The sequence below is a fragment of the Rhinolophus sinicus genome, chromosome 3 (assembly GCF_057876585.1).
Source record: "Rhinolophus sinicus isolate RSI-liver-muscle chromosome 3, RSI-T2T, whole genome shotgun sequence".
In the NCBI taxonomy this organism is placed as follows: Eukaryota; Metazoa; Chordata; class Mammalia; order Chiroptera; family Rhinolophidae; genus Rhinolophus; species Rhinolophus sinicus.
The window spans coordinates 70965596-71253953 of NC_142503.1; positions in this window are offsets into that span (position 1 = coordinate 70965596).

Below are 288358 nucleotides of genomic sequence, written 5' to 3' on the forward strand. Positions count from 1 at the left end.
AGAAAATATTTCATTAAAACATTTATTTGATCCATACAGTGGTATAACTTTAAAAGTTTTTGTTCCTATCCACTCAATAATTTTTCTCACTGAAATAAGTGTTTTATATTTTTGCATTCACATTGGTGTTTTAGGATTATCAAATATATCAACAAATTTACCTATTTAAAATCATAGTCTTATGTAATTTTACTAACAATTGTCACCCCAATAAACTTTATTTTAAAAATCAATCATAATTTGGCATTTAAAAATACCCCAAAACAAGTTCATGTATTTTCCAAAACAAAGAATAATGCTTGATAAGGAGCTCTATCTGTGGGCTTTGAACATGGAGGGATTATAATGATCCTCCTTTCTTAACAATTGCAACTTCTTTGGAGTCCCAGAGAAATATAAAGGAAACAGATGCTTTGTAAACTTTTTGTTGATTTCCTAATGTTCACTGATAACTTAAGCAGACAATATAGCATCTCAGCCCAATTTCAGGTAATTAATATAGAAAACCCATATTTAGATTACATTATCTCCACATTACCTATTTTTTACAGTCCTCTCAGACTTTACCTCCTTCCTTATCCTATAACAATCATGATGAGTAAAAATGAAAACTGACTCTGCGCTTACAGCTTTGTTCATAAATCAGAAACAAGCAATTGTTCTTGCTTAGGTGTTTATATTCAGTAATGTCATTGAAGGTCAACCAATGCAATGTCATTATTCATCAGCATCTGAAAATCCTCACATTAATCAAGATGATTCTATTTGCTTGGTATAGAAGCCCCTTCTAAGAATCACAGATGTTCTTCATAAGGTCTAACATTCATGTATAAGATAGACAGTGTAAATAAGGAGAATGTAAATGAATCCAGCTCTATCTAAACATGATAACCTGTTAAGAAAATAAGATTAGATTTAAAAGGAATGCTATATGGATGAAAGCATACAGAAAATATTTTCAAAGAAAGAGAGATAGAAGTTACATTCTGATTTTAACCTAGGTGCATAGTACAAGTCTTTACCTGTGAATTTTCCCTTGTTTAATCTTATGCAACAGGAGATGCTGTAGATTTCTTGAAATATAAATAATCAGGCAAAGCCTCACAAGAGCCAAACAAAATTTACATAACACTCAATATTCTTTCAGATCTGCTTATTGTGCATTTTCCCTAGTAAACTGAAAAACTTCTCTGTACCTAACTTCTCATTATAAAATTATTGACATAATATATACATTATATTCATAACTTTATTTCTATACATGTGCATAGGCATACGATGTATGTTATCTATAGCTATATCACTTATATAAAGCTATATTAAAAAGCTTTTAATTTTTTATTAAAATTTATTGGGTGACAATGGTTAGTAAAGTTACATAGGTTTTAAGTGTCCAATTCTGTAATACATCATCTATATACCATATTGTGTGTTCACCAACCAGAGTCAGTTCTCCTTCCATCATCATATATTTGATCCAGTTTACCCTTATCTACTACTCCCCTCCCCTTTACCCTCTGCTTTGTATACATTTCTAAATAAATGAATTACATGTTGATTTAAAATGAACCAGAAATAGTACTAAGTGACATATAAAAGCTAGTGATAATATTTGATAAGAGAAAAATACTATATGACCTGCTCTGGGGACACAAACAACTAAAAATTTGTAATACTAGTTATACAAACCAGAATATGAATGGAAACTATTTCAATTAGATTGTTTCATATCGATTTCAGTATCCTAAACATTCACTTTCAAAAATTATATTTCATGATGTTTACCCACCAAGAGGAAAGTATGACAGACTTAATTTTGTACTAGGAAATAGTGATTAAAACAAAACAAAACAGGGCCACTAAGGATCATGATGATTTAAAAAGGAAGAAGTGAAAACATTACGAAATATCCAGTATAGTCATTCAGAAGGATACTGATGTGATGTAATAAACAATAAGAACGTTTGCAAAATATAATACAATAAAGCTATTTGATCTTTTGGCTTATCTCTCATACTTAGAACTGATCCATTCTTTTCCCAGGACTGATCCCAGGTAAAACTTCCTGGTTGGGAATATGCACATAGAACTGAGATTTATCTAAATTTGATAAGAATAATGTTTTTTAGAACAAAAGCCAAGATTTTAAATTCCTAAGAGAGTGACTTTTCAGAGTACATTTTTGTTCTGATTTAAAAGTTTGTATGCTTAAGACTATTAAAGCTTAGTCTGGTACATGTTAGGAGCTCAATAAATATTGGTTGAACATATTTTTTTAAAGTTTAGCATATATAATTATTACTTTTATGTTTTGAAACATAATATGGCATTACCATAATGATGTCATGTAAAAAAAATAAAGTCAGCTTATTCCACTTCTCTGCTTTGTGACATTTAGGACCACTAATGTTTGTAGAATCATATCAATCGATAAAATCACATACATGGCGGTACACAGTGTATGCATATGTGGAATAAAAGCTATTTTCTTTCCATGGTAAATATCATCGTTTGAATATATATATAATATATATATATATATATATATATTATATATATATTATATATATAATATATATTATATATAATATATATAATATATATATAATATATATTATATATATAATATATATATAATATATATATAATATATATAGTCATAATATTTAATTTACACATCCATTATCTTCCTAAACAATGTATCAACTCTGACAAAAATATGGAGAATTCTTCAGTACAGTAGCATACTTTTGTTTAATTAAAACGTATTGGGTGAGGCCGGCCCGGTGGCTCAGGTGGTTGGAGCTCCGTGCTCCTAACTCCAAAGGCTGCCGGTTCGATTCCCACATGGCCAGTGGGCTCTCAACCACAAGGCTGCCAGTTCGATTTCCCACAAGGGATGGTGGGCAGCAGCACCCCCTGCAACTAATGATTGAACACCGCACCTTGAGCTCAGCTGCCACTGAGCTCCCGGATGGCTCAGTTGGTTGGAGCGTGGACTCTCAACCACAAGGTTGCCAGTTCGATTTCCTGCAAGGGATGGTGGGCTGTGCCCCCTACAACTAGCAACGGCAACTGGACCTGGAGCTGAGTGCACCCTCCACAACTAAGACCGAAAGGACAACAACTTGAAGCTAAAAGGCACCCTCCACAACTAAGATTGAAAGGACAACAACTTGGAAAAAATACACACTGTTCCCCAATAAAGTCCTGTTCCCCTTCCCCAATAAAAAACAAACAAAAAAAATGTATTGGGTGACAATTGTTAGTAAAATTACATAGGCTTCAAGTGTACAATTCTGTAACACATGATCTATATATCATATTGTGTGTTTACCACCTAGAGTCAGTTCTCCTTCTATCACCATATAGTTGACCCCGTTTACCCTCATCTCCCAACCCCTCCTCCCTTACTCCCTGGTAACCACTAAACTATTGTCTGTGTCTATGAGCAACAAAGGAACATAGATTACTTTTTTTATAAGATATTTTTTCCAATTATTTTAGTTGATATCATTAAGACATCACTTATATATAAACAGATAGGAAGACTGAAATAATTTAAGATAAAATGAGTATGATTAGTAGGTGATCTGAAATGGTTTTAAAATTTTAGATTATTAAACTATATACTGCTTAAGAGGTATATTTTTCAAGAAATTATTAGGAATTTGGAGATGGACCTAATAAATTACAATATTCTTCACAGGATCGAACATTGTTTAATATTCCATAGATGGAAAAGCCATGACTGTTCCTACCTTTACAATCCTTAAAGCTTAACTTCTTAAACATTCTTCCTGAATTTCTATCTCTTACTTTAAGTTTACACAAAATATATATTATGTGCTCTTACAGACTTGTAATCATAGAGATATAATTTGAGAGATATTAAGAACCTCTTAAACTCTCCCATAATACCTAAAACCCAGTTACACATAAAATTTCATGTGTAACTTAATAAAATATTAATAGTTTTCATCCTTTCTTAGAGGTAGTTAGTTATTCTTATCAAAGTGAATAAAATGTATACTTATAATGTATATATTTATATATTTATAAATACATATTAATAATATCCAAACATATATAATATCTTTGATAATTGTACATATTTGTGTTTTCTAACTGACCATGATTGACATGTTAGAAATGTAACATGTCAATCATGGTCAATTGAGGAAGGAAGCACAAATATATAAAATTAATCATGATACTATAAACATTAGACTGTAGTGTATAAGTCTCTTTAATTTTGGTGTTTTTGTGGCAATCATATTGTGCAGTGCAACTGCTATTTCTGTTTGCATGTTATTTCCAACTGGAGAGGTTTCTTTAATTCTTGTGAACAGACCGTCTTGAGGGGTGGCTAGCCGTCATGCTACCCTCAGATGGGAACATACTGGACAGAAATGGTTTAACTGGCATAACGGAGCTTAGAATAAAACAAAGACTAGAAATTTGTATTCAACCCTTTTTTTTTCTTAATCTTGGGGCTGAGCTTACACACAAGTATATTTCTTGCTCTGCCCCAAAACTCCACACTTCATTCTACAGGGGTTGTCCTCCATAGTTGAGGACTGTAATGGCCCATTCACTTCCCTAACTCAGCAGCCAAATTAGTCTAGTCTGGGGGTACATAAAATATTCAATTTGGAAATGCCTAAGTCACATATTCAAATATCAATTATATTAGTAATAAAGTAATGTTTTATCCTCCATCTACTACCATTAAAAAATTAATTGAATTAGAATATGATGGGGGAAGGGCTGAGTTTTTATTGGGATCCACAAAACCCAACTTACAGTATCCCATATAGATATTTGAATTTTATAAAATCAACCTGTGATCATGAGTAGGCCACTGGAAAAAGATAGGAGCTATAACATAGAACATTGAATGAATTAATTTCTTATATCAGTAGTTGGTAAACTATGATTGAGGAACAAATTCTGTCCACTGCTTGTTTTAGCAAATACAATTTTATTAGAATACAGACACTCTTGTTTATGTATTGTCTATAGCTGTGTTCATGCTACTATGGAAAGGCTGAGTACTTGTGATAGGCTGTATGTCCCATAAATCTAAAATGTTTACTATCTGGCCTTTTACAGAAAAAGTTTTCTGATGTTTGTCTTACTGATCAAAAACTTTTAGAAGATGGAAGAAAATTAGTTGTAATAAAATTATATTTTTGACACTGTATATTTTAAATCTTTCTCTAACTTGAAGGTTGGAGTTTCTAGAGATGTTGAGATAGTATTATTTTATCATCATCTGTAGGTTAGAACATAATCTTGTGAATAGATTTAGTATTTCCTTAAGGGGTAGGTCATCTCTCCTTTTGAGAAGAGGCTGATAATTAGAAAGAAAATGAAAATGCATAAAGTAAACTTTACATGGCTATATAAAGAAATAACTATTACTCTTTGAGCTTCACTTTCTTGGGTTTCATCTTTGTGATGGTAGATGTGTGACTTCTGAATAGAAGGAGCTAAGATAGCATCCTTTGTATGGAAGCTGACCAAGAGATAGGGTGCAACAGCATTACCTGCAACCCCTAGTAAAATGCTATTGCAGGAGTTCAGATGACCAAGTTTATCTCAAAGTCATTTTCCCCCTGTTATTCTGATTACTTAAAATGTCTGTTTGCATGGTCTAAATTTATGTAATGAATATAATCGGGTATTTTCTAGAGTAATACTTGTAGGTTTTAAAACTAAACCCCAGAATTTCAGTGGCTTAACACAATAAAAGGTTATTTCTAACTCTTAAAGCAGTTCCAAATAAGTGTTATAGTTGGCAGGCAGGTTTCCTTTATGTGTTTATTCAGAGAGTAGGGTTTTTCCATTTTATGGTTTTTCTCTCACATCACTCCATCTGGATGTCGGGAGACCACAGGAGAAAAAGGCATAGTTGGCAAATGTATCTCACAGGGCAGCTACTTCACCTTTATTGTGGAAGAGGGTTCAACTTTTTGTAGCCCATTTTACTGACTCTAACAACAACAACAAAAAAGTACCTGTAATTTAGTTATCTAGGACCCATAGTTGGGGCAAGCAACTCCTAAATCAATCTTAGTAAAATTAGAAAAATTCATAAGGAGAAAGTGAATCTTGGGAATGATAAACAAAACTATGAGTCCAACTAAAACATTCTCCTTTGTAGGTAATTTTCCCATTATCGCCCTACATTTACTTGGCTTCATTTTATTAAGCGGCCATTTTATTGAATGGGCACAAATCAAATAATGTGGAATAAATGTGCCCATATAATAGTGGGGCAAGAAATGGTACAGACTTTGGAATCTGGTAAATAGCATTCGTATTTAGAAAAAATGAAAACTCACAACAAAGAAAAAAAAAAACAGGAAGGTCTAAAATAAGCTTTGTTTTATATTACTACCTGGTAGAGAATTCTCCAATTATGAATAGATTTTTCAAGAAAAAATAATAATTTATTTTTATTAATGCCCTATGGTTTATGTATCCCTAGTGAAGTTTTATTGTGCTTGTTTCTTTCTTTTTTAACAGAGAAAATTAAGGTTTTGAGAAGTTCAACGGTGTGTCCAAAGTCAAATCATCAGTAAAATAAGATACTGTGTTTTCCTTCCATGTTTTCTGACTCTTCATCCTATGTTTCACCTATCGTGCCACATTGTTTCCATAGAGTCAAGACAAGAAATTTTATGGATTCATCAGTGTAGGTTGAATTGCGGAGCTTACCACATTATGTTTTCTTCGTGTGTGCGTGTGTGTGTGTGTGTGTGTGTGTGTGTGTGTGTGTGTGTTTGAGAAGGAGGTAATTTGCTTTGGTTAGTCCAAAAATAGGTAGAAGACCTTCATCTACAACTCCCTGGAAGAAAGTAAGCCAAATCTGATAGATTGATGTCTTTACTCTGTGTGACTGGGTCAGACGGAGTTAATTAAGCACACTCAGGACCCCCAAGCTAGAAAGTGCTTTTGGATGAAGTTCAGAGAAAAGTCCCTGAAGCTAGCATAGAGTTGGCCCCAACTTCCTCATGTTGGCCAATACAAATATTATTATTGGTCCTATTAATCAGTTACAGTTTTTGACTCTGTGACCTTCTAAAGGCAATATATTTCCACAATGCTGTGCAAAGTATTTCCTTCTATTTGCTCAAATGTATTTGATATTTTTCTTTCTAAGGCTTTCATACTATTTTGTAAAAACAGTTAAAAAACAATATGGATACATTTTTACTACATCTTTTTTAAACTCTCGTGACTCATTCAATTTCCACTTCATTTCCTATTTCTGGAAAATAGGAGAAAACACTGTCTCTCTCTCTCTCTAATATAATTCTATATTTATTTTCTCATAAATGGTACTATGAGTACTGACTTTTTCAGGATACTTTTAGACCTTATGACATATCCCTTCACTGAAATCACCAAGTTAAATAATACAGTAAATTAATTTGGTTTGTTTTTACATTACCTTCAAGGTTTTTTGTTTTTGTTTTTTGGTATGCTAAGAAGTATCTATAATATCCAAAGTGCATTTTATAAAGCCTCTCAAACATATTTTTCTTTCAATAGGTCTTTACATATCAGAATTTAATTGTAAAAAAGTCACTAAATTATTTTTAGTAATATATCTGTATCTAATTGAAAATTTTATATTATTATGCTGGCTTATGCAATTGGCTTTATCTGGGCTTTCTTGCAAACTTATATTTTAACTAGTAGAAACCACTTAGTAGTATCAGCCAACCTCAATTACTCACTGTCTACTTCTTCCTTTAAGTCATTAATTTGTATAAACATCTGGATAAATGTTTGAGTGGTTTCTCATGTTTCTTATAGATAACATTTCTAGACATGGAGAAACAGAAAAAAGAAACCAGGTTTCTACCCCACAAGTAGCTAAGTCTGTATCAAATGGCAATGCTACATGATTGCTTGGCACTGCTTGATATAATGATATAAGGAGCAAGTAAATCACTAATTTGCACATACTTCAGTTTATCGTATTTCAACAAGAATTTATGCATGTAAAGTAGTTTTTCAATATTTGTATTAATATGGTATACACACTTTGCATTTTGTAATTAAACACACTTCAACAAATTTTATGAATGGGATATGTAATGTTATCCAAGGCCCCAAACTGTATCTTTTATCTTTCCAAGGTCTTTTAGAAAAAGAGAGTACAATTATGTATATTCCTTATGCAAAATGCACTTTGGCTATGCGGTTCTCCTTTTGAAGTTGCTTTGCATTATGATTGTGGTTTAAAATTCGCTATATAGGTATTTTTGTAGTTGATTATCTTAGTTTTATCTTTAGCACACATGCGTATGATCCTTAAGAAGACAGGTATTATAACTCCAGTCTTGGATATTTCTAAAATTGTACCAAAATAAAAACATGCACATATACACAGTCTTCATAATAATATCTGTGAATTTTACCTTTTATAGTAGACTGAGGACTTATGGGCAGGTAAATTTTTAAGCAACTAACATTTGTTGGCCTGTTGATAGTTCATATGAAAATGACTCAATAAAGGTTATTTGTTTTGTAATACTTAAGACAGTTGAAAATTATTTAAACTTCAACATAGTTCAGGTAATATACAGAACAAGTTTTAAAACCAATTTTACAAAATGTATAATGTCATGAAATTGTTATAATGTCATTGTATGCTTCTGGCATCTCAAAGGGAATTTCATTCTATAACTTTACCATTTTTCCAATGTCTTTTACCTACCGCAATGTTTCAGCAAACAATGAATTCAAAAATATTTATTGAATCAAGAACAAAACTGTATCAAGCATAAAAGGCAGCTGTCAGTCAGACAAGACATTCTTAGGTTAAAGTTACAAATGCAATGGAACATAATCTGGAAAATATCCATGAGATCATGTCCCCCTTGGTAGATATATAGAAATTATAGTTTCTTTTATTATTTCTGTCTCTATTCTCTTTCTTTTCTGTGATTAAGAAATTTGAATTTCAGATTAAAGTTTCAAATAATTATCAGCATAACAATTACAACATTCAGACAACAGAGGAAAGAATAAAAAATTCTTGTATCCATATTGCCCAATAAAACAAACAAAAAAGACAAATTTACCCCATAATCACTCAATTAGAAGGCTACTAAGAGAAAGCTATAAAATAAGTATAAAATATAAAATAGTGTAGGAGAGTGTATATCAGTGATTCAATAAATAAAAATGGATTAAACTTACAAATGAAGAGTCAGAAGTCGTCTGTAGCATGGGGCAAAACACAATATTCTTATGTTGTTTAAAAGATATACATCTAAAAAATCCAAAAAAATTGGAAACACAAAAAAAAACAAACTTTTATAAGTGAATTATAAATAAGCAGTCACATTAACATAACAAAACAGTTTTCTCTGCATTACTATCCCCCATCTTAATAGATCCTGAGGTAATCATATCTAGATATGAACATTATAATTTTAAAGTTTCTTCAATAATTTTAGACTTAAAGGGATTGATAAAACAGGAAATTTTCATAGCAATTTTTAAGCACATTTTACTTCAAATCGATCCTTTTCAATTATTATTTTGATAGAAAATATATTCTATATTGTGACTTAATTTTATTGAGATTGAAAAATTAATAAACGCACTGAGCCTGCACTCCTTAATACTATTAGTTATTATGTACCTACCCTTATGTCAAGAATATATAAATTATTTTAATTCCTTGTACAAATTAGCTTTTAAACTTGGGGGAATTTACGATATAGGAAATTCAAATTACTAAAACATAACTAATCATATTATACTTCATAAGTAATAAACAAAATATGTATTTAAAAACAAAATCACATTTCTTACTAATTGGAGTGACAAACATAACACAAATGCTCATTGTTAGGACAGAAAAAAACTGACACTGTGTATGATAGGAATATGAATTGTTTCATTGTGGCGGTCAATACTACTTAATTCAGCAATTGTTCTAGAACTATATAGACTATATAGCATGAATAAATAATTTTATACAGTTGTATGTTTATAAAAGAAAGCATGCAGCAGTACTGTTATAATTTAGTACTATCCATTGTCACCCCAATAAATTTTAATTTAAAAAAATGTAAATGAGCCTTTAGGCAAAAACTAAGAAATATATTAAATTATGGTATATATTCAGAAAAATAATGCTATTGAGCAGTTAAAATAATAACAAATATTTATATTGGAATAAAATATTTCAATAAAATTATGAGAAAAACAGATTAGATAAAATATGTCATGTTTTCTACCAATATGTATGGCTATTCACAAATATTCTGCCTTTCTCTTCTTCAGACACATGATAGAATTAATCTTTCTTTCCCACTTGAAGTTAGGTTATATGACTTGATATGGCCAATTGAACATAAACCAAAGTGATATGTGTCCCTTCCAGGCAGAAGCTTAAAAAGTCAGCACATGCTTCACCACCTTCCCTAATCCTCTGCCCAGGAAATAATAGCCACTCTGTCAGCTTGGATTCCAGAGTGAAGAAAACAAGTGCATGAATAATAAGTAAGCTTCTAGTTGATTGGTGATGGGCATTTAACTTAAACATGGAATTTTGGTCTCTTAAGCAACTGAAATGTTGTGGTTCTGACCACAGCATAAACTAGTCAATCCTGATATCTGTTGAAATGTAATATCATATATGTTAGAAATAAACTTATTCACATAAATCTATTAATTTTATAGATTTTTAATAGTATTTTAGAATTAGAAATACATTTGGATGGGCACAGACTTTTACAATCTTGATTTCTAACTCATTAATTATCATTATGGATTGTTTTAATTTGCTATCATTGTTACACTTTATTCCTTCCTTTATTCCCAACCTATAACTTTGAAATACCTTTGTTGATGTGAGTAGGATCTTCAGTTTAAAGTCCCTTTTGATAGTAATAAAGAGGTAAAATGTTAAGTGTCCCTATCTGGATTATAAGATTTAGAAAATTTCAAATATTTTGATTCAAAGGATTGGGTATGGAAAAATCTGGCCAAAATGTAATTGAACTGTGAAAAATGTACAAGTGCAAAGACAAGAGAACATCAGAAAACTCTACCTCTGTGGTTGACATAAGTGAATAATTTAGAGGAATCTGAATATCTGTCTGTCTATCTATCTATCTATCTAGCTAGCTAGCTATCTAGCTATCTAGCTATCTAGCTATCTAGCTATCTAGCTATCTATCATCTCTTTCTCATCTATGTATCTGTAACTATGTATCTATTTATCTATCATCTATATATCATCTACCATCTGTTTATATACCTTTTAAAAGCTAAAGAAAATCAAGGAGGGCATGAACTGACAATTGTAGCATTGGCATATAAGAAAATATCAATATCATTTGAACCATACTGTCTCTACAAATGATGTACTATAAATGTGGTCACTACAAATGACATACCATAAAATAATAGTAATGTTTATTTTTTGGTTGAGAGTTAATGCTTTTGTTTACATATATTCTCTATTTTTCAAACTACAATTGTGTGACTCAAAAATAATGTTTTAAAGTCATGGGCCTTATTTTTGTTGTTAATAAGCAATGTGTGCAATGATTGGTTAGGTTTAAACTAAGTTATAATTAGAGTCCTCTGACACCCTTCTTTACCCAACTGAAAAAGTAAAAAGAAAATCCAATAATATGTTACAGAGACAAATTCAACCTGCATTTGTTTTTGGTTTGCTGAAATAATGCAAATTATAATTTCAGTTGGAACTGAACTGAGAATTTCAGAAGTAAGAAAACCAAGAGGGTCTTAAAATTTGGGACTAGAGAGAGCATTGAATGATACAGTGATTTAGAGGGAAATCTTTTTGTTTGTTGTTGGTATCTGGATGTCTTATCTTTAGGAAGTATGGGTCATTGTGTTATCAAGATATTGAGAATAAATAGCTCCTAGGAACATGGTAGACTTCTCTCTTAGTGTGGTAATTACAGATATCTTATCCTTAATTGGGGAATGATAAATCAAAAATAGCCTGAACCAATGCATAAACAGAGCCAAGGTGGATGAAAACTAAATGTCATATTGTTAAGTAGTCACTGGGTTAGTTCAGAGAAGCAACTTGTAGGAAAGTGTTTCTAACTGTGGTTCTGAGGAATGAGTACTTTGCTAACTCACTTCAACTCTAAATCTTGCTACTTCATTCATAAAAATCAAGGGGTAGGTAGAGATGTTTCATTTTTTTTTATGCTCTTTATTCTGTATTTCTCAAAGTCATAATTTGGAACATAACTTCAAGCTACATGTATTCTTATAAAATCCATGTATAAAATCCATGCTACTAATTTTATATTACTTTTTAGAAAACATTTTAAAAGAGTGGCTGAAGGCTAGACCTAAAACTGCATTTGGCTGTTTTAACTTGTATGTGATTAACCATTTTGTTTACAAATAAATTGTTTTCTAGTGTGAAAAAATGGTAGTAAACAATCAGCTCAGTTACAGGGGTAATAATGGCAACTGTAAAAGCAGTTACCAGATTTTAAACAATATTAAAGTGTCAGCATTCTCTCCATTTCCACTTTACATCTTTTAGTTCTTCTAAGAGGTGATTTTTATTTTGCTATTTTACAGACAAGGGAAAGAGGGACTAAAATGAATCTTTTAAAGGTTAAGGCACTTGTCCAACGTTATAGAATTAATAAGGGTTAATCATTTTTAATCCTAGGCTTTTCTTTGGACAATGCTGCCCCCTAAATACATTTTTGTTTTCTTACATGAAGCAAAAATTTCATCTACACATTGTTATGTCGATATTGTGTTGCTGTTACAAGCAAATTACTTATTTGTGTGTGTGTGTGTGTGTGTGTGTGTGTGTGTGTGTGTGTGTTGTAACTAATTGGAACGATTTGACCAACATTAAAATCTGATGTATCTTTCAGCATAACTAATATCTAACGAGACAGTCCTGTCCTTCCCAAAGGGTAGATATGCTTAACATTTTATAACACAAGAATTTGAGCATTTGCTCATATGTTTTTTCATCTTTTTAATTGTCACATAATTGACTTATTTTTTTAGTTCTTAGATTAGGCACTAATATTTCTGAGTAATGCATGTTTCCTATCTATATTCAGTGAATAATAGACTTTGGATATGAAGTTTTTTAATAACCTTCAATGATGAGAACTATATGGTTTGATTTAAAGAGATGAATTTATCATAATAACTTTTATAAAAGGCACTTACATCCTTTCCACCCACTTTCATTATAGCTTTGAGATACCGCTTTTAACTAAGTTCATGCTTTGATAGCCATAACCAGTCTATATAAAGTATACAGTTGATTAGGAACTATGGTTTACATTGTAGTTTTTTGGGGAAAAAAAGCACTGTTAAATCAAATAACTTTAATATAAAGAAAAATTACAGCAGCTGAACATTAGTGGAATAATTAAAACTTCAGGAGTTCAGTGTCATTTAAATAGAACATAACTTGTCTAATACAATTTAGGTGAAAGGAGATAACAAAATATCAGGACTTTATAACTTTGGAATAAGCTAAAATTTCTAAATATAAAAAGAAAATGTTGATGCCTGAAATGCAATATATTTAAGATTATAGACAGAAACATTTAGTTATTGTCAAAAGGGCATACTAATAAAGAAAATTACCCAATGCCTTGAGGCAAAATTCCCTAATGTAACTTTCTTACTCAACCGAAAATAAGACATGGGTAATGAAGAAATAAACACTGACATTTTTTTTCCAAGTGTGGATGTTTAAAAAGAGGCAAAATAGATTTAAAAACATAATCCCATTTAAAACATGGTAAAAGTTATATCACAACAACTAGAAAACCTAAAATTCCTAGCAACAAAAGTTGTTAAAAGAGGTATTCCTACTATTTCACCTCCACCTGTACTCTTGTCTGTTGCAATACCAATTCAAGAAAGAAATATTTTAAAACAATTAATCATAACTGAATCCTTTCATATTTATATCATAAAACAAAATCATCTGAATGTGACATCATAGAGAATCATTCATTTCCCTTTCTCTCTAGATTCAATTCAAGAAAAAAAAACAATACTATAAAATATTTTAGTATATGATTCTTTCTATTCCAAGAAACTACAGAAGGTGCCAAAAAATGCATACATATTTTAAGAAAGGTAAAAAAGTGTATTAAAATTGTAATTCTCAATATATACTGATAACAAAAGATGAATACAAGTGATGTGTATACAATTTTTTGGCACCCCCGGTATTTTCCAACCTTGAAGGCTTGCTTAGAAAGCAGCCTCTAATATTAACAATGGAGAATGGAAAATTGCCATTTAGGAAAATGTTTAAAACTGAAAGTCCATCAAAGTTATTTTTCTACTTTGAAACTACCAAAATGTGGAAAAAAAATCAATTTTCACTGAAAGCATTTCCTCAATAGTACAGAAATATTTTCAATTCTTAAATCTTCTCGTGTGCTTACATGATGGAAAGTTTGTGAACTTAATTGTCCAACAAGCTTAAGTCATGGAATCTTAGAGGAACTCAGATATTCTGCATTTATTTAGTTTCTTATATAAGTAAATATCAATGGGCACAGGAGAGGTAACTGAGTTATAAAAACAAGTTGTTTTAAAAAACTGTCCATCAACTTAAAATGACCTAATACATTAAATCAAAAAGAAGGAAACTCACTATATTTTTCTTTCATTTCTTTGCATGGATTTTATTTAGTATCCTATCTTTCTTTCACAGCTTTATTGAGGTATAATCAGAAATAAAATTGTGTACACTTAAAGTATACAATGTGATGACTTGATATATTTATACGCGGTAAAAGGATTCTCCCATCAAGTTAATGAACACATCCATCAGCTCACATAGTTACCTTTTTTATTTTTATTTTTATTATTTTTTTGCATCTATATGGTGAGAATGCTTAAGGTCTACTCTTGCAGCAAATTTCAAACACACAGTACAGTATTATTAACTATAGTCACCAAAGTGTGCATTAGATCCCAAGAACTTATTCATCTTATAATTGAATGTTTGTATTCTTGACCCACAAATTCCCATTTTCCCCATCATCTGGCCCCTGAAAACAACTATTCTTCTCTTTCTGTGAGTTTGTGTTTTCTTTTTTTAGATTCCACATATAAATGAGATCATATGGCATTTGACTTTCTTTGTCTAGCCTATTTCACTTAGCATGTTTTCCAGGTTTATCTACATTGTTACAAAGGACTGAATTTCCTTTTTTATGGCCACATACTATTCTATTGTGTATATATATAATACCACACTTAATCTGTTCATCCAAGAACAACTTAGGTTGTTTTTCAAGATACTGATTTCATTTCCTTCGGAGATATATATATAAAACTGTAATTGCTTCGTCATATAGTAGTTCTATTTTTTTATTTTTAAGGAACTTCCATACTGTTTTCCATAATGGCTGTACCAATTTACATTCACACCAACAGTGTACAAGAGTTCTCTTTTCTCCACACCATTACCAAAATTCACCTGTTGTCTTTTTGATAATAGTTATTCTAACAAATGTAAGGTGATATCTCAATGTGGTTTTGATCTTCATTCCCCTGGTGATTAAGGATCTGAGCACCTTTTCAAGTATCTGGTATTCATTTGTATGTCTTCTTTGGAAAAATATCTATATAGGATCTTTGCCTATTTTAAAAACTGGCTTATTTTTTTTTTTTTTGCTATTGAGTTGTATGCATTATTATGTATTTTGGATATTAGCCCCTTATACAATAGATGATTTACAAGTATTTTCTCCCATTCTGTAGGTTGCCTTTTTATTTTGTTGATGGTTTCCTTTGTTTTGCAGAAGCTATTTAGTTTGATGTAGTTCCATTTGTTTCTTTTTGCATTTTTGCCTGTGCTTTGGTGTCATATTAAAAATATCTGTATATTGCCAAGACCAATATCAAGGATCTTCCAACCTGTGTTTTCTTCTGGAGTTTTATGGTATCAAGACTGCTGTAAATTTTTAATACATTTTGAATTATCTTTTGAGTGGTGTAAGATAACGGTCCAGACTCATTCTTTTCCATGTGGATATCTAATTTTCCCAACACCATTCATTGAAGATACCATGATACTAAGCAATATAAATACATCAGTAATTATTTTGAGGTTGAATGGGATGAAGGAAGCAATACTTTCAAAGTTTGGCTGGAGAGTGATTGTGTTATATTTATATTTATATGCCTCACTTGTGCTCTGAAGTCTCTAGACAAAATTCCCATAGTTCCTTCTGGTTCTCAATATTGACATCAGTGCTCATTTAAATAAATGCTTTATGCATTTTGGCCACTTAACCTTCAATTTTCAAAACAGAAACCAAATACTAACAACACCATCACTATGATAATCTTCTATGAACTGGATTTTCATATTCTCCACTTGTAAATTTAAGTTATTATGAGGCAATATTTAATGAACAGAATTACAGTAGAATAAAGTAATTACAAATAAATGAATGAGATTCGGTTCTTGTATTGTTTACAAAAGGAATGTTTCAATGTAGATCTTGGTGTGTTTATATAAAACTCTAAACTTTGAGTACAAATACATCATACTGATCTGGAGCTTCATGTTCCAACTTTCAAATATTTAAAAATAACAATAATACACATGTCCTCTTTGAATTACCTAAAGTGTCAATTAATTCTCACTTATTGTTAGTAACAGGGATTTAGATCTTTTCACTGCTTTTTCTGATTATCTACACGATATGTAGGACATGTTTTGTAACTTATGAATTTGAAGATACCTAAAGATCCACAGAGGCTTTAGCAATAGTCAAAATAAGGAATACCTACCTAGCCTACCCTTTTCTTCCTTGAATCCCATCAAGTAAGCATGAAATCTCTTTCTTTGGAGAAAAAATAATTTATCTCTTCTAATTGCTTTATGACTTTTTCTCTCATGAAATTTCAATAATGTCATTCTGTCAAATGGCTCATGCTGAAAGAGATGTAAAATTCTTCATTCTAGTTTTTCTCTCCATCACATACACTTTATTACCTCTGATGTGTCTATTTCCCTTCCTCTGTTTCTCTTGCACAAACAATGATGAATGCAGCCCAAGCTGTCTGTAGTCATACTTACAAAGAAGTTACTTTAAATTACTGTCATCTATTCTGTCCATTTCTTCTTTAAAAATGGCTGATTTCTTGGAGTTAATAAATTGACTATTCTACACACACACACACACACACACCCCTCCTTCTCTTACAATTAAAAGAAAAATATAAAGATATTCGGTGTTCAGTGTTTAATGTTAGATATAGGTAGATACTCTAAGTTTAGCTCAATTATTTCTCTTAATCATTCAGGCCAATGAACCCATAAACACTTGTTTTAAACACTGTAAAAAAATTTTTAAATCACTCTCTCCTAATCTTATAAGCATATTCTTATGTACTTTTTCAACAAAATTTTAGCATTTAGTGACTGCATGACATTTTTATGTAGTCCTAGTGTCAAATAATTCTTGTTGTTAAGACCTCTTTGTTATTATTTATAACTTTTACTTCATACAATATTCCTACAGCAATCATTTGAATTCTTAGAGTTACTGGCATCTTTCTTTATGACTAACTACTGCAGATATTATGTTCACACATTTCCCTGTTTTTTAATTACATTATACATCTTGGCAATCTATAGAGAAATCAAGACAAACAGACCCATTGCCTGTTACACTGCACTAAATGATTCACCTTTAACTCCATCCACTCTTCTATAAAGCCACATAACAAACCACTAAACTTGAATGAAATATATGACATCTTTCAAATATTAGTATGATCATATTAAAGCTTTTGTGTTTCTACATCTCTAGTAGCAAGAATATCCTCTATTTTCTATCTAATAAACTATAGTGTGATATTATTTAATATTAATATTTATTAGTTAGATATTTTGATAAGAACATCACATGCATACATTTATAATATTCAAACTGATTTTAGGAGGCATTTTATGTTTTTTCCCCCATTTCGATATGACATAAATGACCTTTATGGAGTTTACCTGACTTGTCTGAGTTCACCCAGGCCTGGGTAAAGCCAGATGTGAACACAAAGTGCATCTGACACAGAGGTAAATCCTCTTTACTGGTTTGTGATCTTAAGGATATTGTGTTTTCCTACTCATGTACCCTAATCGAGGGTTCTCTGTTTTTCACAAGTAAGAATTGATGTTAAGATCTTCTGTCTCTGATTATTGCTATATTAACATATTGTAAAGAGCATCAGTTATAGCTTTCTTTTAAAAATATTACCTATTTAAACAATTATAATAGAACAGGTAAACAATAGCAACAAAAAGCAAATGACACTTTTACCATATTAATTTAACTGAACCTGACATCTTTGAGCCTTAATATACTAACTCATTTTCTACACACTTGCCTTCAATGCAATTGATTTTTATAGCATTTAACATGTGATTATATATTAAAACGTTATATACACAGTACACATATTTATCATGTAATAAAAATATTTATTGTACCATATGTCATAGATCATGTAACATTCTCTGATTGCTAGGTATATCTATTTCTTAATCGTATTTTTACTATTATAAAAGATGCACTAATTAATATTTTTTAAAATGGCTACTTTTTTTCACTTGAAGTTTATATAGGACATTCGACTTACAGAATTAGAGATAAAATAAAATTTTACTCCTCATTCTGTAGACTAGGGAACTGAATATTTGAAAAGTTTATCACCTTGTGTAATACAACATAAGTGGCACCAAAAGATCACATTAGGACCCAGGGTGACTCGCTCAGTGTTCTTTCTCCAATATTGCAACTATATATTGACATTATAAACATACTAGCTTAAGGCTAATTATACAAATAGCATGTTTATTTTAAAGGATGCCTCAAATGCCTTTAATTCATAGCTTTATAAATATAGAAATCCTATTTTTTCTTTATTTTTAAAATAAGCTTTAAGCTTAAAAGCTATTAGTAATTAAATAAAATGTGTAATTTACTGCTTCTTTCCCATTTATTTTGTTTTGTTATAATTTCAAGGCTAACTTAAAATAAAACTTTTTAAAGAAAACAAACTTTTCACTGAAGTAACTGTTGGGCTGCAGACAGACATTAATACAATTTATAAGATATGCTAAACATTAGCTACTAAAATCTGCAAATGCAGCATTTATGCAGAAAAGATAGGTCAGGAAATTCAAAGTGATGACTGTGTACTATTGTTCATGCAACACTATATTCCAAGTGACCAGGTCACCATGGAAACTAGATATATATGTATACATAATACATATATCAAGATTTTTATGCATTGAAACTACCAAATTATATTAAGTTTGTTTATATGCATTCTTTTTTTCCTATTATAAGCATAGATCAAATTTATTCAAAGAGAGTTTAGACCACATGAGACAAACTTAGATACCAAATGGGAAGAAACAGACCTTTGTCTTTTTGGGGGGTCACTGAATATTGTTTCAAAATCTTACTTGTTTTTATTTAAATTAACATTTATTGTATATTCCAGTAGGTTGGCCATGTTTTGGGCACAATGTTTTTTAGGTCATTTGAATTATATATTTAAAAGTTTTCCACTTTTAAAATATATGGATCAAATTATAATTCATTTTTAATAAAATAGGTCTTTAGAAATTATAGTAAATATGTAATTTTATTACAATTTGCTTTTTTGGAGGGGGAAATGTTTAACTCAACGAATCTCTTATACACACTATAATTAAAACATTAGTTCCTTGAATAGTCTTATATTCAAATAAGATAACACACATCAAGGTAATAGTATGTATATTAGAAGACAAGAGTGTTTTATGATTTTAAAATAGCCTCTTTTTCATAGACAAAGCTGTGATGTACGCATACCTGACACTCTTTTTTCCCTACCCCACCATCTTCCTCCAAACCCTAATTCCTTTACTTGTGCTCTCTAGATCTTTTGCAGAAAAGCACACATCCTGTCTCTTTCACATATACCTTGTTCCCTTTCATCCATTCATTGAACATTTTCACTGTCTAAATGTTTTTTGTAGTTTGTTCCCTTTAAATCTTTTTTTCCCTATTACATGGCATTTATTTACTTATTTTATTTTTATTTTTATTTTTTTACATTATTACCTTTTGTCACCATATGTTTGACCCCTTTACCTACTTCCCTGCCCCCAACACTCTGGTAAGCACAAAACTATAGTCTGTGTTCATGAGTTTTTGTTTGTTTGCCTTGTTCATTTGTTGCTTTCAGTTTTATATACCACATATAACTGAAATATGGTTCTAGACTTTTTCTGTCTGACATATTCAGCTTAGGATAATAATCTCAAGATCCATCTATGTTGTCTCAAATGGCAGTATTTCATCTTTTCTTATGGCCAAGTAATAGTCCATTGTATATATGTAACACATCTTCTTTATCTAATTTTCTGTCAAAGGCCACTTAGGTTGTTTCCATGTCTTGGCCACAATGAATAATGCTGCAATGAACATGGGAGTGATGCTTTCAAATTTTTTGGGTAGATACCAGAAGAGGGATTGCTGAGTTTATGGTAATTCTATTCTTAATTTTTGAGGAAACTTCATGCTATTTTTCACAGAGGCTGTACCAATTTACATTCCCATCAGCAGTGTATGAGAGTTCATTTTTCTCCACAGCCTCTCCAACACTTGTTATTACTTGTCTTGTTGATAATAGCCATTCTAACAGGTGTGAAGTGGTAGCTTATTGTAGTTTTGATTTGCATTTTCCTAATAGCTAGTGAATCTGAGCATTTTTTCATATATCTGTTGGCTGTTTTTAAGTCTTCTTGGGAGAAGTGTCTCCTCAAGTCCTCTGCAAATTTTTTAATTGCATTTTTGTTGTTGCTATTGTTGAGTTGTACAAGTTCTTTATATATTTTGGATATCAACTCCTTATCAGAAGCACTGTTTACACTTCAGTGTTAGGTCTTTGCCTTGAGGTCTCTGCCCCAAATGCTGGGCTCAGTTGTATTATATGATTATCCCACAGGTAGGAATGCTCAGAGCCACAGAGAGTGCACCTGCAGTCTCAATCCTCCCCTCTCGCAGGATTGCAGTGAGCTCCGGGCTGCATTTGAGGCCCTGTCTCTGCTCTTCTCCCTTCCCTCCTCCCCTACTCATCCTGATTTACCCACCTTCACGTCTTTCAAGGCACATATCTCTCAGATGAGTTTGTGTATTGCACAGGAAATCCTTTGTTGAATTATAGCTGTTCAACCTGCTGTAACTTCAAGGAGAGAGATCAAGGAGAACCCCTCACACCTATTTGTACCCAGAATTTTGCTTGGTGATTGGAGCAGAGTGTTTACTCTAGGTGCTTAAGTATTCTAGACACACCCAAACATGTAATGACAATACTGCATATAAATGCTAAAATGGTAGCATGTGCAAAGGGTTATAGAAATCCAGAGGAAGAGGCAACTAGTTCTGCCTGGAAAAACCTGGAACTCTTCATAAAGCAAGTGGTTTTTGATAATATATTTGGTAGATAAAAGTAAGAGAGATTCAAGCTGAGAAAATAACTGCTGCAAAGGGACAAAACTGATTTAGGTTAGAATGAGTCAACAAGCAATAATACTAAAAACCATAAATTATTTGGTATGCATGTGTTAATCATGAACATCTGAGGATGAAATTATAGGCATTTCATCAATTGAAGGGGAGAGAGGTAAGTTAAGGACAAGAAATAAAATAGGGTTTCTACATGCAAAAAAAAAAATCAAGTTGTCTACTTGAACTAAATATTTATCTCTAGAAATGTATCAATCACACAAAAAAATAATTTTTCCAAACTCTTTAAGGAAATACTAACAAAACAACCTTTCAAGATATTTTGATGCTGCTATTTCATCTGGTAATTTAAAAACTATATAATATGCACAGTAAAGGAAGTAGTGATGTTTTCCCCAAAAAAATACACTTCATTGAATGGGAACAGGAAATAATGTTTCTGGATGCATGGTACTATTCTCCCTTGCCCTCTATCTTCTCTTAGTTATTGTTTCTGAAACCTTTGGCATCCTATAATCCCTAGTTTCATAATTTCACATTAGTAAGATGAAGGATATAACACTTGTGGTAAAATGTTGCCTTTTCGGAAAACTCCAGATGCAGGTCTCCATTTTTTAAACTCCTTTGTTCCAGCAAAGACAATTTTTCAAACACAAGGCATAAATGGATAGATGTTAATAGTTGCATTTGACATATTACTAAGTATACTAAGGAAGAACTTGCATTTCATCATTTCATCTTTAGTCCATGTGGTTCAAAGGAAGGAAGTACGCTGTATCACCATATATGGAAAATAATGTTTTTCTTTTGTGTACAATTTCCAGGAAAGTCTCTGTAGAAAACGAAACCTAGTTGTGAGGTCTTCAAATTCGAGTATAGGTATGGAAATTTTCCAACTCAGAAAGGAAGACAGCAAAGTCTCAATAACTTAAGTATATTTATTTTATGGTTAAAAGTTCAACTTTCCCAAATTTTCATCTAAGATCATATCTTGTATTTAAGTGCAAACAGAAAGTTCATCAAAGCATGACACTTCCGTTAGTCAGTCACGAGTTCTGCTTTAACTAAAAAAACTGACAATTTTGGTAAACAGCCTACATATAAAACTAAAATTTCAAACATTTGCAAGGTAATTAGTTATACCTATATTTGTACAGCTGTAAGATACTGAAAACATATAGGACCATTTGATATATTACAGCATTTATCTCACACACACACTTTCTCCTCTCTCTGTCTCTCTCTGTCTCTCTCTCTCAAAAAAAAAAAAAAAAAAAAAAAAAATATATATATATATATATATATATATATATATGACTAGTTATATTAAATCCATTTATATAAGAGAATAACTAGGGATAAAATTTATACTAATCCAATGTTGCCAATGTGTGTGTAGAAAGTAAAACTTTTATATGAAAAATGAAGGCAATAAGGGTCATGTTCTTATATTAATACAGACCTATTTAAAATAATTGCCTCAAGATCATGTCATTACTAGAGGTAGAGCAGGGGCTTCAGTCAGTAGTAGTGCAGAAACTTCAGCACAGTCCTGACAGGAAAATCCCTTCTATCTCTAATTTCTTCATTCACTTTCTACTTTGTAGTACATAGAAATTCTTTTTACAGAGTGTTACTTCCTTTTAACAACATTTGGTACATAAAACTCAGTTTTTCAGGGTAAAAGTAGGGCTGGCAGAGAGTATAATGGAATGAATGTGTACATTTATTTGTACTTATCAAAGACTATAACAAAACCCCCCAAATATCTGTATATTTATGTCTACGTTTATGTATATGCATGTATGAGTGTATTAAACGGATAGCTAAAAGTATATGTATATCCATATCCATATTTATCTGTCTAGTCTCAAAGCATAAGTCAAATTTTAATCTACTAACATTTGTAACAGAGAAGAAATATTTGGCTATGTTGGAATTATTGAAAAATCATATAATTAAGGCAAAACTATCTGCGATAAACTTTTTGAATACAAAGGATTTTTTTTTTCTTTTTCTTTTTCTTTTTTTTTTTTGGATGTTCCCTTTAGGCCTCTGGACTTATCTGGAATCAGACTCCCTGACAAGATAATATGACACTATAAAAGAAAAGATGGAACTAGGAATGAAACACAACTGGTTTACATCTCCACTATTCTCCTATTAAGTGTGGAACACACGCAAGGCACTTACATTCTATGGATTTTACAGTTTAGATGAGTTTAAAAGAAATCACTTTTCTACAGAATTGTAAAGCACTGGAAAATGTAAAGAATTATAAATTATCAAACATGGAACTTCATACACTCTAAGGGCCTAGTATATAGACAAAATGTTTTAAGTGATTTTGTTCATAATATTCTCTAAAAATAACTATTTAGAAAAAATTAAAAGCTTGTTGCATGGCCTCATATAATGAGCTCTCTAATCTCTTGAATGCATATTCTCTACATATAAAAATTTGCTAAATATTTAAGCAGAATATAAATCTTCAATGAATTAATAAATGACCCTAAAGGAAGGTCAACATATGCTTTAATTTGCCTAGGAGAATTAGCTAAGACATTTTGAATTGGAGTCATGGCACATGCATGAGATATCTGTTTATTCACTTATGTAAAGTTTTTAGAACAGCTATTTAATAATAGATACTACATGTACTTATTACATGTTTAAAAAGATTCCTTTCTCATATTATTTCTGTGATGGAACATAGTTTCTGTAAGTGTTTTCTGAGTTATTTATCTGCATTAGCATGTATCACCATATTATTATTATTATTATTATTATATTATTTTTACATTAGAATAAGCCAGGAAATCTGTTGTCCTTAAATTATCCTGTAATTAATTAGGCAATTTAACAACTCAGATAATTGTTCACATAGGAAAGATAGACTACTTTCCTAAGTGACTTCTCTTTTGCCTTCCCCTTAAATGTTGCTTTACCATAGAACTCTGTATTTCAGACTTCACATTTTTAAACAGGTTTTTTTTTTTTTTTGCACTTTCATAACTTCATGAATTCCTATATGTGAATGACTTCTGAATATATATTGCTAGCACAGATCTTGCCCGTGCTCTTTAAACCTATATATTCATCTGCCTACGTGGCATTACTAACTGGGTGCCAAAGGTGTATCAAAATCACAGTGTCTACAACTGAACGTGTTAATTTTCCTCAAAAAAAATCAATACTCTTTAATTACATCACCATTGATGCAATCACACAATTATAAAACCTAAATTTTGCCTCCAAATCTTTTATTCCTTTTAGTCTGTACATAAATTAGTAACACAGGCGTCTTTCTTTTACCTTATTAACAATGTTTATGTCTATCCCACCTGCTCCATAGTCATTGGTGCTACCTTATTACAGAAAACCATCGCTTATCTGGACTATCACTGCAGTTTCTTACTAGTCTAGGTACTTTGTCTTCCAAATTTTTGCAGAGAAATCTTTCTAAAACTAATAACAAAAATGAGAATATGAGCCCCATTATCTCCTGGCGCCAAACTCTTCATTCCATTACTTCCTGCTGCCTCCTAGATAAAATAAAAAAACAATTTGCTTACTATAAATAGTTCGGCATCATCTGGTCCCTGCCTAACTCTCTAAAGCTATTCTTTTTTTAAAATTAAACTTTATTGGGGTGACAATTGTTAGTAAAGTTACATAGATTCCAGGTATACAATTCTGTATTACAACATCTATAAATCACATTGTGTGTTCATCACTCAGAGTCAGTTCTCCTTCCATCACCATATATCTGATCCCCTTTACCCTCATCTACCACCCCCCTTCCCCCTTACTCTCTGGTAACCACTAAACTATTGTCTGTGTCTATGAGTTTGTTTATCTCATTTGTTTGCCTTGTTCTTTTTTTGTTTTTGGTAGAGCTATTCTTTTACGTGTTACTCCTATACACCTGAGATACCAGTCAAATAAAACTACTTGCTCATCCCAAGCTATCTATGTTTTGCAACTATGCCTAGAATACCGAATCTGGTATGCCAAGATACACTAAAACTGGGAAACTGTCCAACAGCTTTCCAGTCGAAATAAAATTGGCCACCAATTTCTTTTTGCAGCAAATGAACTGTCTAAATTAAAACAAACAAACAAAAACCCACTTTATTTTTCATAATAAAAATGCTATCTTTATATATTTTCTAAACTCTCTTTGACCATTACATATGGTAAGCTCACTAAATGCTCAAATCATACCCCATCTCTCCTTAAGTTTCCTTAATTCCTATGCTTTGAATAGTAATTGGTACAAAGCAAGTGTACCAATGTTCATACAATGAATTAGTTCCAAACCAATACTTATTTATCAAACAAATTGGACCAATCTTCTTGATGTTCATCCCATGAGAAAAATAGAGTTTGAAATTCTAGGAATAAGGGGAATAATAAACATTATTATGATAATGATTTTTGTGATGATTAAGAAATGCCCCAATGTGTTCTGGAAGAAACTAACTCTGCGGGCTGCTGGCATTGCAGCAGGCAGTGTAGGGGATGGATGCAAGGCACTGTAATGTGAAAATTATAATAATAGACAAGTAAGAAATTTTGAGCAATGCATTGTATAACTTAAAAATTATATTCATTGCTGGCAATAGCAAACTGGATTAGAGAGTTATACTGTCTTTTATTTTAAGCTATCTTTTGATGAAGATAAATAGAATTAGTATATTCTTAAACTGATTCTAAACATTTTTGATTATATCTCATTTATCTCACATTATTGAGGAAGGTTGTTGTTCTTTACACCAAAAAAAAAAAAAATTCAGATACCTAAGAATACACTTAAAAATAATTATTTATTCTATAGCCATGATTGTACCACAAGGAGCTCTGCAGATCCTTTCTCTAAAGAAACAAGAAAAACTGGTGTAATGAAAGATATAAATAATTAACGTCTCTGAAAATTGTCATAAGGGCATACATACATTAAAGGGAAAAATAATTTATTTTAGAAAATATACTAAAATCACTTGAGCCACAAACCAATCTCTTTCTCCCACTACCCAGGTCAGTGTGACAGAAGCTGTACTTGGATGGGTGTGGCCTGAGGACAGAGTTCCTTCTGTTCTGATCTCCCAATCAAGAGTTACCATACCTGTAGGTTCAGGACACCAATATTTCTCATTCCCTCCAACACTAAATTGAAGAGGATAAGTGCCTGGTGAGTACATCCAATAGGTCAGGAGCTCCTTTCCTCTACCAAACCCCTATACAAAGAATGAAGGTCCTATATCAGGCATGGCTAGCCAAAAATACTGGGACCATTCATGCGCTCACTCCAGCTTGCTTGTTGGGCAGATGTTCCATACTAGGAGAGGTAAGCTGGGGGACCAGAGGCTATAGCCACATCCAGCAATAGAGTGGTGGCTCAAAGAGTTTCTCCAAAAGTAGAAGGATCCACAAAAATGGAGAGCTCTGAAACTTTCCCCAAGGTTACTGACTTTATTTGAAACAGAATGGGGAAAATTTCACTTGTAAGGACACTTTAAAAAAATAACTTAATTAAGAACAAGCTAAACCATTGACCATCTAGTTCGACAGATAGAATAAAAACAAGAGATACAGAAGACTAGCCCTGCTGGGGCAAAACAAATCTCAAAAACTGTCCTTAATTTAATTTCTGAATTAACTGGATCTAATTGCTGAGCAATTTATGTACCAAAATATTGTTAAAAACTATAGAGCAATAAACTAGCAATTAGGGGAGCTTAACATGTGAGGTATAATATTAAATTAAACACATGTATGACAGAGAATTCTGGGAAAGAGACCATCAAAAAGAGCCCTGCCATCCCTGGGTGACTGTGCACATGCTCAAGGTTGCACCCTCCAATGAATGACACCAAGCTGTACAGTATGATAGAAACTAATTTCACTAAAATAGCTAAGTTGCAAATCAAATTAAAAAACAAGCAAAGAACAAGCCCTGAAGAGAAAGAAATCAGATTTGCTAAAACAAATTGCTAAAAATGTTCAATTTATAACAGGAAATTATGAGACAGACAAAGAATAGAAATTGTAACCAATATACTAGAAAACAAACAAATGCATAAAAATAAGGCAACCAAAACTGTGAGAAAACAGATGTCAGTTTAATAGGTATACTTCAAACTAACCATCATAAATATGTCCAAAAGAATTAAAGGAAGCCAAGCTTAAAGATAGAAAGATATGAGGACAATGTCTCATCAAATAGAATACATGAATGAAGAATTAGAAACAATTTTTAAAAAGCAAATGGAAATTCTGGAGTTGAAATGTACAATCCTTAAAATTTAAAAAGTTGTATTCTGGTCAAGATAGCAGAGTAAGAATATGCTGGACTCACCTCCTCCCCTGACCACATCAAATTAAAACTAAATTACAGAAAAAACATCCCTGAGAACAACATGAGGACTAGCTGAACATAAGTCCTATAACCAAGGATATAAGGAAGAAGCCAAATTAAGATTGGTAGGAGGGGCAGAGACAAAGAATACGCAGGTCCTATACCCATGGTGTGGCATTTAAGAGATATCTCACTAGGGAGGTGCCTCCTGAGGAGACAGGGGTTCCAGGCCCACATTGGGCCCCATCAGCCAAAGTCTCCAGTGCCCTGAAGAGAAGTCCCCAGAATATCTGTCTGTGAAAACCAGCAGAGATCGTGGCTGAGTGAGGCAGAGGGCTGCTAGAGTTCCAGGCATTCCTTTTAAAGAACCCACACACAGACTTACTCACTCCTGCACTCTGAGCAGCAGTGCTGTGAGAGCAGCTCGAAAAGAGCCAGGGACATATGGGGAAAGAGCTGAATTGACTCCCTTCAGGGTTGAGAACTAGAGAAGCATGGTCAAGGCAGCTCAGTCTGGGGACAGATATGCTGGCAGACACCATTGTTGAATTGTTGAACCCTCTTTCCACCCAGCTGGCAGGCTCAGGCGGGTGCCAAATCTGAGCTTTCCACTAACTTGGCTAACAATGCTCATCCATCCTGGTGATTCCTTGAGACGCTGACCTACCCAACTCACTCACCTGGCCAGAAACTTTTCCAATGGTTTTCTACACAAACAGCCTGTCTTGGCCTGTGCTACAGAATATCAGAAAAACTTTCAAAGCTTCACTAATCTTAAACAAGCACTGTTTGACCTTGGTGTGCTCCATACCTCTTGCTAAGCAGCCCCAAGTTGGACACTATGGCAGCCAGCCTTGGTTCACAGCTTAGCTTCTCTTACTAGCTTCCAAGCCCAGCACAGATGGTAACCATATGCAGAACAATTTGTAGATGGCCCTGGGCCAGGGACAGGCAGCAGCTCATTTTGGCCTAGACTGGAGCCCTACACAAAAGGCCCAAGAACCAATATACCCAGTGGCCTGCTACAGACCACACTACAGAGACACAAAACTAGCTCCACAAAAGATATAGCCAAAGGGAAGACACCAGAATCCCACTGAAGTGAATTCTGCTCCATTTAGTCAGCCCATAAACAACAGTTCACCTGCTGTAGTCACAGCTATTCCTTACAGCCAGTCAGTCTAAGGATTAATCCCTCCAACTGATTTTGCACAACAATCAAAGCTCAGCTACAACAGGAGGACATACACAACCCACACAAGGGACACCCTCAGAGCACCCAGCTCAGGTGACCAGACAGACTTTGCCAGTGGGCCCCAAAGCCTACCTAAGGCCAAGACTGGAAGATGTAGTAGATCTACTAGTATATACAAACTAACACAGGGAGTCAACCAAAATGAGGAGACAAAGAAACATATCCCAAATGAAAGAACAAGTCAAAACTCCAGAAAAAGAATTAAATGAAGTAGAGACAAGAAATCTAGAATTCAAAACACTGGTTATAAGAATGCTCCATGAACTTAGGGGAAGAGTAAATAAGCAAAGTAAGAACTTTAAGAGATAAGAAACATAAAAAACAATCAGTCAGAAATGAAGACTGCAGTAACTGAAATGAAGAATACATTAGAGGGAGTCAATAGTAGATTAGATGAAGCAAATGACTGAACCAGTGATTTGGAAGACAAGGTAATAGGAAACACCCAATTGGAACAGCAAAAAGAAAAGAAATAAAGAATTAATATAAAAAAGAGGATTGTTTAAGGAATTTTTGTGACAAAACAAGCATAACATCTGCATCATAAGACTACCAGAAGGAAAAGAGAGAGCAAAAGATAGAAAAAAAAAAACTTTTTGAAGAAATAATGACTGAAAACTTTCTTAACCTGGTGAAGGTAACAGATATAAAAGTCCAGGAAACATAGAGCCCAAAACAAGATAAATCCAAAGAGGCCCACACAAAGACACACTACAATTAAAATGCCAAAGTTTAAAAACGAAGAGTGAATCTTAAAGCACCACGAGTAAAACAGTTAGTTACCAAAAAGGGAGCTCCCTACCACTGCCAGCTGATTTCTCAACAGCAACCTTGCAGGCCTGAAGGGATTGGCACAAAATATTCAAAATGGTGAAAAGCAAGAACCTACAACCAAGATTATGCTCCTCAGCAAGGTTATTTAGAATCAAAAAATAGATAAAGACCTTCCCAGAAAAGAAAAAGCTAAAGGAGTTCATCATGACAAAAACAATATTACAACAAATGTTTAAGAGTCTTTTATAAAGTTTGGTTCAATATCCACAAATCACCATGATACCATACATAAACCAAATGGAAGATAAAAACCATACGATCATATCAATAGATGCAGAGAAAGCTTTTGACAAATTTAGTATTTATTTATGATAAAAACTCTCAGTAAAGTGGGAATAGGGGGACTATACCTCAACATAATAAAGACCACATGTACAAAATCCACAGCTAACATCATACTTAATGATTAAAAGCTAAAAGTGCATTCTTTAAGATGAGGAACAAAATAAAGATGTCCACTTTTTATTAAACATAGCATTGGAAGTCTGGACCACAACAACCAGACAAGAAAAAGAAATAAAAAGCATCCAAATTGTAAAGGAAGATATAAAATTGTCATAATTTGCAGTTGCCATGATGCTATATAGGGAGAACCCTAAAGAATGTACCAAAAAATGTTTAGAACTGATAAATGAGTTTAGTACAGTAGCAGGATACAAAATGATATCCAGAAATTGGTTGTATTTTTATACACCAATACAACTATCAGAAATAGAATTTAAGAAAACAATCCCATTTTCAATTGCATTAAAAAAAAATACCATTTAACCAAAAATACCACCCTCCCCCCGAAAAAACAAACAAAAAAAAACAAACAAAAAAAAAGACCATTTGACCAAGGAGGTAAAAAAACCTGTGCTTGGAAAACAATAAGACATCAAAGGAAGAACCTGAAGATACAAATAAATGAAAGGATAAACTGTGCCCATAGATAGGAAGAATTAACACCATTAAAACATCCATACTACCCCAAACAATCTAAGATTCAATTAAATTTCTATCAAAATACCAATGGTATTTTTCACAAAACTAGAAAAAATAATCCTACAATTTATAAGAAAGTACAAAAGACCCCAAATAGCTACAGCAATCTTGAGAAAGAAGAACAGAAATATACATATCAAACTACTTGATATTAAACTATATTGCCATATATAATAATCAAAACAGCATGGTGTTGGCTTTAAAACAGACGCATTGATAAATGGAACAGAATACAGAACCCAGAATTAAACCCATGGCTATATGGCCAATTTATTTATGACAAAGGAGGCCATATATATATATATATATATATATATATATATATATATATATATATATATAATTAGGGTAAAGACAGTCTCTTCAATAAATGGTGTAGGGAAAATGGAAAGTAATGAAACGATCATTTTATTACACCATGAAGAAGAATAAACTCAAAATAGATTAAAAATTTAAATGTAAACCCCAAACCATAAAATTTGAGAAGGCAATATAGACAATAAACTATCACTCTTAGTAATATTTTTTTTTTTTGATATGTCTCCTCGAACAAGAGAAACAAAAGAAATAAGCAAATGGGACTACATCAAACTAAAGAGCTTTTGCACAGTGAAGGAAACCATCAACAAAATGAAAACAACCTACTAAATGAGAGTAGATATTCGCTGATGATGCATCTCAGAATTAGTTAATATCCAAAATACATAAGGAACTCATACAATACAAAAAAAAAAAAAAAAAAAAAAAAAAAAAATCCAAATAAAACTGGGCCATGGCCCTGAATAGACATTTCTACAAAGAGGACAGACAGATGGCCAATAGACATATGAAAAGGTGATCAACATCACTAATAATCAGGGAAATGCTAATTAAAACAACAGTGAGATATCACCTCACACCTGTCAGAATGGTTGTTACCAATAAATCAACAAACAACAAGTGTTTGTGAAGATGTAGAGAAAAGGAAACCCTCGTGCACTGTTGGTGGGATTGCAAATTCGTGCAGCCACTGTGGAAATAGTATGGAGTCTCCTAAAAAAAAATAAAAAATTGAACTACTTTATGACCTGGCAATCTTACTTTTGGGTATTTATCCAAAGAAATCCAAAACACTAATTTGAAAAGACATATGTGCCTCTGTGTCCATTGCAACATTATTTACAATAGCCGAGATGTGAAAGCAACTAGGTGTCCAATGATAAATAAATGGATAAAGATGAAGTTATACATATATACAAGGGAATATTTCTCAGCCATAAAAAAAAGAAAGGAAAAAGAAAGAAAAGAAAAGAAAAAAGAAATCTTACCATTTACAACAACATGGACAGACCTAGTATATTTTGCTAAGTAAAAGAAGTGAGATAGAGAAAGACATATAACATGATTTCACTTATATGTGGTATCTCAAAAAAAAAACAAAACAGAAAATTAGTGAACAAACAAAACAAAACTTATCGATATAGAAAACATTTTGATGGTTGCCAGAAGGGAGGGGTTTTGCCAGATGATGGAAAAGGAGAAGGGATTAAGATGTACAAATTTCCAGTTATAAAAACAGTCATGGGAAGGTAAAGTACAGCATAGGGGATATAGTAAATAATATTACAATAACAATGAATGGTGCCAGATGGGTACTAGACTTATAGGGTTTATTACTCTGTAAGTTATATAAATGTCTAATCACTATGCTGTAAAACTGAAACTAATATACTATTATATGTCAGCTGTAATTAAAAAAAAATAAAGTATTTAGAAAACAAAACTCAAATCAATAATCTTGATAAATCCAGGGGAAAAAAATATGTTAAAGCTATCTTTAAAGATCAGAATAATGTGTGAACTTACAACTATACTCTATATTTGTAATTGTTGAATTTATTTATAACAAATATCATTTACTTTGCAATACAGATTTTATTACAAAAATAATTAAGTTAAATATTCCTTACAGGGACACAGTAGACTTAAAATGGCAGAAGAAAGCATTAACCAATCCAAAGTTTAATATTTAGAGATTATACAATCTGAAGACTAGAGGTAAAAATAGAAGGAAGAAAAATAAACAGAGCCTTAGAGAAATGTGGGACTTCTTTAAATGCACCAAGATAGAATAATGGGAGTATCAAGAGGAAAGCAGAAAAAAATAAATAAAAAAGGAATTGAAAAAATATTTTAAAAAACAATGGTTGAAAATTTCCCAAATTTGCCGGTAAATATGGCCCCCAAAACTCAACCTATCCCACGTTGGATAAATGCAAAATGATGTACACACAAATACATCAAAGTGAAAATACTAAAAGACAAAGACAAAGAGAACATTTTGAAAGCAACAAGAGAAAAATCACTCGTCACTTACATGGGAAATCCAATAACATTACACCTGACTTCTCATCAGAGACAATGGAGACCATAAGGCTAGGACATGGCATAGTCAAAGTGCTGAAGAATAAAACTGTCAACTAAGAGTCTTATATCCAGCAAAAGTGCCTTTCAAAGATGAAGATAAAAGACAGTCCCACATAAACAAAAGCCAATACAATTCTTGTAATGGCAAGAAGCTGTGAAAGAAATACTAAAAGAAATTCTTCATCCTGGAAGGAAGGAAATCTAGATAGAAATTAGAATCCACTGAAAAAATAAAGAGCACTGGTAAAGGTAATTATGTAATTATAAACTAAATCTTCTTTGTTATTTTAACTGATTGAAAAGCAATTGTATAAAAATATGTATATAATTATACTGTTTGACCAAAGGAGCACAGAGGTGGTGGGTAGGAGCAAGATGGTGACTCAAACACCATCAAATGAAGAGAACCATCAATGGTAAGAAGGCAAATATCATAAAATCTATACATATATGCTTGATCTCCTTTCTTTTCTCAGCTTCTATAATTGACATGAAATTATACCAATAGCAATGTATTGTTGACTTTGTGGCATATAGATGCAACATGTGTAATGGTAATAGAAAAAAAAAGACAGAAAAAGCTATCTAGGAGTAGCATTTCTTCATCTGACTAGAATTAAATTCATATGATTCTGAATTAGATTTGATAAATTAAAATGTATGTAGTAAGACATGGAACAACCACAAAGAAAATAATTCCAAATATAGTGAAAAAAATTTAGTCCAAAACTTAAATAAGCTATCCATAATAAAAGTTTATAAATGTACTGCCTTCTTTCTTAACCAAAATTCTGTGAATATAAATTAAATATTCTTTGGCAACTTTAGGCTGCCTTTATAAATATAATGTTGATATGTTCACATGGCTATAAAGCAATGTAAAGTTGAACTATATAGAATTGTTTACTGTTATCTTCTTTATTTCTTTTGTCACTTAGCTGATAATCCCTTCTTTGTGCTCGTATCACAAAACACATTACAATGAGATTTATTGATTTATATACCTGTCTTACTTGTCTGGATAGCAACCATCTCAGGGTGCTGTAAATACTGAATGCTAAATAAATACTTGAGTAAAGAATAACTAAAGATTATTTATAAAAATTTAAGTGGAGATTAACCACTTGAATTGGTTAAGAGTAAGGACTATTTTGAATATTATTAACCCTTGCTGACTGAATTCACCCTGAATTTACTTAAACTCTTTCTGGTTCCTGATTCTCGTTATTCAAAAGGAAATTAACACAGTGCTTCTCTCATTAGGTTGGTGTGAGGATTAAATGAGTTGCTATCTGAAAACATCCCTCGGAACTGGATCTAACTTACAATAACACTATTGGTGCTTGCGCATATTATTCCTTTATGGATATGCTAACGTTTGTTTTGTTTTTTTAGATTTTTTGCTACTTTATGTGCTTTGTGAATTTGAGATAGCTGAGCTTATTGGATAAGTCACTTTTGAATAAAATTTCACATTTACTTAGTTTTTTGCTATTTGCCTTTCTAGTCTTGAAGGCTACTCTAATTATAAATAGGAAAGAATAGTCACAAATATAAGACATTTGTCTTTGAAGAAATTAGAGAATATGACTAAGAAGAAAAGGAAATCTTAGTACTTCGCCATACTAATTTGATACTGAAGAATCAGTCCAGACAGACTGTCCATGAACAAACATCAGGTTTTCTATATTGTTTATATCCTTTGTAAGTGGACATTGATACTCAGCATGTTCTTGCAGTCTTGTCACAATGCCTTTTTCAGGCTCATTTACCTGTTCTCTGTTAAATGTTCCAATAGCTCATGTCAGAGTGTTGGAATTCATATCAAATGACAGAGAACCTGAAATGTGGAATTTCATTGACTGACAGCTGGTAGTAACTTCTAGGAATCCTGTGCTTTTAGAATGTTTATCTGTTATTTAAACTTTGCCTTAAAGAGCATGAGATAATCCTAAAAAGTCCTGCTGAGTATCAAGAACTCAAAAATAGCACTGAAGAAAATGGACTCCAAACTTGTACACATTTAATGTTTAATTTATAATGTCCAAGGGTTTTAAGCAAAGCATGTCACCAGCTGTCACTTTTATTTATATATTTGCTGCTACAAATCTTTTAGGCTAGTATATGTCTTTTGCTTTGGAATTATAAAGGGTATGATAATCTCGTCTTTGTGTGTTCATGCCACCCACAAACTTTGGAATCCTGTGGCATGTATCAGATTTTTCAAACAGATATACTGCCAGGGACCTAGGAAGCTTTCCTGATGGAAATGTAGAATGGAAATTGAAGGGTGTAAAGAAGCCAAATATTGAATTACTTCTACCAATGAAATGCTCCTACTGAGACCCTGCAAAATGTCTAAGAATATTTTCAGAAAATAGAAGACAATAAAAAAAAAAAAAAAAATCTCAAGCATTTTATACATCCTGAGAAAACTATTCTAAACTAAGTGATTTTTTTTTTTTTTACTTTTCTCATGTAGGTGTTAATTTCTTATTGATGTCAACACATAACTTAAAACTTAATCCTTACATGTAAGAAGTGGCAGAGTTAGTTTGGAAACCCTAAAATAAATCTGTTCTTTGAGTGTTACTTCATGGTATTCTGGTATCTTAAAGAAAATTTATGCAGTTAGTGAAAATCTCTAATTTGTTCCTAGAAAGTTATTTGTATCCTCAAGGTTCTAACTCAAATTAAGTTTTCCTCTTACAATTGGAGATGATTATGATAAAATAGTCTAACCTGGGGTTTCTCAATATTGGCTCTATTAAATTTTAGTGCTGCAACATCCTGTGCTATGAGGGGCTGTTTTGTGCTTTGCAGGATGTTTAGCAGCATCGCTGGCCTCTACGTACAAGATGTAAGTAGGACCCTCCTTCAAATCGTGACTTTCCAAAATAAATCCAGACATTTCTAATTGACCTAGTCTGAAAAGTGTCTTAGTTTTTGATACTGTGTAACACATTACCACAAACTCAGTGACTTAAAACAACACAACTTTATTATATCACATTTTCCATGGTCAGGAGTCTGAATTAACAGGATCCTCTGCTCAGGGTATCACTAGGCTGAAATCAAGGTGTTGGCTTGGCTTCTGTTTTCATCTAGGGTTCAGGATTCTTTTCCAAACCCATTGATTTGGGCAGAATAATTTCCTGTATGGTTCCATTACTGAAGTCCCCGTTTTCCTGCCAGCTATTGCCACAAACCACTCTCAGGTTCTAGAGGCAACCCTCAGTTACTTGACACATGACTTGTGTAGTCAAGTCATAACATGGGTGTTTGTTTTCTTCTACGCGAACAGGATGTCTCTTTAACTTCAAATCCCCTTCCAGTTACTATGATGCAGTCACATGTAAGATAGAGGGCAGTCCTTACTCTAGAGAACATCCTATCTACGTGTAACACATCATGTGGCTTGCAAATTGCTTTCAAATTGTATAGCAATTAGTTGATAGAAAAATAGATACATAGATAATAGCTGATAGATAGATAGCTAGGTAGCTAGATAGATGATAGATAAATAGAAAATGCTGAACTGTGCTCCTACACAATTAGTATGTTGATTTCCTAAAATACCTTAGAACGTGTCTATATCTGGAGATCGAGTTTTTAAATAGGTAGTTATTATAAGCTCATTGGGGTGAGCCCAAATCCAAAATAACAGATGTCCTTATAAGAAGTGTAATTTGAGCACAGACAAGTACAAAGGGAAAACAAGGTACACACACAAGGAGAAGAGAGCCATTTATAAGCCAAGGAGAAAGGTTTCAGAAGAAACCAACCTATCCACAAAATCTATGGTTCTTTGTTGCAGTATCCCTAGCAAACTAATACACACAGAGATAGTTGCTGGATAGACAGACAAACAGACAGATGATTGATTGATAGATAGATAGATAGATAGATGATAGATGATAGATGATAGATAGATAGATAGATAGATAGATAGATAGATAGATAGATGATAGATAGATAGATAGATAGATAGATAGATAGATAGATAGATAGATAGATAAAGGAAGAGAGGGGAGACGATCCATGCTATACTCTACTTCTATAAGTTTAAAATTAGGAGCTAGACACTTCCATAACTATGCAGGAACTGAGGAAGAAAACATTGGGTAAGCCACCACCACATTCTAAAGAAGCACTGTCAAAATCAGTAACACAAATACTGACGACTTCAGCTGGTAACGCCAAAGTGGGTAGTTCTCCGTAGCTCACTGAAAAGTCACAGAAATCCTAAGAATTTCTAAGTAGGTGTTATGGGCTGAGCTATGCTCTCTCCAAAACTGATATATTGAAGCCCTAGCCTCCAGTATCTAAGAAGGTGACTGTGTTACAAAAAGGAGCCTTTAAAGAGGTAATTAAATTAAAATAAAGTCATTAGAGTAGTCCATAACCCAAGGACATCTTACTAATCCAATATTATATGCCATAGGTGTCTTTTTAAGATAGGAAGTGACATACAGAGAGACATGAGGACATCCACTGAGGGTTTGAGCGCACAGAGCAATGTCCATGTGAGGACCAAGTAGGGAAAAGGCAACCATTTGCAAGCAAAGGAGAAAGGCCTCACGAGAAATCAGTCCTGATGGCACCTTGATCTTAGACTCCCTGCCTCAGAACTTGTGAGGAAAAAAATTAAAAAGTTTGTGTGTGTGTGTGTGTGTGTGTGTGTGTGTGTGTGTGTGTCTTGTTTAAGCCACTCAGTCTGTTACATTTTGTTACAGAAGGCCTAGTAAATTGATACACAAAGGTATTCAACTGCCTCAGTCTGTGGCAGCAAAGCTGTTGGTTCTCAAGAAATTGCCAGGAAGCCGAAGTGAATCTAACATCAGGATGCAACTGCCTCTGGAAAATAATAGTTTCTCCTTCTCTACTTTCCAAATCTCATGTGATTCCAGGTATCGCATAGGAAAGGGGATTCTGGGAAATACAGTATCCAAGTTCTCTTCCGCATACAGAAGAGACTTTAGAAGGTGTTATTTATTGGTGAATCCAAGTTGACAACAGACAATGAAGCAGACTATTGATCAGAAGTCAGTTCCCAAATCTTAGCTTGTTGTTATTTTTGTGTTCCAGAGTTTTAGTTGTGCTACACTTGAATCTTCTTCAGTGCTCTTATTTTTCTTTTAAGTGTACATTTCTCCCAGCTGTCCTGTTTCATTAGGAGTTGCCTAATCCGTATGTTTTGCTTGCATTGTTTACTTGGCTAGTAGGTCTTTTTGGATTTTCTATTATTATTAATTTATGTATTTACATTTTTGGTCCAGTCATTGTTTTACCTCCTGGGGTAACTTAAAAGATAGTAACGATGATTAATTTATCTTTAGTCAGGGATTTACTGGTCAATAAGTTGTCAGTGCTTGTAGCAGGTGAGAGATTCCATTCTACGGAGTCCTCTATGTGGCAAGGCTGGCGGTTTCTCAGTTTAGGAGACAGCAAAGAGCATGGAGGACTCCTTGTTCAAAACATCATCCTCAAAAAGACCACTGAGCAAAGGCTCTCTTCAGTACTTGCAGCACAATTGTTCACTTTTAAAATTCTATATAAAAGCTGAGACCTGAAGCCCTCAAAGCTGCCCAACTCCAGTAAGGTAGACACATTTCAAAGGCCAACACACTATCATCTTTCTAAACCATAGAAGAATCAAAAAGTTGGAGCGTCTGATATTTAATAACAAAAATAAAAACATAAAACTCTTCTTACAGCATCAAGTAGGACTTGACATCTTGAATTTCTAATATTTATAACTTACAGATAGAAATATATGACACCGATGGCTAAATATTTCTTAGACTACCAAATATTAGCCAGGCTGTTACTCCTTGTCTAATGATCAGATCTGGTTGTTTTACACTATCTTAAGTTTAAATTTATACAAATAAATTAATAAAAGAAAAGGCCAGACTTCAAAGAAGACAGATGAACATAGACTATAAAAGGATTCTCATTTGTCACTCGCTGAGATTCGAAAGGCCCAGCAAATGGAGGACACCTCCTTTCTGTATAGAAGCTTTCTATCCTTTACACCAGTTGACTTAATAATAGATAATTATAGCCTGTCTACAGACTTCCTAGAGCTTAAATTGGATATAATTTTCTTCATTTCCTGCATTAAGTCACTTTTAAAATTTGTTGAAAAATTTTAAACATCTGTTTAATTCCACTGAAGAAGTGGGTATGTTTTATTATAAGTGAGGCAATCTGTATGTTTAGCTTATTTTTTATGTGTATATATTCAGAATAGTGATTTGATATAAATGGGCCTACACATTTAAATCATACATTTATCCTCCATTGTAAGGTCCAGAATTTTTTTTTTAACACTTAGAAATTTAAGATCACAATTTTATTATGGCTAAGTGGTCTTATACATAGCCAGCGTGTCCATGTCCATTTGCTTTATTGGCTCCAATTGCTATCTACAGATTAAAAATGGGCACTCACTTGTCCTGGGAGACAGAAGCTTTTGGAGCATCATGTCTTACTTGCTTTCAAGTCAAACTTAGTTTTATTCTTTTGGCAGCTGCTCAAGCTTATTATTACATAATTGGCCGCAACAGCTGCCTTTGCTCTGTAAACCATATGAATATCACACAGTCCCGACTCCCACCATCTCCTTTAGTATTAGCTCACTTTTGGGCAATGCACTGTGTAGTCACAAAAAAGCAACCCCCCAAAAATATAGTCTTATATCAAGTCTTATACTCTCAAGTTCAGAAAAATTATCGTCCAAAAATATCCTTTCACAATCTGGAGCTGACACAATAGCATAGTTTCCTTAAAGCCATGTATATATATATTTTTTCTACATAGTTTTGGCTTGCTTGCAATTAAAGGAGAAAAACATTTACGGATAATTCAAATAAAGTGACAATATATTATAAAATAACTAACTTCTGCATTTTGCTCTTCAATTATAAATCAATCTTTACCTTGTGAAGCATACTTTAAAATAGTGGGCAGGAAAGACATAAGGCTAAGCAGAGCATTATCAAGATGCTGCCTTGAGGCATATGAAAAGTTTTATCCAGTTGATGATAAAGTAAACTAAAATCTCTAATTCAGAAGCACATCTTCTTCTGGTACCATAAACCAAACATTTATCCATCTGCCTTCTCAGTAGGATGCAGACCTTTGGCCCGTAATAGAATTCACCTTAAGCATGTTATGAAACAAACAAAACAAAACAGATGTTCTTTTTAATCACACCCTGTTAAATGTGCAGTAAGCTTAGGAAATACATCCTGTCAGACAAAGATACATCTAGAGTAAATAAGACCGTTTAGTTGTTTGCAACAAGTAACCCTGCTTGATCACGGATTCATTTATTCATGCACTACCATAACATGGCACTAAATATCTTTTAGGGTCAATGTATTGTATGCAGGAGAATATAGGACATGGGTCTAATAAGTAATGTTAATGCATGTATATTCTAACAGAGGATACTAGATAACAATATGAATATAAATAAATGTGTATAAATTAATATATATGAATGAACACATACTGTATAATTTCAGCTACTATAGCTGAATGGAACTGTTACCAGAGAACAAAATAACTATTTAAAATGAATTATTTTAATTCTCTTCTTTCCTGAAAACACTTATTTACTTTTAGTCTGATTTATTTACCTCATAAAATTGAAGGAACAAAGATTTATTTTCTTTATTTTTCTTTATTTTTTTTAAATTAAAGTTTATTGGTGTGACAATGGTTAGTAAAGTTACACAGGTTTCAGGTGTACAATTCCATAATATATCATCTATACCTCACATGATGTCTTCACCCCCCAGAGTCAGTTCTCCTTCCATCACCATATATTTGACACTGTTTACCTTCTAAAACCCCCCTTCCACCCTTACCCTCGGGTAACTACTAAACTATTGTTGATGTCTATGAGTTTTTGTTTCTTTGTTTGTCTTGTTCCTTTGTAATTTGTGCTTTTATATCCCACATATCAGTGAAATCATATGGTTCTCGACTTTTTCTGTCTGACTTATTTCGCTTAGCATTGTAATCTCAAGATCCATGTTTTTTCTTATCTATCCATCTTCATCAAACTGACTGCCATCAAGACCCTGACCATCATGTATGGAACAAAACCCTATCTTTTTAGCCCCTTCAGCAACCCATTTAAAATTATCCTAGGATGTTAATATACATCAGCTTCCTAAAACAAATTGTTGATATCATACCATTGTTTGGCAAAGTAGAGGGATATTGTCTTTTTTTTCTTCTTCTTCTTCTTCTTAACAACCTATCTCAAGATAAAGTTTTCACAGCATCAAATCATGCCCTGCAAATAAACACCTATTCTGAAAAACACACACACACACAAAAGTACGAACGAACACATTTCACATGCTCCTACTTTTGAGCCTTCACTCCTAAATGATACTCTTTAGTATTTGGTGAAGTGATTGAACCTAAATGTATAAAACAGTGTGTGTGTGTGTGTGTGTGTGTGTGTGTGTGTGTGTGTGTGTTTAATTTGACTCTATTAATTTATTTGTAAATGCTTTATTTTACAAATATTTTTTCAACTTTGAAACATAGATTGCGCTAACCAAACAATTGTCACCCCAATAAACTTTAATTAAAAATTAAAAAAACAATAACAACAACAACAGCAAAAAGGATAACCAAATCATTTTCCTTGCCCTCTAACAATTCACATTCCTGCTGGTTAAAGAAGTTCTCCCTGTACTTAGTTTGCTAAGAGTGTTTAAAATGAATGATGTTGAATTTTATCAAATGTATTTTCTACATCTACTGAAATTATACTTCTTTCATATGTTAGTACGGTAATTCACATTGTTTGATTTTTACATATTGAACTAGTCTTTCATTACTGAAACAAATTCCAATGGGACATACTATGCCATACCTTCATCTATTACTGCGTTTTATTTGTTAATATTGGGTTAAGGTTTTGTGCTTGTATTCATGATGGATAGTTGTAGTTTTCTTTCCTGATAATGTCTTTATCTGATGATGATATCAGGATGTTGGACTGATAAAGTTGGTAAGTATTTCCTCCTATTTCATTTTTGGAAGAGATTGTGTAGAATTGATATGACCTCTATCTTAAATGTTTGATGGAATTCACCAATGAAACCATCAGGGACTGGGACTTACATTGTTCAAAGTTGTACTTTTTGTAGTTTTATTTCATCTGGAATTAATTTTTTGTTTGCATCTTTCAAGGAATTGGTTCTTTTCATCTATTTTTCAAATGTATTGGAATAGATTTACTTGTAATATTTTCCTATTATAATTTTAATATCAGAGGGGCAAGCATTGTATCTTCTTTCCTTTCTTTGTGAAACTTGCTAGAGGTTTATCAACTGTTTGATCCACAAATAAATTTTCACTTATTGATATTCTCTATTGTTTGCTTTTCAATTTCATTGATCTCTGCTCTAATCATTATCATAACCTTCTTTCAGCTTCCTCTAGGTTTATCGTGCCCTTCCCTCTCTAGTTCTTAAAGTGAAAACTTAATTGACTGATTTTTAGTACACTCTTCTTTTCCAATATATGCATTCAATGATATTAATTTCCCCCTAACCACTCTTTTAGCTGTATTATTTTCATTTTCATTTAGTTCAAAATATTTTCTTATATACCTGAGACTGCTTCATTGACCCATAGTTGTTTAGAAATGTATTATTTAATTTCCAACTATTGGGATTTTCCAGATGTCTTTTTGTTACTTATCTCTAGTGTCATTCTATTATGATCACAGAATAGGCTTTGTAGGGTATCTGTTTTATTAACTTAAATAATTACTATTTATTTTGTTCTTTCTTTAATCTTGAAGTTACAAGATTTCTTCTGAAATCATTTCTGTTTAGCCTGAGGAACTTCCTTCCTTTGGCTTTCCTTTTTGTTTGGGGGGGGGGGGGGCAGGGGGCATTGGGAGTGGGGAGGTGAGCAATATCCTAGTGACAGAGTCTCTTCATTTACCTTGATATAAAAATGGCTTTATTTTGCTGTCATTCCTAAAGAAAATTTTAACAGACATAAAATTCTTTTCTTTTGTTGTATATGGTTAGTATGGTTAGAAATTTATTAATTTTACAATTCAACTTACATCTGCAGTAATCCTAATGTCAGTTTGGTTTTTAAATCTTTTGCTGTGCTTCAATGGGTTGTTCCATTAATTTCATCAGAGGTGAACTCAGACTTGTTTATGTTTATAGACAGAATTTGGGAGCTTTCTTTTCTAGGTAGCTCCTCTCCAGGATTTCCCCCACTCTCTGTATCACCAGAGCACTTTACCCAGTCTTCTGGATAGATATATTTTCTGCTTACTTATTACCTCTGTAATTTAGCTTCCCACTCTGTTCTTCTGGAGCTACCCTCAGAGTTAAGTACTATGAGAAAACAGAAAATAAATAATGGAAATTCCCCCCAAACTCTGTGAACCACAGGGTCTCCTTTCTGTAATTCTTTTGCCCCGGAAAATGGTTTTATCTTGAATTGTTATATGCCTGTGATATTCTAAACTACTGATGACTCATTCCTTTATAAAACCTCTCCTGTCACAAATTCAAGAAACTTTTCCTCTTATGAACTGTATCCTACTTCAATAACTGCTCCCGCTCAGTCTTTAAGTGGCATCATTTCTATCAATTCTATCCCATTCCTCCATGGTCCCACCTATATTCCCTATGTTTGTATTTGTACAAAAATAACCAATCCTCTAACTTTGCTCCCATACTCCTATTTGAATAAAAGGCTCCCTGAAATATATATATATTTTTTAATTTACTCTCGTGCTGAGTGCATGGTTGTGTTATTTCACCATGAGCTACCACTGCATATGGTTAGAGTAATTTAGTCGAAAGCAAGTGAACCAGAAATTTGCATTAATACTGCCCAATTTAAAATATACACACACACATACACACACACACAAACTGTTTTATACAAACAGATTCAATAATTTTACTGAAGAAAGTAAATGGAGACATAACTAATTGGCAATTAAACATGAGCCATTCTGCGTATACCTCTCTATTTTTTAAAAATGTACTTGGAAATTTTTGTAATTTATATGAAATTTAAAATGTTTTCCTAGAAAACAAAAATATTACACATGGTATCAACCCTAAATTGTACTATCTAGTACCAAGTTCAAGTGTCTACAAAATTAAAATTATTTCTGTCTTGAGCAAAAAATTTTTATCCTGCAGTGGTTGTCTTAATAGGTAAATTTCCTCCCCAAACAATAAAAAGTGTTTAATTAAAAATTAGAAATTATGATAATTGAGTTAAGCTTAATTGAAATATATATTTACACCCTGAAAAGATTAATCTAATGAAATTAAAGTATAAATAAGTGTAATATTTAGCTTATTTTCAAGTAAAAGCTAGAAAATTATTTTATGCCATTTTAGCAGTCAAATATTATAGTAATAAAATAAATTTTATTTATGGGTATTTTTAGGCTGAAAACAAGTTTTGTTTTGTCTTTCCTTCACATTTGTGATTGATTCTCACATTTTCAATTGCTATCAGCATATTATTATATTCATATTTTATTTCATGCCATTTCTTCTTAAAAGTTCTATAACTCAGATTTACCTTTTACTTCCCAATTGGGAACAATTAATGAGATTTTACTATAGATATTGCAGTGTGAATGTCAATGCTAATTAGGAGCTTTACAATACAGAAAGTTAAACTGAGAATTCCTATGTTGGAATTACGAGAGAAGAAACTACTGGATTATTGCATATAGTGAGAAAAAAGGGCATTGAATGGGAAAGAAAAGGAGAATGAACAGAATATGCAATTTCATACATGGCTAGAACATAAAACACAACACTAGAAAATTATGAAATGTCTAATTCCTATTGTCATTATTAATACAATACCTCCACTTATTTTAAAGTCCTGCACCAACAAAATTTGGTTTCACAAATAAGGGCCTATAAGGCTTAATTTTGATTTAAATCTTTTTCTCTTAGAATATAAAGGAAGACAATGTTTTAGCACTAGACATGTCTAATAGCTTTAAAAAAAATGGCTGATATTATAGCTCATGCACACATAGTTTACAGCATACTCTTTCTTGGGCATATTACATGTTTTGACACTCGATAAAAAGTAAATTCCTTAAGGGTAAAATATTTGTACGATTCATCTATATGTCATGAAAAATGCATAACGTGTCTTGAGAACAGTAGGAGCTAAATAAATGCTTGTTGAATGAATGGGTAGACCAGATATTTCAGTACATTGGACACCTCAGATTGTTGTGTGTGTAACAATGATCTTCATGATTCCAGGCACTTAAAATGTCTTGCTGCACTACTGGGCAGTATTATTATTATTCTTTTTATTACTTGTAATGAACCAGGACCAAGGAAGAGAGAAGATATAACATGAAAATGGGAAACTTGAAAGGAGGTGTAAAGATTACCTTTGAAGCTGTAAAGTATGTGATAATCAGCATGATAAACTAGTATGACTTTTAAAATATGTGATAATCAGTATGACTATTTCTTTAAAGTCATACTGATTATCACATATTCAAATCTTATCCCTTTGAATGCCTGATGCCTCTGCCTCTTGCCTCTCTGGACTGATATGCCAAAGCAATGTTAATACCAAGTTCTATGAACTGAAATTAATTAACACATATTCATTGAGCATCTAGATTTTAATAGGATATATACATATATATCCTATTATATATAGGATATATATATATATATATATATATATATATATATATATATCATGATATATATATATATATATATTTAAATATACATATATATATATTTAATAGGATATATATATATATATATATATATATATAATGATAAATAGACAAAAGGGGAGCTCTAATTTAGGAGTGCCCCTTGCTATCTTAGGACAATGTGATCAAAAAGTAGAAAATCCAGTGGAAACACATATTAGTCACAAAAACCACACTGTGGTCTGGTGTGGTTCCTATGTCAAGAGAAAACAGTTTAATTGTGTGTATTTTCACCAACAAAAATAATTTAAAAGAAAAAAATGTTAAAATTGCAAGGGCACTATGGGCCTTATATGTTGCCAAGTGAAGCAATTAATTGCATAAAATTATTTTTCTCATAAGTATTGTCTTATATTTCCCCAAAAGTAAATAAATAAAATAGCAATAAAATAAGAAACAAATTGGAAAGGCAAGGGACTTGATGGAAAGAATCATAAGACTATTAAAAAAACACCTTTATATTCATTAAACAAAGAAGAACCTCATATAAAACTCATTTTATTTCTGGCATCTGTGTCTTTTTTATTAGTTTCAGGTGTGGAAAACAACATAGTGATTAGACATTTATATGGCTCACAAAGTGATAACCCCAATAAATCTATACCCATCTGACACTGTACATAGTTATTACAATATTATTGACTATATTATCTATGCTGTACTTTATATCCCCATGACTATTTTTTATAGTTGACATTCAATATTATTTTATATTAGCTTCAGGTGTACATCTATATCTTTTAAATGAACCTGTGATATAATGAAATAATTTAATGTTTAAACCAAATTTTAACTATATAGCTATGGTAAAGTAATATCTTAATGTTTTCCATTTAAATCATTATAGTTGTCAATTTTAAGTGTTCTCTGAGCAATGCTTGTAATTTAGGCCTTCAAGATTAGACACTCAAACTTAAGAATAGTTAAACTGAAAGTTTCTTTCCAATGTGGAGAACCGCTATACTTTTTATATGTAACCTATGTTCAGTGTATGTCAACATGTCCGCATAAAGCTGAGCCATATGGTAAACAAACAAATAAAATGTCAGGGTCTTTCTAAAGTTTTTCAGGTTTGCACATTTAATGAAAATATCAAACTAGTTCTTCCCAATATTTTATATTGTGTCCTTTGATATAATAAGCTAATATTTATGTTATTGAAGATGCTTAAATATTTGAAAAATAGGTTCTAGATGACAATAAACTAACCAGCATTATAAGGCACCTTTATCACAGTTAACAGGAGGAAATTTACAAGGACAATTATTGAGATAAGTGTTACTATAAACATTTGTTATCTCTTACTCACTGCCATCCTAAATAAGATCACTGGTAGAGGTCCCCCCCGCCCCCACACTCCCCAGCCCAGAAACTGGCCCATGTTGACATACAGAAAAGAAAAGAGTATTTTTCAGCGCTGAGTGGAGAAGAAGCACATAGAATTTTTAAAAAATAAATGTTGAAATTATAATGCTAAGTGAAATAAGTCAGACAGAAAAAGTAGAGAAACATAGGATTTCACTGATATGTGGGATATAAAATTGAAAGCAACAAAGCAACAAGACAAACAAATGATGAAGCAAAAACTCATAGACTCAGACAATAGTTTAGTGGTTACTAGACGGTAATGGGGGGTTAGTAGATGAGGGTAAAGGGGATCAAATATATGGTAATGGAAAGAGAACTGGCTCTGGGTGGTGAATACACAATATAATACATAGATGATGTATTATAGAATTGTACACCTGAAATCTATGTAACTGCACTCACAATTGTCACCCCAATAAGTTTAAATTAAAAAGAAAAATAAGTAAATGTTATCAGGTTCTATGAAAGGCTCAAAACTGACAATAGAGTTTGCTTGTGGATGGTAAGTTTCCATCTATCTCCTCACTCTTAATAATTAGCAGAGCCGTGATCTTATTGGGACATTTATGCTGTTAAAAACATAGTTTTCTTTGTTTGTTTTTAATTTACAAAAGTATAGAAAACTAAGGTGAGAGGGAGTGTATTAAATATTTCTAGTGTTGGGAATTCATGTGTTGTTTCATGTTAAGTATTTTTGACCAATGAATATTTATTTTGCTAAAATGTGAAAGAAAAAATTAAAATATCGTGTGAAAATATATATTTTGAATAAGAAGTCATTTAAAATAACTTATAAAAATATACATAGTTAAGCCACCATCAATGAAAAATGTTTTCAAATGTCAAAAGAAGGCATTGCAAATATATCAGTAAATGCAAAGTCAAAACTAGAAAAATGTTAAACCACTTTGTGGATTTTAATAATTGCATGCACACATTTTTCCGGTATTAAATATTGACCATATAATGTCCTTCTAAATGGTTTTACAGGATGCTGAGTAAAGTTGCTGGACAATTATCTTAAATGTTACATTGATGAAGTAAGTATTGAGTAGTGTCAGTAGATGGAATATTTCAAATAGAGGGAAAGCTATGTCTAAGAGTGGATTTATGAAATAGCTAAATGCAAGCTTTATTTTGCCTTAAATCTATAGGTTCCAGGTGAAAGTTTTGATACAGTGTTTATTCTGTTTTTTGTTTTTTTAAATGTTCATTTTCAGAAAGTGTTTTAGTTTACTAAGAGTTCACTCTTGGTATTGTACATTCAATGGTTTTGTACAAATGTAAATTACATATATCCACTATTTGAATATCATACAGAGTATTTTCATCTAAAAATCCTCTATGGTCACATGTTCATCTCTCCTCCTCCCTCTCTAGCAATCGCAGACATTTTTGTTGCCTACATCGTTTTGCCTTTTAAAGACTATGGTATAGTTGGAATCATGCAGTATATAGCATTCTCAGATTGGCTTCTTTCAGTTAGTGATATGCATTTAAGTTTCCTCCACAGTTTCTCATGACTTGATAAAATATTTCTTTGTAGCACTAAATAATATTCAATTATCTGGATGTACCACACTTATCTGTTCATCTACTAAAAAATATTTTGGTTGCTTCCAAGTTTTGGTAATTATAAATAAAGCTGTTATGAACATCATGTGCGGGTTAATGTGGACATAATTTTTACCTCTTTTGGGTAAATATCAAAGGACACAATTCCTGGATTTTATGGTAAGAGTTTTTTGTAAGAAACTGCTAAATTGTCTTCCAAACTAGGTGCACCATTTTACATTTTTAGCAGTAATGTATGGAAATTCCCGTTGCTCCATATCCTTACCTGCATTTGGTGTTTCCAATGTTCCAGATTTTGGGCAATGTATCAGGTATGTAGTAGCATACACTGTTGTTTGAATTTGCCTTTCTCTGATGACATATGACGTGGAACATCTTTCCATATACTTATTTGTCATCTATATCTCTCTTTTGTTGATGTGTCTGTTAAGGACTGAGGTTCTCTTAAAAATGGGTATTTCTTTTCTTTTTGCTTAGTATTAAGAGTTCTTTGTATATTTTGGATAACAGTCTTTTATTAGGTGTTTTCTTTTGGAAATATTTTCTCCCAAACTAAAACTTGTCTTCTAATTCTGGTAATACTGTCTATCACAGAGAAGAAAATTTTAATTTTAATAAGGTCAAGGTATTAATTATTTCATGGATCATATTTTTGGTGGTGTATCTAAAAAGTCATTTTCACACCCAAGGTCAACTAGGTTTTCTATGTTATCTGCTAAGATTTTTATAGTTTTGCATTTAACTTGTAGATCTATGATTCTTTTTGAGTTAATTTTTGTGAAAGTTGTAAGATCTGTGTCTAGATGCATTTTTTTGCTTGTGGATTTCCAGCTATTCCAGCACCATTAGTTGAAGAAACTATTTTTGCTTCATTGTATTGTCTTTGCTCCTTGTTCTGTTCTTCGTTTTTTGTTTTATTTTGTTTTTTGAGTTTTTTCTCAATGCTTTTTAATTTTTGAAGATTTTCCCCCATACCCCCAAGGTCAGAGATTCTTAACTGTTTTCAGTCTCCTAATGAGTTCATCAAAGGCATTTTTTCAATTCTGTTACAGTGTTTTTGACCTCTAGCATATCTTTCTTATTCTTTCTCGAAATTTCTGTCTCTTTGCTTACATCATCCCTCTGTTCTTGCATGTTGCCCCTTTTTTCCATTAATGCCCTTAATGTATTAATTATAGTTTTCTTATATTCCTAGTCTAATAATTCTAACATTCTTGTCATCTGATTCTGGTTTCTGATGCTTGAGCAGTCAACTGTGCTTTTGCCTATTACTATGTCTTGTAATTTGTTATTGTTGTTGAAAGATGAACATTATAGATAAAAGGAATTGTGATAAGTAGGACTTTAATGATGAAGTGGCAAGCTGTGGAAAATGGGGAGCCATTATATAGCCTATAAGTATGTCTCAGTCTTTTGGCAAAACTTTGTCCTTGGTAAACCCTGTGAACTTCACCAATGCTTCTCCGGTTTTTGGTTGGTTGTTTGTTTTTCTTTTCCCCTTAGGTGAGACAGGATGGATAGAGGGACTGGAGTTGTGTATTCCCCTTCATTCAGATAGGGTAGGCTCTGGCATATTTCAAAATGGTTGATTTTCTGCTCCTTCTGCTGGAAGCTCAAAGGGATTTTTCTCTGATATTCACTGTGAGGACCTACTAGACCTTCAGGAGGTCAAATTCACAACAGTGGGCCCTCTTATGATTGGGTACTCCCAGAGTTTTTAACTCTCAGATTTGTCCATCGTTGAGCCTCCAGCAATTTGTCAGTTAGATGGTGATTTTCTACCCCAGCATTGGTTCCTGCAGTGATTTCTACTTGTGAATTTCGGCTCTGATAAGTAGAGATCCTCTGTATGCACCTGTCTCTCTCCAATTTGGGGGCAGCAGTTTGCCCTGTGACTTTACCTCTCTGATAGCTCTGAGGATTGTTGATTTTTTTAGTTTGTTTAGTGTGTTACTTGTTTTTAGCACAGAGTAGCAATTTCCAGTTTTGTTATACCTGAACTGAAAACTGGAAGTCCCAATTGATTCTCTTTCTCTCTTTCTTTTACATTAGAGACTTTCTTCTGTTTTTATGTTAATCTTTGAATACCTACATATATTTGTGAGTAGGGTTCAAAAGATGATTGAGAATTCTGTTGATGGGTAGGGCTTCTCAGCTCTGAAGTTTATTACCTGAAGAAGCCCCTGATAGCAATATTTTTGCACTTTCATATAATTTCCAACCTGAAAAAATTGTCTGCCTGTATACTGAGAGTCAAATATTTAGAGAGTTCCTGGTTTTCAGCATAGGATATGCATTCTGTCATTTAATAACCCTTCCACCTAAAATTTCCATTGTGATCACCTTGTCCTCAAGTATACATAAGGTATCCCAGGCCAGTATCACTCTTCTAACCGCTCCAGAAAATGAACTTCTCAGTTCCTTCTAGAATATGCTGTTACCAGGCTGTGTAGTGTTAAGGAGGAGATCCACTACCTAACTGCCTCTTAAACTGCTTACAACTGGTCTTCCTCAGTGTAGCATCACTTTATCCCCAACTCCCAGCAGTATCTGCTATTCTCAATTCCCAAGGCTGTGGGAAATTCTGCAGTGTAAGTCACAATGATTCTCAGTTTGTATCTCTAGTGACAGTATTTGAATTTCTCAGGCAGGTCTGACAATTTAGGTCTATTTGCTCACTTAACCACTATTCCATCTGCATTCTACCTTCCAATTTGTTGTTCCTGACTCCCTTTTAGTTCTCTCCATTCCTGGAGTTTTATTTCCTTGAAATATCCCCCATAACTTTTATTTTTTTCAGAAGGATTTTTCTTAACTGTGAAATTAGACACCAGCATTCAATCTACTATTTTACCTGAAAATCTCCACTTTGCTCTTACCAATATAGAATCAGGATACTGCATTAAACATATTTCACCCATGAAAAAGTGCACCACAAATTTAACTTCGGTAGGGGCATTTAATATACCAACCTAGTAGTAAGTCAAAATGTTAAAAAGTTAACCAAGAAATAGTAGAATTTCAAAGCAAAGAATAAATATTAAAAAAATAATAATAAAAATAAACATCTACCTTTTTAAAACATAAAGAGGAAAGGATGTTAAAGAAAACTGCTAGTCACCGGAAAACTCAGAGAAAGCATCAAGAGAAAACATTACAAAGCATTCCCTGCTTTGTGTTTCTTAGTATTTCTCCCTGCCTCCCCAGAAGAGAAATCTAGTAAGACTCATTAGATCTGCTAGATAATCTCAAAGGCAAACCCAAGATCTAGCCCTAATACTTTCTCCTTTTTTGTTATTTATGAAACTGTGTAGCACAATTGATTGGCATATACGTACCATGTTTCCCCCAAAATAAGACCTAACCAGAAAATAAGCCCTAGCATAATTTTTCAGGATAACATCCCCTAAACATAAGCCCTAACGTGTCTTTTGCTGTAAAAATTAATATAAGACTCAGTCTTATTTTTGAGGAAACACGGTGATAAGAAACATAGTACCTGTAATACATAAAATCAGCCTTTGCTAGCTTCCATTCTCAGAATAATTGCATCCCTACTGAAGCAAATAATTTGAAACTTTAGAATATCTCATTAATTGAAACTTGAGATATCAGTGATTATAACAGTAGCTATATTGCCATAGTAAAAGGATAACGTATATATTTGATAAACATACCATAATTAGAGCTTGACTATAATATTAGCAGGTAAGCCTCTTATTATACGTGCTAAATTGGTTTGTAAATTCATCAAACAGTATGCATGTGTTTTGTTTGGCAGAATCTCAATATTCTATGATATTGCTATTTTATATTAATTTAGTTAACTTGTGTAAACTTGTCTAGCATGAAAAGGATTGCTTATCAAAGAAATGGGGCATATCAAGGTCTCAGTAATTGCTATTATTAATGTTATATTAATAATTAGCATGCATATTACTTTATAACTTGTAAGGAATTCCAAAATGCATTGTTTCATTGATAGAACTAATGAGAAAAAATATATAATCGTCCCCAATGAACAACAAAGGAAATTGATATTTAAGGAAGTTAGAATTCTTTCTCAATGTTTCATACAAAAGATAACATCATGGCTCCTCTTACAGCTTTTCATTTCCTGACTCTGCTTCATATGTATGATCAAGACACTTCCAGATTTTTCTTTAAACTTTAAATATTTACTGCCTTGTTTTTCGATCTCAAATAAAAAATAATATGTATACTTTGCTTCTATGTCATTTTGACAGTAGTGGAATTGAGACACAGGGAAGTTAAGCAACTTTTCAGAAGTCACACAATAAGTATAAGGCTAGTATTCTAACTCAAGGCAGTCAGGTTTCAGTGTCCTCACTATTAAATGCTGTAAGAATCCCCTTCCCAGTTATATAAATCTCCTTTGGAGTTAAATGATTTTTAAAAATTGTAATAAGTAAAAATATTTTGATTTCTTATCCCTTCTATTGAGCACCAGTATATGCAAATATACCAATAAAGATGAAAAACAAGAATCAGCTAAATTATACAAAGTGATGACTCAACACAAGGCTTATGTGGAAATAGTGTTAAGGTGGGTATAAGAGACCTCATATTTAAGGCATAAGTTTATTTATCTCTTTAATATGATGTTAAAATGAACATGATTTTAAAAAATACTTTTATACACATGACAATAAAATGTAACTAAAGTAAAACCGAAATATGTGTGGCATTGATAAATTTAGCTTTTGATAGCCTAAAGTTACATTTGTTTTCAAATGTAATTGGAGATGTTGATAATTTAATATTACTTTAAAATGGCATATAAATTTGATACACATATTTGAAGAGGACAAAAAATGTTACTTTATACTGAAAGAAAGAAGTAAATAGACACACTTGTGAATCAAGCAGTTGATTAGGCTTTACAGTTTCTAATATACTCTCAAGTGAATATGGTTTTCCTTTCCAGGTTATTGACTTTCAATTAAATAAAATCCAGCATAAATTAAGCAGTTGCAGGCGAACAACTGGACCTTAATTTCTTCATCTGACTTTTTAAGTATATGTATTTAAGATTATTTAATTAAATTCGCACTGGTGTCACAAATTGACAAACACATACATTGAAGGCTTAATGGAAATGGAATTGCCTTCAGTAACCGTGAAGTTGGAATAAACTCCTCAGAAATTTGGTAAAGAGCTAAGATTAAAGGCCAGGAGGACACCTTGCTATTTGAAAAACCAGAGCCTAGGAAACTTAAATATTATTTTGAATCATCCTGTGTACATTTGCTAGACCTGCTTCAACAATTCTTTAGAGAATCAAAATAGTGAGACATTTGGGAGTTGCATTTTCTCCTTTGCTTGATAGAACCATTAGGTTTGGCTTAAATATTAGACAAGACGTATAGCTTTAGCTTTCCTCTTCATATAAGCCTTGCTATGCCTCTGATAAGCAAAGCAAATGCAATAAGCAACAGAGCCTTTTAGAACACTGTCTTTTGCTACATATCCACAGTGATTTCTAAGAAATGATGATACTCTAATTTGTGTGGATTTCCTTTCTCCCTGGGGTACCAGATCACTTCCAATATACAATCAGGTGGTTTGGCATTCATTTGACTTATGAAACTATCAGATTTTCCTTATTCCCAACGGAACAGATATTTAAGCATAGAATCAGGCCTGTCATTTTGCTTCCTGGACTTACAACATTTTATTTCTTACTGCTTATGAAAATCTTGCATACAAACATCTGCATGAACTTTCACTCACATGCCTTTCCCAGCCCTGCTGTCTTATACACTCATACGCAAACATACCCAAAGCCTCACTGTTGACATAAGAGCTGTGTAGCAAAACCAGATCTCATTTACACAGATCTGTGCAAGATATCATTTGTGCACTACCATGATAGAAATTATGTCGCACATAGGAGATCAAGAATATAAACACAGCACACAATGACAACACACAGAGTGCATTTTAGTTGTTTTGGCATGGAAAAACTGGAGGTTTTTTTGTTTCATTTTTTTTTATTTTTTTTTTACATAAATTCAACTACAAATAGAAGTGTGGAAATAACAAAGAAAGCTGGAGACATGTAAGTGACTTAATGTTGTTTCAAAAATTAACTTTTAGGTTTTAGAAATTAAAAGTAATTTAACTACTAACTTCCATTATAAATAGCATTAAGAAAGCACATAACTCAAAAATTATAACTTATATTAAGACAAATTAGAGATCACTCACTATAGTAAATTTCCCAAATACAATAACCAGTATAGTTGTCGTGCGGGAGACCCTGCTCGCTGCGCCATTTGTCGTGCGGGACGACCTGCGGGGTCTCTGCTCCCACTCCCCACACAAGAACGCAGGATATGGTGAGGCCAAAAAGGAACACCCACGGAGCCATAGGTAGGGGAGTCATACCACTATATTCTCTCTGGCGGCACTATACTCTCAATGGAGGCTGGATTCACACTGTCCGCAAACCGCCATCCACACTTGCCAGCCCAGCCACCATCTTCTTGCTAGCCCCCATTCTTTTTGTCTCTCTCTCTCCCTCTGCTAGCATAGCCACAGCAGTTGTATTGTGGCCAATGGCTCACTGGTTACAGCTGACGGCCAACTAGCCACAGCTGATGGCCATCCCATCACAGTTGATGGCCATTTACTACCTGAGCCAGGCACCTGTCTATGTGAGGCCGAGAGCCTGGAAACTACTTTCTGGGGCTCTGCCCCCACAATAGTTTAACTAAAAAACAATGTAAGTCCTAGGGATTTAAGGTATAGCATGGTAACTATAGTTAATAATACCTATTGGATATTTGAAAGTCGCTAAGAGAGTACATCTTAAATGTTCTCATCACAAGAAAAAAATGTGTAACTATGTTTGGTGACAAATGTTAACTAGAATTATTGTTGCGATCATTTTACAATATATAGAACATTGAATCATTACATTATGTACCCAAAACTAATGTTATATGCCAGTTAGAAAATAAATAAATAAATGAACAAAACACAGATCCTCTTTGCTTTACCCACCCCCTAAAAATATGGACACCATCCATCAATAACCCAAGGCAGAAATTTTAGTCATCCTCGACTCTTCTATTTTACACCCTCTATATCTGTTAGGACATACAAGGTAGTATGGCAAACACCCCTCACCTCTCAGTGGCTAACACAAGAGAAGTTGATTTCTCACTCTGACTACAGGCTAGAGCTGCAGCTCTGCTCTGCTTTGTCTCCATGATCCTACGTCCCAGGCTGATAACAAAGCCTCTATCTGAAACATTCCTGGTCACCACAAAAGAGGGAAAAGAGCTCTAAAGGGTTTCATCCTGGCAAACTAATGCTTGGCCCAGAATGAGCTCAAATCACCTCTGCTCGAGCTTGTGACTTGGCTCATCACCCAACCACAGGAGGAAACCATACCTTTTGTAAAGAAGTCAGAGAGTAGAAAAATTCATAAGTAGCACTGATGACTACCACACTCTCTTAGGAGGAACTCTTAGAAGTTGACCCTAAGATAAGTATTCATGTGAAAATGATTTATTAGGAAGTACTGCCAGGAAAACAAAAAACAAAAAACAAACAAACAAACAAAAACACAGTAAGGGAGTGGGGAAAAGAGACAGGCAAGAGGGGGAAGCGAAGCAAAATATTTGATGTCAAATAAAGTCCCATGGAAAGCAATTAAGCTCAATTCCACAGAATATTGTGGAGACAGTCTTACCTCAGAGCAGTCTGAACCAGTGGCGAAGAAGCTGGAGTAGGAAGTGTGTAACTAAAGCTCTCCCCAGGAAGATGGCGATCCCAGGTATCGGTAGCTCTTCTTGCAGGTGTTGGCTGTTGGAAGTGAAAGCACAGCATAAAAATGGTAGAGAGATCTGTAAGCTTACAGGTGAAGCATTGACTTCAGCTGCCACACACACTCCAAACCAATTAAAATGGTGTTGTTGTTGAAGACTACTTTCCTTTAAAGCAGACATTCTAGATTTGTAATTAAAGAATTTTTCTCTTTCCTGACACCATCTTTAGGTTTATAAATCAAGTCAGAGTTTAATAAAATAATCACAGCCCAAAATATATGAATTGTGACTCTTTTCCTTAATTTGTCCCTACCGTTATCGTCCTGCTGATAATTCAAAGCTTTTGTCTGAGAACCTTCAGTCTGAAAACATGTTAATATTTAATACAGTATTCTGCATATATTCAGTTAATGGTTATAAGAGTAATGACAAGGATGAACTGTTTTTTTTTTTTTTCTTTAAGTCTAAAAATGTATCATACATAATTAGCATTGCCCCTGGAATTAGGATAGAAGCAACTTCTACCATGTATTGACTTTTTCTTCTTTTGAACCTTCAGAAGAGGATTCAGAATAGAGTCCAATAAAATTATATCTTTTCTTTAAATGAGCTTCGAGTGATGTATTTAAATTATATTTTGTAATAATGATTACTGTTTTGACAAGTCAGTGTCACCTTTAATGAATACTATAAAGCAGTGGAAAGGTTTCTTCATTATTACTGAGTCTATGTCCCATTCACCAGTACACGTCAGCAATGCTAAGGAATGTGTTACTCAGATCACTGATAAGACAAACTCTACTCTCCAATGACTTCATCCTAGTCAACACACTCAACTTTGAGGACCAATATGTTGTTCTTGATATGTTTAATATGAATTCCATACTCCCATGTTGTAAAGAAAACAATGATTTATAACCTGAAAAAGCAAAAGCAAAATACCTAGATAAAGTCATTCTATTTTGGCTTTTTTGAAATTAGACCTTAGCTACAAAGTAAACTTAGTTGTCAAATAAGACTGAAATCATTCTAAGTTCCTTGAAGCTCATATCCTTGACTGGATATCAGGTAAAAGTCTCTTATTTAAACTAAGAGAAAGAGGGCCTCCGACATAGAGTCTTATTGACTCTATGAATGATAACCAGAAAGATTAACTGATTTAAAGAAACAAACAAGAGTGACAAGGATAAGTCTATACAATACAATTAATGCCATTAATTTACAAAAATAAATTAAAATTAAATTAAGAAGATATAATTTTTCAAGTCTAGATATGCTCAGTAAATATCTGTACTATATGCCTACAATCCAGTTAAAAAATAGTCAGACGTGTATAACAGATAATTGCTTTAAATACACACATAAAATTGGTAGACTATTCAGATATATACATGACATTTATTTAGATTGGTAAGTAATTTGAAATTGTACCAAAGCCTTTATTCAGTGTTTCCAATAAAAGATTCCACAATCAGACATTTCAATATTTTGCATTGTTAAGGAAAGATGTTACCTGATGTGTAGATATAGTAACTGATTCCTTGAAATTCAACAACAATGAAAGTAAAAACAAAACAAACAAAACAAAAAAAAAAAGAAGAAGAAAAAAAAAAAGAAAAAAAAAACTTCTGGATAGTAAGGGCAGTTAATTAATTCTATTCTAAACGATGCTGAAGGAAATAGAATAAAAAAGTATACATATATTTAAAGAGAAACTTTGGGTAAGATGTACAAAAACCAATACCATGAACTATTTATTTTTTCAAACATTTTACAAATGTTATTTGAGTTCCTGTAATGCACTTGGCCTCATGAAAAGCACTGAGAACAGAGCAGTGAACCACAGTCAATCTTCCCACCATCATAAATCTTACATTCTTACGTGTATATTCAGTATAAATGATAATTCTATAAAATATAATTACAGAATGCCTAAAGAGCATATTATACAGAAGATGAGTCTCTCTCTCTCTCTCTCTCTCTCTCTCTCTCTCTCTCTCTCTCTTTCTTTCTTTTTCAATCAGGGCCATTCTAACCCATCCCTACAGTATGTTTTCCTATATATAACACATACTAGTGACTGTACGACATTGAACAAAAAGCCACAGGAATATATATGACAATTCCCTTTGTCCATCAGAATGGAAGTTAAAGAAAGAATAAAGGCAGACCATCTTTTTTCAAACTCTTGACCTTTTATTTCCTTTGTGGCCATGTATACCAAAAAATGTTTCCACCTCAGTTTTGAAAGAGTTAATCAATGTCATTTAGTGTTTGACTAACTACTAATGACAGGAGAAATTAGATATGGTTTGCTGAATACTTTCAAAGAGCCATTTTGAAAGCTGCCATAGTAAAATAAAGTATCATATTGGTTAGAGCATTCTCTGTTTTACTTAGATTTCTGCTTAAAAGGCTGATAACTTTGCTTCCTGACTTTCTCAGGCTGAACTGTGTAAAATGCTTTTTCATTAGCAAGTCTGTGGTATTTCTAATATAGCAATCTTCTACTATAGCTTCCCCTTGATTCCACTGATGTTGAGAGGAAAATAAAAACATTGTTAATATAAGTGGTCTTTGTATGTCATTTTCTCAAAAGTTTTGGGCCAGTACCACTGAACAAGAAAAATTATTATTAGTTGTGACAGATCAAAAGGCCACCAAACTGCTAGATATGATATGTGGGATGCAAAAGCCTCAGGTTCAGCAACTAAAATTTTGTTTGATGATGATGACAGAACACACTTATTTTTCAAGCCTGTGCTTCCTACCTTGACAGTCTGCTGATAAAAGCAAGTTATGAATTATGGCTTTGGTAGGTTTCCATTAAGACTTCTATTCCCTTGAAGCAGCAGAGTCCAGCAAAGCAATTGAGTCAACATAACACTCAGACATTTTAGCATTTTAAAAGGCCAAATCTGGGTTTAAATGCCACAGTAAGAAACAAATTATCAGATAATTACACTTGTCTGGTGCAGTGAAATGTAATTTGATTCTATTTCAAAAGTATCATTTGGCCTGTTCCCCCTTTCATCCTAACCACTAGAAGAATAATGTTAATATTTATATGATAGATTTATTATCTATTAAATAAAATGAATTCACCATCCCACTTGTATTATTTATCTCAAAAGTAATTGTAGAACATCATGTTTATTCTCTTTTCTGCTGAATGCTTTAAAAAAATCAGTGTGGGGATTTCCAGTCAAGATGGAGGAGTAAATAAATGTTCTGCTTGCATCCTCTCATGACCACATCACAATTACAATTAAACTACAAAACAACCATCATTGAAAACTCTGAACTCTAGCTGAACAGAAGTCCTATAACTGAGGACAAATAGAAAAAGCCACCTAGAAAGTGGTAGGAGGGGTGAAGATGGAGAACAAGCTGGTGCCCATTCCCACGTGTGACAGTTAAAAATCAGAGGGCTGTCACTAGTGTGGGTTTGGGGCTGCTTAATTTTGTTAATGTCATGTATCACATTGACTGATTTGCAGATGTTGATCCATCCTTGCATCCTGGAATAAATCCCACTTGGTCATGGCACATAATCCTTTTAATGTACTGTTGAATTCGGTTCGATAACATTTTGTTCAAGATTTCTGTATCTGTGTTCATCAGTCACATGAACCTGTAATTTTCTTTTCTTCTTGTATTCTGTTCTGGTTTTGATACCAGGGTAATGCTAGCCTTATAAAATTAGTTTGGAAGTGTTCCCTGTCCTATTTTTTGGAAGAGTTTGAGGAAGATTAGTATTAATTATTCTTTAAACGTTTTGTAGAATTCAACAGTGAAATCATCTGATCCTGTAATTTTCTCTGTTGAGAGATTTTTGATTACTGAGTCGATCTCCTTGTTATTGGTTTGTTTAGACTTTCTATTTGTTCATGATTTAGTCTTGGTAGAGTGCAGGTTTCTATGAATTTATAAATTTCTTCTAGGGTGTCCAGTTTGTTGGCATATAATTGTTCATATAGTCTCTTCTGATCCTTTGCACTTCTGTGGTAACAGATGAAATGTCTCCTCTTTCATGTTTTATTTTATTTATTTGAGTAACCTCTTTTTTACTTGAAGGGTCTAATGCTTGTCAATTTTGTTTGTCTTTTCAAAAAACCACTCTTAATTGTGTTGATATTTTCTATCATCTTTTAGTCTTTATTTCACTTATTTTCACTCTGATCTTTGTTATTTTCTTTCTTCTAACTTTGGGCTTAGTATGTTCTACTTTTTTGAGCTGTAAAGTTATATTGCTTATTTGAGATCTTACGTGTTTCCTCTGAATATGCTTTTGCTGCAGACCATGTTTTGGTATGTATTTTTGAAGATCTTAGGTGTAGGCATTTTCCCGATTTTTTAAATTGTTTCCTAAGGTAGAAATTATATAGTTCAAATATTATACTTTCTCCCCATCTGTCACTGCAATGGCTTACTAAACTTTTAAAATTCATTATTTGGGCTGATTCGTTTTCCTTTCCTGCATTACTCTATCTTTCCTCCCCTAAAAAATTGAGTCAAAATTAAGTAAAGGTATGCAAATGGCCACTGTCCCAAAACTAATTATTATGTTATATTTAGCTAAAAAAAAGGCACCTAGTATGACAGAACTTTTATTTTTTATTATTATTATAATAATGATACTAATTGTCAAGAAAACTGCACACTGAAAATGACCACTCATTTGTATTTTTAATAAAAATCCCTGAGAACTGGAATCTCACAATTCTTATAGGAATCACTAATATGTGTGTGTATATATATATATATATATATATATATATATATATATATATATCATATATGATTGTACATGTGTGGACTATAGCAATGGAGCAATGACTCTAGGGGAAGTGTGAAGGGAGGATTTTATGTTCAGGAAGTAGACTGAGCCTTATATGTAAGGAGAGAGATTCATTCCATTCCCATATTCACTGGAGTATATTATTTGAAGGGTAGAATATGAGTCGAGGAAAGGGTTCTTCTGACAAGAAAACATTACTTGTACACCAACTTTTTAACTGTGTAGTAAAAGTATTTAAAATTCCCAATGCCTGAGGTGACCCTGAGTGAGTATACTTCAAAGAAGAGAATCCCAAAAGACCCAAGGAGAAAATATTAATGAGGGTGACTTGAGCTCAACAGTTGAACAGCTCTCAGTTCAGCATTCATGGTTCCTCACTCAGCACCAAAGACATGACTTGGGTAAAAATTATGTTCACTGTGGCTACAACCTGAAAGATCTTTGCAGAAAAAAACAAAAAAAAAACAAAACAAAACAAAAAAAACTGTAACGTTAGCTACTTTCAATATGGAACACCTACTATGACAGGAACACTGAAGAAAAGTCGAGGTCTTCCTCTTATGCCAATAGCTTAGAATTGGCATGCAGAATAGGTATTAAGGAAAATGTTTTCTGTTGGTGGATAAGATCTCAGTGAGCATGACCCTTCCTGCAACAGACCAGGTCTATAGAGAAGCTTCCTGCGTTTAACAGTACTTTGCTTGGGGTGCTGAATCCTCGCAGAAAAATCATGTGATCCTGAAAGCAGCAAAGGCGGAGGAGGAGTCATTTGACAGGGTGAACAGACATTTCAATTGCCCCTGTGAATCAATAGTTATTGTGACTTCCTCCACGGCTGTAATCACACTTGCAGTTCTTAATCTTGTCATCAGAGAGAACCTTGTGAAAAGAGGAGCATATTTAGGAGCACATGAAATTATTATGATTAGGACAATAGATAAGTGATCTTATTTTGAATGTTTCAATTTTATTAGCTCATATAAAGGAGAACATTTTGTGTGTGTGTGTGTGTGTGTGTGTGTTTGTGTGTATGTGTGTCTACTAAAAGCAGCATTTTTTCTAGCAATCCTTTGAGTACTTTTAACCAAAATCGAACTTCTATATGTATTAGTGAGATTTATTTTATGAATACTGTATTTTCATACATAATTCTAAGTATACTTTTGAAGTTTTTAGCCAACTATTTAGAAAAACAATGGTCACATATTATGTTACATACCTAATACATTCTAATTTATTCAACTTTGTTTTTTAATTAGTGAAAGCATGCTACAGCTTTTCTGTAATTGTTCATATTCAATCTATATTTGCACAATATGTTATGCAGTTCAATTTTTTTTTTTTAATATTTAAACAAATATGTCAGTGTTTCAGAAGTCATCCCAACTCATACTCTCTTAGTTCTGACATGAAACCACTTTACTCTGCCAAGTTAGATACTGGTGTGTAGAACAAATCCAATTTATGATTAAATATATGGATTATAATTTGTGCATTATGAACTAGTCAGTATGAACTAGAATTAGAAATGATAATGGAAGTATATCCTAATTTTAAATTAACAATTATTTCAATTTAAATGATGGTACTTTTATATATTTTTTTAATATGGGGAATAATTTTATATAAATAATAGTTAAATATTCCAAAATTAAAACATGATTTAAAAGTAAAAATTGTACATTTTTATACAATCACTTGCTTCAGGTTTTCAAGGAAAAAAGTAATGACTCAGGAAAGAGAGAAATCAATCAGGCCAAGCCCTATTATTATGAAATTATTTACCAAACTTGAGAAGTTTTTTTTTAATTAAATTGTGGAACAATTTGCAATAATTTGTTCATTCTTTTACTTAGTGGTAAATTTTCTAATAACTAGTCAAACTATTAAAATTAAATTTTATCTGAAAGTGTAAATATCTCATATATTATGTGACTTATATAACCTAAGAAAATGAAAACTATTAGATAAATATTTAATGAAATTTATTTCATCAGTTAAACTAATTCTGGAAGTTATTGTTATCCTTGAAATTATAAAATTGATTCCATTTCAACTTGGCAACGTAGTGTTGTACGTTTTTCAAAAAGAAACTTGACTCTTCTGAAGAAAAAAAAAGAAAAAAAAAGAAATAAGAAATAACATCAATATATCTAATTTGATGAGTTCCAAACTGGACTTGTAGTAGCGATTGATCCATTTTATTTCATTCTGGGTGCAAATATGCAGACTAATCAGAAATATAAATGTAGGCTTACTGATGTACTAAAGTGAGGGAGAAGCAAAGGTCCCTTTAGGGAAGGCCTCATAGTAAAATATATGATGACTTTACTCACAAAAAGAAACACATTTTTCTCTCATTTACCACTGAAGATTATAAGTGCAGTGTGATATATTGAGGTTTGTTTAATTATTTAAGTTCTGATTCACTATTCCATTGAGAATTTTACCACAAAGTCTAGGCCATTAGTGATGGTACATATTTGTATTAGTGATGGAATACTTTTAAGTTAATTTTTATTTTGAGTTCCAGTACCAAGGGTAGTCTTTTTTTCTAAAGTCATTGGAACACAATTAGCATATTTATTAGCACTGATCCCCTGTTAGCTTCTCTAATAATATTTTATCCTAATATTTGTTGCATTCCTCAGACAAATTTGAAGCTTTTTAAAATGATGGTTTTAATTGTTTTACAAATACTAATATGTCCCAGGTTGGTTTCATTTTTTATCAATTCAATGTATAAATAATTAGGAAAATCCTCATAATAGGTCATTCCCCTCTGAATTGTATCATCCTTTCTGTAGATATTAGCATTAATTTGTTTAAATAAGACGTCATATTGAATTTCAAGCCAAAAGTAGACAAATAACTATGAAATTAAGCATAAATATGTGTGTACATGTGTACACTTATTCTTTCTGCCACAAATTCTTAAAACAAAGGCATAAAATTGAATATTTCGGTCAAATATACTTTGTAGCTTCTGTCTTACCAAACGGCAAAAACGGGGCCAGTTTTTGGTAACATAATTTTATTAGTTCAAATTAAAATATTTTTCTGGAGATTAGTAATTACATCACTATATTAGTCCACTTATTAATTATTAACAATTGTGCTTTCAATGTGTCATATAGTGTGAAAACATAGTTTTTGACCTCAAAAATCTATTGCCAGAAGGGCAATTTGACATATCAAAGAATGTTATATAGAGTGATATATGTTACGGAAATGGAATATGGGGACACAGTGAAGGTTAGGGAAGATTGTTTGGAGAAAGAAACATTTCATAAAAATATTAAGTGAATAGTGAGCATTATTTAGAATTTAAAAGGCCCTGTGTTATTTGAGACAAAGGAATTAGCATAAATGGAAAGAGCAATAAAACACCTTTCAAACAAAAAAATATTGTCCAAACTTAATGTGTGTCATTGGGTGTGTGCATGTGCATGTGTGTATAACAGAGAGAATGATAGACAGAGAAATAGATGGCAAGACAGAATGGTAGACATAATGGGATATAAATGCCTGAATATAAAATCAGAGACTATTGTGATACTTTTTTTATTATCATGCTAAGTTAGGTGATTAGAACCCACAAAACATATTTAACAGAAGAAAAAATAATAATGCTATAAAAGTAATATTAAAGAGAACCATTTCTATTTATTAATGTTTATTTTGGATATTGTACTAGAAATTTACAGTGATTTTTAGATATTTTGTCTTTTAGCAAATAATATTATATAGTATAAAATATTAGAAAACTTGAATTCCAATCTTAGCTCTACAACTTTCTCAGCCTGAAATTGGCCAGGATGGTTTTAAAGAACATGGATTCTGGAGTTAAAAATACCTGTATGACCCCTTGCTTTTTCATTTGCTAGCTATGTGAAATTGAACATTATATAATTGTTCTGTGTCTCAGTTTCCACATGTACAAGTAATCTCCACCTCATGAGGATATTGTGAAGTACAGACCAATTACTTAGCTTAGTGTTTGTCCCACAGTAGACATGCAGTAATAATGTTGATACTAGCTATTTTTTATATTTGCAATGACCCTATGCTTAGTCAATATTTTCACATAAGGCCAGTGAAACTCAGAGAAGTTCAACAATTTGCTCAAAGCAAAGAAGAAGTAGAGGAATTTAAATCTATATTAATCATATACCAAAGTTTGTAATAGTTCTTAATACTCAACAGTACCTCATAATTAAATGCATCTTTTTATTTAAAAGTACCTGATGGAGAATGAACTTAAGAAAGTAAAAACTAAAAGTATAAATACCAGTTATGGGATCTTTTAGAATTCAAGCAAGAAACAATGAGGGACTGAACTATGATAATAAGAATGGAGAAGAGCATATGGAAAACACTGTGGCCTAAATACTAATGGATTTCAAGAGTTCAGTAGGTGATTGCATTCATAGTAGTAAAGGAATTGAATATGCACTGTTGGTTAAGAAGAGCATGCTGGACAACTGTTGTGTACCATGTCAAAATCAATCTTACCCTACTCTTTACCCTAGCCACTACTTTACTACCATCAATGCAATCACCCACTAAATTCTTGAAATTCATTATTACGTATTTAGGCCACACTTTCTTTTCTTTTCTGCCTTACTTTATCATGTTTTCTCAACTACAACTAAGTAAGGGTATGCAAATGACCATTGTCTCTAGCATACACTGATTACTGTGTTATATTTAGGTAAATACACACATACACACACAAACACACACACATAAACACACACACACGCACACACACACACACACACTCACCAGGTGGGGAAGAACTTTTTATATTTTATTATTATAATTATTACTAAATCCCTCAATCATAGGTAGATGTCAAAAAACCAAAAAAGCCAACTGAAAAATTCCCAATGGCCAAGATGGGAACAACTTGAACTGCAAAATAAAGAAATGGTGGTTTATAGCCCATGTATAAAATAAATACCTAGAAGTTTATACTACTATAAAAACATTATTATATAAATAAGTATGTACATAAAAGAAAGTAGACAAATATTTCATGCAGAAGAATTACAAATAATTTATGTAGATATTTTGCCCCCAAAGAAGTGGAGTAAAACGACTTACTTTTTAAGCATGATCTGACAATAGTGACATTTTCCCAAAGGTACAGTATGAAAAGGGGGAAAAGAATAACTTTACAGGAGAGAAATGAGACAAACATTGCCTCAACTGGTCGGTCCAGGTTAACATGAACAATAGTAACTCATATTAATAGTAGGTGTTCTTATAATATGTTGAGAATGGCACTCTACCTCTGTTGTCTTCTACCCCTAAATCAATAATCTCAGTATAGTCATGTTAAAAAAATATCAGATAAATCCCAATTGAAGGACACTCTAGATGATACATGACAATTTCTCCTCAAAACTGTCAAGGACATCAAAATCAATGAAAGTCTAAGAAACTGTCATAACCAAGAGGAGCCTAAGGAGACATGATAACTAAATATAATGTGATGTGTTTGATGAGATCCTGGAAGAGAAAAAGGATGTGAGATAAAAGCCAATGAAATATGAATAAAGTATGGGTTTAGTTAGTAAGAATGTATAAACATTGGTTGATCAATTTTGACAAATGCACCATATTATTGTAAGCTGTTAATGATGGGAAAAATTATATATTGGGTATATAAGGATTCTCCTTATTATCTCTGTAATTCTTGGTAAATCTCAAACTATTCTAAAGGAAAAGAGTTTATTAAAATGCTGAAAAATTTTGATTTGTCAATGACACTGCAATGAAAGTGAAAAGATAAATCTACAGAGTCAGAAAATTATTTACAAGTCATATATTCAGCAAAGAATTTGTATTAAAAAATCATAAAGATCTATCAAAACAAAACAATAAGAACACAACCCAATTTAAAAAGGGGCAAAAATTTTAACAAACACTTTATCAAATAGGATATATGCATCATAAATAAGCACATAAAAATATATTTTACATCATTGGTCATCAGGGAAATACAAAAATAAAGCCACAGTGACATACCACTGCTTACCTATCAGAACAGCTAACATTAAAAATACTGAGAATCCCAGAGAGTTGAGAGGTTGCAGAGCAACAGGACCTTTCATACTTTGCTGGTGGGAAGGCAGCGTGGTATGCCCATTCTGGAAAACCATTTCTTATAAAATTAAACATGCATACCATATGACACAGTAATTACACTCCTGGATATTTGCATAGAGAAAATAATAACAACAGCCCATGTTTACACAAAAGTGTGTGCATGAATGTTCATAGCAACTATCAATATTCACTAAACTTGGAAACCTTACTTTCCTTCAATAAATGAATAAACAAACATATGAAGTCTGACAATTAAGTTTGCAAACTCATCCTAGATAAAGTGCTACAAAATTAATTGCTGAATATCACTATGGTCACCTTTGAAGTACTCCTCTTGGAAAGCTATGCATCTATGCCAGCACCTAGTCCACCCTTCAAAGAAATTTTGGAACTCTTTTTCTGAGATGGCTATCAGAGCTGTCTTCTTATAGCACGTGATGTCCTGAATGTCATCAAAATGTCTTCCTTTCAATATTTCCTTTATCTTCAGGTAAAGAAAGAAATAATTGGGGACCGGATAAGGTGAGTAGGGAGGGTGTTCCAATACAGTTATTTGTTTACTGGCTAAAAACTCCCTCACAGACAGTGCTGCATGAGCTGGTGCATTTTCATGATGCAAGAGCCACAAATTGTTGGCAAAAAGTTCAGATCGTCTAACTTTTCCACGCAGGCTTTTCAGCACATCCAAATAGTCAACTTGGTTAACTGTTTGTCCAGTTGGCACAAGTTCATAATGAATAATCCATCTGATATCAGAAAAGGTTAGCAACATCATTGCAACATGTTCACAAACTTAATTCTCAGACCTGGTATACTGGTACAACAGCACTATACAATACTACTGAGTTATAAAAATGGAATAAACTATTGATACATGCAATAACATAGATGAATCTCAAACCATTATTCTGAGTGAAAGAAGGTAGTCTCTAAAAAGATATTTATTGTCTTTATATGGCATTGTCAGATAGACAAAACTGTAATGGTGAAGGGATAATCAGTGGGTGCCAGGGGTTTGGGGACAATGTGATTATAAAGAGATTGGAAGATGAACTTCTTTTGACTGAAAGAATTATTCAGTGTCCTGATTTTGATGATGGTTTGCAAATCTACACATGCATTTCACTTCATAGAACTGTATAACAAATAAAGTCAATAAAAAAGCCAGTGAAATAGAAACTGAACAATTACAAGTGTTTCACTTGTTACAAAATGGAAAGTAGAAGAAAATGTGAGAATGCATAGCAAATACGTAACTTGAGTGTTTAAAAAAGACAGTCTGAGAAGTATCCTTGTAAGTGTGCCACTGCGGAATGAGTGGGAATTGTGCAAAACAAGAGAAAGATGTCAAGGGAAGTGAAAAGATATGGGAATTAAGACAGAGTAAAGATTTAGAAATCTCATAGAAAAACAGCATATCTGTAACATGAAGTAAAAGTGAGTGAGGAAGTTGGTAAGACTGGAAAAGATGAGAGACAGTAGATCTTCCAAGACCCTATAAAACCAAGGAAAAGCATGTAAAAGTATTAGTAAGTAAATTTATTTTCTTAAAGGTTAACAAACTTGGACTACAATACATCTTACTGCATGAATACATTGCTTAGAGAAGCAGTGCCCACTGGACTTAATTTATAAAGCAGTGAAGTGCTACCCAGCTAGTTTTAGACAAGTTTATATGAAAGGATATATATATATATATATATATATATATATATATATATACACACATATATATATATGTATATATATATATATATATATACATATATATATGTATATATAAATATATATATATATATATATATATATATATATATATATATATAAAACATATAATGTTACCAAACATTATTGCAGTGGCAACCATGCTCAGACCTAAATAATGTTTAATTAAAGTTATTGAGGTGACATTTGTTAATAATATAATATAGGTTTCAAGTGTAAAATTGTGTGCTATATCATCTGAATATTGCATTGTGTGTTCACTACCCAGAGTCAGTTTTCCTTCTGTCACTGTATATTTGACTCCCTTTGCCCTGTTTTACTACCCACCTCCTCCCTTAACTCTAGTAACCACTAAACTGTTTTCTGTGTCTATGAATATTTGTTTCTTTGTTTTTCTTGTTTGTTTGTTGCTTTAAGCTTTATATCCCACATGTAAGTGAAGTTTATGTTTTTTGACTTTTCTGTCTGATTTATTTCGCTCAGTATGATAATCTCAAGATCCATCCATGTTGTCACAAATGGCAGAATTTCATCTTTTCTTATGGCCAAGTAATATTCCATAGTAGCAAAACTTCTTTATCCCATTATCTATCAAAGGACTCTTCAGTTGTTTCCATGTCTTGGCCACCATGAATAATGCTGCAATGAACATCGGGGCACATATATCTTTACAAATAAATGTTTTCAGATTTTTTGGGTAGATCCCAGAAGAGGGATTGCTGGGTTGCATGGTAATTCTATTCTTAATTTTTTTGAGGGACCTCAATTCTGTTTTCCATAGCAGGTGTACTACCATATTTCCCCGAAAATAAGACTGGGTCTTATATTAATTTTTGCTCCAAAAGATGCATTATGGCTTATGTTCAGGGTATGTAATCCTGAAAAATCATGCTAGAGCTTCTTTTCCAGTTAGGTCTTGTTTTCGGGGACACACGGTACTTTATATTCCCACCAGCAGTATATGAGGGTTTCTTTTCCTCCACAGCCTCTCCAACACTTGCTATTACTTGTCAGACTTAACTACTAATCACCAATATCACATGTGCCATACATAATTATGCTCATGAATATGAAAATATTTATTAAATGTACAAACAAACGTACATATATAATGTAAATTTTAGGAATCTATGAAATCCTGTGGATGGAAAGAAGCTTAATTGTCATTTCTTCCATATTAGAATACTGTTTTTCAGGGCTGGTGTATAAGATGATTTATGAGGTATATAGATAGATATTTAAAATTTTAATAGCTATCAATTTTTTAAATATGTAATAGAAAAATAAGCTAATACTAGCATACAAATGCCTGGGTTTCATGAATATGATTGTTTAGGTTGAAGACAAGTTTGTTTGTTTGATTGTTTTTAAGTAAATAATATTAAGGTTGATTTTATAAAACGTTAATTCAATAACAGAAGAAATAGCAGGCCTATATGTGAATAGTTACATAAATATAGAGGTTTAAAGACTTGTCCTTATAAAGTTCCTCAAGTGTCTGCCCACTCGCTAGTAGAACCCATTCACTTAATATAAGCAAATTTGTTTCAAGGAGGTCTTTTCATTCTGAATCTTTCTAGTTATATAGTTAGAAAGCCCTTCTTCATGCTTAGCCAAAATCTGCCTATGTAGTTCAGCCACTCTCCCTATGTAGTTCTTCAGGAAACATAAAATTAATTATTTTCTTGTAACGTATAGAAGTTGAGTATGAACTGGTGAAAAAGTAACTGCTTACACTAGTGAAGGCATACAAGGGGTGCTGCTATCACCATGTTCATATATCTGTCTAATAATGGAATACATGCCATTTTGCCAATAAATGACTCAGTGTAGAAGTTGTGCTTCCCATTAGGAAGAGTCAAGGATAAATCACGTTTCTACCGTTGCCCTCCATCTTCATCATGTCCAACTTCATGGCAACAGAGAGGAGAACAGAGTTTCAGGAGACATAGGTTGCTCAGAGAAAGTGCAAATTGTACAAAGTCATACAAATAGAAAAGCCATTTCCTCCCCCAACAATCCAAGTTCTCATAATATAGCGACTCAACCAAATTCTCATTCCTTAATGTGAATTAATTTATTCCATGTTATTATTATCTTTCCTTTCTTATTTAGGGAAACAAACCTCATCTCTTCCACCAAATATTTAAAGACATGCATATGTTGCCTAGGGAAATTTCAAGCACATACTATGATTATTATTCTGGTGGTCAGAATCACCAGAAAAGTTCCATACCTTAGAAACTGGTTTATTATGGAAGAGTTTGTCTTTCTATATATACCACAAATTACACCTGCAGGTATCTCTCAGTCACAAAATCCAGATTCCCAAGAAGCATCATTCTCCCTATTCATCAACATCAATTTTTTGTCATTTTGATCTTGTGAATATCTCCAGTTTCAGTTCAGACTATAATCACTTTTTTTAAACCATTAAAACTGGATTTCTTGTCTTTCGCATTCCTGCTTATTAATAAATGTGATCACAGGAAATAGAACGTGAAAACCTAGCTTTAAACTTTCACCAAATCCCATTATTTCTTGACTGCTTTGGAAAGAAAGTCCCTGTCCCTTTCTGTTACCTCTTCTCTCTAAATATTTCCTATGTGGGATTCTAGAAGAGCCCGAAGTATCCGCTAACAAAGGGGTGATGAAGAGCACAGAAAAAAGAAGCAGCGGATCACACCCCTTCTCTCCCTATTGCTTGTTTCTAGACTCAAGCAAGCCAGAAAGAGAAGCTGGTGGAGGGAAAACTGTTTACCTTTAAAGACAGTTATGAGTTTTCAGTCTTACATTTGAGGAGACATTGTAATAACTGAAATACGGTTATTTTGGGGACAAATATTGATCAGTTGAATTAGCTTTCTATAGATACAAAAGTAAACATGTTTATCCTCTGGGCTTCTCATTAAAGATGTATAATAAAACCCCAAATTACAAATAGTAAAAATAATGACTGTATTAAATTCCTGTCATTTGACATATCCACTGATGATATGATCAGAATGAGCAGCTCATTCTGATCATAAAGACGTATATTTATTGCCAAGGTTACTGACTGTTGGATAAATTCTGCCCATGACCAGTGGAACAATAAAACTCCATATTAGTGTGCCCAGAAATCTTGTTTCATGATCATCCGGTTTGAAAAGGAGAATCCGGACACTCATCAAATAAATAAGGAGTCAACGATATGTCAGTTATTGCAGAACTTATATTTAGTTTTACCTGCTAGATCAGACTACCTTATAATCGGCACAATTATATGTTAGGGATTCTGTTTTTTGTTTTTGTTTTTTTCTTCTTTTTTCTTTTATTGTTTAAAAAATAACTCATCAATTAAACAATATTATTTTTTATTTACATTCAAGTTTTCATTTACTCAGTTCACATTTTAGAAAACTAAACCCTCCTTGTTCTCTATATTTATCAAATTTATCTATTCCAAATGTAAAGAAGTATGAACATTTACTTACAAAAAAGTATTTAATCCACAGACTAAATTAAATTTAGATATTTATAATTATCATATTTTTATAAAACAGAAAAGAAAAAGCTATCCAAAGTCAGAATAGATTTGGATAAATAAGCCTACTTCCTCTTTACCTGGATGGAAATAGTCAAGGGGCTCTGTCATTGAATATTTAGGTGGCCTTGGAAAAATTATATTTCCTCCCTAACTCTCAGTTCCCTCCTTTTTAAAGTGAGAAAATTTCACTAGTTGATCTTTATGCTAACATTAAAAAATATCCATCGATTCTATTTCTAACTTGGAGACAATTCACTGTTTCCAATTTAAGATATTATCTGTGTCTGTGCGTGTAATATTCAGTTTAACATCTTACTCCTTTAAAGTATGCTACTGGGACTAAGACCTAACAAAACCATGTGACTGAGTAAAACCATAACCTTTTCAAAGAGGCTTAGCATGTTTGGGATGCACTATACAGGAAACATGGGTCTTTCTCCTCATATGTCTGCCTAATGACACTGCCTTTTTTAACATCAACATAGCATTAATCACTATGGAATACAGATTCTAGGGAAAGTCTGCTAATCCTCTCCCATGGAGTCACATAAAGGATGTTCCTCTCATCCAAGTAATTCCGAAGGTGACAAATATTATAGATGCTGAATTTATGGGAGTGCTAGCTCCCTGTTTATTAACTCATCCGTCTTGTGAGAAATAAAAGGACCAAACAGTGAGACAAGTGGGCTTTTCTTATCCTGTCAGCTCAATGATGTTTTAAAGTAATCAATATCTAAAATTACTAAATCCTGCCGAAGAAATTTAACCCTTCACTGCCTCATTGTTGTCTACCCAATTCCTAACATGATAGCACAAATAAATTCAAAATTAAGTATAAAAAGTACAGCTTCAATTATGACACTGATTTCTTTCACCAAATCCATGTTAATGTAACCTGTATCACATTCTATCATACTTCCTACTTATTTGTGTAGAAAGTGTTCTTAATCTGGAGCCCATGGCAAAAGGAGATACTTGTGTGCTTTTTAAGCATCCAATCTTGTTATATAGCATGCTGGAGGTGTTTTAGTCAGGTACCCTCACAATTTTAAGGTCTATCAGACTCAATGTTGACATCTAACACACTTGAAGTATTTAGTCTTAGGACCCTAATGGAACGAGGGGATTATAATCGTCAAAGAGTTAAACAGTAGAGGTGATCTGAGTTTAACCAAATCTCTACCTAAATTCCAACCCTCAAAGTAGAGCAATTTAAACTTGTGTTAAGTGAAAAATGTAAATAATAAATACAAAAGAGTAAAGCAATGGAAGAAGAAACAAGCAAATAATAAGAACAATTATCAAATTCAAAGTTGTTTCTTCAAAAGATCTTTTCAAATTCAATAATTCCTAGCAAGACTGATCAGAGAAAAGAAAGAAAACATATTTTCCAACATTAGAAATCAACAAGAGGACAAAAGAAAAGATTCTACAGATATTAAAATGAAAAATAAGAGATATTATTAGCAATTTTTCTCAATAAATTTAAAAAATAAGATGGACAAATTTATCATAAAGCAGAACTCAAACTAAAATAAGAAGAAATAAAAAATCAAAATAACTCTATAATTAAAAAAAATTAAATACATAAACTTAAAACTTTTCCACTAAGAAACCTACAATTATAAATGGCTTCACTGTAGCAGTCTGCCAAATAAACGGGAGGAAGAAATAACACTAACGCTACAGAAACTGTTTCAAACAATATAAGAAGAATCTCATTTTATGAGGCCATAAATCAAAATTTGAAAAAACTAATTTAGAAAAAGACAATTATAGACTAATATCAATCATAAGTATAGGTATGTAAATATAGAAATGCTTAAAGAAAATATCATGTAAAGGAATCTGACAATATATAAAGAAAATAGTGTGACATGATCAATCAGGGCTTATTCCCAGATTTTAAGGTTAATTTAACATTTGAAAATCAAGTAATATAATAAGCGATACTGAAAGAATGAAATAAAAACCACATTATCATCTCAGTAGATACACAAAAAGCATCTGACTAAAGTTAAAACTCTTTTGTCAGAAAAAAATACATCCTCTTATAATTCAATAATAAAAAAGTTATTATATGACCCAGGAATACACACAAGAAAACTGAAATATGTCAAGATGAAAACTTTTACACAGTTGATCCCAGCAGCATTATTCCTAACAGCAAAACACTGATATGTCCATCAGCATAGGAATTGATAGGTAAATTGTGTCCTATCAAATGGAATATTATTTGACAATAACAAGAAATGAAGTACTAACACATATTACAACATGGATGAGCCTTGAAAACATGCTAAATGAAAGAAACAATACAGAAAATGTCACATATTACATGATTCATTTTATATGAAATTTCCAGATGGGACAAATCCACAGATACAAAAGTCCATTGGGGATTGCCATATGCTATGGGTGGGGATGGGAGTGAGGGTTAAGTGTTTAAAGGGTATGAGATTCCTTTTGGGATGATGAAAGTGTTCCAACATTATATAGTGGCAGTGCTTGCATAACTCTGCAAATAAGGACCACTTTGAAGTGTGAATTTTGTTATGTGAGTTATAGTTCAATAAAGCTTTTTTTTTTTTTTTTAAATTGGATTTCTTTGTACTAATAATGAACATGTGGAAGCCAAAATCTAAAACATAATACCATTACAATTGCTACATATAAAATGAAACACGTAGGTATTACTTAAAATACATATATTGTCTGTTTAGCAAAATGCCAAGGAAATAAATTTTAGATATGGCTAAGTAAATGGAGAAACGATGTCCATGGATTAGAAGACTCAACATAATAACTGTGTCAGTTATTACCAAATTGATCTATTCCTATCAAAATTGCAGCAGGATTTTTTTGTAGAAATTGATTTTTTTATAGAATGATGTGTGAAGGCACAGGCCCTAGAAAAACTAAAATAATTGTGTTAAGCAAAATAGTGCCCTCCCACAAAAATATTCACATCATAATCTCAGAACGTGTGAATATACTGGATTACATGGCATAAAGGAATTCAAGTTGTAGATGGAAATGATTTGCTAACTAGCCGACTTCAGACACAATTACCACATGTTCCACCGATTGCATACATGGAAATTAATTCCAGAGGGAAAAAAAAATGTTCATACAAACACCTGAATGCTCATATTTATAGAAGCTAGATTTGTTTTATCTTCAAACTGAAAATATCCTGGATGTCCTTAAACAGATCGATCAATAGTTAAACTGTGGAACATGTATTCTATGAAATATTACTCAGTAATACAAGGAAATGCATAGATATACCTACATTCACCATGTACTACCTTAAACTAATCCTCAGAGAACTGTTCTGAGGAGAGAGAGAGAGAGAGCGCGCGCGAGAGAGAGAATCCCACTATAAAGTTACACTGTACATTGAGTAAGATTCCATTTTGAATGACAGAATGTTAGATATGAATGAAAGATTGGTGTTAAATTAAGGATAGGGATGAGGCTGATGAAAAAGAGGTGCTTATAATCAAAAAGCAACATGAAGGGTTTTTGTGGTTTTGGAACTGCTCAGTATCACGATGACACAAATGATAAATTTCAAAGAACTTAAAATAAATACACACAAATGAATATATTAAAACTGAGGAAATGTAAGTAAGATTATTGGACAGTGTCAATAACCTAGTTATTGATAGTATAGTGTAGTTTTGTAAAATTTTACATTGGGGCAAAATTGGGCAATGTGTATAAGGGATCTCTTTGTATTATATTTTGCAACTTCATGTGACTCTAAAATAATCTTAATAAATTTTCATTAAAATTTTTATTAGACTCATACTTAGAATCAGTGCACTTTGTAGTGTAAATGTAATAACAATAAAATATATTTTAAAAATTAAATACACAACACATCCTATAGATCTCAGATGGGTGTTTTTTTCAGATTATTTTTCTTGATTATTTTTAGTCTCATGCAAGTTATCCAGCGTCTACATAGGTGTTCATTTCTTCTTTTTGGACAATAACCATTAATTCTAAATTGCATTATTGTTATTCATATATGTTAAATTCTACCAAAAATTGTGAGTTAATCAGGTTATTCAGTATATCTTACACATAGGCTTATTCATCCTAAGTGTCTTTATTAGTTTCCTAGGGCTGTCAAAACTAAGTACCACAAATTGGAGACTTAAAACAATAGAAATTTATTGTCTCATAATTCTAGATGCTAGAAATTTGAAATCAAGGTGTAGCCAGAGTTGGTTTCTTCTGAGACGTCTGAGGGAGAATCGGCAACATGCCTCTCTCTTAGCTTCTGCTGATGGTCAAGAATCCTTTGGTGTTCTTTGGTTTGAAAGGCATCTCTATAATTTCTTGCTCCATCTTCGTATCGCATTCTTCCGGTGTCTGTATATGCATTTCTCACTTCTTATAAGGACATTGAACTTACTGGGTTAAGACCTACTCTAATGACCTCACTTTCATTTAATTTAATCTGCCAAATAAGGTCACTTTCCAAGATACTGGGAGTTAAGATTTCAACATATATTTTTAGAGGACACAATTCAACCCATTAACAGACTCCCCTCTAGGCCCCCAAAATGCATGCCCTTCCTGCATGCAAAATTCCCAAACATTCCCAAAAGACTTATCCCATTCTATTATCAATCCTGAGTCCAAAATCTCATCTAAATATCACCAACTCAAAGTTCCAAATATCATTATCTAAGTCACCTAAATCAGTGACGGATAAGGTTTGGGCAAAATTTATCATGGAGCAAAATTCCTTTACATCTGTGAGTCTTTAAAACCAGACAAGTAATTTATTTTCTAAACCAATGGTGGGACCAGCATATGATAAACATTCTCATTCTAAAAGAAAGGAATTCTAAAAAGAAGAAAGGACAAAAGGGGCCATGGTTCCTCAGTAAGCACGAAACACAGCAGGACAAATTCCATTAGATTCCAAGGCCTGAGAATAATTTTCTGTGGCTTGATGCTCTTTCCTTTGGGCCCATAGGAGTGGCCCCAACACCTCAGTCCTGGGCATTGGACCTACTCTGTGGAACGCAGGAGATATAGTGGGCCCAAGCCTTTGTATCCAGGGTTTTGATTAGATGTGCCTCTTCCTCCATTTGGCTGTCTCTGTCCTTTTCAGTCTAAGCTAGCATTGTTTCTGCTCGTATCAATTCTAAATAACCTTGTGAGTCTTCATGGCATAGCCAGGGGATTCACACCATTTGATAAAAGGATTCTACTCAGATCCTTTCTGGATATCCACATCGCTATTCCTGGCTTCTGCTGAAATAATTCACTGGATCCATGAACCATAGCCAATCTCTTTAGTAAATAGTTTCCCAGCTACACTCCTGGCTCTGTGTCCAGGGCAAGCCATCTATAGGCTGAAACTTTTCCAAATCAAACTATAGTTCCCCAGTAGTCTAGCAGTTCCTGCTTTAACATACCTCTTTTCTCTTACATTTTATATAAGTGGGACAGAAAAAAACCAAAAAACAAATTGTACCTTCCACACTTTGGAAATCTCACCTAAATATCCAAGTCCTTTATTTAAAAGTTCTAATTTCCACCACTGAATATCAGAACACTATTCAGCCAAGTCTCTGCCACTTTATAACAAGGAAAATCTTTCCTCCAATGTCCAATAACGTTTTCCTTATTCCCATCTGAGACTTCACCAGAGACATTTTTAATGTTCATATTTCTAGCAACATTCTGTTCATGGTTACATATGCATTTACACAATGATATGCATATGTATATATATGTGTGTGTGTGTGTGTGTGTGTGTGTGTGTGTGTGTGTGTATTTTAGAGGTATATATGTATATATAAGCTTTCTCTACAGATCCCCTCACTTATATCTGAGCTCTCAGCAGAATTGACATTAACATTCATATTTTTACCAACAGCCTGTTCAAAGCAGTTTAAACTTTACCCAGTTCCAAAACCATTTTACATGTTTAGGTTTTTGGTACAATAGCACCTTGCTTCTCATTACCACAATTTTGTAGGGGGGAGAAAAAGATTCTATGGAAAGAAACCTCACAGGGTGATCTAAATTCCTAACTGGGCAGGTCATGGTGGGTAGTCTAGACCCAGGCATATAACTTTTTAATAAAAGGTTTATCTTTGTGTTAAGAAAGCCCTGTGCATCTAAGTTAGCACACCTTTGAAATAAGCCTTAACCACCCTCAGGAAAGCACATAATGTTGTTAACTATCCTGTAATCCAATCCCAGTTTTGCTTTCCCCCACCCTCATGTAATCTTCCTTAAATTCCCTCCTTAATTTCAAATGCATAAAAGAAGCTACAACATTGTTATTCTCTGGAGCATTTAAGGTCTTGCTCCCATGCATATGTTGTCAGTTTGGCTCAAATAAACTCTTAGAAAATTCTCTACAGGTTTGGATGTTTCTCATGTGGACAATTTGTATTAGTTTCCTAGGGCTACTATAACAATTGATGTCTTAAAATAATAGTAATGTATTGTTTCACACTTCTGAAGGTTAAAATTCTGAAATTGAGGTGTTGGCAAAGTCGGTTCCTTCTGATAGCTCAAATGGGAAGCTTCTTCTCTGCCTCATCCTTAGTTTTGGTGACGACAGACAATCCTTGGTGTGCCTTGGCCTGAAGACGCACCACACTAATCTCTGCACCCCACATGGCATCTCCCTGTACCTCTGTGCACACACTTCTCACTTCTTATAAGGAGACCAGGTCCTATGGATTAGGACTCCCCCTAATGAGTTTATCTTAATTTACTACATCCTTGTTTCCAAATATGTCACATCTGAAGTAATAAAGGTAAGAACTGCAACATATCTTTTCTGGGGGATATAGAAAAGTGGGTTTTCTTTTCTCCTCCTCTTCTTCTCTTCTCTTCTCTTCTCTTCTCTTCTCTTCTCTTCTCTTCTCTTCTCTTCTCTGTCTCTCTTTCTCTGCTTCTCTCTCTCTGTCTCTCTCTCTCTCTCAACAATTTCTTGAATAAAGTGGCTCCCAGTAAATATCTCCTGAATTCATAAATTTAATGTTAAAATGGAATTTTACCTTCATTACTAGAAAGGACATAGCATATCCATTTAGTTTGTACTTTCTGGTGGGAAATCAATGGATATGATAGAAAAGATGGTAAAAGGAAAAAACAATGGCTCCATTTTGAAGACTAGTTCAGACAGATGTAAAGAAGGTTAAGAGTGTTTTGCTAAATCACATTTCTTTACTGATAGGTGTGAGTCATTGAAAATTCAAATAAATAAATGAAATAAAAACATGAATATAAACACTTCAGAAATCACATTAAAACAATGTTAAAACAATGTGACGCCAAGCAGTTCTGATCATTTCCATCAACAAAATCCAAAGCATAGATTTTTTGAAATACTTACTTCTATTATGAAATACTTCTTATATTTGAAGAAATTCTAATAGTGTCATTCTATAACTCATGAGAAATTTTAATCATGTATCTGTGTAAGAAGTAAATAAAAAGTTACAAAATATTCCAGCACGTACTGTATAAAGCCTTTGAGGTTTGTTTTGGTTTGGTTTCCCTTATCCCTACATGGAACACCCAGTTATTCATATTATCATTTAAACTGTGGTGTTTAAAACCAAGGATATCAATTAATAAAAAGTATCTTGGCTACAGGGGTACAACATAGGTACGCTTTTAAAAAGTTGAGCTGTATCCATGTATTTGTGAAGTAGCATTTTATTTGGATAATACTCTGTGAATGTGTGGAGAAGTTCAGCCTAGAGGGTAACATAGCGATAATGTCTTTCTGAAAAGACTGTGATAAAGCTATCTATCTCTATTCATATCTGTGTCAACATCCATATCTATGTCATCTATGTATATAGCAAAATTATTTATACAAAAGGCAAACTTTTTACTAAAATATGTAGATTAGTTAAAAATCAAGAACTTCTCCTTTAAGAGAGGTACTGAAAGTGCCAATTTATATATGAATTTTCCTGTGTAGATGCTAAATTTAATTATGTATAAATGATAAAAGTAGCTGGGCTACAAAACACATTTGTCATACTCATTCCTTTTATCTTCTGGACTTAGGACAACAGCTTGTACTAAATATGGGCTTAAAATGCTTGTTTAGGAATGAAGAAAATTCTGTTACTTTTATGGTAGTGAGTCCCAATATCTGTGATAAAGAGATTACTCTTACCATCTTTAAAATCAAATAAACCCATACAGGGAAGAAGTGCACTTGCAGAATTTCTTGAGCAATAATAAGAATGTCCTCTATTTGTATCATTCTTTAAAATTTACAAAAAGTAACTTTCATACGCAAACTTTCGTGTAATTCTCATAAATCACAGGATATGTATACACTACAAGAAATCATTCTTATTTCACAGGTGACTAATCATATGCTCAAAATTTCAAAGCTCCCCAGAGACACAGAAACTTATACAAAGCAGAGCCAAGATTGCAACCCAGGTCTTCTTATATAGTTTAAGTGCAGTGACTCTTTGCAGTAGCTATTCCCTGTACAACCTCTATCAACATTGATTTTCAACCCTATCAGACACAATGATGTTGGTTTAAAAGAAGTGACTCAAAAGTCCTCCTCAGATCCCCGGAAATGAAGTTCATAAACACAAGGAGAAAATCCACTTATATAATTTCAAAGAAACATTTCTCCAAAGAGGACATACAGATGGCCAATATACATATGAAAAGATACTCAACATTACTAATTGTCAGAGAAATGCAAATAAAAACCAAAATGAGATATCACCTCACACCAGTCAGAATGGCTATCATCAACGAGACAAATAATAACAAGTGTTGGAGAGGCTGTGGAGAAAAAAGAACCCTCTTACACTGTTGGTGGGAATGCAGACTGGTGTAGCCTCTATGGAAGGCAGTGTAGAGGTTCCTCAAAAAATTAAGAATAGAATTATTACATGACCCAGCAATCCCTCTCCTGGTTATCTACCCAAAAAATCTGAGAACTCATTCCTTTTGTCCATAAAGATACATGTGCTCCAATGTTCATTACACTTTTTTTACGGTGGCCAACACATGGAAACAACCAAAGTGTCCTTTGATAGATGATTGGATAAAAAAGATGTGGTATATATACACAATGGAATACTACTCTGCCATAAGAAAAGACAAAATAGTGCCATTTGCAAAAACATGGATGGATCTTGAGATTATTATGCTAAGTGAAATAAGTCAGATAGAAAAATTAAACAACCATATGACTTCACTGATATATGGGATATAAAACTGAAAGCAATAAAGAACAAGACAAACAAAGAAACAAAAACTCATAGACACAGATAATAATTTAGTGGTTACGAGAGGGTGGGGGGAGGAGAATGGTAGAAGAGGGTAGAGGGGGTCAAATATATGGTGATGGAAGGAGAACTGACTCTGGGTGGTGAACACACAATGTGATATATAGATAATGTACTACAGAATTTTACACTTGAAATCTATATAATCTTACTAACCATTGTCACCCCAATAAATTTCAATAAAATAATAATAATAATTTACATATGCTCTTCATTAGATAGAAAATAAAAACACATTTATAATGAAATAATGTGAATTTGTCTGAAGAAATTAGATATTTATACCAATGCATAGTATAACTATGAATGCAGACTGAAACAAATTTATTAAACTGAAAAATCAAAATTTACTTAATGGTAAATAATTATTATCAAAATTCCAAACGGGACAAAATAAAATTTTCTAAGGTATGTACACTAGTTGTATTCAGAGGAAATTTACTGCATACTAACATTCAGCTTTATTACTTTGTAATTTTAAATAGACTTTGAATCTACTGAGATGTCGCAGAGAGCGTGACCGTTCCTCATAGTATATCTAATGAACTTGGCCTTTGCTCAGTATACGCCAATAGAATCCCCCAATGTTATGTCAAGGAGCACCTAAACCCTGAATTTCACAATGATGCCCAGGTTCTGAGATCTCCTCTGTTGCACATCGCTGAACATAAGAGGGGGTAATAGGCAGGGCAACTGGAACTTCAGAAGCTCTACATTTTTGCCAAAAGAGTGGTAAACACTTTTGAGACTCCCTATAGTCTTCCTATATTTTCCCCTCAGAACCACATTTGAAATAGCTTATGAGACTCTGTGCTGCTTGCTTATACTCAGGCAGTTTGCTTCCTCAGGAGGACAATAAAGAGGAAATATACATAGATTTTTTTACCCTAAATGATATCCACTATCTCAAAAAATAAGGAATTAACTAGTTTCACTATCATTCAATAGGCTTTCATTAAATATGTTAAATATCCTTATATGAATACATAAAATGATGAGATAGTTAAAAATGATTTATAATTCAGACAACCAAATATGTTCACCAATTCATAAATATCTCCTCAAGAGTCAAAGACAAGCTTTTATAATTCAACTGTGGGGAGCTAATTCAAGTCCTATGGTCAGAGTTATGGTGATAGGCCAAGATATCACTTGTAAAGACCACCAACCTCAGCTTTTGTTATTGTACTTGTTGAAATATCCTACTGGGATGGAAGGTTTATTAGAATTTTCTTTCCAGATAAATCCCTGTTGTGAATCAAATTAGTTATTTTGTATTAAATAGTATTTTGAACAACAATTCTGGAGTTGCTTAAAAGTTATCATTAAGACACATGTCATATTTTCATAACAAAATCAGAATGCCCAAAAAAATCAAATGAATGGGAGATGTGGTTTATAAGTTGATTTTTCATTGTTTAATATTATTTAACTTTCATGTAATCTTATACTTTACATGCCTCAAGAGCTATAAACCTTATTTGCGATTTGATAATAAGTATCTTTCCTTTTGATCTACTGAAAATTGTCAAGGATTTCAAGAAAAGATTGTGTTTATTGGTGATTAATGATCCTACAAATTCTGAGATTTACTTCAGTATTTTGTATGTGTATCTAAAGTCTACAACTAGACAAACAGACTAAGAAAGTTTAAGCAATGTTAGTAATCCCTATTTGTCACTGGTCCCTGAGTCTTTTCCAAATGTGATGAATGAGAAGGATAAAAAAGAAAGGCCTCAGGTTGTCTGAGGGAGGGTCAAGTCAGTAGATAAGTGATGGTCTAGAAATCCCTTGGGTCTTCTCCTCTGGGAGTGAGCTTTGGAGCCACTGTCCTCTTTTCATTATGTACTAAGCAGGTATCCTCCAGCACTTGATCTTCTAATGAAGCACAACATTTGTGAGCTTTGAATTTTTATATTTTGATATAATTGAATTACAATGATTCAAATGTGCACACATACACATACAAATACACACTAACAGCATTTGAAGGTTTATGAAACTGAAACATTCATATTTAGAGTTGATGACCTTCTGAAAGTTGATTAAAGAGGGTTTTAAAATGAGTATTTACTATTACAAAAAAGGGCAATATTGTAACAAGGCAATCTGTACTTGTGGGAAAGTAAATAACCTATGAAAAATCCCATAGCTACTTATACAATTCCACCAACAAAAACAGACTTTAAAAATATGTTTGGAGGTTCTATTGACCTCACACATATTCAAAAGTGACCCTAAAACAAACATATGTTTTCCACCTCCTAACTAAATCTCTTTGACACTCCATTTACTTCACTAATCTTAAAAACACACCTTACAAAGTTACAATTCATTAGATCTGTGATTGCTTAATATGGAGGACATCTGGGAATGGGTTAACTTAACATCTGGGATGTATCACATCATTAGTCTAAAGAAAATGTTGATGAGTCCCTGAGTGTTCAACCTGGCTGGACTTCACAGGCCTAAGGACCATTGCAAGGCTGATTTTATATGCGTGTACACACATGCACACTACACAAGGACTGAGAAGGTAAGAGAAATAGAACAGAAGAGAGAAAATGAAAAAGAGAAATAAAAATAAAAGTATGTCTCTTAAAAACTTACCTAAGATCATGTTATTCTAAGATTATATTTATAGTATCTGAATGGGTTCCCATTGTACATAGAATAAAATTCCAATTCCCTTACATAGAAAGAATGAGGCCACATGACTTGGATTCTGACTTCCTTTCAGACCTCATCACCCACCACACCTCCCTTGGTATAATGTAGTACATTAATATTAGCCCCCCTTTTTTGCTGAATCTATAAAATGCCTAGATCTTTTTTGCATTATGGTCTTTTATACTTTCTTTTCCCTTCACATGAATTTTCTGGTCCCTTGTTTTCACATGGTCAGTTCTTTTTATCCAGATTTGATCAAATATTACTTCCTCAGAGATGTACTTGCCTGAAATTATCTGTCAGTATACCTAAAGTAGCTGACCCTATTCATTTATCTCTTCTCACCGTGTCAACCCTGTTTGATACATTCATAACACAATGCCATTGAAAGTTATCATATTTGTTTAATAATTGTTTTCTGTCTCTTCCATATTAGATTATAAGTACCATGCAAGGGTCTTGATTTTTTTTTTTTACCCTGTTATACCCCTCAACCTAGAAAATAGTAAGTTCTCAATAAATATGTTTACATTACATTAATAACAGATACCATGTGTCCCTGAAAATAAGACCTAGTTGGACCATCAGCTCTAATGTGTCTTTTGGAGCAGAAATTATTATAAGTCCCGTTGTTTTTTACTGTAATAAAAAAACCCGATCTTATGTAATATACTGTAAGACCGGGTCTTATATTAATTTTTGCTCCAAAGACACATTAGAGCTGATTGTCCGGCTAGGTCTTATTTTTAGAGAAACAGGGTATGCATCAATCCGTTACATGTTTTTATTGGAAATTCTGACTGTGTTTTGTTAAGGCTCCTTTGCCAATTGTATATTTCCACAAATGTGGTTAGTTCAGATTCAGCCACATTCAGACCTTAGGGGAATTACTCTTAAAGACAGACTGCCTGAGGAGTCTAACAGTTCAGTAAGATAGGGCTAAAAAAGATTAATATCTCATAAAGGTCTCCATTAAACTTGCCACAGATTTTGGTGCAACCTGACATTAAAAGATGCTGCTGCTGGACTACTGACTTTACTGTCATGACATTGCTTAAAATGATTGCTTCATTGCAGCAGCAAAGGAGCAGATGATAGAAGAAAGAACGATTCTGAAAGTTGATTTTTGCCTTATATTTTCTTGTCATAGAAGAAAAGGATCTTGAGTCTTTTAAATTAGCTATAGTTATTTTTGAAAAAAGATTTTGAATAAAACTTTTTTCTTTAAAAATAGATATAAAATATTTTGCTAAAGCAATAGAAACAAACGTTTGCAACATCATTACTTTGTGATATTACACTTGGCAAATAAATGACCTCTGAATGTCTTGAAAATAGGAAATAAACTAAATGTTTTATAGAATCAAAATGAAACAAAGCAGCATAACCACAGCAGCACAGTCCAGGTTTTCGCAAATTAACAGGAGCACTTTGAACCACTCTGTTTTTAATTTTCTTTCTCTCCACCAGGAGTCTTCCAGGAGTCTGGAACTCCATAGGGCATCTGAGGTTCCCTCTCTTCTCCTCCATGTTACTTTCTAAAAGGCATAGCTAAGCTTCAAAAATTGATCAATCAATCAATCACCAACAAGATGTAATTCAATCCTGACATAATTCTGACTAGACCATAGGAGCATTTCAAGTGCATATTTACTCTACAAGATTATTCTCATTTTGATAGTTATTCATATGGGCACATGTGAGTACATTACACCAAATAAACTCAATATTGACTTCAAGTTTCTAGACACAGATTGACTTCCAAGTATAAATTTGCATATTATGCTCTCGGTAATTTGTTCTCCCTCTTATCACACTTAAAAATAAATAAACCTTTATGTTTGAAAACTTAAATTCTAGTCAATAGAGTTATTATTGTTGTTGTTGTTGTTGTTGTTGTTGTTTTGTTATTATTATTATTATTATCATCATTACTTTACCTCTTTAGTTTTTGGCTTGCCATGGAGCTAGATATATCAGATTATCATAGTCTGTTGTAATATACTCTGAACCTGGCTTTAATAAGAAAGTCCCAAAGCAGTATCTTTCCTAAGTAGATTTTATTATGGGACAAAGAAGATACATTAACGTACTCTCAGTTACACTTTTATTTTAAATGAATAGATTGCTATGCTGTTTGTCATAACAGATTCATATATAAATTAATCCCAGAGCTTAATCACCCTGGAGAACACATACAATTGTACTTGTGGACATAAAAAACTGAACAGAGAACTATGGGCTTGTGGTGTGACTCCAACAAGAAGCAAATATCACTGAGATGGTGTCCGATCAATCAACTAGTGAGTCTTTCTATGCTGTTCTATCTGTAATAGCAGCTAAAAGAATCATTCACAGAATGATTCTAGACTGAGTATTTTTAAGGTATACTAAAAACCCTGGACTAAACATTCTTTGTTTTAATTCTATTTGTAAGATGTGAGAAGAGAAAACAAGCATATTTGAGGCCCTAGTGTTATTAACTATAAGGTGTGAATTTGAATAGCATTAGCAGAGGTTAGATTAATTTGGAGAGTAACTAATTATTTCTTCTTCTTACATGATTTTATTTGTTTTTATTCAGTGACTATCTACCCTAAAACCACAATACACCCCCTCCTGTTGATCATTTCATTTATAATGTTCTGTGTAGTACTGTTCCCCTGTGGACAAACATCTCTTTATTTTAGTTCTAAATTTTAGTTCTTTCATCTTTATTCCTATCTTAATATACTTACATTTTGTAATGATTTAATTAGTGCCTTAACATATGTTTATTAGCCTGGTTTATAGCAATTACTCTTCAATCACTGAGAATACATTGACTAAAAGAGAGACAGCATACATGCTTCCATGAAGCCTCCATTATAGTATGGAGAGACACTGAAGAAAGGAAGAAGGAGAGGAGAATGAAGGGGAAAAAAAAGGAAGACAAAATAAAGGAAATAAAATAACAAAGAAAGAAAGAAAGAAAGAAAGAAAGAAAGAAAGAAAGAAAGAAAGAAAGAAAGAAAGAAAGAAAGAAAGAAAGAAAGAAAGAAAGACGAAGGAAGAAAGGAAGGAAGGAAGGAAGGAAGGAAGGAAGGAAGGAAGGAAGGAAGGAAGGAAGGAAGGAAGGAAGGAAGGAAAAAAGGAAGGAAGGAAGGGAGGGAGGGAGGGCTTCCTGGCAGTGTAAGTGCTATAGAGAGAAATAAATTAATCTGAAGAGAATGATAGTGACTGGGTTACTACTTTAGATTGAATTGTGTGCTTAAGTTTTGTTAAAGATGAAAATGTTCTGACTTTTTTTAAAACTGTAAGGAACACTTTATTCAAGATTATTCAATAAGAGTATTGCAATAGAGAAGAGAGATCAGGTTCAACTTGGAATACAAAAAAGACAATTGGGGATATATAACCACTGAGTAAAGTGAAGGGATCAGTGGATGGAAAGTTACTAAGAAGACACCTCGAGGGAAGGGAGATTTTTGCTAAAATGACCTGACAGGATTCTGGCTAAAGGCAAGACTGGGTGTTCAATGATCATTGATGGGGGAATTCTGTCTAAAGTGGCTTAGCAGGATTATTGCTAAAACTAGGCCAGACAGGCCAGACAAGGACTGGGACCAATGTCAAAGAATGGTTGAAATAAGGGCTCAGAGGAGCCTGACTAAAGTTTGATAAACAAGAGTCTTTATCAACCTCGTTCTGTTTCAATCAAAACTAAACTTTAAGTTAAGTTAGGGCAGAGCTTAATTTAAGATCTGAATATCAGTTAAGGACCAGTTAAGCAAATAGCAAGTATAAAAACATTACACAGAGAGAAAACAGCTAGAATAAGTGTCCCTTAAAAACTAGTTTGGTTTAGTAGAGAAACAGAAAGAAGCTGTGCAACTGGAGCAAAATGATTGAGGTAGGCAATGTCTATAAACTGGGACAGATAATTTGGACAGATTTATTATATGTTTTGGGAAAATAATCAGTGGGATGTAGGGAATTAGGGAAAATCAAAGATCAAGAATACCTTATAGATTCTTTCCTTGAACAAAACTTGATGGTAACATTGGCTGAGGTTGGTAGACTGTCGAGGAAACAAATAATGTCAAGAAGTATTGGGTTTTAGTAAGTTTGAGAAACTATTTTTAGTCTCAATGGGCAGGTCAGTTAGGCAAGTAGAGATACCAGTCTGGAGTTTATGGGTGTGTCCAGGGCTTCAGATGCATGTAGAAGTCATGACATATGGATTTTATTTAATACCTCCAAATCAAATAGTGTCACATAGAGAAAACAAGAAGGCATAGGACAAAGATTATGGAGCACTCTGACATTTATAGGTCAAGACCAAGACAGGAGCAGTCATCAAAGAGTGAATAAGAGTATACTGCGAGGTAGAAGGAAACACACAATGTGAGATATAGATAACGTATTACAGAATTGTACACCTGAAATCTATGTAACTTTACTAACAATTGTCACCCCAATAAACGTTAATTTAAAAAAAGAAAAGAATGAATGAATAAGAGCGTACTATGAGGTAGAAGGAAATTCATAAGTTTGTGGTGTCACAGAAGGCAAGAGAAGAATTAATTTTAAAAAAGAACAAGAGGTCAGTGAAACTGATTTCTCCTGAGAGGTTAAGTAACAGAGGTAGCAATGTGGATATTTACCAGAAAAAAATGCCATGAGTTTATTGGAAAATCCAATTGAAGAATTCAGGGAAAGGCAATAATTTATTCCGTTGTTTTATGAATCTTGGTTATGCAGTAGAGATCTGGTATGGTAGCTGGAGGAGCATATAGAATCAAGGGAGAGTATTTTTTTTTTTTAAGATAAGAAATACCATGTTTGTTTGATAATGGGAATGAGCAAATATAAAGTGAGAAATTGATGAGTTAGACACAGGGGAAAATGCTCGAAGTGAGATTGGTTGAGATTCAGAATGGCTGGCTTTAAATTGGAGACACTCTTGTCACAAATTCATTCATATATATATATATATATATATATATATATATATATATATATATATAGTGTGTGTGTGGTCATGTTATTGTGATAGCCATTGTTGAGTATACTCAACTTAAATTTAAAAAAAGGAAGCATGTTTCTTATTTAAGAAACTACGTTAGTACTTGAGCAGTGGGATGAATATGTATAAGACAGGGCCCAGAATCCACAAACAATGACAGGTTAACTTGCAAATAGGGTAAAATCTCAAGGAGATGTGCAAAATATATATGATTTTGAGCAATCATTTAATTGAAGAAACAAGGATTACGAGAGCATAAATGGAAAGGTCTATCTTTCTATCTACCTATGTATCTATTATTTAGTGAAACATTTAGGAAAAAAACTTGAAGGTCTTACCATATTTGATATGGATCTTGAAGCTTCACAAGAACAGTATGAAAAGGAATGAAAACATGACTCAGTTCCTCTCTCAGTTTTTATCTCTCTTCTTTTCATGTCATAAAAATATTCCTCTTATGTTACCTTGCTTGAATTGCTATTACTTCCCTGCTAACTTCTTTATTCTTAGTTGTGGCCTTAAGCTCTCATTTTATATTTCTAGCTCTATAGGGTGAATTTCCACTTGAATGCCTCATTTTCACCTCAAAATAAAAGCATCTAAAACATGACTGATCATTGTGTTCCATAAAAGATTGTCCACTCGTATTCTAAATCTGTTCTTCCCAACACTATTTCCTAAGTCCCAGACCTGAAAAATTAAGATGATCTCAGAATTCTCTCTCTGGAGGTCCACTCTAATTCAGTTGCACACTAAGACTTTTTAGTACTTCCTCTGAAATATTTCTTGAAATGTTGCTACCTTTCATTTTTCAACTTTCTAGAATGCACCTTTATTTACTCTAAACCTAATTAATGCAGTTCTTTCAGATACGGTCAACTCCATGGCCCACTTCTCTTCTAATCCAGTGAGCATATCAACTGTTAAATTTATCTTTTGGAAACTGTTTTATTTATCCCGTTAACAAATTAATAACTTATTTATAAAACACCTCTGTGTAATTATGTTCTTTTTGTGTAGTATATAATATAGTAAGCAACAATGCCTACATGAATGACTATAACATCAACTTGAAGAGTTCATGTTTAATCCTGAACATTTTGGAGAGTCATTACCCCATTTTTTAATATATATATATATATATATATATATATATATATATATATATATATATATATATGTTTTAACCAGGGAAATAACATAATCTGATTATATTTTAGTAAGTTACTCTGTGAACAGTAAAAACAACTACATTGAGGAACAGCAAAATCAAAGATTTGCTAGGATATAAATACAATATTGTAGACAAAGGATTAAAATGGAATGTAGAAGAGTAAATACTTTTAAGGATCTTGAATGTCAAGGATTTCCTCTCATATATGTAACAAATGTAAAATAAAAACTAAAACAGTGTCTTTTCTCTGGCATGGTAAACTAAATTGAATCTTAAGTAAGTTATTTATGGAGCAAATGGCATAAACAGGAATAATTCAGGTATGATTATATTGTTATAGAATAGATTTAAATAATAATCCTATAGTTAGTACTCACTGATTTTTCAATGATAAGTATAGAAAACATTAAGTGAATGGATAAAAGCCTGAAAGATATTAATTCCAACATAGATATATGTTATTCTTTTTCTGTAATAATTATTTTCTTTTCTACACCTTTATTAGTCTAGAATAATTGTATTATAAATAAAACATGTTTCTATTTAGAAAATGCTTATATTTATAATTTTTATATACAATTTTTAAAGTGTATAAATAGTTGAATGAAGATTTAATTATTTAATAATAAAAATATGCAAACAAGTTACAAATGGCAACATATTTGGTCAACATTGACATGTAACATCAAATGATTATCTAAGTTGGCATTTTTAGCCATCTTAATAACTGGGTCATTTAGCAGCTATGCATAAATGAATCAGTGTAAGGATCAAAAAATACAAACAATAGATTGAATACACACACACACACACACACACTCACACACACACACACACACCATATAATTAAAATAAAATGTTACTCTTAAAGGTTACATAGATTTCTTTTAGCTATATAATCTCTTGTTTCTGAAAGCATAGAGGAGACATCAAAATACTGAGTCAGGGGGAAAAAATAATGATGGGAGTCACTAATTGAGATTATTAGTTAATAGGCACCAAACCCTAGCAACTTAGCCAAGTCAATACATTCCCAGAAGGTCAATCTGATTCTTTATCCTCTTTGATCCTGTTATTTACTCCCTAGTTATCTTTTTCTCCTCCAGATTCACTTCTCACCTTTACCACCAGGCTCCGTGGTCTAGATTGTTGAACTCTGTTACACTATATCAGTAGGATCCCCTTTTCTCTGGCTTTGAGTGGGATGATTAACAAGAGGCACCAAGAGGAGAACAACAGGCAGGAGGAGAGAGAAGCCCAAGGTATTTTTGTCCTAGTTACCTCCCACCTGGCCCACTCTGGGTTGTCAATGACTGCAGTCCTCTATTTAAAGACGGAGGTTCTGCATACATGGTCCTTTCTTAACAGCTACCAGCTTTCCCTGCGTTTGGGTAACTCCTGCTTCTTGCTTCTTCATGAAATTATGTGGTCACGAGTTTCTCTCTATTGCTAACCTGAGAGTGCTCCATAATTCTTGATTTCCATTAAACTGTCCTACACCATTATAATCAGTTATTTTATTATTATTTTTAAATCATTTATCCCTTTTTAATCACACCAATCTATTACCTTCAGGATACTGACTAATAAGAATAACTAACTGGCACTAATTTAGTGTTCAAAATAAAATGACTGTGGCAACATAGAGTGAAGAAGATGTAATAAAAAATAAATCGTTATAAACCAGTTATTTACATTAAAAATACTAATATCTCTAGTTACTCTTTTTGGCTTTCACACTTTATCCTTATATTGTCTTATTCAATGAATGTACAAATTTTATGAAATACCAAACAAGAGATTGAGAGCATAATAACACATTAAGGTTTATACATTTCTTGATTTATGAAATTATAATCTAGTTGAGGACACAGCCAATCCCTTATGAAGTGACATTTAGAATGAGACTTAAAAGATAAATAGGATCTGGGCAGACTGAGTTCTAGGCAGGAGCAACAACATGTAAAATGGTCCTAGAGGAATGAATAAACTTAAATAGATATAAAAGAAATCCACATTGACACAGAAAATAGCACTTGATGAGACTGGCACATTTAGTAGCCAGACCATAAAGAACCTTGAATACTATGTTAAGAACTTTGCAATATTTTTTAAGTGCACCGGGAAACCCTCAGAGTACTTTGAATGGAGGAATGATGTGATCAGATTTGCATTTATGATTTCTCTGACAGTTATACTAGAAGTGAATTAGAGAAATGAATGAATAGAAACCGGGGGGAGACAAGTGAGGTGAAGAAGACCAGTGCATTTGTACAGAGGAAAAAATTGAGTATAAAGACAGGCAGCTAAAGATTGTCATAAAAATAGTCACTTATGTCAACACAACTATAGCTTGGCCATTTTAATGATTTAATGAGCATCGCCTCCTCATTTTTTGTTACTTATTTTAATTGACTTTCTTGCTTCTTGTGTTTTTTTTTTTAATTATTATTCTAGTCAATGAAAAGATTCTTAATATTTTGTGTGCCAGAGTTACCTGTGAGATACTGTTAAAAATATTGTTCTTTTGTTCAGAAAACAATTATTGAATGCACACACAATAAAACTTCTCCACTCAAATTTCGAAGATTCTTAACCAAAATCCATACATAGAGTCATAACTAAAGAACACCTGGGGCGGCTGCCTGGATGGCTCAGTTGGTTAGAGCACAAGCTCTAAACAACAGGGGTGTCGGTTCTATTCCTACATGAGCCAGTGAGCTGCGCCCTCCACAACTAAATTGAAGACAACGAGCTGCCACTGAGCTTCTAGAGGGGCGGCTGGATGGTTCAGTTGGTTATACTGCAAGCTCTCAACAACAAGATTGCCGGTTCAAATCCCGCATGGGATGAAAACGACAACTGGACTTGGAGCTGAGCTGAGCCCTCCACAACTAGATTGAAGGATAATGAGTTGGAACTCATGGGCCCTGGAGAAACACACTGTTCCCCAATATTCCCCAATAAAAAAAATTTAAAAAAAGAATACCTCAACCATAAGGAAAGAGTTTGGTAAACACTCTCATTAGATAAGTAGAAACAGGCTTAAAACACTGTTTTAATGCTCACATCACAAAAATTATGTGAACTAATCAGGGATGTGAGCAGATAACTGAGTTAAAATGTAAAATATAGGTAATAATTTGGGAAATATTAATGAATATTTTCTGATATATGTTTTGTCTAGCTGGCTTGAGACATCTAATTATCTGACATTTCTATGTTTTGGCTCATTTGTCTTTGAGAAGGGAGGTTGGGGAGAGAAAAAGGTAGTGCTTTAAAGTTATTTTAAAAAGAATGAAGATAAAAATCTTCAAATTTTAATCCAAGTTAAGGATTTTAGTACCCTTAATATGGTTAACAGTTTTAATATATAAATGCTTATATCTAAAATCCTACTGTACAGCACCACCATGAGCTTAAAGGCTACACTTATATGAAGAGAAATAATTCTGAATTTCTTCATCATATCTACTTTCGGCATCAGTGTAGAAAGGATGTACTTTGTGCTCCTAGGATAATCCACGAGGACCTCTGTCCTGGGAAAGAGGGTATAAAATTGATTTTTCCCAATTACGAATGGAAAGAAGAACAAAATAATTTCCCTTTTAGCAATAGGTAATTACATAAGAAAGAAAAACAAGGAGAGGAAATACGTGTGGCAGCAATTTCTGCTTTTAAGTCTTCAGTGCAATGTGAAGAAGGTGTGTTAGGGTTACTTGAAGAAAAAACACCAAGTGTTGGGGCTTTTGCCTGATTTCATTATTATATTTGAGACTCTTGAAAGAGATCATATTACAGGTTCCCCAGACCAGCCAGAATGGTTGGATATCAAAATAAAGTAGTTGGTATACTATGCAAAGCTTGGGAGGTCCTAAGTTTTTCTTTTCCTCTAGTTCCCATGGGTCATTGAAGAGACCAGGAGGTTCCTGATTGTCTCCATGGGAGGTATGATGTTTATCTGAGGGTCTCTAACCAGATAACTTACCAGAAGAGAATTTCCACTCTAAGGTACAAAGTGGTGGCGTAACAGAGGTTGACAGAGCAGACAACATGGACTGAATACTTTGTGAATCTAAGTTAGAACTTAAAGAGTCCACAGTACCAGTAGCAGAAACTAAAGCAAAGCTGGATCAAAGCCTTCCCAGGAGGCTATGGCACTAAGCAGAGAGAGAGCTCAGACCATGAATTCCTTCTGTTTCAACCATCAGAAGCTAATTTTGAACTAATTTTCAGGTAAATCAACAGCAACAACAACAACAAAAAATCACAATAGATAATACACAATAGATAATAAAACTGAAGGCAGCTCGAGAATAATAACAGGCCGAGATCAGAGGCATTTTCTTTCCCTCAACCAACAGGATCCAAGGAGGATCATAAACTTGGAGAAAAAGAGGAAAAGAGTTGTTCTTAAAGACTGGACAGTAATCTAAAAGAGAGTTACTTAAAAAGACTGCTCAAATTGTAGGATCAAACTAAAGCTACTGCAATCGACCAACAATTTATATTTTTTTCCTACTGAAATAAACAGAATAATTTTAGAAAATGAAGAAACAGTATTTTTATTACTATGGATATTATCTGTGAACCTATTTGTGGAGGAAAAAGGAGTTCTACAGAAAATACACTTATTTAAGTAATTTTCAACATAATAAAATAATTATTTATTTATTTATTTTTCTATTGAGGGGACAGTACTGATCATGCAAGAATTCAGAGGAGAAAATGTATTGGTTAGAAGAAGGAATGTGACCAAATGTAACAATATTTACCTAAGTCTGATCCATGCGCACATTAACTCTGTATCCTGGAAATGTGGTACCCATCTTATGATGATGATTTCATGATTGAAAAACCATAAAAAGTAGAACTAAAGAGTAATTAGAGGGAGAATAATGCATGGTTTAATTAGCTCTATCTTGGTTAAAAAAATGGGAAAAAATATTTGGATAGAGTTTGTGCAGTATGATATGATATAATTTAATTAAGGATTAAAATTTAAAAATAATTAAAAATGGCCTCATGATTAAGGATACCTAACTGTGTCATACAGGTATTTGTTGTTATTGCTTTTGTTACTTCGTTTTGGTTTTCTTCCACTACGCTTGGTTGAAGTTAGCCATGATAACAGTTCATGTAAGTTGCACATTTATTATGTCTCACTTGATTTGCCTTATGCACTATGGTCTAGAAATACCTATGAACTGAGAAATAGTGGAAGATAATTTTATTTCCTTGATAAAACCACTTAATCTGTCACTTATGTGTTCTCATTGTCCCCTTAATATAATGCAGAAGGGTAGGCCCTGCTAGTGATGATTTAATTGGAATACTTTCTAACTTTCACTTAAAGTTTAATTTGGTAGCTGACACTAAAATATAGACCATTCATGTTATATCACTTGTTTATGTGATGTGTTTGTGCTATACCATGTTCTAAATATAAGACTTACCAAAGAAAAACAGAATTGGCTACAGAAAATGAGAATATAGAACGACAAAGTAGTACATAAAGAATATAGAGGCATGTTCTATTTCCATAGTGCCCACTCAATCTACATTACATCTTCTATTGTTTCACTTAGGTTTACTTATGAATCCAGAGAAGCCAGAAACATGTGTTTAGCTTTATCCTCCTAAGCCCCTGATTATATAAGGTAAGGTTCATGCTCTCTTAGAGAGCTTATATTAATTTCAAAGTTTTGAAGATGTTCTTATGTAGAACAAAACGTTGGTATAGACGAGATGTGACAATTAAGTTTGCAAACTTGTTGCAATGATGTTTTGCTAACCTTTTTAGATATTAGAGGGATTATTCATTATGAACTTGTACCAATTGGACAAACTGCTAACCAAGTTTACTATTTGGAAGTGCTGAAAAGCCTGCATAAAAAAGTTAGACGACCTGAACTTTCCGCCATCATGAAAATGCACCAGCTCACAGGGCACTGTCTGAGGGAGTTTCTAGGCAATAAACAAATAACTGTATTGTAACACCCTCCCTACTCACCTGATCTGGCCCCAAATGACTTCTTTCTTTACTCGAAGATAAAGGAAATATTGAAAGGAAGACATTTGGTAATATGGCGACAGCCCTCATGGCCATTCCAGGAAAAGAGTTCCAAAATTTCTTTGAAGGGTGGACTAGGCACTGGCATTGGTGCATAGCTTCCCAAGGGGGAGCACTTTGAAGGTGACAATAGCGATATTTAGCAATGAGAATGTAACACTTTTTGTAGGATGAGTTCCCGAACTTAATGATCTGATCTCATATGTATGTAATGTAGCTTAACCTCGGAGCATAATCATCAGTAACAAAATAGTTTCTGCAGGTTAAGCCTTTTTGTGACACACAAAGGCTGAGAATAGGGAAACTCTAAAAACAAATGTGCTTTAGCTCAAATATTTTCCAACCAGGGAACTGGAAGAAGAAAATATAGAAGTACCTATCTCTCCCTGTATTCTACCACCACAACTTTAGCTGTCTTGAGCATTGAGACAGAAACATGTAAATTCAGGGAAATCTCTCCTGGGCCCTACAGTCCAGCCTTCCAAGGAAGACAGCACTGACACCAGACTGTGGATACGAAAGCTCAATACTTGGGCAATATAGTGAACTAAGTAGAACTTTCAGTGCTGGTATGAAACATTGTCATTCGTCCAGCCAACCAGCCATTTAAATCAGAAAGGTAAGAATTTTCCCGATTTCATCCTCTCCCCTTTAACATCCAGTTGCTTTAATTTCTTTCAAAAAATGCATAATACTCCTTTTTACCCCATGATACTGCCTACTGCCTTAGTTAATGTTCTTCCCTTTTTCTTTCTTTCTTTTTTTTTTTTTTTTTATCTTGGCTATCTTAAGAGCCTCTTAACCACTGTCACTGCTTTAAATTTTTTCTCCATAGGAATGTTAATTATCTGGTATCTTATTCCTCCATTGCGTAACACTTCCCAGTGATTCCTCAATATTCTATGCTTATAAGACCAATATTATCTGGCCTAAGCTTCTGTCAATTTTCCCTTTGCTCAATCAAAACAAATTATGATTTCGCACAAATATGTTATACTTAATCACCCAGGCCATTACATCTGATCTTTCCTCTGCTAATGTGTCCTTTCTCAATTTCTTCCTATCTAGGTCTACCTGTGGTATTCCACATACTTTCAAGGATGATATTATCACTGACTTTTCAGTAGAGCTCTCGTGTTTGCCTCACTAGGAAAATGTAACTGCCTGTCTTTTTCCATTGTACCGAAATTACACATTTATTAGACTATGAATTTGACAGGCTATGTTGATTGAATTGTTGACATGTTTTCTTCTCCACCGAACTATAAAATGGGCAGTTTCAAGAGCGCAGATAATATCTTTACAATTTTTAGTAGCAATATTTAGCAAAGTGACTACCATGTACTCAATAAAGAATTCTTGAAATCAATAAATCAATAAATCAACTTTTTTTACTTTCATGAGAAACTCGCATCTAGGACTCTAAGTCACTGGCTTAGGTGACTTTTAGGAGCCCAACACCTTTGTAAGTTGAAGGCAGCCTCTTTTTGTTCTTTCCGTTAACTTTTTCAATTAAATACTAATAATTCAATTTAGAACACATTATCTGATAACTGTACATAGGGCATAATATTATGGCCATAAAAACACTGACCTTGCCCTTAGTGTTCACACTCTCATTTATGTATCAAAGAAATGAGAATGATAAATACAAAGACACATTGAATCAAAACACTTTAATTCCTACTGCAGCTCCTTTATTCTACATAGTCTATGTTGCAGCCAGTTGATTTCTGTGTTTCCTGTTTTGTCGTTGTATGAAATTCTATTTTCTGTTTTCTGGCACCAGGCTGTAGTCATTCTTTGATTCTGTAATCTTCATGAAATGTGAAAAATTCACTGCATATATATCTCCATCCCAAATATCAACGTAGTTTAGTTTTGTTATTACAGAAATAACCTTTATGTCAAAATTATTTTGAAATAAGGGGATGGAAATTCTACCAATAGCATATATGCACATGTTTCTTTGTGTCATTCCAAGAAAGCAGCATAAATATATGCTTCCAGCACATATGTACACCTGTTCTTCTTTATTTCCTTGGAGGAAGAGGTGGGATTTTTAGCCTGTCAGTGACATCTGTGATGTGGTTATAATGAAATCTGTATGCAACATGACTGGAACATCGGCAATTTTCTTTTTTAAAGCAATTATAAAATTAAATATTTACTATTTTTTAGGGTGTCTACTTCAGGAGTACATTAAAATCGCTGCTTAACTTGTCTCTTTGAATAATTTCTTTACCATGTAAATAACGTTTAGTACATTGTGGCTGTGAACCTCTTTATAAGTTCAGCTCTGTTTGTGTCATTCTTATTTCAAAGGATTATTAAATATCTTTGCTCTCTAAAAGAGAATAATTCCTTTCACTTATTATGCAAGACCCTCTACAATCCTCTACCTACTGTTAGCTTTTTTTTTCTATCTGTAAAAAGCACCTAACCCCAGTCTACTTTGTCTACTGTTCAAAACACATGCATTTCACATCCCTGGTTCCATACACATGCCATCATTTTATTTTCATATTTTAAAACCCTCCCATACTTCTCTCTTTGTCCAGTTTCTACTATCCTTTGAACACCCATTGTCATTGCCCACCTTCTCCATGAGCCCTTCATTAGCCACTCTTAACTTTAAGCTATTGCTTAATCCTGTGTAAGACTTTGTATTTATTGTTTGCTTCAATTGGCATATATTTTAATAAGCTTGTTAGGTTATGAAATACTTTGCATATCACCTTATGCATGCTGACATTGCTCTCCCATACACACTGCTGCCCACCCAGATAGAAAGTCAACAACAATATGATGTCCCTGAGGCGAATGACAAAATTAGTGCCACGCTCAATGACCTGATCATACCCTCCAAAATAAAGGTGATAGGTGTCGGTTATACATTCAGGACAAATTACTGCAGCAGAGGAAGTAGCTTGTCTTAAAAAAAAAAAAAAAAAAAAAGAAAAGAAAAAGAAAAAAAAAAGAAACTCTCCTGGACAAAGGTTTGCCAGAAATTATGAACTACAAATGATACCACATATTTATGTAAAAAAGTGAAAGAAAATATTTTAGTGTATAGTCAGTTATTTTATGTAAAGTATTTCATTAACTTGAAGAAAAAAATGTGTTTTCATATATTTATTTTCCCATGTTTGTTTTTGCTCTTTTGCACAGTTGCACTCTTTGGCATGTGTTTTAGTAAAATTTTAACAAAATGAAATAGCTATAGCGATGTGTTTGGCAGTTTTATTATTTCTAGTCTGTAACAATGTTCTGATAATTTACTCAGAAATTGTGATTGAGTCTCTGTTCACATGTTTATTTCTTTGATTAATAAACTCTGAACTAGGTATTTTGGGATATAAAAATCATAAAAGATCCAATCTAAGACTATCTCAAAGACTATACTTTTAAATTAATTAAAAGGAAAAATAATATGCATGTGAAAGTGTTTGAAAATCAACTACTGGCTGGCACTTATAAACATTCAAATACAAGTTCTAATTAATTTAGAAAGTCTAGGTAAAGCCGAGAACTAAAAGAACACTTGAGTAAGTGAAGAAGAATTACTATTCTAGGCAATAAACACCCAGAATGCTTTACCAGCTGCTGTGAGTGTTAGCTGACATCTGAAAGTTACCCCTTCCCAGTGAATTGTCTTTGGGTGAATGAGCGCTGCATGTCTGAGGCCTCATGGCTTCCTCCTCCTGCTCTGGGGCAGCCCTGGGTCAACCAAGGGAAGGCAAGGGTATTTCAGTTTTCCCTTTGCTTCACTCTGTGGTGTAATGTATGCTTCAGCATTTCCCTGTGTGATCAAATGGAAGCTAGTCTCTAGCTAAAAAAGCATTGTTACTTTTTGTTTTGTTTTGTTTTTTTCATCTTCCTTTCCAGTACTTCCCTTACCGCGCTTCTACTGAGAACACTCCCCTAGTACAGCACTTGACTAAGAATCACCATCTCAGGCTCTGCTTCTGGGGAAACTTACTGAGGTAAATCTCCAGTATAAATTTAAAGGAAACTGCTATTCCCATTTTATAGTTAGCCATTCAAGATTCCCAGACCAGTGATCCAAGAATGGCATCAGATTATAGGAATTACTTGGATTTTGAATAGATAGTTCACAAAATATTTTCTCTAAGACTTTTTATAACATCTGAATACAAAAGGAAATGGCAAGTTCCTAAGGCCATTAGTTTTGATTAATTTTAGCATTCAGAACTTATCTAGAAGGAGTATTATGACCTTCAATATATATTTAATTATCAGTTTCCATGAAGAGTATTCTCCAAATTCTTTGATTTTCAGTTATACAACTGTCAGATCTCATTTATGGGCTATTTGGAGGTAAATATTGTTATCAATGTTATTATTAACCATAAAATAATATTAAGCACCATATCCCTTAAGAGGAAAAGCAAAATATGTAAACAAACAAACAAACCAAGAACAAAAATGGAGAAAGATAGGATTAAAATTAAGAAACAAAAGTGTAACCATAGCTGCAACTGGAACTGAAAGCATTGTGATTGTACCCACTGCATGAAAACCAAAAGTCTTTCAGCTCAACAAAATTTTTCTTTTGTTCTTTCTTCATTTTTCCTAATACAACACAATGTTAACAGTCTTTGAAAACTAAGCAAATTTCTATTATCAACTTGAACTTCTGGTTCTGAAGAAAACAATATAATAAGAATTTTACCTACAGGAGAAGTACTATAAAGGTTTTATAAATGTCTGTTTAGAATTATACATCACATTTTCACGTTCTCCACAGAAACTTAACTTACTGACATATAGTAAAATCAAAGATATTTAATAATATATCTATATTACGTATCACTAAAATTAAGCATTAGCACTAGAAAATCATATTCTCTACATTAAATAATCCTAAATTAAATTGTATAATTTCCTCCCTTTACCAACTAATTAAGGCATTTGTTAAACTTGTGTAATTTTAAGGTAACAAGGAGAACCTAATGGAGTTCTATTGGATTTTTTCCCATTAAGTTACCATTATAGACTTTTAATGAATGTCTTAATTAGATACTATTATTAACAGGGTTGATGCACAAATGAAAATCATTCTCAATGTATGCAATATGGCTCATTAGCATTCACTGCAAGATACTGACCAAAAGTCCTCTTGATTAAAAATATGTCTAATCCGATGTATAACCGCCCATTTAACAATGTGCATGCATTCAGAAATGCACTATTAAATCAACATAGAAATAGCATTTGAACTTAAATTTTATAATTTTGCACTCTTTGATGCCTGCTTTTTCTTGTATACTCCAATTTTCCTGTTTTATTGCCTCATTCCATTTAGCATACAATAGCTAATTTTATACTTTGCTTTTGCTATAACTCTTACTTGCCTTCCTTTTCACTGCAAGTAACTTAACATGTTTTCACTTGCTTCTTTCTCTTTTATTCTTCAACATACTTTTGATCTAAGTTCTGTCTAATCATTCCAATAACTATTCTCCAGTGGTCACCTCTGATCTTTGTAGTTACACCAGGATCAACAGACCCTTTTTCTTTGTTTCCTTACATGACCTCTCTGTAGCCTCTGATATCAACCCTCAATACCTAAAAGTATTTTTCTCTTCTGTCCATTCCTACTACTATACTTTGTTTAAACTCATGTCATTTTTTGTATCAATTTAACTCAGTCACTTTCCGGCTTCTTTCTAGAACTATCACACTACTACTAAGAGCATTAGTTGTAGGAGATGGGATGTCTTATCAGACATATCTAATCCAGTCATTGCTCTGCATTATATATGAGAGTTTACTTTTCTTTATTCCTACAAGTCATCCTTCAAAACTCAATCCAGGCACCACTTCTTCTGGGAAGTCCTTCACAAATGATCAGCCCAACAGTTATACTTTTTTTTGTTTGTTTGCTATATCAGCCAGGACATAGGTGTGCCAAGATTATCTAAGTGTAGTATAGTCACTGAATTACCAGTGTTTTGCCTCAGTAAAACTTAGTTTCTATTGTGCTAGAACATGAATTTTAAAATCTTTCATTTCCCCAAAGATTTTAGTTCCCCCAAAGAGGCTCACATCTTTATCCCTGGAACTGTGAATATGCTCCTTATATAACAAAAGGTGATTAAGTTTATATGTGACATGAAGATTCCTTATCCCTGACTGTAAAATAGGAAGATTATCAGGATAAACCCAATCTAACCACAGAAGCTTTGAAGGCAGCAGAGGGGTAATGAGGAGTGGGTCATCGTGATAAAACATGAAAAGTACTCTACTCCGCTTTCCTGACTTTGAAAATGGAGGAAGAGGAAAACTATCCAAACAATCATCTGGGAAATGGAAATACAATAGTAGAAGTGGCTAAAGTTATAAGAAATACAATAGTAGAAGAGGCCAAAGTTATAAGAAATTTTTGGAAAAAAATACTGGAGAATGTTTTCAGGAAGTATGGCATGAATCCCAAAGATAATGGCATTCCTTAATTTTGCATGTGAATTGACATAAATCCTGGATTTACAGTCCAGTTGTGCACATGTGTAACAGACACTAAAAACAAACAAACAAATAAATACATAAGCATAATAAAGCCATTAGGAACTGAAATATCTTATATAAGAGTGACCGAGTCCCAGACTAACTTCTGAGAGCTGCATGTGTTGGTGGATCCAAACGTCATAGCAGAGGGATTGAAAAATGAACTGACAGTGGAACCACCACTCACAGAAGGCAAGATAAGACTTTTAGTCTTACCTTAAACTAGTTGATTGACTACTGTGTTACCCTGCTGTAACAGATACCACAAACTGGGTGGCTTAAACAATAGAAGTTTATGTTCTCACACTACTGGAAGCTAGACATCCAAGATTAAGATACCAGCAGGGTTGGTTTCTGGTGAAGTCTCCTTTGGCTTTCAGACAGCAACCTCCTTGCTGCATGTTCCCATGGTCTTTTCCTCTGTGTGTGTGTGGAAAGAGAGAGTTGTGGTATCTCTTCCTTTTCTTATAAGAACAACAGTCATATTGAATTAGGTCCCCACTCTAATTACCTCCTTAGAGGCCCTATCTCCCAATATTGTCATATTGGGAATTAGGACTTTAACATATGAATTTTGGGGAGACACCATTCAGTACACAACATCTAATAAAACAAAGAAAAGCAAACTAATATCTTCTGTAGCATTATAAGAGGACTCAGATAATCAAGAAATAATGTTGAAAATTTCCAGGATAGAATCAAAAATCCAGGATAGAATCCAAACACACAAATAATTGACGAAATCTGAATGATACTTGAGAGAAAGGTTAATCAAAACACACTAACATTGATAGGAATGGCGGCAGTGGGGCGCATTTTTTGAGTTCTCCTCTGGATCTTATTACAAACAGGACATCTATAACCCATCAAAGGACTCTCTGCTCATCATGCAGAACAGGTAAGAGACTCATGCAAGGATTACTTGAAGGTGGGCAAATTGGGCGAGCAGAGGAAGAGGGGAGGGAGCTGAATGGAGATGCTGCCCGCATCTGCAGCTGTGGGGACGCAGCCTGCATCTGCGTTGGTGGAAATGCGGCCCTCATCTGCAGCGGTGGAAACACCGATGACATCTACAGCTGCAGAGACGCAGGGGTTCCCAGGACGGAACAGAGAACACAAAAGCCAGGAGGTGGGCTCTTTCCCTGTGTCCCACAGATGATCTGTCCCTCCAAGGGGACAGCCAGTTGGGCCCAAGATCAGACAAAGGACACAAACTCCATACCTGGGCCACTCCCCCCGCTCTTCCAATCCTACCCCCGCCCTTCCAGAGATTCAAACTGGCCCCTGAACTGAGGAGTAGTGTCAGATTACAGAGGAGCCTTAGTGCTCAGTTTCTGGGAAGACCTGAGTTCTGACGCAGGGAAGAGGCTGGGAAGAGTGTGATTTTTGCTGGGCTAGGAAAGAAGAGACTCCTCCATACCCAGCCACCATCTTTTCTGGCCTGAGGGAGGAGTGTGACATGCCTGGGCTGGGAGAGAGAAGACCCCATCCATCCCCAGCCCTCACCCTTTCTGGCTTGCCTAGGGCAGGGCAATTACAACTGCGGAGGCACACCCAGGGATCAGCAGTAGGCAGCAGATGCAGCTCTGGGCTTTCAGCAGATCAGAAATCTCCCGCCCACCACACACACACACACACACACACACACACACACACACACACACACACAGAAGACGTGCCCTAAGACTCAGGAGAACTGGACACAGGGCTGTAGTGCTACTCTCAGTGCGCATATGTGCAGGCAAGGACAGAAACTGCACTGACTTTGTAGAAACTATCACCCAGAACCCTCAGCCCCACGCATCTATATCTGCAGTCCCAAAGTCACTCTGGGCAACAGGTGACCGGCTCTGCCTGCACAATACACAATGGACTCTTTGGTACAGCAGAGGACAACCTGGAAATTACTTGGTGGGCTTAAGCCAAGACTGGCGCTGATTTTTGTTTGTTTGTTTGTTTGTTTTTTGTTTTTGTTTTGTTTTGTCTTTATATCTTTGATATCTTTGCCTGTGGTGAGTGTGGGTTGTCGGTTGTTTTTACATGTGAATGTATTTTATTTTTTCTTTGCTGTTGTTAATGTTGTTGTGCTTCGTGATTTGCTGTGTTCTGAAATTGCCAACCAGGGCCCAGCATAAGAGGCACAAGATTCAACACACCCAGAGGCCAACTCCAGACCAAACCAGAGTACTACCAGGTTTGACCTACAAGTGACACACCCAGAGGGGATTCTCTACAGGCACAAGAGCCCATAGAGCCCAAACCACATTTAAGTGGTCAACCCTCACGCAACAGAGCACCCTGCAGTGGGCAGAGCCAAGTCTCACAACTAGTCAGCCTAGGAGTTAACCCCACCTACTCACAAGTGAAAAGCAATTGAAGATCTTATTTAACAGGACAATATACACAATGCAAGAGTCACCTTTGGAGCACATGCAGAGAAGAATGAAGTAGTGCAAGTCAAATATAAAGGACACATCATACATAAGATAACCCAGCAAGAACTAAGAACTCTAGGGGATCTACCTAATACATCGAAGCAAACACAGAGAGTCAGCCAGTATGGGGAAACAAAGAAACATGTCCCAAATAAAAGAACAAAAGAAACCTCCAGAAATGGACCAAATGAAACAGAGGTAACCAACCTATCAGAGACACAGTTCAGAGCACTGATGATAAGAATGTTTAAGGAGCTAGTACACAACATAAAGAAGGATAGAGAAATCATAGTGAACAACCAGTTAGAAATAAAGAACACAATTACTGAAATAAAGAACTTACTTGAAGGAATTAACAGCAGGTTAGATGAAGCAGAGGTTTGAATCAGCAACTTAGAAGACAAGTTAGCAGAGATCACCCAAACGGAACAACAGAAAGAAAAAAAAATGAAAAAACAATGAAGATGGTTTAAGAGACCTCTGGGATAACATCAAGTGCAACAACATGCGCATCATAGGAGTACCAGAAGGTGAAGAGAGGAAGCAAGGGATTGAGAACATATTTGAAGTAATAATGTCCAAAACCTTCCCTAACCTGACGAAGGAAACCAACATACAAGCCCAGGAAGTGCAGAGAGTTCCAACCAGGGTAAACCCAAACAGGTCCACACCAAGACACATTATAGTTAAAATGGCAAAGGTTAAAGACAAAGAGAGAATCCTAAAAGCAGCAAGAGAAAGACAGAGGGTTACTATATAATAATAAAGGGATCGATCCGACAAGAGGACATGACCCTAGTAAACATCTATGCTCCCAACATAGGAGCACCTAAATATATGAAACAGATATTGACTGACATAAAGACAGAGATCAACAGTAACACTATCATAGTAGGGGACTTCAACACACCTCTGACAACAAGGGACAGGTCTTCCAGGCAGAAAATCAATATGGAAACAACGGCCTTAAATGAAACATTGGACCACTTGGATTTAATTGATATTTTCAGAGCATTTCACCCCAATGCTACAGAATACACGTTCTTCTCAAGCGCACATGGAACATTTTCCAAGATAGACCATTTGTTAGGCCACAAAACAAGTCTTGATAAATTTAAGAAAATTGAAATCATACCAATTGTCTTCTCTGACAACAGTGCTATGAAATTAGAAATTAACTACAGGAAAAAAACTGGAAGACACACCAATTCATGGAGGCTGAATAACATGTTACTAAATAATGAATGGGTCAACCAGGAGATCAGGGAAGAAATCGAAAGATATCTCAAGACAAACAAAAATGAAAACACGATGACCCAAAATCTATGAAATGTCACGAAAGCAGTCCTAAAAGGGAAATTCATAGCATTGCAGGCCTACCTAAAGAAACAAGAAACATCACTAATCAACAATTTATCTTCACACTTAAGGGATCTGGAAAAAGAACAGCAAAATAAGCCCAAAGGGAGTACAAGGAAGGAAATAATAAAGATCAGAGAGGAAATAAATGAAATAGAAACCAGAAAAAAACAATACAAAAGGTCAATGAATCCAAGAGTTGATTCTTAGAGAACATAAACAAAATCAACAAACTTTTAGCCAGATTCATGAAAAAAGAGAGAGAGAGAGAACCCAAATTAATAAAATCAGAAATGAAAGAGGAGAAGTGACAACAGACACTGCACAACTACAAAAATTTTAAGAAACTACTATGAGCAACTATATGCCAACACATTTGACAATCTGGAAGAAATGGACAATTTTCTAGAGGCATACAACCTTCCAAGGCTAACTCAAGAAGAAACAGAAAACCTGAATAGACTGATTACCACCAGGGAAATTGAATCAGTAATCAACAGTCTCCCAACAAACAAAAGCCCTGGACCAGATGGCTTTACAGGTGAATTTTATAAAACGTTCAAAAAAGAATTATCACCTATTCTCCTCAAGCTCTTCCAAAAAAATCCAGAAGGAGGGAAGACTCCCAAACACTTTTTACGAAGCCACTATCACCCTGATCCCAAAATCAGACATAGACACCACAAAAAAAAGAAAACTACAGGCCGATATCTCTAATGAACACAGATGCAAAAATCCTCAACAAAATATTAGCGAACAGAATTCAGCAATACATTAAAAAGATCTTACACCATGGTCAAGTGGGATTCATCCCAGGTAGGCAAGTGTGGTTCAACATCCGCAAATCAATTAATGTGATACACCACATTAACAAAATGAAAAATAAAAATCACATGATAATATCTATAGATGCAGAAAAAGCATTTGATAAAATCCAGCAGCCATTTATGATAAAAACCCTTAAGAAAGTGGGAATAGAGGGATCATATCTCAACATAATAAAGGCCATATATGATAAACCCACAGCTAGCATCATACTCAATGGGGAAAAGCTAAAACCATTCCCCCTAAGATCAGAAACAAGGGAAGGTTGCCCACTTTCTCCACTTCTATTCAACATTGTGCTGGAAGTTCTAGCCACAGCAATCAGACAAGAAAAAGAAATAAAAGGCATCCAAATCAGTAAGGAGGAAGTAAAGTTGTCATTATATGAAAATGACATGGTACTATATATAGAGAGCCCTAAAGACTCCACCAAGAAACTACTAGAGCTGATAGATTAATTTAGTAAAGTAGCAAGATACAAAATTAATATTCAGAAATCAGTTGCATTTGTATATACCAATAATAAAACATCAGAAGGAGAAATTAAAAAAGCAATCCCATTTACAATTGCTCTAAAGACTATAAAATACCTGGGAATAAATTTAACAAAAGAAATAAAAGATCTGTACTCAGAAAATTATAAGACACTGAAGAAAGAAATGAAAGAAGATACAAATAGATGGAAACACATACCATGTTCATGGATAGGAAGAATTAATATAGTTAAAATTTCCGTACTGCCTAAGGCAATATACATATTCAACACAATTCCTATCAAACTACCAACGACGTTTTTCACAGAAATAGAACATATAATCCTAAAATTTATGTGGGACCATAAAAGACCCCGGATAGCCTCAGCAATCTTGAGAGATAAGAACAAAGTGGGAGGTATAACAATACCTGACATCAAATTATACTACAAGGCGGCAGTAATCAAAACAGCATGGTACTGGCATAAAAACAGATACATAGATCAATGGAACAGAATAGAGAGCCCAGAAATAAATCCATGCCTATATGGCCATTTAATCTACGACAATGGAAGCAAGAATGTACGGTGGGGTAAAGACACTCTATTTAATAAATGGTGCTGGGAAACCTGGACAGACACATGCAAAAAAATGAAGTTAGACCACCTCCTTACACCATATACAAAAATAAATTCAAAATGGCTTAAAGACTTAAATGTAAGATCAGAAACCATAAAATTCCTAGAAGAAAATATAGGAAGAAACTTTACAGACATTACCCAGAGTAAGATTTTTACTGATATATCTCCTTGAGCAGGAAAGTAAGAGAAAAAATGAACATGTGGGATTACATCAAACTAAAAAGTTTTTTCACAGCAAAGGAAACCATCAATGAAACAAAAAGGGACCCTACTGAATGGGAAAAGATATTTGCCAATGATATATCTGATAAGGGGTTAATATCACAAATTTATAAAAAACTCACTCAACTCAACTCCAAAAAAACAAACAACCCAATTAAAAAATGGGCAGAGGACATGAAGAGACCTTTTTTAAAAAAGGACATATGGATGGCAAACAGACATATGAACAAATGCTCAAACTCACAATTCATTAGAGAAATGCAAATAAAAACCACAATGAGATACCACCCGACACCAGTCAAAATGGCTATCATCAATAAATCAACAAACAACAAGTGTTGGCACGGATGTGGAGAAAAGGGAACCCTTGTGCACTGTTGATGGGATTGCAGATTGGTGCAGCCACTATGGAAAACAGTATGCATGTATCTCAAAAATCTGAAAATGGAACTACCTTATGATCCAGCAATTCCACTCCTAGGTATCTACCCAGAGAAATCCAAAACTCTAATTCAAAAAACTTTATGCATTCGTATGTTTATTGCAGCAGTATACACAATAGCCAAGACATGGAAACAACCGAAATGCCCGTCGGTAGATGACTGGATTAAGAAACTGTGGTACATTTATACAATGGAGTATTACTCAGCCATAGAGAAGAAAGAAACCTTACCATTTGCAACAACGTGGATGGACCTAGAGAACATTATGTTAAGTGAAATAAGTCAGACAGAGAAAGACAAATACCATATGATCTCACTTATATGTGGAATCTAAAGAATAAGTGAATAAACTAATCAGAAACAGTTTTGGAGACATAGAGGAAAAACTGAGGGTTGCTAGATGGAGGGGAATGGGGATAAGGAGGAAGTTGAACGTATTAGAAAACAGTCAGTAACCACAAGATGGCCACAGAGTTCTGAAAATTAATTTGGGGAATGTAATCAGTAACGTTGTAAAGATTTTGTAGGGTATCTGATGGACACTTGTCTCATTAGGGAGACCACCTCAGGGATGATGTAGATGCCTGATCACTGCATTGTACACCTGAAGCTGAAGCTGAACAATAATGAATGTTAACTACAACTTTGTAGGTACATTGTATGTGTGTATGTGTGTGTGTGTGTGTGTGTGTGTGTGTGTGTGTGTGTGTGTATGTACATACTTACAAGAAGCGGAGTACAGCATTAGGAATAGAGACAGTGGAAATGTAATGGCTCTGTGCGATGTCAGATAGTTAGTGGAGGGGGAGGGGGGTTCACACAATGTGAGGGATATAAAAGATAAATGTCTAAGTATTACTTTGTCTTGTGCACCTGATATAAACCAAAAAAAATACACTAACATTTAGATTATATCATTTTTTCTTTAACTTGAAGAATTTCCTTTAACATTTTTCTTGGAGGGGTTATACTAGACCATCTAAATTTACCTAGATTGGAATTATCAGAAAAAAAACCAAAGAGGCCTACACCAAGACACATCAAAATTAAAATGCCAAGTTTAAATACAAAGAGAGAATCTTAACAGCAGCAAGAGAAAAGCAGTTAGCTACCTATAAGTGAGCTCCCATAAGATTGCCTGTTGATTTCTTAACAGAAACTTTGCAGGTTAGAAGAGATTGGCAGAACATATTCAAAGTAATGAAAAGCAAGGACCTACAACCAAAATTACTCTACCCAGCAAAGTTATCATTTAAAATCAACTGAAAAATAAATAGCTTCCCAGCAAAGGGAAAGCTAAAGGAGTTCATCATCACTAAACCAGTATTACAAGGAATCTTAGATGGATTTTTTAAAGATGAATAAATAAACAAACAAACAAACAAAAATAAGTAAATAAATAAATAAAATGAATAATAAAATGGCAATCACTACATACCTATCAACAATTACTTTCAATGTAAATAGATTTAATGTTCCAATCAAAAGACCAGAGGGCTGAGTGGATAAGGAAATAAGACCCTTACATATACTGCCTGCAAAAGACTCACTTCAGATCAAAAGACACACACAAACTGAAAGTAAAGGGATGGAAAAGATATTTCATGAAAATGGAAACATCAAACAAACAAAAAGCTGGGGTAGCAACACGTATACTAGACAAAATAGACTTCAAAACAAAGACAATAACTAGAGACAAAAGCACTGGGTATTTATCTGAACAAACCCAAAATACTACTGAAAGGGATGTGCTCATTGACATGTTCATTGCAGCATTATTTCCAATGACCAAGATGTGGAGGCAACCTGGGTGTCCCTGTGTAGATGAATTGATAAACAAGAGGTGATACATATATACAACAGAATATTGTTCAGCCATCGGAAGGGATGTAATTTTGCCATCTGTGACAGCATGGATGAGTCTGGATGGTGTTTTGAGCGTTGTGGGTCAAACAGCTAAACACAAATGTCATATGATATCACTTGTGGGTGGATTCTAAAGAATAAAAGAAACAAGCAAACAAAATGGAGGCAAACTTGTAGAGGTGGAGAATATTTTAATGGTGGCCAGATGGGTGGGATATTGAGGTGGGTGTAAAAGGGCAAGTGATTAAGAAGTACAAATGTGATGTTACAAAGCAGTCATGGGGATGTAGGGTGTAGCATAAGGAATATAGTCAATAATATTGTAATAACTACATATGGTGTCAGATGGGTATTAGATGTATCAGGATGATAGATGGTATGGGTGTTGGGGCAGGGTGAAAGGATCAAGAAATACAAATTGGTAGTTACAAAATAGTCATGGGAATGTAAAGTATAGGGAATATAATCAATAATATGGTAATAACTATGTATAGTGCTAGATCGGTGCTACACTAGTCAAGGGGATCACTTTGTAAATTATATAAATGTCTAACCACTATGCTGTATACCTGAAACTAATATAAAATATTACTGAATGTCTATTCTAATTGAAATTTTTTTTAAAGGGTAAAAGATGAAGATTAGTAAGAGGTTCAAAGTTCCAGGAGTAAAACAAATAGGTCTTGGGGATATAATATACAGCATAGGAAATATGATCATTAACACTGTGATAGCATGGTATGGTGTCAGATGCTTGCTGGACTTATCTGGTGATCACTTCTTTAGCATAGGGAATATAATTAATAATATGGTAATAATTATGTGTCATGCCATGTGGGTACTGTTGAGTAATTATGATGTATACCTGAAACTAATATACTATTTTATGTTAGCTATATTTTAATAAAAATCTTTACAAAAAGAACTTAAATTGGATTCTGTTTCCCCTATGCTCAATACGCTCTTGTATTTTCTCCATGAAAAAATAGAATAAGGTAAAAACTTTATGACAACATCTACAAGATATTGCATGATTTGGACTCTTTCACTCTATTGGAAAGTCTCCTATAATTACTTTATGTAAAACAACATGCCTTCCATGCCTTTACTCTAGTCACTCTCTCTTATCCAGCATCAGTTTTTCTATCTGTTTCATAACATAGTATGTAGTACACCAAATTCATAGTATATATTTATATGTTTACTAGTTCATTGTCTGCCTCATCATGATAATAGGGAATGTATCGATATTGCTCATTTGTGTATCCACCACACCTAAAAGAATACCTAGAAATAGATAAAATTAAATAAATATATTTTGAATGAATTTGTGAGACTTAAGGATATGTGAGCTATGGTCTAGGATATATGCTAAGAATCTTAATACAAATAACCCTATTTAACTATCACAGGAATATTCTAAAGTAAATACTATTTACTTTAGGTGTCAAAAATAAATGTCCCTTCCCATCCTGTATCTCTTAACATAGATATGATTTCTTTTTCAATGTATTTTCTCTTATTTTGAGGAGACTTATACATTATTGTGCCCTTATTTTTATCTCAAATCAGAATTTGGATGTGGGTGTACCACATTTAAATTTAAAATCTTACAGTGAGTTTGGTGTTCAAAATGGTGATCAGTTTGGAAACTCCCAGAAGGCAAAAAAAAAAATGGAGTGATTAACTATGGCCACGGTTGCTTGCTTTCAAGAGACAATATGAACACAATATGCAAGCCAGAACTATTATTTTATTTTTACAAATGCTTTAAATTGTGATAGATCCTCTTTATGTCTTCCATGCAGATCTTGTATTATTCAGTGTTAGAAGAATCTGTGGAACAAACTATCAGGGTTGCCTCATTTCCTTTTGGGAACTCTAATCTAGTTTGTCAGTCACTGAATTAAATGCCCATCTATGTCTACTTTAGCTGAACACTCCTCATGTAATTTCTTCTCTTCACTTTTCCACAATTTTCATATAGCGAACAGTAGTAAAAGAGAAAGTGTAGGAGAGCAGTGTGATTTTGAAGTTCAAGGGTAAAAAAACCAGTAAGCAAAGAGGATCATCAGAGAATCACCAATGTTTTCTCAATTATTGTGCTAAAGAATCGGATACTTTATTTATCTGTTCAGAATAGTACTTTAAATGTTGTTTATTCTCAGTATGTATTAATTTAGAAAGGAAATGTATGCTTCAAGTACTAAATTGGGTGACAGATTGATAGTTTCTACCTTTTTCACTTTGCGGATTCTTTTATTCCACGATGCTGCTGCTACTTTGATGGCAAAGTAATTGTTAATTTGACCTAAAAAAAAATCCTCTGAGTGAATCTTCCTATGTAATTATTGAATACACAAATTTTCTTCTGAGATCTGTGAACTCTGAAGAAAGGTTTTAAAGGAGTTAGCCATTATGTTCTAAGGGTGATTTAATGTAGTAACTATAAAATTAGGCATCTACATAAAAGTAAGATTATAAAAATGTGGCTTACACTTGAAATTTATATTAGAATATTGAAATTTTATATACTTATGATAATTTTAAGAGCTGATTATTAGGTTATTGAACTTAAGAAAACTCATTTAGGGAATATAATCCTATCAACCATGCCTACTATTGCTTTATGACTTAAAAATCAATTTTGTTTTTCCATTTCAGTATGCTTTTTTGATTGTTCCTTTCAGCTTCACCTTGATAATAAAAAAGGTATGATGACACTGGCAGTAAAATAAAAAGTTTTGACATCTATAAATATGTAAAAAATTGTTATATAATTTTCTTTATGAATGTATGTATTTATGTTATACATTTATGTTTATATGTTATATAAATTTCTTTAAGAAAAAATTAAATATGGTTACCTAATATCATTAGTGGACATCAGGAAGAATTTATAAAGAAGTCAAATGGTTTACATGTTCTATTGGAAGAAACTGAAAGAAATATTTTCAAGTTTTGGAAATTCCTTTCCATGATCTTTTGAAAAATAAATTTTCCTTATTCGCTCTCCTCTTAACTAAGTACTAAATCACACATGTTATATCAGTTTTTATTGACCATGTATCTCAATTACATATTTTTTTATATTTTTACATTTTTTCTATTGATATTTTATTTTTTTAAATTTCTATTGGACCTATGTTCATATGCAAAGATTTTATTTTTCATCTAATGTGTCAATTTATTGCTAAATCTATCAAAACGATTCTTTTCTTTCTTTTTCTATTTCCTTCTTTTTCATCAGGTACATATTTTCTACTTTCCTCCTTTTAATGCATCCTCTATCTGCATATGAATATTATCCATGTTTTCCTTTTATGCATTAACATGTTTATCAGTGTTAAAGTATCTTCCTGATAATTTCAACCTTCAGACCATCTGTGATTCTTCTTTGTTGACTCTTCTCTTGGCTCTGTGACAACTGAATTAATAATATTTATTTTCATAAAAGATCATGCTACTTAAATTGCGGAAAACTGGTAATCTGTAGGGCTGACTTTATCTCTTAATTCAACTGTATTTGGACTCTATAGCAGTCTTAGTTTAGGTTCACAAATGCTTTCAAACATTTTGAGTGTGAGATCAGAACTATCCCTTTAGCAAGGCTTGGAGTCTGAGCAATGACAGAGATGTATTTGGGGGTTTCAGACTGTCTGCCATAATTTGATGCCATTGGTATGTTCTCTTTGGTCTTCAGTGCCACTTTGGTCTTTTCACACATTGTGAGGTCTCTCTCAGCCCTGATTTCTTGTCTCCAGCCTTTAATAGCTGATGCCTATTACTTGATGAAATTATCAAGAACTGTGAAGAGTACAAAATTTTCCTCTATTTGTAAACTGACACATCAGCTTTCCAGAATTTCATGGATACTGACAGAAGTCAGGAGATTACTGAGTCAAAGACAATAGCCTTGTTACCCACAAGACAGCAGGTAACATGAGCTGTATATTCACATTGGTGAGGATCTCATCCCCCATCAAATCCCATGGCGATAAAGTGGCAGAGGCCCCAGTGAAATGCTACACACACTGTGGGTACACATCACAACTGAGTAACACTGAACTTAGGAAACCCAAATTTATATAACGGACTACAACCAAACTTGCAAAACATTTGCAAAGAAAATTATCTTTATTATACTGGCAGACAGCTCTCGCTACCTGCCAAGGCTGTTTGCTATAAAACATTCTTGAAAAAATAATTCAGAACAAAAGGCTATTAATGATTCTGATCACAAGATATGCAGAAATGCAAGAGACCTATGATAATTGCCTTTCAACAAAAAAATGGTTGCCTGATCTGGATTAGTTCTCTTGATTGGTGTTCAATCTTCACTGTTTCACTACTTTGTAGATAGTGAGGGTCTCACATATCTCAGAGATTATGTTTCCCTGCTCTTCTGCCCTGTCTTTTATTTTGACATACCACCTAACATCGCCATTCATTCGGGAATGATCCACAGAAAACACTGAGGAGTAGCTGCAAACTTGCTCTGGTATTGTAATTTAGCATTCTTTTTTTATACCAAGCCAGTCCAAACATGAATGATTTGGCTGGCTTCTCTTTTTGGCTTGCTACTCTTGTTTTCCTAATCTCTTATTATTCTCTTAAACTTGTGTCTGTATTTGGTTCTCCTTAGTATGTGATTGTTAAAGAATTAATTGAACTAGTAGTTGATTTCAAAGCCTGAATAAAAGTTACTTAACAATCTGAGATCCATATTTCCCAAAGAACAATCGATTATGGATTTCACCTTGTCTCATTTTTTTCAAAAGGGCTGAAAATAGTTGTAGCTCATCTCTATCTTGGCAAGTTACTCTCTACATGCTAGTTCCTCAAGTTTCTTTTTTCTTTTTCTTTTTTCTTTTTTAAATATATAATCTGCTCTTTAATAAGTTCATAATAGCTATGATTTTGTAGCATATCTGTCTTGCTCTTTGTGTTAGGTTAAGGACAAGTGTCTCATAACTTTCCACATTCTATTCAAAAGTTCACAACTCACCTACCTCTTTCTTTTGGCAAATAAATAGGTTAGTGTAATCAGCATTATTTTTTTTTTCTTTCCCCTCTGTTGTCTCATTAAGACAAAACAAAATATCCATGTCCATTTTTACTTTTTTATTGTGAATCAGTGTTTTCAGAGAGAATTCTATCCCTCCCTTTATTGGAGGCTTCCTACTTTACTCTAGCTTGGATGAAAGTTATCAGTGATATGTTTCAGAGTTCTTCCATGCAATTTCTTTTCCTTCCCCAACATTGCTTTAAGAATCATCTTGATTTCTAAAGTTGTCTCTCTTATTTCAACAAAGAACATATCTAAGTATATGTCGTGCGTGAGACCCTGCTCGCTGCGCCATTTGTCGTGCGGGGCGGCCTGCGGGGTCTCTGGTCTCGCTCCCCACATAAGAACACAGGATACGGTGAGGCCAACAAGGAACACCCACGGAGCCATAGGTAGGGGAGCCATACCACCACGGTCTCACTGGAGGTTGGGCCCACCGGACGCTGACCTGCCGTCCGCTTTTCCGCCAACCGACCGAGGACTCTTCTCCACTCTCTCCTCTGTTCCTCTCTCTCGGCTCTCCTCTTCCGCTCTCCTCGGCTCTCCTCCTCCGCTCTCTTCGGCTCTGCTCGGCTCCTCGGCAATCCTCGGCAGTCCTCCGTAGTCACAGCAGTTATACCAGCGGCCAATTGGCTAACCGGCCACAGCCGATGGCCAATCAGCCACAGCCGACGGCCATTCACCACCCGAGCCAGTACCCCTCCACGTGAGGCCGAGAGCCTGTAAACTACTCTCTGGGGCTCTGTCCCCACAGTATATTTTATCGTAATATTTATTTCCTTAGTTTAAGAGTTCCTGGTCTATTTTTTTTTTCTATATTCATATTTTAATTTTATCAGATTTTGCATGGAGGTTTTGTAAACCAGCTGCTTTCTCTATTTGGATCCAGAAATTGCTAGTCTGTTTTAGAAAACACAATTTATTATGTAATTCATGTGTTTTAGGTGTGAGTATGTATATATCTCCATGTGTGTAAAAAGTTAATCAGCATCGAACTAAAATTAGTGATTTAATGTCATTACACTTAACTGAGACATATCACTTTTGCTCACATTTCTTTGGCTAAAGCTAGTCTGATACCATTGGCACAGAAAAGTATAATTTCCTAAAAAGTTAACAATAATTATTTTGAACAATTATATAATAGACTGGGTAGGCAACTAGCAATGTCTGCTCAATCACATAAAATTATTTACCTGAAATAAGATCGGTGGATCCTGATTAATTAAAAGTTTATCAGAAAAAATAGCTCAAGATTTCAGAATCTTTGTTCTGCAACATTAAAACTGAAGAAATCATGGAGAAGATTCAGTTTTTTTGCTAAGCCACAGTTATAAATTAACATCAGGTTAAAAGTCTGTGTCAAAATGTAAAGGTCAGTGTCTGTAGTAAAAACAATTGAAAAAAAGGAAAGGAAATATAGAGTTTCAGATTTATAACTCAAGGTAGCTATCTCCAGCCATGCTATGTCTAATCTCCCTTTAGCAGCCATTTAATCATTTGTGCATTTATCAGGCAGATTTGATAGCTTTAGAGGAAAAAAAAAAATGTCTAATTTTTTTAAGACGTTCTATTTTCTAAATAACTCAGTTGATTGTCATAATAGCCTTAAGAAGTCATTTTCCACATAGAAAGTTTAAAAATACATTTTAATTTTACAGATGAAGAAACTGAAGCAGAGAATATTAAAATGGGTGTTTCAGTTGAGATATTTAGCAAATATCAAGTAAGATGTAAAACAACTCACTATTTAATACTTTCAAAATAAGACCAAGACCCAGTTAGGTAAATGATTCACATTAAGAACTGTAGTAAGAATGCGATTCAAAGATGGTATTTGTGGAGAATTACATTGACAGAAGCTGCTGATGGGCTGTGAGTTCCACCTTCCCTTAATTCCCCCATCTCAACCAGGAAACCCACATCTCACTTGCGATCTAGTGGAAATTTCTCTTGAAGAGAACTCTTTTGAGAACTTGATGTGTATTTCCTGTGGTAGGCTAGAAAACGGGACTGTGGTCTAACTCCTGGATGGAAAACCTAAAGGTTGAGAATGGTCTAGTGGGTCACTCTCATGATAAAGCCAAAGAGAACAGTTACTCACTTGGGAATCAGCCAGGATTATATAGGTCAAGGTCAAGAAACACTTGAACAGTGATCAGTATGGACTAACTACCAAAGAAAATTATGTCACTCTGTGTTTTTCTGGACGCTATACCTCCCATAATTCCCATATAGTCTCACCAAATCAGTTTGAGCACCTGAAACATTTGTAAGATTCAATTTTCCAGCTTCCTTCATAGGAGTGACAAATTGTGTTTTATTTTATGAAAATGAAATAAATAACAAGATTTAACTGCAGTTAGTTAATCCAAATATTCATTCTATAGAAATGAGAATCAGTATTATGAAATTATGAATGCTAACATCTTCTTAACAAGTTTGATCCTGTATTTTACAACAGTTTATTATAACATACATGATTTAACCAAAAAAAAAGAGAGAGAATAAAAAAAAAGTAAATGTGTAGTTTCTAAACACCAATAAAATTATATTAGGTATTGAGAAGCTTCATAAAAAGACCAATACGGGAAATAAAGACAACTTTCATTGATCTAGAAGGCCTGAATGAAAAATCATAATAACAAATTAAAAAAAAAACATATTATCATATAATATGCATTTTTTTAAAACCCTGATCAGTTAACAATATTTTTACTAGCAGTTGAAACATCTGTGATAAAATGACACTTTAAAGGAAATATCTATAGAAACATATAATTTGGAAGGATCATCTAATAACCAAATTTGAGGCTCTGAGGTGGAAACACATTCAGCTAAAAAAAAAAATCATTCTAAATAATTAGGTATACATTTCTAAGTTGCTAATTCCTCTAATTTATCTTTTTATAAAATTTATGAATTATTGCCCTGAATGACTATTGTAAATTGTCAACTCATCAGTTAAGTCTTGGCTAATGGCAATAATCACAGTGATAATCAAAATAGGAGACCAGATTTGTGAGGTCATGTTTTGTGTGAAGGGCTGAGGATAAATATGGTAATAACGTGTCTTATTTTCATCATATTTATCCAGCAAATTATTTGGTATATCAAATATGTTATTGCTCTGTCTGCACAGCACAGCATGAAGTGGGTATCTGGCAACTTTTCAATTAACTCAGCCAATGCAGTAAACCAAACCAGATAATTCAGGTTTTAAAAAAGAAACACTTTGAATTATCAGATCTGGCTGTCTACATTAGGGACTAATTGAAACCAGCAAAGGAGTGCTTGTCAAACACAGTCACTTAAAATTATTACAACAGATTAAACAGATCCCTCATTGCCTAAATTATGACAAGTTAAATTTTTAATATCTATAAGGGGAACTTTAGGCAGGATCTCTATAATAAAATGGATTGGCTATTTAATGTCAAATACCAAGTACTCAATCTTATTATAATCAGCTGATTCAAATGAGTAGTTCTAATGTTTAATAAAATAACTAGATCATTATTGTGGTCTGTAAGAAGATAAAATCAGATAAAATTATACCTTTATAAATTTCATTATTAAACTACTTTCACCATGTTAAACTTTGTTCTTTTACTAGAAAGAATAGTGTATGGTTATGATTGATCTGTTCAACAGATTATTGGATCTTAAAGTGGTTTTTAATGTAGAATTTCCTAGAATCATTTGTTAAAATCATTCTGAATTTGTTACAATTAAATAATTATATGAAAGGTAAATACAGTCTTAAGATACTATCATGACCTGTTTTAGATTGTAATTTTAGCAATGAGGACTCTTTTTTTTTAATCTATCATAACCACATTTTGATTGGTACACAATTCACTTGTGCTTTTATTCATTCTCTAAAACATCTACATTTATAAAGTCTAGAAATTTCAATGTTGGGTAACCCTTACAAATAATATGATGAAAGATAATAATCCTACATATTCTAAATAATCTGTCTTTTATAGATTATGAATTCTGTGATTTGTGTTTTTTATGCAGAACTAATGATTATATGTTGTTGCTTTATAGGTCCAAAAAACCAGGATATTTATTTACCTGATGATAGTATATTCTAAATTGTTGATAGTATATTTGCTTCTACAAAAATTATTCTCATGGTTTTTGTAATCCGATAACCTTATTGACATTTATAGTATACTTCTTGTGATTATGACAATAGAACAAGTTATTTCTTATTTACTGTTGAAGGCACTAATTGATTTTAATTTATAGTGTACTGAATTAAATGTAGATCTGGTAAAACTCAATTTCTTATTTTATTCTTCAATTTTTGTCTATGGTTTGGTTCTCTTTTAATATGACATTCCTTTTAAAATGGGCTTGTTAGTTGAGCAGTTAAGTGCAATCTCCATGTTGATTTGTAAGCCTGCATAAAAGTAACTCAACAAGCTAATGAGACCCATAGTTTCTAAAGTCACAAAACATTTATTATGCTGTTCCTGACCTGTATATTTTCTTAATTTTAAGTAAACTTGAGCTGGGTGTAGTCTACTGTGTTTGATGAATTTGTCAATTTGAAATCAAGGCCATTGCTTCTAGTAGAGCAGAAGGGCAATGCAAAAACTAATGCCTGTAACATGAAAATAATATTATCCATACTATATCAAGTTTCTATCCAACTAAATACAAAGTCCAAGTGAAAAGACAATATGAACTTAGAATTCCAATTGAAATAATAACCTGCTTTGCTGTTCTAATGCTCTGGAACTTACCTTTTCAGATCATAATTTGTTTATAGAATCAAATTGATTACTTTTTTGGATGCTAATCTGTTCACAAGTTTCCCTTTAATGTGTTAGTGGGATTTGGGGAAAATGACTTTTCTAATTTCTAAAAGTATTTGAATACATTCAAAATCAATTCAAATACCTTGAGAGTCTTACTATGTGTAGACCCTATCCCTGTGCTCTGGATATATAATTCATGTTTCCCAAGAGCTTAGCTTCAATGTAATGGCAGTTTTTTAAATTAAAATAACAAAAGAATAAGACAAACAAATGAAGAAACAAAAACTCATAGACACAGACAATAGTTTAGTGGTTACCAAAGGGTAGGGGAGGAAGGGGGGTGATAGATGAGGGTAAAAGAGATCCAATATATGGTGATGGAAGGAGAATTGACTTTGGGTGGTGAACACACAATGTGATATATAGATGATGTATTACAGAATTGTACACCTGAAACCAATGTAACTTTACTAATAATTGTCACCCCAATAAACTTTAATTAAAAGGGCAGGTCTTTTTTTGTTGTTTTTTTGTTTGTTTTGGTGTATTGTTTGTTTGAATATTTCTGCTACTATAGCTCACAACCAGAAAACTTAAGTATCAAATCTATAATACCATGGAAAAATATAGGGTGAACTGACTTAATGTACTTTCATGGTTCAAATCTTAAATGATTTGAAAGACAAAAATTTTCATTAGTTTTACCCAATTTGCTTTAGGCCAGATTCATTCAGCTCATTTCCCTATGTATACTATTACAGGTACGTCCCTGCCCCTGAAAAACAAATGAAAAATCAAGCTTACTTAAAAAGAAATCAACATTCAGTTAATACTAGCAGGAATGTATTAGGTTAAACATTAGTCAGTGTTTATGTCATCAGGTTTTACGGTTCAACCTAGTATGCATTTCTTAATATTGATAGGGCTCAACAATTGAGATTTCCATATTTAAGAAAGCACAACAAAACACAGCTGCATATTTGAGTATAATTCAAAATAAAGATATAAAACTTAATAAAAGCTTAACTTTTTTCCTAATAAATAGATGTAATCTTTTCTGTAAACATTTCTCAGCTACTAAAACAAACAGAAAATCTCCTAAGCTTCATGACACCATTCTCTATGAAATTGGTCTCATTAACCAAGTTTTATTTCATGGAGATGAAGTTCCATGCTCTATCTTTGCAACGTAAGTCATTGTATATATAAAGTCTTTACATACCACACTGACAGTGCAGTGACTACATGCTAATATCCACATGAGCTATAACTATTGTCTTATAGTTAGAACACTAGGAAAACCTCTATTATCAGAACATAAAATTATTATTAAGTTACACACTTAACCTCTATGTTTCTATTTGGGGTAGTCTAGAATACATTACTTGTGTGTAGGTATTTGAAGTTTTATAGGAAACAGAATAATGAAAGACATATGATGTGGGGACAGAGCCAGGAGTGCAGTTTCCAGGCTCTCGGCCTCATGTGGAAAGGTGCTGGCTCAGGTAGTAAATGGCCATCAACTGTGATTGGATGGCCATCAGCTGTGGCTAGTTGGCCGTCAGCTGTAACCAGTGAGCCATTGGCCACTAATATAACTGTTGTGGCTACGCTAGCAGAAAATGGGTACTAGCAAGAAGATGGTGGCTGAGCTGGCAAGTGCGGATTGCAGTTAGGATGGTGGGTTGCGGACAGTGTGGATCCAGCCTCCAGTGAGAGTACAGTGCCGCCAGCGAGAATATACTAGTATGACTCCCCTATCTATGGCTCCATGGGTGTTCCTTTTTGGCCTCACCATGTCCTGCGTTCTTATGTGGGGAGCGGGACCAGAGACTCTGCCTGCCGCCCACATGACACATGGAGCAGTGAGCAGGGTCCCCCACATGACATATGATATTTATAATCTAACATTGCATTTTTGGCTCCCTCTTATGCATCATCTTTGGCATTTAATTTACTTATCAGCTTGTACTACTCTTAGAGTCTGTACAATATTTTTCCAGAAGAAGTGAATTATATTATGCATCTATAATTTTGACAGCAGAGGAAGAATTATCTCTAAATAATTAATAACAATTTTTTTACCCCTTTCTTTCTTTATTGCAAAGATTGCTCAAGTCATGTTCCCTGAAGGTTTTGCTGTCCCATGGAGAGACAACACTGACAGTTGATGGCTAGATATTTTTAATTAGGAGAAACCCCAAAGTAAAAGGCTTTCCAGAAGGAGTAGCAGTTTTCCCCAGTAAATAATCTGACACCTGCTTTGTTAAATTACAATGAACACCTGCCATTCGCTAGTCAGAATGTTTCCTGCTCACTAATTTTAAGCAAAAACAAAAAAGTTAGGCAAGAGAGTTTAAATTGGTTGAAGACATAACATGAAATAAATGATAATCATAACTTACATTTGTCTTAATTAAATTTTATTACACAAGAAACATATTAATCTATTCTCTTGACAAATAATTAAAGTTTTACATTAAGGCTAAGATCCCACTTGACCACCAAGTTCAATCTCATTTTGAATATTAACTCAAAAGGCAAGAGGCCTAACATTTTCCATTTGGTTAAAATGATATTTCCTAAAGGGAAAAATCATGAATAATTTACTCTGTATATCCTTAGATCTTTGTTTCTGGATAGTAATTCATTTCTTTTCTCAATAAATATTTATCTGGCAGACAGACAATAGGTAAATTATTTAAGTAGATACATAATAAGTTAGAAGGTGATAAGTACCATAAATATCTGAGAAAAAAGAATTAAGAGTTGCTTTGTTGAGAGAGATTACACTTTAAACAGGATGGACAGGGAGAGCTTTAATGGAAAAACTATTAAAATAAATAATGTGGCAGAAGTGAGAAAGCCTGCTGTGGACATTTGGGAAGAGAGAGCATCAAGTAGAGGGAAGAATAAGTGTAAAGTCCTTGCAATGGGAGCAGTCCTAGCAAGTTCAAGAAAAAGCAAGAAAGCAAGTATGGTTGCATTAAGAGTGAGGTAGTTGGGAAGAAATATGTACGGCTGGCTATATAATTTCTCTTCTTATTCTCAGTGCAAAATGAAAATGTGGGGTCCCTTGTTGAAAAAGCAGGAAAAAAAGTACTGTTATGAATACTGCAGGGGATATATATATATATATATATATATATATATATATATATATATGTTTTTTAGTTTTATTTTCCCCCCTTTCTTCCATGGTCTCTCTTTTGACTTGTCATGGTGTTTTTTACTTTTTAATATTGTCTTAAGTTAAAAAAAAATTACACTTAATTATCAGCATTAATTTTATTAACTGTATATTGTGTAATAGCAGTTTTAAATGCAAGTATAAGAGTATTTAACTTATGTAGAATCATTTGAATTTTGTAGCATATATATATATATATTTGTAGCTAAATATATATATCATATATATATATATATATATATATATGATCAGAACAGTAAAGCAGTACAACAAACTCAACTGTTTTTATGTCACTTCCTAGTACACACAAATTCTCCCAAACCTCTTTACCTTCAGCTCACTGTTGAGTAAAGATGGACTGAAAAGGAAAAGAACTATGGGTTACCCTATCTTTTCCATTCCTTCTATGTCATCATTTTCAGTGTTATGTGGTTGGCTAACACAGGAGTTTTATATGAGTACTAACATAAGGAAGAAAGAACATGAGAGGTTTCCTTGATCATTTGTGTTTCTTAGAATGCCATTTTTTTTCTTTTTCCTTTTATAGTAAGTTCTTATTCGAATGGAAGAATGGTATTGTAGGGCTGTCAGCACAAAGCTGCTTTCTTAGTCAGACAACACGTTACCTTGTTCTCACTTTACATCTTGCTGAAGATCCATGCACTAGGCAACCACCAGAACTCTATGTTCATGGGTCATTGCAAAGGCCATATGAAAACTGGCTGCAAGGAATAGCAGACTTAATATGGGAATCTCTTCACCTGCTCCATGATCCACTGGATTTCACTTCCAAATCACATGTTTAAGGATAAAATTGTTCAGCATTTTAAGGAACAAGTACAGCATTATATTAAGCATAGGCGATGTGCAGCTACACAGATCATGTCCGTGAAGCTGCCCTGGAAGGAAGAAATAAGAAGAGAAAGCTAATGAAGGGGCCAGTTGGCACAGGGCCTTATGGGTCATTATAATATAACTTTCAGTTTACCCCAAAGAAGATTGAAAGTAACTGTAGGGTCTAGTGGGCAGAGAGATCATATTGATCTTTTATGTCATTTACTGCCTTAGTGCTCTCCATTCGCTGAAATGCAGCACGTTAGCCTTCTGCAAAATACACCCATTATTCTGGAGGTGCACAGGTATAATTCCCATATCCTCTGCTTGTAGAAATGTGTAGTGCTCCATAAAGCCATTGTGACATTTCTCATTTTGATCTGGTCATAGCAATTTTTAAACTCCATTTCAGGAGTTCAAATTGTGCAGTATTCTAGGACTCAGGGTACCCAGTACAATACTGGCTATGCCCCAGTGTACTTTGGAGCTTAATAAAATCATTTTTGCATTTTAAATGATGTATATTCTTTTTCTCCATGAGACTGAAACCCACCTCCAGGAGACAGAGGGAGGGGTAGACTTGAATACCCATTATTGCGTGGTTCTCAGAATGCCATTCCTTCACTGAGGTAAGATCATTCTATACAATTACCTCTAACAAGACTCTTGAACATGAATTTTTTTCAGTTTCTAAAGTGATGTGATAACTACTGATGTTAACATTAGCTCAATTCTTCCTTCCTTTTTTTTTCCATTTTATTTTTTTTACTCAGGCTTTCTCAAATAAAACTTGTCCAGTCTCATCCTGAATTCTACATTTCTGATGACCAGTATATAAAAAAAAAAAAAAAAAAAAAAGAAAGAAAGAAAAAAGTTATTGATCTCAGCCTGAAAGTCACTGGACTTGATTGAATTCCAAAAGTCTGCTTCTCTCTATGAAGATAACTTTAAAAGTAGAAAGCCTTTAAACTGGATCTTTGTAAATCTAATTAAGAAGATTTCTAGGAACTATCTAAGGTGGGTTTGGGGCAATTTAACCTCTAAAATTGTTGTTTCTTCAAGTTTTACAAATATTATCTTTGCAGCCTTGACAGCATCACAGTGAGTTCCTGACGATTCTCCACATAGTCAAAACTCAAGCAGTGTCAATTTTTAATGACATTGGCCTGTGTCTCAGACAAGAAAACAGGTTTATGTTTTGGTTTCTAGGGACTGGCTACTTTATATGTAAGTATCTTAATAATAATAACTAAGGAGACTTTCATCCTGACAGGAGGACAGGAATTACTATCTTCATCAGGCCGGTTCTTGAACCCTCTGTATTATAACACCTTCTTCCCTTAAACTCGCCCAGTTTCTACACACCAATTTTTCCCTGATTTCTGATCCATCTGAAAATAAGAGGCATTTTGTTCTAAAATCTTCAATCCATGTTATCACCCATAGAATATAGATCATCCTTCTGATTCTAGTTTTCAAGTGTTCCATGGACAGAACTTCATTCTGCTTTTCAGTTTCAGAAACTTTATTTTATACTTACCGTGTCTCCCTGTAAATAACACCTAGCCAGACCATCATCTCTAATGCATCTTTTGGAGCAAAAGTTAATATAAGACCCGGTCTAATATTATATTATGTTAGATAAGACCCGATCTTATATTACAGTAAAATAAGACCAGGTATTATATTAATTTTTGCTCCAAAAGACACATTGGAGCTGATGGTCCGGCTAGGTCTTATTTTTGGGGAAACTTGGTAGTAGAATTTCCCACAGCATTTAATACATTTTTTCTGCATCAAAATAAACAAAAAAATCAAAAGCGACTTTCAAGTCTTACACACATTTATTATTTCCTATGATCCACAGTAGAAGTCACTGTAGTATAACAGTGTTTTAGGTTTCTGTTTGTTTTGTTTTAAGATTTGTTTGCTGGTTTGTTCAGGAAAGGGTTATCCTACAATATCAGACATTGTACTGAGGTGCTTTCTCTTTATTATAGAATAATAATGATAATAATAAATACTAATAGTAATATTGTTTTATGTATAAGGAGATGGATGCTAAAGAAGTAACTTTCCCTTCGTATATTTGCATATATTTTATAATATAATATGTAAATGCATAATATTAATATCAATTATGTTTTAAAAAGACATTAGTGTCATAATATTGACACTATAAATAGAAATAGGTAGAGTTTATATGTGTATGTATATGTGTATGTGTGTGTGTGTGTGTGTGTGTGTGTGTGTATGCTATGCCCTCTTATAAGAGAATGTACTGAAAGAGATAAAGATTTTCCCATTCGCAAATAATCAATAAGAATTTAAAATGACAAATGTATCATGATTATTATCAATGGACAATTAACATACCACTTCACACCTGTATTGATTTTTATTCACTCTTACCTCCAGTGACTTGTGTGTTTCTAGGGACGATATTAAACTCATTTTTGAGATCTCTATTCTGACAGCCAGAAAGAGACTCTGAGTTACTATGCTAATAGTGCTAACACTACAAAAAATAAAGAATCTTGACTGCCAGTCCCAAGATCTTTCCAAGTAATCCTCCATGCACAAAAATAATTTACACAAATTTCTAGAGAAATAATTCATTTCCCCTTCATTCTGAAGAAACATTCATGCTGGGTGGCTGACAGCAGGTGTTAATTCTGCAGATACTAATTTAACATAGCAGGTGTCAAATACACTAGGTATTAACTGCATGTTTGCTACAAAGTGATGACAATCACTAAATGAGCTCTGATCAGGTGGCCACTGGCACTTGCAGGCCTTCTGCTCAATTTTATTACTCATCTGAGCTTCATCCATTGGGGCGACATCCCATGGAAGCCTACCTCTCAGGAGATTATAGAGTAATGAGCATCTACTCCAGGGATATGGACATTTTCTCCATCTCCATCATCATTTCCTCTTATCAGTCACATATAATATGACATATCAGGGTAATTATAATCATTTTAATTTTTTAAAATGATGAATAACACTGTAGGAAAATTGTCAGCAGCTGCTTCAAAATTAACTCCTTTCCCAAAATATTGCCAATCACCTGCTCCTATCCCATTCCTCTTACTACTACTTAATCTGGAAAAATATTCACACATATACACACTTAAGACTTGCCATAATTTATGAAAAATATAATTTCATAGAAGAGAAATTTAAATTTATGCATTGCATTTTAATCTATATTTTTGGTGTTGGTAAAATATTTTTTCTAATCCATTGTATGGTTTTTAATATGTGACTTCTAGATATTTTCCAGAATTCATGATATTTTTTTCACATTAGTCAGGTCAGGCTATTAACATTTCACAGCATTTTGTTTAATTTCTTAGTTGTTTTTTCATGACTAGTTAGCTTTCATGTTTCCATGTTAATTTTTTGTTTGTTTGTTTGTTTGTTTTCCAATAACTTGTTAATAATTTCACAGTCTTGATTCTTTACTAAACCACATTCACAAACCTCTCATTTTTCAGACTCCAGCCTCAACTAGTGACTCACTTTCACTTTGTTCTCTCTTTTTTTTTAAGAATGGCTAGAATCTGAAGAGACATCAACTGCTGATGTTTGTAGGTGGGTATATCTGAGATGCTACTGATTTCAAATAACTGAGATGTGACATCTTCAAAGTATTTTTTTTTTTAATACAAAGAAATTTTGTTGTTCAGGTTCATTAGACCTAGCCCTAAGTTTCTCCAACCTTTGAGTATTAAGCTGCAGCTGACTTAACAGCATATGCCGTAAATTAATGGAGTTTTTGTCAAAATCATCAGGTTCAAATTCTTTGAAACGTTTTACTTGCAGATAAAATCTATGCGAAGCCTGTCAGCTTTTTACTATTCTTGTTTAGTTGGTTAACAACTGTGTTCAGAAGCTGAGTGAAAGCTGAATTTGTCAGACTTTTATGAAACAAAGCACTGAAATTCACAAACCTTACCATGAGAATAAAGCCACCTACAGGGATGTTTTATGCCAGTTTGATCTAAAGGAAATAAGATGGAGTGCTGAGAAAGGTAACACAGACAGGTAAGGGTAAAAGTCAGTGGTAAGCATACCAACTTCCAGGGGAGCAAACCCCAATGTTGCCTTTTATTTTTCTCTAATGAACCAGTATGCAGTTTGTGACCCAGTTCATGACAGCCCATTTGTGATGCTCCTTAGAGAGGTCTTACTTTATGAGAGGAAAGTAGCCCTGATGTCTTTGAAATGGAGATCTAAAAATGTAATGAGGATGTATCCTTCAGATCATGACTGTATTTTATGTAAGATCCTCTTTCATCATGGTGAGCTGATTGTGTGGACAAAAAAGACTGCCATGCAACCCTTATTTTAAAGGACTTCTAAACATAGCCACCCTGCCCCCACCCCAAACTGTGAAATGAGATGAGCTAGCTATTAAGGCTCCTTTAGCAGTGGTTATCACATTTATGGAATCATGGCATTATAACAGGCTTTGTATATCATAAAGGGAAGCTGAACCTTGATTGTGGTGTTGGCAAATGGAAAATGTAGCCAAGAAAAGTCTCTAGATGCGGTAACAAACTTAGAAATAGTTAACATTTATGCTCCCTTTTTTCTGTATAAATCTAATGATAAAAAGAGTTTAGTTCATGAGTTTGAATTTGTTTATCGTGAAATAGAGATGATGCCATGATGCTGAAGGTCAACTAAGTTAGGTTTTGACCAATAATTATGATTTCATCAACAGCTAGCTGTTATCTGTAATAGAAAGTGAGAGAATGTACCTCTAAAGGAGTTTTGTGTAAATAATCTGGTGCCTGGCAAACTATTTTCTGAAATTAAATGAGATATTGAACAAATGATTCTTTTGTAAACATGCACTTTCTCTCAATATATAAAAAATTAAATCTTAAATATGGAAATCATCAAAATGCCATCTTGTGAATACAGTATCCGAAAACAGCTACTTTGTGAGAAACCACACAATTACTTCTACAGCCTCTAAAATATTTAATTATGACTCAGTCTCTTATTTTCAAAAGCATGCTTTTATTATTTTTTGTCTTTTTACTGATTTTAATTATTTCACATTGATAAGTTAAATCGTACTTAAATTCCAATCAAATCTTGGATAAAATTACAGATTTCATTCAAGGCAAGTACCATTTCTATATAGACATATAAATCAGACCCATAGAAATGCACCAAGACACATAGGGGCACACCTACACCACACTCTTTCCATGTCAGTATGCATACAGATTTAAGTATACACAGTGCTTTCACTTACTGTAATATGGAAAATCAATAGCATAAGAGATCTATAAAAACAATCGACCCCATAATTTATCTGGTTCATTTCTCTAACTTCAGAAAGGTAAGCAATTATATAATCCAGGACTATTATTTTGTCCTTTCCAGGAAATCTTCACAACTTCCTTTAACTTTTTTTCTTATTTCATCATTCTTAGATAGCAAAATTTGTCTTTGTTTGCATCCGATTTAGAACAAATTCTTAAATTACATAGGAGATTATCAGTATGTGTTTGTCAAGTATGATATGGGTTTACAATTGTCATAAGCAATGATGTACCACTTGTCTATCTGTGAAAAGGACGTGACTTAGCTTTGATTTACAGAATAAAATGATTAAATGGAAAAACATTTTTAACTGATGATAGATACTTACTTTTAAGAGTTAACTGGTATAATTCTCCCATATTGAAAGTAATCTGTCCTTAACCTCACTAATGTTGTTACTTTACTTCTTGTGCCACTGTTTACACATAAGTTTAATAGTTCCCTGAGAGCTTTGTGAAAACAGGATCACTGTCCAATCAATCTGTGTGCCCTTCACAGTAGTCTTTCTATCACAGATTTTCAATAAATATTCAGTATAATTTTGAGCACCATAGAGGACAGGCAAGTAAGAAATTGGTTGGGCTTAGGTTGTTCTCATGAACACAACAATAAAAAAGCATGGAAGTTAATTTTTAAAACAAATGTTTATCTTGCACTGAGTTCTAGAAGAACTATGTCAAATGGATCCTCATGTAAGGAGTGAATAAGTTAATGAATAATATATTTAATTATAATTTTCCAAGATGAAATATAATTTTCAGGTAACATATCTTACAAATATCTGCTTATGAAAATCAAGGGCAGCTGAAAACTTAACTCAGTAATGCCATTTTGTGAGTTAACTCTTGACAAAGAGAGAACTTTGAGAATATAGAAAGTCTGCCTGTCTTAAATGTCAGACTCAAGAAAATATCTGACAAGTGCTCATTCTCTGATGGGTTCACATAACATGACATTCTATTTTGTTGCTAAATGCACAGATTCCAGATATTTGATTCATTCATTTTTCTATGTGTTTATATTTTCAGTGAGTATTTGCCAATCACTTAGGCTGAAAAATATGAGCTGATGATGGAAAACATTGTGAATTCCAAGGGCTATGAGGAGATCCAGGAGCATACACTTTTATGGAATATAAGAACAAAGAATTTCAAGGATTGAACAATACACAGTCAAATGTAACAGATAATGTGAATAATATGAGTATCCCAAACATTTACCAACATGCTTTTCCCCAAGGCAGTAAAATTTAACCTCTTAGATTCAGAGACCATTTGGAGGAGTTAATAAAATAATGTGCCATTAACTTAGAAAAATATACTCATATAAACACACAAAATATTTCATACACCTCTCTCCCTTAATCCACTGTAGCCACAGTAGCCCCTTTGTTGTTTTCTGAACGGCAGAATGATTTAGTGCCTTTACACTGACTATTTCATCTCCCAGGAATGATCCTCCTGGAGTTAGCTGTCTGGCTCATTCTCTCACTTCTTTCAAATTACTGCTCAATTGTCCCCTTCTCATAAGATGGGGACAAAGATGTACCCAATCTATTGAAAATTCCAACCTATTCACCACCTCTCATTCTCTAGATACCCCGCCCACCTTATTTTTTTTTTTCTATAGTTTATGGTACCTTGTAAATATTACACATATTTTCTTTGCTATTTTCACTCTTTATTTTACATTCCCCCCCTTGAAAAATCAAATCCACAAGGTCAGGAGCTTTGATATAGTTTTCCATTAATTTCAGTATCCCTGGTACATAATCGAGAATGCTAAATATTTATTAAATGAATTATTACAGTTTCAGGCAGGTAGTAATGTAGTATTGTGTAAAAGAACATTTTTTGAATCAAATGGTCCTGGATGAGTCTTGGTGTTGGCCCTCAGTGAGCCTGTGGGCCAATGCTTTATCCTTTAAACTTTTGTTTCTGGTAAGTCACTGAAGGATAATAAGAAAGCCTACAGTTATTTATGGTTCAGAAACTGAATGTAGTCTGCTCCCACTTACCCCTCCTCTCTCTTCCAACTTCAGTAGAAAACTGATCTTCTTCAGAGAAATCCTAGATTTTTTGTGCAGTTAATATTACAGGCACAAAAAGGCAGAGTAATTAACACTTGAAGAGAAAGAAAATGACTTAGATAAAGAGATTAAGCCAATCTATATTATTAAATTCTGAGGCAGAGGAAAAATGAAAAGAAGTGGAATAAGTAGATGGTAGTTTGGGGAGAAAGAAATTAGAATGTGACTGGTGAATAGAAAGTTTCAGAAAAGGTTGGACTGTGAAAATAAGAGTATGAGTACTGAGAAGTGTTGCTGGAGGTTTATGAATTGCATTTTTTTCATGTGTTTTGATTAAAGACTGGGATGACTGTCTTTTTCCTTGTAGCTATTTGAAGTGAAGTTTGAATGGTGCCTTGATAATAATAGACAGATATTGATTCCAGAATTCATGTGAGTTACATATATAACCTATATAAAAAGCACAGTTATTGCACATTCTGTTGGTAGTATTCAATAAATTCTGGTTATTAATAAGGTAAAAAATGTTCATCATATTCCATGGCAAGTAACACTTATCTATTACACGTCTACAAGCATCTGGAAACGATGCTTGTCAAGGATAGAACAGAGAAAAAGACAGTTGTGGTTATCAGATTCATAACTTTTACTTTCAATGTATTTAGTTCAGGAGAAATTAATGTCAATACATCAACAGGACTTTCACATTGAGTTTGGGAGTATATTGTGAGTATATTGCGAGTATGTGCATTTCTTTTTTTTCTTGGTGGGTAGACCCTAAAGCTTTCAATAGATTATCAGAGTAATTTGTTACCCTAATACCTAAAAATCCCTGCCTCAGTGGGAGTGGTTGAAGTCATAAACAAATTACAGTTAACAGGAGTGAAATGAATGGCGGTTAAGGAAATGAAGACCCCAAGAAACAAAGGAGAAACTGTAAACAATAGCTGAGGCATATTTGTTTGTTTGTTAGGTCATTAGTTTTAAGTGAGAGTGAGAGACTGAGCATGTTTAGAAGCTGAAGGGCAGGAATCACTGTACAGAAGCAAGCGAGAGAAGTACAGAGAAATTTAAAAATAATAATAATAATTAATTAATTAATAAAAACCCCAGAGAAAGGAAAAGGAGGCACAATTATGAACCTAATTGATTTTATCTGAAGGAAGAAACTGGTTTGATATTTTGTCATGAATTTTTTTGAATCTTTATTTGAATTGTTTGTTTAGGGCTTTGAAGATGAATTCAACTTTGTAACTTCAGACACTTTTATCACAGAGTGTGACATACTCACTTCGAGTCACCAAAAGAGCAAAATCAACTAACCAGACAAAAACAATTACATCTTTATCAAATAGAAGTTGAACTCTACATTAGTCTTCTGATCAGTAGGGATCATGGCCGTAAAGACTTTACTGGGGAGAGGGGAATACCTAGAGACAGAATCAGAGAAATTTTGCTGAAAGGAGTAGGGAGGGGCAGAGACTTAATAGGAAATGTTACCTCCTGGTATCACCAGGAACTTTGGAGCTCCTGATTCAAAATATGGCTCTGTGGAGAGTAAGGAGAAATTTGCTTAAGACTGAGCACGCCTGAATAAATGTGCTTACCCAGGATATGGGCACTCGGAGTCCTCAGGCAAGAGCTTTTCTGGTTGACAAGAAGCTATTTTTACCAAAGGGTAAGGGGGGTGGGGAGTGGGGGGTAGGAGATGAGGGTAAGGGGGATCAAATATATGGTGATGGAAGGAGAACTAACTCTGGGTGGTGAACGCACAATGGGATTTATAGATGATGTAATACAGAATTGCACACCTGAAATCTATGTAATTTTATTAACAATTGTCACCCCAATAAATTTAATTAAAAAACAAACAAACAAACAAAAAAAGAAATTATTTTTACTACAGGTGATATGTAAAGGTGCAAAATACAACTAAACTAATTTCTTTATACACTGCCCAATGTGGACTCATCCAAATGAAACAGTGCCTCCTGGCAACAGGGAAAAATCAGAACTGGATGGCACTGGTATTCACAGTACAAACTTCCTGGAGTTGATTACTGCCACTTACACTTCCCAAGAGGAGATTGGGGAGAAAATAAATATATTGAGCTAGAAATTCTACTTGTTTGTGTATTGCTTTAGAAGATAATCTACAATTGCATATTAATAAATAAATTTACCTTTACACTAAAAACAAAAATGAGTTTCCTAAACAGCACTGGCCCTTTCATATGGCCACCCACAGCTCCCTCTCATATTCTCATGGGCTCAGCAAGACAGGTAGCAAAGTTGATTGATTTATACAGGAAATACTTTAATAAAATTCCTGTAAAAAAATTCATTACATAAAAGTTCTCTTGATCAGCATCCCCAGCCCTAATCCCTCCGTTGCTTCTGGGAGGAAACTAGTTTTCTGAATTTGCTCTGTATTTTTTCTGGCCTTTTTGTTATTTGCATTTGGCTCATTAACAACCCAAATAACAAATATTGTATTGTATGGGAGAATTTCATTACTTTTAATATAAAAATACTATCCTGTAACCATCTATTTATTTAATATAATATATTGGGGATTTTTTTTCCATAGACCCACTTCCTCATTTGAGTACATTTGCCTCAGTGTGTGTGGATGGATGGATGGATAGATAAATAATTAGCATGATTTATTTAGTCATCTCCTTTGATGACATTTTAGATTGGTTTGATTTGATTTTTATTTTGCTTCTGAGCCAAAATAAACACTATTATAGGGCTCTTGGGGCATGTTGGAGGTCATTCTCCTAGGCTTTTCATAACACAGAAAATATTTTGTACCCTTATAATTAAAATATTTGGACTAATGGAAGACTGCCATCAGCATATTCTGTGGATCAAATCGTCAGCAAAGTCAAAGGTGAGGATTCTCAAGATTAGACAAGATCTTGTGACAAGAAAGTGTCACAGTAGTAGAGAAAATGGCATACACATTCCATATGGTAACTTCAGCTGACACACTGATTTGTGGGCATGAGTCAGAGACCTTTCTTGAAACTCCTAGTAACAGAGTATGTGCTAACAGCTTAATTTGTGTCAGTGAAGCTGGTGGAGGCTTAGATCACTATAGAAAGGATAAAAACGAAGTGGAAAACTTAGAAGGAAAATGGTGACTTATAGCTGGTAAAGCCTGAGACATGTGTGACATACTTTATTTTAAGAAAATTGATTAGATTTTGAGAAGATGGTTATGGACTAAAAGCACAAGCCAAGCAGGGTCAGAAATCCCAATGCGTACTTCAACCCTTACACTCTTTTTCACATGTAAAATGAAGGATTTTGATGAAAATTATAGTAACCTCCTAATTCTATTCTTTCTAAATGAACTCCATCGCATTCACAATTTCTTTAAAACAATAAAACCTCAGATTTAAATTTATATTTAATAATTGTATAGCCATTTGTAGAAACAAGCAGTTAGGAAAAATCAGATGAAAAATTTCAGAGATTCATTATAGGTTGTCTGGCAATGACCTAACTGGGACTGGGGACTTGTCTTTCCTCTCAGGGGAAAAGAATGACCCACATTCAATTTGCTCACAGGAGCAGAAGACCCCTAATGTCTGCAAGGTTCAGGGGGATGACATTTCCTTGCACTCTCCTCAAAACTGGCAACTAGGCTCAGCCTGATTACTGCTTGAGCTCAAAGGCTGTTTTTTTTGTGTGGTTTTTTTTGTTGCTTTTTTTTTACTCTATCTCATAAAAATGTGAGATCAGTATAGAAGGACAGTCTGATATAAAGTCCCACATAGTATGTCTAGCTCTGCTGTAGATGATAATTGCCCCACCAGAATTTGCCACCAGTCGCACCTTCTGTCTGGCACCTATACCAAATAACCCTTACCAGTATTAACAACAATATATTAAAGTTACTCTAAGAAATGATTACTGAAACTAGCCTCCCATTTACTTTCTACTTTTAGACAATAGTAAAGTTTTCACTTTTTTCTCATTTCTAAATTGTAATTTACATAGGATTGTTAAAAAGATATGCATGATTTTTTTAATAATTAGGTTTTCTTTCATATTCAATAGTCATCAGCCTATCTATAAATTATTTTCACTCCATGAGCCACCTAATGGAACTTGGGACTTACTTCTACGTGAATATACTTAACATACATACATTTATTAAGTAAGCCAAAAAATCATGGTAACTGTCACATATGTTAGGGTGTATGTGAGTGTGTGTGTGTGTGTGTGTGTGTGTGTGTGTGTGTGTCAAATGAAATGGTGGTCTATTTGTGAGTATGAGAAATGTGGTATGCATGAAAAGTTATAAGGAAAAGTTTAGACTATTCATAAAGTTAAAACTTTACTATATCTTCCAGCTCTTTGATGATTCCAACATTATGTGAAAGCATTGTCTTCTTGAAAATGCACAGCCTTTGAGACAGTTTATAAATTGCATACATTCAAGCCAACACCAATTACAAAGAAAACAGACTATGCTGTCTTTCTCCCTTGTGCTGCTTTTACTTAAACAGTCATTCAGGTGGAAAAATGCCAGCCTTCCTGCCCTGGGGCTTGTTAAATTCACTCACAGATGTCTCCCTCAGATTACAAACATATACAATGGCACTGATGCCAGGCTGAGCCTGGGAATTTCCTTGACATCATAGTGAAGAATGAAAGTTTGAATGATCACCTAAAGCATGTCTAGGATGGCCTTTGCTAGATTTAAAGTATATCTTACTTTTCCTAAAGGGAACCTTCCTTGAAAAAATTTATCCATCACTGTAGCATATTTTGGGAGGGGAAAAATACCAAAAGGTGGCAGAAGAATGACTGTTAATGGAAACAGGCAGAACATTCTATTAATCTGACATTGATGGGGAATGATCTGTACATATCTGTTAATTTTACAGATAACTGAAGCTTAACTTTACAAGTACTAAAAGTAACCATTGTAATAGAAATATTTCTGAAACTTATTACACACATTTATGCAGTCTAAAGCAGAATGGGTTTAATATAATTTTAACCTTTCCATTAAAGCTCAAAGTATCTATCTATGTGAATGCCAATCTGTTCTATATGATAATACCAGATGAGATCAGTGTGACTTACAGAGTTGTAGAGCAGGTCACACTCAAGTGTTTTCCAGTTTCTCTGTATCTCAACTTGTCATCTGTAACTTTTACTAATGTCTATGTGCCTAACAATTTTGAAACCCAATTCTAATTTTTCCATTTTTTGCTGTATCCTGGGAGACTAGATATTTAGCCTTATTAGAAAAGATTAAGTAAGAGTTACAAAAATATCTTAACAAAAGTCCAGTATTTCTCAGAAGGAATATAACGGATGACTTGCTCATTGATAGATTCACACAACACATGTTTATTGGGTTCCCCCACCTTCCAGGTGTGAAGGATGCAAAGAGGAAAATGACATGTGCCCTCAAGAAAGGAGAACCTGGACTAAAATTTTTTAAAAAGGAAATATAAAATCTAAATTACTGAGGTTATATTACAGGTCAGGAACTTCAGATGAAATCACAAACACCACTAAATAAACCTAAAGCAAGTGATATTTTTTTCCTATTTAACAGATGAAGGGAATAAAACTCCAGTTTAAATAATTTGCCCAATGTCATAAGTGGAAAAGCCAAGATTTGAAACTGTCTCTCTGAATTTAAAACCTATGAATTTTTCCATTATACTATGCTCTCTCCCCAAGTGCCATTTCCCTTCTTATTTTCCCCACGTTCTTCTAATACACACAAAAGAGTGTGTAAAGGGGTGCTAAAGAGATGAGGTAATTTGCCCAAAGCAGCCTTCCTTGGAGAGCCTACCTTTACTTCTTTCTCTTATAATTCTATGCTGACTTACTGGCATTTGTAAATTGAAGCTCTCATTCAATGGCTTTTTCTTCACACATCTGGGATTGTTTATAGCTAAATATTTTGTAGAATTAAGACAGCCAAAAAACTGAAATCTGGGTAAGTGAGATGGCATTGACTTCTGTGGGGAAATCTTCTGCCCAATTCTTTGATTATTTACTAACTTTAGGAATGCAGAAAAACAACAAGCATACATGGGCAATGCTGGTGTTCAGAAGGGAAGCAACAAGGCAATAAATACCCGGTACAAGGTACATACTCAGGCTTGTGAAGGACCTGGTCTGAACCATCTGGATTCTGAAGAGTTAGCTGGAAGCATCGTGTTCTGTGGAGCTTCCTGTGGTGAGCCTCTCAACCAAGGGAATATAGGACAAGGCATCTGAAAGAGGGCAGGACCCGAATGTGAGGGGCAACTATCAACTACATTAAAAAAGAAAAAAAAAATGTTGTTGAATCTAGGGATCATGGGGAAAAAAATATTAGCAACTGAAAACAGATATTTTTGAATGTGAAACATGTTTGAATATGAACTGTGTTTCCAATGTTTTCCAGGCTCAGTTTGCTTACCTTGTTTTTTTTTAGTGTAAATGAGTTTTGTTTTGTTTTTCTCTTTAAAACATTAGCTAATAGTAATGTTCAAAAATCTGGTTTTATAACATTTCTACATGAAACACATCCAAATCTGGGTTTTTCCTAAGTCAATTCAAAACTTGCTCTAAAATAATTTAAGCTTCAAAAAACAAAGCAAATTGCCCTGAATATAAAACATTAAGATTTGCCTAATGGTTTAGCCTTCAAGATCAGAGTAAGTAATATATGCAATACTGAGCTCAATATCTGGAGCATCAAGAGTCTTCTAAAATCTTCCTCATCTCTCTTTGTTTAGTAGAATGAATAAAATAAATAGTTCCTCTTAATTGACATTCAGATCAAATAGATAGGATCCCAATAAAAAAGCCATCAAATGAGGGAACAATGAAGTAGCCAGGGAATACTCTGAGTTTGTTAAGATTTGCCTTCAGTCAAGTAATCTTCAGAGACTCTTCATCTCTTGTCAGATGAAGAAGATGAGGCACCACATATCAACAGCCTCCTAGCAACAGGATGAATTAGGTGTGCTAGCCATGGTTGTTAGGAAACACTGTGCAATCCCAGAAAACAACACCCAGATCTGATAATTATCTATTGTTCTGTTCACATTTACTTGAAAGGAAACAAAAAGTTCTCTAGAGCAGAGCCAATGAACATTACTCACAAGAATAATAGAAATGAGATATTAATCAAACATATTCTAATGCCTCTAGTGAAAGAATGATATGAATAATAAAGTGATTAATAGGAGACAACAAACCTTTGAATCCCTGTCAGCATTTGTATGCAGCATGCTTGAATAATTTAATGAATTAATATATCCTCCCTGAAAGCCTGGAAGCCAGAATTATCTTCAGCAGGTTTGCACCTTATTTTCAAGAGTTTCTGAGCTCTGTGCTAATTCCCTGAATTGGTATGTGAGCCAGAGTTGTTGATTCAATATTCATTGCAGTGCCCAAGTTTAAAAAATTAAAACATTACAACCTAGTGGGATTTTAGTGAAACACTAGACAGACAATGTCAGTTTTGATTGAGTTCTTCTATCAGAGGCAATTTAGCACATGCCAACTTACTTAAACAACAACAACAAAATCCTTGTCACCCAAGCTGTAATGAAATCTTGGAGGAAAAGCTCTACAAAGGAAACAGGAGATAATACAAAACAAGTTTATCAGAGAAATGTCAAGGAGGCAACCATGATTGTGAAAGGACATTCTTCTTCTTCTACATAATCTTTAAGCCAGGCAGAACTTACTGCCAAAAAAGATAACTTAATAATAATGAATCAGGTTGTTTCCTTGCAAGAGATATGCCAGTATTAAAATAGTATCTGGCAGCCAAGTACTGAATACATGGCAGCACATTAAAACTGGCCATAAAACCAGTAAATTGTCTTAGAGAGACATTTAAGGAGACAAGCAACCACATCTAAATCGCCATATGTTAAAACACATATTTGAGTGAAGATGGCAGGGGAGTCTAATTGTCTCCTCTGAAGCCAACCTGCTTTGAATGGGAGAGTACTAGATATAAAAGAAAGCAGAGATTTGACAATCCAGGTTCTCTTTGCTTCTTCAGCAGTTCCTATTTTTAAACTAATTATTACTACCTTCTATTCTGCTGTAAGTTTCTGCAACTCTGGTTGTCCAGAAAAGTACAGGAAAGTGGGCCTGAAATCCAAACTACTCCTTTTCTACTTCACCCTGCTCCTTCTTAAGAATAAATTTTCGACTCCAGTCACACAGTTTACAGGCTAGTGTTATATAAAATTGCCCTCTGTAGATGAATGCAGCAAAAGGGAAATGAGAATAAACAAAGAGAAAAACATTTCCCCATAGATTTCACATTTTGACTGTTTTTGAGACCTTATAACTTTTTATTACTTTGGGAGTTGAGGACCAGTCTTAGCCAACATTTTTTGTTTTGTTTTGTTTTTGTTTTTGTTTGTTTGTTTGTTTGTTTTTGAGAAATATTAAGAACTTTGAGGGCCCTCCTATTTCTCATGTGCTCTTTGCACTAACATAAAGCTGCCCCCTGACCAAAGAAAACAAACAAACAAACAAAAAAGAAAAGGAAAAGAAAAGGAAAAAAGAAAAGCAGTGTCTCTCACAGGTCTATGAAAAAGTTTCTGTTTTCTCTCATACAACCCCATCAGTCAGGATGCAGACCCATGTTTCCAGACCCACCCAGATCACGTACCTTTCAGTACCAAACAAACAAACAAAATCTTCCTCTATTGAGCTTCAGATGATTTGGTAGCACTATCTGAACTTGTACTTGTCAATGTAAACTTTAGGTGATAACACTCATATTATTAACACCTGGTTTACAACTTTTTTTGTAAATCTAACTTTGGGTACCATCTGAGATAATGTCTCCTTTGTTGTGGGAGCCTGACTGCACTCTCCAGTCTATTTCAGCCATCCGCTTTCATGATTTCAAGCTGGATCTTTCACAGTCCAGCAGGAATGAAAGTTCAAGTTCTGAAATGCAGAGCTAGAGAAGTGAAATTGTAGAAGACAGGATAAAAGAAAGGATTTGTAGGTTAGGGCTAATGTGATAATGTGGAATTTGATAGGAGCAGCGGCAGTGATTAACCAGGTGCTTGCTCGGTGACAGAATCATTTAGAATAGGTTGTAAACATAGGACAAGTCAGGGACTAGAGATATTAAAGAAGTGAAGATGAAACTAGAAAGAATAAGGTGTATGGGGGGAATGGAAAAGGCAGGTCTTTGTGGTCAGAGACAAAAGCAAAATGTAAAACAACAGGAAATAATTTTTAATTCAAATCCCTGAAATTTAACTGTATCTATTTTTCACTGTATTTTAGATACCCAGAAGAAGAGATAGTGTTCCTGTGGTCTTGAACCTTTCCAGAAATATTGTACTCCAAGTTTTCAAGCTTTTTTTTTTTTTTTTTAATTTTTTTCAATTTATTTTTTTTCTTTGTTGGGACCTCCACCTGAAACCATAAACTAGCTGAAGTTTTCCTATCATACGTATCAAATTAAAAACAAAACAAAACAGCTTATGTCTTTCTTCCTCTATCCAAATTCACCAAAAGAGTATGTTCCATATCAATTTAATATTTCTTCTTTCCCAACAGTCACTACAAATGTTCTTCCTCAAAATACCCAACGGCCTTTTGTATTATTTTAGTTCATTATTTTTCCTTATGATTTTCATCCCCACACTATCTTCTTCAACTTTTCTGAGCATTTCTTGTCAGCCTCCTTTGCTTGCTAGTAGACATCACAACTTCACTGTGCCCTAATATATAGTAGAATTTACCACACAAGGGATGTAATGATTTTTTTCTCTCTCCCATCTCTCTTACTAAACTGTGTATACTTTGAAATAATGTCATATTTATTCTTGCATATCCAGCTGTTTTAAATATGTCATCACCTTCCAATTAATTTTAGTCATGTTATTTGCACATATTTCCAGATATTTTACTCAAACACTAATAAAATTGCCTGACCATATTTATGCAATAGAAATCAACCTTGCACATTCTAGAGAAAAGTTTTTTTTTCTTTTTCTAGAGCTTACATTAATAATTTCTATGAACTAGAAATGTAGGCAATGCACATATCAGAAATATAAAAGCCAACATATCATCACAAATTGAAATTTTCTGGATAACCATACCTAGGACAAGAAAAACTGCAACTAGCATTCACCCTGTATGCCATTCCAATCGCAACCCAGTAAATGAAACCTCGCAATACCTTGTAGTGCCTTCCAATCACAACCCATTTCATCCTGTCCAAAGGTAACCACTAGCCTTGCTTCAAACATAATACATTAGTTTTGGATGCATGATAATCTAGGTAGATCATATGGATACACATTATATTTTATACATAATAATAGAAAATATATCATTTTTTCAATACACTAAAACATTCACAATTTAAAATATTCACAACTGATCCTTCATTAATGCACAGAAAAATCAATAAATCAAAGAGTAGAAATTTCACACAAAAATATGGTACTACTGTGCAATAAAAATAGGAATTACTTACAAAGTAAAAACATCTTTCTACTTGGAACTTTAAATACGTGTAAATGTATATTTTATATATAAATATATTCATAAATTTGAATGTATGTTTAAGTTCTATAATGATATAACAATTTTTTTCTGATATAAATAAAACCAAAAATATCTCTTCTAAAGATGATATTATATTATCATTATTGGAGAGTGGGTTAGGTGGGAAGTTGATGAAGATCAGATAGCTAGATTGTCTAAAAGTATCTTTCCATAAATCATTTATTTATGAGGGAATATATTACAACTATATTGTGGAGAATCTGGTGGATATTTGATAATATGATCAAAGACAACATTATTAATATGGGGTCAATCCATATCATAGGCCTCCTGAATAAAAACACAAATACGGTATTCCTACAAAAAAATTGTAATCAAGATCAGATCATGAGGAAACATCAGGAAAAAAAATTGGGGACATTCTATAAAATAACTGGCCTATACTCTTCAAAAATGCACTTGCCAAAGAGCAAAATAATGTCCAACATCTGAAAAAACTAAAAAGAGACTAAAAGTAGCTATTTAACGTTTTTGCTTTATAGATCATAAGTTAATTTTTATATCTCTAGATTTCAGAGATCTTAATTGCATAAACTTCAGTAAATCCAAAGTGTGTAAAAGCAATTGCAAAGAAAAGCACTGATTATAGTCAAGGCATTAAATTGAGACTCCTTAGGGAATACATGGAATTACAGTTGAAGAACATATGGTTTCATGAATAATATTTTGAATTGTTCAGGAAAAATGTGAGACATTTGTTATATATAAGTGAATCAACAGATTTTTTTAAAAATATAACTGAATGTATTTTTTTTTTCAGTTTTCAGTGTTCAGTGTTTTCTTTTTAAATGAAATTTGTATTGAGATAATTTTAGATTCACATGCAGATATAAGAAATAGAGAACCTATGTACACTTTATTCAGTTACCCCCAGTGGTGATATTTTGCAAAACTATAGTATAATATTAAAAACAGGATACAATCCACCAGTCTTATTCAGTTTTCCCCAGTTTTACTTGTAACGTTATGCAGACAAGATACTGAACCATTCAAACATCACAGGGATCCCTCCTACTGCCCTTCTTTAATCACACCCATGTCCCTCCTGTTTCTACCCACTGGCAACCACTAAACTGTTCTCCATTTTTGAACATTTCTTTGCTTCAAAAAATGTTCTATAAGTGGAATCATGCATTATGTATTTCTTTTGAGATTGATATTTTTCACTCAGCATAGTTCCCTAGAGATTCATCCAAGATGTTACATACATACATCTAGTTCATTCCTTTTTATTGCTGAGTTGTATTACATGGTGTATGTATACATCCACATATATAGAAACAGTTTGTTTAGCCATTCACCTATTGAGTAACATGTGGGAATATTATAGTATTATGGTTATTACAAATGAAGTTTCTATGAACATTTGTGTATCACTTTTTGTGAGAACACAAATTCTATTTCTCTGGGATAAACACCCAAGAGTGCAATTGCTGTGTTGTACAGTAGTTGGGTGTTTAGTTTTATAAAAAAGTGACAAACTGTTTTACAGATTGTCTCTACCACTTACAGTCCCATGAGCAAAGTATGAATGATTCAATTTCTTCAAGTTCTGACCAGCATTTGTTGTTATCGCTATGTTCTAAAAAGTCATTCTCAGAAGTATAGTGATATCTCATTGTGGCTTTAATTTTCCTTTTCCTGGTGACTAAGTATGCTGAATATCTTCTTCAGTGAAATGTCTGTTCATGTCTTTTGTGCATTTTTAAATTGTATTTCTATTTATTTTTCACTGTTGAATTTTAAGAGTTCTTTGTATATTATATGCATTAAACCTATGGAACATGAGTATGTTCACAAATGTTTTCCCCAGAATGTAGCTAGTCTTTTCTCTTCTTTTCTTGGGCTTTTCATTTTAACAGCTTTATTGACGTAATATTGATAGATAAAGAACTAAACATATTGAATGTGTACAATTTGATGAGTTTGGATATATGGAAACACCTATGACACTATCACCACAGTGTATTAGACACATTCAAAAACCTACCACAGTTTTTAGTGTTCCTTTGTTTTTGTTTTCTTCTGGTAAGAATACAACATTATATCTGTTGTATGTTGTAAAAGTATCTCTTTGAATTGTTTTATTTTAGCACAGCACAGTCAAGGGCATTTTCTGTTTAGTCTCCTAATAAACTGTGTATTGTCAAAAATAATGATGATAGTGATATTTTCCCAAACTTGAAAATGGACTACGGAAAACTATTTACACATTTGTAAGTAAATCTGATGACATGCTTTTCCTGATTCTCTTTCATGGTATTTTAAACTCATAAAATATGTTTTATTTTATAGTTCTATATATTTTACTAACTGGAAGTTAAGTGAGTAATGGCTTATCTAGCTGTTTCACTAGTTATCACCTGTGTTTCCTTTTCATATACAAACACTTATTCATGAAGATTAAAAAAAAAAAAAAAAAAAAAAAAAAAAAAAAACAGAAAAAAAAAAGAAAAGACTTTTCTTGGCAACTTCTCTCTCAATCATTCCTCCGAAATAGGTCTTAGTTTTTAATGCATTCTGTTTTACATGGTAAGTTCTTTTTTCTGATAAAAAGAAAGGCTTTGTTCACTCCAAGTTTTCCATGGAGGGCAGGAACAAAATCATTGCTTGTTGAACAAAGTATTTCCTGCCTAGCTCCATTTATGACACAGGCTAAATCTTCAATGGACGCTGTGTAGGTGATAGTGCTGGCATTTAGCAGTAGTAGCCGCCTGAGTGGTGGAGACGGGGAGATAAACTTCTTCCACTTACTCTAAGGAAAAAAAGGGCAACTAAAGTATCGTTCTGTGTGTTTATGCCCCCCCATTGTTTCACACATACGTATTTGCAGATGGTTAAATATTGTAAATTTCTTCACACAAGTGTCATGTACAATACTATTAAGTGACAAGTAGTCTCCCAAGTATGAACTGAAAATCCTGGAGTACTTCCATTCTAAACATAACTTTGCAGCAATGTCAGCTGTTGAAATGTAATCCTTTCCAGAAAGCAGAAAGATAATAATGTGAAATCATGTAAGTGCTCAGGATCTCCCATAGTCATAAATCATAAATGGAAAACAAAGCAAGCCCTGGGCAAAAACTGCAAAATAGCGGAAAGTGTATCTTTGGTACTCCCCCTGCTTTCTCAGTGTGTCTTTCTCCCATTTTTGTGTAGAATTTAATGATCTCATTGTTCTTTTTAATAGAACAGGGAATCAACTCTAGGACCTCATGAGTACAGTGCCACTGACCAACAAGGCCCTTCTGTTCTATAAAACAATAGTAATTTTCATAAATTTAGTATATTTCCTTAGGGAATATGCAGCTAAAATGAAAATATACGTACACAATAACCACCAAATAAGTACTATAAACCTAGCCATACTGCAGGGCATCTAATAACTTCTGATGAATAGCTTAATACATTTACAACATAAAATGAGCATCTACAAGGTACCAGGAACTATAACAGTTATTACCAATTATTACCAGTTTGTAACAGTTATTACCAACAGTTATTACCAATTAAGTAGATAAGCATTCAATTTGGTTTTGAGGAGGTGCTATTTAGATAACAAAACTATGTCTGTCTGTCTATCTTATCTATCTATCTATCTATCTATCTATCTATCTATCTATCTATCTATCTATCTATCTATCTATCTGTGTAACTATCTATCTATAGAGCCTTCTCTTTTTCTAACTAAAATTTCTATAAATATTTCCTTATGTTTCCACAGAATACATATATGATTTCTCTTGGTACCTCCAGACAATGAATGTAGAAACAACTGGGGGTCATGTAAAAACCACTGCTGTTAACGGAAAAAAAAGAAAAAAAAAAGTGTTGATTCTGAAAGATAACAGGCAACAGCTATTGTTTTAAAAATAATATAATTATTTCTTCTTCTGAGCCTTTGTTTCATTCTCTAAAATTTAATTCTCTGAAGTTTAAGTTCATAGCGGAACTTTGTGTAAGAATTCTAAGACAATATTGGTAAGTTCTAAATTTACACTATAAATGTACTTTCACTACTCAGATGTACAGAAATGTAATATTAATTTTCTATAACAATTTCAACTTAGCAAAGAAACACCTAATTCTGTTGATATTTACAAACTCTTATTCTTAGCCTTCTATTCTCTCTAGAAATAACTTTCATGAAATGAAGCACATTGTTTCTTTCTGCAAATGATGATATATGCTCAATAAATATCTGTATAATAAAGTATTAAATTTTAACATTTTATCATAATCTTTACTAGTAGATATGGACTTATTTCTGTTTGAAAACTGAGACTGTTTTGAGTATAGATTCATTAAAGTGCGAGATTCAACATGTGGTTTCCCCATTTTGATGTAAGATGGTCTCCTGCAAGGCAACTAAATGACAAGGAGAGAACAAACCACTTGATATTGGATTTCCCATCAACATATCTAGAATTTATTTTGTGTGGCCCTCTTGCCCCAGACTTAACATGTACCATTCTTTACTTCACAGTTTATTCTCATTAAATCTATTCTCCAGTAATCTAGACTCTAGCAGTATAGAGCCTGGATGAATATTCCAAATTGAGCCTTTGCAAATTTAATACATCTATGTCTATATAAAATGTTCATCTCAAAAATGTTTTATTTCAAATCACAGTATCTACTATAAGCTAAAACATCTTTTCATCACTTTAACTGACTTTTTCACTCTGTGTTCTGTTTACTAACTCCTCAAGGGGATCAGGGATATCATTTGTTGAATGGCAAGAAACATTTGGAGAAATGAAAATATCTTCATTTAAAATAAAAAGTCTTCAAATATTATTTGATGATAAAGTTCAATTGGAACATTGTAGTAGTGAACAAAAAGACTATGAGGCAGATATTAAACTTTATAATGACAAAGGCATCAGAGATTATTGAAGAGAAAGAAAAGGACTGGAGATTTTTAGAAAAGTAAAACACTGTGGGGCTCTTCGAATATAAGTACCTAGGTGATGAAAGTAGTCAACAGGGTATAATATATTTGAAAAAAAGCAATTTAACAAATGAAGCCCACAATCAGCCCTTGAATATTTTTCTTAAACTTCTGACTTTCTATTCTACCTGAAACAAATAACCCTCTCACATTAGGAAAACAGAATCCTTCTAATATTAGCTTTTCCAAAAATCACCTTCAAGTCACTGAGACAGAATTTTGAGACAATCTGATTTTATATTCGGAAACACCAATTTCCTCATGGACAATTTCAGGTTACCCCCTGTCCCCTCCACTGCCCATTTTAAGAGTGGAGTCATCTAAGAAGAATGAGGTAATCACATCACCTCACTCTTATATCTTATAAAAAAATAAAGTTCATATTATAATATGTTGCTGATTTTGGAAGATGAAGTATTTACAAACTCATCCTATTAAGAGCTATTAACAGAGATAGCTGGATAATACAACACATTAGTATTTTGTTCCAACGCCTCCCAAGCCATGAGTTCCTTTCTGAAAGGGCAAAACATAAAAACGTTCAACAAAAATGTACTTTAACTTGCAAATGACCAACTCGTAATTCATTGCAACGATGAAAACAAAGTTTCATGGAAGGAATGTAAGTTTCATGGAAGCAGTATAAGAAGTGGCAAATTATAAAAAAATGCAGTTCCTTTCTTTATGTCTGCAAAATATTCTGCTGCTGATCATACCCTGGCAGTGAAAATGCCAAAACCTAAAATATTACCATTGACTCTTGAAAGGATCACCGCTCCATGGAAAGTGGTTCCTTAAAACAAATTTTGAACTAGCAGGAGGCAATAGACATCACGTGTGTATTTGGATTGAAGCCCTCTTTTATCTATTACTTCACAATTTTTCTGATTCCTGGATGTGACCAGAATTTGGGGGAATATTTTGTCACAGATAATCAGAAAAGATAGCAAATGCAAGGAGAAAACAAATGCAATATATGAAAATGTGTCACTTTATTCTATGTGGTTAAACCACTAATTAGTTTCTTAAAATTTTCAGGACCAAAGAATCATTTTTCAGCAGTTCATTTAACAACACTGATTTTCTATCTGTTATAGGGTGTACCTCATTACCTTTCAAATTTGCATAATCACAGAATGCTTGATTAAGGAATGAAAGCTTTGAGTGTAATAGATATGCATGTATGATTAGCCGTAGGAGGGGATCTGTAATTATGTGGTGTATAAATATACATTTACATACTTTAAACCTTCATAATAAACACAACGAAAGTCTTGACATTTATTTTAAAATTCTTCCAGTCATCAAACAAAAAAAAAAAGGAAAACAATAGTATGCTTAAAAGAACCACAAAAAGTCTTGATCATAGAGGGAAAATTTACAATGTGATATCAAATTAATGTTCATTATCAAAAATATTGGTGATTTTTGGAAAGATGGAGACTTTGGTTCCCAGGTATTTTTGTGCTGAGGCCTAAATATCCCAATTTCTTAGGCATGCAAAGAGAGTATTGACAGGATGTGTGTCTGTACTTCACATCTGTTTAACTGAATTCAAAACTGGTACATCCTTTATACACTTTCTCCCTCTGTCCCTCCCCACCTTCTTGTGCAAATGTCCATATACACATACCACACCTTGATTGCTTCCAAATATCAATGTGAAATTCAAAATTGCCATTTAGTAAGGAATAAATTGCCAGTTGGCATATATGTATAAGGTAAGAATGATAAACTTTTAGCTCTCTTTCCATAGTAGACTAAAGCCAGTTAACTAAATTCAAATGTAACTCAAACTTTAAATACTGTAATAATATTATAACAAAATTAGAAATTTATTTTTTATGAATCAAATATATTTGCCATGTCCAATATAAGTATTTATATACTAATCTGGATTCATCCATAAAGATATTTTATATTTATGATTTTTTTTCCCCTCAAAACGTGTGAAAACACATTTCTTTTTAATTTCATATACTGAGAAATAAAACTGACAACCACTGATAATGAAAATCTTTTTATCCCTAAATTATTCTGAGGCATTTTACCTGTGATAGTTTAAAAAATACATTTTTAATAAATGTATTATTTAAAGGCAATGTAAAAAACATATTTAACAAAATATTTTAATATGTTTTTATATAAATTTCTTTTTGAAAAAAATTACTTTATACATTTATTGACTTGCTGACCTCTGTATTATCATGAACCATATATTAATTAGTTTACAGCAGTCCAATATTTTACTGAAGAAAACCTAATAGGAAGTCAGGCTTAAATGTCATCTTCATTTCCCACCTCGCTAAAGTGCTCTTGTAATTTGCAAAAGTGATAGTGAATTTCTTGCTAGGTCATTAATGTGATTCTCTGGAGTTGGTGCCTATGGTTTATGAAAAGCCTTATGTGCGAGATCTACAACCGTAATAAAGGAAGGTAAAAGGGACAAAATATATGGTGGCAGAAGGAGATTTGACTTTGGGTGGTGAACATACAATGTGATATTTTGATGATGTATTTTAGAATTATACACTTGAAACCTATATAATTTTATTAACCAATGTCACCCCAATAAATTTAATAAATAAAAAGGAAAAAAGAATAAAACATCACAAATTTCCAAATGTAACATCAACTACATCTGCTTTTTTACACATTACTTCAATGTGTGTCTAGTTGAAGGAAAAAGATTATAAAATAATAAGCAGTGAATCTATTTAGTTTTATTACATATGTTGTAATCACTTTTTCTAATATTAATACTGAAGAAAAGGTAGAAGAAGAAGGACAAGATGAAGGAGAAAGTAAGTGAATGAGAAGGTTATCACAAATTATGACAAAAATAAATACAAAACTCAAAATCTTTTGTTTACTTAGTATACCTTATTTTGTAGTTATTGGGTGATTGTGTTTTCTGTCAGACACTAAGCAAAATCCTTGTTATACATAAAGTCATTTAATCCTCATGTCATATGCAGTATATAGAACCTATGTTATTCCTGTATTATATAAACTGGGTTATTCCTGTATATAAACTGTGACCATGGAGAGAAACTTTATAGTTATCCAGTTCATTTTATTGCAGAGATTGAATTAATACGTATCTCTGTCATACTTTGACGTTTGTGTTCTTGAACTGCATTTTATTTTTTTGTGTATTCTTGGATGATGTTAGATCACTAAACTTATTTTAGTAAAATAAATCATATATTGTTTATGATATAAATATCTGTTTATTTCACCATCAGATAAAACTTGAGAAAACATTTATGAACTAAGCTGTTTTCTTCCTCAAATTTCAAGCATATAAAAAAATAAATCAGTGGAAGTTAAAAGTGAATAACAAATTACAGGAAATTGTTTTACTATTATAGTTAATTCAAATGTCTTATCAAATATCATTTTTCATAAAATTAATTTATTTAAAAATATACATGTCAGCATTAGAAAAATGTCTTCTGTCTAAATTAATTGGCTTTCAAACGTTTCTTACAAAGCTTTTGCTAATAAACCTCAGACCCTTTAAAAGAATCATAACTAAAGGAAAGGGCAAAATTATATTTAAAAGGCTTCTACTGTTTAGGAGTTAAAATAAAATAATTATTAAAAATAATAAGTGTTACCTATTAGGACAATATGCTATGCAAGATAATTCCTGTTGATGTCAACAGGCGTTCCAATGAGGATGTGGGCAACATATGAGCCTGGCATTTTGTTAATTAAAAACAATGTTTTGCTACATTTATGTATGTTCTAAAGAGAGATTCCTGGAGCATAACATCAAGTTGCTGAATTCACTGTTTTAGGAGATCAGTGTTAGATGTGAAACACAGAGACGTGACTTTAATGTTACTCACCTTGTGACATTAGCATACATTCTATTTTTAAGAGTAATAATAAAAGTCTTCAGTTGTAATTTTTCATTGAGAAAACTAGAATTAATTTGAAGTAATTTCCAAGTCTACTGAAAATTGAATACTAAACTATAAAATTAGAAATGAGGACTGAACATTTACAGGAGACATTTTTATATCTTTTAAAGTATGTGTAAGATTTTTTATGGTAGAATAATTTTTAAAAATACCCATTTCTCCATGTATCTCTCTATCCACAGTTGAATTGATTCCACGGGAGTCTATTTCTCTACACAGGACTCTGTGATAAACTTTAACTTGCTTTGACCAATAGTATGGTGAAAGTGATGATGTTCCATTATCAAATCGGAGTCTAAGGGCCTTAATTGCTTTATTTCTTCTCTTGGACTCTTACCTGATCTACACGGCTGAAGAGAACATATGGAGCAGATTCAAGTCAGTCTAGTTGTCCTAGCTGAAACCCCAGAACAAGAAAGAGTCTAGCAAAGTTCAACAAATCTTCATTTCTAGCATGTAGATGTATAGGTGAGAATCAACCACAAACACCACCCAGAAAGTCTGTAAGCTTGTGAGCAAAATGATATATGCTATTGTTTAAGCCACAGAATTTTCAGGTGGTATTGTTATGCAGCACTGCTGTGGCAATATATTCCTACAATATTGCTCTTCTCTACCAAATAAATGGTACATCACTTCTTGAGTTAGAATTAGTTTTCAAACACCAGAGAATGGTAATGCACAAAGAACATAAGTCATGCAGAATCCAAAACAAGTGAATATGGCCCATAGTGCTTACATGTGCTACTATCAGGCAACAAAATTGGTTGTTTGTTTATCATATAAATGTTGTACTCAGATAGATCTAGGTTCCAATCTTCACATCATCATTTATTCACTACCTCTGTCAGTCTTAGGTAAATGATCCTCCACTCCCTCCTGAGATAGACCCTGATTACTGCTATTGCTGACTGAATTGCAGTAAGTTGTTTTGTGCACGTTTTTCAAAGAGACACCTATGTTTAAATAAGTCATACTGGGTTTTGGATTTTGCCTATGTAGAGCACTGATCCTAAAGACAAAAGACATCGTGTCTGCACCTTGTTTACTGTTGGGCACTATTGCAAAGAGAAAAGATAGGATTAAAAGACATAAGGCTTATTTTGCTTAGCATGATAATCTCAAAATCCATCCACGTTGTCACAAATGGCACTATTTCATCATTTCTTACGGCAAAGTAGCATTCCATTGTGTATATATACCACATCTTCTTTATCCAATCAACACTTTGGTTGTTTCCATGTCTTGGCTACCATAAATAAGTGAGACAGAAAAAGTCACTGATATGTGGTATATAAAACTAAAAACAACAAAGGAACAAGACAAATGAAGAAACAAAAACTCACAGACATAGACAATAGTTTAGTGGTTACCAAGGGGTAAGTGGGGAGGGGAACAGTAGATGAAAGTAAAAGGGATCAAATATATGGTGATAGAAGGAGAAACTGACTTTGGAAGTGAACACACAATGCGATATATAGATGATGTATTACAGAATTGTACACCTGAAACCTATGTAACATACTAACAATTGTCATCTCAATAAACTTTAAAAAAAACTAAAAAAAACAAAGAAAGACATAAGGCTTGTGTTGTAGTTGATAACAGTGATTGTAGAAAATGTTTTTTAAAAACATTGTACTACATATAAATATGGAATATCATTAAATGTTAGCCTAATTAGAAAAAAAAAAATCTGTACCTCATCATGAAAAAAATAGACACAACACATATACCAAAAGAAATTGCTTTTGCTCTTACAGTAACTCACATTAATGGATGATAATACTTTCTACTCTGTGTAGATACATAAGTTTCATCCATGTGTATTGAAAGAGCAAGAGATGTCTCAGGTGACTGCATGAGTTAAGTATACAATGAATGGAAAATGGATGTGAATAACTCAACATAGAGGAAGTTTCAACTGTTAAACGTGAAGTGTGGCTTTTACTGAAATTCATTGACACCTAGATAGGTGATCTGTACTAGAGTGTGACCATGTGGATCCAACTGCCTGGCACTGTATGGAAAAGAAGTGTTGGCATTTTTGTTCCTTTAAACTTCTAGTTGTTTGGTGCTGGATTCTCAATGCACCAAAACTTAGAAAGAATAAGAATCTGAAACAAAGTTGTAGTAGAATTGTATGTGCCTATAAAATAAGAAGTCAGCAGAGAATGAAAATGAAAGTACAGGAGGACCAAAGGTATCATAACATGAAAATCATTTGGAAGTTAAAGTAGAAAAGATTTGTTGGACTGCTCCTAGAACTCAGGGTTAGCAATATATGTTAAGGTGCGAAATTTCCCAGTTATTCTGGATTGATCAAATGGCCTATGTAATTCTTTCTCTCTGTCTCTCTTTCCCTCCCTTCCTTTTCATTCTGTATTTTTTTTGAACAGAAATTTTAGATAAGATGGCTCATGTGCCTGTTATCTGGAGTTTAACTAGGAGCAACCCATTTTCATCCATATCATGCAGCTCAGTTCCCCACAATGTGGCTTACCTCAGAAAGGTTGATTAAAAAAAAAAAAAACATATTCCAGAACATTTGTCAAGATTTATTTATCTCTAATTGAGCCTCATCTCCAGTGGACTACAATACTTTCTCAGTATCATAAATTTCTATATTTCATCGCCTTGTAACAACAGTTCACCATATAGAAAGAAACTGCACACACAGCTGGAATCCAACACAAAAATAGGTCTTCTGGGGGCACCCAAATATAGTCTCGGGAGAGAGCTATTACTTTTTCTAAGGAAATTCCCAACTAAAAATTGCTTTTTTGGCGTATCTTTTTTGTTGTTACTTTGTAGAGAAACTAGATGTCAGCAAACTCTGGCTATTGTTACCTTGTTCTCATTAAAAGTACTCATCTAAAAGTACATTTGTTCAAGAGCGTGGAATTCATTACTTTCTATTTGTTAATACACAAAACACAACATGTACTTTACATCTGTTTAATGCAATCTAACCAAATTTTAGTGACCTCCTTATAATAATTGTACTTTTTTTTTTCTCTCAGATAATTGCATTAAAATTGAAATGTAGAGTCTATATAACACCAAAGTCAGTGTTTTCTAGGTGCGGATTGCATATATTGAACTCTTTAACTTTCAAGCAGGAGAGTATTATACCTGCTGAAAGTCAAAAGAAATGAGTTAAGGTGCTCATTTTATGATTTAGACCTAGTCCTCATTCTTTGTGACAGAAAAGTAAGTGTATATCCTTAAACATCTAAAAAAGATCTACCAAAATAATTTGCCATGTAATCAAATCTTCTATAACTTACTTTCATAAAATTAACAAGGCAGAGCCATCTCTTTTACACATCTCCACTTCACTTCAACAAATGCACAGATTGGGCGGCCGGATGGCTCAGTTAGTTAGAGAGCGAGCTCTGAACAACAGGGTTGCCGGTTCGATTCCCACATGGGCCAATGAGCTGCGCTCCCTGCCCCCCACAACTAGATTGAAGGACAATAACTTGACTTGGAGCTGATGGGCCCTAGAGAAACACACTGTTCCCAAATGTTTCACAATAAAAAAAAATTTAAATTAAAAAAGGAAAAAATCCATGGACTCTGACTTGACCAAAATAGAAGGGTTTCAAACTATAAAAATCAGTCCTACACCATCAAGCAAACATTTGCATCAAAGCATTCATTCAGTGATGTGAAATTCAGTTTTGTGTATTCAGCATATTAGTGTTTACTTAAAACAGGTGACAGATGTATTAGAAAGAGCACAGGCTTGTCATTGAAATTCTCATAGCTTTGAAATGTTTAGCATGTTTTTCAATTGCTCTGAGTTTCAGCTACTTAGGGGAAATTCTCAATCTCAAGATGTAAATTTATGAGTATGTGGTTTTTGTCTGTCATAATTATGTAACCTATAGATGTTGATTGGCACTCAATAAGTAATCAATACATGTCAGTTCCCCTTCTTCTTTCCTAATTGGAAATTTCTAAGTAGAAACTATGAAACATTTATCTACAACAATGCCATTATCTAGAAACATGTGGACAATCTGGAAATTCAAGACTAAATTTGATGGCAAATAAATGGGGGAAATAAAATGCTGATAAATAAGACTATTTGCATGCCTGGTTTAGAAACAATGACTGCAATTGGAGGAAGAACCATAAAATATGTTACTTCAGAGGGAAGTGTGCACTTAGGAAAGTATCTTGGAATCAGCACCTAACAAAACTTTGTCTTTTTTTCATTGTAATTTCTTCTGTTAAATATTTATACATTTAATCTCAGATCTATAATTGTCTTAAGAACAACAACAAAATTTATGTGAATTTCCTTAATATAGTCTCACATATCTACAACATTATAGAACTTACAATAAATTCATTTTATTAGGAACATTATAGTAAAATTCAAAAATGTGTCTTTGCCTGCTTTTTAAGTTTTTTCTTTCTTTATGATTTTTTAATTATATTTATTTGGATAACATTAGTTAATACAATTATGTAGGCTTCAAATGTACAATTCTATAATGCATCATCTATACATTACATTGTGTGTTCACCACAAAGTCAAATCATATTCCAACCCCAAATATTTGACTCCCTTTACCCTCTTCTATCTCCCGACTCCCCCTTACCTTCTAGTAACCACTGAACTGCTGTGTGTATCTATGAGTTTTTGTTTGTTTGTCTTGTTCATTTGTTGCTTTCAGTTTTATATTCCACATATGAGTGAAATCGTATGGTTCTCGGCTTTTTCTGCCTATTTCGTTTAGCATGGTAGTGTCAAGATCCATCTATGTTGTCGCAAATGGCAGTATTTCCTCTTTTCTTATGGTTGAGTAATATTCCATTGTATATATTAATATGTACCACAACTCCTTTATCCAGTCATCTATCGAAGGACACGTTGGTTGTTTCTATGCCTTGGCCCCCATGAATAATGTTGCAATAAACATAGGGGTACATATATCTTTACAGATAAGCATTTTCAGATTATTTTGGTAGACACCCAGAGGAGATATTGCAGGGTCATATGGTAATTCAATTCTTAATTTTTTGAGGATCCTGCATACTGTTTTCCACAGTGGCTGTATCAATTTACATTTCCACCAGCAGTGTATGAGGAGTCCCATTTCTCCACATACTTTTTAACATTTCTTATTTTCTCAACTTGAGTATTAAATTTATGAGTCATTAAGTTTACTAAAGTCAAATATGTTTTTTGTCTGTTTGTTTCCAGCTTTGATATTGTCCTTTTTCAGATAGTTTTGAACATATACACGTATGTTAAGATATGAAGATGCTAACTAACATTATTTATAAGATAAATTGGTTCTCATATTATTCTGGATCAGAATACATGAGAAGATCCATATATATATATACATATATACACACACATATATATACATATATATATATATATACATATATATATATACACATATATATGCAGTATGTATTATTCATCTCTTGTGTATTTACTCTTAGATATAATACATGACAAATATCTAAAAATGTAATTAAGCTTATATAACTCATTTTTCAAAGGAACAGAACTTCAAATTACAATGAATAAGAAACATTGGAGGCACCATAATATTTAAAAATATCAATAAAGAAGCCAAACATAGTCCTTCACAAGGACTGTCATACCAAAATTTACTAGTGTTTTAAACTCAGAACACATTTGACCACAGAAGTATGAGATATGCTCTTTAGATTTCTCATCCTAGTTCACAAAAACCAATTTAACTGTCCATTTGCAATAAGAAACTTGAGGATAATATTATATTATATTATATTATATTATATTATATTATATTATATTATATTATATTATATTAATTTGTCTATTTTTGAAAGAAATATAATCCAACTGAGTTAGCTTATCACAAAAGGGGAATCAATTTAAATGTTACTTCCCAGATCATAGCACAGGGTTACATGCTAACATCAGGAATAATTTAGAACCACAACTAAAATAGCATCAAAATTCCCTTTCCCCATCTCTGTCCTGTCCTCTACAACTGTCTGGGTATTTTTTCTTTCCTTCTTTCCTCCTTTCTTTCTCTTTCTTTTCTTTCTTTCTTCCTTCCTTTCTTTCTTTCTTTCTTTCTTTCTTTCTTTCTTTCTTTCTTTCTTTCTTTCTTTCTTTCTTTCTTTTCTTTCTTTCTTTCTGTCTCTCTCTGTCTCTGTCTCTGTCTCTCTCTCTCTCTCTCTCTCTCTCTCTCTCTCTGTCTCTCTCTCTCTCTTTCTTTCTTAACTTTCTGTCACTGAAGAATAAAATTTTATGATTCCCAGTTTATACAGCAAGACAAAACTGACCCCACCTTCCAAGTTGAAATGTCTTCAATTCTATGGATATAGTAGTCTATTGTTTGAATATCGTTATTCTTCTAATTCCCAGGACAGGTAATTGGACTGGCCCTGGATGACGAGTCCAACCTGGACTAGTCAGTTGTATCCATGAGAGCACTACTGTATTTTATGGATCTGTGTCTACATTCCCATGTGCTTGTGAGAGGGATTAGAATTGGGATGTCTCCCTGAGATCCCAACCAAGCCAACCAGAAAGAACCCAGTGGGCAGCAGTGATGAGAAGAAGAGCTAGGTATTTTGCAGCATGACCCACGTAGAAAAAGGAGAATTCGGGACAGCAGATCCAGTGGCCGAAAGAAAAGAAAAGGAATGAAAAAGGAAAAGGAAAAACAAAGGAATGTCAGCCTCTCACTTGTACATTTCAGCTGAAGCCTTTACAGTATATTAACTAAAACCAGTGTTGTAAGCACCACATTTCAGTGTGTGTCCCCAAGTGAACACTGGATTACAATATGTTATCTTTACTTTAAAAAATCAAATCACTTTATTTCACAAATATTCTGAATAGCATAGATGCCTTCCCTTCATAAGCTGGGTTAAAGAAAACTAGGTGGAAGAAAATTAATTCCTAATATATTACCTCTCCCAAATTTCAAATAAACGAGACTGAATAAAAATTGGCTGCTTAGAATTTGTTTTACATGTTTTAGATGTGGAGCTCAAATGGTGTCAGAATAGAATTCTCAGCATACCATTAGCATTGCTTTCATTCCCCTGTGGGCTTCCAGCTGAAAATAAACTCCAGTCAGTTCCCTTATCTCTGTTCCCAATAGAAGAGAAAAGATAGCTAATCTTTCAGTTCAATTAGGTACAGAGAAAAGATCAAGCCTATTTCTAAAGGAACCAGATGCCTCCTGCCAGAGAATTTATCTTTAAGGGTTATCAGAAGTTACCTTAAAGTCTATCCCCAAATATAAGAATTAGAGAACTCTCTGGGCAGTCTTACAGGAGACATAAATGGAGTGGCTTGACAATAGCATATGTTGTGAAAAATAGCCCTGGTCTTACCCCAATTATCCAAAGTTAAGGAAAAAAAAATACCATGTGTGAACCTGAATTAAATAACATTTGCTTCATTTCCCACTGATGATCAACGAGGCTCCATGTAGGTAGGATATATCCTAAGAAATGAATCAAATTATCCTGCAATACTAGTCCTTAGTCCAACTATCTTAGAGCAGCGGATCCCATAATGTAGCATGCACCCTGATGACTGAAGCCTTACAGACGGAGCTTACTGAGTGCCACTCCAGGCTTTCTGATTCTAACAAGTTCCCAGGTGATAACAAGGATGCTGGTTTTGGGTCCACGTTTTGAGAAGAACTTATCTTAGAGCCAAGATTCTATTGAGTGGGTTCAAATATTAAAATATTTAATTTTCAAGATTCATGTTGTGTTCTCCACGCAGACTCTGGGTGGTGAACACACAATGTGATATACAGATGATGTATCACAGAATTGTACACCTGAAACCTATGTAACTTTACTAACCATTGTCACCCCAATAAATTTTAATAATAATAAAAAAAGATTCATAGTAATAATAATAAAAAAAGATTCCCTTATGTAACAAAGCCAAATGACCATTTTAAGAATAATAATAATAATGGAGTAAGGATATTCTTTATTTACCTACAGATCAAATTGAAGTGTGTTGCTTTTGCACTAAGTGTGGTAATGCCCTATTATTTTAATAGGTATAACTTTTTGGAAGGTAAAGGAGAAATCTAGAAGCATAGATATAATATTGCTGCTATATAAAACTACTATATATATATATAGAACTATTAATTTGCATCATATATTATTTCTTAGAAATTATACTGCAAATCACAGTTCAAATTTTAGCTGAGGTACTTGTTAAAAATCAGGTTTTTGGTGTGCACCTCTAGACGTTAATTATATAAATCACCTCTGGGATCTAGAAAATACTTGTTTAATAGACAGTCAAATGACTCCTGTGTAAGTAGCTAGTAGCCTATTTTCTGGCATATGTCGTCCAAAGATAACAATGTGAGATACATAGAAATAGTCAGATTATTCTATTTTACTGATGTGGACATATGGTAAGAGAAATAATGCATTATTTAATATTGAAGATAGGTAAGTGTTAGTTTCAGAACTCAAACTGATGTCTTTTGACTTTGAGTTCCATGATTCTATTCAGCATATCACATTACCTTAAAAATGAATGACTCTGTAAACGTTGAATAAAACCACACAGGGAAGCACATGGTTAAACAAAATCTTAAGAGTAAACTAACTCATTAAAATGGCATGATATGTGAAATGTTTTCTATCTGCACTACTTAGAAAAAGTTTTTAAGCTATATGAAATAGATCTAGTAAAATGCCAGTGGGGAATACTGAATTTATTTAACAAATACCTATTGTTTATATCAAACTTTTTTTTTTTTAAAGCTTGCACAATTTCTAGTTTTCATCAGTTCTGTACTTATAATCTGAAATACATTTCATTATGTAAAATGTTTGGGAAATATAGTCATTTTATTCTAATATAGCATAATATTTCACTTAAAATTATTCCAAATTTTACTCCATTTGATCCCTTGACTCCTAGGAAAGATGTTAATCTACATTTAATCTCATTCAGAAAAAAAACTATTTTCTTTTCAGCAGCTCAGAGTTCAATGTCACGCATATTTACTCACATACTAGGACTTTTGTTAACAATTGAAACTACGAGTGCAAGAAGAACACTTTCCAGCCCTCATGAAGGATGGGGGTGGATAAAAAAGAACTCGTACATGATGACTAAACTCTTATATCCCTGCAAGCTCCCTCTGACTGGCTAATGGAAAAAAGCTGGTGAAAACCATTTTTCTCTGTTGTCAAGCCAGCATTATATATTGTGAACATTGTTTCAACTGGGCCTCTTAGCAGTTTCATAAAAGAAGGCCACTAGGAATTTTTTCTGTATGCCTTAGTTTATATGCTGCTTAATTGCAATGGAACATTAAGAGTTTCCTTCTGGCTTGCTCAGTGATCTCTCTCTTCTTGAGTTTCTATTTACCATATGTGTTTAACATGTCAAACAATCTCAGGTAAAAACAAAAAACCATATTCACCACATACAAAAAAATAATAATTATGTGCAGTCTCCAGTCAATATCCATGGCTTACACACTATGTGTGGATTTTGCACTTCACAACTCTAACCAGACAAACTGAATATGCTTTAATCAGTTTTGTTTTCACAGACATTAGATCCCCTTTTTTAATTAGCATAATGAACAAATAATTTCTTCCATCTCATCCGTGTCTCTAAGAAGAGTTCATTAAATTGATTGCATTTATCTTGTTAAGGAGGGATTTTCATTTCTCCCTAACCCTGATTTAGTTTCATAAAGTATCACACTTAAGTAGAAACACTTAAAAAACAACAACAAAAAAATAAACACCAGCTTTTCAGTCTAAATCCTTCTGTGGACTAAAAGAATTTTCCTTACTAAGCAATACAGCAAGTCTATATAAAAACCTCTGTGGAATAAAATGTCAGTTTATAAATCCTCTGGCTTTCTTGTTTATGTGAAGCTCTTAGTCATTCTGTTTCCATCCAGTAAGATTGTTACCTCTTGAGGTAGTTTGAATGGAATAAATTACTAGAAAACATTTCCTAGAATACAGCCATGATTTTGTTGCTGTCGTTGTTAATCACAGTGATTAAAACTATTCATCCCTACTCTTTATTAGCATTACTTGAATACTCTCTTGCTTTTATTGTCAACACTGAACACCTAATGAATGTACATTCTTGTTGATATTATATGCTAAGTCATATGATTCCTAGACTCTAGCACTGACCTAACTGCTCACTGATATTTCTCACTTAACAAACAGCCTAAATATTGTTCTAACAGCAACTTGTATTTTAACTTTAATTAGGCAAAATTGTCTTTCTAGCTATCTGGTATTGTGGCCTAACTCCAATTAATTTGATATAATTCACAAAGCTATTGTACATAGCAAGAAAATTATCAAAACATATTGACTTTTTCCTCTACTGGTAGGAATAGGGGGTTAATAATTAACCAAATCACTGTAATGAAGAAAATTCAGAATTTTAAGGACTATTTCTAATTACCCTGTTCTAAAATTTAACTCATACAATTTCTTTATTTTTGAAAATGTGGAAATATGTACAGTTTATCCACATACAACATTTATCAACCGAAGTGAAGTTTAAGGGATAATTATTTGTGTCCATATAAATTTGTTTTTTTCTTGTTAAGGGCTTTTTTTCTTAGTCATGATACATTTTTGAAAATAGTTTTACAAGTTTCTAGAGTTTCATGTGAGTTTATTATATCATGAGAAATAGACAGGTTTTTTTTTAACTTAATAAATTTTATTGGCTCAAGGTTTGAAAGTAAAATCATATAATCCATTCATTCATCCATTCACAGTGGACTTTCAGTTTATACAGTCAATTCAATTTAATAAACATTTGCTTAGATTATGATACTTACTGATATAGGGACTCTCAAGGTATAAAAAGTACGATCCTAATTTCAAGGAGTTTATAATCTATGAAATAGTTAGAAATGCTTCATTTAAATGATAATGGTAATGAGCAATGTTAGAGATTATCAGTTTAAACAATCTTACAATCACCTGATACATAATCACCTATGTCATGGCTAATATTAAAAAGTCACTCTGAGAAGGGTCTTTACTGAGTTACATGTGAACAACATACGCTTACATATTTTATTTCCTTTATTATAAGATATGGACATAGGAAGATGGTTCTCTCCTACATTGAGAGTGTTTCTACCTACTTTGTTCAATATCTCCATTTAATGTTTCTTGTAACAACTGTAAACACGTTGATCTTTGAAGAATTAATATACTTCCTTAAGGTGAATAGTGACAATTTTGAAAACCAATATGCTGTACTCTCTTTTTGTGGGGTAGGGAGGTAAATTATTAGACTTAAAGTTATTTTTAACTGTTTTTCATTATGTTAGCCCAAAGCAGTGGTTTTAAAATGTGATTCAAATACATAGGTCTATGAGGTCAGACCTATGTTTATAACACTATTAGGATGTCATTTGCCTTTTTTATTGTGTTGACTTTGCATTGATGTTATAATCAATGAGGTTTAATAAGGTAGATATCAGGGTTTGGCAAGTGATATCTACTTGCTTTGGGTACAAAATTTAAGGGAAAATCAAAACACTCAGTAATCCTTATGCTGTACTCCACATCCTGTACTTATAGATATATATAATTAAATTATAATTGGCATTCATGATTATTCAGCTTCAGCTTCAGGTGTACACTGCAGTGGTCAGGCACCTATGCCATCCATGATGTGGTCTCCCTAATAAGATAATAGCTATATACCATGTCAGAGGGGTAGTAGATTGGGGGAGGGAGGTTATCACTTTGTGAGGTGTGTAAATGTCTAATGATTACATTATTTTTTACACCTGAAACTAACAAAAACAAACAAACAAACAAAATAGACATGGAAGAGATTTGTAAAATCCATACCACCCTTTCTTAATTTTTTTTAAAAACATGTTTACTTTTTATAAAACACGTAACACATATTAGCATGCGTTTTTTATTATGTTTAAAATATGCCATTAAAATACTTTAAAATTTCTCACTTCTATTTTTTTTTTTTAATTTAAATTAAAGGTTATATCTACCCATAACAACTGGCAAGATAGAATTGGATAACCAGAGCATGGGAGTTGTCACTAATTAATGTAAGATGTTGGTACAAAACTTGGTTGGATATAGTTTACAAAGAGACTGTTCCAACATACAAAAAAAAAAAAAAAAAAAAAAAAAAAAGATTTCTTAAATAAAGGAGTGACACATTCAGAGTTTCAGGACTGTAACACCCCTTGCCACTTGGTATACTGAAAGGAAGAAACTGGAAGCAGGGAAACAAGTAAATAATAACTGCACCAATCTAGGTGAGAGATGACTGAGGCCTGCACCAAGTCAGTTATCAGCAAGGAAAGAAAGAAGGATTATATCCAGGGGATATATATGAGATGAAGTCTTTAAGAATTATTTAATAACAAGTTGTGTACAGCTGATGAGGAAAACATAGGTTTGATGAAGAGCTTGTTCAACTGGGTGGGTGGAGATAATATTATCTGAAATATAAAACATAAGATATGGTCTGTTTGGGTGACTAAATAAAGTAAACTTTAGAATATGCTGAACTTGACAAGACTGTGGGACAATCAGAAAAGTAAAGCCAACAAATATATGTGTTTATATCTGATATTCCAAGGGCAGATCTAGATTTGAAAGAAAGCAATTAGAAGTCATTAAGGTACAGTAGCAATTACAGGGATGGAAGTGATTAAGATTACCGAAGGAGGGACGTCATAAAAATGGTGGCATGAGGTGAGACTCTTGAAATCTCTCCTGGAATTTACAACAAATTGAATAAGTATAACTCCACAAAGGACTCCCTGTGCAGCAGACAGGCAAGACTAAGAGGTGCACTACTGGAGTCACCTAAAGGTGGGCAAATTGTGCGAGTGGGAGAGGAGGGAAGAGAGAAGTGTGGAGACGGGGCCACGTGGGCTCAGGACACAGACCTAGCTCGGTGCTCCAAGCTCCCTGCATTCCAGAACTACCGCAGCTGTGGGAGAGGGAAGAACTTAGACTGCTAGGTCTCTGCTTAGGGCCCACAGGGCTGAGGGGACAGCATATAATGAGGCTCAACCGAACACTCACGGCAGAGACCTCGGAGCAACGACAGAGTGAAGAAGGCTGAAAATGGTGATTAAAACCCTCACTGCCCAGCAGAGAACAGGAAGTCTTAAGCACTGAGATTAGCTGCCTCCTCCCCACCCTCCCAGAGCTCATCCTGCTCCCACCTGCCCAGTGGTAGAAGTGGAACAGTAGCAGTGTCAGATCAAAAGAACAGAATATTTGCAGTTCTGAGAACTATGGTTCGCAGACATGGAATCACAGCCCAACTAGTTCTGTCAAAGGGAAGGGAGCTGTGGAAGCAGGACTGGCTGTGGTGGTGGTCACCTCCATTGCTCTGAGCCACCTCTCACAACCCACACAGCCCTTATCCCCACCTATCTGGGCAAATCCCTGCAGGAGTAAACAGAGCTGCTGAAACACATGGGCTCTGAATCTGGTGCAGGAAGAGCTTTGGAACTTCAGCAGCTCTCCACATCCCCCCACAGAGGCAGAGCCCAATGACCCAGGTGAACTGTTCACAGAGGAGAAGACTGCCTTCCAGGGAATCCCCCCATTGTGTGAGAAGCCGGAATAGGGCAGAGAAAACATAACACTACAGCGTGAGAGAGAATAAAAGGCTGCAGTAAGAGAGAAAATAAAACATTCTACCAACACCTACCGGAAAACAAAAGAAAGACCTCTTTCTATCAACCTGTTGCAGAACCCACTCCTGTAGATGTCTAAGAAGAGAAATGATAAATCATTGATTGCTATGAACAGCCAAGGCAACAAGAAAGCTCAGAAAGAAAATGAAAAGTCTCCAGAAAATGAACTTAAAGATATGTAAATATGGACTTAAATGGCAGAGAATTCAAGATTACAATTCTTAAAAAAATCAATGAGATGCAAAAAAAAAAAAAAAACAACAACAGACAAACAAACAAAAAATACAGGCAGGCAATTTAATGAACTCAGAAACACAATCGAAGAACAAAATGAACATTTTACCAAAGAGATTGAAATTTAAAAAAAGAACCAAATAGAATTTCTGGAGATTAAGAACTCAATAGAAGAAATGAAGAATGAAATAGCCAGCTTAGGTAGTAGAGCTGACCAGATGGAGGAAAGAATCAGTGACATCAAAGACAGAAGCCTGAAAATGACATGGATGGAAGAAGAAAGAGACTTGAGACTAAAAAAGAAATGGAAGAACTCTACAAGAACTTTCTGACTCCATCAGAAAGAGCAATATAAGAATAATAGGCATACCAGAAGAAGAAGAAAGAGAGAAGGAAACAGAGAGTATATTCAAATAAATACTCGATGAGAACTTCCCAAACTTGTGGAAAGAACTGGATCCTTGAATCCAGGAAGCAAACAGAACATTTGATTACCTCAACCCCAATAGGCCTACTCCAAGGCACATTGTATTGAAGCTGTCAAAAATCAAAGCCAAAGAAAGAATCCTCAAGGCAGCTAGGGAAAAGAAGATGGTAACCTACAATGGAAAGCCCCTTAGAATATCATCAGTTTTTCAGCAGAAACTCTACAAGTAAGGAGGGAATGGAACTAAATATTCAAACTATTGACAGAGAGAAATTATGAGCCAAGAATAATATACCTAGCAAAGATATCCTCTACATATGAAGGAGGAATAAAGCCTTTCCAGACATACAGACCTGAGGGAATTTTCTAACAACACGACCTGCACTACAAGAAATACTAAAGAAGGCAATTCGACCAGAATCAGTACAGATAATTTCTGGCAACCAAAATATAAAAGAGGGGAGAGTAAAAGTCTGAACAGGAGTATGAGACTGGAAAAAGTAAGCATGCTGAAAAAAATGCAATACTCTAAATATCAAACTTTCTTTTACATAAATGCAATGGTAGCCGCTCAAAAAAAAAAGAAAGAAAATATCCAGAACTGAAATACATAATGTAATAAAATAAAAAACAGTGGGCAAAATCATAGAATACCACCACACAGAAATAATAGACAACAACAAAAAGGCAAAGAAACAATGGAGACACAGTCTTACCAGAAAATTAAAGATAGAATGATAGGAAACACTCACATATCAGTAATCACACTAAATGTAAATGGACTGAACTCACCGATAAAAAGGCACAGAGTAGCAGACTGGATCAAAAAACTAAACCCAACCATATGCTGTATCCAAGAGACTCACCTCAGCTACAAGGACAAGCATAGACTCAAAGTGAAAGGGGGAAAATTGACACTCTAAACAAATGGTATTCAGAGAAAATCAGGTGTAGCCATACTGATATCAGGTTAAACAGATATCAGGATAAAAAAAAGGTAACAAGAGATAAATATGGACATTTCATAACGATGATGGGGACTATACAAAAAGAAGACATAACAGTCATCAATATTTATGCCCCCAATCAGGGAGCACAGAAATATACCAAGCAACTACTAACAGAACTAAAGGCAGAAATTGACCAAAACACAATTACAGTAGCAGACATAAATATATCATTGACAGCTATGGATAGATCATCCAAACAGAAAATAAATAATGAAATAGCAGCCCTAAATGACACATTAGATGAAATGGACATAATTGATATTTGTAGAGAACTTCATCCTAAAACATCAGACTCCTACATTTTTTTCTGGTGTATATTTGACATTCTCAAGGATAGACCATATATTGGGACATAAAACTAGCCTCAGCAAATTTAAGAAGATTGAAATCATACCAAGCATATTCTCTGATCACAAGGCTTTGAAATTGGATATCAACTGCAAAAAGAAAGCGGGAAAAACCACAAGTACATGGAGATCAAACCACATACTTTTAAAGAATGATCGGGTTGAAGAAGAACTAAGAGGAGAGATCAAAAGATATATAGAAACAAATGAGAATGAAAATACATCCTACCAAAATTTTGGGGATGCAGTGAAAGCAGTTTTAAGAGGGAAATTTATATCATTACAGACCTATCTCAAGAAACAAGAAACATCCCAAATAAATATCCTCATGTTACACCTTAAAGAATTAGAAAAAGAGCAAATGAAACCCATGGTCAGCAGAAGAAAGGAAATAATGAAAATCAGAAGAGAACTAAATGAAATAGAGAACAAAAAGACAATAGAAAAAAAATAATGTGACAAAGAGCTGGTTCTTTGAAAAGATTAATAAAATTGACAAACCCTTGGCTAGACTCAATAAGCAAAAGAGAAAAATGACACTAATAAACAAAATCAGAAAGGAAAGAGGGGAAGTTATCACAGATGCCACAGAAATACAACGGATCATCCAAGAATACTATGAAGGACTATATGCCACCAAATACAACAACTTAGAAGAAATGGACAAGTTCTTAGAAACATATTGCCTTCCTAGGCTGAATCGGTCTAAATAGACTGATCACCAAGAAGGAAACTGAATCAGTCACCCAAAACCTTCCCAAAAGCAAAAGTCTGGGACCAGATGGCTTCACTAGTGAAATCTACCAAACCTTCAAAGAGGACCTAATACCTGTCCTACTCAAACTCTTCCAAAAAACTGAAGAAGAGACAACAGTGCCTAACTAATTTTATGAGGCCAACATTACCCTGATAACAAAACCTGGTAAGGATAACACACAAAAAAGAAAACTACAGACCAATATCTCTGATGAATACAGATGCAAAAACCCTAAGCAAAATTCAGCAAATTGAAAGCAACAATACATTAAAAAGATTATTCATCACAACCAACTCAGGCTCATCCCATGGGCACAAGGAGGTTCAACATACGCAAATCCATCAGTGTGATACATCACATAAACAAAATAAAGGACAAAAATCATATGATTATGTCAATTGATGCAGAAAAAGTGTTTAACAAGATATAACATCAATTTATGATTAAAACACTTAATAAAATAGGTATAGAAGGAACCTACCTTAACATAATAAAGGCCATATATGACAAACCCTCAGCTAATTTCATAATTAATGGTGAAAAACTGAAGCGCTTTGCTCTACATTCAGGAACAGGACAGGACTGTACCCTATCACCTCTGCTTTTCAACATAGTATCGGAAGTCCTCGCCAGAGCAATCAGGCAAGACAAAGAAATAAAAGGCATCTGAATTGGGAATAAAGAAGTTAAATTGTCACTCTTTGTAGATGACATGATGTTATATAGAGAAAATCCTAAAAATTCCACCAAAGAGCTATTACAAACAATAAATGAATACAGTAAAGTTGCTGGCTACAAAATCAACGTACAAACGTCCATTGCATTCCTATATACTAACAATGAAGTCTCAGAAAAGAAAAAAAAAATTATTTTGCAATTGCAACAAAAAGAATAAAACACCTAGGAATGAACTTAACCAAGGATGTGAAAGATCTATATACTGAAAACTATAAAACATTTTTAAAAGAAATGGAAGAAGACACAAAGAAATGGAAAGACATTCCATGCTCATGGATTGGAAGAATCAACATAGTTAAAATGCCTGTATTACCCAAAGCAATATATAGATTTATTGCAATCCCCATCAAAATCCCAATGACATTTATTAAAGAAATAAAACAAAAAATCTTCAGATTTGTATGGAACCACAAAAGACCCCGAATAGCCAAAGCAATCCTGAGAAAAAAGAACAATACTGGAGGTGTCACACTCCCGGACTTTAGCTTGTACTACAGGGCAACAATAATCAAAACAGCATGATATTGGCAGAAAAACAGACATAGAGCAATGGAATAGAATTGAGAACCCAGAAATAAACTCACATAAATATGGACAGGTAATTTTTGACAAAGAATTCAAAAATACACAATGGAGAAGAGACACTCTCTTCAATAAATGGTGCTGGCAGAACTGGAAAGCCACGTGCAAAAGAATGAAACTGGACTGCTGTCACCATGTACCTGAATTAATTCAAAACGAATCAAAGACTTAAGCATAAGACCTGAAACAATAAACTGCATAGATGAAAACCTAGATGGACCTTAGGTTCAAAGAGTATATTATGAATTTGACTCCAAAGGCAAGGGAAGTAAAAGATAAAATAAATGAATGGGACTATTCAAAATTAAAAGCTGCACAGCAAAAGAAACCATTGACAAAATAAAGAGCCAATCAACAGAATGGGAGAAGATTTTTGCAAACAGTGCCTCCGATAAGGGGCTAATATACAAAATATACAAGGAACTCATACAACTCAATAACAATAAAAGCAAACAACCCAATTGAAAAATGGGCAGAGGACCTGGAGACATTTCTCCAAAGAGGACATACAAATGGCAAATAGATATATGAAGTAATGCTCAACATCACTAATCATCAGAGAAATACAAATAAAATCCACAATTAAATATCACCTCACCCCAGTTAGAATGGCTATCATTAACAAGACAAAGAGTAACAAGTTTTGGAGAGGCTGTGGAGAAAAAGAAACCCTCAAACACTGTTGGTGGTAATGTAGATTGGTGTGGCCGCTATGGAAGGTCATATAGAGGTTCCTTAAAAAATTACGAATAGAATTACGATATGACCCAGCAATCCCTCTCCTGGCTATCTACCCCAAAATCTGAAAACATCCATAAAGACAATTGTGCTCCAATGTTCATTGCAGCTGTATTTACGGTGGCCACGACACGAAAACAACCAAAACATCCTTCGATAGATGAATGGATAAAGAAGTGCGATACATACACATAATGGATTACTATTAGGCGACAAGAAAAGATGAAATGGGACCATTTGTGACAACATGGATGGATTTTGAGATTATAATGCTAAGTGAAATAAGTCAGACAGAAAAAGTAGAGAACTATATGATTTCACTGATATGTGGTATATAAACCAAAAACAACAAAAGAACAAGATAAACAACTGAAAGAACAAAAACTCATAGACATAGACAACAGTTTAGGGGTTACCAGAGGGTAAGTGGGAAGTGGGACTCTAGAAGAGGGTAAACAGGGTCTAATATATGGTGATGGAAAAAAGACTGTCTCTGGGTGGTGAACACACAATGTGAGATATAGATAATGTACTATAGAATTGTACTCCTGAAATCTATGTAAACTTATGAACAATTGTCACCCCAATAAAGTTTAATTTAAAGAGAAAAAAAAAGATTACCAAAGGGAAAATTACAAAAAGTACTTAAGTCAAAACTCCACACATTACCAACGTATATGCTGTTTATAAAGAAAAATAATTGTCCTCACTCTAAAACTAGAATTGATTTCCACATAGTCCAAAGGGCATGTACTCAAAAATATGTACTTAAAAATTTGTAATATGAGGTTAACTTTTTACAAGTTAATCTGATTCAGTTCCTATTCATGAAAAAAAATCTCTTTTGCTATGCAAAATTTTATGATTATTTTGAATAAAAATTTAATTTTACTTTTCTTGCTTCTTTTAACCATGTTTCCTGTTTTTGTTTCAGTAATGAGGACACATAAATACACTTTCTCTACACTGATAGGACTTCTCCTAAGAAGCTGGTTAATATATAGTCTCTGGCTGGAATCTTCTGTGATCTTTGGTAAAAACACAGGTTCCTGGGACCTGCCTCAAACTAATTGAATTTGTTGTAAGTTTTTATCATGATGCTTTTGTATAAGGAAGTTCCAGAACAACCTTGCCAGATAGTCACTATTGTGCTTTTACTCACAGAGATCCTATTTACATTTTAATACTTTGTAAATAGGGCAGATATAGATTTTTTAAAAATTAAAGTTATTAGGGTAACATTGGTTAATAACATTATATAAGTTTCAGGTGTACAACTGTATAATACATCATCTGTATAATGTGTTGTAACCAGTTTACATGACTCTTTGCAACTTCTGCCATATTTTTAAACTTATTTCAGTTTACGTGTCTTTTTCCATCCTCTTTAAGATATGATCCAAATCTAACACATTTTACTCATTCTCTTAAATTGGTTTCTCCTAAAAATAGAATCTGATGTTTAGCTATATATTTATGTGGTTTACTGGCGAGTGCTCTCAGAACTATTCCTATATGGGAGGGAGAAAATAGATGTGAGAAGAGAGGAAATTGAAATGCAATCAAGTTATAACAAAGACCTCAGCCCATCTTGTGAGATGTTAAGGAGCTAGGAGGGACTCACAGTTGTTCCACAATAAAGCAACGGGACTGGTTAGTTGTGCCCCATGTCACTCGTCACTGGATTTGGGAAACTCCCAGGAACAGAGCATAACCTTGAGTGAGGCACCATTATTAGCAAGGACAAATTTCCCAGGGAGAGAATATGCTATGAATAATCAATAGTTAAAAACCCAGGCAGTAGCTAAAAATGAGTGCCATGGTCCTAAAGGCAGGGTCTGAATGGAAAACTACATAATCCATTACAGCATTAACAGAAAAAAAAAATGTTAATTTGTAAACTGCTCATTTTCATCAACACACTCATCCATTTCTTATGAAAGTGTAACTCAAGAAATTGCTTCCTGAAATTCTGCTTAAGACAAGAAAAATAATTAAAGATGAGAAGAGGGAAGAGTTTAGGGGACAAAGAAGATATTACAGGAAAAAGAAAAGAAAAGAAAAACTCACAGAATTTGTAAAATTTATCTAGACTATTCCTTTACCCATTATGAAGGCAGATAGTATATTTTTGTCAGTTAAAGTGTTTAACATTCCTAAGAGTTTGTAATAATTTCTGATGCAAGACTGGTAAATCAAAAATATTGTAGATTATAACTTTTCAAGAAAAGGAGGTGTCCCCAAATCTGATTTTATTCAATACGAATATTTTGAAAGCAGGTTTGCAACTGAGGAAGTTGTTAGAAGCTCCAAATACAGAGGATGCTTTTTCATGAGTATTGTGTTTCAGAATATTTCTTGCATTTCAAGATTTGCCATGTCTGCTTCATTTAAGCATTGTTTATCAATTTAAGTGAGGGATGTATATGTAGATATATTCATTAGTATTTGAATTCATTCAATAAATCAGTAAACATATTGTAATTACTAGGAGTAAAGCTCTGTGTTGGGTTCTGGTGATACAACAGGACAAAGAAGGAGATTGACTCCCAAGTCCCAACCTCAATTGCAGTCATTCCCAAACTATCACGGACTGATATTTTTGTATGGCACAGTGAAAATGAATTACCAGAGAAGTGAAGTAGAAATACATGGCCAAATTGTTTATTATATCCATCAAACATAAGATTACTCTGTCAAATTGTTTTTTTAAAGTATCTAAACACTTTTAATTTCTTTACTTATTTCACTTCAGATTAGTAAAAATTTGTGGACTGGTAACTGGTCATGAATCGCATGTAGAGAAAGACTGTTCTATGAAACACGTCTTACTGAACAAAGATGAGGATCCTGACCAATAAACAGCCAATTACAATAGAATATGTTCAGTATACTGAACAGATGCCTAACCAATACATACGTATACAGCCAAAGGAATATGCCTGGAGAAAGTGGTAGTTGATATAAATGTTAAAGGTTACATGGAATTAGGGAGAAGAAGTGTATTGTCTGAGAGGTAGAAGACAGAGGGATTTTCTGAGGGGAAAATAAATAAATAAACTGTGCACATATCTGGAAAAGAAAGTTGAAGGAATTGGCAAGATCAGATTCATAAAGGATGTCAGTAGACCTCTTTTGGAGTTTGGATTTCTCATTATGGCAGAGAAGAAGAAATTTAAGGATGGGTTGCCAATATATGGATGGATATTCACTGGAAATATTCAAGGTAGTAAGTAGCATTTATAAGAAATACAGCATTTCTGTTTTGATCAACAAGGTGAATGATAATACTAATGACTGGAATAGAAAATATAAAAGCAACCACTCACAGAAGGAAGATGAGGAGTGTAATTTTGGACAAATTGAGTTAGAATCTTTGGGATATCCAGGTTGATATGTAAAATTCATTTTAATGTATATGTCTAAATCTTAGGAGATATTTAACTTAGAGTTATAGCTGTAAATTTTATGAACCTTAATGTGCTAAGAAGTAGATGAAATTACCAAGGAAGAATTATACAGTAAACGAGAAAGGGGTCTGAGACACAAAAAGTTGGACAAAAATCATTCAAAGTAGTAGTACTTTCGACTTGAAAGAAAAATAATCAGTTACTTAGCACGAAGTTCCCAGTATGCAGAGAAGAAACATTTAAATGCTTCATAAAAAATGAAATTTGAGGATTTTAGGATGAAATCAATAAACTGAAAGAGCACTAAATTTCAAGAATAAACAGCAAAATAAAAATATTTTAGCTTTGATTAAATTAGGAAAAGGTGTCTAGAAAAGTCCATTTCTATTGCTTCTTTTGACATTATTTCAAAATAAAGCATCTGGCTTTTAAAATCTATTTATTAAATTTATTGGGGTGGCATTGGTTAGTAAAATTATATAGGTTTCAAGTGTACATTTCTATAATATATCATCTATGTATTGCATTGTGTGTTTATCACCCAAAGTCAATTTCCCTTCTATCACCATATATTTGATCCCCTTTTCCCTCTTTTATCATCCCCCCTTCCCCACTTACCCTCTGGTAACCACTAAAATATTGTCTGTCTATGGTTTTGTTTCTATGTTTGTTTTTCTTGTTCATTTGTTGCTTTCAGTTTTATATCCCACATATGAGTGAAATCATATGGTTCTTTACTTTTCCTGTCTGACTTATTTCGCTTAGCATGATAATCTCGAGATCCATCAATGATGTCACAAATCGAAGCATTTCATCTTTTCTTATGGTTGAGTCATATTCCACTGTATATATGTACCAAATCTTTATCTAATCATCTATTGAAGGACACTTTGGTTGTTTCCATGTCTGGTCACCACGAATAATGCTTCAATAAATGAAAAGTGCTCAACTTCACTAGCTATTAGGGAAATGTAAATCAAAACCACAATGAGGGGGTGGCCAGTTAGCTCAGTTGGTTTACAGTGTGGTGCTGATAACACCAAAGGTGTCGGTTCGATCCCCACATGGGCCACTGTGAGCTGTGCCTTCCTTAAAAAACACACACACACAATGAGATGTCACCTCACACCTGTTAGAATGGTTGTCATCAATAAGATAAGTAATAACAAGTGTTGGAGAGGCTGTGGAGAAAAAGGAACCCTCATACACTGCTGGTGGGAATGTATCTTGGTGCAGCCACTATGTAAAACAATATGCAGGTTCCTCATTAAAAAAAAAACAAACAAAAAAAAACAAAAAACAGAATTACCTACGATCCAGTAACCCCTCTTCTGGGTATGTACCCCAAAAATCTGAAAACATTTATCTGTGAAGCATCCGTTTTTAAATCAGTGATTGTCAAGGAGAGAAGAGAAGCTTTATTTACTTGGGGACTTTCAAACATAACATGGTTACTGCATCATTCCAAACACCACCCACACACTCATAAACCATTAAGATTCTGACACGCTAACTCCAAATGCAGATTGTAATAGTATTGGATTCATCCTCTTTCTGTAGTAATATCTTTGAAACAGCAATTTAATTCAATGTGAAGAATATTAAGAAACACTTTTTGTTGAATTGATACAACTCAGTAGAAAAGAAAAAAAAAAAAACCCTAAACAATCTGATTAATAAATGGGCAAAGGATATTTTTATAAAGAAGACATACAAATGGCCAACATGTTCATGAAAAGATGTTCAACATCACTAATTGTCAGGGAAATGTAAATCAAAACCAAAATGAGATATCACCTCACACCTATTAGAATGCCCATTACCAAAAATAAATAAATAAATAAACAAACAAACAAACAAAAGATAACAAGTACTTGTGAGAATGTGGGGAAAAAAGGAACCCTTCTTCATTGTTGGTGAGGTGGTAAATTGGTGCAGCCACGATGGAAAACTGTGAAGTTTCCTCAAAATTTTCTTTAAAAATAAAATAAAAATGGAACTATCATGTGATCAGAAATCCCACTTCTGGTTATATTTCCAAAGGAAATGAAATCAGTATTTTTGAACAGATATCTGCAACTCCACATTCATCACAGCATTATTCACAATAGTCAAGATACGGAAACAGCTTTAGTGTCAATTGATGGATAAATAGATAAAGAAAATGCTGCATATATGTATACTGGAATATTATTCAACCATAAAAAAGAAGGAGATCTTGCCATTTGTGACAAGATGGGTGAAACTTAAAGGCATTATAGTAAGTGAAGTAAGTCAGACAAAGAATGAAAAATACGATATGATCTCACTTACATGTAGAATCTAAAGAATAAGAGGAGAATATGGTGGTGGAGGACCTGAATATAGCAACCAGGGTTGGGTCTACAGCTGGTGGTCGTTATGACAACTATGGAGAAGGAAATTATGGAAGAGGAAATTACAATGATTTTGGAAATTATAACCAGTGACTATCTAACTAAGGTCCAATCCACAGTGGAAATTTTGGTGGCAGCAGGAACATGGGGGGATGATATGATGAAGGAAAGTATGGTCCTGCAGGAAGTAGCGGTTATGGAGGAAGACTTTGATATTGAGCTTCTTCCTATTCACCAGGGGTTCACTGTATAAAGAAGAGAGGATGAGAGTCCTGAGGTAACAGAACAGTTTCAGGTTACCAAAATACAAAGGTAAGGAAACTCCAACTTCAGTCATGCTTATATATGTAGTGATATGGCAGAAGACACCAGAGCAGATGTAGAGAGCCATTTTGTGAATGGGTTGGATTATTTAATAACATTACTGAGAAAGAGGGTTGTAAAAAATATGTCTTTGAGACAGTTTCTTAGCTGTTTAATTGTTTTTTCTTGTGGTCTTTGTAAGAGTGTAGAAGCATTCCTTCTTTGACAATGTTAAATTTGTAAGTTTCAGGTGACAGTGAAACATTTTTTAAGATTTTTGTGAAAGTCTTAAAAAGCTGTTAGCTAGGATCATCGTGTAATAAGACACAACTTTTCCTTTGAAAATTTTTAAGTGTGTGTAGAGTTAAGAAGCTGTTGTACATTTATGATTTAATAAAATAATTCTAAAGGGAAAAATTAAATGTTAAACTCATAGTAACAGAGGATAATTGGTGGTTGCCAGGGGCTGAGGGTTGAGGGAACTGGGGAAATGTTGGTCAAAGTTACAATTATAAGCTGAATAATTTCCAGTGATCTAATGTACAGCACAGTGATTATAGTTAACAATACTGTATCATTTACTTGAAAGTTGCTAAGAGAGTAGATCTTAAATATTCTCAACCTCCCACCCCCAACCCCCTCCACACACACACAAACAAATGGTAACTATGTGAAGTGATGGATGTGTTAGGTAAACTTATTGTGGTAATCATTTTGAAATGTATGCATATATCAAACAATCAGATTTTATACCTCAACTCACACAATATGTCACACTATCTCAATAAACCTGGGGGAAAACAAGAAATACTCTTTGTTTTCAACAGAATTTGTTTTTGTTCTTTTTTTGCAATATACTTGTTTTATAAATAGAAAGATGCATGCATTGGAACATAGCATAAATATAAACTAGGAGAAATATAATGATAATATATTGTAGTAGAATAAGATTATAAGTCAGGTCAATTGTTTATAGTTGTTATTCTATTCCTCAATAGTTTCATGAACTTGAATAAGTTACTTAATGTCTTGGGGTTCCAGGTTTCCTATCTGTTAAAAAGAGTTGTTAGACTATTTTATTTACTTATGTGTTTGTTTGCTTGTTTGTTTGTTTGTTTGTTTATTTATTTTAGATGTACCTGGTATGGGTAAAATAAAAGATTTCTATATTCCACTTTAGAGCTACTAAGTGTTCTCCATGACTGAGGCTCCCAAATCTTTTTTTTTTTTTTAATGATATCTACACAGCCAAACCTGTAGCAGTCCATTCGATCATCATTTGGAAACATCTGGAGTAGGTGATCACTGATGTTATGTCTACTTAGTCATTTGCATTATCCATAAGTTAGAAAGTGAATGCAACCTCCTGAAGTTTGAAAGAGGTTATGTAATCATATAAATTCTACCCTATGTTTTATAATTTTATTTCCGGTTTTCTATATTGTTTTCAAAAGTTTAGGTGATTTTCTTGTCAAATTTTCAATGAGTGAATGAAATGACCAACAAGGATTGGGTATGCACAAGATATAACTAGATAAATTACTATCCATTCTAATATAAAGGGATATTTTTGGACAAAAAAACTTTTAATTATAAACTTTAATAACATATAGTCTCTATGTCAAGCAAATTTGATTATCTCTTTCCAAGGAAAGGTGGTCCCTTCTCATGAATATTCTTATAAATTTTTATACTTAATCTCCTAGCCATCCAAATCATTCAATCCTTCATTGATGAATAAAAAAATTTATTACATACAAAGCAGTGTGCTAATTGTTTTATCATCACTGACTGTTTCCACCTTAGAGAAAAAAAACAACAACATGAATACAAGCTTTCCCCAAACTAAATGCTAACAGTAAATTTGAAAAAGAAAATGCTATTTCTGGACCTACTGGGGGGAAAAAAAATTGTGTCAATAAATATATTCCCTGGACAGGACACTATTCTAAGCACAAACTTCTAAGCACTTAATCTGCAATAGAAACATGGATTTATTCATTCTATGAGAAATTATCTAATTTGAGAAGGATTTGATTTTAGATTTAAGGAATTAGGTTTAGATTTTGTTAATTTTATTTCTTAGACTTGATATAAAATTGTATCAAAATATTTAAGCATATGTGTATGTGTGTGTACAAGTGAGTGAATGAAAATGAGGAAAAGTAATGACTTGCGTTTATATCTGGCTGGCACATGTGTACTCTATATCTTGTTCATAGATCATCTGAAACCACTAGAAATACTATGGAAATATTTAACAATTCTGTGAATAATTAGCATCTTTTTCTCATAGAAGAAATATAATAAAATTTCTTTTATGAACTCTTTTTCAAAGCAAGGGCAGAGTCAAACCAATTTATAAAATATGTCAATTCTCTAAAGTGACACGATGTTTAAACAAAAGGATTTTGGAGTGATCAGGAAGATGCATTCAATATTTTAATGTGAAAAATTAGACTGTTTTTTCAATGATTTTTTTCATGCAGTGGTATTCTATTTTCTATAAGAATAGTGAAAAAATGCTTGAGTCTGTAATATGTCTCACATATCATGTAAAACAGTATACATGTATTACGCCATTTAATCTTCACAGCAATTTTAGGAGACAGCATACTATTGAAATTCCCCAAAGAGGAGGAAATGGAGCTCTAGAGGGATAAGGTAACAATCACTAATGGAGGGAATGACATTTGAACCTAAGCAATCCAGATCATTTAAATATTATGCTAATTAACTCCTACCTATAGGAATGTATTTTTAGTAATGAAGAATTATCTGAGATCCTCTAATGTCTACACTTTGCCTCTGAAAATTATGTCAGTGTCATTAGTAAATGCAGGTATATGTAATCATATTTCTCTCTCTAGGAAGAAAAATGCTCAATCAATAACATCGATATATGTGAATTCAATTGAAAGTGCCAGGACATGCTGACAACAGGAGTTATGAAGCATATTGTTTTGTTTTGTTACCTGGCTTGTTTGTTTTGTCTTTCAGTAATGATTTTTATGGTGTGATCCTAGTTGGAATAACAAGTGCTCTTCCAGTGGAGGTTACTGACTTAACTTTCGAGTATTCGTTTCTTGGTTTTTTGTTTGTAGAAAACATGACAGAAAACCTAATGTAATTTTGTTTTTATGTCCAAACAACTAGTAAACTATTAAATAAATGATTAAGACCTACCGAAACTTAGAAAGAATATGAGTGCATTTTTATGGCTTAGTTTGGATTTAACTAAGAAATCTCTGGTGGTTGGGTATGGTTTTCAGTTGTTGCTATTCCTGATTATAATTATAGATTAGTGTTATTTTGCCTTCACAATCAGCACTTTAATTTGTTGTAGTTTTGTTTAATTATAAAGTGATGAGGTATATTTCCATTAACAATCATTTTAGAGGCATCCCTTTTTTTTTTTTTTTTTTTTAAAGAAGGCTTTTAAGAAGTATATGACTTGTGGTTGAAATATAAATCATTCACATCTCTATTGCTAATAAAAAGCAATTATAATTTTAAAATTCATGTTTGTACAGTGACACTCCATTGGAAAGTAGTAGCAGATATGGCAGAAGGTACTCTTAAGAAGACTTCATTAAAAACTACTTAAGAATATCCTAAAAGCAAAAACTATTTTGACCACATAATAGTTCTTAAAATAATTAAGGACAGAATATTTCAAACTTACCCTAATTTAATTTATAAGTTTAAATGTGAACCATACTTCTTTCCAAAAACGATATAAGGTAACAGAATACATATATATATATTAAAGTTGGTATAACACAATATAAATGTAATATTAGAATCAAGGAAAGAAAATATTCAAACCATATTTAATCTAATTATCATAATTAACATCAAATTAGGCTTGAGAAAGCACCTGGATTTGAAAAGGATATTAAGAACCATATTTTGTCCAGAAATTGAGATTTTCCAGTTAGTTCACTTGTGCAGTCTATAGATCTTATAGACGGTAACATTTTAAATAATGATTTTTATGGTAAACATTGATTTGCATAACAATTACTCCTCAATAATTAGAAATACACAAAAACTCTTTAAAAACTATAAGTATCTTTGAGTGGCACTGTCAAGATATATTAAAAATCTTTGGGTTGAGTATTTCATTACACTTGTGAGAAAAATATTTGAGACATGTCAAGTTTTAAATTGACATTTAAAACGTCAATTATGCTGAATTCTTAGCTGAAAATGATATACCATTGTACGAATTTTTACTTCCTTGATTAGTTGTAAAATTATACTATATATTTTTTTCTTGCTTATTTGGATTTTTCAGTATACTGTCCCATAATTTCCCGTTTTCTTTTTCGGGTGTTCAATTAGTTTTGTGTTTAAAGCTATGTAATCTGTATATTAATACTTTTTGTTCATACTTCTTTTACATAGTTTTCAATGCAATTGAAAACTTTAATTTTTAAATTAATTCTGTATGTAGAACTTGTTTGAAAGGTTATAAAAGCCATTGTCCTTTGTTCTTTGAAATTTCCTCCACTGCTTTTGTCCTTAGACAGCCTCATTGTATCCAGTAATCAGTTACATATTTCCTTTCATTTTTAATTAACTGCTTATTTCTCCTGAAATAACATGAGCCATGCTGACACCAGCAGGAACTTTCAAATCACATAACTATCAGTATGAGTAGGCACAGATCAATCAGAACAGGACGGAGGCTGTAACAGGTCGGGGAGAACCTTGCTCCTGCCTCCACAACCCTTTGGTTGTTATTGAGGAAAAAGGCCAGGAGGTAGGGCTGCAGGCAGAATCCTGCCTCAGGAGACTCAAGGCAGGATGTATATAACCAATGGCATGAAAGGATTAAGATAATTTAACTGTCTGACAATACTGCTGAGTACTAGCAGATTACCAGCCTTTGCTGAGAGCTGAGGCTCTAAGTGGGTTTCTGCTTTCAAGGAAGGTTCCTCACATCAAATAAATTGATCAAATCATCCATTTTTCCTTCGGTTTTAATTAGTAGAGGAAAAAGACTCAGTTCATTCTATTAGTTCTTCAGGGTTTTGTTGTTGTTGTGTGTGTTCATGGTTTTTTGTTTATTTGTTATTTGTTTGCTTGCTTGTTTTCCCTATGCCCAAGCACACTGGTTTATTTTCTTGAAAACTAACATTACAGAAATATCCTGTTACAGCAAGATGATGGACTAAGTTTCCTACAGTTGTAGGCTCCTTAGTGGTTTTATTTGTTTGTTTGTTTTTATTCCTTTTAAGAAAAAACAAAAAATAGAAAAATAATAAATGACTCTGAAACCTGTAAACTTCCTTTGTCCTAAGGATTAGCTCAATCCTGAATATATCACTAAAGGAGGGAAGTTTGAGCAATGAGTTAAGTAAAGTAAGATTTTATTAATCTGTATCCACCACTTAAATGGGACATGGTGTTGAACAAGTTACTTAACTTCCTAAACTTTAGTGTTTGTGCCTAGAAAATAAGGATAATAATTACATTGAAGTGTTGTAAATGTGTGTGTGTGTGTAGCATTTATTTAGTGCCAATTCTAATCTATTCTACCCCAAAGTGTAGCCATTATACATATTGTATAATGTGTGTGTATGTGTATATGTGTCTGTGTATACATGCACTTTCATTCTCTTTCTATATAGTATACTACTATATATAGTATATAAAAATATATATAATATACACATATATATACACACTATATATATATACACATATATATGTATATATATGTATATATATATATATATATATATATATATATATATATATATATATAATACTGCGTTTCTGTGAGGATAAGACCTAACCAGACCATCATCTCTAATGCGTCTCTTGGAGCAAAAATTAACATAAGACCCGATCTTATTGTAATGTAATACTGGGCCTAATATGAAATAATATAATATAATATAATATAATATAATATAATATAATATAATATAATATAATATAATATAATATATAATACCGGGTCTTATATTAATTTTTGTTCCAAAAGACTCATTAGAGCTGATGGTCCAGCTAGGTCTTATTTTCGGGGAAATACAGTATATAGATTAAAACTTGGAATAAATAAAGGATAATTATTACTAGTTTTATGGAAAATCTCCCCTTCTCTAAATTAAGATTAGATAAATCCTTTAGATTTCAGTGTGGGAAAAAAGATGGCATGATGAAGTTAGGGTCATACTTTTTCACGGGAAATTTACTATTGTACCCAGGAGCACCTTAATTTTCCCAAAGCTCTACCAGCAATATCAGAAATAAAATGATAGAGGAGGAAAGAAATGCTACCGTATTTGAAAAGGCCTATCATTGAATCAGCATTTAATTTCCTCCATGGATTTCCCTTACAATCCTCAAAAAAAGACTTCCCTGGCAGAGATTATAGCTTCCCTGAATAAACCTAATTAAAGGGGGGAGTGATGGCTATCAAAAGCTTTACAAAAATCATTGGGCTTTAGGATACTCATTGTTTAAAAATCCAGAATATTTTCCATAATTCCTTTTGGAAAGAAAGCTTGGTCACAGCACAATTCACTTTCCGAAAAAGCCAGCATATATTTGTGGATCATTTATTTAAAATATCTTTTAGATATTTTAAGCACTAGAACTGAGAACACCTTGCATGTTTGTGATACCAGCTGCAGCATAAATACTTCTGCAATATCGCTGCTCTGAAAATCCAGATCTCTAGTCATTTGGTGATATGCATGCATGTGAAATTCTACTAAAATCATTAAATATATTGTTACCTATGTCCACTACACATTGACAAATTTATATTAAGATTTTTTTAAACATTCTTCACAGTTTATATTATACCAGTACATTTATACCATGAAAGTAAGGTTTGGATGTCTAACTACATATATTTCCTGGAGGAGAGTCAGGTATACTGAGCACAGGATTTATGGACCCAACTTCCTCCTTTCATTTGCATATCACTGTGTGGTGAATGATGCTACAGCTGCTCAGGTTGAGCTGTGTCAAAGCAAAAACAAAAGGAACAAATGAAACACTAGAGTACATGTTAGAGAAGACAGGGAATTAATTTGCAATACTTTCCTAAAGATTTTCCAAAATCACTATTAAAAAAACAATGTTTATATTGGCTCTAATAGTCAAAATATATTTTATAGATTTTTTCCCCCTATTTCATCTAGTTGTCTTTGTCTAAGATAATTATGAAAACAAATTATTTTAAATTTTTAAATTCTTTGTTTTCTCTCTGGGATAGTTTTCTCTCTGCTTTTCATTAATCTCCCTATGCTATAACAATTTTATTTCCTTCCTCTTATTCTTTGTTGATGAATTGCTGTGGATTTTTCCAAATTTATATGCATAAGTGAATACTAAGGTTTTACCAAATAGCAATTCCTTATTAATTTTCATCTTAAAGAAATTAACGTGATATGAACACAATAAATGCCCACATCAAATATAAATTATATCCCTACTTGCTTAGTAGATCTCTATGGCCCACATATCTGGTCTATGTTTCTAATCTAATTTTGCAGGATATGATCATGACACATCTGCCTCTTAAATATTTCTAGGTGTCATGATGAGTTTTATTTCTTGCTTATGATCACATAGTCAATTCCAGGAATAATATGTTTTCAAAATAAAGTTGAGTTATTTAGGGTATTATCAATTTTTGTGGAAATATCATTTTGAAACTTGAGTGATTAACCTTGTCATTTAAAAAATTCTCATTTAGAATTAAGAGATAATATAGTATCTCAAATTTGCTTTAATATCATGATGTATAGGAAAAGGAAGTGAGTGGAATATGAATATATGTTGATAATTGCTGAGGTTAATGTTGGAAGATGGGTTGGTGAGGTTTTTTATATTATAATCTTCTTTCTACTTTTGTCTATCTCTGAATGTTGTCACCATGAAAAAAAGAACAAAGCAAAACTTATCCAAGTAAAATGGGGTTTATAAAAGTTACCATAAGTTAAAAATACATATGAAAAATACCAAGAGCAATGAAAATATTTGTAAACTTTAAATGCATTAAAGGATTCTACATGCTTAATCTATGGGTTGTGTTATAAGTATCTCAAGTAAGCCTGTCAAAGATAGATTCAAGCATCCATAGAAACTGTTATAACAAAAAATGCTGCAAAAATGAACATATTTGAATTTCACAATCTATTTATTACATCATTCAGTTGGCAAATATATATGACATAATATATAGTAAGTCTCAACATGTGTGTGTCTTGTGAGAAATGGAATAAATAGAGGAGAGGGGAGATATGAAGCTAAAATAAGAATGAAAGTGGCACAATTTAGAAAACAAAAGTAAAATAAGAAGTTAACATTTATTGATTTTGAAATTAGGAACTATGTGTAAATATTGGGCATGAAGATAATCTTAGCTCAGGGTCTCAGAATAATTCATTATCAATTAGAATTCAACATAGACATGAGATCTTTAAATATGTTCTCAGTCTATAAGATTTTATCAATAACAATTATATATTATCTGTTTTGGTTATGTTTGAACATTTAACTGTCTTAGTTAAACAGTTTTCTGCTCTGACCTACTCTACATGGATTAGGATTTTTGTCTCAAAGAAATTAATGTGAAGAAAGAGTAGTCCTCTTTTCTTTCCAAACCCACTTGAACCTAAAACACCAACACGATGATAACCATTACATTTTTTGCACCAAGCATTAGATAGTGGATCTCTCCTATTAAATGAATGAACCATTTTAGTAGTAACACTATTGAGCAGGATTTCTTTACGTATGCTAACGATTTGGTGTGTGTGTTTTTTCTTTTTTTTTTTCTTTTTCTTTTTTGTTTAGTTTAAAATGTGTGGTTCTCTCCTAACTGAATACTTGAAAGTAATTTCTAGAATGTAATCAAAGACATCTTTAAAAGGGGGCTGATTTTTTCAGAATCTTATAGTTCAATTCTCCTAAAGGAACCTCAAGGCTTCGGGAAACCATATGAATTTCAACCTTTTTAAATAACCATAAGAAAAAAGATCCAAAGGTTATGAAGGAGGCTGGAGAGGGTGTTCCGTGGGGGGAGTCTCAACAAACAGTACTGATTCTCATCTGCCTCAGTGATGTACTTTCACCTCAAGGCAGAGAGCTGGATCTGATGACCTTGCAAAGTTCACTTCAGCCCCATTATTGTAAAAATACAGAAAATAACCTCGACTGAAAAGACTTGATCAGATACACCCTGTCTCCTCTCTCTCTTTCTCTCCTGTTTCTTTTTCTATGGAAAATACTAAATTCAAATTTCAAATATAATGTCGTTTTGTTCCACACGTTTCCTTTTCTGTGGTATAACTTGTGGATTTCAATGATTTTAAAACGAGGATCTAGGTGCCTTGACTTGAACAATCATTGAAAGATTTTCTGAATAAAATGCGTACACTTAATGCTACATACAACACAGTTCCAAACTACATTCAGTTTTAAAAGACATTATTCCAAAAGTTTATGAATTTGGAGCAAAACTCTTTTTAAAGTTATTCTTGTTTTGAAGGGAGAAAAACTATGTAATTCTTACAAATTCAGTAATGATTTCAAAGTTCATTCAACCAACACTTGTATTCTTTCAAGATAGTCAAGAATTATTTTACTTCATTTTTGTTCCTTTTTACTTTTTGGGGAAGAAAATTAATTTACTCGTTGAATTATCTTCACAACTAGGCATTATTAACGCACTTATTTCTGAATTCACTTTGAGCCTCTCCTTCAATCCATGCTGAAAACTTCACCCCTGATTCTTACAATTCAGCTGGGATGCATTTTTCATTTTTGATGAGAAAAAGAGTACTTTTTCATGACACATTTTCTGAAAGTTTCAAACACAGTGGAGCTTAAATTTAAAAAGGCAAAACAACAGAAAGAGTTTTGAGTGTTTTTCACTAAGAGAAATAATAATGGTGAGGTGGATTGGGTGATCTGCTCAGTTGGGAAGTGAAAATAAAGACAAAACAAAAATTTACAAGAAACCTCCTACTCTTTATCTCATTTCTATTCTCACTTGACTATCTACATTGTACAAAACATCTGTCATTTAATGCAGAGGTCTTTACTGTCTTGTTGCCTAATTGTCAGGTTAGGTGGCAACATATTTTAGTGAAAAGAGCTCAAAACTTACAGTGGATGGCTAAATTTAATACTCCTGCCACTTACTAGTTGGTACCTTTAACTGTTTATTATATTTAGAACTTAGTCATAAATATGTATTATGTGCCATATTCTATGCTAAACCACCAACAAGACCCAGTCAAAGAAGACCCAACAAGACCGAATTCCTTAGAAATTTGATGAGAAAAAGAGTATTTTTTCATGATACATTTTGTTTAAATTTGTTTAAATTTGTATATGTTTAAATTTATGATAAACTTCCAAAAAGTTCTTCTGAGTGATATTACAAAATTGCACTTCCATAGTGTAACTTGTTCCACTTCCCTACCGATGCTTAATGCTGTCTATCTGCATAACAAGATGGGGCAATTAGCTATACAAACTATTCAATAACGGTATGGTAAAAATAATAACACTTTACTAGAGTCCAGGGTGGATCAGAGTGCTTGAGTTAGGCAATGTCTTTTTTTTTTTTTTCCATTGAAAATAGAAATAGCCACAGCTACCTCAGAAAAAAAAAATTCCAAAAATCATTATGAGAGTGAAAATGAAAATATGATGGTAAGTAAAAGTCCACTGCCAAATAAAAAGCACTGCCTCTGTATTAGGATTTATTAAGTGACTCTTTCTGAGAACGGACTATTTATTTTTAAGAGTAAAGAATGAATTCGATTCACCATACATGAACCTTCACCTATGTTTCCATAATGTAAAGACTAAAAGGAAGAAGAGTCAAACTAGCAAATTGTAATGCTTCTGATAAAAATTCTGGGAATTACAAGCAAGGAACAACTTCAAGAATGTTGCAGTAAAAAAGATACTACATAAAGGGGACAATGTTTCAAAGGAGGAAATACATTAAAGAATGATAGAAATTCCTAAAGAAATTCTCTTTTCTAGATCTGAGTCTCTTCACATAAATTCAGAAAATGCCACTTTGGCTAGCTGTAGGCAAGAGTAGCTGTTGTGTTTTCTTAGGTGATGCTGTATTGAGTTGTTGGATCAAATGTTCCATTTCCAGAATCACACTTATTTTGTTTGTCTGGATGGTGAGGACTGCCTCCAGGTGAAGGGAGAGAGCAGAAATTAAATTACTGTCCTTCATTTTAAGTCTACTCTGGACTCTTGTCACAGGAATTTTAGAGAGGTAGTGAAAGAGGGCAAAACACATCTAGTAGAGGGGCCAATAAATGTTAACTTTTTTCCACTGACATATAAAGGTGAAATTTTAAAGCAGACGGAAATAGACAACTTAAGAAAGAAAATAGTATGCACTTTTCAGTGACATTCTACAAGTGCTTAAAACAATAAAATGTAGCTGAATGTTCACACGGTCCAACTGTTTTCAAAGTAGAGTTTAATTCACTAGCAGAAAGACCTTTTTCAAAAAAGTGTTTTATCTAGCTTGTAAATCTCCAGTAGAAATGATCAGAACTTAGGTGAGGATGGGAGTGCTGAAAATAAAGTGCTACGCATGTTGGCACTATCATTCTAGCATTCTGTGTCATTTAGGCAGTTATGTCAGTATGTTAACCTCTCAGGTCACCTGGCTGTCATCAGGAATTAATCAAAGGTCAAAGAGAGTATGAGTGTTTACGTCCAAAGGCAGAGATAACCTGCTCCTGTTACATCTGGAAAAAGAGGAATTCCTCAGAATTCGGCGGGCCCAAACTGGGACGATGGAGACAGTATCACCTTAGCCTAGTTAGGGAAGAAGAACAGGGCCCAGCCAAATCTTCTGAATTGAGTTATTGAGTAATGATGCAAATAATTCCTCTCTGGTAAGTAATATAGGTGAGAACTGTCCCTCATGTAAAAAGTTGGAGCATTGTAGAACATAAAAAATGAAAAACTAATATATAAATTAATGTAATAGGTAAGATTGTGACCTTCTCCTTGCCTCACCTAAAAAATTATATAATTTGCTGAAAATTTAAATGTTAAGCAATTCAAAGCATACTTAGATATTTTCAAAATAACTGGACCCGAAAACAGTGTCAAAAAAATCATTTGCTAGAAGTTAGGCAATGCTCTGGCAGAATCTTCCTGAGCTCCTATTTGTTTTGCAACAATACACATTTCCTAGTGTGAAGAAAAACAAAAACAACAAAACAAAAACAAAAAACAGGAGTTATATTAAAACTGATGATCTAATCTAGAAAATGCCTTTGAGTAATTTCAAGTCTGACATTCACAATCAGTATTTTTTTAGTTTACTTTACATATACTAGGCTCTCACCATTTGCTGACTTCCAGTAAAAATGTCAATAGTCAACTTCAGTACAGGATGGACTTTTATGGCAAGAGTCATTTGATTAGGAGTGTTCTTTCTTCAAATTTGAAATGCCATGTCTGGGTAGAACTTTTTCCGTGGTGTTGTTAAGATATTTGGAGGATTTGAGTACAAAGAAATATAGCCAAATATAGTAAAGAGAAAATAATACGAGGGAGCAATAAAAAAATAAAATAAGCTTTTTATATTTTAAGAGATTTTGAAATCTCTCAGACGTTATTGAAAATAGGAATGGATGTAGGGAATATAAATACATTTTCAAACTTTTAATTGAAGTAAAATATATGTGTAATAAAATATACATAAGTATAAACCCTGATTTTTTTTTTTTGATTTTTTTTTTTTTCCCAAATCAAATTCACTACTTGTAGCCAGTGCATAGAATAAGAGCCCATTTCAGATTCCCTCACCTGCACCAGTGGTGGATTTCTAATGCCATAAATTGTTTTTGCTTGCTTTTGTCAATGGGATAATCTTCTTTTGAATCTGACTTCTTCTGTGTAATCCATTCATATTATTGTTCATTGTTTTAAATCATTTGTTCTCTTTACTTGTTAGTATTTCTTTCTGCTCTAGATCAGTTACATCGGTGGTTTCCAGAATTTTGCTATTGTGATGAATGTTGCTATGAAGAGTCTGATCAATGTCTTCGGTGAATATTTGGGCACATTTTTTGTTAGAATTGTACCTAGAAGTTTAATTGGTGTAAAATTGGGTAGGTATATGTTTAAATTTATGAGAAACTTCCAAAAAGTTCTTCTGAGTGATATTACAAAATTGCACTTCCATGGTGTAACTTGTTCCACCGCCCTACCGATGCTTAATGCTGTCCATCTGCATAACTTTTGCTCTTCTGGGAGCGTGCAGAGCTACCACATTGGATTTTTGATGTGCACTTTCATAAGGAATAATGAAGCTGAGCACTTTTTCATTAGTTTATTACTCATTTTGATTTACTCTTTTATGAATTGTCTGGTCAAGAACTTGGTTCAGTTTCTATTTGGTTGTCTTTTTCTTAATGATTTGTATGATGTCTCTTCATAATCTGGATTTACATCCTTTGTCAGTAATATGTATCGTAGGAATTGTGACACACTCTCCTCACTCCTGAGTAGCTTTTTAATTCCCATGCTGGATTACTTTGAAGAACAAAAGTTCTTTTCTTTAGTACTGTCAAATTCATATACTTTTCATTTTTATGACTAGAATTTTGTAATTTATTTAACAAATGTTTGCCTATTCCAAGGCCATGAATTTGATTTCCTCTAAATTTTTTATTGTCCTAATTTTCATACTTAACATTTAAAATTTCATTGAAAGACTAGTTTTAAAGGAAAATTCCCCTTCCATTATTTAGTGTCTCTAGTTTAAACATGCATTCATATACTCATATGCACACATTCATTCATTTTCTTAACGAAACTTTTACAGTGAATATACACTTAATCCATTCTTTAATAAAAGACACCTCTTCCTTTGGCAGGGACATGCTTATAAAAATTGTGCGATTTGCATAAGTCTAGATAGGAAAGAAAAATAATCATATCTCACCTCAGGTCAATTTTAAGAAGCATCAATGAAATATTCAACTCACTAAGATCTTCCTATTAAATAGTATGACATGAAAAATGATATAACATTACCATAATTTCTTAAGGTTTTCTATTTGATTTAAAATTAGTTAAAACTATTTGTTTTAACTAAGTTAACACACTTTGGCATGTAGAAAGGTTCATAAAATGCTTAACAAAAGGAAATATTTGTAATTCTTTAAATCAGCAATTATTTTCCTATTACAAAGCAAAAAGCAATTTGATCCTACCCTTAATACCTTAACAAAATCTGTAAAGTTTTAAATAACTTAATGTTTACTGTCAGTTCAGACACTGGGTTATTAATCAAGATTGAAAATAAGGAAAGAGGTGAATTTGGGTTAATCTAACAAGAGCTCTCTCCTGAGAGAAATAGTTTCTACATTAATTGTATACATGTATGTATGTGTATATATGTATGTATATATGAATAAACATGCATACATAAGCACGCACATATAGTATATGTACAGAGTGGGTGAGAGAGAGAGAGAGAGAGAGAGAGAGAGAGAGAGAGAGAGAGAGAGAGAGAGAGACGTTTTTAGCTATATATACTTTTTCAATAATTTTTTTAAGATCACCAGGTCATATTTTTACTATCACTATCCCTAGGAAGGGAAAAATCAGATAAAGCGGTCATAGAGGAACTTATTCAAGTTTGCTTATTAGTATATTGCCAATAAAAGAGAAATTAACAACTAACTTGTGAAACATGTCAAGAAAATGTCAAGTGGCCCTCATATGGTTAAATAGAAATTCTAAACAGTGACCACTAGAAATTGTGCTACTGTGCATAACTCTTATAAGTTCCTACATGTCCTTGTAGAATAACAGGGAAATACAGAAAAAGAGACTAAGAAAAGGATAGCAAAAAAGTGAGAGAGTGAATGAGACAGATTGTATCTCTGCATTAGATATCATTGCATAAAAAAGATTATATGTATCTTTTTTAAAAAAAGTAATATCTTGACAAAGAATTAAATGCATAGAAGGAGAGCAAGAAATAAAGATACTGCTCTCTTCTTAGAAATAAGTACATTTTTCTTATCTTCCTCCACCTAAAAAATCCCTTGTTAATTTTGATTTCAACATTGCAAACAATTGAGATTATTTTATAAATATTATATCTTTTAATTTCCCTGATAGCCTATAAAAAAATACAATGGTATGTTACGTTTTTAAAAAGCCTTCTCTAAACAAGTATTAATATGACATTATCTTTTTCACACTCCTGTATTTTTAGGAGTCTAAAAAAAACAAAGAAATATCTAGTGGGATCACAGAACATAGAATGATAATTACTTTTAATCTAATTCCTTTATTTCCATGATTAAGAAAACCAACCTTAAAAGCATTTAAGTAGCTTGCCCAAAGTAATACAGGAGCACCAAATGCCACAATCTTCTACTTCTCAGATCAACTTGTGGCTTTGGTATCCTCTGCAGGACCCAACACACCAGACATTTAATCTAAGTTATGACTGTGCTGCTCCCCATCGTAACTAGCACAGTGCCTGCTATCAAAAAGGCACTTAGTATATATTTACATCAATGACTTCATTGGTGACATTAATGAATATGGATGGATGTTCTTAAAGTATTTGTGCAACCCTATCAGGATTGGAGCCAGCTTTTGTGAGATCAGAAACTTAACTTGGAAAGCCATCATTAAGGAAAAATTATACATAATTAGCAACATAAACTTGGAACAAATCTGTTTATTTTGAAAGAGAAAATTAAACCACAAGACATTAACAAAAAATTTTACTAGAGGTATGTTAACTTTCTACTGCTGCTGTAACAAATTACCACCAATGTGGCGGCTGAAAACAATGCAAATTCATTTTTCTTACAGTTCTGGAGGCCAGAAATCCAAAATTAGTTTTATGCCAAAGTCAAGTGTCAGCAAGGCCTTGATCCCTCTGAAATCTCTAAAGAAAAATCTGTTTCTTTCTCTTTTCCATCTTCGTGAATTGTGTTCTTATATTCCTTGATTATGACCCTTTTCTTTATGCTCAAAGCCAACAGCATAGTAACTTGTTTGAGTCCTCACATTGCCTTCTATTTCTATGTCAAATCTCATTCTGCCTCTCTCTTTTAAGGACACTCATGTTGCATTTAAGTTTCACCTGATAACACAGGATAGTGTCCTCATCAGAAGATTCTTAATGTATTCACATCAGCAAAGCCTCTTTTGCCACATAAGATAATATTCACAGATTCCAGTGATTTGGACCCAGATGTCTTTGAGAGCCATTATTCATTCTAACACAAGGAAACAAATTAAAGTCATCACAAAAAATTAATAAATACCATAATATTCACATGAATTAACTCTCTTCCACACGACTAAAATATGCTACCCTGCAATTTTTAGCAGCATGCTCTGATTCTTTATATAACACTTTACTTTTTTTCAATTTAGAAAATGGAAAGATGACTCAATCTTTCCTGTAGCACAGTTAATCAAAATACGTATTTTTATTATTGTTATTATCAACAGTTGGGATGACTAAAATACGTGACACCACACACATGTATTATTTTTAAGTACAAATTTGGGTTTCTGCCTTATAAATATATCTGATATTCTATGAAAAATCACACGGAACATTTATACTCAAATACTGTGCAGGAGGGAACTTCTGTTTTGACTAAATACTGCTAAGTACCAAATTTTACACAATTAATGTAGGGAAGTATTTTGCACTGTCAAGTTTCTGGATCCATCAGTTCTCCTCTACCACTCTCACACTTTCTGAGCCAGGGACTACAGGACATATCCATACCACAATACCACCTAGCCCTTTGTGACACTATGCAGCACTGTGCAATCAACACTATGGGCAGCAGTAGAAGTATTTCTAGAACTCATTCCTTCATTGGGTCATTAACAATAACTTAGTCATATATATATATATATATATATATACACACACATACACACACAACACAATAACTTAGTCATATATGTACACACATATGTATGTGTATATATATACACACATATATGGTGTGTGTGTGTGTATATATATATAAAAATGCGAATCACATTTTTTATACCCTTTCAAACTCGAACTAAATACATTCCAAAATAACTTCCCCTTAGATGGATCCAAACAATTCTCATTGCACCATCAGCTCCACAATGACATAAAGGCAAGAAAATGAGGGGAAAGTCAGAGTGGAGAAACAAAACAAAACGCACAAACAAAAAAAAACCTGTGGTTTTAAATGGATACCTTATTTCAACAAAATTTACAAAAATGTTTGAACTTGACAACCCATTGCTAGAGCTCCTTCCAGGAAGAGGCCATGAAAGGAGAAGTCCTGAAGTTCAAGCTGCTTAGTGTTATAGGAATTCTGCCTCTATTACCTTGTAGGAACTTCTTGGCACACACTACTAATAAATCAGTTGATAATAAATACAGCTTAAGTAACATACTAAAAAGCACTCTGAAGTGGTTTGTTTTGAAGTCCTCAAAATTTTCTATGAAACTCTGAACATCTGCAATCTTATTCATTATTAGCACATGTGCAAACTCAACTAATCTCAACTGCTATCTACCTCTTGATTATTTTATGATCCTTTCAAGTGCATTTAGCTAGCCTCATTAATTTGAAATAACTAGGAAGAAAGGTCTCCTTGAATTAGTGAGTTTTATGAACTCTACAGTTCTTTCTAAAGAAGTATAAATCTAGTGACTTTAAGTAGCTGTAGTAGCAGAAAACATCTTAACAAAATACTCCTGCATAGATTTTCTATGGGGACATATAATACCAAAGAGGTTGGAAATGTTTAAAAAGAGCATATACTTGTTCTGTATATGGAACAGACAAGTAAATTAAATAACAGATCATCCTATTTTGATGATTGGGTATTTCTCCTGTGGTATTTCATGTTACTAATGAACTTTGACCAATATGGACCAAAAAAAAAATCTATGAACTTGACCAAACTATAGTTAGGTGTCTCTCCTCCTCAAAGATCTTGATTTTGGCTCACTCTTGAGCTAAAGCAAGCACTGGAACACCAAGGGACCGCCATGATAGCCTCTTCTGAGGATTTGCTGTCCTCAAAGAAAAGCATTCCCTGTGTAGCAACTCAGTAATACCATTTGCTTACCCAATTGCACTCTCAACCAGTTCTTTAGCTGTATTTACTCCCTACATCTTGTAGTTGGAATATTCTCCCTATCGGCTATAGTCTCAAAATAGAGTCTCTTCTTACTTGCTTGCCTGTGTTTGATTTTTATCTGATGGCTGGTTAAGATGTTTATTAACTTTTTAAAACCCAGATTATCTCTAGTACATAAGACTTCAAATTAAATATTGGTCATTTTCATATTAATAAGATTTTATTTTCTTTATATCTTAAGACATGATTATTTTTATTGAGGTACAATCAATATAAAATTCACCATTTTAACTAACTTAGAATGTACAATTAATTGGCTTTTAGGATATTCACAATATTATGCGACTGCCAACACTATCTAATTTAGAACATTTTCATCATCCCCAGAGCAGAACACATACCCATTAAATAGTCATTCCACATTTTCCCTCTCCTTCCAACCCCTGGAACAACTAATCTGCTGTCTATTCATATTTGACTATTCTAAACATTTATATAAATGGAATCATATAATATGTAGCCTTTTATGTGTTACTTCTTTCACATAGCATAATGTTTTCAAGGTTCATCCATTCAGTAGCATGTATGAGCACTTCAGTCCTTTTTATGGCTGAATATATTCCATTTATAGATATGCCACATATTGTTTATCCATTTATTAGTTGATGAAGATTTGGGTTGTTTCTACATTTACCTACTGCAAATAGTTAATAAGAACATTAATGTACAATTTTCAGTTCTTTTGGGTTTAAACATGTGAGCAAAAGTACTGAGTCACAAGTTAACTCTATGTTAACATTTTAAAGAACAGCAAACTATATTCCCCAGTTACTGAACCATGCTTCATTTCCACCACGAATGGGTAAGGATTAAAATTTCTCCATGTTTGCTAACACGTGTTTTGTTTTCTGTTTTTTGTTTGTTTTGTTTATTTAAAAAAATATTATAGCTATCCTAGTGAGTTTGAGACAGATCTTGGCATGGTTTTGATTTGCATTTCCGTTATGAGCAATGATGTTGGACATAATGTTTTTGCACTTATTTGGCACTTGTATATCTTCCTTAGAAAAATGTCTATTTAAGTCATTTGCCTGTTTTTTTTAATTGTGTTGTCTTTTTATTAACCAGTTGTAAATGGTTTTCTTTGTATTCTGATATAATTTTCAAATGTTTTATTCCTTTCTATGTTTTGATTTTTCACTGTATTGATAGTGTTCTTTGATGTGCAGTTTTTTTATTTGTTTTTTTTTGTTTTTGTTTTTTTTTTGTTTTGTTTTTTAATGAAGTCTAATTCATTTTGTTATTGTTGTTGTTGCTTATGCTTTTGGTGTTATATCTAAAATCCCACTGCCAAATCCAAAGTCATGGAGATTTACCATATCCCAACTTCATATTTTTGCATGTGAATGGTCTGGGAACCTTTGTCAAAAATCAATGAACCAGAGATGTACAGGTTTATTTCTAGACTCTCAAGTATATTCTATTAGTCTATATGACTATGTTCATGCTAGTATCACACTGTTTTGGATATTATGGATTTGCAATAGTTTTGAAATTGGAGTCAGTACTCCAATTTTGTTCTTCTTTTACAAGGTTGTTTTAACTATTTTTTTTTTAAATCATATAATTTTAGGTTTAGTTTATCCATTTCTTCAAAAAAGGCAATTGGGATTTTGATGGGATTACACTGAAGTATGTTGCAGAGTATTATCTTCTTAATAATATTCAATTGTTGACTACATGAACATGACTGATATTTCATTTTATTAGATCATCTTTTATTTCTGTCAATTATGTCTTGTTGTTTTTAGTGTAAACATTTTTTAATGCTTTTGTTAAAATTTATTCCAAATTAGTTTACTCTTGCTTGCACTATTGTAAGTGGAATTGTTTTATTAGTTTTATTTCCAAATTGTTCTCTGCTAGTGTAAAAAACTGTGCTATGTTGGTCTTATACCTGCAACTTTGCTGAATATGTTTACTTGTTGTAGCAGGTATTCAGACTGAGATGAAATAAAACTGTCTTTGTTCAGAGATGACATGATTATCTATGTAGAATATCTGACAGAACTGACAAAAAATATCCTGGCAAATAATAAGTGAACTATAGCAAGGTAGCAGAATATGTGGAAATATACAAAGTTCAATTGCTTTCTTAAATACAAGCAATTAAAATGTGGAATTCGAAACTAATAACACAATAATTTACATTAGCATTCACTGAAATAAAACACTTAGGTATAAATCTAACAAAATATTTGCAAGTTCTATATTAGTAAATCTACAAAACTCTGTTGAACAAACTCAAAGAATTTAATAAATGAAGAGATATTCCATGTCCATGAACAGGAAGACTCAATATTGTTCAGATGTCAGTTCTTCCCAACTTGATCTATAGATTCAATACAGTTCCCCAAATCCCCATAATTTATTTTATAGACATCTTTACATTGATTTTAAAGTTTATATGAAGAAGCAAAAGACCAGAATAGCTAACACAATATTGAAAGAGAAAAAAATATGTTGGAGGATTGACTCTATTTCATCTCAAGACTTATTATAAAGCTATAGTAATCAGGGTAGGGTGGTATTGTCTAAAGAATAGACAAGTAAACAGAATAGATCACTCAGATATAGGCCCCCAGAATACAGTGAACTGGTCTTTTACAGAGGAACAAAAGCAATATAGTAAAGCAGGGCAGTATTTTCAACAAAGAGTGCTAGAACACCTGAATATTTACAAGCAAGCAATAAATAAATAAATACAGACACAGACTTACAACCTTCACAAAAAATAACTCAAAATGGATCATCTAAAGTGCAAAATTATAAAGTTTCTAGAAGATAACATAAGAGCAAACCTAGATGATCTTGGGTATGGCAATACCATTGTAGAGACGAAAACAAAGGCATGATCCATGAAAGAAATATTTGATAATCTGGACTTCATTAAAATGAAAAACTTCTGTTTTACAAAAGACAGAGTCAGAGAATTGGAAGACAAGCCAATACTGGGAGAAAACACTTCAAAGACATATCTGATAAAGGACTATTATCCAAAATATACAAAGAACTCTGAAAACTCAACAATAAGAAAACAAATAATCTGATTAAAGGAATGGACCAAAGACAGTAAAAACAAAATCAATGGTTGCCAGAGTTTGGGGTGGGTTGGGAGAGATAAATAGGCAGAACGTAGAGGACTTTTAGAGTAGTGAAAATACCCTGCATGATATTATAATGATAAATACATGTCATTATATATATTTTTTTCCAATCAATGGAATGTACACCACCAATAGTGAACCCTAAGGTAAACTACGGGCTTGGGTGATTATGATGTGTTAACATTGGTTTGTCCTTGGTTAAAGTGTACCATTCTTGTATGTGATGTTGACGACGAAGAAGGTATGCATCTGTGGGAGCAGCAGCTTCCTAGTACAGCAGATATGGCTGTACTGTCAATTTTATTGTATATTTATAATTACTACAAAAAATAAACTCAAGTAAAAGAAATAAATAAAAACAGAACAGAAATTCAAGACAGCTGTGGGACAGCTATAAAAAGTAAAATACGCAATTGTAATTAAAAAAATAAGAAAAAGGGAAAAGAACAGAAGCAATTATTGAAACAATAATGACTGAGAATTTTCACAACACAATATCAGACACAAAGTATCTCTGACAGAATAGAATGTTTTACTAGTGATTATAAATCTTATGATCCATTTCAAGTAGGTAAAGGACGTGATAGGCAGGAAAACAACACAAGGCTTTAAAACCATAAAATAAAAATTCAATTTACAAAACTAGGCCAAATAAAAAATGCTTTAATCCAAAAGCTAACATTTAGCATTTGAATTAATATCAAATGTTCTAATACATTTTGAAAAAGTTATCTTTTTTTACTTCTTGTTCTACAAGGGTGCATAAAATAGTTACACAATTTTAAAATATGGGGAAAAATAACTTGGATGAACCCATTAGGAGGGAAAATGACTTTCTAGCAGATGAATAGGATATGAATTGTGAAGATTTTCAAAAGAATCAGAACCTCACTTTTCCCTTCCTCTTTTTTTGAAGTTGCAACATGGTGAGCTAAAGTGATATCAGTGTGTTTGTGCAACTCTAGCTGTTCATCTTTCTCTTTTTTTCCTCTCTATTAAATATTTCAAGTCCCATTTGCCTAGATATAATAATACAAAGGTAGTTTACCATTCATTTGCATTTCAATCTTGCAAATACCTGTAAAGTAAAAAATAGTTCATGATAGCATTTTAGTAGGTGAACTAAGTACAATTTAGTGTTAACGTATAAAAAATTTCTCAGTTCACTTCATTTCCTAATAAAACAGTCTGAGCAACCTATTGACATAGTGGATTTGTACAGTCTTTTATACTGTTACCTAATATATAGTCTATTACCCATAAAAGTTGACTGATTTTTGTGACAGTAAAATTAGTAACTGACAATCATATGGAAGCATGAGGATTTAAGTATGTGTAATGTGGTAATGTGTATTAAAACACAGATTTAATCAATTTGATATATTTTACAATTTCTTGTTATATGTGTACACCTTAATTTTATACATCCTCAGACAGAATTAAGAAATATTGCTTACATAATATCAGTAATGAATATCCATTAGGAACAAATATTAAAGCTTAAAACTCCAGTGTTATTTTTAGATATAATTATAACACAAAATAAAAATTAGAGAATAGATTTAAAAATACATTCAAATTTTATTTAAAATAAGTATTTTATTCTTTAAATGGTTTGTTGGTATTGCAATGCATCAATATTAGGGAATTTGAATGGTAATGAAATCTTCAAGACATTAGGGAAAATGCTGGCTTCTAACATAGATTATTTTCACTTGTGCATAAAAATTCTGAGAATATTGGAACTACAAATAATTTGTGGAAAGTTTAGGTCTGTTAATCCACTGTAGATTAAGGATAATAGTGTTATTAGTTTAGAGTTAAAAGTACAAGAACTGAAATCTTCTGAAATCTGTCAATGCTTATAAGATGGAGATATTTACTCTGTGAGTAAATGTTGACTTTCATCATAAATAATTTAAAAATATCAAGCTCTGTCTCATTTTGGTAGAGTTTGTTTTTAAAACACTATCATGACCTTCCAGTGACATACAAAATGAGTAAAACTTATTGTCTCTTTGACAAATTGTAATAATATGACTGAATTATTTTCTTATTCCTAATCTTATTAAACAATTTGACTTCATAACCTCTGAATATGATATCTTATATTTTCAAGAACTCATTTTATCATAAAGGAAATGTGGACTAGAGCTTTGTTAATAAATTTGAAATGTGTTCTCCTAGGCCCATGTTTTACAAGGCAACCTTGGGCAACATGGCCTGTTTGATGCAAAGAACAGTATTATGAATCACTAAAATTTTATGAACAGCTCTCCATTATGTTAAATTGTTTTTTTTTTAAGTCACGGGATATTAAAGTAACATTGCTTTCTCTAATTTAATTTCCAGAAATAGTTCATTTCTTTTCTTGAATTTAGTATGTACAAAACCATCAAAACTTCATCTATTACCACGGCATAAGTCTGTTACATTAAATATTCTGAAATCATTTAATATAGTTTTCCTATGACATGATGACATACTGAAAGAAAATCTTATAAAGCTACAAATTTGAAGTACGAGAAGAAGGCAACTAAATACAGAAAAATGCTCAAAAAAAGGAATATTAAAAAGTTATGATGCCCATAAATACATACAAATTCACATTTAAATTTTAAACTTTTCAAATATTTTGAAGTCTAAAACAACTCCTCTTAGGGGAGCAAAGTAACATTGTTTAAAGTTTAAGGTAAGAAAGTAATACCCAAGAATACAGATGATAGAAAACACAACCGAAATCTTAACATATGCTTCTGAGATGTTTGTTTTTCCTTTTAAGTATTTTCATAATTTTTGTTGCTGATTATCTTTGTCTTTGGTAGTTTTAAAGATCTTACATAATGTAAAAAATAATAAAATTTATTTTTAGTATTTTGCTGTTATTGTCATTATTTCAAATATTAATTTCTGTCTTCTATTTCTAAGATAACTACATAATATCCTACATACGTAACAACAGTTTAAGTCTGAGCCTAGTTTTCATTTTCTTTAAATCACTTTATGAATCTTATTTTAATACTTTTTAAAATTAGCTTCAGGTGTACAAACCAATGTAATAGTTAGATATTTACACCCCTCACAAAGTGATAACCACCCTCCCCCAATCTACTACCCCTCTGACATCATACATAGCTGTTACGATTCCACTGACTCTATTCCCTATGCTGTACTCCACAAGAGAAATACGTTTTTTAAATGATTGATACTTATATCAAATATAACAAGCTACCAAGAAGCCATCAAGGTGATGCAAGTATAAATAGTAAACAGAAAGTTATTAACTTAAAAGTCAGGAGAAAAACATGAAGAATAATTAAAAGAACAGGAATGTTTTAAAAATCTTGTTGAGGAACTTTACAGAGTTGAAGATTTGAATAAAACAGTAGCATTTAACTTTCCTTTGAGCAAGCATCTAGGTATAAAGAAAGCCAGTACATTTAGAACCTCTTATCTCATAGTAGCCAGTTTGTCACTATCAGGAGAAAAATTTATTTCTCACTCTGAGTTTTACAAAGAAACTGGAATATGTATACTCACACACACAAACACACATACATACATACATATACCTACATATACAGTATTGTTAGATACTCCTGCATACAAATAGTAATATTTATGTTAAAATGTAGAAGGATTGGACAATTACCTGTATGTTTGAATATGTAAGGTTTTCATATATTTCACATAAAACGAAATAAATTTAATTGCTATAGTAAGTAAATGCAGTTATTGCCAGTGTTCAAAGACCTTTTTCTGAGGAAAAAAAAATAACAAAGACTTTCCCTTTATTCTTGAATTTTAAAAGATCCTCCTGGCATTTCTGTCATGGCTTCCCTTCAGGTGGAAAACAATTAATACTTTGTGATGAAATCTGTTCATCTACATTTGTGCAAATGTATATGGAGTGAATCTTATGGATAGGCACTTTGGTGAAGGTTTTGTAGTAGAACATTAATTTCCCAGTTGTGAATCTTGATTTTCCAATGAAATTGAACTTGGTGTTTATCCCCATGAGAACACGATTATGCTTTCATGTTGCTGCATTCAGTGTTTCATGCACCATTTTTTTTTTTTTTAGGTTTGAATGGACATTTTATTAACGAAAATATACATGTGTCTAAAAAGCACACGAAAAGATAATCAACATCACTAGTCATCAGTGAAATACAAATTAAAACCACAATGTAATACTGCCACACAACCACTAGAACAGCTATAATACAAAATAAAAATAAAAATAAATAAAAAAGAGAGAGAGAGAACAAATATTGGTGAGATTTTGGAGAAAATACTAGTCATGAATGAACAAACAAGATGTAGCATATCCATACAATGGAATAATATCCAGCAACAAAAGAAAAGCACACTGATACATGCTACAACATGAATGAACTTTAACAACACCACGCTAAGAAGCCAGACATTAAAGACTACATATGGTATAATCCCATCTGTATGAAATGTCCAGAAAGGAAAATCTATTGAGACAGAAAGCATATCAGTAACAAACCATTTCTTAAAGGAATATATCCCTTCCACTTATCTACAGTGATTTTTTTTTAAAAGATAATCAATTTGAATTTTTAGATTCAATTTGAAAGATGAAACAATTTGACTGTGCCAGACGCAACCTTCAATTCTAACCAAGTCAAATGTAATCTACCCATTAAATGAAAATGTAAATTTAACTATGAGGGATATTTCTCTTTAAGAATCCTTAAAAGCATTCTTAGCAATTACTTTCCTTGGTTACAAATAAGTTACACACACGCGCGCGCGCGCACACACACACACACACACACCACACATACCCTTTTGTTTTGCTAGTATAAACACATACATCTTTAAACAACTGATTTGGTTGGATAAAAATCTATTATTGTAACATTATTTCATTAAGACAGTTGAATATTGTTTTAGATTCATGCAGACCTATAATTCCTTTGGTTAAGATTTTATCACTTTCTGTCATAGGAGATCTGACAGATTACTCCTCCTTTGTATCCTGAGAAACAACATTCAGTATAGATCAGATTCTTCTGGGAGAAAGACAACAGTCTGAATTACTAGCAAAGTATCCTCAAATGTTAAGCATATCTCAAGACCTTGAACACATCTGTTCAAAATATGTCTGATGCAATGAAAGAAGAGCTTCATGTACTTTGGAAACCTTAGTCACAGCAGTTTGGTTTCTTGGGCTGCAGATTAGATAGCATCAATTTAATTTTGCAAATATTGATAGTATGTATCTACTACATACAATTTACTATGAATTGACCAAAAAACAACTATCAAAATGTGTGAAAATTTATTGTATAGTGATTATTTTTTTCCCTTTTTTGTATACAAGTTCTCTGAAGAATGAGTCACTGGCCATTATTATTACACAGTCTATTCTTTATGTTGCTGTGCAAATTGTTTTTATGTGTCCATTTCCAGAGGCACTTTTTAGCATTAGCAGACCTGTTATTTGCTTCCCAAAAATATTACCTCCAAACAAAAACCATTACTAAGTTTCACATCTCAAATGAAAACCAAAATAACCTTTCAAATAAAACCAGAACTTTAGGAAACATGGAACATATTTTTCAGGGTTAAATTGAAACCTATAATCCCATAGTAGTTTAACTGAAAAATACTCTCATCAAATTTATGTATCACATATTGTTGAGAAGAAGTTTTGCTTCAAATAGTTCATGTGATGACATGGAAGAATTGTAAACTTGATATTTTAAATTTAACAGTGTGTTCTCATACACGTGAAGCCACAGTAAATAAAATAGAGTAACTTCGGATATGCATCAATGGTGAGAATTGTAATGATAGTTTTAAATGTCAAATGTAAATTTGAAGATTGAAAACAAATTTCCTGCAGAGAAATTTACTGAGCATTTGTCAACCATTAAAGCAATGTAAAATGTGTAAATCTGATAGAAAATACCGAAGAGATTAGTGTGCTAGTTTGTTGAAGAGTTTGATAAGATTACATGTTCTTGATATTAATTTTTCTCTTTTATGTTTTTATAGTTGTCAGTTTTTCAAGCAAATTGTTTAGCAAATAAATATTTGGGTTTCAAGCTCCAATGGTATTTAATATTCTTGTTGAAAATGAATATGGTAACTTTGCTAAAACCACAGAAGAAAAGACTCTTCTTTTAGAATCCATAAGACATTTTAAGGAAGATCATGAATATTACTTTTCCTCTGAAAATAGTTTCCACATTTATGATATGCTTGGGTATTTATATTGAGAGGATCAAGAAAACATAATTACACAGGTATTATGAAATATAAGGTATCGGTTGCAGCAAATAAAGTCAACTATTATTTATTTATTTTTATTTTTTTAAAGAAAGCGTGTTTGGTTTTTAAGATGAGGAAGATAAGCTTTCTTATGCATACAAAAAACCCAATCATATAGAATTTAAATGTCTCAAATGTAATCTTTCTTTTATTTGGTATTTATGCATATCAGTCTATAAAAATAGAAAATGATCATGATTTTATTGTTAATAAACACTACTACCATGTTAACCTCCTATTAATCTATTATTCAATAACACTACTCCTTAAACCCTCAAGCAAACAAATGAAAGAAAACCATAGACAAATTCATGATGCCTTCCATAATTCACTTTGATTGAACACTTTCCCGATATTTATTATTCTCATAAACATTTGTTAGGGAGAATAACTAAATAATTATCCTGTGTAAACTGAGAATTTATGATTCATACATCAATTTGTTGGGGGCAGTAGCACTGAATTTTCCTGTGTTAACTGGGTGACTACATTTTTGATACTATTCTTACTGGATGGTAGTTTAGAAACATGGATTATGTTCAAATACTACTTATGTAACCTCTAACAAGCAATTTAACCATGCTCATGACTTTTGTTATCTATAAGATGGAAATAAACATAGTACCTTCCGACAGGCTTAAGCAGGTCAATATATAATTTAGTAGGTTCATTTGTCATTAAACTAGTAAGAAATTCACTTTATAAATTAATATGAGAAAAATGACACCTAATAATGTCTTGTAGAAATTTTCTAGGTGATATAATAGAGAGATATGGTTAAATCCTGTTGAAAATGAGTGCCTTGGTTTGTTTTTTGTTTGTTTGTATGTTTTAACATAAAGTAAGCCTGGACAATCAGAATGTTTGCATGTTTGCATTTCCTGAAAATTGGAAACTTTTTTTTGGAAGTAATAAAATACAAATTATTTCAAATGTTCTATTATTTGTGGAAAGGTAATTTTCCCATTATTTTCCATAGATTAAAGGCAAGATTTATCTTCACCCTCTATATGAAACAGAAACATTTAGGACATACAATATAATGTCTAATGGATGGCAAATTAATTTTGTTGCTGGGCAACCCTTTGCTGAAATCTTCCTTTGTTGGTTATATTTTGTTAATTCTTCAGGTTATTTTAGGATTGTCTTCCTAAGATAAGTGGCTTTTAGAGTTAGTGACAGATTGCTGCAGATGGAGAGGCAAATTACTGCCACACTGTTGTTATCTCTTAATTGACCAGTAATAGGGGCTATATCACCATGTTCCTAGACATGACTTCTTCTGTGACTGGAATACAGTTAACAATTGCAGCAGTGCCCTTACATAGAAAATATCCAATTAACTTCTTCCATTAGATATCCATTGTAAATCTGCTCTTCAGTTTGAACACTTTTGTTTCAGTCCTACTTATGGCAATATTGGGAGGTGGGAGATTGGGCAGGAAGGATGACCAAAATAACTGAGAAGCCTGCATCTTTGCTGACATTCAGCCAGGGACTTCAAAGCATCAAGGCTGTATGGTAATAGTTGTCTTTAACCCTGCACAATAGCTCAGGTTTCTTTCTAGATTTACAAAGCAAATAAAATTACTATCGGTTCTCCGATGCAGTTGTGAGGCTGAACTTGTGGAAATGATAATCTCACTAAGACTGAGCCTTTTCTTTTGCTTTAAGGCAGTCACTTATCAATTTCTGAGACTTTATCCCTCAGGCCCATAAGAGGGAGCGTTTTTATTAAGTTAGTTAAGAGGTCCTTCACTGAGAGCTTGAGGAATATGGTTTTAAATTTCACATTCATGAAACTTCAATCTTTTTTTTTCCTTTTTCTTTTCTTTTTTCTTTCTTTCTTTTTTTACGGGACTGCAGTGATTGACCACTCATGCCGAGACTGTCAAGCCTCCACACAGGAGTCTGTATTCTGTACTTGGTTTGTCAAACATTCACTTACTATTAACAAAACTCATAATACTTAAACTGACAATTACAAGCTCACAATGATTTCTTTTCTGTATCTATAATGCAATTTTTTGTGAGAAGGGCAACAGTTTATATACACATTGATGAAACTAAAATCTAGTTTTTCCTCTGGAAGATTCAATTGGAAGAACTTCCAAAATTAGTTTCAAACTGCCCAAAGTGTCTGGCATCATCTCATGGGATGATACTAAAGACTGTAAATGAGGCTCATTCAGGAACATGGAAAGTTGTTTTTATGTATGTTAGCCATTTTTGTTAGAAACAATGACATAATGTTAGTGAAATAGAGAGAAAAATTAATTCATTTTACATATACGGTGACTAAGGTCCCATACAAAATAATTGTTTATATTTGATTCTCTACTTCTCTAATTCATTAGATTACTTTTTGAAAAATTGAGTATTTTACACAATCTTGAAGAAAAAAATCATTCCATAAAACTTCTTAAGGCACTCTTTCCAATTCTTTTTTTATAATACAAAGTCCAATTAAATTTAATGAATATTTTGTTTGCTAGTACATATGGTAAAATAATATGTTCATTTTTGAGAAAGAGAAAAATAATTTCTGACATCCACGACCTGTCCTGGTAATATCAGCTAGGCTTTCGTGTTACTATGAACTGTCCTGGTACTCACGACTAGACTTCAGTGTTCTCCTTTTGAATACAAACCATTTCAAAGAACATCAACATCAGACAGGGTCACTCTGACCACGGTGGATCAAAACAAACACAAGACCATTATGTGATCATGTCGGAACACAAACAAAACAGAAACACTATCGTGTCACAAAATGATAACATTTCACTACTAATTATTTATAAATTACAGCTTTACCCTCTGTCTCCTCTTCCCTCCCAATACATTAGGTTTAAAAATACCCAGTAATAGATTTATCCCGATTATTGATAACATACAATCTTGAATAAGTTCCCACTTCTTTAAACCCTCCTTCAAATAATCTAACATTATCTTACCAAGACTTCCCATGGTTCCCCAGGCAGTGTCTTCTTTGTTGCAAGGAACAGTAAACCCGACTTGTTAAACTATAAGTGTGTTCCAATGGGTCTTTGGCTGGAAGTCACTGACATATTTTTCAGAATTTCATATTTATAATAGTATACCTATGTGCTACTCTTAGTTTTATCTGATCAAATAAGCACACCTATGAATAAACTATGAAAGAGTAAATTCAGTGAGACATCAATTTTCTGGGAGAAAAAGTGATCTTAAGCAATAAATGACTGCATTAATTTGAAATGTTTTTTAGATATGATTTATGTTGGTTCTATATTTCCTGGGTCACATTGGGTTATGATGTAAATGCCATGGTCTACATACGGCTTATGTTCTAGTAAGGAAAACAAATGTACATAGCACTATGATTAGAGGCATGCTGTGAGCACCACATGAAGACAGTTTAAAGGAACACAGAAATGGTTAGAGTGGAATGATGTGTAAGTCCTTTATTCAAGATTTGCTATAATGCATATCTTGGTGATCTTTCACTGCCTTCATTCTCTTAATCAAATACAAACAACTAAACACTAAAAACTTGTGAGAAATTATGAAAGTGTAGTATAGGTTTTAAATTAAATAACATATAGTGCAAAGAGAATGAACACAGAACATGAATAAATGTAATTAAGAATCAATTTCACATTAGGTGGTGCAAAAGTAATTGTGGTTTAAAAAGTTAAAAATAAATGCAAAAACCGCAATTACTTTTGCACCAACCAAATGGAAAATTAAAAACCAACCTGAAGATTTATAGATAGTGGGGAAGAAACATAAAATAACCAAGGGATTAAAGGAAAATTAGTTAGCTGTTATGACAAAAACTCTTAAGAAAGTGGGAATAGAGAGACCATATCTCAACATAATAAAGGCCATATATGATAAATCCACAGCTAACATCATACTCAATGGGGAAAAGCTAAAATCATTCCCCTTAAGATCAGGAACAAGGCAAGATTGCCCACTTTCTCCATTTCTATTCAACATAGTGGTGGAAATTCTAGCCACAGCAATAAGACAAGAAAAAGAAATAAAAGGCATCCAAATTGGCAAGGAGGAAGTAAAATTGTCATTATGCGCAGGTGACATGATACTATATAGAGAGAACCCTAAAGAATCCACCAAAAAAACTGTTAGAACTGATAAATGAATTTAGTAAAGTAGCAGGATACAAAATTAATATTCAGAAATCAGTTGCATTTGTATATACCAATAATAAAATATCAGAGGGAGAAATTAAGAAAACAATTGCACAATTGCTTCAAAGACTATAAAATACCTGGGAATAAATTTAACCAAATAAGTAAAAGATCTGTACTCAGAAAATTATAAGACACTGAAGAGAGAAATTAAAGAAGATACAAACAGATGGAAATACATACCATGCTCATGGATAGGAAGAATTAATATTGTTAAAATGTCCATACTGCCTAAGGCAATATACAGATTCAACTCAGCAATTCCTATTAAACTACCAAGGACGTTTTTCACAGAAATAGAACATACAATCCTAAAATTTATATGGAAACATAAAAGACCCTGTGTAGCCTCGGCAATCTTGAGAAATAAGAATAAAGTGGGAGGTATAACAATACCTGACATCAAATTATACTACAAGGCTACAGTAATCAAAGCAGCATGGTACTGGCATAAAAACAGACACATAGATCAATGGAACAGAACAGAGAGCCCAGAAATAAATCCATGCCTATATGTTCATTTAATCTATGACAATGGAAGCAAGAATTTACCGTGGAGTAAAGACAGTCTTCTCAATAAATGGCGCTGGGAAACCTGGACAGACACATGCAAAAAAAATGAAGCTGGGTCACGTCCTTACACCATATACAAGAATAAATTCAAAATGAATTAAAGACTTAAATGTAAGATCTGAAACCATAAAATTCCTAGAAGAACATATAGGAAGAAACTTTACAGACATTACCCGGAGTAAGATTTTTATTGATATATCCCCTCAGGCAAGGGAAGTAAGAGAAAAAATAAACATGTGGGATTACATCAAACTAAAAAGTTTTTTCACAGCAAAGGAAACCATCAATAAAACAAAAATTATCCTACTGATTGGGAAAAGATATTTGCCAATAATATATCCGATAAGTGGTTAATATCCCAAATTTATTAAAAACTCACTCAACTCAACACCAAAAAAGCAAACAACCCAATTGAACAATGGGCAGAGGACATGAAGAGACATTTTTCTAACAAGGACATACAGATGGCAAACAGACATAGGAAAAATTGCTCAACCTCACTAATCATTAGAAAAATGCAAATAAAAATCACAATGAGATGCCACCTCACCCCAGTCACAATGGCTATCATCAATAAATCAACAAATAACAAGTGCTGGAGAGGATGTGGAGAAAAGGGAACCCTTATGCACTGTTGGGACTGCAGATTGGTGCAGCCACTATGGAAAACAGTATGGAGTTTTCTCAAAAATCTGAAAATGGAACTACCTTATGACCCAGCAATTGCTCTCCTAGGTATCTATCTGGAGAAATCCAAAACTCTAATTCAAAAGAATGTATGCACCCCTATGTTTATTGCAGCACTATACACAACAGCCTAGAACATGGAAATAACTGAAATGCATTTTAGTTGTAGACAACTGGATTAAGAAACTGTGGTACATTTATACAATGGAGTATTACACGGTCATAAAGAAGAAAGATATATTACCATTTGCAACAATATGGATGGACCTAGAGAACATTCTGTTAAGTGAAATAAGTCAGACAGAGAAAGACAAATACCATATGATCTCACTTATATGTGGAATCTAAAGAAAACAATAAATGAAGTAATAAGAGAAATAGAGGAAAAACTGAGGGTTGCTATATGGGAGGGGGGTTGGGGATAAGAGGGAAGGTGAGGGGATTAGAAAGCACAGTCGGTAACCACAAGATTGCCACAGGGAAATGGATGTCAATTTGGGAATGTAATCAATAATGTTGTAAAGATTTTGTAGGGTATCCGATGGACACTTGTCTCATTAGGGAGACCACCTCAGGGATGATGTAGGTGCCTGATCACTGCACTGTGCACATGAAGCTGAAGTTGAACAATAATGTCATCTATCTCTCTCTCTCTCTCTCTCTCTCTCTATATATATATATATATATATATATATATGTATATATATATATATATATATATACACACACACACACACACACACACACACACACACAAAAAGTGGAGTACAGCATTAGGAATAGAGACAGTGGAAATGTAATGGCTGTATGCGATGTCAGAGGGATAGTGGATGGGGGGAGGGGGGCTGTCACTCTGTGAGGGATATAAGTGATAAATGTCTATTACACTGTCTTGTGCACCTGAAACAAATAAAAAAAATGAAAAAAAGTTACCTGTTATTACTGTGTTTGCCTGAAAATAAGACCTAACAGGAAAACAAGCCGTAGCATGATTTCTCAGGATGCTTGTAATATAAAATAAGCCCTAATGTATCCTTTGGAGCAGAAATTAATATAAGACCTGGTCTTATTTTGGGGGAAATACAGTAGTTATTTTATTAATATCACCAATTTCCATTTTGTGGTCTAATAGACAAAAGAAAAAAAAATGTGGAAAAATGAATAATTTTTGTGATGTTTCCCCCAAATTTATGGAACTAAATGTTTTAATGCTTATCACTTTTCAAATTTTATCTTCCAAACTACATTTTGACATTTAAGTATGCATGGAGTATACAAGAAAAATATTTGGTCAAGAAGCACTAATCACTAAGTAACCCAAAGTGGCTATTTTATAAGACAGTGCTAAAATCCTCAATAATCAATCAAATTTTAAGAATTTCATTTTCTTCAAATAGTACAAAATTGCTGCTAAGAAAAAGTCCACCTATGAAATTAGTTTGAATATATGAGTATTTTTTAAATGTATTTTTTGGTCAGTTTATGTTGCATATCAATTACAAACTACTGCAATGAATTAACATTAGTAAAATTGAGTAGGTAGCAAAGAATAACAATATTTTGACTATATTCTCTACGCTGTGTTTTACATAGCTGTGACTATTTTGTAATACCAATGTGTACTTAATCCCTTCACCTTTTTCACCCAGCTCCCCAGTAATGTTGTGACAACTAGACCTAGTGTCATGTGGGTACTAGACTAATCAGGGGGCTCACTGCATAAATTATATAAATGTCTAACCACTAGGCTGTGCACCTGAAACTAATATAAAATAATATTGAATATCAGCTTTAACTGAAAAAAGCAATTAAAAAAAAAACAATTATTTTGTCGCTCTAGAACTGAAGAAAAATATTTTTCTTATTTTTTTTTTTTTTTAGTTTTTATATTCAGTGTTTACAGAACACAAAAGCAACTCCCGTGAGACATGACATTCTATCTATCACACTGAAACATTCCATATGCACAAGACCTGAAACAAATTTAATAATTTTAGAGGGTGATTCATTCACGTGACTTTATTTTTGCTGGAGGTTTTGTAAATCTGGTAGTAACGTTTATTGTGTTGCAAATACTTTATCATTTTTTTCTGTAAATAATACTAGCAGCAATTTTCAGAATCTGTTCTTAGCATGACAATCTATTGAAAAGTAGACGTTATTTCAGAGGAAGTTGAGATTTTGTAACTTGTACTCATCAATGGGCAGGAACCACTGAGAGGAAAGATCTGAAAGTGAAATATGAGAAGCTTCAAATAGATCAGCTCAACAAACTGTATTATTGATTTTTTATTACCATTTTGGTCAGTTTATATGGTATTCTGAAACTCTGTTTTTACTAATACTATAAAAATTCACTTCAAGAGCATGATAGAAAGTCAGTAATACTTTAAGACTTTTATCACATTAGTGACTTTCTTAGGATATTAGAAATTCAATAAAGGACAGAAAAGTCACTGATCCTATAGCTAAATTGCTAATACAATGCAGCACTTACTACCATGACATGAAATATGCATTTTACTCAGATGCTTTCAAGCTTTCAATTTTTCTTTTCTAGTCCTTTGAGGGACCTTTCTTTTGGTGTATTTTTTAACAACATATGTACAATAATGTGTAAAATTTCACAAATAGTAAAACAGCAGGGCATTGATTCTTCTAGAGACAAACACTAAACCATAGATCGAAGAAGCACAAAGAACACCAAGCAGGAGATATATTTTTTTTCTTTAAATTTACACCAAGGTATATCATATTCAAACTTCAGAAAATCAAAGAGAAAAAGGAAATTTTGAAAGAGCCAAAGGCAAAAGAACATGCCTACAGAGAAACAAAGATCAAATGGCATCACACTTCTCAGAAACCATGCAAGTAAAAAGAAATTGGAGTGAAAAAACAAAACAAAAAATTAGAATGTTGAAATAAAACAAAACACCAAACCAGAGTACTGTATCCATTGAAAGCATTTTTCAAAAGTGAAAGAAATAATTTCCCAGAAAAACAAAATCTGAGTGAAGGCATTGCCAATAAACCTGCCTTTTAAGAAATGTTTAAGTTCTTCAGAATAAATGAAATTGATAATAGGGCAGAAACTCCGATTTACATAACATAAGGAAGAGTATTAGAGAAGGAATACCAAAGAATAATACAATTATTTTATTTTTCTTAATCTTGACTGGGTTAGTAGATAACTCTTTATGTTGTCTATATGAAATCTGCCTTACATATGAAGACACAGATTACAGTTAAAGGAAAGGAGAATCACATACCATACCAACACTAATCCAAGGAAAGATGGAACAATTATATTAATTTTTAGACCAAAAGGACTTCAGAGCAAGAAAAATTGTCAGGGATGAAGAAGAGAAATAAGGATAAAAAAATTAATTCTCCAAGAAGACAGAACAATCCTTAATGTGTACATGCCTAATAAGAATGTGTCAAATATTAGAGACAAAATTGATAGAACTGTAAGAAGAAATAGATGAATACACACAAATATGATCTTTGACAAAGGGGCACAGAGAATTCAATGGAAAAAGGATAGCCTTCAACAAATGGTGTTAGAAAAAAAAAAAGGGCAACTGTATGCCAAAAAAAAAAAAAAAAAAAAAAAAAAAAGAATCTACACATAGACCGTGCACCTTTCACAAAAATTAATTCAAAATGGATCATGGTCCTAAATTTAAAACACAAAAATATAAAACTCCTAGAAGATAACATAAGAGAAAACTTACCAAATCTGAAAAGGCTACATCCTGTAAGATATTATTTATTTGATATTCTCCAAAAGCAAAACTTTTGAGATAGTAAAAAGATCAGTGGATGCAAGCAGTTGGGGAGTGAGGGAAGAATAAATTAAGCAAGTACAGGGGCTTTTTAGAATGGTGACCAGTTCTGTATGATACCATCATAGTGGCTGCATGATATTATACGTTTGTAAAAACACTTAGAACTGTGCAACACAAAAATTGAACCCTAATGTAAGATGTGGACTTTAGCTAATAAAAATTAATTAAAAACAGCAAAATTAAAAAGTTGACTATTGGGGGATTAAGAAGTCATACACTAAATAACCTATGGCCAAATTAAAAAGTGCAATGAAAACTAAAAAATAATTTTGACTGAAAAATAATAAGATTACACATAAAAAACAAGCAAAAAAACTAAAACCATGTTTGTGAGGAAATTTATTTTAGTATATTTTATGATTTATAATTAGAACAAGCATAGCAAATTAAATCTAGAGAAACTTGAAGAGAAGAGTAAATATAGGAGAAAGTAATGTAATGAAATACAACAAAGAGCATCTACAAAGTCCGCATTTGATACACTGAAGAAAAATGGGAAACAGCTTTGGACCCGACATACATTAAAATGAGGTAATAACATGTTATGATGAAATCTATGATTATACATTTGGATATTTACTTTAAATGGACACATTCCTAAATACACACTTTACCAATTTTTTTTTTTAAAGAACAGAAATTTTGATTAATTTTATATCTGTTGAATACAACTGATTCAGTACTTCCCAAAGGAAGATGAAAACTGAGATAGCTTCACCAGGAATGTCCCTAAAGGAAGAAATCAACCCATTTGACAGTTTGATTATGTACTCCTGGCCCTTTGAACTGTGAGAGTTTAGATCCATCCTGTATTAAGCCACCCAATTTTTGGTAATTTTTTAACCCCAGCCCTCGAGTGCAAATATTAAACTCCTAAGATTCTGGTAACATTCTTTGTATTCATTTAGGTTGCAGTTACATAAATATTTACCTTGTTTTATCTATCTGACTATCTAGCTATCTATCTATCTGTATTTCTATCTCTATCTCTCTTTTGCCAAGTGCTATGTACGAGGTCTGACAATTACGTTTATGAACTCATTCTAGAAAAAGTGCTAATACCATATTGTTGAATATCACTATGGTTCCCTTCGAAGTACTCCCCTTGGGAAGCCATACACCTATGCCGGCACTTAGTTCACCCCTCAAAGCAATTTTGGAACTCTTTTTCAGGATTGGCCATCAGAGCTGTTGTCGTATTAACCTTGATGTTCTGAATGTCATCAAAACTTCTTTCTTTCAATATATTCTTTATCTTCGAATAAAGAAAGAAGTCATTGGGGGGCCAGATCAGGTGAGTAAGGAGAGTGTTCCAATACAGTTGTTTGTTTACTGCCTAGAAACTCCCTCACAGACAGTGCCCTGTGAGCTGGTGCATTTTTGTGATGTAAGGCCATGAATTATTAGTGAAAAGTTCAGGTCATCTGTTTCATGCAGCCTTTTCGGCACTTCCAAATAGTAAACTTGGTTAACTGTTTGTCCAGTTGGTGCAAATTCATAATGAATAATCTCCTATTATATCAAAAAAGGTTAGAAACATCATTGCAACAAGTTCACAAACTTAATTGTCCAACCTCATGTATCAATGAAAAACAGGGAAACATTAAAAATTTACACCACAAAAATAACAAATGAAAGCATAGGAGATTACTATGATAATGATCTCAGAATGGGGAAGGCTTTTCTAAGCAAAAATTAAAAAAATAAAATAAAATATAAATGATTGATAACTTTGATTATAAAATATTTAAAAGTTTCTGTTTCTCAAAATACCGAATCTAAAGTCAAACAGTGAAGTAGGAAAAAAAAATTGCAACATACATATGTGTACACACATGCACGCACGCACGCACGCACGCACACACACACACACACATACACACAGACTGACAACTACAAACAGTTTTTTAAAAAGTACAAAGCCTTCATATAAATCAGTGTGGTAAAACTATCAAAAGTATAGTAAAATATCCTTTATACCTACCAGATTAATGTCTGTGCTAATTGGTGGGGGTGTTATTCTCATATATTCTGGGTTGGAAGGTTAGTTTAAACTTTATGCAGCACAACTTGGTAATGCCCTTAAAATTAAAATAGCACATATTATTTGAGTCAACTATTCCACTTCTATGTATCTACTCTTTATCCATAAGTAAGGACTCTGTACTAAACTATATTCTTTGCTACCTTCTCAATTTTTTGTGTGTGAATGCAATATTTTAACAATAATTACATATACATTTTAATGATAAAATTTAAATACCCAAATGAAGGCCCCAGATACTAACTTTATTTTATAGTAATAATTATTTCCTAGCACTTGCTAATAAATAATACATACTTATTAAAATATTTTTAATGCCTTATTTAATAAGGTGATGATTTTAGGGCATATTTCCTCAAAGGCTCTACAAAATTACAAAGTGTTTGACAATAAATTTTCCTCATGAATAATACGATATACCTAAATGAGAATAATCTATAATGGTTAAATGTGTCTTACAGGTAATTTGAATTTTCTACAAGCACAAATGAAATAAAATCTTTCAAGCTACATAATGAAAACATACTTAGCCACAATTACCAGAATCGTAGACAAATCTGAAAACCAGCTCACATCATTGCTACACACACCAAAAAATTACTCAAGTAATTTTCTAAAACTTTACAAATGGATTAATTTTAACATATAAGTTGTCCAATTCCAGCAAAAAATTTACCTGAAAATTTGAGGCACACCTTAAGCTGTATAATGTATTTAAAATACTTTCCATTAAGGGAATGTTTCCGTTCCATTACATTAATAATATACAAGAAGTCCCATAACTCACAGTGGTTGCATATTTGTTTTCTTCCACAGTTCATTTAAAAGTTGTTCACATTTTTGGTATCTAAATGTTATATAATAAATATTGCTTAAGTTCCAATACAATAGCTCATCAGAGAGCTATTGACTTTAATAGGATGTGCATGTTACCACCATTCAATCTCTAATTTCCAAGTGTCAAACAGGTACATTGGGAGTCACTGTAAAGCCTGCCCCTGGTCTGGGTTCTCCAATGAGACATTTTCAACTTGGATGCAAATTAGACCCATCTAAGAAGATATTGTCTTTTAAAATTTAATGTACAATATCGCCTTAATATAGTTTAGTGGTTACCAGAGGGTAAGGGGGTGGGGGGGTGGGAGATGAGGGTAAGGGGGATCAAATATATGGTGATGGAAGGAGAACTGACTCTGGGTGGTGAACACACAATGGGATTTATAGATGATGTAATACAGAATTGTACACCTGAAATCTATGTAATTTTACTAACAATTGTCACCCCAATAAATTAAAAAAAAAATTTAATAGTCAACCTTAATCCCTGACCAATTAAATCAGAATCTCTGGGGAAAGAGCCAAGCAACAATATTATTTTCTATACGTCCTTGTTGGTTCCAACGTGCAATCAAGTTTGAGAGAATTATACAGGTATTCCTGTATTACACAAACCCCTCTGTGCTTTCAGAAACCATCTATCTTCTGAAGATTAGTATTATTTTTTCAACATATAATTTTCATAGAAATAGAGACTCCTGGTATGATGATACAGTATATGTTTGTAGGTACAGTTCATTGATCATTTGAGTATTTTTAAAGTCAACTGTACCTGTAGGTCAATAGCTACATTTATACTATAGTACTTTAAAGGAACAGAATTGATTACAACAGTTGTCTCAGTATTGGTGATAGTTAAGACTAAGTTGCCTTTCACTCCAAAATGAAAATTACTAAATGAAAATATTAAAAACATGGCCAGAATTGAGATAGAACTTGTTTTATCTTATATTTTTCAAGCTCCAGAATAGCTACTGAATAAAATGGTTCCAACTTTCAATAAACCTTCCTCGTCTAATGACATCTAGGGTAAAATGAAATTTACACCTCTCTTATCCACTCAGTTTGTGTGCTCCTACTCTTTCACACTCAATAAGTCCTTCCTTCTCACTTTTCCTTCAATTTAAAATTAATTATATACTTCTACTTCTCTAATGATATAAAAAAATGCTTAATCATCTTCCTTGCTACCCTCCTATCATGTTTCAAACTTCTTTTGTCTCCATGAAATATCTTAAGTTCATACTTTCTAGCTTATAAATCATTCTTCTACTTCTCTCTCTTGCTCATCTCTAATCCTTTTTTTTTCTGCATAGCTAAAGCCACATTAAATATAATATTTGGTAAGGATCAAATTGAAGAACAGCAAGAAGAGTCCTTATTTGCTTTTTCCAACCATAATTTGGAGTGTAAATGAGTTAGTATTAATTCATTTAGTTTACATTAATCTGAAGCATGAGACTTTTCCTTTTATACATGTGCTTAGACAGACATAAAGCTTTTAGAGGAAGTCTATGTATATAAAATGGAAGAAAAAGAGCGAGAGAGCGAGAGCGAGAGCGAGAGAGAGATGAAGGAAGATCTTAAGGTTTTATTGAATAGGAAACATCTAACAATAAAAGGAAGATGTCATTAAGAAATTGTGATTGTGAAAAGACAAGTCCTAGCTGTCAATAGTTAGTAAACATCCTAGAAAACATTTTGTCTGTAAGCTCTTTTTTAACATTTAGTTTCCCTCCAATCTAGCCAATCTCAAAGTAACTATCAAACAAGCTTCATGGGTTTTTCTTCCTAGAGATAAGGAGGGATCTTTGTAAAACAGCTGCCACATGATCATACCATCGTGATCATCTTTACATAATATGAGTGTAGGCACATGAAGAGGGGAAATCAAACACTAAATAATATAACAGAGTCAAAAAAGTAAAATAAAAATGATTATTTGTGGTTGCAAATGCTAGAGAAACTAAATTCAATTTGCTATATAAGTCAGGTTTTTTGGGTCTCATAAACAATGTGTTAAAGAAAAACAAAGCTGAACACTAGTTAAAGTGGTAAGAACAGATTTTAAAGTTACATAATATTGCAACCTGTACAAAGGAGACTAGGGTTTTTCATGGAAGAATAAGGGCACAGGGAAGGGGATGAACAGGGCTAAGTAGAGTCGAGGAAGTGAAAAATTACAAAAAGCAAGAAGGCAGAGGGTGAGGATGGGGAGGTTGACCCATGTTAAACCCATCTGGGTTTGCTAACTGGTGCTTATTAAAGCAAGGCTTCTACCCTCCCACAGAGACTGGGTGACAGGGATCCTATCTTCATGTATTGGCTGGAACAAATAGTAAATTCTTTCAGGAGCCTTGTGTTTCCTCAGCAGATACTTTAAGGGGAGCTAGGGTCATCCCAGGGATGTAGACCTTGAGCTGTTAGAAACTGTTCAGGTTTGTTCAAGACTTTATAGGCAAAAGTTGAGGCCTAGTCAAGAAAGGGATCAGGGGAATCTGGTTAGAGTTTGGTAACATAATTTTTGTCACAATTAGGGAAAGAACTATTACCCAGGCAGGATCCAGCAGCTCAAAAGACTTCATCAATATTTATCTTTCTCTGCCTCACAGCTCTGTTTCCTTCTCTTTTGGCTTCTCTCTTAAGCAAAATGTCTCCTTCTGGTGATTCCCTGAGCTCCAAGCTTTTCTAGTCACTTCAGTAATTTCAATGCAAAAGAGGGTCTCCCTCTCTCCTAATACTTGAAGCAAAAGTTCCAAGAGTTTGAAACTGCCTGACTCATGTTCCTATCTCTCACCCAAATACTCTAAATGGGAGATGTGATGTTCTAGTTGGCTGGATTTGTATCACGTGACTACCCCTGGATCCAGAATTGCAATAACCCTACCTTAATTATGTGTGTGGAGAATAGAATAGGTGAGTAGTTGATTACCAAGAAAATATGTTCTATCTTCAAATAAAAGAGGGAATGAATGTCTGCCAGCTAACAGAAAATGCCCACTAAACTTACACCTTGTTATTTTTCTCTTACCATTCAATAAACAAAAGATGTCTACCGTGTGCAAGGCCATATGAGGCTCTGGTCAGAGGCAGAGAAAGAAATGGCTTCATATATGAAGCAAAAATGTTTTAATATGTTTAAAAAACATGAATATAATGCAATTTTTTTTTCTCAGTTCTGCAGTTCCTTGATTCATATTGCTTTTCATTCTTAAATCCAGATTTGAACAGCTATTAGTCTACAATCTTAGCTAATTGCTTTTCTAGACTTGAAAAGAAATATTTATAAATGACTAAGAAATCTAAATCCACATGACATCTGTTGCTCACAGCCAGAACATTACTCATTCACTTTTATTGTTCAAAATCATTTACATTTGACGTAAGGGCAATTAACTACACACATCATGAAGGATAATCACATAATTAAATATTCTTCACAGTACCAGAACACTTTAAAAATATTACTGCAGAAAGTTGTTTCACATTGGGAGGGCAATTTTAAGAAAGTCGTACAAAAGGTAATTTTATTTTTTTTTTCCAATGCTTTTTTCCCCAGGTATAATAATAAGCTTAATATTAGAAGAAAAATAGCAATGTTTTAATTCTACCACCAGCATTCTTTTTAAATTGTACCTACAATTTTTAGAAAATATTTTTGAAAGAAAAATGATTATTGCTGAAATCCCAGTGTTTGGAGGAATGAGAACAACATATATTATAGCACGGATTATATTAGTTTAACTTTTATACTGTTGGAAAGTTTGGTGTTCTGCTGGGATATTGACATTCCAATCTTGTCTACAACCTAGCTGTCGTGAAAGTTGAAAGAAGGTTTTGAAACTCTTACTCAAGTGATTGTAGATAGGAGTGGGGTGGGCGTGGGAGTGGTGATCAAGGGGATGGTCACTGGGGAAGGAGACATTTCCCCTTGGCAGCATCAGTCCTAAAAGTGTCAAGAGCACCTGTTTAGTTTTAGACTTGCAGTCAGAATTGCTCGCCAGTTTATGCAAAAATTCAGTTTTGTAAAAAAATATATATATTGATAGTGACCCAGAGTCTATGCCGACAACATGATTCTTAACACCAAATATGTCCAATTTAAACCATATTCACTGTGATCTTCAGAAGGAAATGGCAGAAGCCCAGCTAGTTTCTTTCAATGTCTCTTGTGAACTTTGGAAACAACAATTAAGTCATTGCTTCTCTTTTCTCCCAGGGCTTACTCTTTCCTAATAAGGCTTATTTTTCAGACTTTTGATCATATACCATGCTATTTTTCTTTGGATCTCCTTCAAGATATCTATATCACATTTCAATTGCAGAGAGGTAAACAAAATACCACATAATATAAGCTTAAAAAGTACCAAATATAGTTTTCAAAATCATTATCATTAAAAATTTACTTCATAAGGAAAATTAACAAAACAAAATCATTGTATTTTTAATCTGGCCTCCTCAAATGTTCTATAAAATAAAACACAGTAAAATTTTTAAAGAATGATGCAAAGGTGGAATAAAAGAGTATTCTAAATTATTTTATCTATTAGTAAAAATATTGATTCTCACTCAAAATATTAGCAATAATAAGATTTTCAGTAACAATATTGGAATAAATGTCTCATTATTTGAAAAATCCAGGTTTTATATTTTTTATAGAGTATATTGTGTCTCTAATTAGGACTTAGTTTTATATCTTAACTATAATAATACTTATAACTTAAAAAGAATTAACAAAGTTATGTAGATAAAAGTCAGCAAGTTAATCATGGGCTTTGTTATTAAAATATTATAGATATTTGTAGTATCTATCCACTAAAAAGCCATAGTATGTTTTTGGCTGTGTGGTTTTATCTTTAAATTGGCTAGTAAATTTCTAACTTTCTTGAAAACATTAAATTGCTCTTAGAAACTTGAAATTTCTCTTTTAAAAAATACTAGTTATACATATTTGAAAGTGTTGAAACTATGAAATTTTATTTAAAGAATATAGATACGAGTTTCCAATTTTTCAAGGGCAGATAATGTAATTTTTATATATGAAATACTTACATTTATAAGGTTGTGGACCAGCAGAAAGTCTCATTCATGTTGGTGGGACTGCAAAATGGTACAGCCACTTAGGAAGACAGTTTGGCAGTTTCTTACAAAACTAAACTATTCTTAACCATATGATCTACCAATGACAATGTTTGATATTTACTCCAAAGAGTTGAAAATGTATGTCCACACAAAACCTGTACACAAATACTTGTAGCAATGTTTTCATAACCACTAAAACTTTCACACAACCAAGATGTACATCAATAGATAAATGGCTAAAATAATATTGTGGTGCATTCCAACAAGGGAATGCTATTTAGTGATGACAATAAATGAGTTATCAAACAATGAAAAGCTATGGAGGAACTTTAAATGCATGCTACTGAAAAAAAACTGAAAAAGTTGTGTACTATATAATTTCAACTATAAGACATTCTGGAAAAGACAAAACTATGGAGATGGTAAAGAGTTAAATGGTTGCCAGACTTCTGGCAAAAGGTAGGAAGAGATGAGTAAGTGGAGCGCAAGGGATTTTTTTTTTTTAAGAGCAGTTTTAGTTTTACAACACAGTTGAGAAGTAGGTATGGAGATTTCATATGTCATCTGCCTGTACACATGCATAGCCTCCTCCATTATCAATAGCACTTACCAGAATGGTACTTTTATTTTTTCACCAATGAAGAACTTACACTGACAAATCATAATTACCCCAAATTCATAAATTTCCTTAGCGTTCATGATGTGAGGTGTACATTGTGTGAGTTTGGAAAAATGTATAATGACATATATCCATCATTGTAACATCATACCTATTATTTCCATTGCCCTAAAAATTATCTGTGTTCTGTCTGGGTCTGGTGCTTTCTGTTTTGGAAGGTTATTAATTATTAATTCAATTGATTTAATAGATATAGTTCTATTCAGATCTTTTATTTCTTTTTATGTGAGCTTGACAGATTGTGACTTTCAAAGATTGTGTCTTTGTCAATTTTACTTAGGTTATCAAATTTATGGGCATAAAGATGTTCATAGTATTTTTTTATTCTAATTATCTTGGGGTTTGTAGTGATACCCCCCTTTCATTTCTGATATTAGTAATTGTGTCCTCTCTCTTTTTTCTTACTTATCCTGGCTAGATGCTAATAAATTTTGTTGATGTTTTCAAAGAACCAGCTTTTGGGTTTATTGATTTTTCTCTATTAAGTTCCTGCTCAATTTTATTAGATCAATTTTTTTATCTAATTTTTATTATTTCTTTTATTCTGTTTACTTTAGACTTAATTTGCTCTTATTTTTCAAGTTTTGTAAGGTAGAAATTTAGATGATTGATTTTTGGATGTTTCTTCTTTTCTAATATATGCATGCAATAATATAAATGTCTCTCTATATATTTTTATAACTTCATCTCCAAAATTTTGATAAGTTGTGTTTTCATTTGCACTTAGTTCAAAATATTGTTAAATTTTATTTGAAATGTCTTCTTTAACCTAGGCATTATTTAGAAGTGTGTTATATAATCACCATGTATTTTGGAATTTTCCAGTTACTAACATTTTTTTAATTAAATTTATTAGGCTAACATTGGTTAATAACATTATATAAATTTCAGGTGTACAATTCTCTATTATCTGTATACTGCATTGTGTGCTCACCACCCAAAGTCTAGTTTCCTTCCATCACCATATATTAGACCCCTTTTCCCTCTTCTGTTATCAATTTCTAGTTTAATTCCATTGTGGTCTGAGAATAGACACTGCATGATTTCTATTTTTAAATATGTTAAGGTATATTTTATCTCAGAATGTGGTCTCTCTTACTGAATGTTCCATGTGACTTTGTAAAAATGTGAATTCTGCTGTTGTTCGATGAAGTAGAATACAGATGTCAATTATATTTAGTTGATTGATGGTTATGAGTTCAGCTATGTCCTTACTGATTTTCCACAGGATTTCTTTAGGGCAGTCAAACTATTTGGTATGATACGGTAGTGATGAATACATGTCATACATTTATCAAAACCCATAGACTGTACAACACTAAAAGTGAACCCTAATGTGATTATGGACTTTAATAATGCATCAATCCTTGCTCATCAAATGTAACAAGTGTACCACAATAGTGAAATATATTAATAGGGAAAACAAGATTGGTGTGAGGATGTATATGGAAGCTCTCTGTACTTTCTGCAGAATATTTTTAACCCTATAACTGCACAAAAATTTCTATTAACTAAAAAAATAAATTTAAAATTACATGTATATGTAAAATACATAATTATATGGATTCATATCCCATTAAATACCTTCCTTTTGAAACTGTTGAAAAATCTGAATATGAATTCCCAATTTGTAGAAGTCTGCAGATAATGGAATTTTTTTGGTGCGAAATACATTAATTCCAGCAACAAAAACAACAAAAAACCTTAATGTGAGATATATTTCCAAACATATTTTAAAATGCCTTTGCTTCAGTACCAGTTTCTTTTGAAAATTACCATTTTCTTATTATTTTTAAAATTGACCTTAAAAAGATGGATTTTGTGCTTATTTTAAAAATGTTTCATAGCTATCATTTTACTAGCATACACATTATATCACAGAAAACACTGATAATTTTAGAACATTTCTTTTTTTTGTTGAAGGAAAATAAAGTCTGAAATTTATTAAATACTTTGCCAAATATATCCTTTTTCTCTCTCTCTCTCTTTTTTCTTCTTGAAATTGTCTCAATTTAAGCCTGTTGCCTCAACATCCTGTCCAGTAAGTGCTTTCTTTCCATTTGGACAATAAACTATATGTTCACCCTCACTAAGAAAGCTTAACGGAGTGACACACATAAGGTAACATCATTATCAATTATCATTAAAGAAAGGCTTTTGATGTCTCTGGCTTGTGTTTGACTAACCGCACTATGCCAGAATATTCTGTGCCTAACACAGAATACATATGTTTTTGTCATAAATAAGTTATATCAGATCTTATTAGAAACCTTGAGAGGAAGTGTGATTTTAACAAAGAGTGTCCTTTATTAGCATGTAGTTTGTCAACATTTCTTATACATCTTCCCAGCTAATACATAGCTTCTCATCTCATTTCTCATTCTCTCAAAAAGGGTTTTATGTGGGTCCAAACTTGTGACTAGGGAATCTCCCAAATAATAACTTGGTATGAGGTGAAATCATTGGGTTCTGAATATTAACATGTATATATAAAGTGAAAGTGGGAATAAATATGCTTGTTTTCTTAGACTTTTTTCCCAGTATAATGATTATGAACTGTTGAGAGTTGACTTACTGATTCAAGTGTCCCTAGTAATGCCATAGCCCCAAATTTCTGGATCATCATGTGAACTGTCATTTTGCTAAGACAGTGGAACTTCTGTTTTTAGGTGATTTTTAGATAAGGATCAATAAGCTTCTAGGCAATTTAACGTAACTATTTGGCTATAAAATGCCTCGGTAGACATATGTTTCTTTAATGTGCTCATTTTAATGTGGTAAAAGTAATTCTATTTGCATTCATATGTATTAGTTGCTGTTTTTATTTAGCAACAAATTTTAAGGCTAGGGAATACTTTTATTTTGCCCTGGCTTCTCTCCATTCCCTGAACTTGTATCTACTTATTCACACAGGGAAAACAGCAGGCGGACAATGATCCATCCTTGATTAGACATTATACTTTTACATCAAAGATAAAGAGGGTCCAGGGAAATTAATCCTTTGCCCTAGGAAGTTTATTAAAAATGCTAAATCAGGAGCTGATGGCAGCTTAAATAGCTTCAAGTAATTCTCTAGGGGAAATCTTCTAAAATCCTATCTGTTAAGGTAGATTTGGTTCAAGGAGAGGCAAAGATCAAGAAAAAAAAGCATAGTTATTAAACATTGCTGACCTTAAACATTAAAGTTAAGACGCTAAAGAACACTTTACACAGTACACATTATATGTCAATAAGAATCTATTTAGTACTAAAAGCTTGAATCATTTTTTTAATTTAAGAAGTTATATATACGAAATTATGTAAGAAGAGAAAAAAATTAAGTATCAAAATTAGAGAGTTGGTGCTTCATTAAACATTTACATTCATGCCTGACTACAGCATGCCTCCTACAAATATCTGCGGCAAAAACTACACAGATTGAAATGTTTATGTGAATAAGACATGGTCTCAGCACTAGGACTTATTTGCTGTGTTTCCCTGAAAATAAGATATAACCCGAAAATAAGCCCTAGTGTGATCTTTCAGGATGACATCCCCTGAACATAAGCTCTAATGCATATTTTGGAGCAAAAATTAATATAAGACCCACTCTTATTTTCAGGGAAACACAATATGTTAAGGAGTAATGGGATGGAAATAATACCCTTCTCCATATTTATTGTAACTAATTGAGATATGTGGCAAGTGTCACAAAATGAGAGGTATACAAAAATACATTATACTCTGCAATATATGACAAACATTTCAAGACTACTATAAAAAGAAAGTTTTAAAACTCTAAGAGACAATTTCAGTTTCTGCTCTGATATGTAAAGATATTTGAAGCCATCACTCCCATACTCACACACACACAAAATAAACAAACAAATTAATAATCAACAGCTCTTATTAGATCCACTAGAGAAGTGAGGTCACTTATTAAACCACTCACCTAATAACTGGGAATACAGAAAAACACAGAAAATCACATTGTACAGGGAACAGAAGTCACTGGAGCAGTAACAGATGGGGACACTTACCAGCAGTTGACAAATGACTGTAAGCTGAATGTGGGCTAGCTTGAGAGTTAAAAACTCCCAGGTGTCCAGTCTTAAGAAGAGCCTCTGTACTTTCATGAATTTTACCTGTAGGAGCCCTATCAGGTTCTCTTGATGAAGGTCAGAGAAAAATCACCTACTTCTGGTGGTGGAGGAAGGGAGGAAAAAAGAACAATTTTGAAATATGTCCACATTGTTATGTTCTCTAAAGCAAATTGCTGTTGAGGCAAAATGCTTTACAAGAGCCTTATCCAACTTGGGGGGAAAGGAGGAATGTCACACGGGGCGGTCTGCGTGGTCTCTGGTCCCGCTCCCCGCATAAGAATGCAGAATATGGTGAAGCCAAAAGGAACACCCATGGAGCCATAGATTGGGAAGTCATAGCACTATAGTCTTGGTGGCAGCTGGGTTGGAGACACAGGAAGCAGGAGGCACACTATCTGCAACCCTCCGTCCACTTCTCTCTGCCAACCAACCCCACTTGCTAGCTGCACTCCACTGTGCTCACTACAATCCGCTCTTGCTAGCTCAGCCGCCATCTCCTTGCTAGCCCTCATTTGCTGCTAGCATAGCCATGACAGTTATATTGGTGGCCAAGGGCTCACTGGTTATAGCTGACGGCCAACTAGCCACAGCTGATGGCCATCCAATCACAGTTGATGGCCATTTACTACCTGAGCCAGCACACCTTTCCACGTGAGGCCAAAAGCCTGGAACCTGCACTCCTGGCTCTGTCCCCACAAGGAATTAGACAATTTCAGCAACCAGTAGCCTTCTGATCTCACACGGGGAAAATGGGGGGAAAATAAAAAAAAGCTAAGAAATGCTCCTAAAATTTATAATCCATGGACATTGGCAAACCCCAACATGAACATTTAATCCCACAATTATAGAATGTATCCTCTCCTAAATATGTTATAACCACAACAGTTCTCCCATATCGTAACAGTGATTTATAACTGAGAGAGCTCAAAGACAGACTCTATTTAAGAAGGAGTTTCTAGGAAAATCAAAAGACAATAGTGGAAACAAAAATAACGACATAGAAGATATTGAAACCTCTGACCCCTCAGCTACACCAAACATTAAATGCAGCATAATCCCTAGCTAGATAATTATGTCATCTCTCATAAAAGGCCTTTGTACTTCAGATCTTATTTCCTGATATATCATGTTCAGCTTTCAACAAATATTTACAAGACATGGTAAAAAGGCAAGGAAAACCAGTCTGAAGAGACAAAACAAGCATTCAGAATGAGATAAGGGAGAGATTTTGGAATTATCAGACAGGAAATACTAAAATGATTATAATTATTATGCTAAGGGCTTGAATGAAGAGAATTGACAACAAGCAAGAATAAGTAATGTAAGCAAAAAAATGGAAACCCTAGAAAAGAATCAAAAGAAAATTCAAGAAATCAAAGACTTAGTTGAATTTAAAAAACGGCTTTGGTGTCATCATTAAAGTGGACACAGGTGAGGTAAGAATCAGTGAGCTTGAAGATATGTGAATAGAAACTTCCCAAATTGAAAAACAAAGGGAAAAATGAAAAGAAAGAAAAAAAGAACGATCCCAGAACCACTGGACTATCATAAATGGTGTAATACAGGTGAGATCCAAGATGGCGGGGTAGATAAACACTGCGTGCTTCCTTTCTTGAACATATTAAAATTACAACTAAATTATAGAACAATCTGAAAACCATCTGAAGTCTGGCTGCACAGAAGTTTTAATAACTAAGGATACAAAGAGACCACGTTGAGACTGGTAGGAGGAGCAGAGATGCAAAATAGGCCGGGTGCAAACTTCAGTGTGGTGGTTGAGAATCAGGAAGGATATCTCAGCCGCAGAGATTCTCCCAGAGGAGCAAGTGACCTCCACATGAGGGTCCCCAGCTTGACGTACTGGTGCCAGGAAGAGGAGGCCCCTACAACATCTGGTTATGAAAAACAGTGGGGATTCCAACAATTTGGGGTGACAGAAAGCTGCAGGAAACCCAAATGTCCTCTCAAACAGCCCACACACAGACTCTCTCATTCCCAGGCACTCACCTTGGGATCCAGTAAACTGACAGTGACTCAAGGTGTATTGGAGTAATATAGGGAGCAGACTGAGGTGTGTGGCCTTAGGGCGAGCTCTGGAGTATAGTCACCATTTTCCCTGCGTGAGGTCCTCCTCTGGTACAGCCTGCTGGCAGACGCCATCTCTCCAGTGTTGAGCCCTCCCACCCACACACACAAATCTGAATCTGATTGGCCTGATTTGCTGGGCTGGGACCCCACCCCCAACCCCAACTCCTCCAATACCAGAGGCACTATCTCCCAAGCGGTCAGCCCCGCCCACATTACACTCTTTCTCGGAAAGCTTTCAAAGTCTGCACCCCCCGGCAGTAAGCATCTGGCCTCAGTGTGCCCTGAGACTTTTGCTGAATAGCTCTAGGCTCAGCAAAGAAACCAAAACAGAGTCTACATTAACCTGGTGACCACAACTCTTCCCACTCTAGTGACTATCTGGGAACCTGCCTCAACTCAAGTAACCTACAAGGCTTTATCAGTGGCTGAACCTTAAGAGAGCCACAAGAGAGCCAGCAGGTGGCAGCAAGCCTTAGGATGTCCAGGCTTTTTGCAGAGCTACCCCAGACCCGGTGCTGGTGGTAGCCACCCTCAATTTGCAGTGTGCCTCTCCCACGTGCCTCCAACTTTAGCAGAATCAACAAACAACCACAAATCACTCTGTAGTTCCTACCAGGTAGTCCCCAGTCAGTTACAAACAGTGGGTGACCTGAGTCTGCACCAGAACCCCTCCCAAGAGGTCCCAGAACCAACATACTTGGAGACTGGCTTCATACCACAGCAGAGTACTGCCCAATTAGACCCACAAGAGGCACAACCAAAGAGCGGTCTCAACAGGCAACAGAGTCTGCTGGGGCAAATTCCATTCAGTGAGTTAAGCCCCCTGCACAGCAGCACATAAGCTGTGGATGTGGCAAACCCCATAGCTAGTCAACCTCAGGGCCAAGCCCACCAATGACATGCCAATAGTAATCAAGGCTCAGTTATAACAGGAGGTTACACACAACCCACACAAGGGACACTCTGGGAACAACCAGAGCAGGTGACCAGGGAGACTGTGCCAGGGTCCCATGGGACACCTACTATAAAAGGCCACCCAGCTAAGACTGGGAGACATAGGGGAGCTACCTAATACATAGAAACAAACACAGAGAGGCAGGCAAAATGAGGAGACAAGAAATATGCCCCAAATGAAAGAACAGGCGAAAACTCCAGAAAAAGAACTCAAAAAAAATGGAAGCAAGCAGCCTACCATAGACAGAGTTCAAAACAATGGTTATAAGGATACTCAAGGAACTTAGTGAGAACTTCAACAGGGAGATAGCAAGCATAAAAAAAGGTATAGAAACCATAAAAAGAACCAGTCAGAAATAAAGAATATAATAACTGATATGAAGAATGCACTAGGAGGAATCACCAGCAGACAAGATGAAGCAGAGGATCAAATCAGCAATTTGGAAGACAAGGTAGCTTAAAACACCGAATCAGAACAGCAAAAAGAAAAAAAAAATAATACTAAAAAAAGTGAGGATAATTTAAGAGACATATGGGACATTAAGAGTAACAACATTTGCGTCATAGGGGTATCAAAAGGAGAAGAGGGAAAGCAAGGGATTGTGAGCATATTTGAAGAAATAATGACTTAAAACTTCCCTAACATGGCAAACGAAATAGACATACAAGTACAGGAAGTGCAGAGAGTCCCAAACAGGATGATCCCAAACAGGACCACATAAAATGAAAGGTGAAAAACAAAGAGAGAATCCTAAAAGCAGCAAGGGAAAGGCAACTAGTAACTTATAAGGGAGCTCCCATAAGATTGTCAGCTGATTTCTCAATAGAAACTTTGCAGGCCAGGGGGAATTGGCACAAAATATTCAATGTGACGAAAAGCAAGGACTTATTACCAAGGGTATTCTACCCAGCAAGTTTATCATTTAAAAATCCAAGGACAGATAAAGAGCTTCCCAGAAAAGAAAAAGCTAAAGGAGTTCATCACCCCCAAACCAGTATCACAAGGAATTTTAGAGGGACTTCTTTAAGACGGGGGGGAAAAAAAAGATCAAAATTGTGGATAACAAAATGACAATAGCTATATATCTATCAACAATTACTTTCGATGTAAATGCATTACGTGCTCCAATCAAAAGACATAAGAGGGCTGAATGGATAAGAAAACAAAACCCTTACACAGGATGACTATAAGAGACTCACTTCAGATTGAAAGACACAGAGAGATGGAAAATAAAGGGATGGAAAAGTTATTTCATGATAATTGAAATGAAAAACAAAAGCTGGAGTAAAAATTCTTAGACAAAATAGACTTTAAAACAAAGGCTATAACAAGAGCCAAAAAAAAAACACCAACCAAATAAACAAAAAAACAGTAAAATAACTTCTGGGTACTTATCTGAAGAAACTCAAAACAGTAATATGAAGGGACCTGCACTTCCATATATTCATTGCAGCATTGTTTACAATGGCCAAGATATGAAGATAGCCTGGGTGTCCATCAATGGATGAATGGATAAAGAATAGGCGGTACATATATACAATGGGATATTGCTCAGCCATGGAAGGGAATGTGTTCTTGCCATCTTCTGCAGCATGGATAGACCTGGAGAGTATCATGCTGAGTGACATATGTTAGATAGAGAAAGACAGATGCAATGTGATTTCACTTATATGTGGAATGCAAAGAACAAAATGAATGAACAAACAAAACAGAAGCAAACTAATAGATACAGAGAATATTTTGATGGTTGCCAGATGGGAGGAGGGTTGGGTATGTGGGTGAAAAAAGGGAAGGGGTTAAGAAGTAAAATTGGTTGTTAAAAGTAGTTATGGGGATGTAAAGCATAACATAAGGAATATAGTTAATATTATTGTAATAACTATGTATGGTGTCAGATGGTTACCAGATTTATTGGAATGATAAATGGGGTGGAGGGGTTAGGAGGCAGGATAAAATGGTGAAGGGATTATGAAGTACAAATTGGTATTTACAAAATATTCACAAGGATGTAAAGCATAGGGAATATAGTCAATAATATTGTAGTTACTATGCATAGTGTCAGGTGGGTATTAGACTAATCAGGGGTATCATTTTTAAATTATATAAATGTCTAACAACTATTCTGTATACCCAAAATTAATATAAAACAATATTGAATGTCAACTGTAACTGAAAAATGAAAAGAAAAAGGGGGGCGAGGTGAAGGAGAATAAGAGGTCCAAATTTCCAGGTTTAAAACAAATAAGTCGTGGGCATGTAATATACAGCATGGGGAATACAATCAATAATATTGTGATTGTATAGTACAGTGTCAGATGGTTGCCTGACTTATCATGGTGATCACTTCTTTAGGTATATAAATGTTGAATAATTGTGGTGAATCCCTGAAACTAATATAATATTGTACGTTAGCTATATTTTAATAAAATCCTAAATAGAATAATATAAAATGAAAAGGTGTAACACCCATAATGGGGAATACCAGAAGGAGATGAAAGAGAGAAAAGGGCAAGATAAATATTTGAACTAATAATGGCTGATAATTTTCCAAAATTATCGACTAACATGAAGGAGCCCAGAATACAGTAACCAGGGTATGCTAAAAAGTCTACACTTAGGCATATCATAGTCAAACAGCAGAACATCAAGAGAAAGATAAAATCTTAAAAGAAGCTGGGTGGAGCGGGGACGATGTTTTACTTGTAGAGGAGAAAAGATAAGAATTACATCAGACTTCTCTTCAAAATCTATACAAGCAAAAAGAGAGTGGCTTAAAATTTTTAAATTGTTGAAACACACACACACACAACAATGAGCTAGAATTCTACATCCATTCAAATTATTTTAAAAAGTGAAGAACAAATAAAAACTTTTTTCATATAAACAAAAACTAAGGGAAAAAGTTGCTGGTAAACCTGTTTTGCAAGAATGGTATAATAAAATCTTTCATTTTATCATTCTTAATTGATTTAACAGAGCCATGATATGTTTTTTTCAAAATAGAAGAGCAGCAATGCATTGGGTAATTATAGCTTATGAATAACTAAAATGAATGATAGCAATATCATAAGAATGGAGGGGGTGTTGGGAATACTCAGTTGTAAAGACGTAGATCAATCATAGGAAAATAAGAATACAGTTTGTTAACTTTGGGAATGTTTCAAGGTAACAGATAACTTTGGAAGGGAAGTATCTCCTTTTGGATCAGGAGAAAAGGAAGCAGTGAAGTGTGAACACAAGAGTAAACTATATTTGAAGAAACTGAGAAAGCTTGTGCCAAACGTCCTCTTTCTGTTTAACGAGAAGAATGATATTGAAAATGACACGGAAATAGAGGCTTAGGAAAGAATAGACAATTAAAAACAAACAAACAAACAAACAAACAAACAAAAAACTTCTACAGAGAATCACCCTGAGGTAAATAAATGAATTGCTAGATAGAGATTGAGAGCTATACGTGATTAAATATCATATTATACTGGATATCTATAACATGTTTCCATGAGCATTTCTAGTGATATCAGGCTTAACAAAAGCAAGAAATGAAGTGAAGGCAAAGGTAGATTATTGGCTTAAGGATCGCTGTTTTTTTAAATTTGTTTACTTGCCTAATTCCCTAAATATCTGCTCCCCTTATTGGAACTGCCCTCCAACTATTTGTTTTTAGTGGTTAGGAAGAAACTGACACTCCCATCTCTGTCTTCCCAGATGATGGCTAGAAAAAAGAACAAAAAATCTGTGTAATAATGTGTCTACATTTTGTTTTAGCTTTTAATGGTCTGATTACCACTAAGCATGTAAGAGCTGCAAGAGGATATTGCTTCCACCCTAACAATGAGAAAAGGCCAAATAATCTGTAAAATCATAAATTTTCTGAACCTGTCAGAAATAGAATGCCACAAGGCAACGGAATAAATTGAACTCCAAAGTGTGACAATCACTCCTTGTGATGCAGGAAGAGATGAGGCACAGAAAGTTTTTCACCTTGGAAGAGAATAGAAAAAGAGTGGTTACGCTACAAAAGTGTAAGAAGAAATTAGCTAAAGTGCCAATCCGTTCTTAAAGGCTAAATGCGGAACAGGATGACAGTTTGGAGAAACTGGGACCCCCCAAACCCAAGGTGAATTTATGGACTCCAAAGAGTGTTCATAAGAAGGAATGTGGGCAAGGCAGAAAACCAAGGAGAGCCATTCTCTGTAATAAAATTTGCAGGAGGCGATTAGCTACGGGTAGAGAAAGAAAGTTATGTCCATTTCCCTCAGATTCTTCTCTTCTTGGAGCAAAAATCTTAGGCTACTGCAAAAGGAAAGAAAACGTTCCAGCTCCCAGGGACCAAGGAAAATCCATTGCTTCTGAGTGGTTTGGATTTGGTAGAAGAAAAATACATCTGCATCTGGGAGACAAAAGAACACTCTCAACAATAGGATGCAAGTAAAGATCCACTGTAACTAGGGAAAAGATACAAGTAGGGTTTCTGGATTCAGAAAATAAAAATATGACTGTCAGTTAAACTTAAGTTTTAAATACAAAACAGATAACTTTTTAGTATAAGTCTGTTCTTATATTGCATGGGACACACACTTGCATGGGCAGTATTTTCCATAGGACGTACTAATCCTAAAAATGATTTATCACTTATCTAAAATTCAAATTTACCAGCAAATCCTGTAATTTATCTGTTAACCATAGGCAGAAGCAAAAAACGTCTGCCCGTGAGGGAGAAACAGGAAATCCTCCTGTTCATAGATCCTGTTTTTCCTTCAGCTAAAATTCATGTAGTATCTGACCAGTTTTCAGCAGCTCATCTGCCACTACCATTTCTCACCTGAATTTTTGGGAAAGTCCTTTAATTCCTGTAACTGCTTTCTTCCTTGACTACAGAGAGTCAATTTTCAAAACAGTAGTTTGATGTTACTATTAAAATCTAAGTCACATCATTTTATCCTTATCTCAAGTTCCCCAATGACTTCCAATATATGAAAAACTCAGAAGGAAAGCATGGGCCTACAAGATCCTGAAAAGTCTAGACCCTTCTTTGAATTCATTTCCTCCAATACGGCAACAGGATCTCTTTCTGTTTGTTGAATTTGCCAATCATATTCCCATTTTCAGGTCCCCTGTGTTTGCTTTTTTTTCTCTGCCTGGAAGGTTTTTTCCCCCAGTTATTAACACAGGGATCTCCTTTTATTCTTCAGATCTTTTCTCAAATGCTGTGTTTCCCCAAAATTAAGACCTAGTTGGATAATCAGCTCTAATGCATCTTTGGGAGCAAAAATTAATATAAGACCCGGTCTTATATTATGTTATGTTATATAAGACCGTGTCTTTTAGTAAAATAAGACCCAGTATTATATTATATTATGTTATATTATATTATTATTATATTATGCTATTACATTACATATTATGTTATTATATTATATTATATTATGTATTATATTATATATTATATTATACCCGGTCTTATAGAAAATAAGACCAGGTCTTATATTAATATTTGCTCCAAAAGACGCATTAGATCTGATTGTCTGGCTAGATCTTATTTTTGGGAAAACACGGTGGTAGTTTGTAAGCAATGCCTTCTGTAACCATACTTATTAAAACTGCATCTCACCATCCCCATACACCACTCTCTATTCCCATCATGTGTTACTGTTAATCATCTAAGACACTATATGGTTTACTTATTTTGCTCATTTTGTATATCCTGTCACTATACAGGATTGGGGATTCTTGTTTGTTTTATTCACAGCTGTGTCTGTCCCTGGACTTAGAAGAGTTCCTGGAAACATAATGGAGACTCAATAAATATGTTGAATAAGGGAAGAAACACATGAATGAATGAGTGAATTAAAGCATAAAGGTGAGCAAATATGACTATCAAAATGAAAGTGCATTTTTAGCTTATGTAAGACTGTTTTAGAGATACTGATGAGGACATGATACAGTGCCATTCCTTCTGAATATTCATTGTATTAAAGTATGACCTTTCCTGATTCCTTAGGATGCATCAGGAACCCTTAATCTCACACTGTTTCCACACTGATATAAAGTGCTGCCTCAGATGGGACATGCTCTAGCCTTTTAAGACCAACATTCATCATGCTAAAATATATGCGTGGCCTATAACTTCTGTGGAATAGCTTACAATGTGGAATAGAGTGATCCCCAGGCAGAACTTAAAATAAGCAAATAGGTCAAATGTTCAACTTACCTGCAATATTTTTAATTACTTGGCATATCTTTCTAAATGAATGTTCAGGCCCTATCAAACCATCGTGACACTGAACTTAAATGAGAGGAATACCAGGGGCCCATGTGTTTCATCTTTTCTAATGCTCCAAGTAAAATGAATCTTTTGATTTTTTTTTTTCATCCTGAAAATGTCTCCAAAGAGTCAATGGTTTAAATGCAAAGTTCTTCCCTAAAGGAAAAGGTTCGAAGTTTTCATTTTCCAAGAGTAAAATATTACTATCGCACATGAAAGTTTTGTCTAATTTTGTTGCTAGAGTTGAAAAAAAGAAAAAGTCTCTGAACTTCTTTAATATAGCCCAATTCATCAAACTGATTCTTTCTTGCTCTAGGTTATTTCTCATTGATATTCCCTTTGGTTGCTAGAAATTTCTAAATTAGTGTTTCATACATCTATGTGGCACACATTATTTAGCTAACTATTACCTTTCATTTGTATTCATTATGTGTGTATGTGACATTATCATTGCTCAGCATTATAATAACCATAACGGAGTGATTTATATTGCCATAGAGACAGAGATAAAAATATTTCATTTAAAATCAGCATTTTTTAATTATAATCTGTTAAAGAAAGGAACTTCATTAAACAAAATATCACTATTTTAGAATTGTACAAGTCTGTTTGTGTTTGGTATAATGCCAGTGAACAACAGTTTTCAGCATCTTTTTTGTTTTTTAAAATCTTTATGTCTTTTAAACCTTAAAATATTGCCTTTTATTGTTGAAAGAAAAATGAAGTAATGTTGATGGTAATATCTGCACACTCCAGATTTAAAAGTTTATTGTCCTGTATAAATTAAGTATGCTGCCAAATTAATTAAATTGGTAATTTAGATCCCAGAATGGAATTATTTTCTTTTGGAGAAAGTACCACGATTACTTTGAATTTTATCCTGTTACAAAATATAAACAATCCCTACTCTTGTATTCATCTCTTTGGATGAAGTAACCACAAGATTCACTTTAAGAAGTACAGCACTTTTAATATCTATTTTTATATGAATATATAGTATATATATATATATATATATATATATATATATATATATTTAGAGAGAGAGAGAGAAAACAACAAGCATCATCTCTATTAAATTCACAGGTGAGAGTTTGTAATTATTGAATAACATAAATCATGAAAAATATAAATAATATAGACCATTATTAATAATTAGTACTAAATTTCAAAATGGAAATAGATTTATTTTGTGTCTCCTATTTTTCTTTTTATTTTGCAAAATTTAATTTTAAAATAATATATTTTGGGGGAAAAAAAAATATATATATACTCCTACGCTATGATACTATTGCTCACATTAAAATGGGAGTAATTATATTTACATTTAAATATATTTAAAAACAAAATACTTTTTTTTTTGGAATGTAAATCTCTTTTTAAATAAAGCATAGTTGACATACAATATTATATTAGTCCCAGGTATACATAGTGATTTGCCATTTATACACCTTATGAAGTGATCACCATGAGAAGTCTACTATCTGTCACAGTACAAAGTCATTGCCATATTAACGACTGTATTTCCAGTGTTGTACATTACATCCCATGACTTATTTATGTTACAACTGTAAATTTGCACCTCTTAATCCCCTTCTACTTTTTTTGTCCATTTCACCCACTGCCCAGCCCGCTGGCAACTATCAGTTAGATCTCTGTATCTATGAGTCTGTTTATTTTGCTTTGTTCATTAATTTGCCACAACACCATTTTTAAAGTTCTGGCAAGCAATCTGTGATGGTCAATTTTATGTGTCAACTTGCCCAGACTAAGGTACCCACCTGTTTGGTCAAGCACCAGTGTAGATGTTGCTGTGAAAGTATTTGTTTTGGTGAAATTATCATTTAAATCAATAGATGTTGAGTAAAACAATTAACCTCCACAACCTCCAACATCATCCAGTCAATTGAAGGTCTTAACAGAAAAAGAATGAGGTTTCTGAAGAAAGAAGGAATTTTGACTTCGGACTTCCTTTAGACTCCAGCTACAATGTCAGTCCTTGTTTGGTTTCCAGCAGGCCTTCCTGCCTCACTGTTTTCACACTTAGCATAAGCCAATTCCTTAAAGTCTCTCTCTCTCTCTCTCTCTCTCTCTCTCTCTCTCTCTCTCTCTCTCTCTCACACACACACACACACACACACACACACACACACACACACACACACCCTCCCTCTCTCCCTAATAGCTCTGTTTCTCTGGAGAAGCCTGATTAATGCACTTCCTAACAATGATCTCTATTGCAAATATTCTTCACTTACTGACTGAAATAACCTCCTGTATTCTTTTCCCTGACCCTAGTTTCCTCTGACCCTTCCCAAGCCACCAAAGCTCAACACTTTGGCCACAGACGCTTTTGTGGGAGAAAAACAAGATGTAGAAATGTTGGTGGTATAAATTCAGAGATGGGATAATGGAAGAAACTGGAATGATAATGAAATGAATAATACTCAAACTAACCCAGAAATAATCAGCCTTGGTGGAGATAAATTCCAGATCCAGTTTTAAGAGAGGACTGCTAATGGATACAATCACTATAAATTTAGAAAATATAATATTTTAAAAAATCTTTAAAGCTTCAGGCGGCAATAATTACATATTAGTGGCAAATAGTTAAATCATATTTCATTCTTCCTGAAATATAGCTAAATTACCAGTCTTTGATAAAGAGGAGTTTTGATCATGTAAAAGGGCAATAACTTTGGACTATGAAGCATTTTGAAGCAGGTGGATGGAATAGATTGACTGGACAGCACAGGATAGGTGTTTTAGCAAACAGTGAACAAAACATTTTAGAGAAGGGAAACTGGGTAAGACAAAGGTACTGAAAGGGAGAACAGCAGATACCAATAATAATGGTAACAATGATAATAAATAATATTGTAACTTTATTTAATATTTAACTATTCTCAGGAAAAATCTGGAATTTCTACTTCTTCCTTTTGCTATTACATAATCTTATCATCCTATGATTCAGAATTCAGGCCAGTGGAATTAGTTTTTCATTTTGATACATTAGAGTTTGTAGGCATTTAAGGACTAAAGAGAGAACTGAATAAATTTAATAATGTTATTCCCATTGAAGTATACGTTCAGAGTTATAAATAATCAACTTAAAATTGAACTCTAAAAAGACAATATATTTGTAATTTTGAGGACTGCCTATGTTATCATATGTGTAATCAGTTATTTTTAAGACAATACAAAGTTTAAAATATTTTGCCAACATTTGTGTTTATCTCTTTTGGATCTGGATTGATAAAGACTTTCCAAGATGATTTAATTATTCCAAATTATAAAAGGCTCTGCCAGTATCTATCAATGGGATTTTAGAACAAAACATCATTGTTTCTGCTTGTGATTTTGAAAGTTTGAATGCTTTGGGGACACGTTTTTCATTTAGTTCATTGATACGAGAACTTTTTAAAACATGATAACATTCTTTTTAAATGGTGAATTACATCAAATCATTTCTTTATAAAACCAGTAAAATTAAATATTTTTCAAAACATCTGGAAGAAGTTAAAACTTTTGGAATATACATAATCAAATGAAATACATTACTACTTACTGAATAGCTATTCAGGAAGAGGGAAGGAACACTGATTAGACAAAATATGAGGAGGGTAAAATAGAGAAACTTTATTTAAAGGCCAAAATATAGTATAAAAGGAGAAAGATGTAGGGGTTAGCAAGGCCTCAATAAATTGGAGAATTTAGCATGTTCTCCACATTTAGTCCCCTTATTATCACTGTCTCATTTTTTACATCACACAGTAATTTCATTATTAAATTAATATTATATTTAAATCTAATAAGTCTTGTAATCACTATCTATTTTAGCCTCATCCTATAAAATAACGTCCTTGAAATCAGATTAAATACATTAATTGTACTTTTGAATACATATTAGCCTGATTGTTTTTTATGCACCACCTAAAATGTTGTATATATGCTGTCGCGTACCTTCGTTATTGCGAGAAACTGTTTCAAAGGAATCATGTCTGGAAAAGCTCAAGGAGATTAGCATCAAGCCTCTAAAATGTAGAATTCCATTCCTTAGCATGGGAATTTGTTTCATAGGAGAGCCGTAGTTTTTCAAAAGCTCTCCCTTAAACTGAACTAAAATATGGTCTGCTACATGGAAACTATAGATACAAATTGAATAGCATTTACCTTATTTGGAAATAATATAGGTGTAAAGTGATTGGGATTTCATAGGGATTAAAGTAACCTCAGAAAAACCTTAATTACTATGTGGATGTTAATTTTCAATAAATTCATACTTGCAGTGACTTTTTTAGTTTTCTAAAGTCATATGCTTAATCAATGAGTCTAGAAGTTTTTCACCATGTGTTGTAGAGCTTACCCATCTCTCTTTCTTAAAATGGGAATCTAAAAAGAACCTGCCCACCTGCAATTTTCTGGGTTATTCACAATTCTCTGTAATTTCACAAAACTCTCTAGTTATATTTTCTATTTCTATTGATTCTACAATTGCATCTTCAAGCACTCTTGATTTTCAGATATAAAGTAAGTAGATTTAATTTATTTTATAGAAGCACTTCTGCCCTACCCTAATCTAACATTGAAGTTTTGAGTCTAGTTTATTAGAAAAACAGGAGAATTGTTAGAAGAAATTAAAACAAAACACATCTAGAGACAACTAAAATGGAATTAGTAAAATCAAATGTCTTAATAGTCCTGGCTCAGATTGTTTATAGGTCTTAGCAAATGTTCTATAATATGTATTGATGACCAAGACTTTTAGATACATCTGATGTTGCTGTGATTCTCCATAGACTTAAAGACATAGTTAACATCAATGCATCAATATATGTATATATACAGTATATATAATTTTCCATGGACAGAACAAATACTTGTGTGTGTATTTCTGTCCATCTATGGGAAATTATGACTGTTTCCAACAAAAATTTAATAGCTTAATCAATAGACATTCAACCAATTAGCAGACATGGAAACGTGATTTAATAAGATGCCAAGGACAATGAAAAAACCTTTTGGTTATAATGACCGTTGAGTCAATCAGAACTCCATTCAAAATTATTTTTATAAAGAAAAAATTATATAATTTAATTTATTTTAGGAAATCTCTAAGTTTATTTTTATGACAACGTTCTCATTGTTATTTAAGAGTTAAGGTGACTTTCAAGAAAATACTTAAAAATTCACAAATCTCAAGTTATTTAGCAGTTTTTAACTTAATACTGTATAAGAATAATAATTACCTGGTATTATTTCTTAAACATAAGAAGTTTTACTCTGGCTCAGTTAAATGGGTTTGAGGAATAAAAGTTTTCTACTAATGTCATCTTTAGAAAGCCTCGATTTGTGAATTATCAGTGAATTTGGGGGTGGGGAGGGAGGAACAAGAGGAGTTCGCATCACAGACCCTGACATGAAGTCTGACAATTACGTCCGCAAACTTGCCAAAGTGCATTTAAATTGGCAGCATTGTACAAACAGCTCAGTTAGGTTTCCGAACCTTGGAATATCAGTGTCTCACAGCTGTGTTCCTATGGCGGTGTATTGCTGAGTGGGGGTCATCATTGTGTCTTTTTGTGTGTCATCGCGAGAATGTCTGAATTTGAATTAGAATAACAAACATACAGTAAATTTCTTGTTAAACTTAGCAAGAGTGAAAGTGAAATCAGGGACATGTTAGTCCAAGTTTATGGAGTAATGCCATGAATAAAATGGCAGGGTACAAACGGAATAAATGCTTTTCTAAGGGGAGAGAATGCGTCACTGATGAAAAGTGTTCAGGGCAGCTAGTAACTAGAAGAACTGATGAAAAAATTGCAAAAATTTGTCAAATTGTGCATCAAAATCATCAGCTGACTGTGAAAAACATAGCAGAACAAGTAAATATCAATAGAGAAAGTTAGGAAAATCTTAACTGAAAATCTTGGCAGGAGAAAGATGTGTGCAAAAATGGTCCTGAAGGAGCTCACTTATGAACAAAAGTAAAGGAGAGTCGAAGTTTGCCAAGACCTTTTGGAGAGGCAAGATGATGTTTTGTGCTGTGTTATCACTGGTGATGAAACATAGGTGTACCAATACGACCCTGAAACAAAGCATCAAAGTGCACAGTGGAAGTCAGCCAATTCTCCACAACCAAAAATGTTCCATCAGTCCAAATCAAAAGTGAAAATGATGTTGCTAAACTTTTTTGATGTCAGAGAGATTATTCATTATGAATTTGTACCAACTAGAAAGTTAACCACATTTACTATTTGGAAGTGCCAAAAAGGCTGCATGAAAAGTTAGACAACATGAACTTTTTGCTAACAATTCATAGTTATTAAATCACAACAATGAACCAGTCATACGGCACTGTCTGTGTGCGAGTTTTTAGCCAGTAAACAAATAACTGTATTGAAACACCCTCCCTACTTGCCTGATCTGGCCGCCAATGACTTCTGTCTTTACCCGAAGATAAAGGAAATATTGAAAGGAAGACATTTTGATGATATTCAGGACACCAAGGGTAATACGACAGTTCTGATGGCCAGTCCAGAAAAAGAACTCCAAAACTGCTTTGAAGGGTGGCCTAGGCACTGGCATTGATGCCTAGCTTCCCAAGGGGAGTACTTCGAAGTTGACCGTAGTGATATTCAGCAATGAGGTATGTAGCACTTTTTCTAGGATGAGTTTGCAAACTTCATTGGCAGATCTTATATAACGCTATATGAGTCTAAGGTATAGAACATTCTTTAGAAGCATGTGTCTTAGTTCTTTTGCCATTGCCTCAGTATTTAGTAGGTGAAAGTCCAGAATGTCCAAAGCATTCCTCTTTGACCCTTATTGACCAGAACTGTTTTATAGCTGAAGACTTGAGCCATTAATGGATTTCTCTCAGTACTTTTGCCTCCTTCACCACCACCACATACAATAAATAACGGCAAATAAGGAGTGAATATAGATGCAATTCATTTTTTATAAATGTCATGTGTTCTAATGTGTCCTACCAGCCCACACATCACATTAAATGTTTAAGGTATCCAACTAGTGTCTCCTCATCTACTTCTCTTGTGGATTCATCTTCCTTCTCAGTTTTACCAGGAATGGGAACAATTGTGAGTCTGTTCTGAGTAGAACCTGAGGCCTTCTGGAATATATTTATTTACTTGTATGGGTTTGTGTCATCAATTTTCTAACGAGTTTTGTAAAACCATGATCTTATAGCTTATTCTGATTATTTTTGGTTTTTAATGTGGAAATGACCATTTCATATAATTTCCTTAGGTTTCTCAAAGCTTACTGATGAAAATTATTTTACCATAAAGGTATCCATTACTATTAACAAAATAAATAGAATGGAATACAATATACAGAAATTCTGTATGGCTCTGTCTTTATTTAAGTGAATACACACACAAAAAGGTGCATGTATAAAGAATGGAAAGATGTTGAATCAGAAAATTTTAACTTTGACATTTGATTTACTCTCTTGTATTTTTATCAATACATTTATTAAAATATAGATCTGCACATAATTAAAAACATAATACGAAGAGTACTGAAATGATTGACTAAATATGGAATGCCCACAAATGCCCCATGCATGATTATACATCATTTGCATTTATTATTATACTTAAACCTTACAAAATCATATTACATATGTAGAACTGTTATTTTGACTTTACAACTGAGAAAGTTGTGGCTGTTGGAAAGACAAGATTTAAAAACATCTGATTTTTTAATTATTTTTTTACTGTGCTTTCTCTTAAGTAGAATGCAGTATTGCCTCTAATTCTAAGAAATCATTCTTTAAGGCATGATAAAGATAAGATAGATATACTTTATAGAATAATAGAAATTGGTTTGTCTAACTATAACACAGACATGGACAAAATTGCTCTTGGTAATTTTTTTTCTAGAAAATCATGCATTAGCTTTGGTTAATTAAGCATGGCCATTGTCATACAGCATAATTTAGTAAACCTATTATATTAAATGATGATATGTTTATGTCTACTGTGTCCCACTTTTCCAGAGGTTTATTTTCCACATCAAAGAATAATATTGAGCTACTAAAGTATGTTTTTCCTACCAGAATACTGACATCATTGTGAATTATTAAGACCAGTTTAAAATTCCTTTTTACATTAAATAAAGTTGTATATTTTAAAGATACAGGCAAATAATAGGATTTATGGGAAATTCTGTATCTTAGTAATTATATGAGTTGAACTTCAGCTAGTAAAGTCAATTATAATGTTGTATATATGTACATAGGCATATTATACACAAAATAACAGTTAGATTTGAAACAAAAAGTAAATAAATAACCTCAATGACAAAGTCTAATGAGATGGCCACAGCAGGGAAAATATATAAATCAGAAATGCTCCATTTTTAATAAAATACTCTGCTATAGACCAAATTTATATATTTTTTCTTTTTCACCAGCTCACTTAGATCAGTGTTTCTCATGCTTTTGCAACTGAGGCCATAATAATGTTCTTCAACATAGAATTGGAGCTCAACCCCATTGTAGGTAAGTTTTAGTAATAAAATAATAGTTCTTAAGTAAAGTCGACAAAATAATTTCTGTTAATATGATGCCAATAATAAAAGTAATGGTTTTACATCATTGAGAAGAATTGTATGGTTTGCCTAATGAACACTAAAGGGTTTCTTTAAGTCTTGGTGATTGGCACAGTGAACTATGTTTCAGATTCTTTATTCAGTTAGTTCCTTTTCTTACTATATTTATAATCATTTAAAACTCCCACTCACAGCTACAGGTTGGTTGGGGAATGGCAGCAAGTGCTTGATGGCTTCACCATATAAATATTTGGCATGGACTCAGAAAATGAGAAAATCTTTAACAATCTTATGTAGTATGCTAACACAATATCAGATTCAAAATTTTAAATGTTGAGGTAATACTCAACATTTGCAAGCCAGAGCCTAATGAAGATTTAACCAATCTCTACTTATATTTAAACCATGAAAAGAGTCTCCACATTCCTGTGGGGTATTTAGAGTTTTTAAAATATATACCCAATAACATATCACCAATGTATTGTCTGAAAAAAAATGAGTCATTTCAAATTATTCATATCAGAGTTTTGTTTTAAAACAACTAAATAATTTTTCCTCACTGTTAAAAAAAAAGAATGATTTTTATCTAGGAAATTATAGGTTCTAACTATACAAGACATTAAATCTCTCCCTGACCATTATGCAATGTAGCAGGCTACATAAAATAACTGAAATGGATATTTTTCTTTTTTCTTTTTTTTTTTTTTTGGGGGGGCGGGTATTGTCAAGTGCTATGAATAAATATTTTATGCCTTCCCGGAACCAAAATGCACTGAGCACTTTTCCCTTAGCTAGTGGAAACATTTCTTGATTATTCAGTAAAACGTACAAAACACAATTTTAAAAATCAATAATTTTAACAAAATGATTCTTGTACTTTGTCTAAAATGATGTGAAACCTTTATAAAGATTGACAATATAGTGTAATATACAGATAAGAAGGAAAGAAACTGAATAGATAGCTGGTCTAATGCATAAAATTTTTAAGATATACATTGTTTTCTCCTTTTACAATTTTTGAGGTGTTCATACAGAAATATTTGATTTATAGATTTCCTTATCCCAGAACATACAGATTTATATTCTGTATTTCCAGAGTTCATTTTTTGTATTTTATTCTATATTTTTCCATATATTTTAAAAATATGATTATTAATATTATAATTTCAGAACATTTTATGCTTTAATGAATAATTTTAGTGATGTATTAATTTGGCAGATTGGAATTATAACATAAAAATCCACAAATTTAAGAAATGGCAATAATAGCAAATAATAAATAACGTTAAATTAATAGCCTTTTAATTAGATACTAACCAGGACTAACTGATCAGTATATAATCTGTATTGTCAGTATACAATTCATTTCTAAAAATGAATAACTAGGAATACAGTAGAGTTTTTCTGAAAATCAATCATTTACTAGCACTTCAAATTTGTGTAACAAACATGGAAAAAAATTTTTTTCCTAACTGATATATATATATGTAAGTTGAGGGCCTATCAATGATCTAGGAAAACACATGATTGTTATTATTATTTTAGTAGTAAATTATCACTGAGAATTACTTAACCATTTAATACTTTCTTCAGTCCTCAAAGTCCCTCTACAACGTAATAAAACTGCTATTAACTAATTCGTTGTGATTTATTTCCAATTTTAATTGCATTCATGTTATACATTTCTATTTAATGTTTTCCAGATTACCTTGTTCATTTTATAGCATATTCCCCTCATTCATGGTTTATTTGCCAGAGTTTGACAAGGACTCCAGACTCCCATACTGCCAGTTGTGGAAACTGACAGCATACACAAGTTTATGGCACCGAGTTAAAATGGGTATCTTATTACATTGAAACATGACAGATCTACAGAGTACACAATTTTAGTATAGTTCACATCTTAGAAAATTGCAAATAATGTGGAATGATTTATATACACTAGAAAAGTATAAACCTATAATACATAATCTTAGTAAACAATGGAAAGCACTAGACATTTCTAAAGTCATATAAGTCTGTGATATAATACTACTTAAACTCAGTCTTGATAAGTATACATGTAATTAGAAAAATAATGTACATTATATTTTTTTAAGAATTTTCAACATTTTAAACATGAAAACAAACAAAAAACAATTACTAAATGTTGATACAAGTGACACCATTATTTTTACTTGCTAATTTTACTGCAGGCAAAATGGCCGGTTTTCAAACTACATTATTAACATTGTTCCAATTCAAGATTATTTATCTCAAATTATGTTATATACAAATATAGTATGCGTTAACATGAATCCCCAGTGTCAGTATGTAGTGGAGTGGTGATAAAAACATAGATGAGAGAAAATGATGAACAAGCAATACTGTATTTAATCAAATGACACTGGCTCTAGGTATATGCTTGCTTTTATTTGCTTTTTCATTCAAAACAGTTTATTTATAGTTTCAATACAACTCTACAACCAATTTTTTTATCCAAAAGAATATACTTCAATAATAGGTCTCTCATGTACATTTTGCACAGAGTTTACACTTTAGTTTTGCTTTCCATATTACTATCTCATGTGCAAATGTATGGGAACAAATATTTGTGTAATGGGGTAAGCATTAAGTAACAAGTCTTCCAGGCATAAATCTTTATTTTTTCTTAAAATTCAGTTCAATAAATTTTATTGAGTTAATAATATGAACAAGGCTCAGTGTTAAGACGTGCTCTGATCTCATGACTTTTAAAGTATTATCGTTTCTATGGATGTTTCCCTCCTAACTGTAGAAAATAGAGGGCCAGTCCACACGTTTCATTCTGAAGGAAAGCTACTTAATTACACTGAGTTTGGTTTCCATTCAGAAACTTGGTCTAAGAAAACTAAAGCAAAATTCTTCCCAAAGCAAGCTTCATGAATGAAATATCATTAAAGTCAATACAAGTGCAATGTTTTAAAACTGAAATTTAATAATGAAAGGTAAAATGTGGGCTTTCCCACAATTCTTTTGTAAAGTGAATAAAGTAACTATATACCTGAAGACACAAAAGAAACCCACAATCCTATTATTTTCTATAATTTGTCACATTCACTTGTAAACTGAGACATAGCTGTATTTAATCATTATTTTGAATTAACAATGTAGTGTATCATTTGCGAGTTTAGTATGGTTTATAGAAACATCTTTTTTCTTGTCTCCAAACCTCACAGAAAAGCACACTTATCCCCATTCTAGAAATATGTAAAAAAAAAAAAAAAAAGATTGTTGATTTAGCATCCTGTACACATAAATCAATTAAAACCGAGCAACCAGTAGTAATTTATATACTTGAGACATACCTGTTGAAGTAGTTGAGCTAAAACATCACAACTGACATTTATCTCTGTGTGTGGTAGAACATTGTGGACTATATCTAATAACATTGCCCTTTCTTTGCTTACATGGTTAATTTGTAGCAAAACAAAATCATGTCTGTAATTTTTAAGGGGACAAAAATGTTAGTTAATCTCACCCCATCCCATTCCCAATAATAGAGGAACAGAGGAAATATTCTTCCCTATACTTTCTACTCTAGTCAGATTCTCTTTGTATGATTTAGCATTACTCAATACCTATTTTTAAATTATAGATTTCCCTCTTTGGTACCAAAGTTCAAATGCTTCTTTGTTCCTGTTTTAAATTAAACTCATTATTCTTTTGATATATTTTAATGCTCTATAGGTATAAAAATCTTTGGGCTTTTTTTGCTATGTTCAATTAGCTCAAAGGAGTCTATTTCCCAGTCATTCTTCCTATCCTGTAAATGAGTCTGTGGAAGATACTCGGATTAAGAACATTTGTATCTTTAGTGATGGCAATTTTTTTTCCTGTGTATAGTATCAGTGTAAGTGTGTGAGTGTTGTTATCCATTTAAAGCTTATCAAATAGGTCCTTTTGAAAGATTGCTTTCTGCTGCAATTGATGTTTCTCAGAAAGTATGCTGAATGGAACTTTAAGGGAATTAGAACATTTGCAGTAGGAATGGCTTTTCTTGTTGTGAAAGATGATCCAGCATCGCCTATATATGTTTTAGGATTAAGTTTCTGTACAATATCTACTATTAATTCTTTTTATATACTAAAAGAGAATCTTTTTTGTTATTTCTACCAAACAAAGGGAGAAAAATGAAATGATTTGTCAAGCTGACAAAACTATCTCAGCATTCAGTTTGTAAGTTGGCTCCATTGTCAGAGGAGTGCAGCAGGGAAGGCAAAGTGACTGAAATTGTAACAGAATTAAGAAACATGGTGTTTGAAGCTCCGTGATGTTAATTTACTATTCAATAAATATAACAAGCTTTGGCTGAGGCATGAAAGCCTAGAGAGAAGCAACTTGAAGATACCCATGTGAATAGTTGCTTAGCTAATTATGAACAGTGATTGATTAGAGATGTGCAGGACGATTCTCCTACTAAAGTTTTATTCCCTACACCTGTACCTCTAAGTCAAAATGTTGGTGGTATGAAAACCCAATGATTTACAAGATAATGTCTGAATATATAACACCTTCAAAATATGATTAGGGCCCATTAAAATGATAAATATATTACAATTTGACAGATGGGACTTTAATAAGCTGGGCTCTCATAGAATTTCTGATATTTTACTGTTTCTAGCTATGGATAGCATAAATCTCATGACATACTCCTCTTCTTAAAACTTTCCAATGGCATCTGATTGCAATCAGAATAAATTCATCGACTTAAATTCTGTTCTGCAAGGCACTATATGTTCTGACTGGTACCTATATCTCTGATCTCTTTTCTCTCCTCTATTCCACTCAATCATTGCATTTCACTCCTGATGGCTTTTATTGTGTCCCTTACATATGCTCAGGTCTTCTACCCTGTAATATTTTCATCTTGGATTGTCATTCTACTAGGTCTTCCCAAAGCTGGCTTCTTCTTTACTTTCAGGTCTCCAAAGAGGCCTTCTCTGAACAGAATAGCTAAAACAACTCCTCCATGTACCCCTTTTCCCATGTTATTCTTCATTACATTGCCCAACTGTTTTATAGCACATATCGGTATCTAAAACTTTATTTATTAATATTTTTATTATCTGTATTCCTCTCACCAGAATGTAAGACAAAGACCGAGGACTCTATCTTATTTACATAGTAGGCACACGAAAATTTTGTACACATCCGATAGAAAATAACGCTACAACTAATTAGTATATTAATTATGAAACTATGAAAAGTCTCATATGTACTTATAAAAATATCCATTATTAAAATAACTATTAGTGTCGGAGATAGAAATGTAGATAACAATAATGTCACTTCAAATTTTATAGGTCTTATGGTTTATAAAAGTACTCGAATTCCTTATTTAGCACACCAGATAATATATTAAAAACATAAGTATAATCATTGTAATTCTTAAGTGTATGTTCGCATTTGTTTTTTTTTTTTAAATATGTCATAAGTGACAATACCAAATGTAGTTTTGTTTGACAGTTTTTGTAAGAGGTAAGAGAAGGGGATATGAAGGGAGGCAGTAAGGTCTAAGAACAGAAGTTGTTTTTTTGTTTGTTTGTTTTTGTTTTTGTTTTTTTAAATCCTGAGCAGCATTTACTAATCTAAGAAGTCAGCACTGATCCCAAAACAAGAATGGGTTTATATTCTGGCCTTAGTTTAATAAAACTGACCCATCAAGGTAAAAGTACTAGCATGAAATCAAGACAATTAATGATTATAAAAACTGTTTAATTTATTTGAACAAAAATAACTCTCTTGGTTTTTCTTAAAATCATTTCCTAGAAGCAGAGCCTGAGCCAGGGTTTCCAGCATGTGATTTGTTGGGAGTTGTGCTTCAGAAACACCCATTTGAGACAGTGAATGAAGCAATATAGTAAAGGAGAAAGCGCTGAGTGAGACTGTGCACCCAGAGAAAGCCTATTCTTGGTATGATCCAAAGAGGATTTTTACCTTTTAAGCAAAAATCACACTTAGGAATTCGCCTATGTTTCTACCGCTTAGGCCATTCCATGGTAAGAAGGCAAAGGAACCAAGGAACCCAAGTAAAGCAACTCACTTAAGCCTAGAGCCCTGATCAGCACCATCAGCATTTTGAGGGACTTAACAGAAATGCAAATTCTCATTCCTCACTTCAGATCCTAAAGTGGAATGGGGCTCTTTATTGTGTGTTTTGACGTGCCTTTGAGAACAGTCTGGTGCCCCCTAAAGGTGTAGAACCTTTGGCTTTGAGTAATTCCTTGGACAATTTTCAGAAGAAACATTTTTGTTTTGTTTTGTTTTTTTGAACCAGTAGTAGCTAAACTCACAACAGCTATGGGATGCATTTGCTTGTCTGGTGAGTGGGATTGAATGAGGCACCAAGAGATTCCACTAAAATTTCTTCATGGTGTCACCTTTTTTTTTTTTTTTTTTTAATTATAGAGAAAAAATATTGGAGGAAGTATTCATGAAGGCAAGAAAATGGAGCTTTAGAGAATAAGAACTATTTCATCAATAAGAAATATATCAACTATAAGACATCTATGTCAGTGACCATTTTCTATCACACTGTTTTCTTTCTAAAAATGTTTAAAACATTTAACTGCTGAATTAGCCACTAGAGGAAGCACATACAACATTCAATGATCGTGGTGAAACATTTTGAAATTGAGAATAATTAAATAACTTAAAAAGAATTTAGGAATAGCTAAAGATCAACTAAAAGGCAGTCTGTAACCAGAACTAAGGTTTGTATACACATAGCTACCCAAAGGCCTCCTAAAATTGTAACAATTCATGACCTAAGACAATGGGCTTGAAGAAAATAACTCTTAAGCAGACTAATATTCTTCTTGAAACCAACACAAAGTTTATTTTCTATACTAGCTAAAGGAAGGGAGGGAGGGAGGGAGAGAGGAAGGGAGAAATTAGTTTATCCTTGCCAGTATCTTTTCTCACACAGTAAACAAGATGAGCGTCATTACCTTTGCATGTTTTCTTGAGTACTACAATATAATTAGAGGTCAGTAAGAAAAACATTTTAAAATGGATATTCTTCTGGAAGATTTAAGATGCCCCCTCCCCCAAAAATGTGTGTTTCCTCCTTCCAAAGTGTCTCCGTACATGTTTTCCTGAACATCTCAAGTAAGTACCTTTTTCCCCACACCACTGTCATCTGTTAATTCAGATGCATATTTAATTCACATCTCTCTTCAAGCAATAATTCCACATAGAAGACATATCTTACCCTCTACACAAAGATGGGTCTCTTACTACATGTGCTCATTTCACCATTTCACTAGGGAACACTCATCTGCTTGTATTTATTTCTGATAGACTTTTAAATCAATGTGTGTAAATATTTTATTAATAGCTACATTGTCTATTAGACTCTAAGCTCCAGGTTGACAAAGAGTATTACCTTTTTAGCTCATCATTATGTCCCTAGCAATGTCAGATTTGACATTATGTATAATAAATATGGAATTATGAGTAAAAAATAATTGTAAACATTTCAAATTTTAAAAAGGTGACAAACACTAGAACACCACAAAAAGAAAAAAGAAAAAAAAAAAAAATCCAGACCAACTTCTGACATATATTTAAAATCACATTTGTCTGCCAATGTCCACACACATACAGTACCATTAAATATGTCCATATCAAGACAAGATATTGCCTCTAGCACTGCACTTTTGTGGCATGAATTGTGGGTAGCTGATACAGGTTGGAAGAAGTTATCCAGGAAGTTATTCTTGTACAAGGACAGCTAGCAATAACTTAATACTGTGTGTATGTGACAGTGAATCACTTCAAGTTTTATCTTACTTAGACCCCAAAATATCCCTGACCGATTCAATGCCACTCATCAAAAGAAGTATGATGGGCTTAGAAAATCAAAGGTAAAAGACAGTAATCTTTATTGAGTGCGAATCATAATTGAAAAAGATGTTAGTCTTAACTTCTGCATATTTTGCCTAAATGATATGACCAAGTGAAGCCATTGTTGAACTCACCCCCAGGGCCTTGGATAGGTGAGGGCCCCAGAAGGTCAGAGACCTGGAGACTTACGGTTCTTTATCTTCCCAATAAATCTGTCTCTTATGACCAGCTTCATGCATAGTGCCCACTCCATAGTAGGTTCTCAATAAATATTTGCTATAGAAAAGTCAAATGATAGCAATGTCTTCTTGCCTCATTCCCTTTCTAAAGCACTAATTAAGTAATACAGATAGGATTTAAACATGAAAATTGAATTCAAACCAATTAATATTTTGTATGCTATGTTACTTCCAAACAGGGGTTTGGAATTACTTCCCAGTAGGTAGTTTTGTAGTCTAATGACTCTTGCAAGCACAGAGATTGACACCTCTGAAAAATAATATATTTCTTTCTCCCACAAGAGTATTCAAAAAATTCAAGAAAATGGTGTATCTTTTTGAGAAATGAGAAAATGATACAATCAATTTTAAAAACAGGGTCTTTTGCCTCATAGGGCTTATGTTATCATCTTCTAAGAATATCTTATTCTGACACATTTCATATTCTTACAAATTCCATATACTAACAACCTGAAAATCCCTCCAATATTTGTGTCCATTACAAAAACATGGAACCAGCATCTGTATAAGGCATTCTCAGCACTCATATTCAGGAACTTTTGACCTAGACACTATTTTAAGAGCTTCCAAATAACAAACTGACTCAAATTATGTTTCTGAGGGGGAAAAAAAGTCAATTTTGGGAAGTGATTCTCATGGATCTGTTATGTTTGTACATGTATTGTGAGTGAGACACCAACTAAACTTTTGTTCCAGACTATCTTTTCGAGTAAGTGTCTTTGTATAGAAAACAACCTTAGAAGATAGAAACAGTGTCCCCCTTCGAAGTGGAAGGGAGGGAGGTTCACTGTCAATTATTTAAGATTCAGATTTTGTATAAGCAAGGTTCCTATACAATAACACAACCCACTGGGTGTGGAGGTCTAATCCAGTCCAGCTCACATGTCCTGTGGGAATCAGTCTCTGACCCAGGAATCTCATGTTCTTTACCAACATCCATGAAACCGTAGCAAACCAGTTTGTTCGGGCATGTCATAGTTCTAGACAGAAAAACTAAACCAAATTTTGAACTAGATGATGGTAGATTAATATGCATAAGATCTATTTGTCTAATAAAATACAATGTCCATTGACTACAAAGAGTAGGGGCTGAGTGGTGGATAATTCTGAGCAAAAACATGATGAGTTCTTAAGGATCTGAATCCAGTGTTTATAAAGCATCAGGGACTGGATTCCAGCTAATGATATTTGCAAAGCCAACCAAGTGAAAATAATTTTCAAAATGATACTTACAAATGTTACTGAGAAGCCCTGCATTGATTCCATGGCGCGTTTCAATGACAAAAAGTAATAATTTCTCCCCCTCTTATGTATATCTTCCACAGGATCAGAGAAATCTCTGTCTCATTATTATCATGTTGTTATGATCACAAGGAAAATGGAAAGAAAGTAGCAGAGACTTTTTACTTGTAGCATTTCACAAGGTCCTTGCCAACACTCATTACATGCCAATGAACACAAAAACACATACACAGACACGGACATGTGCATACATGTGGAAACCCATAAACACACAGACAAAGTGGAATCAACCATTATAAACTCCTAGGCAAACTCTCTGACTTCCCTTGATAATCAAGATGCTTATCTAAATTCTCAAACAGAAGATAGTAAACCAATATAAACTCTCCCATAAATCCATGAGTTTTTGTTGTTGTTGTTGTTGTTGTTTTAATTTTTTTTAATTTTTTTTTTTTTACTTTCACAGTGCTAGCTCCCACTCCCATTTGTGATGATAACCAGTATGCAGGTAAACCAACATGACTTTACGGCCCAAAGTACAGGTAACAGATGATAATACTACTTGATCCTTGCTTGCTGACTACTGTGATAATGGTAATATTATACATTAATACTTTAATTTAGCAACAATTTAAAGCAGTCTGGTCATGTTATCTCTGTAGACCTATATGTCCTGACAGCCCTCTAGTTTTATGGAGAGTATTACATCATCTTAGAGAATTAATTTGGGCTAAGAGCTCTAAATAAGCCAAAGAGCTGACTTGGTATCTGACCAGCAGATCCTTAGCTACTCAGTCCATTTTTTGGCTTCATTCTGGTATACATATGGCAGCTCACCAAAGGGGAGTCCTTTGGTGGAAAAAGATGAGATACACTGAGTGCCTACTAGGGCCACCATATCCTGGGTCCCATCTTTGATAAAACGTGTTGTGTTCCTGAAAGAGAAATCATCTCTTGTTAAAAGCAATCAATGCCTTTATTTTCAAGTGGCAGTTGTTTGGGATCATAACTGTTGAATTTTGCCAAACTTTAAGAGGATAGGGAGTCTCCCTGCCTGGAGGGAAAGAAGTGTGTAAAATATTAAGAGCCAGTCCTACCCAATTAGCAAACAGACTGAATAAAGCAACAATTCTAGGACAAAGGAGATTTTTCTATAGAAATCATAATAATTAAAATAGTATGTTTGCCTGTCTTTGACTTCTAAGAATTTATGTCTCCCCAAAATCATATGGAAGTTATAAACATGTGTTCCCTAATTCATTATCTATATCCTGACCATTTCATTCTTAATCTCCTATCCTCAGCTATACTGCTTAAAATCACCACAAAGAAAAATACATGATATATTCAAATGAGCAAACAGGAGGAAGTTTCCCAGCAATTCTTCTTTCCATCTTGATTTTCCGGTGGTTCCTTTTACAGACCAAACAGATAGTGGATGAGATTTGTCTCTTGCCATTTTATTATTTAGGAGTGATACACATGCCCATCTGCCCCAAGAAATGCCAGAGAGGTCTTTAGACTAAGGAATGTAGCAGAGCCTATATATTAAATAAAAACAAAATAATATCTCTCTTTCAAGTAAGCATTTGCACTTTGGGGTTGCTAGGGACTAAATCTTTCCCAACTGAGGCCTTTATATTGATCAAAAATAATCCCATTAGGACATATACTCACAACTTGTCAGTTGACCTATAAAGGACCTAAAATCCCTTTCAAATGATAAGATTGAATGAATCCATATATACCCTTTAAGAAGTAGCAGACTCCCTTGATTTAGAACAAGATGGGTTTCCATCGTTTTGTATGCAATTAGTTGTCAATTACCAATGATAATAAGCGAGGGACGAGATTGGATAAATCTAAATGGAAAATAATCAAAAAGTTTTGTTGGTTAAGTGAAGTAGACTTGTTTTTTCTTTTTTTATAGTTTGTTAGCACATATTTATATTCCCATTTATAATTTCCTTAGACCAATATTAAAATCAACTTATTTTCTGAGCACATTTCAATAGGTAACCAGAAATACTCTAAGTGGAATAGATAAAACAGCTTGGTATTTAAAGCGACTGAGCAAAATTCAATAGTTAATACTTCTTCAATTCCATGAATCCATACATTTAAATCACTTTGGGTGTTTAGTAAAAATGGACTCTAACGAGCAATATTCCATTATTTCCTTATCACCTTCTCTGGGACTGTGGATCAGGATTTTTTTATTTTATCACACTATCCAGCTGATTCTTAAACATACTAAATTTTGACAATGTATATGTTCACATGATGGAGAACTACCATAATTTATTTCTAAAAAACAGATTGTAATCTTGTTAGTCTAGTAGTTAACAAACTTTATAATTATATACTAAACATGTTTTGACTAAATTCATTAATCTCTTCATCCATATAATTATTGAGTGTGTACTATGCATTTGACACTATGTGAAGCACTGGACATAAGACAGTGAGAAAGATAAAGTTACTGACTTCCTGAGGTTTACATTCTATTAACAAACAGATATTAATCAAACAAATGTAATATCACCACATGAACAGTTTCTATAAGGCCAGGCATTTTGTAAGGATATATGTAACAATAGTGTGATTTGACCTTGTCAGCGAGGTCAGTGTAATCTTTCCTGTGAAAGTGATGATCAAACAAATATGAAGGATGCATCATGACTAAATGTGCCAGTAGAGAGCATGGAAAACAAATGAAAGAAGAAAAAGTCTATTGTAGTTTGTACAGAGAGCAAGAGAAAACATGATTAGAAATTAAATTGGAGATGTTGGTAGAAGCCAAAATATGCTGGCCCTTTTTATTCCATGTGATGGAGCTGAGTTTGTATTTTAAATGTGACTGGTAGCTATGAAAATATTACACAGGAGTAACATGACCAGACTGCTTTACCAAAAATGTTTGTAGATGCAGAATGGAAAAAGATTAGAAGAGAGGTTTCAGTTGTTTTTTTTATTTTTACTTATTTATTTTTTCTATGCAACAAATCACAAAAAAAACTTAACAGCTTAAAGCAATCATCATTTATTTAGCTCACTATTCTGTGGGTCAGCAATTTACACTGAACTAAGCTGCACTTGTTTATGAATGTGCGGCCATAAGGCAGTCAGCTAGATGACTCTACTTCTAGAGGTTAGTTGTCTGTGAGGTAGTGCTACATGGGTGATTGGGCAATATATCATTCATCATTGAATAGGTTACTAAGGCTTTATCACATAGTGTCAAAGGCAGGGAATCTCAAGAAAATAAACAGAATGAATTCTTACTATACAGGTGTTTTTCAAGTCCCTCTTCATGTGTCATTTGGTAACATCCCAGTAACAAAATCAAATCACATGCCAGAACCCAGAGTTAGAATGGGAGAGAACAAAAAATTACATAGCAAAGGGGTATGAATAAGAAAAATGTTGTTACTATGTTTCAGATCTACCACAGTAGAATACAGTGAACATGTGTTATGAACTGATTGCTAAAATCCAAAAAAAATGACTTGTATCAGAGAATGTTCATTAATTTTTCTACTAGAGATATTTAGAAAATGTGGATAGTATGTAAAGATGGACTGAATATAGGGAGTGAGAATGAAGGACTAGTAAGGGGAAAAAAAGCCTACATTTATTTTTGCTCAACTAGAGACATGACTATACCACTCAATGAGATGAAAAGATCTAGAAAACTATGTTTGTGGTTATAGATGCATGTTGAAGAGTTGGCTTTGAAACTTCCAAGATGACCTATTAAACTGGCCTCTAACGCTCATTAAATATGTGTCTGGAAATCTCATTAAAGATAATAATTTTGATTAAACTGTTGTAATCCATCATTAGATAGGGTGTAATAAAGTTTTGCATGTGTTTGGCATCACCTAAATTAATAAAATAGATTGAGAATACAAGAGTGTCTAGAATTCCATCTTGAAGAAATTAAAGACAAGAAATTAATGCAAAACAAAGACCAAGAAAAAGTCATAAAGAAAGTTGGAAATACAGACAACTGTTGTGTCTTGGGATGATCCTGAAAGAATGCTCCAGAAAGAGAATTAATTAACATCTTGAAAAGTGCTAAGGAGATCAAATTAATAAAATATGAAAATTTCCTATGGCATTTAGGGCTTGTAATTTCCAGGTGATTTTAACACAAGCTGCCGTGAGTCAATTTATGGGCCAGAAGTTATACTTGAAAAGATTAAAGAATAGAGAGGAGAAAAAATAGACACAGTGGCTTCCAGAAAAATTTGGTATATGTATGTATACACACATAATACACAAAATATGGGCTTTTATGTTTTTATAGAACCAACATAATGAAGAGAAGTTTTGAAGTGTGATAAGAATGGAAAGTAGGTAATGAAGGAAGGGACTGAAAATAATATATTAATAGAGCATTTAACATTTATAATGGATGTTTCCTATATATAATTTAATTTCTTATACCCCAAAAACGAATAATGAGTTGGACAGGTAATATCCACCTTTATTTACAGATAAAGAAGCAGACTAATTTCTTTTGCAGACTATCACAAGGCAGATAAATATCAAACATGACCCCAGTTTTTCTTCCTAATAATCCAGATCTCTTTCAAACATATAATGTTTTCTCCTATGGAAAGGTGGCAGATACAAATAATGAGTGTTGCACAGTGGTATTCCCATAAGAAAACAGAGGCAAAAAATGATAGCACTAGAATGGCTACTTGTCTACTGGGAATAAAAGGATAAAAGCAAAGAGCATGGGCTCTGGAGTCACACTGCCTGCCTTCAAATCATGACTCCTCAGCCACCTACTAGCTATGTGATCTCAGGCAGGGTACTGAACTTCTCCCTGTGTCTGAGTTTCCTCATTTGTATGATAGGGTAATGATTGTGTTCTTGTGATGATCAAATAAGTTAGTGAAATTAATTTGTTATCATGATATGCTCTTTTTTCCCCTGATAGGAAATGGTTCCCCAAAGTACTAGAGAAAAACATTTAAAAATCAAATTATTTCACTAAAGAAAAGTAAAATTCATTATGATTTGTGATTCTCAAAGAGTCTCAACCAGGTGCAGTTTTTGTTAATTTATTAACTTTATAGAGATATTGATAAACTAAAGAATCCAAAATTTACTCTAAAAATTTTTAAAAATGGACACTTTATCTTTAAAGTTCATAGAGAATACATACAAATAAAAGTTGGATGTGTGTGTTTAAACACACAAACAAACAAACAAAAAAAAACAAGGTAATAGGATAAGTAGGCTTAAATTACAAAGATTAAAACCTAAATTCCCTTGCAATAATTTGTTAGAGATATTATTGCTTTTATTATCCTGACAATGAAAAGTACATTTGTTCACAGACCATTTCAAAGGCCCAGAGAAATACTTATAATTCATGGCAACCGCTGTAGAACCCGTGGTCCCCTGAGCAGCAGATAATCAGCTTGATCCCAACAAGGGGAATGAGAACCCAAAAGTCTGAAATATGATTTCTGGGTCAACCTTTCTTTTTCTCAGAAGTACGCATGACGGGATGAGAAGGACATCTCTAAGACATCCCTAATTTTCTGCCCCAAATCTTGTTTTCATGTGTTGAACTAAGGTCAGGCTCTGTACATCGTCTGCACTGATCTCTAACTAGCCAGATTTCTTATATGCAAGAACTTTGCTCACTAGAACCTGACATGAAGGAAGGAGAAAAGGAGGTGAAAGAAAATAAAAAGACTGTATTAGCCATCTATTAAGAAAAAAGGGCCACAATTAACCTTAGCTCCGGCTGTTTATAGAGTCTGGAAAGTAGGAATTGTTCTTTGACTGCAGGCACCTCTTCTTTCTATATCTAAGAAATAAAATTAAATAATTTAGGAAAAAACTTCCCTTCTCAGCTTATTTTCCCAATGTAGAAAGTTAAACAAATGACCTGTTTGAGTCTACCACACTCTAAAAGAATTTTCTCTCTAAACTTTTCTGTTTTCTGTCTTTTTATCTCTCCCTTTCCTTTTCCCTTTATCTCTCCATAAACCGTAACTCAGTTTATTTAAAGATAGCAAAATGCTTTGAATTTCTCAAAAGAGATGTGCCATGTAAATGGGAACAATAGCAAAAAAAAAAAAAAAGTGTTTCTCCCTGGGAACCCCAATTGTAACATAAGGCAGCAGGTTTTTATAATGAGCTACGAAAGTCTCTCTTAAACAACATTAAGCATTTAATGGAAAGCCACAAGAGCTTGGGAACAGGGAAGATTTCAGCTGATTGCCTATACTTAATGCATTACCCCCGTATAGTGAAGGAGAGAGGCAGAAAGGGGAAAAAAAAATCCAGAAAGCAAGCCTTAATTGTGTCTAGCTCAGATTTTCCATTTTCTAAAAATAAAGGCACACTGGCAGTTTCTTTCTTTTTCTTTCTTTCTTTCTTTCTTTCTTTCTTTCTTTCTTTCTTTCTTTCTTTCTTTCTTTTTTATTATTATTACTATTATTTTGTTTTTTTAGAAGAAATCTACATCATCTGATTGGGACAAAAATTTAATACATACCCCAAACTAAGATAGAGTTTTGATGGATGTATTCCCAAATATCATGGAATCAACAGATAAACTGATGACTATAGTTATCCCAAATTATTCCCTGTGGGGTTTAGGATTAGGGAGAACAACATTAGATTAAGGAGAATTAACACTTGTTCTGGGGCCAAGTTTAAAAATTTACCCAGAAGAGGGAAAATTCATTATTTTTTGTTAAAACCAGAAGCAATAAGAAGGCTGGTATATAACAATAGTTAATTAATATTGTTATAAGGATATCAGTGATTATCACCAGAGGGATATTTAATCATGTCGGAGACATATTTAAATGTCACAATTAGAGAGTACCACCACATTTAGTGTTTCTTGCACCACAGGTGGTGTTACTCGTACTAAAATGCAAAGGACAGCCCTCCACAACATAATAATATCTAACCCAAATTACAATAGTACCAAGATTGAGAACCTATGGCTAAGAGAGTTACAGACAAATCCAATTAGCTAAAGCTTCATAATTTGTCAGACTCTTTTAAAATAAAAAAGATTACCAGAATGATAGAAGAACATGAATGTGATTATAAAATAAGATCCTAGCACTTTTGCCATGATGGAGCCTGGCATTCCTGAGGAGTGAATACTGGGAGCTTGGATATCACAATTAGAAAAAAAAAGTAAATTATAGGGTGTTTAACTAAGTTAAAATTTCATAGCAAAATGGGAACTTAGAAGTCATCTAATATAATCTCTATATTTTGCAGATAAGGGGAAATACAGTTTTAAGATTAAATATGTAGTATCACTGAATTAATGAGTAGTAGAGCTAGTTTAAAATCCAGATGTCCTATTGTCCCACTCTCTTCAGTGGCCCTAGCATTACAGCAGATGCTTTTCCAGAGAGATGTGGCAACTATTCTTAAATTAAAGGACACTAAAATATACAGAATACTGAAAAACAAAAATGTACGATATTGACATTGGACAAATTTTAACTGTGTAACTTTGGAAAAGGTACTTAACATCTCAAACAATATTGTTCTCATCTAAAAATTAGTATAAGAGTATTCTGTTGCGAGAACAAAACAAATAAGCAAACAAACAAACAAAAAACAGAGCAACACAGCTTGTCATATAAGGTTCAGACTCTAGGTGACAACATTATTCACTTAGGTCCTTTACGTGTCTTAGAATATGTGATTTCAACATTATCTTAACAGCACAACTCCTATTATGAATCTCAAAAGGCTCATCTACACACACACTCTACATTTAAATACCAATTTTCATGTATGATGAATGTAACTACAGGCATGTTGATTAACCTCTGACATATCAACAAAAACATAATCAAGTGTCTAATACTGAAATTAACATTGAATATTATATAGACCAAATTAGAGCCAGAAACACTGCATACTGGGATAGTAATCAAATAGGATTTAGGAATTATAAATAATCTGCAAGAGAGGATTAAGCAAATATACTGATAATTCTGAAAGCGATAAATTACTTTCTGAACAGAAAATGGACCCAAGTTAGATAAAGGATTTGTGGAAAAAATGTAAATAAAAATTACAGAAACCCCACATGTGTATATATTAAACCTAAAAAAGACCAGATCGAGTTTTCAGAAAATGTTTAGCTTCAAACAGAAAATTCCAATTCTCTCATTTGTACTCAAACCATCATGAACAGTTCAGTGAGGCAGCGGAGAGGTGCATTTCCACCTGCCAGTAACTCAGACACAGATTAATTCACAGTATCTGTAGTAACTCCTTCAGTGATCAGAGAAAAGCTATGCTCAGCAGAGATCAAACATATCCGTGCAACAACAACAACAATAGTAATCACCACAAATCACTTAGGCAAATGTGAATGTATACATGTATACATATACATGTACATGTACATATATATTCATATATACAACCATTTCAAAGACAACAAACTGTGTGAGTTTCTATAGCAAAATCGCAATAATTATACATATATCAATGCTCGATATGTTTGGAATACCATGAGAAAATATTCATTTTGCGTTTATCAATATCTACATATATTCACATTTTTAAAAGAGCATACTTTTTAGGCACATTTTAAAGGAAAGGTCAAAAGTTAGATTTGTGGGTGGCAGCATAAAGCTGCTCATCTAGGAACAAAATCCTTATTATCCTTCTCATTTTCTCTAATCTAAAAAGAAATGAAAATGTTCAAAAAGTTACATTATTTGGCAGGACGCAGAACAAATATGAAAGTGTACTAATAGCATCTCCAATTGTGGATCACTTGATACAAGGTATAAGGAGTGAAATGATAGGTAAAAAACAAAACAAAAACAAAAACAAAAAAACAAACACATGCCTTTATGTACTTTCGTTGTATATACTTCAATGTTTGATATCACATAAACTCATAGAGAATATAAAAAGAATCCAAGAAGTTTAATGATTCCAATGGTACTTTTCGCTTCATTCATCACTGTGAAGTTACCATTATCTAAACACTATGCTGAGATCATTGTTTTCAAGCTTTGGTTTAAACATGAGTTTGTTAAATATTATGCACAAGTAAAACTGATTTGTGTCACAGTGAAAGTGTCAAGTTTGAAGAAGATAAGAAATGGTAAGGGAAACTTACTTATTTTTGTAATATAAAATAGAACTTTTATGCAATGCCTAATGTTAGGAAGATAAAGTCATACCTAGTGCTTAATATTCCAGGCACTGTACCAAGCTATTTTCTTGTTTAAAAAGCTTAAATAGTCCTTTTTGAGGATAATAGTGTTATCATCCCTTGTTTTCAGAAGGCATATTTGAAGCACAGGGTGGTTGAGTAAATTTTCTAAGATCACATGGTTTGTAAGAGGTGGAAATCAGATCCAGATTATATTGCCTCGAAAGCTGGACCATATTTCTTTTTACAAATCTTATGAGGAAACCTCTGTAATATTTTCTGTCAAAACTCTGACCTAGAGGAGATGGAAGTGAGAGTAAAACTGGTTTTGCTGTTATCATTGAATATTTTCAGTCTCTATTCATACAGAAATGACTATTCTGGAGAAATCATAATTTAGTGATTTCAATGTGAAGTGGAAAAGACAGCCTTTGTTAGACACACACAAGTTAACCAGGAGGTTATCTGAATGTGAGTTTAAAAATATGAAATGAAACCACATTTATTATCTTACCTCAAAAAATTGTGATTTCAGAAAATAAGAGATTAATACATTTTCTCATCTTTCCAAACCATTAAGCCACCTTTCGATTGCATTAGTTAATCTTGAATGGTTTTTGTACTCTCCATCTTAAATGTTAATCTCTGGTATGTAATTTTGTCAAGTAAATGACAAAACTAAAAAAAAAAAAAAAAGATACAGAGTATTTTTATTCAAGTCAATGAATCCCTGTCTTAACAAAATTTAAACATGGCTGTGAGTCTATGTACTACTATACTCACCTAATTCCAGAAAATGGTTAACAAAAGTTGGGAACTTGTCAGACTCAAAATTTATGACACTTATATCCTGAGTTTTCCTTCAATCAAATTATAATAGCTGTGAAAATATACCTTTATTTTTAAAGGGTAACTATTTGGGAAATATGGGCTATGATATCATGATTTCTACATAGGCACAGCTGCAATTTCTGCCATTTATCAAAGCTCTATCTTCATTATAATAGCATTAGTCACTGGCTGGGGATTGGACTACCGAGTTAGAAGTAAAAACAACATTGTGACATTTAACTACTGGAATTTTGTGAAATTATTCAGAAAACAATAAAAGCAATCTTTATGTGAACGATTCTCTAATTCTCTCTCTCTCTCTCTCTCTCTCTCTCTCTCTCTCTCTCTCTCTCTATATATATATATATATATATATATATATATATATATAGTACTATATAGAAATATTTCCAAAGAATACATTTTTAATACACTTAAAGCAACCTAAATTTATACCTCCAGGGAAAGTACTAGATAAATTATGTTATAGCTATACTATAGAATCCTGTGTAAGAGTTAAAAATAATGAGGAAGGAAAATATGCACTAATATAGAAAAACTAAAGCATATAATTTACATGTAAAAAACTTGTAGAAATATAAATATATGTACAAAGTAATAATATATCTAAAATATGAATTCCCTCAGATGTATTTCTATTGTATACATGTAAATATAAAATTCAAGAAATCTCTAAGGTGATTTACTTAAATGAACTCTATGGGTAAATTTTGGGACATGGACTGACAAAATTTGTCTTTATTATTATTGTTTGATTCTTTTTAAGAATGTATCCATTAGCCTTGTATATTTAAAATCAGTAAAATAGTGAATTAAAAACACAATCCTTTCATAAAGTGAACTTCAAGAAACCTCAACTAGGAAGCCTAAGGAGATTGTAATAAGTATCCAGAAGTATCCATTGATACATTAGTAGAAATATTTTTAGACATGCTGATTTAAAATCTCACATGTGTTCTTTAGTGAAAAATGCCTAAGTACTGATATTACAACCTATTGTGGAACAACTTTTGGTCCTTAAAAAGCTTACATTAAAATGGGAATTATAAATGAATACTGGTTGCAAAGCACAATATAATCTATAAAATAGACTATATCAGAAAAATCTATCCTATATTTCCCAATTTCATTGCTTTTTAAAAATTCACCATCCCACCCACAGTGTGCAAGGTACAACACTAAGGCACAAGTGACTGGAATAGGGTGAAGCTCTGAGCGTAGATGTATGAGGCCACAGAATGGGCCATGCCAGTCCAGTTTTCTTGTGGCAAAATTTAAACTCATGCTGAATTATATGAAAAAGTGTCATTAGCACAAAGGTCTATCAAATTCTTCTAAAAATATACCTATAATTGACATATATTGCAAGCTTTCCCCACCTTCAAATTTCTTTTAATTTTGAGAGATCCACCTTCTTGTAAGGAAGAAATTTCCCTTCCCCTCTTTAAGCTAAATTCTTGCATCAAAATTTCTGTAAATTGAGATTACCATAAATTAATTTACCCTAAATTAGAATCTAGCAAAATATTTTCAGAGTGTGACATAAAGGTAGTGATATTTGAACTGAGGAATACAAATGGCACTCAAAATGAAAACTATCCGTCTGTTAGCTCATGTCTTATTTTAATACACTAAAGGAATAGACGGTTAATTGTAGTTTCGACAATTTAAAGGAACGAGATTGAGAAGACTACTTTTTTTTTTTTTCTTTTTGGTGGAAAACTATTATCTTAGAATTCCTAATTTCCATTTCATTCATTTCATTTTTACCAAAATGCCCCAGTCATGAGATGGATTTTGTTTCTATCACTGCTTATATCAGAATTGGTTCAGAAGATCTTTAAAATATTGTTTTGTTTTTTTCCAACTTGTTTCTTTGTTCAGCATATTGCTCTTGTAGCCCCTGCCTGATATAAAACAGTTTGTGTGGCTGCATGCTGCGATTCTGTGTCCCAAATATAAAATACCAAATGACAAAAATTAAGAAAAGGAAGTCTTTTTTTTTTAGTGAGCTGCATTCACATAGCCTCTGAATTAATGTTAGCTTTGAAGCTGCATGATGAGCAATAGAGAGTTCTCACCATGATGCTCATTAGCATCTCTTTGTGACTTGTAAGAAATAATTTGCACAGTACCAAGTTTAATGGTAATCCAGAGCTGCCTTGTTCAGTGATAGCTCTGTAACCACAATCAACTCATTTGCTTTTCTTTTGATTGACAAGCAGGGTACAAAGAGGTTGCCCATTTTCTTCTCCTCTTCTGTTTCTTCTTGCTAGACAATTAAATATAAATAGATTATAGTAACTTGATTTGTTCTTTTCCTGGCACTTGACAATATATTTTTTAGATTGGCTTTATAAACCAGACCTGAGTTGTTTTGAAATATGAGGATGACATTGTCTCACAATAGAGGCATAAAAAAGCAGCCTTTGTCAAGCTAGTGCATATAATTATAGGACATCTCCCAAGATCAGTCACATTTCCTTTTTTTCATTTTTGCTTCCATTTGTATCTTTTCTTCTTAGGTAAAACAACATAGGCCCCTGTGTGTCCAATTTTCCTCTCCATACCGACTCTGAATTAGTGAGTATATTACTTGCATCTCATAAGATTGTGTACATGGAAAAGGGACAATAAAAATTTCTTCAGATAAAATGGGGAAATACGGTACTTTTTAGGGATCAACCATAAGAAGCAAAAAGTCGGTAACATTTAATATATAAATGATACATAGTTATAGAATATGCAAAAAATACAGTAGCAACAACAATGATTATGATAACCTAACAAGGAAAGTGCAGAGGCCAGTTTATATCTCCAGACAGTACGTAGGCTTAGGGTGATCATATGTGGTAGTTGGTGCAGGAGAGTCTCAGCTTATGCCTCTTGTCACAACATCCACATTTTAAAATTTAAAACCACATTTATTAACAATACTCAGCATTAAAATAGGGTGGAATAAGTTTGAAAGACCTTGTCTTCTACTCCAAACATTTGATATGGTCTAGAAATACGTGCAGCACATGTATAGTAAGCAGCGTTGCCACTTTAATATGTTGTGAAATCTGAAAGAAGATCTGGGATAATTCATCTCCCGTTTCTGACAGTCAACTGTCCAGGCCTGGGCGGTGCTGAGAGAAGAATTTGACATCACTGCCTCTTCCTGCCACTGGTATAAGTGACAATTATGCTGTGGCATTGTAAAAAATACTTAAAGCATCTAGGCAGTTGCGAGATAAGGGATTCAAGTACAGAAAGAGTTTATAGGTTAGGTGTTTATGATACATGTGTGGGAACAAAGAATCTCAAAATTTCTGTCAAGGAAATTTTAAGGAGAAACACAGTATTGATACATGCTACACCATGGTCGAACCTTAAAACAGTGTTAGCAAAAGAAGCCAGATACCACAGACCAATATTGTAGGATTCAATTTATTATACATAAAATGTTCAGAAAAGGCAAACCTATAGAGAGAAAGAGTAGATTCGAAGTTTCACACACCTAGGATGGGAACACAGTGTGGCTGCAATAGGGCATGAATTTTGTTTTTAGAATGATGGAAATGTGCCAAAATTAGATTGTGGTGATGATTGTACAACTTTGTAAATTTATTAAAACATGAAAAAAGAACTTATTGAAACATTTAAAATAAATACACAGAATGTTGTGTAAACTATATCTCTACAAACCTGTTTTAAAATAGTCTAAATATTCTTGCTGTAACAGTTCTTTCATTTATTGTGTGTGATAGTTGTACAACTATTTGTTTATTTTACTACCTAGTAACTGTATTTTATTTTATAATAATCTTTTTCAGCAGCACTGAGATACAAAAGGGGGTTTGAGGGAAAAAGTACATGTTTAATAAAAAGTTGATGACTTTCCATTTCTCAAGAAAGTTGAAAATGAAGTGTAACTTGTCTAAAATATTTGTTAATATTTACTCTTTTCTATGGAGGCCATAGCAATATCACTGAATATGAGAATTTGAGGATACAAATCTACTAGAGACACACTAGCATCTACTTCAAAAAGTTAAAATTATTTTGTGAATATGTATATATCTGTAGAGGGGATATATACATAGCCTTCTGTGATACATCATATCTCCATTAGACTATTTTTTTAACATAATTTCATTTAGTTTTTATTCCACATTTTCTTGTTCAGGAATGAAAATTGAAGCACTAAGTGTTCACATATTGATTTCATTAGTGTCAGAAGAATGTCACAAACAATTAAATGATGCTACATTTTCATCACTGTTAGATCCTGAAATTCGAAAAGCAGTTCATATCAAAATAGTTTGATTTTGTTCATCTATCTCGTGGCATCTAAGAAAAGATTTTGGAAGTTCATTGTGTCTAAGGTGAAGCATTTGATATCATTGTAAATGCTGATCTACATTTAGTTAAAAGTTAAAATATGAAATAAATGTATTTTTTTCACTGATTATGCAATATCAATTTTACTGTAGGGAGTCAAAGTTATTTTTAATAAAAATATGAAAGACAATATGCTAGGAAGGAATTATTTTTGTTACATAATTTATAGTTGAAACTAAACAAGTTGTATATATTACCAATTTAAATAAAATGGGAAAAAGTTCATACATGTGTACAGTTTAATATATATATATATATATATATATATATATATACATTATAAATAAGTATACAGAGAAAAAACTTTCTATGTATATATTAACTTTGTGATATTCATAGTAATTAATTATAGTAATTAAGCCAAACATTTTTATGACAAAGCTGAAGTTGAATACAAAAATATTTTAGTATGGCAGTATGTACTTCCATTCTTTTCTGTCAGTAATCTGAGTTTATGAATGTTTCGCCTTTCAAGAATGACATTGAAGGAGTGAAAAGAGAAATGCCTACATTCTTGAGACTAGGAGATCAGAGATCCCATAGATGAGACGCTTTGAAAGACTTCTTGAATACTGTATGGAAACATTTAGACAGATAAACCAAAACCAAAGAAGCTGTTTTCTGGAGAACAAACAGGAAAATGCTGGAGCAGAGACAGAATAGGTTTCCCAAAAAAAACCACAAAAAAATAACAAACCTGCAGATAAATTGCTAGGCATATATACAAGGAGTAGGAGCAGCTAGTAATGACAAGGAATGCTCACTCGAAGGACTATCTGTGGAAAAACTACCCCAGTTATCATCCTTGAATCCGTGCATAATACTTGGCAACCCAGTATCTATAGCCAAACATAAAACTGAGAACTTGTTTCCAAAAATCTTAAGTAATATATCTGAGGGGAAACTTGAAATTCTAATGTGGTAATGACATTCCATATTGGGTCATCTTTTGTACTCTAACACATGATATGGAAGAAATATTCATCTAATAATGATATCTAAAAATAAACTGATGCATATATAGAGATAGAGAGATGATAGATAGATAAATAGTACATATATATATATATATATATATATATATATATATATATAGTAAAGAGAGGTAAAATAAATCTATACCAACTTTCAATGTTAATAATTAAACTAAGCTTTCATTCATGTGCCAAATATTTGAGGAAAAACCAAGCATGAAAGAGAAAGTGTACTAGAAAGAGAATAGAAAACAAAGATAGAAAAAGAAATAATAAAATTAGAAGAAAATGTCTCAGAGCTAGAGGCAGGCTAGTGCTTTCAAATTAAAAAAAAAAAAAACAACTATCAAGTTACAGTCATAAAATGGAATACTCAGCAATAAAAAGGAACAGACTACCAATATAAACAACAACATTGATGAATCTCAGATGCATTATGTTAGGTGAAAGAAGCCAGTCTCAAAAAACAACATATTGTATGATTCCCTTTACATGTAATTCTTATAAAACAACATATGTAGGGAGAAGAAACAGATCAGTAGTCATCAGGGATTGAGAGTGGGAGGACATGAATAGAAAAGGGCACAAAGAAAAAGACAAAATGGACCTAGGTGATGTCAGGTACTCTTCTGAAGGCAACCATTAGTTTGCCAGATAACATATTTTTTTCAATATGTTGGTCTTTTCTGCTGGAAATCTAGTACCAGCCCTGAAGAACCATCTAATGACCCATCTTTGGCCAAAATAATCAACGGGCTTGCAAATTAGAATTAAAATGCTTTGATGCCATTTATGACGTGTAGTTTGTCATCAAGTGATGATGTTTCTTGCATACAGAAAATTAGGTAGATGTAAATCAAATATAGTTGACCCTGGAGCAACAAAGGGTTATGGGTGGTGACCCACACACAGTCATAAGGAAGATACATTTACAGTGTTTATTTGAAAATAAATGTGTCTATTGTGGACCCACTCAGTTCAAACCCATGTTTTTCAAGACTCAATTGTAAATTTAGGCCTGAGTCTGTATATAGTACATTTATTGTAAAGTCTGTAAGACAACCCTCAAATACATACTATCTGTTCTCCAGGACTGCTCAAATATTTGTGAAAGTCCAGCTACAATAGCCAAATGCCACAATACTTGTAGGTCCCTGAATGCCATTTTAGTGAAAAGAAAGTATAATATAATAGGGTGGTCATATTTCTGGCTGTCTGGATTATTGTGATGTTTGTCTTCTAAAAAGTATCTTAGCGGGTATAAAAACTTAGGAAGCCAATTGATCTACTATAAAGAATTAGTGCCAAAGGAAATAATGTGGCGTCCAAAGGATAAACAATTGTCACTTAAATCATTATGTTTTAGCCAAATCATGAGCAAATTGTAAGCAGACGTTTGACTCACACCAAGGAAAGACTAATGATACAGAAAGCAGTATTCAGAATTGAGATCCTATAAGTAACATAGTTTAAAGTAGCCCAACACCAGCAAAAGAAGAAAAAGATAGCTATGAAACTAAAGAACAAAATAGTGAAGATTAAAGCAGGAGTATCTGTGCACATGTTCTGTGGATCTCAGGTGGAAGCTCCCAGCATCTCATGCAGTCATCTACTTGATTCAAAGTCTTGGGTGAAGTTAGTTCCTTTCAAAGATTGTCTATTTAAGGAGGGTACTTAAGAAACCTCAGCTGTGGTCTCTGTCTAATAAGGACAGTTTTTTCAGACATTTATTTGAGTACGTTTTATGTTGCTTTAGTTGAGATGCATGAATCTAAGGATGAAAACTTAACAACATTCACTATATGCTGGTTGTTAATAGTGCCTGATAAGGTCCTTCTACGTCAAGGTTCAGAATCTGATTTTTCTGGTGTTGCTTCCAGAAAATTAGGTCTCGAGGTTTTAGGTTATGCAAGAATTATTTAAGAGGATGTTGAGGAAAGGCTACGCATAGCTACTGATGAATAGACTGTGTATTGTGTGAGTCCTTTGGGATACTTAACAATGTCAGCTTTTAATAAGGCAGAATCTAGAATTAAGAAAGATACTCCTAGGCACATTCAATACCTAGTTATCAGTTTATAGGAAAAGCTACCAAGAACATCTGAAAGAATTGACCTGACTGCCATTAAAATGATGCATAAACCTACGGTGGAATGTCCTATATAGTACCCGTATACTACTTGGCAATGGAAAGAAATAAACTATAGATCCACATTACAACATAGATCAATCTCAACATAATTAGTCTCAGTGATAAAAAAACAGACTATAGAGAGCACATAGTGTATAATTCAGTTTTTATAAAATTCTAGAATATTCACACTAATCTATAGTGGTAGGTAGCAGACCATTTGTTTCCAGGAGGCAAGAGTGGGCTATGGAGAGGCAGAAGGGAGAGATTACCTTAGGGAATAAGAACACTTTGGTAGGTGCTTAATATATTCTTTATCCTGATAGTGTAATGGTTTCATGGTGTATGCATATGTGCAAACATTTCAAATTGCACGCTATAAATAGATGCTGTTTATTGTGTATTATTTATATCTCAATAAAGCTTCTGTTTTAAAAACCTTTAAAAAGACATCCATCATCATAACATCACTTAGTTCGATATCATTTTCTAGATGGTAATTGTAAACAGTTTTTAGACAGAATGCTAGTATATTTAGAAATTTTGAATCTGTAAAAGTTTAAATTTAGTCTTATCTAACCAAGAATGTCATTTCATGTAATAAAGCCTAGACAAAATGTAATCTTTAAAATAAAATTACTCATTTCAATTAGTCCAAAATTTTATCTATTCATCAAAAAGTTAAATAAACTTCAAAAATACAATTTACAAATCTGATATTCCTGAACCAAATTTGAAAGAACCTTCAAATCATCTTGAAAGCTCCTCTTTTATCTTGAACCAAAGCCTTTTCTTTTTATCTTGTAACTATAGTAACAAAAGCTATTATTTAAATTTAGTTGTTCACATTTCTTAAAGCAAAAGAATCACAGTTAATTAACATTTTCTTACACATTTTAACTGTTTATCTGAATTAGATATTCCTAGAGTGTTCACAAAATGACAAAGTGATTGTTTTTTTCCAATCAATTTTCCTTTTAAATTTCCAGAGTGAGGGGGAAAAAAATAGAGACAAAAGAAATAAAGTTTGAAGTCTATTAACCATATAGAGTTTCTATGAACTGATATAAAGGTGATGATATAAATGGTGAAAGGAGATTAGGTAATATATTTTACTTAATATAATTCACCATCTTAGGTATCTGGCAAAAGAAATATGAAAAGTTTGATTAATAGACAAATGCAGACATATTATGGAGCTAACAACCAGAAAATTGACAGAAGAAATGCTCTTAAAACTTATATAAGTATTTGCCTTTAGAGCCAGAAACTGTTGGTGGGTCTTTGCAGCAAGAGACTATTGTCTTTCTAAAGTTAACAGTTTGTTGTTGTTATTTCTGTTTTCTAATTTTTGAAGCTAGTGTACCTGTTTCCTCCAAAATAAGACCTAGACGGACAATGAGCTCTAATGCATCTTTTGGAGCAAAAATTAATATAAGACCCGGTATTATATTGTATATTATATTATATTATATTATATTATATTATATTATATTATATTATATTATATTATATTATATTATATTATATTATATTATATTATATTATAGACCCGGTTATATTATAGTAAAATAAGGCCGGGTCTTATATTAATTTTTGTTCCAAAAGACGCATTAGAGCTGATTGTCCAGCTAGGTCTTATTTTCGGGGAAACACGGTCCATAAAATCGTCATGACTGTTTTTTAATGAAATATATAAAATATTTACTATTTCACTAAAGCATCTAAATGAAGACATGTTTAAATGAAAATACAGTATTGTTTTTGGACTTAAAACAGCAATTTTATGAAGATGTCAATTCTCCTTACACACAAACACACACACACAAATAACAGAGCTTTCTTTTTGTAAATGTGAATGTACAACTTATAAGAACTTAGCTCTATGAAGAAACCTAGATATATAAAAATTGTCAGAAGAAATCATGAAGGAAAGTTTTACTTAGTAATTTTCCAAAATCAATATTAAACATGCACTAATTGAAATGACTCGTTGCAGACAGAGGGATAGACAAAAAGATCAGCATATCATTACAGAAAACCAGGGTGAATAAAAAATGTAGTAGACATGTATATTTTCACCTTGCATTTTAAATCATTGCAGAAAAAGAGTACTGCTCACTAAAATTTTGTGATAACTTCCTAACTTTTATTAAATAAATGAGATCGGATTACTCTTTTACCAATTATAACAAAAAGTTCAGTACATAATACTGTGTTGTACACCTGAAACAAATATAATAGTGTAAGTCAATTATACTTCAATTAAAAAGAGTTCAAGTGGATCAATATTCTAAATTTGAAGGAATGAAAACATAAAAGTACTAAAGAAATATAATAGATTTACACACACACACACACACACACACACACACACACACACTTGATTTTAAAAGGGGAAAGATTTTCATAAACCTGAAGTAAAATTCAAGACTAATCACTTTGTTTATGGACAGATTTTACAACTGTTATATAATAAAATTCAATCTGAAATAAAATAAAAGTGCAGAAAAAAATGCAAAATTTATGACAGTAATGATTTACATAGGTTATTTATATATCATAAAAATGAGTAAACTGATGAGATAAAAAAATAACTAACAAAAAAGTATTCAAAGGATATGAAAGATATACAAAAAAGTCTTAGAAATATTATTATTTATTTTTACTATAGATATTCAAAAATCAATTCACATAGAAGTTTGGCAAATATAAATATTATAATACTTAGTTCAATCTTTTGACATAGCCAATATGCTACCATTTAAATCTATAAATCTGCAATTTTATAGGGTTCAACCTAAATATCGCTGGTTTTGGAATATCATGGACACAGATACTCACACTTTTTAATTAAATTGGAATCAACGGTTTGAAAAAACACTGCCTAATTGAAATTAGATTATGGGGATAGAGCTGCTCTTTTATATAGTCACTGATATTAATTATAACATTGTCTTTTTACGGCAAGTGAAAACAATTTTGGGGAGAATTTAGTAAATGTCACTAACAGAAACATTATCTTGTTTAAAAGAATGAGGTAAACTTATACAGATTGATATTCAAAATCTGCAAGGAATGTTAATGTAAAATGAAACCTTTGCGTCATATATGTGCACATACCTATTTGCCTGCAGAGACTTTGAAATGGAGAGAAATTATATCAAATAAACAGTCAATGATTTCTGTCTTTACTGCATAGGACTGATGACTTGTATTCTAACGGAGACTTATTTTCCATCCTAAATTATTTTGTGCTATTTAATGTTTATATATTTTTTCTATAACTTCAAAACTGAAATTTAAAAAAATGTATATTATTCTTATTAAAATGAAATATTTGCAATACCTAAAAGGTCCATGTTATCCTCAATGCCGCGTCCTCCAACTCTGCTTTTACTTCAGGCAACTCCTATTCCCTAACCCAACTTTCCAGGCAAAGAAAACCCTGTTGCCATATTCAGAATTGTAACTCTTGCAATTAAAGTAGGTTTTAGGATATCATTTATATTCAACAAAATATGTAGTGGTGTTAAAATAAGTCTGAACAAAATGTAGATAAAATATATGAAATATAATTGGGAAGAGGAAAAAGAAAAGACAGAAGAAACCAAGTATTTCATTTGTCAAATTCATAATTTTGACTATGACTTGACTTTGTCCTTGATTGCCAACGTAGGGTTTTTGCAGCTTTCAGATTCAAAGGTAGTAATGACATCAGCATGAAAGTGTCTTCAAGGATATGTCCAATGAGATATCCTATCAAGTATTGCAAAATAACACACCAATTACCTCTGATAATCTTTTCCCCAGAATGTTGCAGCAGTCCCATATGAAAAGTAGAGAGCCTGGTTTCATAAGAACCCAGGTTATTTTAAAAAGAAATCCAGACTCTGCTGGAAAGAAAGACATTGTGTAAAGGAGTAGGAAGTAGCCTTTAGTGTATAATTTTAATATCTTCAGCTATAATTTATGTCACTTCAGCAAAGCCATTACTCCATTATATAAGTTTCTTCCTTTTTGTTTTACAGGAAGATTGAAATTGAAATTAATACGTTAATGCAGAAGCATGATGAACTGCCTGTCAATGAGATCTGCTTATACTTTTATAAAGTTCAATATCAAGTTCTTCTTGGCTACTCTGACCCATTTTCATTGAAATCATTTGTGACATTAGAGGGAAAGAAAGGGTAGTATAGTATAATCTTAGTAGTATATGAAATTTCTTCTAGGTTCACATAACATCTGGCACAACTTTACAGCCTATGATTTTATGTTCACATTCGTACCGTTTATTACCCAATAATAAGAAGGCTAATGAAAAATAATGGATGTAACAAGCAAGTAAAAGAACAGTTTTGAGGCTAAAATAAGTTCATTACTAACTTGGATACAAGTACTTTGATGCTGCAGACTCATATCCCATTTAGTATTATTAAAGTCAATATTGAATAGCTTATAACCATTTACTTTCTCAAGATACTATAGTTGTTCTCCACAGACTTAATGATCAAAACTTTATTATTATTCAACTTATGATCTTTCCTTCTGTAATATTTACTTTACAGATCTAATGTCTCAGTCTTTTGATCAAATAAATGTGAAAACAGTAACTTCACAGATTTTAGCTGAGTTACTCTTAATATGGAGATATAATTCCTAGTGCTTTTTTTTATTATTATTAAGTTCTAGCTAGTTAGGACAAGTGAGGTGTTTTATGACTGGGAACCGAAGCAGGGGAAATCATTTAGGTTTCTATTTTTTCATTAAAAAAAAAAAAAAGTTGGCAACTCTTGCCAAACCTATCACCTGATGGTTCTGTGAAGATAAAATGAGATGAGTATGTGAAAGTACACATAAGCTGTACAGACATCTAAATACTACCATCTAAAAACAGACATGTAAGAACTTTAAAATTGTTAAAAAATGTTTTTATCATTGAGGGTAATGGTTTGCAAAAATCACATCATCTTTCTTTGCCTTTTTCCATCCTTCTCATTTTCATTTGTTCTCATTACAATTTCCTTCTCTTATCTTCCTCTCGAACTAAACAATGATCCCAACAAAATTCCCATTCCTCCTATCCTAACAGGATACTACTGTTTAATCTCTTATCAGTCACTTTGTCCAGCTGTGGACTTTTATTGGTAGATGGGTTTCAAGCTTTGACTTTCTATTTTCTACTCTGTCAAAATCCAAGACTAAGTTTACCGAAGCCAAGCTAATATCAGTCTTTCGCTAAGATTTTTTTTTTTTTTTTTTAAATGGTGCAGCTCACAGTGCCTCATGTGGGGATTGAACTGGTGGTCTTGGTGTCATTAGCACCACACTAATGTGCAATGCAGACATTAACATGAAACTACAACTGGTTATGCCTTCGGTATTGTGCCATGGGCACACACTTCTGCTTGCTGCATCTCTAACATAGTTCCTGGCCTCCTCTATAGGACTGAGACCAATTATTCCCAGCTTCCCACTGAAGTGATTCATGTATTTATTCTCCAGAATTCAGGAGCACAAAGGAAGAAAAAACACTTGTCCTTCAACGTATTCCAATATTTCTTAAGAGTGATCTGATCATTCACCACCTGCATCAGAATCATCTCAGCCATTGGTTTCCCAGTCCACACTGGATAGCTACAGAAACAAGAACTTGGAAAATGGGCATTAAGCTAAACAGTGGTTCAACTACTTTAAGGAATATAAGTAGTTCCACATACACATTAAAACTGTAGCTCCCAGCCCCACTCCTGAGATTTCTTGCAACAGCATGCTTAGAATGATAATAATGATGATAAAATAATGTTGAAGGTAATGACAGTGCTTCTAAATTAATATATATTACAGTGTTGAAGATGAGATCACAACGTTTTTGAATATTATTATGTTGGTGATATTACATTTAAAACTTACACTATGACACTTTGCCCTCCAAATTATGTAAGAGCTACTATTTCTGAGATTGATTGACAGTGAAAATGTCCATACATATAGTTGGAACTTTACCTCCCACCAACAGAGATATATCTTTGTCCTCGTATCTACTTGGGACATAGTAAAGGGAATAACAATCCAACATCAGTACGTTTTCCAATGTAAGGGATATTCAGGATCAATACCACATTCCGCATTAAATGTCCCTTTTTTACAGTGGTTCTTCTGAAGTGAGATGAAGTTTATACCAGTCTTGTAATGGGTTCATCAAAAAAAAACAAAAAAAAAAACAGGAAAATGTTTCCACAAAAAAGTTTAAATAAGGGTTCATAGATTGTAAATATTGAGAAATAAAACCCTTTCTTATGTGGCCACAATGCATGTCAAACAAATAGGAAGGGATGGTATTTTTAGAGCGTCATCTCTGAAGCAGTACACATAGTTTACAATATGATACCCAACATCTTAGCCTATAACCTGTACATTTTGATTAATAGATTTTTCAGAGTTCTGCCCAGTGACAGGTGGCTAGTCTTTTACTTACATTTGCAGGCATCTAGTCTTCCCAAAGACAGGGGAATAACAATCATTTCTACCACTTCCATTTATCTGTGTCTCTGTCTTTTTCACTATCTGTCTATTTACCTGTGGTTAATTTTATGTGGCTTAGCCCTAGTATTCAATTACAGGTAAAATATATGAAAATAAAGTGATATATTATCAAATCAAATATAATAATAATAGAGTGAAATATAAGATTTAATTAATTATCAAAGTTCTTCTGTAACAGTAATAAAGGACAACTCCATTTTTATTCCAAGAGACATGAGTCACATTCACATCTGATATTACAAAGGAATGTCCCAAGTGTGAAATTAGTATGTGATGTGAAAAGTGGTTATCCCATGCAGATGAGAATTATTAAAATGTGACCTGGGAAATTCTATCTACTGGAATGCTGTTTTAAAATATAATCTCCTATTCAAATTCAAGGCGATGTAGACCAATATTTAACCTTGTACATTAATCTTAAGCATCTCACTGTTTGCCTGAAACAAGAAATGTTCAACTAAGATAAAAGCCTAGATTATGACAACTCATAAAATTAGACTCCCATTTTTATGTACATATTATAAAGCCTCTATTACATTTCTGTCTTTCTAATCTTTTGGCCTTAAATACATCCTTGGTGGTCAGTTATAAATTATTAACGGTCAGTGATAATGGGGAAGACTCATGGGATATATCCTAAAGTAAATCTAAAAGAAAACTGCCTAATTTTTTTGACAGAAATAATGCCATTGAGACCCATAGGCAATGAGACTTAAAACTAACTAAATATATATATATATATAATTTATATTATATATAATATATATATATATATATTATGTATAATACATACACACATATATACACATAATATATACATCTGTGTAATATATAGAGGGTGCCAAAAAATGTATACACCTTTTAAGAAGGGAAAAAACTCTATTAAAATTGTAATACTCAATATATACCAATAAAAAAAGATGAATACAAGTCACATTTGACTTCTACAATTACAAGAGGTGTTCAAAGTGGTTACTGTCAGCATCCAGACTCTTCTGATTATGGCGAACAACTGCTTGAGCAACGTTGACCAAAGTGTCCACTTGTATACATTTTTTTGGCACCCTCGGTATATATATACACATATATAATATATATGTTGTGACAATAGGTACACAGGTCAATTCTATCTTCAATAAAATGACATCATAAAAACTGTCCATTTTATTTTATTGACTTTAAAAAAGTATACTGTTTCAGTCTAGGCCCTGTGTACTTGGAAAAGATTATTCTAAAAACTGAATGTAGCCAAAGGAAATGGAACCATCCTTCAGATTGTATTATATAAATAGATACAATATTAATTATATATTATACAAACATATTATATACATTAACACATTTATGTAAACTAATAGCATAGTTATGTCACTATAGAATAGAATATACTCCATATGATCTCATATATTTTTTCAATTCACCATGCTCTTTACTATGTCTTTTTTTTGTTATTATTAGCTTCAGGTGTACAAAACAATGTAATAGTTAGACATTTATACCCTTCACAAAGTGATAACCCCATTCCCCCAGTCTACCACCCCTCTGAATAGAGTCAGTGGAACTGTAACTAAGTCTTTTTAACACTACTGTTTTCACCTAGCAACTGCAAATTCAAATTTTCATAGAAACTACTATGAATATTTGAAAACATTGTTGAAGACCCCAAAATATCACTAATTTATTTGTGGACCCTGAGAAGACTCATTTGATGTGACCCCTGAGAAGGAATTTATCTGCTGAGATGGATTCTCCATGGTCAAATGAGTGCTCAGAGTTTACAAGTAATAAGAGCCTAATAACCATTTGCTGATGGGGGCTCTCCATACCAGGAAGAACCTCAAACTGAACGCAGCTTCCCATTCTAGGCCCTGCTTGTTTATGACATCTGAGTCAAGCACTGCAGGAAAAACCTAGTTTAGTTTTTCCTCCAACAAACTGAACCCTGCCCTGTCCAGTCAGAACTACACAAATTATATCCTCATTGACATCTATACTGACCAATCAGAGCTGCACAATTCGGATTCCTTATTTACATAAAATGAAACTAATTTGGAACATGGGCAGGAACATACACTATAAATGTGGTCTTTCTTTTTTGTCGGTGGAACACAATTTAGATTGCTACCTGTAGCCTGTGTCCCAGGCGACAGCTCATTGTGCTCAAGTAGATACTTATTATTTTTTATTGTCGTCTAAAATTAATTTTGGTTCTCATGTTATAGAACTCAAACGCATGTTTCCCCATTTTTCTCATATTGTAAATGCATAAAACATGTTCTTGTAATAGACTAAAATTAAGTGAGTATTAAATAATAATTTTACCTGTATGGTAATTTTCTTTTAATTGTTGAGACTTCTGAAAGAGGATATGGATACTAATCATAAAATATAGTGATTAAACATCAGAAATCACAAAAAAAGAGAAACTTTAAATGGTACAGAGTTATATTATACAGAGAATATTTAATACATGTATTTGGTGGATACAGAAAGAAACAATCAGTATAGTCATTAATTTGCAGTAGCTCTTAACTACATATTATTTTTTTCTTTTTATTAAAAATAATATTAATGAATTAGCGTATGCTCTCATTTATACCCAAAGATCCTAAATTCTTAGCATACATTTAAGAAGCAAAAGTCATTTGTTTTAATAAATTCTCTAGTGAGAGGAGTGCCCATATGCATTTGAACAACCATAATAAGGACTCGGTTCCACTTATTTCTCCAGAAGACTATTCAGTTCAATGACATCATCATCCAAACTAAAACTTGCATAGATTTCAGAAATAAACTGTGGCTCACAGAAGCATATGGTACATTTTATTAGCATTCTATATCAACTTGAAAAATCCTAGGTCATTGGTGATTGCTTTTGTCACTCTTATAACATAACATTATAGAAACCATGTTCGGGATGGTCAAGTGATGATGAAGACATGGATTAACCTTCTGTTGGAAAGTATATGATACAGTTGAACTATGGTGCTATACTGAGAAGAACACCAAGACAATAAATGCTAGAAAGGATGTAAACAACAGAGAGCCATGAGGACAGTGCCAGTGAAGAGATCCAAAGAGGAAATCAACATAAGTAGACAAAAACAGACATTGGACTATGCTTAATCAGAGGCCAGGAGCAAAACCTCCACAGGAGTGCTAAATCGGTGGCCATTCAATGTCACACACAGATCTCTGCATTTGATCAAGTCAATGTTTATATTAACTACCATGGCAATCATTGAGCATTCATTTCTAGCCCTGGAAAATGAGTCAGCATTTTATAAAGTGCATTTAAATCACAGGTAGCTTGTTTTCACCCAAACAAAGCAGAAAAAGCATAAAGGTGGTAAATTATAGAAAAAAATCAGTATGTCATGTTTTAAATAGGAATTAAAATTCTATTCATATTTGATAATATGTTAATGTCTTAGATAGAACTCACTGAAAAAGTCATGTTGCTGATTAAGACTGAATTTTTAAGGTTGCATAAAGAAACCTGCATTCCACAAAGGGCATCCAATGCCAAGTTCAAATTGCATAGAAAGCGAGGTTTTGGAGAACACTTCCCCAGATACAAGGTGCAAGTAACAATCCCTACTGGACCTCCTACTTTTCATTTCCTTTGGGGTATAGGGGGAAGCAAACATTCTCTATTAAGCCGAAGGGATATATAAAAAATCTGCCTCTAATATGTAATTTCAAAATTATTTTCCTCCAGAACCATATTTTTGAGGTTGTGTGTTTTCTACCGTACATGTGTGATCTATTAATGTACAATGTTTCTCCCTCTGGTGTAAAGATCCTTTGATCTACAGTGAAAAAATGAAAAATGAATTTTTTAATTAAATTCTTTTAGGAAACTAGATGACCAGATAATTCAATGGATTTTCAAAAAATAACTATGACAATTGTTTAAAAAAATGGATTGCTCATGATGAAAGGCGAAGAGTAAAAATGCTTAGTGAAGGAGAAAGAATAAAATTTGCAGAACTTGATTTATAATATCTTTCTGCGGAAAGAACTATGAAGATCATGTCTATAAAGAATAGAGCAGGAGTCCACAAACTGTGTGAATGTAGTTTTATTGTTTTTATTGGCAAAAGTATAATCTTGACTTTTGGTAAATTGTCCAGGGAATAAGCCCTACAAATGTGAAAATCCCATCATTACCTACCTACTTTAACACTTGAAAGAAAACAGGTCCAGTTGAAGAATTTTATTTACATTTCCAATTTTCAGCAGCACCAATCTACCACTCATTTTAACTATGTGCAAAACAGGTGGAAACAAAAGTGTAATTTTTTTTTCCAGTTTGTCATCTCACTGTTCTGTATGTATGGTTACAGATAATTGAAGAAATATTTGACATTAACTACTCAACTAAACTGTCAGCTGTACTTGAACATGAAATAATATCTTGAATTTTTAGAAGGATGGAAAGTGACGTTTACAAATTTGCAATGATAATGGGACTCAGTAAACCATGGCTGTATTGTTAATAATACAAGTGTCAGGAAATTTACTTTCAATAAAAGCCTTCTTCGGCACCCTCCATGTAAGCAATTCCCCCAATTTATTTAAACAGTAGTTGTCATTTTCTCACTAGTATATGCTACACAAAGATGCTGAATGCTTAAGGACAAAAGTCTACTCTCTGGCAACCTAGAAAAAGTTTGTGTACTAAACTTTTGTACCTTTTATATACTGCCATATTGTTTAATATTCTTCAAAGGCATTTACTATTTTATCAAAGTATCAAACACAAATTTAAAATTTGTTTCTTATAGTCATATTCACAAACTTATTTCAAATACATGTATGATCTTCTGAATTAGATGATGAGATATTTAATTATCTCATATTCCAGAATATTGAGCAAATAACTTGGAATATACTCAGGGCTCAATACACATACTCTAAATAAATAAATGGTTTTATCATGTTCTTTTTTTTTAATTTTTGTTTTTTTTAGTGATATTTTTTTAAATTTATTTTTCAATTATAATTGGCATACAATATTAAGTTACTTTCAAGTGTGTAACATAGAGATTAGGCATTTATATATCTTATGAGGTGATTGCCCCAATAAGTCTCATACCCATCTGGCACCATATATAATTATTACAATATTAATGACTATTCCCTATACTGTACTTTACATCCCTGTGACTATTTTTATAACTGGCAATATATACTTCGTAATCCCTTTCACCTTTTCACCATCCTCCCCAAACCCCCTTCTCTCTAGTAACCATATGTTTGTTCTCTATATCTATGAGTTTCTTTGTATTTCGTTTGCTCATTTATTTTGTTTTGTACATTCCACATATAAGTGAAATCATACAGTGTTTGTCTTTCTCTGTTTGATTAATTTCACTTGGCATAATAGCTACTAATTCCATCCATGTTGTTGCAAATAGCAAGATTTCATTCAATTTTTTATGGCTGAATAATATGCAATTGTACATATGTACCAAGTCTTCTTTATCCATTCATCTATTGATGAACACTTAGGTTGCTTCCATATCTTGCTATTGTAAATAATGCTGCAATGAACATAGAATGCATATCTCTTTTTGAATTAGTGTTTTCGCTTTCCTTGGATAAATACCCAAAAGAATTGGTTGGGCATGTGATAGTTCTATTTTTAATTTTTTGAGGAACCTCCATACTGTTTTCCATAGTGTCTGCACCAGTTTATAATCCCAAAACAATGCACAAGGATTCCATTTTCTCTACACCCACACCAACACATGTTTACTGATTTATTGATGATAGCTATTCTGACAGATATGAGATGATATCTTATTGTGGTTTTGCTTTACATTTCCCTGATGATAAGTGCTGCTGAGCATCTTTTCATGTGTTCACGTGTCTGTTGGCCATCTGTATGTCCTCTTTGAAGAAATGTCTATTCATGTCCTTTGCCCATTTTAAAATCAGGTTGTTTGTTTTTTTGTGTGTTTTTTATTTGTTTGTTGTTTGTTTGTTTTTATGTTGAGCTATATGAGTTCATTATATATTTGGATATTAACCTCTTATTTCACTACCTGCTATCAAACAATACTATGAGGCTAGAGTAATCAAAACAGCATTCTACTGGCATATGAATAGACACAAAGAGCAATGGAATAGACTAGAGAGCCCAGAAATGAACACACACTTGTATGGTCAATTAATCTATGACAAAGAAGGCAAGAATATACAGTGGGGTAAAGACAGTTTCTTCAATAAATAGTATTGGGAAAACTGGGCAAACACATACAAAAAAAATGAAACTACACCACTTTCTTATACTATATACAAAATAAACTCAAAATAGATTAAAGACTTAAATTTAAGGCCTAAAACCATAAAACTCCTTTAAAAAAAAAGAAAAGAAAAAAATAAGAAAAACAACATAGGCATAAATGCTTTAACATTGGTCTTAGCAATATATTTCTTTGAATATGTCTCCTAGGGCAAAGACAAAAACAAAAATAAACAAATGAACTATATCAAACTAAAAATCTTTGCACCACAAAGGAAACCATTAATGAAACAAAAAGTCATCTACTGAATGGGAGACGATATTTGTAAATGATATATCCGATAAAGCAGTACTATTCAAGATATTCTTTGCTCTTGTCCCTCTCAATCTCTTTTCTCTGGATATTTTATTTATCCAATTGGTGCTCTTCCATCTTTATCCATAACAATTACACTCTTTCCATCTTCACTTACTCTTAGGCCTCAAATGTGACAAGAATAATTTCTTCATAGGAACTTTTTCAAAAATTGTATCTACTCTCCCGCTTACCCTCTAGAGTCTAGACCTTAGATAGTCAACGTATTCTCAGGACATTTCGCCACACTCCAAACACCACAACACTTCTTTTGCCTTATACTCTCATCTGTCCTTCAGATATCTCTCTTATAATTAAATACTTATTAGTATAATTATTTTTAAACATCCTCCTATGAGATATTGAGTCTATCTTTACTCAGCATCACAGTTCGGCCTGACAATATATGCTCCAAATATAAGTTTTGAAAGAAAAAGATCAATATAAGCCTGATACAACGTGTTCAGATTTTTAGAAAACTTTTCAGTGTATCTAAATTGTCCACAAAGAAGACTGTCTACAAAGTACACACCTCCTTGGAAAACTTCATGGCATTCACTGTTGGATACCTCCATTTCCTTTTGAAGTACTCTTTCTTTTCTAGTGACCTGGTTGGTGAACATGTTCCTCTTTTGAAGGAGGGGATGTTATGTAGAGCAGTGTTTCCAAATCTAGACATTCATCAGAATCACCTGACATTCATTCTATGCCTGCTACTATCAATATTCCTGGAATGGGCCCTAGAAGAGTGTGTGTGTGTATGTGTGTGTGTGTGTGTGTGTGTTGTAAATACATATATAAATATTACTGGTAAAGAAATTCTGATGCGTTGCTAGAAGACTCTGAATCAGAATTCTAATATTATACCCCCTGTTAAGTGACCTTATAAACTGAGAAACCATCGTTTTCTATGTCTTAATTTCTTTAACTCTAAAATACAGAAATAATATAGCACTGACTATAATCCTACAAAGAAATGTATAGTTCTAAAACTTGACGAAAACAGATGGTGTGAAGATTTAAAAAACAAACAAAAAAACTTTCTAGTGTATTATTTGCCCACAAATCAATAAGCTAACCAATGAATATCTATATAATTTTTGCTATTTTGAAAAACATATATGACAATATCGATGGTACCATGAGGTCTATTTCTCTATATAAACACAGGCATATACTTCTTAAAAGTTGCCTGTACAATGGATGGAAACATTGTAGTTTCTTAAAAAGAGTAGTATTCTTAAAAAGAGGCTTCTGTGATACAGGTTTATTTGATATGATATTCCAAAACTTGAAACTTTACTATAATATAAACATATCACAATATATAACAAATAATATATTTAACCTAGAATATAAGTCAAAATTATTTGGCAGATATTAATACCTAAATATCAGAGTTTTATACTAGCTCCCAAGAGAGGATGGCACTGACTTTTGCAACGTTTCCACCCATCTGCAGTCATTAAATGCCAGTAATAAACATGACTATGCACCAAAGCACATATTAGAATTAACAATCAAATTAGTGTCACTTGCATTCATAGCAGATATTTAAATGCCTTTAATACTATTAGAAACATAGAGAAGAACATTTCACCCTGACACTAATGTCCCTTTAGGATGTATAAAGCTGAAATAGAATTCCGGTGAGAGGCCTGGCAAGAATTTGACTAGATCTGTAGAGCTGACAAAAACCATATTGAAATGGGATTGACCTATAGTTCCTCAGACTCAAATACCCCTACTGAGAAAGTGTGAAATCTAGCATTGGGTGGTAATGTGCTTTTGACACCAAGTGGTTTTAAGGTCAGAGAAAAAAAAAAAAAAGTACGCAAAAATAAAATCTGAGCTTTCAATACCCTGAAAAGTCAAATGCATTTTTTTTGGTGAAACAATGTTTTATGAATATAGTTTTAACTTCATTGACTAGAACTATCTTTCCAAAAGTTAATGTCTTAAATCAAGAAATTATTTTCAGCTTAAACATTCCCTTAAAATATGTTAAACAAGACCTCTTTCGATATTTCCAAGAATAAAGTAGCAAGTAAAAGCAAGATACATAGCCAAGTCTTGTAAGAAATTGGGGAAAGGTGAGTGAGGGAATTTGAAGCAAGGAAAAAGAAGTTTCCTTCTGTCAAGAACTGTGCAGTACAAGATTTTACCTGACTTACAAACTACCATGTTAATCAAGATAGTTCAATGAACACTGACAAAATATGTAAGATACCTAGGTCAGAGACAAAGAATGTTTTGCTGCTACTCACAGTTATAGCTGTAGTCAGAGTACCAGCATTTTCCATTACTGTTTCCTCAATTACTATTTCCCCAGGAAAATGTAAAGAAGACCAAATTATGTCTGTACAAACAATGGATTACTAGAGACAGCAAGCATGTCTGTTTTTTGCTCCAGAGAATATCAAGCAAACTATCCATAGAGTGAAAATATGTTTAGTTTCCAAGGATGTAAGCAAACCTGCCTTTTGCTCCAAAAGGTGATGATATTTTTGTTTTCCAAGAATGTTTACTATACATAAATTTTTAAAAGATAATCCAGGACACAGGTCAGTTCTTCAGCTCACAAAGCATGCAGAAATGTGGGAGACCCATGGAAAATTTTCTCTCAACACCTCTGAACCTACATGTCTCATATTCTGCAAGCTAGGGCCAAGGCAGTTGGACTTGTAGCCCCGATCACTTAGCTGAGGGCAAGAAAATATGTATTCTGAAAGAAAGGGACACACAAATTACCCACAGTTCTCAAGCTGTCCTTTATATATAAACTTACCAGAGTTTCTCTTCATGGTTCTCTTTCTATGACTCTCAGATATAGGCCAACAGGGCTATCTCTGTCCAGGGAATTACTATTTGGCATAAACAAAACACTGACTTGTCTATTGTTCTACTACAGGTTTAAGGGTATATACATTTTATAACAGAAAATACAAGTTTCAGATCATTCTTAACAGACATAATTGAAATAAAGTGTAACCAATTCTGTATAAAAAAATTAATAAACTACAGCCTCTAGAAAAAACACAGCAATCTGATTGACTTAGGAACAAAAGTTTACAACACCTAAATATGGCTCAACACAGTCAATACATATCATATTATTAAATCACAACAAATAGTGTTAGGGCCATTCTTTCGTCTGCCTAAAGTGAATAGTGGGTAAAAATAAATGAGACTTTCAATTGAACATTTAATTAAAAACTATCCAAGAAAAATATTTATGGTTATATTCATAC